Below are 288,358 nucleotides of genomic sequence, written 5' to 3'. Positions count from 1 at the left end.
ATAAACTAGATTTACACGTCCATGATTAGGCGAACCATTGTAGCCATCAATTGCGTCAGATACTATTGATAGATCTGCAGTAATTTTTTAACGAAGTCAGAATCGGGTTATTTGATTGATTTCCTGTTTAAAACAGGATATTAAGGAACCGAATGCAATTCAAGTGTTTTCATTACTCATTGTCCGTAAGCTGAAATGTTTCGGGGCAAATCTGAGTGATCGTGGATATTAACTGGTCCTCGCTTCCCGTTCAAAGTAATGTTCTCTTCTTCCATATTAGAATATAAAATGGCATCAAAATACGCCTGACTTCGTCTCCTATCTCTGCGTATTTGCTACGCGACATCTTTTCGATTAGATTTTCTTGATCCACTAGAATTAGTCTGCAATGTTGCTTTGCGGTAATTTTCGTATCCACAACAAGACCATTTCCATTAATATCACCTTTGACGTTTCCGCTTCGGTTTCGCTTATACCCGATTATTTGCTGACTTGGTTGCCTGAGCAATATCATTTTACGGTTAGGAAATCAATTTTCCATCGGTGGTTATGTATGTCTATTCTCGTCGCTAAGGAAATCTGATTCCCAGAAACGTTAGCCGATTTTTACAAATTGTTATCTAAAGCCGTGTATCATGGATTTTAATAATAGCGTTCCCCGTTTTTACGATGCGTGACGTCATTCTTGCTCGGTGTCTGTTTCACGCTGTGTCGCTAAATAAAGTAACATCAATAATTCACGATCACTCATCATCGATAAGTCTATGTAGTGTACAAAATAATCTTTCATAGAAACTGCAAACCATTTGTCGTAATTACGTATTTCCAATATCTTCAACCATATTCAGCCACGTCTGAAATACAGTTGAAAGACGGTTTTCTTTTCTAAGAAAAACTCGTGACGGAGATCTTCTGAAAATTTTTATATCGACACCTGTGCGCTTTCTTCTATCGCTGATTTCGTGATGTTTATGTGTCGCAGATCGCGCGGAAGATGAGAGTTTATCTGATCGGCAAGCAAGAGGCGGAAATTGAAGTTCTTCTTGATCGTTTGGTAGAAGCACAAGGCGGCTTAGATAAAGCGCTACTCTCCGTCGTGTCAACGGTCTACACGGAAATAAAGGTATCCACAGCCTTTCGCGAAACGGCTTATCGGAAAAGTATATTTTTTATTCGTAATCAATTCTGATTACGGTGACACAGTGTTTACATATAAATATATAATTGTGAAAACCCAAACCCACTCTAAATAACACCGAAGCTCAAATCTGATTTATTTTACAAATCTACATATTCGTCGTCGACTATCTATTTCAGGTGGAAACATTCGTCCGAATCTTACTGTTTCGCGGGGCCAATCCAACATCAACTGACGATCAGAAACAGACTCCATTACACTACGCAGTCAGACGCGGTTTGATCGGAGTTTGTACCCGTTTACTGGAATACGACGCCCATCCACTGGCAAAAGATCAAGACTCGGCGTCACCTTTTAAGATTGCCCTCACAAAGAAATCGGATGAAATTGCGGCTTCGCTTTTGCAATATATTCCGGCAGCCACGTACGTAAGCTTTTAGTGAGTAATAATATCAAATGCGAGGGGCCGCAAATGAATTTATAAAGCAATATAAAGCAGACGTTGATGGCAATGATAGCGGGTGGTGATGTTCGAGCGATCGTTCATTACAGGAAGACAGCCACCATCGACCATGTATTCGGTTACTGATGGATATTGGCCGTGAAAATCTGTGATTAAATCCGCTTAGGGTTTTTGCTTTCTGGTCACGTGTAAAATGCGATGTCTTAACTAATCAGACACACTAACACACCTACATTGCTAACTACCTGATTAGTTTTCTCGTATACATAAGTGAAAATACAAATTTCAAAGAACCAATGTTACCACGGTTTATATATACTCAATATCCCTAGGTTCAAGTTAAGTGTCGTCTATAAAAACCGGCCCAAGAGATTCAAGTTAATACGTGGCCATAAAACCAGCCAAAGGTTTAACGTTTCTACGTCTGGCTTGGTGTACAATGTTTACGAACCATTGGAATCGTCTATTTTTCTATCGGAGTTTTTCCGATGCCATTAGTAATTGATCGTTTTTCTTTGCGCATCGGCAGGCTGGCAGACTAAATGTCCATTTCCAACATTACCGAGCACTTGGGTACAAAACATCGAAACTCTATGCGGCCGGAATACTAAAATACAACGAATAGCTCCCAGATGCGATCAAATGCCAAATCTGAGCTTCGCCAGGACGGTTTATTGCCAACGGCGATATATATTTTACGCGGTTTGCCCCCATCATTTTTCCAGGGTCCGACAGATCTATGCGAGCACCGAAACGCAGACGGCTGAATTCAGTTTCCACCACCTTATACACACTGGCATGCAGGTAATATCATATTCAATCTGTATAGCCGACGAGCTTCGGATTTCGTTGAATTAATCACCAGCCGTTAGAGACGCAACTTGTGCGGATTCGAATGTTGATTAACAATTTAAAACAGCGAATGTTATTCCCACGAGTTTCTTGCGGGCTTTTTCTAATATTCAGATACAGTTTCAATAAATATTTCAGCCATAATCCACTCCACGCGTTGTGTATGGGTTTTTTCTTTCATCCAATGTTTTCTAGAAAACGGCGCTCGGCGTTTTGGACTGTATGCTAGAACTATGTAGCAGATGTACCGAAAACTACCGCGTGTACTATCAAGTTTTGGAGGGCGATGAAAAAGGCCGCGGTCCCGATCACCCGGACTTCAATCGATCGTCAAAGTCCGCTCTACAACTCATCGCTCAGTTTGGCAATAACGTGAGGCATGAACGAGATCACATGGCATTGTCGCAACTGATCGAATCACTGAATGTCCTCAGATTAACAATCTATGTGATCTCGTGAAAAATAAAAAAGATTATAGACTCTTGGGAGGTGACAGCTGCAGTCCGTGTCTTTCATAGTGGCCCGAAATAATTCTACCCTCAAGAAAAATACGCCCCCCGAAGCAGAAACGACAAAAAAAGGACTACGTAGTAATTCTATCGATCGAACTAGCTGATCTTCTTATTTCTTTTCCAGGAGATCGGTTATCATAACGTAGTGCGACTTCTCGTTCGCCGTAAATGGAGAAAATTCGCCAAATGGCGATTTCAGTAAGTTTCAGATCATTAGTCATATGGACCGAGTTCCACAGTCGTGACTTGGAGTTAACTCTGAGTTAAAGTTAATTCATTTTCAAAACTTAACTCAGAACTATGGAACTGGACCATGGATGTTTCCATCACTCAATCGCTCGCGTTTGAACGTAATAGTACCAACACTATTAAGTTCTCATAGGCTTTTTAATCTAGTAAAGTCTTTCGCAACTTATCATCTTTTACAGATTCAATGCTATTGTCTTCCTCATATCGCTATTTGCCTTGACCTATACGGCTGTCGTATCGACGATGACCAACGATCCGACGGTCTACGATACACCACTTCAAATCTCTCGTGCAGCTTTCGAAGCCATCGGATTTTGCCAGGTGGCGTACTCGCTTCTGCTGGAATTGGTGCAGATGTGCAGGTGACAATCTAATAATAAATTAATTAATATACGACATAGAAATTGCAAATAGTAATTCACGATGAAATCAACCCAGCAAGCACATTAAAAATATCTGCATCGATGATATTCGTAATCTCGCTTGTTTCCATTTTTAGGCATCGTATTGAGTATTTCAAAGACCGATTCAACTGGCATGATCTCATTTCCATTGGGCTCTTGCTATCTGTGATACCGTTACGATATACACCTTACAAATACGCCCAATGGCCCGTATTTTCAGCTGGGTACTTGGCATGGACGTTCAGAATATTCAAATACGCACCGGTTTTCAGGTAAAAAATCTAACGAGGAAGGTGGAGATGGGGAGATCATTGATGGAAAGATGGTTGGCGTATAGGTTTAATGTCGTGATGTTCCTTCGACCGAATTTCTGAATGTTTACGTAGTAAGAATAGAAAGACACTCTATATCGAGTTCTTGACTCAAAATAGCCCCAAATATTTTTGTTCTGCATCTTAAGAATTACAGATGAAGGGTGTTCTCACCAGAAGAAAGCGCTTGACTATCTTCTTTAAGATGAAACATTTTATCGACTTTCTTAATACGCATTTAAGTTAAGACAATAATATGCGATGTAGCTAATATTCTCGCTCTCGCGCCTCCTGTGTCCACACGCGATGTATTCCTTTCATTTTATTTTCTAGACAAACGGGTGCGTATGCTCAGACTTTGTGGAGGGTGTTTGCCCAGGATTTCCCTCAGTTTACCATCTTGTTTGCCGTTATACTGCTGGCATTTAGCGGTTCGTTTTTGTTAGCATTGCGCGGTGAAGATATGTTGGGCAAACACGAAGAGACTCGGTAAGTATCGACGACAGTGTCACACGTTATTTTCCATCGTATGACTTTTCCAAAATGAGAGAGAAAAGCAAATATATACTTCTGTTTGTACATTCCATTAATTAGTCTATATGTCTGGTAATTCTGTAACTAAATTCTGCGGACGCTTGCTAACATATTTGTGAGTGAATGGTATCTAATGTATGCCATAGACCCCTTTTTGCACAAATACTGCCAATCTGCTGCTCTTCTTTTTCGAAGGAATTTCTGGCATATTCTGTTTACGGGGGTGCGAACTCTGGTCGAAGGAGAGCCGATAGTTACGTACACCGGCGCACAGACTCAGTACGGGTAAGGACGTCACGTACTATGTACAAGAAAAATGCAATTATTACGGGGAATGACCCTTGAGTGAGGATATACGGGAACCTTGTGGAGCAAAATATTGATCATAGAAATGTGCAAAAGTTTCTTACATTATTTTTGGGATGGAGCCATCGAAAACACGGCCTTTATTTTTTCAGAGCAATGGGATCCGTCTTAATGGTGCTATTTCTAATCACGTGCAGTATAATACTTCTCAACATCCTCATTGCTCAACTCAGCGACACTTACCAAACTGTGCAGAACGACGCCTTGAGATCTCTCGAGTTGAACAGAGCTTGGATCGTCGCCAGGGTCGAGATAAACAGCGTCTGTACGGGAAAGGTGAGCATTATCCATTTAGCAGTTGACTGTTAATACTGAATAGTATTATCCGCAACTTACAACAACAAAAACGGTGAATTCGAATGAACTGGCATGCGTGAATAAAAATGCTTTGACTTACTGGACAGGGGCCCGTTTCGAAGACACGCTTTATAAGATTTAATTATCAGTTGGTCATACACATATTGGTAATACACTTATTAAATTTCAAATCGTTTTGTGAGATAGGCCCAGGTTTTTCTCAGATCAAGAAAGATCAAGATTTCCCGACACCGTATTCAGAAATTTCATAATTTGTTTAATCACGTGAAAAGTTATCATCATTAAGTTACGATATTGACCTCATGGGTCCGTTGAAGATTTTGAGTTTTCCTATTTTTTTCCTTGCGCAGGGATATCGAACTCGATATTACAAAGACATAGAAGAAATTCCCAATCTACAAAGAGCTCTCGACTGGGATAAAGAGCCAGTTACTCCCTATTCGAAGGTCATCGACCAAATGGCGGCCCAAATGACCATCCAAGAACAGAATATGGTGACGATCAAGAATAGGATGGCTCGACAAGAGAAATTGCTTGTCAAAATACAGTGAGTATCTAAGCCATTTTTCCCATTTGTGACAGAAGTTTGTCGCACACTGTTTATGCCGTAATCATCTCATTGCTTTTAGTAACGTCTTACAAGATTTCATTGACATGAAGAAGGGTAAACCAGTAATAAGCGACAACCACCACGAAATGACGATGGAATACCGGCCGCTCATCAGCAGACAGACGAGCTGGCAAACGAACGGATTCGGAAGTGGAATCGGTTCAAGACAGGATAGCTTTAACAGTTTGAATGGACTACTCGATAACGATGGGAACGTTGGAAGCAGTAATAGCAGCAATTCTAGTAGTCACGAAAGCGCGCTTGACCACAACGGTTCGGCGCCGAGTACCAGCGCCCCCAGGTATCCCGTAAGTCCGGGCATACTGAGAAAAAATGGGAATGGCAGGGCACATTCGAAAAACGGCAACGGTCGCACGAATGGTCATCACCATGGGAATGGATTCGGAAATATGGCCAATATCACGCCTGTAGTTGAAGTGGTAGAAGAGGAAACGACAGCTAGTGGTTCGGAATCGCAACCCGCCACGCCACAAACCGCCCCGAGAAATCACCAAGAAGAATGCGAACAGCTTGTTCCTGGAGATGCACAAGTTATGGTGACTGTTGAGGAGGAAGAGGACGTGGCTAAAGAAGAACAAGTCATCGAACCCGAACAAGCGACCGAAGAAGTAGCTTCGGATAATGCAGTCGATGGGGGAGATTGCGAGAGTGGAGAGGGAAAGTTTGGGGATAATGAAGGTAACGCGAATGAGGATAATAACGACGATGACGTGCATTCGTCATCTGCCGATTCGGCAGACGTACACGTTTACATAGGCGACGAACAGCCGTTGATTCAAGATGATTCCCCAGAAGAATACCCCGAAGAGGAGGCAAGCCAACCAGCGTCGAATATCCAGGAAAACGAACCCGAATTAATATCGTAGGATATATGAAAATATATCGTAGGATTTGGAGATCTGATAGGGAAGAATTATATTCAAACATACGCGATTTAGTGTGCACTGTTTCGTCGCTTCAGCAAATGAATGTTTACACTCCATCACATTTATCTCTGTATGTTTAATTCATAAACAAACCACACATAAATTAACACAGACAAAAACCAACTACGGCCTTAATATATGTCGGTATCAAAAAGACAAAATGTTATTTTAACGACTAATATCATATCTTTATTGAAATATATAATAGATTCATTCTACTGTATATATGATTTATTCACTAACGAAGACACTGGCAAAATAAACAAAGGTTCGCACACGCCCAGATCAAGTGCAACAGACTTGACATAACTTACTTTCTTGATATAGAGCAATCTTAGATGTACATATATTCTATACAAGACGTCTTCGAGAAGACTTGACTTGTATTTGTGTTCGACATTTTCATCGCTTTCAGCGTAAGAATCATATGTAGCAAAATAGACATGTTTCCAGTTCCTTATGACGTACCTTTGAAAGGCGCGGCTGTAATACATTGCCATTTGATGCAATCGAGTTATAACCCCTTTCAGTAGAATATATATGTCACAACCAAAGATACGTCATTATTTGCAAAATGTGTAATAGCTTTGGTTGCGTATTATAGCTGTATTAAGTATGTAAATACCCTCGATTTGGGAGTAACAAGATAAAACGTAATGGCTAGTAATGGCCGCATAAATCGAAACATTAGGTGTATTTGAAAATAGCGTCAAACTAAAAAAGTCGCAGGTTGTGATTGTCAACGTTGTGACTGCTGTCAATATTGAATCAATGTATATCAGGTTAATTAGAGTGCTGAATTGTGTTTGTACGAGTGCAGCTTGTGGTTTATAAACGACGAATTACTTGAGGTGAAAATGCGATGTTGTGAAGCTTTTTGCTATGTCGTGCGTGTTATCATATCTATCTTCAGAGAGAACCTGCAAAAAAACCTTTCCATTCATTCCGTGAAACTTTTAACTGTAAAACGTAGACGACAATCGTAAAATAAACGTATTAATGTTATTAAAACGTACGTCTTGATGATATTTCGTTCTAAAGTAGAGAGTGTTTATGGCGATATTTTTTCTCACCCCACATATCGCGGCAAAGGTTACTCTAATAGCAGACATCGGTCTCGATTGCTCTACTATATGTGCAAATACGGGATAATTTACTCGTACAAACTATCAATCAAGGGTGAACATATTTATTTACTAACGAAAACATCGTGATGAGAAGATGGTATTTAGTATAGTCGTTACGTCTAAATACTCGTTGGCACCAGTCGGTTTCGGAGATGACGGCTCTTTTTTTGCGCGCTGTCAAGTTAGAGGCTCGTTCGTGTGAAGTTAGTGAAGGAATTTGATCCCCGCCGTAAAATCAAGAATCCAAACGATAACCTTTGCGTCGCGTGCACCGAGACTGCTTCGGGCTAGAATGTCGCCTCTGAATTAATGAACTCAAAAAGATTCGGCTTCGAAAGAAAGTACTGCAATGCGTCGTACATATTGCATTAATTCGCTCCAATCGCTCTAGGGACATACCTAAGTGTTTTACGATGCACAGGAGAAGCAAATCACTGCATTCTTTATCGTGTTGAGTCGCGGACGCGCTTTCAAACAGCGAAGTTTACAGTACTCGGCAATATAAACATTGACTGATAATCGGTCAACAAATCGATTTATTTATTGAGAGGTATATATTTTGTTTGATTTAAATTCGTGCGACAGATGTCTCAAAGTTCAAGCAAACATAAACAGTTCACCCTTTCGTTTTAAAACCGCGAGTGGAGTGGAGAATATACGTTGGAGTCGAGTGCAGGCTCTCGACCTACCTTGTGAATATTTCCTCCTTCTTCCTCATCGTTCAGGACGTTGGCATTGTCGCTCGTGGTTTTAAGCATTCTCTATAAATACGGACTCTGTGCCACTTTACTACAAATCGTCGTTGCTCGATACTTAAACGCCGAGAGTTCAGACTGGTATATGCAATTTCGTCGTTTATTGATGTCAACAATTTCCGAGTATAGTAATTGCTAATAGAAAGAGCGTATATGGACGTAAAAATCACGACCGAAAGAGAGAGACAGGGAGAAAACCTGGTCAACGTAACAGAACAATCCGACCAGGGCTGCGAGTCGCCAGTGGCGATGCGTCATGTAAATAAGGTGAAAGGCACTGTGACTCATTTGTAATGAGATAAGATACGGTTTACCATAAAACGATTAAGTGTGTGCGGACAATAATGGGAAACGGAGTAGGGTTATTAGGAGCTGCTGTAAAAGGTCAGAAAACGAAAAAGGTCTTGAACGAGGGCAGTGGCAGCAAAAATGGAATAACGCAAAACGGTATAGGTAACCATAACATACACGGAGTTGATCACCCGGCGAAATTCATTAATTCGACCAACTGTAGAGATATACTCGCCAAGTACGATACTATATTGATGGACTGCGACGGTGTGCTATGGCATATGGACCAAATAACGCCTATTCCAGGTATCAGAAACACCATGCAAATTCTCGTTAAGCTCGACAAGGAATTGATATTCCTGTCGAACAATAGTTTACGTTCGAGGGCTTCATTCCAACAGCGTATCAAAGATGAAATCGGCATAGATGTGCCCAAGAAAAATATATTTTGCATTCCGTATTTGATAGCAGTTTATCTGAAGGAAATCGAACCGATTCAGGGAAAAGTCTATCTTATAGGCCGGCGAGAAATGTCCGACGAACTAGCGGAGCTTGGGATTCCACATGTTGGAGTGGGAGCCGATTCGGATTGCATACCGTTCGAGCCGCAAGACCTATTCAAGCAGGAGCTATTACCCGACATAGGATCGGTAGTGGTTGGATTCGATTCGCATTTTTCGTACAACAAGTTGTTCAAAGCTGCTAGTTATCTTTCGAAACCGAATTGTTCTTTCATCGGCACCAGCGACAATCCCAGCGTTATGATCGCGAACCGTTTGAAAGCGCCGGTCGATGGTGCTCTTGTAGCCGCCGTTTCGAAAGCGTCCGGCCGTTCGCCGCTTTTTCTCGGCAAACCGAGCGAACACTGTTTCGACTGCATTAAAAGGGTTCACCCGAATATAAGAAAATCCAAAACTTTAGTTATCGGCGACTGCCTTTCGACCGATATCTTGTTTGCTAAGAAATGCGGTTTAGATTCGCTAATGGTACTGACCGGCCAGTCAACATTAGACGAAATCGACAAACACAAACGGCACTCTCTTAGTTACTGTTTGCCGAACTATGTAGCTCAGTCGTTAGCTGATTTAGGTAGATATCTGTAAATTGGATTTCTAGTATTCGTGTATTTAGGGTAATGTGTACCAACATTGAACAAACCCCTATGTGGGATAAACATTGCGAGTGCTGCAGCGGAAATGAGTTTTTGCGTACTACGGTGCAAAAATCACGTGAATAGGTACATATATATTTCCTCAGGTATTGAAATTAATGATTACTTCACTGTTAAATGATTTCTTGTTTCAACTAAATCATTGTGGAAATGTGACGTTTGCCTTAACAACGCTGAGATACATAGCACCGGTACGTTTCCGTAAATTCCGCGGCTAGCTTGCGACCTGACAAAAAGAAACTGATTTTAGTTGAAAATCTCGGTAGTGAAATACACATATATCTTATCAGAGACATTATCTTGTTCTAAATTCATACCGGGCGTGATATGCTGTACATCGAGTCTATGTTAGTACAAATGAAAATAAGACCACTAAAGCGGTAGAGTTTTACAGAGGATTGTTGGAACATTCAATGACTCAGTCTCTAATTCATGGCTCAGCAGTGTCCGATCATCAAATTTATACGGTCCCAACGCGAACGATGCTGTAAGAATCCAATACATCAACATCGAAGTTTAACCCTTATTTTTCTTTGATCTAATTTTGTTTGCTACATTGACACGAACTATACGCATCTACACGTCAACTATACGCATCGACTTCAAAGCCCACCTTCACTACCGGTATTACATTTTCAGAATATCGTATATCGTTGAAATAACGAAAAACATGTAAATGAATAAAGGTTGTTATTTCCGGAAACCGCACTGTGGTTCGATTCGAATCTAGCGAAATAAAAACTATTCCTAGAAATCGTGGGTAATCGGAAATAACCGTGGATTCGAAGCATACTTTCACTATGAATGTCAAGTACCTCTCATGCATCTACACATTTCGCATTTCCTTTCTACTTAAGTGATTTTTCGTACTACGGGACAAAATAAAGAATATATTGTCCCATAGACGTTTCGTACCTCCAAATGTCTCGACGTACTCGCTTCGAATTTTCAATTACAGTTGACCTTGCGCAAGTCGGATCTTTTGAAACTTAAAAAAAGTCCTCGTCGGATTTCCAGCCTTTTTTTTCGAAAACTACGACTTGGAAATTAATTTCTGTAAACGGAATTGAATCAACATCTAGAATAAATGATTAAAAAACACTGGAATACTTCCGGTTCATTTTTCTATTCTGACACAGTACTTACCACGACCAGAATCCGACTTTGGGATATAAATTTCTTTGATATAAAAAGATTATCCGACTTTGGCCGATACGACTTACGCATGGTTTACTGTAGTTGACATTAGTTGACATTTTTACATATAGAAAACCGAAAATAAAGCGTGAAAATACTAATGAATCCCATACGTTTCGTAGACTTTATAGAATACATGAATATGTTGCACGCATGAAAGTATCGTATGGAACATTTTGGCTTGTAATACATGTAATTCTAGAGTACGGCGGCTTCCGAACTGAATATGATGTATTAGATTATCTCACGAAAAAAATTTCTCTCATACGTTTCTGATCTAGGGTTTCCTAAAAAAAGATCAAATGATACAATCAACCATGCATAGTCACAGCACCGTTGGCTCACGTTTTTCTAGCTGCACGATCTTTGTTCTGGCGTAAAACGTAAGTTAGGAGTCAAATTATCTTTACTAAATTATACTGCGCTCTCCATTTTTAGACGTGTATTCAAAATCTAATTTCACAGTACGTACGTATCCACTCCTGTAGAGACAACAGCGGTGCATCAAATTGCGTTCGGAGATCTCGATGTAACGACATAAAATCACATGTAGTGCAACGAATGGCAAGATTTACAACAACAATCGTGAACAATGTAACTGAGCTCTGCGAGCGAGATCGGCAGTTCTATCGGAAACAGTTTCACTATTTGTTTCTAATCGGCCCGACAGGTTTGGCGGGGGTTTTGTTGAACGTAACGTGCGCGATAGTATTACGTCGATTGTACGAAAAAGATCGATCGTCCGCATTTTACACGCTGTTCATCCTATCACTATCCGATATAGGCGTGTGTATGTCCACATTCATGTACCACGATGGAGTTATACTCGTCAAAATCGTCTATTACAAACCGCAAATTGTATTCAACGCATATTTCGACGACGGCTCGTTTACTATGTACGTCATCGGTAACAACTGCCTTCAACTGTTTTGGAGATGGAGAAATCTGTTGACTTTGATGGTATCATTCGATCGCTTCATTCACATATTAGCGCCACTATGGTCGCGAAAGTATTGGCAAATAAAACATTGCATAATCTTTGCTTCAGCAGTCTTCGTAGTATTTTCTATCTTCCACGTGTTTTACGCTACTCTATGTTTTACCTGGGTACCCGTCACCGATCCATGCTACGAAGGAAAGACGCTTCAGAGGAAGGTACGAATTTTCAAAGGCAACAACTTGCGTTTTGTGGTCGACATGGTGCATCTTTACATTCCGACGATTGGAATAAGTGTGTTTACTGTTGTTTTACTACACAGACTGGCAACGTATTCACGAAACCAACGAGATAGAAATGATAGAATCAAAACTGTTACCGGTAAAAAGTCCATCGACATTCAGAACACACTTATGATAGTAGTTGTGGCGGCCATTTTCATAGGTTGCAGTATAGCCTATCTGAGTGTCGTTACATTACAGCGGTTCCCCGAATTACTTCCTGTCAGTAAACACTCAGACCCCTTGGAATGGGCTCGAATATGGACGAATTTATATCTATCAAACGAATACTCGAACGCAATAAACTCGGCTTTGAATCCAGTGTTTTATTTCATGATAAATAAAAGCTTTCGACGAGAAACGGCTAGGCTATTTCTTTCTTTTTTCTATTTCTCATTTTTATGAATATAATTTTTCAAGTTTCACTTAATCACTTAATAAGAAAGATATGCTCACTAATGGCTTGAAAAAAGTAATTAGAGATATTCCTAGATCATAGTGGATCATTACTTTGATTATAAACAGCATGTGTATGTGGGATTAATGTTTGGGATTAAAACATTTATTTTCGGAAGTAAATTTTTGGATGCGTCGATTTCACCTGGATTTCCCATTTGATTGAGATTGCTTAAGAGAGTGACCCTGTGAGTAACCACTAAATGTTGTATTTGATTTGATTATTTGGTGTCCATCAGATATGTATTCCCAATATTATGTATTAGCCATGGCGTCTTAAGTAAATGATAATGTGAAACAAAATGATTATTCGACATGCGACAAACGCTCATAAAATACTATCTGTCACCGTATGACACACATCAGACCTCGGTAGCTGTCTTTCTCAAAGGGACAAATCCTTTCATATAGATCATATGTTATAAGGTCTTTTGTTTAGTGATCAGGCCCGTAGCGTGACTGATTCTATGGGCTGTTCGTTTACGTTAAGATCCGGACCTTTTTGAAACGGCGCTTGAAGGTATAAATAAGTCGCATTATGATGGCGAATAGTCGATTGAAACTTTGTGGTTTCTACATTTCTCTTATATTCCTCTCTTCAATTTCAGTAATTTTAGTCTCCCATCGTGGGATTTCGCTCTTAAACATCTTTCACGGATAGCTGGTTGATACTTTCAGTGTGAAGATAACTCGTTACTTTGATTACACTGTTGGTGTTGGTGACGTGTGTATTAGTATGACAAAATTTAACGAGTTTGAACCAATAACAGAAGGATGAAGTCGAAGTAAACGCGTTAGAAAAAAATCTGAGTTTCTAATGGAGAGTTATTAAATTAATTTGATACGAAGTGCTGTTTAATCCTTGTCGTAAGATTTGATTGAGAATATATATAAATCAAAATATCAATTCTTCAAATGTGTAAACAACAGCAATATGCAAATTAAGTTGGGAAGTTGGCCAAGCCCAAACTGATTGTAATCTGATATAAGAATTATTGAAACCTCAAACGGAAAATTTTTCGTTTCTGTGCCTTTTACGTTCATCAAAAAGAAACGCGTTGCTCGTTTCTCGGCGAAAGCTTTTATTGACGATGAAATAAAACACTGGATTTAACGCCGAATTCAACGCATTCGAGTATTCGTTCAACAAATAGAGATTCGTCCAAATTCGAGTCCATGCCAATATGTCCGATTCTTTACTGATGGGAAGTAAATCGGGTACACGTTCTCAGGTAAGAACGGTCATGTAAGCTAGGTTACAACCAATGAATATAACTGCTACTACTACTATCAGCATTGAAGTCTGGATATCGACGGACTTTTTCCCCGTAGCCTTTCCAATCTCACCGCCTTTTCCTTGGCTTTCTGCGTATTTTGATAATTTGTAAAGCAAGAGAGACGTAAAAAAGCTTATTCCCATCGTCGGAATATAGATTTGCATCACGTCAACTAGAAAATTCAAATTGTTACTTTCGGCAATCGCCATAATCTGTCGCAGCACCTTTCCGCCATAGCATGGATCGGTAACGGGTACCCAGGTAAAACCTAGAGTGGCGTAAAACATATAGAAGATTGCGAATATTAAGAACGAAATCGCGGCATAGACTATACAGTGTTTTATTTGCCAATATCTCCGCGACCACAGTGGGGCAAATATGTGAATGAACCGATCGAATGATACCATCAAAGTCAACAGATTTCTCCATCTCCAAAACAGTTGAAGGCAGTTGTTACTGATGACGTACATAATAAACGAACCGTCGTCGAAATATGCGTTAAATACAATGTTCGGTTTGTAATAGACGAGTTTGACGAGTATAACTCCATCGTGGTACATGAATGTGGATATACACACGCCTATATCGGATAGTGATAGGATAAACAGCGTGTAAAATGCGGACGATTTATTTCTTTTGTACAATCGATGCAGAACTACTGCGCACATGAAGTTCAGGAGCAACCCTTCTAGTCCTAACGGACCGATCAAAAATAGATAATGAAACTGTTTCTTATAAAATAGTGTATTTCTTTGACATATTCCAGTACTATTCGTGGACGTGCGCATGGCTGCGTAGCGATCGATCTGCAGTGCGAGCTGGCCAGGAGTACTGACGAGTACTAACGATTTTTACTAAGCTTTCAATCATGCGCAAAGATATGCTAGGCCCTGGAGCGTTTTACCGATAGTTGGTCGATCGGAAAATGATGTTGGTTGTACGTAATAGGACCAAGAGCATATGTTCAAACTATCATTATATCGTTAGATAATTTATAAAGATAATTGGGTAATTTACATATTATGCGGCGAATCTTGAATTATTTTCCATGATGTCCATAAAAACTATGGATATCAAATTCTATAGAAAACGTAGATCGATTTTCTAGAATGTCAGTGATCCGGTACGGTTGTTGAGTAAATGAATATTTCAAATGTCCACACTTGCCGCCCGACGGTCTCGCCGTCCCTTAACCTTGGTTACAGGCCGGTTATACTTCGCGTCAACAACTGGCAAAAGTGCAGGAAAACGGTTACGAATTTTTTCTAAACTATTACGTTTAATTGACATCAGAATGTAGAAAGGGCCTGATCCCGCATTTGCACTCGTATCTCTTACGCAATCAGCGATAAACCGCACTACTGATGATGGCTAACAGTTGTTTGCCGAAACGTCGCTCCTCAAATACAATCATTCTGATATAGAATTTTTCAATCTTGGCTTCGTTATTGTTGGATTTCTCTCGTCATCCTCATACACGGATATTGTGTATCTTCTCGTCCAAACCGCACCATAAAAACACTAATAAACTAGTATACTTTTTTTATATCTTTTAGAATCATTTACGTAACATAATAACAAATCTCTGTACAGTACATGATTAAATTCGTAACTAACCTAAAATTGTTCTAGAATTTGGTTTTTAAGAGCAATAGAAAAATGTAAAAATTTGATTCAAGAATAAGATTGGGACGAATTTGCCGTCGTTGAACGAATTCTGTGAAAGAATAGTCTCTGTATTTTACAACAGGCCCTAAGCAGGCCAGTTCTAACATACAGACACCATCTTCCGTTGAGATCTAATCTAGAATTTGGATACAGACGCTTCTTTCGAAATATAAAGCGGCCCAAAACTTCCGTGTGGAACGTAGAAGAGAATCCAATCATATCATTGGTCGATTGAGCAGGTTCTGTTCATCTGAATCTGTGTCAAATCCATGTTATAGAAGCATCGGATGGCGGAAGAAAAATTCCTTGCAAACCCTCTTTGCCAATCAACCAATAAGTGAACATGTTGCCCTTTCCTTTGACTGGTATTTCACCACGCGGTATCACTTTGAATTCGGTAAATTCCGCTAAAGCTTCTTTCGTCGATGAGCTTATGTGTATTTTCATAGCTAGAAACATAGCAATACGATATTCAGCTATAATATTCAGTTAAGATAAAGTCAATCAAAATTCTAAAACTAACCAGATCTCTACAAGAAGAAATAAAAAAGTTGCTACTTATATTTTCATTTGATGATACACTTAGAATGTCATCTACAAGCATTTTCTGACAAGCGCCTGGACCGTGTATATTTTCATTGCCAATATTACTTACGTTCACCGTGAGATTCCATTCTAGAGGCTGTGTTCACAGAATCGCCAAAAAGGCAGTATTTTGGCATAGTTAACCCAACTACACCTGCGCAACAAGGACCTATAGACGAATGATAATAGTAATTCATCGAGGCAATAAATCTGTCTTTGGCTTAACATGATACATCCAAAGGCAAGAGAATGATAAAATTAATCCAATCGAAAAGATTCCTCAAACAAACGTTCATCCTATATTTCGTCAATAGTAGTTCAAGTACATAAAACTCACAAATAAATATTTTTTCTGAGGCAACGCCGAAACAAAATTATTTCCTCTGCCATTCTCTTTAACCCCTTATTTTCACGGGAAGTTGTTAACATAGTTACCAGTATGCAGACCAATTCGAATTCCCAGTTTCGTGTTGGGTAAGTGAGGAATTTCAAAACTCTGCACCGCTTTCAGAATCTTCAAAGCGATGTCCGACATTTCTCTAGCATGCCTCTGTTCATTTCGGTGCGGCAAGCCGCTCACTATCAGGTAGGCATCTCCGATTGTTTCCACCTTGAATAAAGATACATTCCTTGGAAATGTTCCGCTTTCACTACGATACAATTAACAATGGTTTCAACTATACAAGCGAACGATGATATGCATATTTTGGTCGGTATTTCACGTACTTTAAAAGCGTCGTGCTGTAGAATAATGTCGTCGAAACAGGTATAAAGATTGTTCAGAAATGTGACCACCTAGAGTTAAAAAAAGTATCAAAAACTGCAAAGTATTAAAAACTCTTTTCATTAACATTCCAGAGTACTATGGTGACTGATTCCGTTTTTTTGCCACGGAAATGAAAAAAGCATATGCAGAAAAAGACTTGGCTACAACCAGCAACCATATTTCATAATGAAAATGAATCAATACATATATGACACATCTTTTAAATTCTTTCGAATTTCTGCTGAAACAAAGGAACCCTGACCTGCATAGGCGTACTAGCTGCGGATAGAATTGTAAATCCGACAATATCTGAGAAATAGATTGTTACATTCTCAAATGCTTCCGCATTCACTTGTTGGCCAGCTTTTAATTTGTCCGCAACTGTTCTATAAGATAATGAGACAAATGATTGCAGTAGTCACAAACGACAGGCTTTTGGTAAATCCAACCCAGAATTATTATACATTCATACTTTGGCAATAACTGGTATAAAATCGTGTCCGTTTTCTTTTTCTCGATTTCTAACTCTTCCGTTCGTTCGAAAACCTGTTCTTCCAGATGGTCGGCGTACTTCTCCATCATCCACATCATATGGTCGACCACATTTGAAGTTCTTCGTTTAGGATTTAAAGGAAAATACATTGAATATGGGTCATGCTTTACTTGCGAAGAAATTAAATCTGTTTTTGATATATGCTCTACTGATCTAGATTGTCTTCACAATAAATTTATGTCATTAAGTTTGACATGACATTTATCATTAGCTAGAATTACACTACAAATAAAAACCCACATTAGATATGTAGAAAACTTTATTTTCTAACGGTTCCGGGGTTACTTCTAAACCCTATCATCGCAGAAACTAAGATACCGAAAGTGTTAGAAAATAAAGTTTTCGACATTTCTACTGTTGATTCGTTTCATCCTTTCTATCAATCTGACTATTTTCCATTCATTTCTCAATATAGTTGCTAAGAAAGGCTATTAGATGAACGCTGCAAATTTAGAAGTCCTACCTACATATTGTACGGAACCTACCTCTCACCACGAATTTTTCTAAATTGTTTATGTATGTTGGCAAAAGTCGGGCGACGGCCTGGATCCTGGTCCATGCACTGTTTAGGTATTTGTAGTAAACCATGTGGAATATCTTCGGTGGATAGATAATCCATGTCAATCGATGGTCGAAATAGGTTCGATGAATCGGAAGGATTTTGAACATGTTGGACAATTTCTGGAGAGAAAAAATCTCAAGATGCAATAAAGACTATGATCAATGAAACAGTAAGAACGTTGTTGGATAGCTAAACAGTCGCAAGGCCAAACATAGAGACACCAGTATTTTCGTGGAAAACGGCTAAAGGGCTTTCTATGATTGAAGGGGTTGAATGCTGCACTATTAGAGTGCGAAGTCAATTTTTTCAATCAAAATTTATTATTTATTATTTATTTATTTATTATTTATTTATCTATTTTTTTTTAATTATTATTATTTTTTTTAAATTTATTATTTATTATACGTATAATACTTTAGTTTGATCTATATACGTAGGAAATAGAACTACATTTCATCAAGTACGGTTAGTGTTGTCGCACAAACTATGAAAGAATGAATTGCATGTATTCATTCAACATTCATTCGTTCACCTTTCGGGGTCATTCCTCCGAGATTCCAATATGGCGCCTGGCGCATTATGACTTCCGTGAATATCACACCGAAGCTATACACGTCACCCTTCTGGTTCGCCTTCACGGGTCTTTTTGGATCTGCTATGAATTCCGGAGCAGTCCAATATAAATCTGATCGATGAAAAGGAAAGTATTCAAGCAATAGCAACATACTGTTGCGCCAAACATTATTTCAGAGAATCAAATTTTAGCGGCTAACTCGGTCTTTGTGAAAAACACGTTGATATTTTTTACTTGCGAATAAAGCGTCTTCGCTTTTCCCCCAATACGGTAGTTCGCCTTCGTAAAGAGAAAACAGCCCGAAATTGCTGACACGACACACCCAGCGGCTGTCCACCAGACAATTCGTCGATTTCAAGCGGCCATGCACTCCGACCGCTGATTTGTGCAGGAATTCCATGCCCTTATATAAAAGAAAAAGAATTATCTCTATAGTGATAGTTCGAAACTTCGTGTATTTTGATTTTAATCCGTGATGAATAGAATAGGTTTTTAATCTTTCGAATCCTATATATTGGGTTAAAAACGTATCATCTGTCCTCCACGTCTGATTGTTTTACCAATAAAAAGGTTTTGATCTGACTCCAACGATTTCCGAAGTACTCACTGGTGCGTTAGAGATCGGAATACATTCCTTTTTTATTTTGAATTCTATGTTATATTTTCAATTACCCGTATAATGTCACTGATAAACGACAACTTGAATATTTTGTCCAATTTGTAACTACAGTTCCAAATCACATCCTGAAATTGAAAATGTCAATTTAAAAACTCATCGAAAACGCGTTTCCATCGTAGAAATTACCACACAACGATTTTCAGAGTAGCAGAAAAAGATTTAGCTAGTTATGTTCAAAATCGAGAGATATTTCTTCCTATCCTTCGTGCAGTAATTGGGCGCGAGCATTGTTTTAATGGCACGACATTGATGCAACATTCGTCGTATGGATGCGTATACCTGTAAACTACCCTTAGCGCAGTATCCCCACAGAGCACAGATATTTACGGCGACACAAGCGCCGATAAAAGGATTCAAGCAACCATGAGACAGGTCCTTCAACTAAAAAACGACGACAAATTGAGATTTCAACCATTAGCTAAATAAAATGCAATTACTTCTGAAATCAATCACGATTCCCGAATATGATATGAATAACGATTACCGCGTCTTTATTTCATTTTATTGATTGTTGTGAATAATTCTTTACCTAGCAACATTTCAAAATGATGTAAAAATATTTCATCTTGCCAAAATGGAAGTGCAAAGAATCATGTTGAAAGACATAAGTTAAGGCTAAGACTTTTCATAATGTAGATGACGGTCTTGAATTCATTCATATACTGAATCATATTAATCCATAAACTGTTTGTTACCGTTGACAGTTCAGTGATGATTTCTTTGGTCATTTTCACCTCGTCTTTGCGAATGCTCTTAACGGCCACCATCTGGCCTTTGTAAGTTCCGACGTTCGTGAATATCTGCGTTTTTCCTGCGTTACTCGTTATAGTTTCCGATGATGAACATGATGAGTTACGTTTCCGTCTTTTGTCCTTTAGACTGAACTATAATATATACATGAAAAAATACAAAACACAACCAGAAAAATCTCAACGAAAAATATAGGCCATTCGATTTTCTACAATTTTTCCCTGAAAGAAATGTGATGAAATACGCCAAAATGGTTTTTTAGTTGGTGCGCCAAAGGCTCACGCAACTAGTTACACTGTCGAGTACCCCAAAGCAAACAAAAACGCTTTTTGGAACAAATATTCTTGTTCCCGTTAAATGCACAATATCTTTTGTTATTATCAGTATTCGAAGTTTTATTTTCGATAACGATATATTGTTGGTGTATTTGACAATGCATACTTTAATTTCAATTTCATAAGAAAGCAAGGTTTAAGATTATTTACAAATAAAACGACAATAGAACTGAGAAGGCTTTCTTTTGAGGGTCAAGCTAAAGCCAGAAGGCGGCTACAGCAAGCACCCTTGACAGAAAAAGAGAGAGAGAAAAGAACAAGAGAATATTAGAAAAGACAATGAAAAAGAATAGAAGGCTGAGAATATAAGTGATGAAAGGGATACTGACCCTACTCAGACCCATTCGGCCCTGCGTGTCAAATGAAATAGATGTATAATCTACTTTCCACAAGGCCATAGCCAGCTTCTTATCTTGGGCTCTTTTCCTGGAATTATCGTAAATCGGTTTACGTGTAGGAGACAAAATTCCCTGATATATGCACGAGATAAGATTCAACGCTATATACCTGAATGACACATCGTTATAATCTGAAACTGAACATTGCGCAGTGCCAAGAACAAACAAAACTATTATTAAAGAAGGGGCATACCTGAGCAAGAATACCGCAACGATGCCGAGCAAGAACATCAAACAGATGAAGGAAACGACTGAGATCAAAATGTTCGTGTTGCCTGCAAAATCAATGTTTTGCATATCAAATCACGTCACTATTCGACCGGCTAAGATGAATACTAGTAATTAACGTTCTATTTTTAATATCATTCTCCTTGAAAAGTATAGGCCTAATCTCGTATCGGTTTCACTTTTTGTTTTGAAAGCGTAACGGAGTCGTGCAAATGCTAGAAATGCTATCGCTTACTGCGCTGGCAATTTTCTCCATGGAAGCCGCACGGTGGACTATCCGCGGGTACATTTTTCAGACCGGTGAGACCGTTCGGCCAAATTATCGGTGCGATCTCCTTAGTCTCCTGCCAAACATAGAAATGGTAATCTACATCGATTGGAAAACAGCGTGAATTTGCTCGAAACAAACATAGATATAGATATTCGATAGCGGTTATAGAGGCCTACGTGACGTCTGGTTAGTCTGTTTACCAACATTGCTGCACTTGTAGATTTGTTTTAGATGACAATAAAAAATAATCAGGGGATTAATATACTTCGTGGGACTGTCAGGTAAATCACTTATTGTGTTTAACCAATATGGTGTGGTCACGTGGGAAAAGCACATCCATGGCTGCGCGACCACTGTTATTGAAATTGATCACGTATTCAGTCTTTGGTGAATTTTTCTTGTCAAGCCACGCAGAAGAAGCGGCAATTAGATAACGTGTAAGATGAATCTTGATGAATCGTTATCGGTGCAGCATTTATCGCGAAATTGCATTTATCTACTAAGCTGGCCGTGGGCTTTCAATACGACTACCTTTGCGAGGTCAGTAATGGCTAAATGATTTTTGTACAAATTGTGAAAAGACTATCCTCTTACCAGATCATAATTACTATGTTCGCCATCATCTTGGTAGGTCCAGATAAGTTCGAGCGCTACTCGCCAATGGAAATCCGGACCGAAGTTCCACACCCAAAAATTCGAAAACCTGTTCCCGCTTTCGTCTATGAGAACTTGGCCGGTTATGCCTGAAATAGAATTATAGTATTTTGCCTTAGTAAATAGAACCGTTGGTATAGTACCATATATCATTGAATATACTTTTTTTCATATAGTTAAGATATATTCAATAGATGAACACACATGCACGTAATTCATTTAATATTCTTGCCTTATCAAGCCTTATTTCAACTAGTAGAAATTTCAATAGCGTGCATTTTATAGCTGCGATAGAAATTCGTAACGAAACTATTTAAGCAATTTTCAAGTCAATTCATTATTCACAATGATGTTGATGATACATCATATATAAGGTGTCATGTCGATTGAATAGAAAATAAGTATTGAAACACCTGGTAATTGAAATGTCATTTAAAGCATGGCGTTACATTTTATAGTGTATATCCGTAGTCCCCGCAATGTACCATATTTACAGTCCGGGAACTCACTATGATACGCCACATTCCTGGGGAGGAGAATTTTTCACTTTTCCAATACATACCGTTGAAATATTTCCACACAGCATTCTTGAAGAGGATCGAACCGCTTCTGTAATCCTCACGTTTAGTGATGGTATCGTTGACTACGTTAGCCCACAGAAATAAGGCGTCCACTAAAAAAGGCGCATGGCCATCGGCCTTGAACGATAAATCCGCGAATTAGCATGTTAAAAACAAATGGGTGACAAAAATTTTTGAAGCATTTTATTAGATTGTGGCAGCCAAGCTATATATCTCTTAAGCAAAGCATCGGGACGTTGAGCATTCCAAATATGGACAAAAATGGAATATTTGAACAGGCGTGATGCATCAAGATGAAATAACCTTCAAATGACATTGCACCATCGACAATTGACTAAAAAGTATCGTATTTAAACGAAATCAAGAAAAGATATGTGTGGAATTATGGTAAATCATCGGAATCGGCTTAACTTTATATAAGAATAAAGACTCACTGCAGATGAGAACTATACATTACCCGAGTTAATGATACATTTTCAATGCTGTCTCGCGAGATTCCGCGTTGTCCTGCGGCGAAGCAAGCGTCGGCAAACGAATCGTAATAGTGGTGGATTTTATCCAAGCTCAGGTCGGTGTCAGCCGGTACATTTGTATAGGTTATCTATCAAACGATAGAATATGGAATTAATTCGAAGACAAAAACACGACCTTCGTGCAAGCCCGGACGATGGCAGGGAATACTTTACTTCCTGGCAACGAGATATTTTTTTCGTTCTGTATTTTTGACAACGAGTGTCGTAGCGAGAATCCTTAGAAATATATGAAATCAGTCTTGTTTTAGGCTTGTGAGCAGCTCCAACTTAACAGGCAACTATAATCTCACATACCAAAACCGTAAAGCTTCACCGTCAATTCATTCATACTCTTTTCTACGCTTGGCTCATAACAGAATGCTCCAAAAGAATATTTATACTAATACATTACAGTAACTGCAGTATGCCATATTTCGGAAGAACATACGTGTAATAGCGATCGCAATGCTGATTTTGCGTCTTCGTCGCGGTTGTCGCCGCCTTGCCATGTGTTACCGAAAATGAAATCATCTCGTGGCAGTTGATCGACGCTGAGAAAAACGTATTCTCCCGATGTCATGTCGAGATCATACGCTTCTAGCATGAACGCACGTAACTTCTTTACTGGCACTGATAGAATTATAACTGCAAAGCATGGAAGGATGTTTTTTTGTTTTCACAAATCTTACTATACCGGTGTAAACAGAAGTGATTTTAATATCCGTTTTCAAAAATTGATTTCGTTCTGAAGTTTTTAGCTGTAAAATCATCCGGATAATAAATTGAATGGGTGGATCTTAGCGGCGAAATTAATTTCATTGATGAATTCTAATCAAGTTCTTTCTGATAAGAAGCAAATACCGGAGATACAAGAAAATAAACAAAAATTTCGAATTGAAAGAGTGATGGAGAATTTGCACTGATTGATATGTCTGCCTACCCCTGGCGATAGTTTTTATCCTTTTGAAAACGGACTGAATTTGCTGTCTGGTCGGATTTGATGGTAGGTCAATTTGTGCGACCAGTGTCATGTTTGCGTCCTGGAACTCAAATTCTAGCGCTTTCTCGAACAGTACCTGCACGGTGTGGCCACTAGTCGTTACCAACACTGCGCTCCTCCAGCCCACGGAATAGAAAAAATGGTGGAAGAAGTGCGCTGAAATGTCAACAACGACAAAAACCTTCTAAATTCGATTAAAAACGATAGAATATGAAGAAAGAATAATTCGGTCGCCAATTAACAGCCGTAGGAATGGGCTTTTTATGAATAAATCTAGACCCGATTTCCAACAATTTAGTTGACTTTGAAGGAAATATTGTCTGCAGTTGTCAATACGTAAGCCAAAAGCCCAACACACACGTGGCAGGAAAACACGGAAACAGCGGACAGAAACATATTTTCGAGCGTTTCCATGTGTCGTGAGCGTTTAAGAGACATGTCATTGTTTCGGGATACTATGTCTCCGAGATCAACAATGTGTGATACCGTGTTTCTTCTGTATTTCCATGTTTTCCTGCGTCATCTGCGTTGGGCTTCATCGAATATACTCTCCAACCCCATTAATCTCGCATCTATCCTCTTAATTATTTAATTATCTAATTGAAATTTGTTTTACAATTGTTTATGATGTGGAAGTGTGGGGTCGTATATCAGCCTTGAACACATACCAAATTTATCAAGTGGACCGAGAGTCCGCACCAGAGTTGTATAGACGGACTTATCCTTTAGTTCAGTGCCCGTGGATACCCAACTGAAGAGCGGTGTGTCCCAGTAAGATGCCAATTGACCAACTGTAACTGTCGCTGGAATGTAATATAATATCCGTCTCTGATATAACTACGTGATTTGCACCTTGTTATGCATGAAGTTGCTTCTATAATGTAGTTCAAAATCATTTCAACGAACCTGGAGAACAAGGAGGCCCTATAAAAACGTCGGTATCTCTGTAGATTTCAACTGCTTTTCCAGCGGCTTGTTTTCCGCTACACGCACTGTCCAGCCACATCACTCTGCGTATAATGATTCATCATTTTATTTACACTGATCAAACCGTAAATGATGACAAATATAACCGCTGCAAGTAAGCCATTTAAGGCCAAATCGACGATAGATGTAACAGATAGCAATGTGGCCCTTTCAACTAGCGTTGTATATGATACTAGCAAAATCACTGGCAAATTCACCATTCTTGACTCCTTCGTATGAGCTAACAACCGCTTTTATGGTACACTTCCGAGACATTTCCAATTCCGGATAAATATATCAAAATCTTGAAATCATCAATTCCCTGTGGGACAACGGAAAACGCCTTGTTGGCAAAGATATACCAATAAACAAAAATAATCGAACACGAAGGCCTCGACACACGCAACATAAAATATAGGCAACAAACTCGCCATTAAGACAATATATAACGTTGGAAGATTGTTTAAATGAACGGAAACTGAACAATTTACTATTATGCATTTCGATTCAAACAAGAGACGGAAATGATGGAAATTCGACCGCCGATAACGCATGTACTTCGATTTCCGATTTCAAAATCAAACCCCCTGTTTCGCTCCCGGAAAGAGTGAAGGGTTTGTAAGGGACACCAAATCAAAACGAATCAAACGAAATCTACCAATTGAAAAAATAACTTAGTCAATCCCTATTTAAAAAAATGACATTTTTTGTGTATAAGAACTGTGTACAAAATATTCGAGCAAAACGTCCAGATGATTTCTAGTACTTATAAATACTTTCCAATAAATCTTCTCCAAAATTTGATATGATAACAGTTCTGTTCGTTTACGTAGCTCGCGTGGTAACTTTGCTACACACGTCAACATCCGGATATCACTTATCATCCGTCGGTAAATTACACGGTTGCGGTTTTATTGAGATATCATGGTTTGAATGTTGTGCTTTATCAATAATCATTTGTTTTCGCCAGACACCATAAACTTCTACATAAAGTGGTTCGAAATCGCACTATAGATCTCACTGACATATTAACTCTGCATATGAAGGACGATGGGCCGGAAATAGCGGCTATTCTTCTTCATATGGACGCGCACAAACACGCAATATATTAGTGATACTAAACCATCTTTGTCCAAGTTTTCATGCTCTCGGGAACTTGGTACTACTAATAGCAAGTTACCCGTTAATGTATTGAATAAATCAAAAGAAATGCGCTTAGAAAAAAACAACCTTGAGAATTCGATACAAAACAAAGAAAATGTTTATTCCTAACACCTAACATTGCTCTCACGATCTTCGATCCATCTCGTATTAGCTTTGAAAGATAATTGGTATTTGGTGGGAGCTAATTTCCTGACAGCATGTGTCCTAATCACCGGCGAACCTTCCCTGTTTCTTTTTCTGAGAGGGGTCTAGGAGGTGCGCGAAGGGCAGACGATGACGTAGTGAAACACGGAAACAGGAGACAGAAACATGTTTCCGGGCGTTTCCATGTCGTGTGTATTTACGAGAAACGTATGAAACATGGTTTCGAGAAACAGTATATATTTCCGAGAGAAAGCTTGTTTGATTCCGTGTTTCAGTTTTTCCTGTGTTGGGCTTTAAGAAGCATTCTTACTGAGTGGGTACACGTTAGCAACAACTTAACAAAACGAATGACACCTTTGTTATTTTACTCGAAACCGAAATTCATATACTTCATTCCTCTCCCTTCTTAAATGAAATTGAAAAAATCTACCGCATAGGCAAATTACTTACTTGAAGGAGTGCCCTCTTAGAAGCGTATCGTCCTGACTGATCAATTCGAGGCCGTAGTAAAACGCGCCTATGCTCGACGAAACCGTGAACGCCTGGTCGGACGTTTTCGGCGCGAAAAAACCGATCTTGAACTCCAGCGTACGAATCCGTAATACCCCGCAGATTAGAAATAGAAACAACGTTAGCGCACCTAATGACGCGTGGTATCGCTGCCGGTTGTTGGACATGTTGTGATGTCGTCTGGCGTTTAGACCTCAGACATGCGCGCGAATGTCGGAATGACGATCCCGCAGGTGTGGCGGTGAGCGAGATGACTTTAAGTGGTTTCGATAGGTAAGCCGATTTTTTTCAGGCAAATAACCCGACATACCGTAATGGTGACTATTCCGTCGTCATCTTGGGGGTAATTTCAACTCCGCAGCCGATAAATAAACAATCAGAAACTGTAAGGGCTTGACCGTAAATTAAAGTTCTTTCGCTAATGAAAGCCTTCCTCGCGGAACAAACGAATGATCAAAGCCGCGAGTAGAAATTTATATAGATATATACATTTATATATTTACTTTTTTGTTTTTATTTCTCACATTCATACATTCAACACCCACTGATAACAAGTAAATTATAGTTGAGAGAAAACATACATCGTAGCGAACCTATATCTGGCCAATCAATCAATCAATCAATCAATGTGGCTGAATCTCTCAGTTTATACGACCAGTGATCATTTTTCCATCGGTAAAAAAGAACCATGATCATAATCATACTGGGGTATGGTCGGAGATAGTATATAAGTACACAAGTGACCTCGAAATTAGCTTCGTGTTCAGTTCAACCTCAACCACTGCAAATAATTTCGAATCTAGCCGCCCGACACAGTGGAAACTGGTCAGAATTGGAATCCGCAAGACAGTTACAACCAATATGAGAATCGATCAAATTGTTTTCGTCACTGACCGAAGCTGATACCAAACTACGACGCAAAACTACCACAGCCTTAGATAAGGGAGCGGAAGGTTGACGATGTGACATCTTCAGTTAGAACAGGGTTGCCGGGCAAATTTTCTCAATACGTTTGGTTTGTTATGTTTCCGATAAAAATGGCTTCACGTAAAAGTTCTTGTTCAAGTTCGAATGTATTTCTAACACTTTCTATAACGAGGTTCCACTGTTGACAAACCGGGCGTATAGGTCGGCCTTGCGACCGCCAGCGACGATCGCGTTGCGTCGCGAGGCCGACCTACGCTCGACTTCACGATTTGACCACGATATCAACCAAGAAGTGAACACATATAATATCATTTTCTGCAATTCGAGGCGCAAATCGACTATATCAATATCGAGAAAACGCGGAATTATTATATAATCAGCGAAACAATGCACACGAATAAAAGCAAAAAACGCACAGAGCGCCATCGGAATAGTTGCGGGTTTTAAATTGTTACAATAATTATTATCAATATAAAAAATCTTCTATTATTTACTATTACATTTACATTGTAGAATAACAATTTTATACGGGGCACAATAAATATCGTAGCGTATACTAATAATCATCATTGCATCATATCGCATCGAGACAGGTAAAGCGAAATATCGATGTACCTTTTATTATCAACTTCATTCATTCATTCGTCATTCAGGACACCGTACACTACAACAGTTTCGCTATTAAATTATACAATACATTTTAGGCTGCAGAGGATTAGAATTGTTAAAGACTTTCATAAAAATCCAATCAATCCCGAACAGTGCAAAACGATATCAGATAATTCGAGAAGTGGTTCATCGCTTTAAATTTCAGTCCACTCAACCTTTTTTTATTCAGTTAAACGATTAGTCATTATAAAATAAGAGCTTTGACACTCAGATAAACAGTATATTAAAATCGGAAAGCCGCGCGCGATGAAGTTGACTTAGGCGCCATCTGTCGTTCTATCGTATATGGACATGATAGTTAACGTTGGAATTTTTTAAACGAACGGACCCTCGACGGGGACTTTGAACTCGATCGCGTCGAGATACCATCGGGTTCGAATCCCAGTACGACGACGCGACGAGGCTATCAATCGTCGCAGTCGAACAAAATTTCTAAAAATAATCCCATCCACACGCGATACCCCTAGCAAACAAGCGATCCCAACTAGAAAACATTAAATTAACGAAGATAAATTCATAAAACAGAAAGCCTTATGTGTTGAGTCAAACTCGCTTAAGTCGTTAACTCGGCGAATTGCCAGGGCAACGAGTTGCGGAATAGGTAGAATTTTACCGTATTTGTCAAAATTTATGCGTAAGAAAATGAAACTTACTTATTGAACGAACTAGTATTTCCCCCTCGGATATTTCCGACAAATTTCAACTGATTTTTTACTCGCTCGCAACATACTACGAACTGTTTCAGTTCGGAAAAAAATCGGCTTCCATAAAACTGAGAACCAATAGGAAAAGGGACCAGCGACTGAGGCAATTAGATCTAATTCCGCCAAATTGGGAAAAACAGAGAATCAGGACGTCGAATCCGATAATTACACGACTTACAAATGGAATTTCGAATGGGGAAAAACAGGTTTCTAAACCTCATACGACCTAGGCGATTATGCAACTTTTAATGTACGTAACGACTCTGAGCGAGTTTGACTGTATTCGATGATATAAGAGGGACATTAACGATACTAAGCTAATCAGAATTCAGAAATACAGAATTCAGAATCAGAATTCACAACCGTTCTTATGCATTTTCGGAATTTTCTAACCAGTGTAGTTAAGTATGTTCGTACATGTATAGCCTATGATATATAGAGGTATATATTAGTATTAATGATGTCATACGCGCACACACAGCAAACAATTCAAGTTCTATTAGTTGAAAGTAGTAAGATTTTCCGAGAAGAAATGTAAGAAATGAATGCTAGAAATCACAATATCCTCGTATTTTTACGCTATTTTATAATATATCAGAATTGCCGCGGGCGTCAAACAGCCGGTAAAAGTTTTGTGTTTACAATTGATTAATCATACACCTGTTCCGTTCAATCATGTCGTACGCATTTTTCCCGGTACATAGTTTTTGTCTATAACGTGCTCCTGCAGGAACATATGAAGGCATTTCTCATTTTGCGCTAATGGATGGCCAGCAACTCTGAAATGAAAAAGGATGATTTTTTTACAGCATTCTTAATAATGGCTTCACAATACACACTGATGTTAAGTCGAATTCAACGATGATCTTATACACCTAATATTCGAGGAGAGGACCAACAGGGCAGACGCTATAAACGTATTTTTCCAAAGTTTTACATTTTGCTTAAATCTGTCAAATCAATGCACTTTATCAGCGCATCCAAAGAAGACCTGTTGAAGCCAAAAGACCTGTGGAAGCTTGTTGGTAATGCTTTATCTACCCTGACTGAAACTAGGGGTCCAGGGACACCATGCCCACTTGGGAAGTGGTTTCAAATGCTCAACAATCTAACAATTTCAATATTCAATGCCCTTGGTGACCATATACAAAAACCAATGACCTTGAAACTCATTATAATCATAGAACATGTCAGCAGCTACGATTTTGTAATTGATTGTGATAACAAAATATGCCTCGTTACCAAATTTAATATGGAAATACTAAGTTATTCTACTATTCAACGCCCCCTGGTGACCATATTCAAAACCCATGAGCTACAACTTTGCAATTGATTGTGGTAACAAAATATTTATTGGTACAAATAGAATATAGAAATACTAAGATATTGTATCATTCAACGCCCCCTGGTGGCCATATACCAAAACTAATGACCTTGAAACTCACCACAATCATAGAACACGTTATAAGCTACAATTTTGTCATTCATTGTCGTAGCAAAATATGCTTAGGTTTCAATATAATGTCGAAAAACTTTTTCCCACCTATGAATGGGTACTGATGACACTAAGATAGCCGCCAATTGCGTCATAGTTGCCTGATCAAAAATACCTGTCTCAGGTATAAAACATCCCTTTCCAAAGAATACCCATCAGCAGTTGCAATGAGAAATGGCAAACCAGTAGGAAGCTACAGGACTCAGAATTCGGGCCAAAATTGACATTTTTGGGCACTGAAAAGGTCCTAGGACGACCATCTTGAGTTCGATCGACCCAATTTTTGTTATGCTGATGGGCCCTGGGGGGGGGGGGGTTAAAATACATACGAAAGATCATGATTCTGACAGGACCAGTTTTTGGGCTGAAGATGTGTCAAGGGTAGATACATGTATAAACCAAATATCAAGACATTACCTTGAAGCGTCTCCAAAACTTCCAAAATAACTGGATTCCGTCTACGGACGGACGATAAGTGAACGCAATAGCCCACTGCGACTAAAGTCCCAAGTGGGCTAAAAATTCATTTTCTACCCAATTTTCAAGGTCCCGCCACCCAATTTGATTAAGCCTGTTCCATGCGCAGGAGTGAATGTAGATAAGGCTAAAAAAAATTGATATCTTGTTTCTCCGCTCTGCTGAGCTTAAATGTTGACCCGGCCGGCCGCCTATCTACCCTATACATTACTTTTTTAAATCGTGATCAATTTTACCATAACAGACCCGGCCGCTATAGAAATGAACTGTTTACAAATTCTATCAAATTTTACAAAAATGACCCGACCGCTGCGGAGAAACAAGGTATCATTTTTGTTTAGCCTAATGATTGGGTACTTCGCGTTTAAAAGGCAAAGCACGGCTCACGTCAATTAAATCTCAATAATGAAACATTCAATAATCGATTTCTAATTCAAGTTTGGCACTCACTTATTCACGAAGCCTTCCAATCCTTTCCTCCGTTCTTCGATGAATTCATCCTCGAATATTCCGTCATCACCCCGAAAAGGTAATTGTTTTTTCAAAGCCTTTCCCGGTAGCGGAGGTACCACTATCTGGAAATATGAAGTACGGTATTCACATCTTAGACAACATGACAAGCATTAGGCCTGTTTTACTTTTTGTCAACAACAAAAAGTTGAAACCACTGGATGGGTATTACACTAAGTTCTAGCGGTTCAGTTGACAAACTGAGGATTATTTATCATTTTTTCGAAACTGATCTTTATTTAACCAATCAGCGCTCAGACTATGTAGTGTCAATTACTCCTCAGAAAACTCAAGGGAAAGTCGTTATTTAATCATGATACCTAATGGCTCATTTGCTGTTTATTTTCATACATTACAAGTTTGTGTTATTTTGTAATAATAAATAGGCAAGTCTCTCATATGATATAAGATTTGATGAGGTGGGCCACCAAAATTGTGCCCCCCCCTAAATTCATCCAAACATACTTGGGTTTGAAGTGAGCGCTCAGATCTGTCATGTTCTTACTCCAAATACTCGAGAATTTCAAATGGGAAGATGTTGATTTCTGTATGGTATTTCGAGGACTTGGGCGTCTTGTTTATCATATGCTATTGGGTTCAAATCCCACAATAACCATTTTCGTGCAGCATAGGAGAAAATTGTCAGGGCGTATTCCGGCGGCTAGAGGAGTAATAGGCAGGGCGGATACAGGCGGCTTGAGTGCTAATGGGTTAAAGAATCACAGGCCCTATATTAACACTTGCTTTACTATCTCTTTCAAGTTCAGTTCGCAACCATTCGAAATCACTGTAACGTCGTCGAACACTGGACTCTTTCGCTCGAAATACTGGCAAGTTCGTCTGCAATAAGATAAAAACAGTACAATTTCAGCAAAAATACATATAAACTACTCATGAATAAACTGGATCTAAAACCAAAGGTTAAATTTCACTATGCGGAGTCGAGAAATTGCTTCAACTTCGCAATGTTAAAACCCAAAGAGTCAAATGAACCAAGAATTGTGCAATCAACGAGTTGAAGAACACTGTCCTACTACTTTTCTATATTCATGAAACAAATTTTCATAGCCTAGGCTTATATTAGTCAGTAACCTGTCTGTGGTGTAGTTTCACGATCGGATATTTTCACAAACCACTCAATGGTATAATCGGTATAAGCCCATCCGATTATAAAAAGCTTACCACCAACGATCAGGTTAACTGGGCCTATATGTGCCCATGCGTCATTGGTGCACTCCACCAAAATACAGTCGCTATAAGTATATCAAAGAACAGTAACAAATGTAATGTAGAAAGAAAGTGAGGCAAGAAGAAATGTTGGTACCTGTAGTTTTATTTCATAATCGGTGTATCTTTTATTGCCAACGCCGTGAGTTTGCGGATCTTTTACATCTATTTCTAAAAAGTTAGCAGGGGCAGAGTATGCATCCTCTAAAGTCTGCTTTTTAGTGGGATTTATTCGTGCGGTAACCCCACTCGCCATTATTTTCGACGATTATTTCGATTATTTCCTGGTTTCGGTGGTACTCCTACTCTACACGTAAATCGAAACGTCATCGAAAGCTGTGTAGTTGAGTGACGCTAAAATACGGCAAACGGTGTACGGAAGACTGGTTAAACGCGGACGCCGCCTTTCAGCGATAGATAGCCGGCCGGCTCCGGTCCTTCGCTCACTTCCCTGTGCAAGCGTTCTATCAATAATCTCCGCATTATCCAATCATAAAATTTATTTCTTCAAATATTCTGACCATAAACGGGCCCGTGAAGACACATTCGTTCGCTTAGTCTTCATTCTTGGTCTTCGAGATCGGATTGAACAGTAGTAATTCTACGCTACGTTTTTTGTGTCGGGTCAGCTTTATTGGAACTAACTAAACCACATTGATTTTTCGACGTCTAGCCGAGTTTTACTTTTATCCAAGAATAAAACGCTTTTTACGATATATTCCACTTTATTCTGGTGAAATAGTTTAACGTTATCCCTATTTACGAATGAGTCCGGTGGCCGATCTAGGGAAAGGCCTGAGTCCAGAAGAAAAGAAAAGGCATTCTTTGATATAAAGCTGCCACTGTCAAAAGCGGGCAATAAAGGTGTCGTCCCTCCCTCGGTTATAGATATTTTTGAAGGAATCCCTCGAATAAGCAAATTCCGGAAGTAACAGTGTCAAATTAGCAGGGTTTAACGATCTAAGTCTTAAAAAGGCACCCCCAACGGGAAGGCAGGGGTCCTGACCCCCGAGACCACCCCCTGAATCCGCCCCTCCGTAAGATTTCTCAAACAATGTTGCATTTATCTCCATCATTATAGCGTCAGTGATGCTTCACTTTTACAAGCCATTGATACATCGTGTTTTAAAATGTTATCCCCAGATAGCGCTTCAATTTCTGATACTTCAACGCGACGAATTGAACGAACGTTTCGCCCAGCGAGACGCGCGCGTATGGGAACCATGAACGATCGGTTATGATCGTTCATTAACGTGGGAGACAGATACATTTACAGATGAAACAGAAAGTATGCAAACAATCAAACAAGTACGTTTTTAAAATGAAACTGAAAATTGAGGCAATATTCTAGACTAACGAAGAATTCTACAAGGGTATATACTAGATAGATTCGCGCAATCCGGTTCGAATTCATCGGATTTCGTATATATAACTTTTTTCCTAAAACTGGAATTAATTGACTTTCACTTTCTGGGAATAAATAACTAAGTCACTTTCTGGGAATTAAGAACCAAAGGTAAGGTACGGCATTCTGGTGCTTTCGAACAAAATATTTTCGAGATTTTTGTCGATGAAATTCCGAAAAAATTACGAATGCACGGTCACGAAAAAGGGTGCCATATGCAAAATGGAAATAATTTGACTAATTGTTTTTATCCGTTTTGAGACGCGATGGAAATGAATATAGCGACAGCATATCAATTATTTGCAATTGATTTGCTAATGTGTTGACATCATCGAGAAACGCGTGTAAGTTTTAAAGTGATAGCTGAATAATTGCTTCAATTCCCAATCGGCTTCAATTTGCGACGGTATAAATTCGTGCAGATATACCAATCGAATGACTAACATTTCGAGTAGGTGCGATGGTTTTCAAAAAGTGTGGGTTAAACATCTAACCCTTTTTCGAGTCAAAACGTCGGGATGTTCTTTTAAAATCGACACTGATGCGAATCACGGCGTTTCGTTTCTTTCAGGCTGCTCATGAACACAGCGGCAGTCATGAAGAATCATGAGACTCGACCAACAGACAGATCCAGTTACAGGTGATGAGGTAAATATCGTATTTCGACTGCAAATTCTGAATTTGTGGTTCGAGCTTAGTTTTCATGAATAACGCAATAGGTAATGTTCCCATGCCATAAAAGAATTTCTCGGTGACGTATTTGACAAAGAACTGCGTTTCGAATTACTTCGTTCGTCAAACAAAGTCTTCGATGCATACGTGGTCTAATTTCATCGACGAACATAATGAACATAATTCCTGACACTATTGCCGATCGCGCATTGTAATATGGTAATATAGGTAATATTAAGCTTTCATCGCAAAGGATTTATCGATGGGCAATAACGCAGTTCTTATCGCGAGGCGAATCCATCAATAAGATTCTTTTTTTAAAGGAATAACAGTTGGAACCGTGTATTTTCTTGTAATCCGTAAGATATTTACATTCGTAGGGTCTATATAGGATTTCACGGCACGTATAGTATTGTAGTTTATTTACCTGCCATAGGCTGAACCAATAATGAATCGAATGATATCGTATTCGTTCGAACACTTAGTGGCTCAAGGCGATCTTCAATGTTACTTATATATATATACATATCCTACAAAAAGAAAACCCTCTACGCGCCCAAGGGTAAAATTTCGATAAGATCATTCACAAAACGCTTAGTATTTAGTATCAAGTTCCAGCAAAAAGATCTCAGAGTTGTCGTGATTTGCTTTAACCTAGTTACCTAACAGAATGGCACACAAATCCGTAATTGTGGTGCTAGTGATCAAATTGGATGATTGCATGAATAAATTTGGCTAACGACCGTAATTTGACCGTAGTTTGACCATTTAGGCTAATCAACTCGAACAGAAAAGTGTCATTTGCTGTATTTTATTAGCGGAATAGGCTAACGTCGTACTAAAAACGTATATCTACGTAAGTCGTGACTGAACTGGTATTTTATATCTCATGTCACCGAAACACCTGGTCACGTATTGAATCTACGTATTTGTTTTCAAAATTATATATTCTCGTGGCTTTTTAAAAAATAATCTAGCTCTAGAGCAGCTGCACGTTTCCATTTCTTGGGATTAGATCATAGAAGGCTAGCAAATTTATTACGTCGCTTCTTTTTATGAACGCAATCTACTATACTCCATCCAATGCACTCGGATTAAAGCATTTTACCGGATAAGACACCGAGTAAAATCGTCGTTGTGGCTACGGCCGGCGGCTATAATAAAAGATTCCCTCCGCTCTGTCTCTCCCGTACGAGATCAATACATATTCTTCAACATATATGACGTGTCTTGAATGCGGTGTCACAGAGAGAGAGACAAACTGAGAGAGGAGAGAGCAGGCTATTAACTCAGTTCATTTACCAAATGTTTTCCTACCGTTTTGCCCGCTCCGTTGTCGTAGCCGATACCGTACGTACTATACGACGGTACTGAGGCTCGCGCGCAGACCGGTGTTGCATTTGCTCTCAGAGAGATGTGGAATAGCTAGCAGCGGCGGTGTGCTTTCAGTTGACATGAGTCTACGGCGATGCCGGCACCGGTAAGGCTTTGAATTTCTCTTCTATTTCACTTTTATGAACAACGAAAATTAGACATATATACGCAACACGATTGAAAGGTAATGATTTCAACTAAAATTTTTAGATTGAAAATAAATGTATGAAAGTGAAAACGCATAAACTTTTCATCATCAAAACTGCGATCTTTTACGCCTTTTATGATAAAATCAGAGAAAAAAAACTGGAAAAGATTACTTTAGAGAATGCATATAATTATCTACGGCAATTATTGTATATGTTACATCTGCATCGCATTTATAATAACCATAATGATAATGATAATAATTTATGTGTTTATAAAGCGAAATACTGTAAAATAATCATAACGCTTTATCATTTGTAGCCTATAGGCTATGCGTTTCTAGTTTGGAAGTAAAATTCAGAGGTTCTGAAATAGCATTTGGTTATTTCGTGCAGAGGGTCCCGAGCGATTTGACAAGCCACGTGCGCCGAATTAGATATTCCACCGCGAAAAACAAAAACCGACGACGTCGGAATGCGAAATGCGCTCCGCTGGGAATCCGACGCAGTTGAGTGTTGTATAGTTTTCAATACATACACGGTCGGTCACATATGAAAAATGACAAGCTAATAACCAGAATTGATTGGGGTCAGACCTGATGCGTTCCCACGGGTTCACGTGGTGAAAGCGCCGCCAGGGTCGGGACGAAGAATGCCGTGTACTGTGTGCGACTTGCTGTTAATTAATTTGTATTCATGCGAATACAACACTTTCATGCAAGTTAGAATCGAATCGTCTATTATTTAGTCCGGTCACGATGCATCTGATTGTGTACTGGAAATAGCTTTTCGTCGTAACAGGCATTCGGTAAATATATTAGACCTGTACGAGTTATTTGCATATCATTTAAGAATGAGTATTTCAACATTTATCGTCGGTGACCTTTCGTGATTTAAAAGTTCAAAAAAACTTGATTCATCCTACCGCCATCATACATATACTAGAAAATACAACCTTCGGATGACTCACGTTGGTGGCTTGACTCATTAGCATTTTCGGAAAACTTGCGATGAATTGCATGACTCGTTATATCAAAAAAATATAACTCAAACCCCAGTAGACATTTGAATAGCTTGGTTTTAAATTCCACCTAGGATTGAATCATATTACCTAAATTAACTGCCGGATTAATACCAGTCTATAAAACCAGCCATAAGAACTGTTAAAGACGAAAGAGGGAATACACGACGATATTCGTGGATTAGCGGTGTTGTTTTGGCTCGAGTGAGCGTTGGAAATATTCAACGCGAAGCTGAAGCTATTCCGGTAATTTGAGATGTAGCCACCAAAGACGACGAATACGCACACACTTCTGAGCGAACTACAGCAGTTTCCTTTAACGGACTCGAGTAGATGTTGATTCGGCACTGAAATTCCGACGGTTACCTGGCTATAACCGTTGAGACGTCGTTCAATGCGGCGAAGAAATAAATTTTTCAGCGGCGACGATGATTATAAAACGAATTGAAGTCGACAGAACTAGAGAATTGGCATGTTGGAATGCGCCCATTAATATAATGATTATTGACATATTTGTGTGGAGAAATTGCGGTAAGAAGTGGAAACGATTGTCGAAGATTCAATTACGCGCGATTAGACGATCGATCCGGTGAACGCGGGCCCGATTGGAAGCCAATATATCGTCGACGGGAATTCAATCAAAAGATCATAAGTAAAGAAAACTGGGACTGAAAGAAACAGAAACGCACTAGTCTGCTATCAAGTGTCGAATCAATGATACCTGAAAATGAGAAATCCGAGACTGACTACGATGGCGATGACGCCATCAAGAATCTATCGATCGTGGTTTTCCTTCTTTATTCAGTTCAGGAAATAATCCTTTTTTGAAACTGAACCCAGGATCATAGAGGGAGGTACGATCGTCAATAATGCATCTTCGATGATGTGATTCTGTCGCCGTTACTTTACAGGAAAAATGATACCTGGGCAAAATATAGCGTCGGCTTTAACAGTATATTTGTTTGGGCCTCAAGACGACTTATGCATGTTTGCCTTATATCTTCTATTTCTATCTACCGTATTCCGGTAATTGTTTCTATTTCCATGTACCGTGTTCCGGTGATTCGATGAATAAAAGTTTAAATTTGAAATATATTAGCCCTATGAGAGTGTGGCGGATACAATGCTGATTCGTAACAGCCACCAATTGCCAATTCAATATCCGACCGGAACATCAGAATATTGTCGTCTCATTGTTTAATTGAATCTATTTTCATCGCGTTCGCACGAGTAATACAAACATTCAATCCCCAATCGCCACACCGCTAATCGATACAAATCGAATTTGAAGGGTTCCGGGGGTCAGGAATGAGCTAGAACTGTTTGAACTGTACCACTGCTGTATGTTCGTCACGTCCATTTATAGATCGGCTAATAGTTATGTACGGTCAGGAACACCGGACGTTATTACATCGCGGTCGCCACAGCCAATATTGACACTGGCTACTTGTGAATGATGAAGTGAACATTTTCATGGTTATCCGAACGCCATATGTGGCACTGGCCTTATATTGTGACAATATCTACAGGCAATTAATTGCTGCTGGACATACAATAGCCGCAAATTCCCCGAATTGCTCCCAGTGCGTGTCTGGCATATTTTGTGTCCTTTCGCAAACGACCACAGTCATATAATTTGCTTGTTAGCGTTTGCTAGGCTCTTCCCTTGCGAGTGAGCAAGACTATGCTGCGTCGCATTTTCCTAAACATTTTACGATAGAAAACAATAAAAATTGCCGATCGTTTGGATGAACTGCAAAGTTTCTGATCAATTCCACAAATTTCAGTTGTCGCTTTATAGATTCGGGTGATGCTGTTGTTGGACATCCGTTTGAAGACAGAAAACGATCCGTGATATTAGTCCGTTCACGAAATATTCCAAACTTATCGACCACTTGGACGAAACCGCCGAAACCGATTCTCAGTTTCATTTCAAAACTATTCCATTGGTTATTCATTTCTGCAGTCTATTTTCAATAAGTAAAACGCGATGGACGGTACTTAATAGGTTAACTTGTTTATTTAAGTTATAAGCTTGTTTATTTATTAAGTTAACCTTCAAAGTACTATCCGCCTCGTATTTCTTATTCCGCACCTGGTAAACACGGCTCCTCTGCACGAGTCTATATTCAATATATACATACAAGGAAGTTAGTCGACCTGGTGCGTAAACTTCCCGCATTTTATCGGTCATCGATATTGGCTACATATCGACTTATGGCAACATCGAGCGGTGCCTATGATTGATGATCGATACTGATTGATTGGGTGAGAACGCGGTCGCAAAAGCCTTCGGTATATTGACGGTGATATCAATGCCCCGGCGTGCGTACAGAATGGCCCCGTGCGATAGGCTCGTCCGTTCTCTCCGCGATATGTATAAGGAAGGATTTGCGAGGAAACAGGCAATTATAGATAAAGTGTCGTAAACGTCAACCGCGCGTCGCGATCATCGTCAATAAATACACCGAAAAATGCAGACGTGACCAATAACGCCGTTTTAATTGAAGGCGAGGATGCGATTTTGATTGGCTTTGAATTGCGAGACTTAAAAGCTATTTTGGTTTCATCGTGCGCTGCGATTATACGTATTTTTGAAAAATTAGCCGGTCACGTTCATGACGTGATGTTTATGGTGAATGAATCGTGTTCAATTCGTCTCGTCGACGTGATTACGGTGGCACGGATATTTGCATGGTTAGAGAAACATTAAAACGGCATAAATTCATAATTTATCAGTGCGTTTACAAGCGCTAATGAAGAAATATGGGGCTTATTCTGCGTAGCAGAAAATGACATCGACAACTCTAGAATTCTGTAGAATTTGAACTCGGGGCAAATGTAAACTTTCTTGGGAAAATGTTAAGATTTGGAATGCACGATTTAATTTCAAATAGTACCCAATATTCATTATCAGTCTTGGGGAAACTTAAAAGAAATGGATACGTGACGTCTAAGCCGAGTTGTAGACTGTGCCTTAGTAAGTCTATACACCCACGGCGCTTTTTCGTGCATTATCTCTGATTCGCAAAATCGACTAAATTCCCCACGGCAGTCAGTCAATTACATTTATTACGACGGAAAACATAAAATGACAAATCACTAGTTTCACTTCGTTGACACGATGACTCCGTAGTCGTGTTCCGCTGCTGTTGGTTTTACCGAAAGTCGCATGTATCGCTCGGCAAATATAGGAAATTAGATTAAATCCCGCGTCGTTTTGTTCGTTAACCGTCGGAACATACCGAGAATAGCCGATCACGTACGCACCTTTTTGATGCGATCAAATACCGCGCAAAATAACTGATGCTGGATTCACCGATTTTCAATCACTTGCCGCGGATGATGCCATCACACCCGTAGGCGCTCTACCATTTCGGTGTAATGATTATCCCGAAACCGAAACGGAAAAAAAACAAAATGACTCTGTGCGAAGCCACGCAAGAGCTCCACGACAATATACACACCAGGCCTCTCCATAGAAGGTTTGTTACCAATACGTGTGGTCGTCCGTAATCTATTTTTATCAGTCAGTAATCAAATGAAGAGTGTGTGTTGTTCTTGAGCAGGAGATCCTATTCCAGCCAATTTAACCGAGACTTGATGCCGTGAGAAACCGACAGATTGACCATGGCAATAAGCAAAACTACGAAACGATATAAGACCAAAACATTTCGGTCCTTGATATTCAAAGGAGATGAACTTTAATATCGATGATGATCGCTAAGTGCTACTTTGTGTTAATCGTAACCAAAGCCGACGCGCGGTCATTCATTTCGTTGGCTCAATCGAGAAGTTGTTTTAACGTAAATTTCAAAAAGCTTTTACGACGAACGACGGTGTGATTGTTAGCGATTCCGGAAGCGCGAAATAGCGAGGTTTTTTTTCTTAATTCAGTTCATAAAACGTAAAGCAGATATCACCGACGCGTCGTCCGACATGTCATTGGTATTCGTGTTTTGCGTCGGTCTGACAGGGAAAGTTTAATAATTGGCCGTGTTTTCACTCGAATATTTACCAGGAAGGATGTGTTAATCACATGATGTGGCACGGTGAAATATCTACCCGAATCCTTGTTGATAAACCACCTAGCGCTATACTCATTAAGGCACCATCCATCACCTCGCAACGTGACACACAATTTACTGCTGGGCGAGACACTATACTCGGCGTATTAGGTTTTTGTCTAACGGGAGTAAATTTGCGTGTCGATGTCATTTTCATATTTCTCCGAATCCCACAGATTGAAACCTCAGCGCGCGCAGTGATTTGTGTACGAGATGACTTCCGCTCGTTACGAAATGAATTACAGCTCTGTATGATATGCATATTAAGATAGAAATTACCATGGTGTATCAGTCTGAGCTATACTTAGATCTTGAGACCGTAGTTAATGTGTTTGTTGGTTATAAAAACTGGTTTTGTATCACCAATGTGATGATACTAAGTTTTTGAATTGAATTTATTTTGCATTTCAAAATTTGAATAGCGCCTTCGATAACATGGCCAAATTCATTGGACACAAGTTCCGACGTTCAGGACCAACTAAAGTTTTCGCTAGTCGATTGTGGTCGGAAACTAATAACCGCATGTACTATAGTTCAGTGGTAACGTATTTCCCAGTGTCGACCATCTTGGAAATAGGTCGGAACTATACAACGACCGTGTTCTATCGCGTGGTCGACCATTTCCGGACCATAGTTCCGACTAACTGACATTAGGTTTCGTTTAGTTCGACTATAGTCAACTTACTCCGATAACCGAAGTTCGCCCTAGGCGACGGACCAACTTGGACTACATCCATATTATAGCTTAATCACCACCCATTCCGTAAATTTCAGAGCTCTATTCATTATTAGATGATTTCCTTGAAAAGGAAAATGGCAGCATAATCCGGTATGATATGCCTTGGTACAGGCGACTTCACTACGTGAGTTGTGCAATGCATAGTTGAAACCCCAACCATAAGCGGTGCTGGCGCGAAACTGCCTCGTTCGTTATATTATATATTGCTGAAAATAGGAAATAGATTCTCCACCGATGCGCGTGGAGGATGTTTCATGATCACTTGACCACATAATATCGGGCCCGGAAATTGTTTCCAAGATATGATGCTTGTTGCGACAAGTGTAATACATCAGTAATTCCGAAATCGAATTCATCGCGTACAGCGATTCATCAACTCGAGTATGTATTTGAGGACTCGGGCCCGGCTTAAATTGGATTATAACGGTATTTATCGGCGAATTGCAGGCTGGAAGCGTCTGTAAATATATTCATTAACGAAGCCGTTCGCATCGCGAATGCGTATCACTGGGCGTGATGGCAAACTAACCATGTCAATTGAATGGATTTGTCGAGTTATACGTGTATATTAATTGCGTTTCCTGCTTATGTTCTTATTAGCGTGATAATTATACTCCATCGTCCCGTTCGGCACCGTGAGTCTCGTCAGTGTTGGGTTTGATTGATCTCACACGTATATTCCACGTCTGGAATTATCGGTTGTTTTTATATAGATTTTTCACTCAACTAATACTCCATCAGCTTTTATTCATTGTATCGGTAATCTATATATTTCATTATTCCGCCTGAGTTTTGACGACTTTTTGTCGATAAAAACTGCTATTTCAGTCTCATTATAAGCTACATGAGTATCAAGCCTTTTTGAAAAATCTATTACTGCTTTCTCGTCGCGCGTAATCAAAACATTTTTGTCGCAAATGCAAATCTGCTCTAAAATAACTTAAAGAAGTAATCTTATAAAAAAAGACAGATACAATCAGTTATCAATATCGAGGAGCATGAATGAGCTCAAGCTATGTTACGTAGCCTAAACTATAGGTTCAATCGTCACCACGTAAAACTGATGGTTGAGTGACGAAAAACGTTTAAGAATGTTCAAATCATTTCTAGTGGAATTTTAATTTTGTTATCACTAGCAAATGTACATAAACTGCCTGTTTTGTACCCAGATGATTTCACTCGACATGGCGCCTGGAAACTGTAACAACAAAAGTAACCTTTTTGACACCAAAGTAACACATAAATTGCTTAATATTCTCGACAATAAATAGTATAATATTAATCATACCAAGGATCATTATTCAGTTATTTCGGATTTGGGTATATATCGATAATTGAATTGAATTGACCGGCAACCAGTCTAGCCCCGATGTATTGATGTCGTAGTGTACATCCTCTCAACAATTATCACCCAAATGTACCAAAAATAAAATAAGAGTTGTAAAATATGTTGAATCACTGAAAAACGCAAAAATTCACAATTGTCATTGTTATTTTGAAACGTTAATACTGATGACGTAGTGCACATCTTCTTACACGGAACCCCTTAAATAGCGCATACTAAGTTAACAATGTATATAAAAATTATTGTAACGGTTTTTATGGCGCCAAAAAGATGTATTGTTTCGTTGAATGTCTGCGCTCGATTATAGGAAAAGAAGACATGCGCTTAATTTATAACGGTTCTTTCATTCGACGTACTCGTTACGGGTGACTCCTCGTGCTGCTGTTAATCTAATTTACCCCGTATACATCGTTTTGGTGCGATTTCCTTCTCCAGACGTATAAAACCGTCGTCATCCATATCGGGTGAGATCCTCCGTGGCAAGCAGAAATAACGCACGATTACGCTCCCTCCGGATCTGAGTAAATAATTTATGGAATAATCTTACATTTTGCTGAATTAGTCGCGGCGTTTTGACTTGTTTTCGCGGCACGTAGCTTCTGTGTTTAGTAATTTACTCGCGATGCCTTCTTTTCGAAGTAACAGTAAAGATCATAGATTACGGAGAATAGGCCTACATGGACACAATAATTGACTAATCAAACTCAGGGCCTTATTAAGCAGGGGGCACCTAGGAATTTTGGAAAAGTGCCCTTTTTGCAAATGTTATTGTATCCTATAGAATTGCTCTTTTTCTGTATATCTAACCCCTTAAATTCAAATGCTCTGTACGGCCCTGGTTAGACTGAGATAAAGCCTTATATTAGACCAAAATTCAATGTTCCTGATGTCAAAAAGTACTCTTCGTACTGTGGCAAGCCTAGAATGCCACGGTTACGTACACGATATACATTTTCCCCATTTCGACTACAGAGTAAATCTCTTCGATGGCGGCATTGATCTAGACGGTAACTCATCTCCCTGCGACGAGGATCTTTTTAGTCGTTGATAACGTTGAAAAAAGCACAAACGACGATTTTCCTCTAGACTGCTTTTGAATCGCGGTTACAGACGAACAGCACTTTCTTGGTCCATAACGAAAGCAAATATCATATATTCACAGCAGGCATCTAACAGCCCGCAGTCGTCGGAAATAATGATTTGTTTCTGCCCAAACAAACATTCATTAGTCCGCGGCAGAACAAATATTTAACTTCACTTTTTGCAGGATTTGCCGTGATTACATGTTGCTTCGAAAGCGTCGCTGGGAATTGTTTATGACAGACATTTGTTGCGCACTGTAAGCGAGGAGGGGGCTCCAGCGCCGACTCGTCATGCATGGCAATGAAATTCTCAAAACCTCGTGATCAATCTGATTAATGCGTGAAATGTGCAGCGATGCGAATAGACTTTTGATTTAAAGACACCGAGCCATTGGATTTGTGTCAAGAGTTCTTCCCAACGAGGAATAAAGAGTGATACCATGACGTGGTAGAATATAAAACCATCCATGAATGTAAATCATCTAATTAAACATAATCGAACTTGCCCCGACAGAAACAGATGAAATATTTCTACTTTATCGGAACTAAGAAAGTTAGAAGTTTCGGATATCGATTAAAGAATGATTTCTGCTACCAGGAATCGAAGAAAACGGAATTCGAAATGCTAATGTATTCGCACTGTATGCGTGAACGCGCTTGTTCAGTCGTGAAGATCGTCATCGAAACCTTTAGGTTTGATCTCTGATTTCTTGCATATTCAACAAAAACAACCGTATTTCCTTTCTTTATCTTCCGTTCCGTGGCATGTTTTTACATTTGAAATCGATCTAAATTCAGAATACGAAGGAAACAACATTCACGTAAAAGCGAAAACTTTGACATTTTCATTTGATTTATATTTGACACGAATTAATGATTGAAAAACATAGTACTTACTCCAAGTGCACACTTGAGCTCTCTGAAGTGAAATACCTCGTGATAGTTAAATATTCGGGCCATTGTTTCAATGCAATAATAGAACTGTTGACAATATTCGATAATTAGACACATATTACGTATATTTATATATGACGTATATTTGTACACATTGTAATTATCAATAATATATGGCTCATGTTACCAGTGCATTTAGGGAAATGTGTACGCAATTTATGATGATGTATCACGTTATTCATTCGTTATTTCCGATTTCGATCCATACGAACAGATAGAATTACCCTCAAGGACGAGTCACGTTTCGTTGTATCTGATTTCGGGCTTAATTAGATTATTTACCGGGATATCGGTTTTGATTCGATGTCTTGCTTTCCTGAGCATGCATACTCGATAATGTTGCATCTTGAGGCTTCGTCTTTGATCAGAAAAAAACGTCATTTTAATAGTGACGTTGACGTTGACACTTAAACCGAGTTTGTGTATTGATATTTGGATTTTGAGATTTACAATCCTCATAAGCGGAAACTTTTAGTTGCGGCGATTACTTGACAGTTATAGCAATGTATGTGTGTGAGAGCAGAAAAGTGATTAGTACTTCCGTTCATCAGAGGCAACACACGTTTAAAACAATAGCACCGTCGCATAACTAACGTTTTGACACGAGATTTATCATAGCTTATAACGTGAGTCACGCGCCGCTTCGAATTATCCATCATTTACATCGTGACAGGTAGTTGCTTCGAGGCCCCAGTAAACCGTGACACTGATGACTTTGATGGCGTACCCGAACAGTGCGCAGGTAATTGCGCCGCGGCGACGCTGACGAATAAAACGTCGAAGCGGTCATTGCAGACGGCATAGGTCATGGAACGTTAGGATGATTTAGCTCCGTCGTTTCGTCGACGAGTCGCCGGTGAATGCGGTGTATTCACCTTATTCACCAACGGTGCTGCGAGATATATCGGATGACCACAACACATTTCGCGCCGACGTTTATCGCATCCGTTCTTTGCGGATACGGCCATTGAGTATAGTTAACTCACGTAATACGTAGAAAGATCAAAGAAAACGCATTTCTATAAAGAACAACTATGGGGGATATGGATTTTCAGTGTTGTGAATCGTGAACCCATTAAGCGCTGAACGGGCATCAATTCATCCTCAAGAATGCAAACGGCCTCGATAATACGGAATCGAGAATTTCCATCACTGATACATGCAATGTGGCTTTTATGCGGATAATTCCTATTGCTCGGCCATTACATCCACCTTAGAATGCGGAAGCTTTTGGGATAACATTTCTGTTGTTGTCGCCTACGAACAGGAATTATACACGTCCGAATTCAAGATTTCGTCTCCAATCTAGTATAAGTTGCTTTTTGACATTTCAATTCGACACGTTCACGAAACGTCAATATTGTGTCGATACGCAACAGACAAAAATAAATCTGAAAGTAAAGATAAATGCGCATACAGCAATATTATTTTACGACCGATAAAGCGAATGCATTTTTGTATCCGAATGTATATTTTGCGCTCCCGTTTACAGCGAATCTCCGTCTAAAATGCACATTGAATAAAAACGATCGCAAACTGATTTTATTTGAAACCCCGACGTTTCGGATGCAAATTTCGTTGGAGTCATCCCAATATTTGTCAGGTGGAATCCATATTTACGAATATGAATTTGAATTACTTTATTCTTACTTATAACACATACATAATGTACACATACATATTAAATATATCTAGATATATCTACACAAACAACTACACAAATATGTAGTGTTTTACTACTCAGAATATCCATAACATACTAAAAATGCTAGCTCTATTTCGGTGAAATACGTCCCTAAATCCTCAATTACACAATTGTATTACGGTTCGTGGGATGTCGTATAGAGTTGAAGATTGTCGCGTTCATTTTATTTCCGCCCGATCCATTAGAATTAGATAAAGCTATGACAGTCATTTTTCCATATGCATGAGTTTATTTAATGGGTACCGATATACGCTATCCGTATAAACATGACGGCCTGCGTGAAATATCCGCATACACGAACGAATCCGCAGTCGCTAAGATATTGCCAATAAAAGTTACATAGAAACAATCCGAGTCGTCAAGCGATTGCAATGAATATTTTATTATTGCCTTTTACGGAACTGGCATTCGTGATTCCGGCTGGAATATGTTCGACATCCGTGTGATGATAAGTAGGCCTATGCAGTATTTTCGAACTGTACTGTGATTTCGTCGATGGAAATGTACGCAGAAAATCAGCTATATATTCAATGTCGTTGAATATGATTTTTGCAGGATGTTTTCGGTCTACCGAAAATGAAAACTAAGGTTATGCGTTCATTTTATTTGGGTTGTTAGTCCGGTATATCTCGTGTACGAGCCGATCAGGTTGAATTTCATTCCCGATTAATTCATAGGCGAATATTCAAGAAAATCATAATAGTTTAATTTAGAAAGTTTATGCACAGACGATTTCGCTTATTTCTTAGTGTGCACTCGCACTAAAATCAATCTAATACTAAACTTCACGTTTCTCCCATTCTATCGAACCGTAGTTTCGTTTTGCGTACTCTCACTACACACCTCCCTCCCATCCCTCTGTCTCCGAGAATCAATGTGGAATCTAAAATATATATAAGCCTATGACATTACTGCGACCGGTAAAAGCATTTCTTTTATTAGAAAGTCACAGTCTCTACGATGATACATTATTGACGGAGTATTTTTTGAGTGAAAACAGCTGTTGCTTACTGATCGATTCTCAGGAAAGAGGCTCACTTTCGGTGCTAAATGACGTTTTAAATCTACCACCAATGACGATGCAATACCAGGCCAAGTGCGTCTTGCCGTGACAGGTTTCTTTGATATGGTGTAATAATTATTTCACTCCTAACGTTTCGATGACAACTGTAACGGAACACTTCTTGAAAAGAGGGTCGCGTGAAAATTTGCATAACTTAATGCCCACCTGCCTTGGCTAATACACTGATATTATAGCGTGTTTGATTGACTGATATCACGAAGACGACAATCTTTATTTCTCGTTTTGGAAAGCTGACGCAAACGAAGAAATGTGCGAAATAAATTCATGAGGGACTTACAAGGTTTCCTCTACGAGATAACAAGAGTGCGGCGAAGAAGTTGTAAATGAAACATCGGAATAATTGTATTTTACAATCATCATCGTAGGATGGGGTTTCGGTTGTACATCATGACCACGTCAAGAGAGGGGATGGGTTAAGAGCTTGCACTTTTTGTCGGAAATCTAGAAAACACAAACCTCGAGTGCAATAAATTCGCTCGGGTATGCGGTGAAAAATGTGATCAACTATTGATGAAGTATCGGTAATATGAAATTGTACGTGCAGATCCTTGATTTCTGAGTACTCGAAAATTGGAAAGGATTTTCATAGTTCGCTCGTCAATTGGATGCCTAAATATCGATAAAATGCACCACACATAGATCATATAGATCCAAATTATATATTGGGAGTGGTTTTAAAATCTATGAAATCTAAATAATATTAATTTCTAATGTATCTTTTCATTCTTATATCTTTCAGCAAAGGCCAATTAGACAGTCTTTCTGTGGTTCACTACGCAGAGATACTCATTGGAAATGCCTAATCTTGACACTGCTGATTTGGGGATGCATGGCCGCCATTACGTGGTGTCGCATGGCCACTGACTGGGAACTGTTCGTGGATCTATTCGACGAAGCTGTATCCCACATGCACCAGTCGGGGCCATGTGATGACGGCTATGTCTACATTCCGGTTGCTTTCGTCGTGATGCTATATTTGGTATATCTAGTCGAGTGTTGGCACTGCCACACTCGATTGGAACTTCAGTGTAAAGTTGACATCTCCTCGATATACGAACGCGTGCAATTCCTTCGAGAAGCAATTCCGATCGTCTGGTGGAAGGCGATTTGTTATCATTACGTCCGAAGAACGAGGCAGGTGACGCGATATCGTAACGGTGACGCTTTCACCACAACCCAGGTTTACTACGAGAGGGTTAACTCGCACACTGCCGGGTGTGCCTTTAATTTCACCCGCTGCGGCTACAAAGATATTTCAAAAACGCTGCGGGGATTAGAGGATTTTCCGGCGACCAAAATCCGATTCACGAAAGGCTTCTCGTTCGCCACTGTCGACGCAGAGAGCGAGTTCGAGGACCAACGAGCACAGTTCTTCCAAGATCACGAGCGCCGTGACGACTACATGGAAACACGGGAAGGCATGGATTTATTAAATATCAATTTCAAGGAATACTTGATTGCATTTGCTGATCCAAATAATCTTCCATGGTATATATCCCACCCAGTATTTTGGGTCGCTTCCATATTCATGATGTCGTGGCCGATAAGGGTGCTAATCGAATACAAAACGGCGTACCTGCACTTTCACGCGCATAAACTGTTCGGAACAAACTACCTCGACCCTGGATATATACCGGGCCAAATGTCCCGAGTCAGTACTATGTGCAGCACCGATTTAGAAATGAATATACGAAACAATTTTACGATGGTTCCCAGTTATTCCGAAGTATTACTGATGGATTGCGCGAGCGGGCAAATGACCCGTGAAGACTCCAATGGCAACATCACACCTATCACACCCAACGGAATTATGATGAATACGTTTATTACGACCGCAAACGCTGTGCCGAACGGTTTCATATCAAACGGGCATATTCCATACAACGCCAATATACCAAACGGTGCTTCTGGTCACGTGTACAGCTTTAGTGACGACAATGACATGATGCAATCCGAGCGAGGCAGAGGAAAACGACGCCGGAAAAAGAAGAAGAAATCGAAGCGTTGTCGTTCAGATATTGCCGTAGGCGAGGATGGTGTCATGGCGTCATGTGCGGCTGCTCGCACTACGCCATCGTCTGCCACTAGTCCGGACTCTGTTGACGGGCAGGCAGAAAATACGCCGCACGCCCAAACACCCACGTCACCTGCACAAACTCCTAGTTCGAGTATCCACACGCCTGGCGACTTCAGACCAGGCGAAATGGAAGTAAGGACGAGGTCTTCCGAAGAAGAGCCCCCGCCTTATGAAACGGCACTGACCATGCAGGTTATCCAACATGCTAGTGCTCCGAATTCGCAGAATAACTCACCACGTCACGTACCTCACGTGAGAAATACTGACGAAGGTGACAGTCTTGCAACGAGACCGCAGCCTCAGTATGGCTGCATGGAAACTTCTTTATGAATATAGCCGAGTAGAAATATGATATATACATGATTTGATTTATACAATACGCATAATTCCCAGAGCTTTTCTAAAGCTTTTCAGCAAATAGTTCAAAACAGTTCAAGAAAAAAAGATGAGTAGTGCTCTTTTCTGATGGAAACGGGATCATTTGCATTCGAATCGATATCACATGTTTCGATCATGAAACCGTTATCTTGCGAAAATCGCTTCGGTTATTTTCAAAATGATTATATTAGTTTGTCAACGTGAAATAATCTTTAAACGATATAGACGCTATGTCTCGTGGCTCTAGCGGTGGACTTGTTATTAATTGGTTTTAATAAATATATAATTTTTCTACGATACTATTTGCTACTCGACCCTTTTTTCGATACTTATGTATTCACGTAGCGCGCAAGAATATCCGAGAACAAGTCCTAGAATTATACCCTCCTCTGGAGAAACGATACTCATGTTTCCCTTTATAGCTCGAACGCGATCCTTCGGAAGCGACGGAACTTCTGAAAAGAAGCGTTCTGTATAACGAACGTACTTGACCTGTTATTCACACCGAAGAAAGCAGTATCTCCTGCTTGGGAAGTTAACCCGATGCCGGCATTCACGTCAATAGAAAGAAATATAATACGCCGATGGTTCGCCAAATAACGACGCGATGATCTACTTTCAAAAATCAATTTTTACCAAGAAAGATATCAATTTTCTTTATATCATAATGATCTTGTATACACCACCATTAAAATCTATCCAGCAAAGCAATCTTTAATATTCTAGATAAGTTAATAGTATCAATCAAACGCACGGCAATTTCTTTTCTTGTTTGAGTTGTCGAGTTTCCTTATTTTAAAATAGGTATTGACCCTGTTATTTATTTGATTGGTAGATTTCGTTTGAGTCGTTTTGATTTCCTGTCCCTTACAAACCCACCAAACCTGCCGAAACAGCGAAACAGGGCGTTTGATTTTGAAATCGGAAATCGAAGTGCAGATGAAGTTGTGTGATCGGCGGTCGAGCTTACAGATTTTTTTGTGTGTAAATCGAAGTACACAATTGGGAAATTTGGTTGCGGTTCATTCAAACAATCTTCCAATCAGTCTGAACCGGCAAGTGACTGATTGGGTCTTTTAGCGATGCTTCTCACGATTGCCCGGTTTGAACCTACGCAATAAAATGGCAAATCGAAGTAGTGGATCCTCTTCTTCGACGAGATACACATTGATGTCCCTGTGTAAATTTGTGTGTACGACGTTCCGTCGATGATACTGCGAGAGTAAAGAAAGCTTTATTTACCCAGAGAGGGTCATTTCACGTCATTGGAATATGTGACTCGCATACCGTCGCGTTTTGCTGCATCTATCTTGGCCGTACAGCGGCTCGGGAGTTGCATTTACATTTGGCCTACATTGACCAACCGAGTTCGCCGGTCTAAAAGCTTTTCTACGACTGAAAGATTGCCATTATACAAATTGAAATGATTGGCGAATGGATTCTTTTTCCGTACAAATTCACTAATTTTTGTAAAAATGATAAACACACAATAACTTTCGTACACGAACGAACGCGTCCGATTTTAATGAAAAGAATCCAGAAAATATTTCAACTTCTCGTTAGAAAATATATCATTTACTTTATCTTGCTCGTAACTTCTAACTTCTAATGAATATATCCATCGAGAATACCAAAGATAAAGTTCGTATAGTCCATGGTAAAATGCCATATAAAAGGATCTCAGAAAACGACGGGTGTTGCCTGTTTATAATAGAGTATATACCATGCGGCATCAGGTTTCTTCATTCCGCCCCCATTAGCCCAGCAGAGTATTCATGTATATTATATTACGAGACCCAGGGCGAACGAATAACATTCATCATTAGCTCGTCGGACCAAATAATGGAGCCAATCAAAGAAATCGAACGACGGATACATCATCGTGATCCGCAACTTGACCTCGACTGTTCATCTCTAATTAGTATGCATGATTGAAGCTGTTGTAATTAGACCGAATAACAACAGCTACAGTTCAGCTGTAAACCTATGAGAATGATTCGTCTGTCCTAAGAGCTTTAAGCTCATAAGCTCATTCTTTACATCATCGATAAAAGATTATTTATTCGCCTTCGCGCTAGTGGACAACATACTCGGATACACAGATGGAACATGAGCCTGGACGAAATGTCGCCGTGCCGCTTCTTCAGGATGTAGGTGTTCTTCTAGAGATACTACGTTGAATCCTTAATTTTTCAAATTGCCAATTATAAGCAACGGGGAGATCATCATTTGATAAAATGAAACATATTATAATCATGACTACGAATGTAATGAGAGATAATTATGTCGGGTGAACCGCTTTGAAAGAGCATATCGTCTTGAGATGATATGATTTACCACGAAAAGATAAATAATCTCAAAAGCCCGGGGTATATTCCAATTCAAAATATGACATATAAATAGACATGAAACATTGAATATCTATTTGAAATGCGATGCGCTTTTAATATGATATCCGCATTCGCCAAAACTTTGTAAAGAAATTGAGATCGTTTGATATATGATTTTTGTTTTTCATTCCGTTAACCATTCTTTGCTAATCAACAAATCCATCAAAACTTCAAAGGTCTGTCTATAATGCTTCGCGTGTACAAGCATGAAATTGTGGCGATCGCACGGGAGAGAAGAGGAGTCGATTTGGCTGTTATTCATTCCTACTCCCCGCAGCATGGCTGAACAAAGAGAGAAAAATTTTCCGTCGCCCTTCAGTAAATAACGCACCAATACAACGATGCTTATCAAGGGGATAAAGCACATTCATTTCCAAACACACCAAAATAACTAGCCCTACAAGTTGGGTCTAGGTTAGGTCTAGTACAAAATGTACTCATACTTGGAACGCCAGGGATATACATATCGAAGTGGTCTAATGCTTCGGATCCGAACAAAGAATTTAAAAGGAATCAACATTATTGTGAACATTTCATACTCACTTTATTGGAGATAACACGATCATGTTTGAAAAAAAATTATTTGGAATACGATAAATAAGACGAGATGCACTTCTTGCGTGGCCAGTTGTCGTTTGTCTTAACTTGAATTTATAAACGGGTTTTATCTCCGATGGTCGGTACTGAGTTGCGTCTTGGCGAAATGTTATGATTCCCAAGTGCGCGTCGAATAACTAATGATATGTGATGTTTTCCGAGTTATATGCGTATATATGGTCGGCAGTGATGACTCGAACTTGGCTCTCTTGTCTTTGCTTCGAGACGAGTTGATGAAATTGGCCAAATAATGTTTCCCCAGAGATAGTAGCAATAAGAGAGATGATAACGTGATGCGCCGTATCGTCAGTTGCCGGTTTGTTGATTGCCCGGCGTCCAGAACTGATATGTATGATCATCGTCATCATTCTCATCATTATCCTCATCATCGAGATGGAGGCGAGTTCGTCGGGTTCCATTGTCAGTCCCTCAAAATTCTGAGCGATCAAATCTCGTATATCATCTGCCGTGACAAAAACGTTGACATTCCATTTTTTCGTCTCAGAATGTCTAGAATATTCACGAATTTTGCATCGGTTTAGATGGTTATGGGTGGTTAATTTCGTCTTCATTTTTGGCCAAGATTGTTGTAAAAGCCCAAGAGAAAGCGAAGAATCGATTCAGTTGATGGAATTTTCCTCTTATTTCGTATTTTCTTCGCGACGGATATAATAGCTGAGACAAATACGCGCGGCCCGATTTTCGTGGAATGTCTGAGACAATATTTTCGAGAGTACAAAGTATATCCGCAATCGTCAATCCCCGGCATAACATTGTCAAGAGGTATGCATGCATTAAAATAAATACTACTACACGACTCTCGAGTAGTTAAGTACTGAACGCCTGTAGTATTAAGGCACAACGCCAGCTGCTCGCGAAATGGTGCTTATTTCTGAGATAATCTTCCCTGTCGTCGGTACATTCCGAAACTTCCTGCGTAATAGCCTGGTAATATCGAGTCGGGCGACTGGTTATGCCGTTAAGACGAAGTCGTCGCTGAAAAAAGAGGTTCTCATTCTCGCAACGAAGAAGTAGAAAATCAAATCACAGACTCGTAATGGTTTGTCGATAGGAATAGGAACGCCATTTGCGTACCGATGCGCAAATAGTGTGTCTGTTGGATCGAGGCGGCTGATAATGCACCTCTGATTACATTGATCCTGAGTCCATTATTAACATTTACCTCAATACATTTTTTTTCGATAATCCGGTGAGAAAATTACTTCATTTGTCTGTTTTCAAACACCCCTATGTCTGGAGATGATGCCTTCCGTGTCCAATACGGCATCGATTTCCATTGATACCTTCATCTCCGTGTGTCATTATTATTCATCTATCAAGAAAAACGCCACATAAAATTGTCTTCGTATGGTTTCGCGGGAAGCGTGTTCTCTTTCCACTGAAGATGATCTTTACAAGGCCTTTACACACTCGGTTCGATACATTGAGATAGCATAAAAATAAGCGTTTGATCAATTTGTGAACATGTATAGCGGGTACATATATAAAGGTGGGTGGAATCCACCGAGTTGAATTAATGATAGTGCTCGGTGCCTTAGGAAATGACCATTAGTTCCATAGCGTGTGTATCCATCAGCTACAGCACTAATTAAGTAAATGGCTATTTCGTTTGTACGACGTTTGTTGTTTCTAATAAATCACCGACGTGTTTCCTCATTCTGGGCCCTGAGTCAGGTGACTCGAATGTAAATACACCGTATTATGACCAAGAACGAGTCTACGATCACGTAATATCGAGTTTTTCCCGAATATAAAAACAAAATCGACATAATGATATATTAGTTCGTATAAAAGTTACTTATTCGGATTTTTTTCAGTTTGGCACACAGCAATATCCGGAGCCAGGTTCAGAAATTCACTCGACCTTATGAAGCGTGTATCAAGTATTTTCATACCCCTTCAGTGTGAAAGAGCCCGATCTAGAGCCCCAGCGATGTTACAACTTTTTCAAGTAACTAAATAATCTATTTCTTTCTAGATTTGACTATAGAATGGGAAACTGCAACACCAGCTCTCCTACCAGATGGCTTGACGGCCATGCAATCTAACGTTGTAAAATTTAGTTCATTTAGTTCATAGTCAAATCAGAACCCAAAACAGGCTTGATTCGTTCGTAATAGATCCTGCGTTGTGATTTTGCCTTTATTCCGCGACAGATTTCACGATGCATACTCGCAAAATCGATTTACACATTCAACGTTCGCCGAACATAAATATTTCAGTACGCCGTTTCAGCTTTGATGGCGATTTAAGAATACTAATGACCCGCCGCAACCAGCAATAAACTTTTAAGCGTATCCGTATTGAATTGCGTAGCCATTCATCATGTCTTGTAATCCGGGCAGTATATCGAGATCTGGCGGATCCGTCTGGGGATCAGGACCATGTATGTATATTGTGCCTCTGTGACGAATGGATTCTGCGCGTTGTCGGGACAATGAAATTCATCATCAATTCTAGCGCGCTTATAATCTGTTGCCCGCGAGAAAAACTCTCTTTGCCGGGCTTTCATTCGATAGGCAGCGGACCAGGACAGAAACGATGGTGATTATCGTTTAGGACGTTTGCAAGAAAATCCCGAGTGCAAAAAACGCTCGGTAAACGACGAGTATACGAGCTTTGCAGAAATGACGGCAAAGAATGTAGAAAAAAAACAGTACTTCACATGCATTATTGCCTCTGCAACACAAAGACTAATGAGTTTTTAGGCCAGGAACAAAAAGCACCCAGTAAATTCTTGTCTGACAAATCTTCTACAAAATTAATGGCCATAATCCGGCTATTTTTGGAGTCGTGTGTTGCTGTTGACGACGGCGAAAGATGGCTGAAATTGGCTACTAAATCCTTCGAATTGTCTATATACATTAAATTAGGCTGTACGCGACGGAAGCTTGCTCCGTAATATCATCATCCTATTAGCCGCACTTAAAGCCAGGCCATCGAGTGGTCACTAATCCATAACTCGCCGCACCCGGGGCAATCTCGAAATAAACCTACCGCACACAGTTCGGTCCTGATCATCCCTTCGAAAAGTGGATGCTTGATCAAATTTTCTACACTCGATACGGGACTCGATTACCCGAATCAGTTGCAGCGATTACCGATACTGCGGAGCCTGATTTGAAGTTGCTGGTATTGGCGCATATCTCGTTGCCGCCTGCTTCCCTTGCTGAAACGTTCAATCATTGATAATGGCCGATAGTCGATCACGTGCGTACTTCTGGCGCTCTTTCGGCAATCTTGTAGCTTTCACTGGGAATTTTGATAAGGGTTGACATTTGCCTCCGAACGAGTCAATGATTTCTTGTGATAAAGATGTATTATGAACAGAAAGTGCCAGCGAGGTCGCATTCCCCCCAGAGTAAGCAAAATCAGCCAGCGTCGTCGCCAATGACTCGATATTGGTTGGCACTAATAATAGCCAGAACTGGTAGAAAATCGAGATCTCGCGACAATTTAGTAGCAAACGTGTTTAACTCTTACTGATTGCTTTATTGCCGAGGGGAATCTCAAACTTCGATTCATTGACGAAGAATGCATAAATTAATACCTTATAGATATTTCAGGAATTTTTTCAGTCTGTGTAGTGGACATTAGTAACCATGCCGCGCAGCAAACCGACGTGAAACGAATGATTAATGCCTTGAGTCTCTCCACGCAACAAACAAAATGTCCATACATAGACATGATGCCAAAAGGGAATGTTCATATGGATTCTTTTGTACAGTGAAGTTCAGATTCGTACTGATCGTCTGCGACAGTGGGTTACTTGATGTATACATGACATGATAAAAAAGAGAATATGACGGTTGGTTAGGTAATAAATGTCGTTGCATGCCTACGTACATGCATAAAGTATACGATCACGGGCTAGTCTCGTGAGTTTGTGTTATCATAGGGAAATTACGTCTGTATTGAAAACTCTGATCGACTGTTGCGACTGATAATAGATTCAATCATGAGACCGTGATGATGTCACTGTTAGGAATTATATCGCTGGCGATAGTCGGTTAAGTAAATATCGCCGGCGACGGATAGTGTATCATAAAACACCGTGTTCTAGTAAACCGATTATTCCTGCTTCGGGGCTCTTTTCGCGCTTGCCGTCCGAGATCTCCCAACCGAGAGAGACAGCATGGTCGAGACGGCAAAACGAGCGAAGGATTCGGGAAGCATCCGATTAAATTTGCCCGTCGCAGTTCTTCGCGAGGTTCTTCGCCTAGTTCACCGTAACGGTTGCGAGGAGCAACAGGCAATATGATGATGATGAGAATGCTTAATGTAAGGCGATTAGGAGCGACGCAAATTAACTCGTCAACTCGATTCCAAGCTCGAAAATCGGCTTAATTAGCCATGCATCAGAAACTATAACAAAGCACCCGTGTATTGCATCGCGTGTGTGACCATAGAATGAGTTTTTATCACGTGGTTATTTTCTATTTAGACGGAAATCAGCTTGACGATTGAAAAAGACGATCAGTCATCTGCAAAGCTAGACGCTAGACGAATAGATACCTTGATAAAAAGATCGAAGAGCGGCTTCCCTTGAAATCGTGCAGTACAAATCATGATTTTTCGACTAACTTAATTAGCATTTGTCGAAAAATGGCTTCCATAGTTGGTAATGCATTGCACTATATTCGCACAATCGGCGAGGGCATCTTACTGGTGGTTGAGCCAGTACTGTTCAATTTCACGGCAATTTGCACAATCATGACGCAAGAATGCGTGGACATTTAGCCTTTGATGAAGCTCAGTCTCCCGTGCACAAAAATATCGATAGTATCACAGCCCATCCTTCTATTGAATAGCTATTTTGATTGCCCGGGAAGATACATATTACACTTTTCGGGTACTGGATATTACTATTATTCATTATCAACGTTGCTTGTACGTCAGAACTACAGAACGTGGTGAGTTTGAATGGATTTCTAAAGATTATTTAGCTATATATGTCTCTTATCTTAGGTTTCAAAATGAAATCGCTTTTGTAGGAACTCAAAGTCGAGCTCGGATCACCCTTGCGATGATTGCGACTGTGGAAGGAACTGATTAATGGCCGTGGAATGCGAAAGGGGATCTATGGGATTGTGATATGTGTTCACGCCAGTTTACAGCACCCAATTGCCATCAAATAACTATCAAATCAGCTATCCGTCAACATAAAACGGCAGTCAGGATCGATGACATTTTAAGAAAAAAAAACATCGCACGCTGCACTTCACTTTTCGAATTAATTCATCTTCTATAAACGTGTTTTGTTCCAGTTGCCCGGATTCTCAAGTGCGCTGGATTAATTCCCTACAGCGAAACGCGCGTTCGGAAGATGAATTGCCGGAAAGTTATGAACTCTGGTGATCTGTGGTCCCCACTGGGACGACTAATAGTTGATTAAGAAGGCGCATTAAGCGCTAATAAATAGGATTGTGCGACGATAGATTCATAGATTTGATCATGGACTCTAAAACGAATGATCGGTGCTTTCCGAGTGCGGTAATACGCTGTTGATGTTATGTAGGCCAAGACGTAGGAGCTTCATGGAAAAAGAAACCAGAAAAAATACATATACGATCACTATTGAACGATGAAGTCCGTGAAAACGCAGCCATGTTCGGTTGTTCTTGATTGAAAATAGAGGTTATTGCAGCAATTTTCTTTTTCTAATATATATGAGTCCATATTCCTACGAGGTGTCTGATTCGAGCCACGTTCTTATTTTTCGATGGAGGATGATACAAATATTATATATGAAGATGGCAATGATGTAGCCAAGGAGTCTTCATTGAAGAAGAATCTGGACTCAAATTAAGAAAGTGCCTAAGAATTGCATCCTCGCTTGCCAGGGTTTGATTACCTCCCGCCGAAGCTCACACCAACACAAACCCTAGCCGCAAACCCTTCATTGATCTATTTACATTGCCCATGATTTCTTGGGCGGACAAGTTGCCACTAAGCGGCCACCAGTCTATGTATTAAGCCAATCAGATACGTTGGTTTTCACCGGCAGTTTCACTACGCATCTTATTGGCTAGATACATAGACTGGTGGCCGCTTAGCATTGCCTTGGCCACCATTACCATCGTATACCAACTTTTCTAGCTTATCGAATGTTGACTGAATTCCTTCAATCCCTACCGCCTTAGCTTTACATTCTGCCAGTGAGAATTGAATAGTTACACACTGGGACCGTTCCAATGAAAAGCCGTATCAACAGGAATTATAGGCGGAATAGTCTCGGTAGATTTAGCGCTATCCGGGGCGACAGAAAGACAAATTGGGTTCAATCGAATTTATACATCGACTTGTTGCTTTAATGAACGTATTCGACAACTGAAAGCTACTAGTTCTGTCGGCAACGTCTTCTTCACGTCAGAAATAATTGCGGCGAACGCGCGCAGGGAATATCAAATTAGAAATTCAAATCATGATAACGGAAGAAATCGATTTCTTCGGAAAAATCAAGTTCTAGCTCTATTACGAGTGACGAGTAGTTTTGATTTCAATTGAAGTTGGTGTATTATGTCTCAGGCACCTACTGACAAGAATTCAAAGAGAAATAAAATCATATTTCATTGCATCAAACGTTGCCCCAACGACCTGGATATTATAAAGTAGTCATCGAGTAACAAAGACTAAAATGAACAAATATTAAAATCAAATTTTATTCTCGATATTTTTATGACACAAACCATTCAAACATTTGGTGCCGCGGTTAAGTCATTTATATGCAGCACTATAGCGTTTCAGCGTTACTCAAAAAGGTACATTTCACAGCTTTATCACAAACCTTATACGGTAAAGCAAAGCACCGAAATTTTCTGGGGGTTTTCGAAAACTTGGACGGATCGATTTGTAAAAAAGTACTAAATAGGCCTTCGAAAGCGTAAGACTTATCGTAAGACTTAGATGTACAACATAGAAATTTATAATTTATATCACCCATCGTACCCCTAAACCTAACATCGAAGATATATGTGGACTATTAGCAAGTTTGTTGAATATAGAGAAGCGAGTTTCGATAATATCGTGATCTTTGAAAAAAAGGTCATTTACAACAATGCGCTAGAAGTTGGTGCACTCCCTGAAGGCGCCACATAATTCTAACTAAGAGGCTTTTTCTATATGGCAGCTTCCTGCTCTTTTGCGGTGACTGAAAGTGAATAAATTTCTAATGAATTTCCATATGCAAACACTATAGCGAAAATGCCGTCGGCGACCGGCGAGACGCGCCACGAGGACGGAAGTTAATGTGCCGTGTTTTCCCGCGAGAGCCCGGCGACGAACGCGCGAATCTTTACCTTCGCATAAATAATAACGAAACTGGATGAAATAACGAACATTAAAACTGAACAGGCAGAAAAGACCTTGATTACCGCCGGCTCGCCGGTGTAGAAAAGAGTCGATCGTCACAAGTTTTCTCTTCACAAAACCTGCCACGAACGATTTGTTCACACGAAGTTAAGATCAGATTATGAACAACAACGTATTTAAACAAATCAAAATTTCATCATGGGTTCCCATTATATCTTTGCCTACTGATCTCTGTTAAGACCGGGGAAGGTCATTGACCTGGAGAACTGGGGCCAGTTGCTCAAAGGTTAGTTAGAGTAAACCAGTGGATATTTGATATAGCGACAACTAAACCAACCTTTTAGAACCCCTAATCCAACAGCAGGGTTGAGCCCATTCTCCGATTAGGGGCGAGTCTGGACTGTGAGAGCCTTGAATAACGAACGAACATACAATTTTCATAATCTAATCACAAATTATTCAGTCAATATCAATAACGGCAAAGAACGTAACCGATGGAAAAATATTTACAATTACAAAGTATCAAGCCAATTTTAGATTAATTGAACTTAAAATCGGGTTTTCTTTGTTTATATTAGATAAATACAGATATCGTCATCACTACGTTGCGAACAAGACGAAAAAAGACACCCTTAAGATAAAAACGTAAAGCAGTCGTGCGCATGTAAAAAGAAAATCAATGGCGAACAAACGTAAGCACCAGCACGATTTCATATCTCATAAAAGAGTTTCTTCTTAAAACAAACACTACTATATCGATGCATATATGCTAGACAATAGACCGCGATTCTAAATCTTCCAGCTTTAGTAAAAATCACCGATCAATACGTCAAACGTTATCCGAACCCTAGAACAACGATCACGTGTACATACATATTCGTTTACGTGATCCCAGGCTGCTGTAGATATAGCTACAAGCAAAAATATTGCCGCCAGTCGACATAAAAATGCGATCACGCGAAGTATGCGGCATTGCTGTCGGATGAAACGCCGCAAGGGCTTTACACTTTGAAATGTAATGGAAGAAAGAACAGAGAATACTACTATCGCGTCAAATAATGATCAAATAGATGGTTAGTATAGCAAGCTGTGCAAAAACCAGGGGGTTCAAACGTTTATTCAAAACCTTTATGATGTCAAAGGAATTCTCTATATGTACGTTATTTGATGCTTAGAATGCGTGCTTTATATAGGCAAAGGACTTCTCGGAAATGAAAATTACAGGGATGGGTCTACAGGAAAATCGGAAGGCTGGGTTCGGAAAAAAAGAAAATATATTCTCGGAAAGACCACACGAGGCGGTGTTAGAAATTTTTGAAGAAATACATCGAAAAAGATGCAATTTCCGAGAAGATATAATTGTCAAATTTACAGATTTTAACAATTTATGTCTTGACGAATAAGCCAGGGGCCCGGACACCCGAAACCACCCCGTAAATCTGCCCCTGCGTCATCTGTATCTACCTTCCAAGGAATAAGCAAAGTCGGATCCGATCAACTCGGATAACTCCGTTCATAACATTCAACTCGGTAATCAATATAAAGTCGGACACATCTTTACGGTCCCAAAAGGTCCAATTTGAGCGGATTCTGGTGTATTCAGATTTCTTAAGTTCAAATCTATGAAATCCTACCAACAGAAATGTATCTATCCTAAATACAAATGACGGCCAAAATCGACGTTTATCTCAATTCATACATAATTCTTAATCATAATTTCTTCGTTACAAAGCATTTACTTATTCGGCAAATAAATACACAACCCATATACATGACAATTAAATAATATAGCGAAATACACGATGATATTCATATTCATAGTTCATTTAGTTGATTGAAGTTTTCTGGTTTTCTAGTCATCGTCGAGCTCTCTTTCTCTGGCCAGGTCTCGGTTGGCGCTCAATCGTTGGTTGATGATGTACTCGGACTCCTGGCCGCATTCGGTCAAACGCAAATCCATATGAACGATAGTTTTATTATCAGCCATATCTTCCTGCAGTTGCTTGCCGCCGTCCTGAAAATATATCGAAACAAAAAAACTTACTTATTTTCTGAAACATTTGAAAATGCAGTTTCAAATTATTACAAAACCTTCTAAAAATCTTCAGCGACAGGTTTTGTAGTCCCGCGATGCAATTCTTAAGCAATTCTCAATTTGAATTCGAATGCGGAGTTAAATGAGTTGAATTCGTGACATCGGAACTAAATACATATCAGTGTAGGCGTTTTCGTCGTCGAAAGTAATATTTTGCCGTAAAATACTCGTAATTTTATCCCCCTTTGGGTTTAGAGATAAAGGAGAGAATCGGTATCGTCACTTGCAAGCTACGTATGGTTTTATTTCATATATATATACGTATACAAGGGACATATTCAAGACAAAAGTCAGACGGAAAAAAACTAATAATTCATTATCAGTTCGGAGAGAAGATAATCTCCTGAGACATAGTCTGTTGTTTCCGTTGAACAAAAGTTCCAGTCGATACGATCATATGACGTATATGACCAGACCAGGAGAGGCTTTCAGCCCCAGTAATGCGACGCTAAGAAGCACTTTTAGTGTCAGATTCCGCTCTGTTCTGGACGCGACATCACCGACGATGTTAATGTGTAGAAATTGTTAGAGAAAAAATACCGAAAACGAAAGCTACAATATAATGCGAAGCGAAATAAAAGGATCCACGTATTCGTGTTACGACAAAGGTATCAAAAACGGCGGACTAAAGTGCTATAAATACCAGGCACCGGGCCTGTGCTAAGTATCAAGTAGAATGATTAACTTGTTCGGTCTATATTGAAAAGGTTAAGTTGCCTGTGGCAACTAATCCAAAAATCTACGAGCTCATATCTTCATTGCATAACACGAAAAACATCGTTCGATCGATATTCGCCACGAAAACGCTGAAAATTGACTACCCTAAAAATGTAAGCTGCGTTTCATATGCTTGTAGCGACGATAAGAAAGATTGATTATAGGACAACTGAATTTTGAAATTATGAGCTCTCGTCAAAGGACAGCCGACTGTGGCAATCGAAGATCCACCAGGTGTGCTAGTGCAGCAGTACATCGACGTTAGCCTAGAATATCTGACATTCTTTTGTTCATTCTATTTTAATATTCGTTTTGTTCTAAACTTTATCACCGGTATACTGCGTTAACCGATACAATGGAACCTCATTACAGCGAACTTCATTGTACCAGAAAATCCGTCAGTTATAACCAATAGTTTGTTATATCCAGTATAAAATTAATTAAATTGTCTTCTTAGGACAAAATTTCATATTCGTTATATCCGATGAATCGTTGTATCCGAATTCGTTATAACGAGGTTCCGTTGTAATATACTGAGTATATATCAAGGTGCAATAAAAAAAAATTTGAATTGAACTGATGCTGAATTTCTCCGGGGACGACAAAAAATCCTCCGAAATTACGAAAGCGTGCGACTATTAGCCGGTGTCTCATTGTTCATAAGTGAAATCAGTTTACCTGTATATTATTCCCCTGTAAGCCGGTCCAATAATTCTATAAGTGTTAGCGCTGGCCACGCCAATAATCCACGTATCCAGACAAGAAAACAAGAAACTAATCAAGGCACGCTTGTTTTGCCGATGATGAACCTTCCATAACTGTCATCGATCAACAAGCGTTGACGACAACGTCAATATGAAAAGGTCGAGAAAGGTTGCTGACCAGCGAAACACACGAGCTTACTGGAAAAATGATGTCAGGGCAACGTTCGCGTTATTGCTACTTTGGGTATTGGTAAGCGAATTACCACCACAGCGCTGGGCGAAGATACATATTGAGTATAATGATTCACCGCTAAAGGGTGACACGATCAAAAGCCTGAATATCAAAGTCCAGGGGTCCGATCTATCCGGAACCGCCAGAACCGAAGGAGATAAGCCACGGTCGAGTGCCACGACTTTCCAAATATGACTAGCGACAAAAACTCTCGGATGTCAACAACTTCACTTCGGACACTGGGACAACACTACTGTCATCTGGGTCCTTAACTTAAACTAACTCACAACTGTGGAACTGGGTCCTGGATATTACGTATCGGAATGCGCTTCTATCATAAGGGATTTAGTCAACACGCGGGACAAACAACATAGAGGACTTTACAGTATTTATCTACTCGAGGAAAAATTCTGAACTTTCTACTCCGTGGAAAAATGACAAAAAATACCCCCAAAAATACATGATCTTTCCAAATCTTGATGTATTAAATTCCACAGTCAACAAAAATGAAGCCCAATCAGTCGCTTGCTAATTCAAGGCTGTACATGAACCGGAACCGAAATGTTCAATTTTGTACTTCGATTAAGCACGAAAAAAAGCAAATTCAACCGGCCATCCAACTATTTCTGTGCTTCAATTTTCGATTCAAACCCCCGGTTTCGCTCCACGCAGGTGGTGGTGGCGTTCGCAAGGGACAAAACTATAGAAATCAACCAAGTAATCAAATAAATAAGAGGCGCCGATATTCACTATTTCTGATAAAACTTCTCGGTAAGATTCCATCAAATCAGTCTTGCAATGGCCGAGTACCGCAATAAATGAAGGCTACTAACAATTCATTCGGTACAAGTGAAGATAAAGAAACACGAAAACTGCCTTCATATTGTCCGCTTCGTTCATAGATGTAGTACACACGGCGTTTCACGAAGAGAGAATTGAGTTATTATTTATGCGCTAATGAATAGAAGCATTATCATTTACGCCTGGTGAAAAAATAATAAAACCTGTCCCCTAAAACCGCTTATATAGCATGCGCATGTAATCAACTAATGGACTTATAGAAGGCGAATTAAAAACCAAATCGGCGTTATAACTTACAATGGAAAGTGAATGTAAAGTGAAAAGTAGAAACACTGATCTAAACCATGCCGGTTTAATGAGTACAGTCAAATGCACTTAGCCAAGATGGAAACACGTGTACGAGAACTTTTAAAAGGGACGTTTCGTGGCGGTGTCTTTCCGATTCGACCGCCCAACGAGCATTCCACTCGACTCGATTCCCGCTTGTCCACAACCCGGATAGAAATAGCACCAGTTCAAGCACTAGTAAAAACAAATTCGAATTCTAGAAAGAATTGTACCATATTCGAGACCTTTTTAAAAATAAATTTGGCCACGGCCATCACGCGTCTATTCAATGTATGCTGATGTTTCATTTTGTATTCTCGATCTTTATTTCTTTTTCATCTTTTTCTTTGATTTTACTCTCTATAAACAATAGTCCAAAGGAGAGCGATACCGAGTTACTGAGTACGGTTGCGAGGACAGAGTAATATCTGCGACGTAGTTGAGCATGATTTCTGCATGCTCTCACTGATTAGAAACAATGCATTTTATCTCCAATCGATCGAGCATGAAATGTCCATTTCCTGAAGATGAACGCCGAGTTCGTTCCTGTTCGTTCCGTCGATGAACACGACATATTTCTGTTGAATTGCACCGAAACAACCTCGCTACTTATGCGTTGATTATGCGACCACCCGAACTAGCGGCCAAAAGCCGGGCATTAAATCATTCGAAAAGCAGCTGACCCAAAATGGACTTAGACAGGTCTGTAAAGACGAGTATCGACAGTGGATGGAACTAATCCCGCTATTTCGAACCCGTGAATCGACCAAAATACTGATCCCATGGTGGTTTCGTATACTATAGTCTTGCGATACAACCAGGTTAAAATCATAGCCCAAGCCTTGGAGTAATCACCTGAATCATCTAGACGATTACTCCAAGCCCAAGTTAACAGCAGAGCTCAAAACATACAAACGTCTATTTCATCACGGTGACAGAGACATGCTTCGGGTTTACGACACGGGTAATTGCCGTAGGTGGTATGATGGGTTAATGGGCGTGCTTTAGAGCCGGGGTCAACTACCGTGCAACTGCCCTTCCTGCACCCGGGGCGTAGGCAGGTACGTCGGTAGTAAGATCTCGGTGGGTACCAGTTCATCGTAACCTTTCCGAGCAATTAAACGGGCACCATAATCGCGGGGAAGTGCGTAATCGGCCGATAAACAACGACGAAAATCGTTTTGCCCGGAAAACAATGACGAAACAGACGATGAATCACGACAAAAGGTATAGTGTTATCAAAATGAGCAATCGGGCATTTGGGAATCGACATGACTAAACAGTTTTATCTCGCGAAAATGAGTTGATGAATGGATGGCAGTTACTGTTAATCGTGCGCAGCCCCGGAGAATTCTCGCCGAAAGGCAAGAAACAGAATACCCAAGTCGATTGCCGAGAAAGCGACACGGTGTTTCGTTTTTATTCGCGGCCTTGAACGTAATCAAGTCGTGAAGCCTGCGTGTCGTATCTGCGATGACTAAGGAATTCTCACGCTTTTCCCAACATTAATCTTCGCATTATCGGTAACGTATCCATCGTTCGGGGCCTTGAAAACGTATTCGGCGCGTCAGATCACCGTGCGATCTCAACACACAGGACACAGCGTGATCGCATTCTCCATAGCTATCACAGATACGTACTACGGAATCTTGATGAATGAATATTTGATCGATCTGTATAATGGATGCCCATTCAGAGAGGGACCTTTTTCAATCAAAAACTAAGGGCATACATCATAATGGGGCTTGAATGAAAACCAAAACCGTTTGGACGAAACGGCTTCTTAGCTTTATCGGCGTGGTAGTTATATATGTATATAACTATTGATCAAATGGAGCACCCTGCTGCTAGCTATTCACTACATATCGGTGCAAGACGTCCATCACATCACACAAATCAATCGATTTTTATTCTTAATTATTTATCTGGTCACAAGCGAAATCGATTTGATCCCCGAAGTTATTATTGGATTTCGGTCAATCGCGTATTATGGCAACTGTGAACGATATATTATTCGACAGGACTTCCGCGCGAATATTCTAGCGATCATCGAGGAGGCCTATATGGTTTACAACTCAATTATAATTCAATAATATTCCGCGCTCGGATGCCGAAAGCTTCCTCATCTAGCAGGTTATGGATTATCGATATTCTTGTTTTTTTCGGTTTTCGGAATAATCCATAAGTTCCTCGCTATACTACACGGGACGATGCGACAGTAGTATTGGCTTTCGCGCGGAATTGTCTATCGGGGCGAATTTTCTCGTCAATCGAACCATTTGCACATTTAATGACACCGAAATCGAGCGGAGAAGAAACGTCGTTTTTGTCAGTGCGCGTCACTTAAACGCTCGCCAACAAATCACCTACGCAACGTTCAAGCGGCAGTTTTAGTGAACGTTTAAAAAGAAAAATACGTGTCAACTTGTCGAGCCTGGATAAATAAAGGTTTCGCACGCAATCATTATTGTAATTTCACTCTACGGCCCGCCGCAGGTTATCGTCGCCATAAATGTCTTCATCGCAAAGCGCATCTACCACCGTAGAGGCAGCAGGTATCCCTGAAAATCATAATACGGAATCGCGTAGCTAGTTTCGTCGCTGTTCATCCGAGACCGGTTTTAATCAAATGAGCTAATTCAATGATGTTCGTCTGCCGACACGAGGCGACGAAACCAATTGAAGATGTCAGTCACACGTTGCATCTCAAACATTCTCAGCTCTGCCCCGCGGGCAAATAAACGGATCGTCTTCGAGAATTAAATTCTGAAATTCATTCCAACCGTCTAGCACATCTATTCATTTTTCTATACGCGGATCGGGTTCGGCAGCGCAACGAACGGTAATCTGGTACCGACAGAAAGTTCATTCCAAGGGCATATCACGCGCAACGCAACAGCTAATCATTAACGTGACAGTTGATTAAACCGAGGGCTTAACTCCAAATTTTAGAAATTCTTAATGCATATATACTTTGGTCTAGTATCTAGGCGTTGTTCCCCAAAGTTTGGGAGGGACCGTAACAACGACTGGTATTCAGACTAACATCGCTTATGGCTTTTCTTGCCAAATATTGCAACAAGTCTGATTTAAGCGTATAAGATTTATATTTTCCATCAACCGATGTCAACACGGGGATGCTAGGCTATAAATCATAACTACAAAGGCACATACTGGCCGAGATAATTGATACCTAAGCCCCGGCTTAGGCAAGACAAATCGTGCCGCTTCTATCGTCGTTTTTGGGTACAATTAAACTAGCCCATCCCCATCCGTACGATAATAATCCGCAATCTAACTCCGGCGTGACAAATTGATGCTAAGCTACTACGTGACGACAATAAAAGCCATCGGCTGAAAATTCTACGCAACGGCATTATACCCTATTTACGGAGCTATTCAAACTTTAAACGGAAGAAATACAGACAACTGCCACCCGACAAGTGTGCTGGAAAATTTGATAAACCGTGTCTGCATTCAGTTCCGAAAAAATGCGCTCGGAAAATGATGGAACGAGTCGAATTGATTTCGTAGAAAAATGACTTCACGCAGACGTGCTTTGCAATTCGAGTAGGGTTTCGGGTGGCTATTGATATTGATTTCTGCATTCAGGCAAAGAAAAGCTCAGAAGCTTCGATCGTGAACTTAACCGACGGTTAAACCTGCGTAAATAGCATCTTTCCGATGTAATGAAAAATCAATTGACGCAGTTTATGAAAGATTATTTGCGTTCGATGTCGCAGTAAATTAAATCTATTTATATACATTTGTTATTTGATGATGAAATAAACGTTGTAACACGAAACGCCCATATACGGCGAACTTGAAAGCGTGCGGTTTAAAATATCTAACTAGGAATCAATTTTTCGGATTTAGATTCGCGAGCTGGTGAGAAGGAAAGAACGACTGTAGGAACACTTCACGTGCCATCTTTGAGCGAGTGAATGAAGTAGTAGTGAAACAGAGATTTCGAATTATCAATGGAGCAGCATGGCTGACCAACAAAAAACGCTCAAATTCGTACCGTTTTATTAAGGAATAACGTTTTACCACAATGCTGCCGCATTTGCATAATATCCACTCCCTAAAACGGTTAGGCATTTTTTTCTAATTACTTGGAGCACGGATCTGCACCCAGAATTTTGCAAAAACCATCAAATTTCAAAAATAAAATGTGGAAAAATACTTAAATGACAAAGCAATTTTTTTTTCCCTGTTCTCTTCCATTTTGAAATGCCTACTACAAAAAAAATTCTTTTTCATTTTCATTTTTTTCCTTCACCCTCCCATTTTTTTCTTGAAAAAATCCTGCGTTCTTAGTAATTAAAGAACTAATAAATTTCCAGACTATAGGCCTACGTGGGAAAATGACCAACAAAATATGAAAATTGACAAAATTCCAAAATTTGATGTATTTAGATTAGGCAGCCAATGAAACTAACCCCAATCAGTCGATTGCCGGTTCAGACTGGTTGGAAGATTGTTTGAATGAATCGTAATAGAATTTCCCAATTATGTACTTTGATTTAAACAAAAAATTCTGTAAATTCCACTTCCGATCACACAACTATACAAGTACACGGATTTCTGATTTTAAAATCAAACCCCCTGTTTCACTCCCGGCTGGTGTGGTGGGTTTGTAAGGGAAACCAATCAAATAAACAACAGGGTCAACCCCTATTCTAAGAAATATGATTCTGGATCCTCGGTTTCATACTAAGTTGGGGAACTGGGTAAGTAGCCTAATCATTAGTGTTAGGCTTTTTATATGGAATGGGAAGGGCTTGTCAGTGTGAAGATATTCGATCATGAAACTTAACCAGTTTCTCATTGGCCAAAATTTTATATATTTGAAACCAAAAGAGAAATCATTGCTTGGACCCAAATGAAAATCTATACCATTAAAATGCTGATTCCCAAACGCGTGATCTCCTGCATAGAGAACAATACACTTACCGGTCCCAATCTATTACAAGACAAATCTAAAGTCGTCAGAGTCGAGTTTTTACCGACGACTTGTGACAGCATCGCCGCGGTCGGTTCGGTCATTTCGTTGCTGCCGAGGTTGATTTCGACGAGCGTCGAATTTTTCAACAACGCGCGACAAATCGCGGCGCCGCCTTCGTCCGCCAGACGGTTCAATCTAACGTTCAAACTGGTCAAAGTCGTGTTTTTCATCAGCGCGTGAGCGATTGCCTGCGCACCTTGAGCTCGTATCTGATTATCGCTGATGTCCAATTTCACCAACTTACTGCGATTGTTCAAAAACTTGCCGATGGCGCGCGCTCCGCGATCGCCGATCATATTGTGCGACAGATCGAGCTCGACGAGTCCCGGGTGGTCTAAGATGTGACTGATTAAAACGCGTACTTTATCATCGTCAACTTTACTGCGATGCAACTGAAACACTTTCAAGTTCTTACAGTTCGCGATGCACTTCGCCAACAGAAGACAGTCTTTCGCCGTGAACTGGAAGAGGTTCCATTCGAAATTCATGCCGCAGTCGCGTACGCCGTACGTCACGCGAAACTCGACGAGATTGGGCAACGCGGGCAACACATTCGAGAAGTCGAAATGATCGGTTTCGGGACCTTCGCCAGCGTCGCTGCCCGCGTCTGAACCCTCGTCGTCGACGTCTTTGCATTCTTTCACCGGCGGCAGTAGTTGCCGGACGATTAAACGCTGGACAAAATTCGTCGACAACGGCAGCGTTTCTTGCAGTTTCGTCGGGTCGGTCTGTTCGGGAACGAAGTGTTCGATGATCTCTTCGAGATTTCGTTCGAAGTACATTCGTTTCCAGCTGGCGCCGTACCGTGACACGTCGCAGATTTCCCAACGCGATTTACAGCATCGTTTCCAGTAGCCTTCGTCTTCGACGAGCTGAGCGGTGACTTTCAACGGAATTCCAACAGCAATCTTGTCTAAAACTTTCGCTTTGTGTTTAGGCAGAAGGTCGTTGATTATCTTTGAATTGACTGGAAATGAAATATAGAGAAATTTGAATCTTAATACGTGTTTTTATAGGCTTAAAAATTTCAATAAAACTACCACGGTACCTTGTTAAGAACCTAAGCAAGAGCTCATTATTCTAGTATGAATTCAATCAAACTTTTCGTTGAGGTTTAGAGTTTGAGTTTACTGCATAACCTTTTTGATTACCGGTAAATCCTTATAACTGCGAGTTTTTAATAATCGAAATAGAACTAAAAAAACCCAAATGGGTTCTTATTTCAGGGGCCCACTTCATTGGCCGCAGTTGAAGCTTATCAACATCAAATGTAGTTCGACATCTTAAAGCTTCCAAAAATGCTTCATATATCAAACTCTAGAGACTTTGATATAGAATACTGAAAACGAAAATCTGAATAGCTTACATTCAAAATTGCCAACAATATGCTTCACGCAGAGTTCTCCGAGCAATGGAACCGTAGCTAACGACCATTCCGGATCTTCAGCTATAATTCGACGCATGTTGCGCAAGTCGAGTAACGCGTCTCCGTCGACCGATGGCTCCGGCGTAACGGTTTTACTCGTGGCGCTGCTTCTTCCCGACTTTCCGGACAACGCTCTCGATGCAACATTTTTACCGCTTTTGACGCTCTTACTGTCGTCCTCCCCAGCAGCTTGCGAGCCGGCCTCCGATTTACCATCAGGTATAGGCGAATCCGTCTCAGCTGGTTTTGGAACCATTGTGATATGCTAGAAAAAATGAAGCAATGCTGTGTATGCTTGATTGGTGTAGTACATAAAGTGTAGTAGGCTCCTCCTTTGAACAAAGGGTTAGATTAAACATACAACAATAACCCATAAATAGGATACTCATAACTGAAGGTGAAAACTCATAGATAGAACAAAACTGGGAATACAATTAATTGAATTTGATTGAAAGTTTAGACCGAAACAAGCGCCCAAACAATGCTTACGCATCCAGAAAATTAACAAAAACAATTTCAAACTTCTCAATTCATTCATTTCTTTGGGAAAATATCATTGACGCACCTTCTATCTGAATACAGGGGCTAGAATCTTCAAATTTAGCGTCAGTACCAGCAGTTTCAGGGACAATTTGTTTATTTCTGTTGTCATGTACTTTACTTCCTGGTTTCGGCAAGCGCTAAATTCAGGACGCCGATTTCGGGCAAGCACTAAAAAGCACTGCTAAATTCAGGATCCGGACTCGTACGCAGATTCAAGATGGTTGCGCCCACAAAAACGAAATTCGTGTGAAAATTAGTGAATTATTCGTAAATTGTCAAGTGTAGCGTTGTGCTCAATCTCTTGGAGTGTATGTACTTCAAAGATTACTCGATGTTTATCTAATGTTAGCTGAGCATTAACTCGTATGGTATTGCATTGGTTTTTTGTTTTCATACAGAACGCAAAGAGCAATGCAGCGGCCCACCACGAAAGAAACCGAAGAAGACCTGCTGGCTCTTCAAGAAGCATTTCTATCCGGAAAAGTTACACCAGCAGCAACTGTGGTGAAACGCGCCGATAAGCATAAATTGTCAGATGAAGTGTTGAAAGACTCAAAACTGACAAAAGACATTGTCCAGTTAGATGGTAATATCTAATCAGTGAATAATTAATTTTGTTCTGGCAAGTTTCCTTGAAGCACAAAAAGAAGGCCTAATCAGAAAAACTTACAGTTTTCTCCTAAAAAATAGTTTAGTTAGACCAATTTTACACCTGAATTCACACTTACTAGATTAGAATAGATAATGGTATGGTAGGAGGAGAGTAAACAGCAAGTAGTAGGGTTTTGGGTTGAAATGGGAAAGCCAGGGATAGTAAGGTCTTTTGATATATTTGCATAGGTTTGCCATCCACATTGCCGGCACCACCAGTCAACAAGCCTCCGGCAAAAAAGTCGAGATTCAAAGAACAAAGGAGTAAAACTGATCTAGAGCAGGATGAAGAAATTGATGACCCAGAATCACGTTTAGACAGTATTAGATACCAGATATTTCGAATTTCAACAGTTACTCATTCCTACCTGTAAGACACTTAATATCTTATGTTTGATTTTAGGACATGATCGTCACATAAGTAAGATACTCACAGAAATTGTGGAAAGGGATACTACTGAGATTCCAATCAGCGTTCCTATTGGCATTAAAGGTCACGCATTCCCAAAGCCCTTTCAGATTGGTGAACATCAGGTATGAATCGAGTTCTTTCCATAGATTGAGTTTCTCTGTGATTTTGTCGATTTTCATTAACAACTTTGTTCGTTTGTAGCATCATCCAGCAGAAAAAGGAAGTAAAAAGAAGAGTCTTTTCGCCCAGTCTCTGACGAAAATGTCACCGGAAGAACTCGGAGTAGTTGTCAGAACACAGAAAACGAGCAGATTTTCAAACAAAACTCATTCGTGTTTTCAAAAAGCCTGTAAGGATTTTAATTGCATTTTGGTGGCTCTGATCTGGAGATGTGCAATTTCAACTGGATGTTTTGAATGGTCCAACTTACTATTTTATTTTTGTTTAGCTGGAAATGATAAGAACTCGGCTGTATCTAGTCAGGGAGATGAGGTAGAGCCAGATATAGCTAAAGATATGGAAACGATTCACAAAGAAAACGTCGAAAAGTTGACTGCGATGTCTGAGTCGGAAATTCTTGAAGAGCAGAAGAACCTAATGGAAACATTAGGTATTCATGACTGTAATAATACAATACCAGTAAATACCCGGTACATGTCCTATGTGCTTCATACTATAAGCCTATATTATTCTTTCCAGACCCAAAAATTGTTGAATTTCTAAAAGCAAAACATGCAAGAAAATCTGAATCGGAAGTTCATCCAAAAATTGAGATAATGGATTCTACAAGTAAAAACATCACATTTTCCGAGGAACTAAGACCAAATAATGAAAGGAAGGAAGCCAGTTAGTACTGTGCAAAATGTTTGTCTCAGTCATGATTATTTTTTTAATGAAAATATTTTTGATTTTGAGAGCCTATATCAATTTAGATGATCATGGTATACCATTACCAGTGAAACCAAGTAAAGACTGGGTGAACATGAATAAAATGGAGCAAGACAAACTTGAATGGATGATGAAAGACCTTCCTCTGCCTGACGCAGCTGACAGTAAGGTATGTATTGAACAAATGTTGAGAATTGAACTATCGACTGCTTTATAGCGAAATTCAATTTCTTATTCATAGAAAGCAACTCAAGCCCGATTTAATCTACAAGGGGAAGTTTTATCTAGCGATGCTGATATACCAATTCATCTTGGATTACATCACCATGGTGATGAACCAGAGGTAATACAGTGTAATTTATATCAGTTAACAGCATTTTCTGTAATATGTACATTTTTCGCATGAAATGTCAGAAATATTTTCCTGTCTGCAGAGAGCTGGCTACTCTCTTGAAGACTTATTTCAACTGGCGCGCAGCGCAATCGTTCAACAACGTATTCTGGCTCTGAATGTTTTAACTAAAATCATAACGAACGTAAGTGCAATTCCGTGTAACTTCGTTTCGATTGAACATACCCTTCCTTCTACAGTCTGAATAATCATTTATTTTCAGGCCAAATTGGGCATGTTTACGTCATCACTAGCGAAGTGTCTAGTTCCTACATTACTCGACGCGGGAATAACGTTTCTTATTCGTTGGGCGCTCGATGATAGCACTGAATCCGTAATGTGTGCTGCATTGCAGACTCTGCATGCTCTGATGACGAATTCAATAGATGAGGTATGGAAAGTCTCTGAATGTTTCCTGCATAAAAACTACAGTTAAACTGACTATATTTTTTAAAAATCGAATACTAAAACCTATAGATATTTGCATTAGCATTTATTGTGTGCATATCCATGGTTCTAACTGTAGGAATGCATTGACAGCGTTTTCACCTGGTACAGAGGTAGAGAATTCTCAACACTGCAACCTGTTATCGAAGATGATGATGATGATGATGATGATGATGATGATGATGATAACAAAGATGATGACGACCCAGAGAAGCCGCAGAAAACTGATGCCGATGTGGTCAAGGAAGATCTCATCAAAGTAAACGATTTTGTTTTTCGCAACTACATTGAATTGGCATACCAGTACTGAAGATATCACTTACGGACAAATTATTGTTTTAGGGCTTATTGAGAATGATGCTTATTGAACGTCTGAAGTACATAATATGTACATGTAAACCACCTCCTGACTCAGTGATACAGGCGCTGGAAGTACTAATCAGAATCGCCCGGCATTCTAAGCAAACCGCTTATCAGGTATTGATTTCTTCATTCTTGTCGACAACATATCTGTAAGCAATTCCATTTCTTGTTCTGAAATGACTTGTATATAATTTACTCAAAACGTATTCTTCATTTTCGCATTTCCCTTTGGATACTTTGTAGATCTTCACGAACTCTACATTGATCGATTGCATAATGGTAGAATTTCTGCCCGTCGTTTGGAAATCGGTAACATCGCCGGTGACTTCAGTCTACGGAATTCCTGTCCCAACTGCTATGAAATTCGTTCGAATTATCTGTTCAATGGGAAGACATATGGCTGCTATGCTGGTGAGTCCTCTCATTTCTGTTTTAAGAAGCTGACAGTGTTCTATGACAGAGCTATTGATACATGGCTTAATCTAATTTAATTAATCATAGATTCATTTTAGTGTAGGACTTAGTTTATCATGTTTATTCCATTCGTAGGTTTCAAAATATAAACTGATGAACTGTATAACTCGATATGTTGCTGTAGAAACAAGGTAAGTTCTGTTTGAATCATCTTAGCATTTCAATAACCCATTGAATACATAAAAAACTTGGATACTATAGCATATCTGCACTGATATCAAAGTAAATGTACAATCTTTTTCAGCGATCTGGAATTACCCCACTCGGAGGCCTTTAATTTAGTGATCGAAAGCTATAGGACATGGACGGTGCTTACATGTTATGGGTTAGCAACAGAATCATTTAGGTAGGTTATTCCATCCAGTGAGAAATCTGGATTCCCAAAAAGAATATTCAGCAATACCCATAAATTCTAATGTGATTGTGTAATTCTAGTGAATTGTATGCGGTATTGATGAAAAAATTGCAGCAAGTCTCATCGATGTCAAATGAACATGATCCACTAGAGATTACGCAGGCTGCCTCTATTCTGTGTTTACTCGAGGCAATGGTTCTCACTGCTAGTTCACCAAATCCTTCAAAGAAAGTCAAATTTAGGTATTTTGTGTAAATAGATTAGTGTCAGCTTGCGCTACACAACTCAATTGTTCGTTTGCAATTGTCTCGACAGTCATAAATATAAGGTGCATAAACTTCATCAGAAATGAATATACTGGTATGTTTTATGTTCAGATCACTGGATGCTGATAATATGGATGTAGATGCTGATGATGAAGAGCTGGCTGGTCCAGCAATTCAATGGAGCCAAGTAGCTGGCTTACTGCAACCAGTTCTACTCAATGTTGAAAAAGCTCTGCGTAGTTTTTCACAACTGACAACACCTGCAAAGGTACATACAGTACTTTATTATCATACGGTACTTTATTATCACATACTACGGATATAACCATTCAGAACCAAAATATTTTACCTTAATGAGCAAATACTGGACAGGGTTTCACGAAAAAGTCTTGAACTCTTAATCGATTTAATTTCTTCATTACAACCAATAAGTTGGGTGTCAATAAAATTTTTCAGAATGGATTTACGAGTCAAAATTTGGAATTTTTTTTTTGTAGAGGATGGACACTATGCTGTTATCCTCGTTGTTAAATTTGCTATCCTCTTACTTATCAAGAATACAAACTCAGGTGAGGTTTTGTTCACTTCTTAAAATAAACGCCTGTTCATATTTGCCAGCTCTTACTCTAACATAAACTGAATAACATAAACATGTCTTTTTATAGCCAGGCTACAATGCTGTTGAGGTTACTCAATTAGCAGAAGATTTCAGCCTTTTACTTCGACCATGTCTGAATTGCCAGGCGATGAAATCACATTATATTGGGTTAAGGTTTGTTGAATAGGCAATGTCACGAAACTGGGTGCTATGAACGACTCAAATGAAGTCTCATTTCACTTTTTCTTATATAGGCGATATTCGTCACAGCTGTCGTCGACGTTGCGTCAGTCTCGTGAACGCTGCGATAACAATCCCGATTACGGCGCGATAGTCGAACCAGTGGATTTCAAAAGCAATCGGTTGCAGCCATCATCCACTCTCATGGAGAAATCTATTCTTTTGACCCCTGTCTTAACTGAAGTATCGCCTTATAATTTTATCTTAGCTGTACTACGTTTACTGCTTGAGTTAGGAAGTCTTCACAAGGGCATGATAGACAAGGTATGGTCTTTGGAAAAATTAGATAAACCAGCTACTACAATCAAAACAAAGTCGTATCTATGAATAAAAATCGCTAAGAATCATCTTCATTTGTATGATATCATCAAAAAATTTGCATGTTTTTTTCATCACAGTTATTTCCACTTGTACTGACCGATGACGACACTCTACAGTATATGAGGCTGTTAGTTCATTCCAGACCGATGGCACTTGTGTTAAACTATTTCACAAAGTTTGAATTCAATGTTCAGTGTTTTCTAGCGCAAATGGCTCTTCAGACATCATCAGATGTATGTACCGGTACATGCGTATACATTGTACTTAGTAAACGGACCAGTTAAAACACACTTCTTTATTTTCATTGATTTAATTTCAGCGTACGATTTATATGAAATTTGTCCATCAGTTCACATTACATTTACTTCCTCATCTTCAAAGTGGTGACGAATATTTAGCTAACAAATTGCTTTCTACGGTGCTATTCAATAAAGACTTCTTCATGTAAGTAGATGTCGTTTTATGTCATTTGTTATGTTGTAACGTTTGTCTATGTAAGTTTATGTCAGTACTTGTTCTTCATTAGAGACACGTATTTTATCATACGACATCTGGGGAGGGGTGCCTTAAACCTGGAGCTATTGATAATCCTTGAATCATTGAATTAGGGTATTCATTATTTTCTTCAGGGAAAATGAGTCCGATGAGTTATCCAGTTTCGATATAGCGGACTTGAGCTTATCGGTCAAAAGTTTACCGAGCGCTACGCGAGAAGAATTGCATCGGACACGTTGCCAACTGCTGCAAGATGGCGTGGAAAACCTAATCGGTATTAGAGCAATGTACCTACAGACATTTCCAGAAATTCAAAATCGTCTCTACGAATCCAGGTTCGTTATCATATCGTGATAAAAAAGCTTTCATCTCTGAAGCGTGTAGCATTTATTGATGATGTAATTAGTATTTTAAAATTCTCTTTCAGATGTGTTGTTGAACATATTTGTTTTGGTATTAACAGTATGCAAACTGGACCTATAGGACAGACATTATTGCCAACAGACTGGATGTTCTACCCTGTACTTCAGCTCTATCAGAAAACGTTGAAAATGTAAATTCACTGTACAGTAGAATGGCGATAGATGTTAACCTATGTGTTTGACTCCTCTAAACTGTGTTTCCGTTTATTCCAGTGACCCTAGTCAGACGCTTCCCGACACGATCAGTTCAGCCGAGATTAGTATGGTCGCTTATATGCTCCGATGGATTTATATGCTTCATGTATGGAGACCGGAAACAATGAATCAGATATCAGTCGCCACTCGAATTACAAGACTCATGTGTTGTTTCATTGCTGGTATGCAATGCTATATTTACATTACAAGTCCACGTAGCAAGTGTTAAGCTCGATACAGCTTTTCAAAATTGTTTACTTTTAGGTAGTGACTTGTTCCTTGACAGTACCATACACTGTTACCTGTGCGCATTGCTAAAAGAATACTGCAAACCACTTCTACAGAATCAGACCGATTACGAAGAGAAGATTCCTGGAATAGTTTCATTCTATGACTTGTAAGTTCGCTTTTATATCGTAGAGAAGCTCATCAAAAATGCATTCGATTGAACAGATATAATCAAAACTTTTCACCATGATTTTATGCAGGATGTAACAAACTATTGGAACATAAAGAACCCTGATGTTTTACTTTTAATACAAAATTATGCTTTCTATTCCCTCAATTTCTTTGCAGGTATACGTCATTACTACAGCAATACGAAGCAGTGTCGTTTGGTGATGCCGTTTTTGGTTCCTTTGTCCTAATGCCGATTCAACAACGTTATGATATTAAGTACCGCAGAGCTATATGGGGTGAATATGCCAGTGTGCTTCGCGCAATGAGTTTAACAACGAAAGAGGTAAATTTTCTGTTTCCATTTTCAAGTATGAAACTAAATTACATTACGTAGGTTAAGCAAAGAAAAGATTGTGTGTGCGAGTGTGTATTAAAGCCAGTATGTATGGAGCTTTCTAGATTTTCCCTCTCCTATTTAGATGTTTGGTCTTCAAATTATAAATCTTTTTTTCAGCTGCCAATCAACCTAAACAGTTTCTTGCAACCAGTTGAATCAGATGTCGAATTGCTAGAAATGTACTACAAAGCTTTAGTGATGCCAAGTGTGAGAAGACAATGGTCACCGCTGATGTATGTCATAGCCATTCACCATGTCAATCGATTTATCTATTTACAAGATGGAAAATACCAGCAAATAAAACTGAAAATGATGAAACATGCAAACAACAATAAAGATAAGGTAAATATCTTTCTAGTTATTCCTTGGATCAGGGTTCTGTTTTGCAAACATGTTTTAAGCCTAAAACGGCTAAGTATTTATTGATGTAGTTATTGAAAATGACCAATAGCAACTAAACACACTAGGGGTCCAGGGACACCATGCCCACTTGGGAAGTGGTTTCAGATGATCTAACAATTTCAATATTCAATGCCCATCTAATGACCTTGAAAAAATCCAATGACCTTGAAACTCACCACAATCATAGCACATGTCAGCAGCTACAATTTTGTAATTGATTGGGGTAACAAAATATGCCTAGGTACCAATATGATATGGAAATACTAAGTTATTCTACTATTCAGCGCCCCCTGGTGACCATATGCAAAGCCCAATGACATTGAAACTCACCATAATCATATCACAAATTGCAATGAGAAATGGCAAACCAGTAGGAAGCTACAGAACTCAGAATTCGGGCCAAAATTTACATTTTTGGGCACTAAAAAGGTCACAGGATGGCCATCTTGAGTTCGATCGACCCAATTTTTCTTATGGTGATGGGCCCTTTGGGGATTCAAATATTTACGAAAGATCAAGGTAATTGATTTAAGAGTCTTCAAAATTTCCCTCAAAACGTTCAAAAATGTGTAAAACATGCTGATTTTGGCAGGGCCAGTTTTTGGGCTGAAGATGTGTCTAGGGTAGGTACATGTATGAACCAAATATCAAGACATTACTTTGAAGCGTCTTCAAAACTTTCCAAAATAACTGGATTCCGTCTACGGAGGGACGGACGGACGATGGACGAAAAGTGAATGCAATAGCCCGCTGGGACTAAAGTCCCAAGTGGGCTAAAAATTTCCGTTACAGTAGACACCATCTAATCCGGTAGTTGGGACCTTCATTTTTGGTTTGTTTTGAAGAACCGGGGAAAACAATGCATAAAGATAGGGAATTTGGAAACTGAGGCAGCTATGAGCAGAGGTGTCCTCTTTTTGGAACCCAGCCAAGCGACCATCAAATTTTGTCATTTCAAATCAATGTTAACAAGTAGTGCAGAATCAATTGTAGATGTTCTAGTGAATAGCATAAACTAATGTTTATATTCTTCTATCTGACAGGAATTTGGTCATCACGTTTTATTCTACTTGAAAGCAAATGAAGCCAGTGATCTCGGATTTGACTTATACGATTCTTTACCGCAGAGTCGACAACTTATGCTGGAGAAAGCTATCGTCAGCTAAACATAACAGACATCAAACATTCTGTGATATTACGGGCCATTACTTGTGGCTCAGAATGGTTCAGTGCTGTGTATTTCAAAACCTTTTTGTGAATAAATAACCAGTATATGCATTTTAAATCGATTTCATTTCTTTTATTTATCAAAACATGGAATTGGAATGACAATAATTTATTAATGCAATGCATATCATAATTTGCAGTAGGCCTACTACGTCACTAGGAATCACAATATTATGTGTTCACTTTTTATCCATAGAGCATTTATCTGTAGACAGTTTTTTCAGTAAAAGTTCATAACAATTCTTGCTATGCTTAATTTGTGGATTTAAAGTGTCACTGCAAACATGATATGCAAGCCAAAACCTGTCTGCCCCTATACTGGGGCTAACAAGATTGGTGGTGAGCATAGCCGTATCAGCAAACAGCATATATCACATGAGAAGCAAAGTAGTCTATGATTTACAAAAATTTATGGAATGCTATGCGATCATAATTTTATTTCAGGGCCTAACAGTATCCATAGGCTTAAAAAGTATTTCCCTCGAACGTGAGAAATGATTTCACGGTATTTGGCAGCATTAACTCGGCAATTTTTTGCGTAAATCCCGACCATCGATGGACGAGAAACAGTTGTCGCCGGACAACGACACGACATAAACACTGCAACGATAACGGTGTAGAGACGAGAATTTTTGCCGTCGCTGCAATAGAATCGCAGAAACTGTCGGAATCATTCACCGATTTGATGACTGTTGTATAGATATCGTAACCGCAGTCGCGCATGAAACGTATCATTCCGAGATCGGGTTTTCGACACGAGAGCAAATCGCTAATGACATTTACAGGAATATCGCGCAAAACGCCGCAACCCTTTTCGATGATGTACAACAGCACATACGGGTTCATGTTGCAAATATCGTGCGAAAAATGCGCGAGGAAAAGCTCCTTTTGATCAATTACGTCGATCATAATATCGCACAGGTCAATTATATCCTTGGTGCGCACGCTCGTGTCAAACAACTCATTCGTATTCCATAATACCATGAACTTCCAGTAAGACTGACACGTTATCCAATGATTCAAAACGTACGTTGGAAATGATTCAAAACAGTAATGAATCAAACGAAAGTTCAGCACCTTAAGACAACAACTTAAGATTCCGCTCAACAATTGAAGTTCTGTATTTGGTTTTTTTGGGATATGATTACGTAGTAATTCCAGAATTCGGATTTGACTTTGAATATGCGTGTCGGATGGCATGTGGGTCGTCTTATCATCCGGGTTGTGTCTCTTGAAGCGTCTATCTTCGAAATCTATTAGATGTGAAAAACAAGACATTCCTTTGTTATCGGACAAGAGCACGTCGGCACCATTCACAAGGAGTAATTCGATCATGGCAATATTGCCGTGCGAACAAGCCATCATCAACGGAGTTCTACCTTGTCTATCGGCAATATTCACTAAGTTCCCTAAATATTCCATAAGTCTTACCGCCATCGCATAGAATCTTGAAGAACTGTCATCAGTAGCGTACATGGGTAAAATGCAAAATGGGTTAGTGTAACATCCGCGTATGACACATCTTTCATAATCCATATTTTCCAACATTCTCTTTTCCAAGAGAATGTCCAAAATATCCAAACTTCCACTCTTGTAACACATCTCTAATGCAGAGCATTCTTCTCGTTCATTTTCATCTACAATAAAAGGATCCGCTCCCAGCTCTACAAGGCGCTTGAACATATCCGTTTGGTCATGCTGAGCAGCATAGGAGGTACATTTTGATAACACAACGTTGTCAATTTCTTCAGCCGCTGCTTCATAAACCATGTCAAACACCCGACAATTTCCTCCTTTAGCACACAAGAAAAGGAGTCTCTCGAAACCGGATTCATTATCGCGACGTTTTTTGACAATTTCCGATAGATCTTCGAGTAACTTTTCAACATCAGCGACCCTTCCAAGAACGCAATATGACTTCAGCTGCACTAGCTTGCTGTAGTTCATTCCTTCAATATTCAATAGGGCTTCGAGGGCGTCCTTGTTTCCGGCCTGCATTGCAGCGTTGAACATCGTAGTTACGACGCAAATCGGCAAATTTGTCCTCATCTCCTTACGCGACAAAAGTTGATTGAGCATTGTAATTGTATTCGGTCTACAAGCTGAATATAGGACAGACTTGACCGATTCAATGGTAAATGGATCATCGATATTTTGTGGATAATTCCAATCTAAAATTATATCAACTGCCTCACGGTTCCTCTTCTCTACGGCATTATTCAAACAGGTTTCTTTCCGCGGATATTTACCGCCATTTTCTAACAGACTTAGAATTTCCCGTTCGACCAGTGTCAATGTTTCTCCTTCAGGGATGAATATGAATGAACCGTCGCTCGAAGATACTCCGCTTTTCAGCAGAACGTCGACCATCCGATTGGTCCTCGGATCGGAACTCTCACCGTTGATCGCTATGTTTAGTAAATAGTTACTCTTCCTACTTACTTTCGGTACATAATATTGCAAGAGTAACTCAACCACATCGATGTGATTGTAAAGCACAGCAAAATACAGCGGACAATGAGATTCGGCAGTGAGCGTTTCGGCGATATCAAACCCTTGATTAATCAGTTTTCTCAGATTCTCACAATCAGCTCGTTGAGCGCAATAGTAAGCATATCCTAGTTTTCGTAATTCAGTTGCCGAGTCAGTATCATCAGTTTCTTCTTCGTCCATGCCCATCTATAATATTAAAACAAAAAAGCATCGATATAATTTGTAATTCAGTGTTTAAAATTGTATAGGCCTATTACAACTCAGGAACATTTTCAAGCTTGAAACATATTCTCGAATCAACCCAAGTCACATGCCACCATCCATAGGTGATTGATCATGACTGCAGTGGTGTTGAATGACTTTTTTTGAAAACCATGTTTCTGAAGAAATTGTAGTAAATTCGCTGCGGCAACATTTTTTAACCTGTCAAAATCGGCAATTTGCAGCGGCAATCAAAAATTGCTTCCAACGCGACTGGACTGCATTATTTCACTTTATATGACCAGACCACTGAACTGTGCAGTCTGTGAATTTGAATCAAACGGGGATTATATATCGCAATATTAATATTTAAATGAGCAATAAAGTTTGTTTGAATTTAGGTACTAGACTACGGGTGGTAGATGGACACTGGAGCGAGTAGTTTGTCACGTAAAGCTTGGGATTAACAAATTCACAGAGTTTGAAAAGCGAGCCTGTCAGAGACTTTCAACCTTTTAAACGATCGAACTGTTTCTTTTCGAGGCAAAATAAGTCTTCCTTTGCGTAAAAGCGAAAGCGAAACTCGGCGATCAGCAGAGGAAGGGTGGCTCCGAAAATACCAGAATCGTGGAAAACCCATAGCTACGGCCGGCCAAAGACTCGAGTCCCGTCGGTTCCGAGGAGGGGATCTCTGATATTTTTTGCTGATTAAATTATACATTTTCTGTGAAAGACACACCTTTCAGCCAAGGGGAATACCCCCAGCCATAGAAAATGCCACAGCGATTGCTTTAGTTTTCGGTCAGGAATTTATTTCTTCGTTTATTGTCTCAAACGAATCACGACGGCCAGGACGTTTTTCTCCCCCGCCGTGATCGAGTGTCTCGTGTCCCGGCAAGCCCGTAGCCAGGATTTTGTGAAGGGGCGTTCTTAAATTGAAGGGCACTTTTGCATGTTTGCTGTATCCCAGGGAAAGCGAGCATAGTATGCTTAAAATGATTCCACGACTAAACAAAAACAAATTTCAGCAGTAGTTTTGGCCAAGAGATCTCTCGTTTTTTTCGGTTTTAGTGCCAGGCCCTGGAGCGTTCTCATAATGAACAGATAACCAACTGTTAGGCCTACATCTAGCCACCGGAATAACGAATTTTGGTATGGCATTACTGTTAACTCCGCTGAACTCGTTACTCTGATGAGGACCGGTGATTTCTGAGACTTGCACGAGAATCTCCCCATCCAGGATTCGACCTCGATTGAAACTCGATACCGACATTGTACATTTGACATGCGCCGCGCGGTTATCTGAGACACATGAAATATCTATATCAAAATGGCGTGCTCAACTAACGCGAAAAACAAAAACCTCGCCTAATTTCAAACATAGGCAGCCTCCTTTAAGACCCCAAAAATCAGTTTTTCAATATTCGGTAAGTATTCGTAACATAAGTTAAAATGGCGAAAAATATTTCATCTTAGATCATTGCGGGTAATCATATTTCGGAGGTGAATCTAGGCGCACATGGTGAAAATCAGTCAAGCAAGACAACTTGAAAAACTAAAAAAGGCCATTGATGGATTGACTGACCAGGGCGGATCCAGGAATTTAGAATATGGGGCCCAAAACTTCAAGAGCGGACGGTCATCTGATATTTCTAGACCATAGGCTTGGTCTTGCTGTAGGCACGTTGGAAAGGAAGCAACTTTTGATTGCTGCGGCCAATTGCCGATTTTTGACAGGTTCTATTATTGCCGCTTCAAATTTACTTCAATTTCGTTACAAACATAGTGTACAGGGGCGGATCCAGGGACCACTGTCAAGGGTAGCACAAAGGGCATTTTGAAATTAAAAAGGGCATTCTAAAAAATTTTGCTGCAAATTCCAGGCAATTAAAGTCCTGACGTGAAGTGCTTTCAAGCATTTTAACTGCATCGGGATGTAGTTTCCAGGAAATGAAGACAAAATCTTGAAGAATTATGTGCTTTTTGTTCAAAATTATCTATCTTGTCTTGTAAAAAAGTGCCCTTTTCTACTTTGGATATGAAAAAAAAGGGCACGAGATTTTCGCGACTTCAGTTTTAGTTTTGCCTTGTAGGCCTATATGATGAATTTATTCGGTTTTTATCCAGTATCAATTTTAATACTTTCATTTTCATTTGTAGATGTGTAAAACCATTTCATAAAGAATTTACATCAGAAACAGTGTAAGTTTATTTCATCTTTTAAATGTTTTCTTCATCTGTTTCAGAAAAAGATAATATTCATCTATTCATGTATCTTTACTTTCTTTTATGTTTGATGTTGAACTCTGGAGGCAAAACCTAAACCATAGAAAGAAAGCCCTGGATAAATGAACTACAGATTGGAGCGAACAATTTAATTTGTAAGTTTGAATTTTGAATTTAATAATTCTGCAGTCATCTAAGCAAAGAAAACAATCTTTGATTTGTCTATCGTAGGTCACTACAATGGGAACTTGGATTCAGTACAGGACAACAAGGAATCTGCGCTTTACAAATAAGACTTTCTTGGAATCAGCGCAGGACAACCAGGAATCAGTGCTTTAAAGTAATACTTCGTTGGATTTAAGGACAAGGAATCGGTACTTTACATGACTTTGTTGGATTCAATACAGGACAATGAAACAGTGCTTTACAATCAGACTTTCTTAGATTCTGCACAGGGACATCAGGAATCCATGTTTTACAATAAGACTCTTGGATTCTGCGCAGGACATCTGGAATCATTGTTTGACAATAAGACTGTCTTGGATTCGGCACACGACATCAGGATTCACTAAATGGAAATTCAAGATAAGTTACATTTATCTCATTTATAATTTATGTTGTTGGTTTGATTTTAAGGGACCAGTTTTATAGTGTTTGTTATAAACAATGTTTTGAAATGAAATCTTGGCTTAAATCCATTCAAATGTCTTTATATCGGTGTATATTTGGTAAGGGTTAGTTCATAGTTGGGATTGTTATTTCAGGGATACATAAAGGGTAAAGCGGGTTAACAGGTTTTCTAAATTGTGATCAACTTTGTTATTTCTAGTCAATATGAAACTGGTCCCTGATATCAATAACTCAACTGTTATCAATCAAGTTTCTTCATCACAATCAGGTGTGTTCACAATTTCTCTAGATTATACTACTGTAGATATCAGACTGATTGAACAGTTACAGATACATGTAACATTGTGTGCAGATACAGAATACAGATCACTGCATTACTTCATCCTGTGATTGAACAGTGATTTGTTCTCTCATTTTCACTATTCCCATCCATCTAACTAAAACATCGTACCACTTCAACTCATCTAACCGCGGGGTTTTGGGAGGGTGGGTAGGGTTGGGGGGAGGCAGGGGTAGAGGGAGGGTGGGAGGGATGGGGTCTGGGAGGGCGGGAGGGATGGGGTCTGGGAGGGCGGGAGGGATGGGTCTAGGAGGGGGGAGGGATGGGGCCTGGGAGGATGGGAGGGTAGGGTTAGGGAGGATGGGAGAGATTGGGTCTGGGAGTGAGGGTGGGTTGGGGAGGTTGGGTGGCGGCAGGACTTTAGAGGAAGGGTGTAGGTGGGTGGGGTGGGGTAGGGTAGGGTATGGGTGGGTGGTAGTGAAGGGTTTAGGTGGGTGGGGATTTAGGGTCAGATTTTGTCGTCGTATTTATTTTTAATCTTTAGTCAGGATATTTCAGAAAATGTGTCCCATTATTTATTGTATTCTAATAACCAATAGGATTAGTATAAAACACCTTTGCTGTTAGGCATCGTCACACAAGACTTGAACATGTAATTTTATAGTCGTTACACTCGCATGACAAGCTGGTTAAGTGGGCTAGTTCTATTAGTTTTACTGGTTTATAGCATTGATTTCAACTAGACCCGGGTTCGATCCCCGGTTAGAGCGCGTAATTTCACTGTTGCTTCTCTTTAAATCGTTAAAGAGATAATTGCCCCTGATTTTTGAATGGGCACTTTTCAAATCTTTAGGGCCGTTATTCAACTTGGTCTTAAATGAGTAATTTACTCGAATGATTAGAAACTGCTCCCTGATAGCGGTCAGTCAATATAGGCCTATAGCTTAATGAGCAATTGAATTAATCAACAATTATTTTCGTAATGCTGTTGAAAGCTGGTGGTATACTGCTTCTTTTTGAACATGTTGCCAGTAGAAAGTTGTATTCTACTTTCTTATATGCTCCTTTGAATATCATTCAAAATACTGACTGTAGGTAGTTAAAGAACTGTAGTAGGAGGACTTTTTTTGAGATGCAGTCCACATTCTGTGGCGGTCCAGGAGGGGTCACGATCTTGGAATTTTCTCACCAAGAATTGTTCACAAAACGGTGATATTGTGAGCGTATTTCATTCCTAATTTCAACCAGGAAAGCGCTCAGAATGCAACAACTTTCATCTGATTTTTCAATATTTCGTAAGGAGGCTGCCCAGACAGCCTTTTGGTATTTCGCGCCTGCGAAGCTCGCTGACGACAGCTGGACCGCAGTAACATGCCACATGCCACATAGTGATCCAATATTCCAGGTGCGCCCCCGATGTTCATTGCTGCTTCCTCTTTGGCTGCGGATTCAAAGACAACTCTTTAATTTTGAAAATTAGAGCATGGAATGTATTGAAAAAGTGATTTGTATTGTAATCTACGAAAGCGTCCTGGGGACATCATTTATGAGAAATGAAAATTTTATTTTTAGTTTTTTAGTTGAGATATATTTCAACAAAATCATTTACAATTAATAAATAGTTTTGCCGATTTCATGTCGAGTTATTATATATACATAAATTCAGAAATTTTGTGTCTTTAATTCGAAATTCGTTTTTCCGTTGAGGTCCGCTGCCGACCTGGGGATATCATTTGTGAAAAATAAAAATTTTATTTATGTCGTCCCGATATCATGTCGAATTATTGTTGCGACATAAATCCAAATTTTTTTCATTCTTTGTAAATTATTTTATGTCGAGATAATAGGTGCGTTCACACGACGAAATTTAGACTGGTCTAAGTTTGGTCCGGTCAAATATTGACCTAGCGTTCCCACAGACGAAAATACCTTTCCAAACTGGACCGGTCTAGTGTAGACCGGTCTTATTTGGCATGGTCTAAAAGAGCGAACCAAGTCCGGTCCAAATCTATGTATGTGGACTGAAACCAGTGGCAGGTCTGGTCTAAATCGTAATTCTGAATCTCTGTGGTAGAGTATGAGTCCATATGAGTCCATAAGTTTTAAATGATTTTATTAATGTTTATGTAATTGATTAATTTTTGATACCATGGAAATGTTTGGAGTGTAACAAATATTCGTATTCGTATGTCGCGATCATCATCCGTTTACCTTCCGTGTTATGAATCGTGTTAGAACGACATTTAAGAGTTTCAGCGTGATGAAATAAAATTTTTGTTTTAGTTAGTTATGCTATCTTTTGTTTTCACAAAAAGGGGACACATTTTCTGAAATAAACTGCAATTTATAGGTGGAACAATGATGACACGGATTGACAAAGACAGACTGACTATTGTTCTATGATACATCCAGCAACATTTATTTTTGATTGGATTGTATTGACGTCAGTATATTTCAAGCTATGACTACTTGTTTTCTGAACAGAATTATTTAAAGGCACTGTGAACTAATTATACTTATATCAGGAAATATTTTTGAACCAGATGTAGTTTTACCTTGAGTTTTCACAGTAGTTCCCATTACTATGAGTGAGTAGTTCACAATTTGATAAAGCGCATTTATACATCTTAGTTACGGAGATAAAAATATAGCTACAAAGCAGCGATAACGGGTTTCTGCCTTGCTGGATTAGATTTCGTACTTGGAGGCGTACAAAGGTTTTGTCAAAATCAGTTCATAAGAACGAACAAACGGCTCTTTTAAGGGGTCCACTCACATGCTGGAAGCACATTTACACATCGGATCTAAGATTATTTCTGTGATGAGAATTATTAAAGGTCTTAGCAATTTACTTGTATGAAATGCGTGAACTTTTTTTATTAACTCCGTTAAAATGTAATTGCGTAATGTTGTAATTAATTGTAAATACTGTTTTTCCTCCATATACCATGCAAATGGTTAGAGTGTAATTAATATTCGCATTCATTCATAACAAATGCGATCCAATAAATATTTATTAAGTTTACGTGCGGGCTTTCGAATGCATGAGACGTACTTGTAAATACGTTCCTTACGAAAAATATGATTCCGATAAAATCATCCGGATCCTTCATATCTACGAATACTGCGGCTGTATTTTGATGGATCGCCGTTATGAAAGCGCTGTCCGAGCCGTAAACATTTATCGTAAAGATTTATCGCTCCTGTGTTGGAGAAAAAAACCCTCGAATTGAAACCATTCAAATTTATACAGTTCATAAAATTCACTTGTCACCTAGCCCGCGCTGATATCAGCCCGTCACTACGTGAATCCATGGAAGGGCTAAAGAAACATGCCAGTTGCTAGTTGCAAATTACCAATTGCTAGTTGCCGAATGCTTTTTGTCAAATGCTCATTGCCAGTTAAGCATTTTTTCAATCCGTCCATATCCATTTCACCCATTCATATCCATTACTATAAAGAGGTCATCAGTTTTAATGCAGACTTGTCACCGCAGGTCCCGAGAAGCTCTTCAAAATGGCGTGTGACTCTGCACTGCCGTGTGGGGTCTTACTTCACAATCATCGTTTTATAAGCTTAGTAACTTAAGATTAAATCTAACTATGGTTAGCAATTAAAATGAAAGAAAGTTAAGTTTTCCTTCTTTCATCAGTTTTAATGCAGACCTATAACCACAGGTCGTGAGAAGCTGTATATATATATATAAACATTTGTCATAAATGTTTTTCGCCTAAAGTGGTATATATATATGTATATATATATATATACCACTTTAGGCGAAAAACATTTATGACAAATGTTTATCTTATAAATTATCTTAGCCAGGAATATATTTAAGGAATTGTTTCTGAATGGATATCTAGCCGTGAAGGGTGTCTAGGTGGGGCTCTAGGACCAACTGCTTATACCGCATTACCAACTTTGCTGATCAAACAACAATGCGCATGCTCATGAACAACGATCAACAAAACTAAAAAGTGCCTATTAAAATATGAAAGGACCGTATTTCAAAACGAATTGTATCGGAATATGATGCATGGCAATATATATTGTAAGAAGATTCAATTATTTTAAATTGCGAACATTCGATGTGAGTAATTTTCAAATTTGAAGAAAATACTTTTTATATTGACATTTTGCATTTGAAAATTAAGTCATTTCCCCATTCAGAATGCGAGTTCAACCGTCAAGTCCTGACTATTACGCCCGAATTCACAAAACTTTCAGCGCGCTTTAAGTTGGGTTTACGATGGCCTGGCGACCGTTTGAAAGCGGTTTTAGAACATTTCAAATGTCCTCAATTTACGATATCAAATTTGTTACCCTTTAAGAATATTTTATCGTTGACATTTTTTGTCTGAAAATAGCACGTTCAGGGGCTGTAAGTCGGCGGGCAATTCGAAATTAACTCAAAGACAGCAGATTTCGTTTATCATATTTTATATGAATTAAAACTTCAGAACATTTCCAACAAGTTTCTCGCTGGTTGTGATGGTTTATCTTGAAAAATAAAAAGGTTTTGCGCTAGTGAACGTTTTTAAGTCATGTTTTTCTAAAAAGAACAATCACTCCATTTTGAAAAATAACGGATCATTGTTGCTACGCAACGAGGTCCGCAACAATTGAAAACAAATCAATGGCAGTGCGTGCAGCGGCCAGATATTGCACTATAATGAACGAAATAGTTGGTAATGCAGAATCTGAATCTGACATAATGCGCGTGACAAGCTGCGTGTGTATGTACGCAGTGGGTATAGTGTGGCAGGGTTTCGTACTGTGGCAATCTCGATACCGTCAGGTTCGAGTCCCTGCCGGGAGGATGGTTTTATACTGGGGATCAATAACAGAAATATACACAGAGGTGGCGCTAGCGGACGAACAACCAATTATCAATAAGCAAACTAGTAATAACTATGGCATATGGCAATTAGCAACTAGCAACTGGCATGTCCCTTAAACGCTTCCATATTGCTGTCCGAATCATTAATGCAGAAAACCCATTATCGTTAGTTGTTAAGATCGCAGAATCATTAAAGCAGAAAACCTGTTATCGCTGCTTTGCAGCTATATTTCTCATCCTGAAGATGAATATTAGAATATAGTCATAAATATAGTGGTTATTATTATGGGATTCGCTAAGTGTTTTGTCAACGTTTAGTTCTATTTCTCTTTGTGACAGTTAGATTATTTTGCCATTTTTCACGATCATATCAGTTTATATAATAGTTATTTCATCCTCCGCAGTTTAAGTATTTGAAATTTTTTATCAGTAGTTCAACTTGTCAGTTTATATAACGTAGCTCTTTGATCGATACATTATTCCAGACTCTAATTAGCTCCTTATTTTTGACATTATTAATTAGTACCGATTGTGAACGCAGGGTATAATCTGAAAGCGGGGCTGCACACTAGCCTCAAATTACAACTACGCTGCAAGGCAAAACTTTTCCCGAACACTAGCAACAACGACGCAGCTTCAAGTGCTGCATCTGCCACTATTGATGGTCATGTGGCCAATTAATCAATAAAATGATCGCGACGCATGTGCATTGAAACTAAATCCTGCAGCACTGCAGACTCAGAATAAGGCACTCATTACACACTCAGGCATACTTGCCACGCCATGTCAGAAATATTAAGCATGTTTTAGATAAAGGCGTCGAAGCTGCAAGTGGCAAAAATGCCTGAAAATTGCCCAAGAACTAGGTGATTTTGACGCCGGCATGCTTGTTGTGGCGGCTTTGATGCTTGTGTGCGGCCCGCTTAAGCTTTATACATGTGATCATATGGGTGACCGTGTCTGATCAATCTAATAATGGGTCAGTTTTCAAAACCTGCGATGCTACGCTCAATTTCATATCATGTGTATTAGTATTTGTAACCATTAAATGGCTAAAAAGTGCTCCGCATGTAATGAATCAATTCTGAGTTATTCTAAGTTTAGTGCCAACTTAGTACAGTTACTGAACCAGGGCCACGAATCAAACTCTGCATCTATGCATATCAAACCTGGCCCTTTCAGTGAGGGCAATGAGCCAAATTTATTCTCTTGTTATCAAACCAAAGCCATGAGCTAAATTTTTCCTCTGCAGTCACCAAATCAGAACCATGGGCCAAATTTTGACTCTTTCGTCACCAAATAAGGGCGGTGAACCAGACTGAATTTTTGGTCACAAAACCAGTGTTGTGAACCAAATGTTGACTCTTTGGTCACCAAACCAGGGCCGCAAAACCAAACATTGACTCTTTGGTCACCAAACCAAGGCCATGAATGAATGTCTAAAGCTATAAAGCTATAAAGTCTATAAGAACAAGTTATTTATGTTGTCTTCACGATTCTATTTGAGAATGAAATGATTTACGTGGAATTAATGACGTTGATAATGTAAGAATCATCTGTATACAATATTGTATATCAGTGCTACTGCTGCCACTGGTTTATTGGCAGCTGTGAGGGATTCTCTAAATAGAAAAAGATGTTTCTGTCATTGATTCATTGCTGCTTGTCTCTACAAGATGTATAAATTTGACATATAAACTTGATCCCAGTTGGAACGTGTTAGTGCCAGTAAGAAGACAAATGATAAAATGAGAAAAGCCAATAAAAAAAGCCATATGAAAAGAAAAAAATGAAGCGAATGCAAAGCAGCATAAAATGCTTATATAAAGAGTGAGGTCTGAGAGCAATTCGAAGGTTTATTGTCCTGCTGGCCTAGATGGCCGGCAGGGGTCTATTCCTACCTCGACTCAAAAACACAGAGAAGAATATAAAGAGTGGGGTCTGAGAGCAATTCAAAGGTTTAGTGTCCTGCACGCTTAGAGGGCGGGCAGGGGTCTATTCCTACCTCAACTCAAAATAATTCTGTGTGCTGAAACAAAAAACAGTGAAAAAGAAAAAAGGAAAAATGGCAAATGGTAAATGATGAAATATGGCTGGAGTTTTATTCGTTCCACTGGGTTCAAGTGTAACTTAAAAAGATAATGAAACAGATTGTTTATTATCTATTTTATAACATATCGATATCTGTAGTTAAGCCTTGATTGGTAAATGTTATGAATAGGATTCCATAAAACAACTTGCTCATTAAAAGCCTTTTGCAGTAGTAATAGTAGAGAGTATAGAAATGTCTAATCTGACTATCAACTGTCATTGGTCGACGATTGTTTCATAATGAGAATGAAGAATTCGTGAAGCAACATGAATAGCCTTGTTAATTTTTGATCTATCCGAATCGGCCATCATTCTTGTCCTTGGTTTGTGTTTTGCCCTCCTCACACGATTGTGAGTAGTGGTTTGGTCTGGTTCTGGTGAACCCTCCATACCTCCCTCCCTTGAAAAAATGTTTTGAAACACCTAACTGAAACTCATTCCATTTGACAAATGAAATCTATTTACAGCAACATGCTGTGAAACTTAAATTGATATGAACAATCCACAACATAATGTCAGCGGATTATGGTCACATATGATTATTAGTTGTGGCTAAGAAAAAATAGAAAGGGATAATTTTAATGAATTCCTCAATTGATAATTATGTGAACATAAAGGAATCATCTATAACAATGAGGCCCTGTGATTTTTAACATTATGATTGGTTTGTGAACTTGGTATTTGATCATTTGAGTCTTGTGAATGATGCAATCGATTAAGTATTTCTATTTGTTAATTCAATTGATATGATCGTGAAAAATGGCAAATCTATTTTGAGGTATTATACAGATGAGTGACCTCATAGGGAGAGACGAAAGAGTTGAGGCTTGTGGGAGGGCATTGAGGGAGGCTAGGTGGGTGGGCATTGAGGGAGGGCTTGATGGGAGGGCATTGAGGGAGGCTAGGTGGGTGGGCATTGAGGGAGGCTAGGTCTGGGAGGGAGGTAGGGAGGGAGGGAAGGGGTCTGGGAGGGTGGGAGGGAAGGGGTCTGGGAGGTTGGGAGGGAAGGGGTCTGGGAGGGCGGGAGGGAAGGGGTCTGGGAGGGCGGGAGGGAAGGGTCTGGGAGGGGGGAGGGATGGGGTCTGGGAGGGTTGGGACTGGAGGTTAGATAAGTTGAAGTGTTACGATGTTTTAGTTAGACGGATGGGAATTGTGAAGATGAGAGAACAAATCACTGTTCAATCACAGGGTGAAGTAATGTAGTGATCTGTACTTTGTATCTGCACACAATGTAACACGTATCTGTAACTGTTCAATCAGTTCGAAATCTACAGCAAAATTGTGAACACATTTGATTGTGACGAAAGAACATCGAAAGAACATAATCTGATTGATTGAAAACTTTGAGATGTTACTTGTCATTTATTATTGTTCCTTTTTCTTTTCAGAATGAAATAAACGCAATAGAATCTACTATCTAAAAGATAAGTTCGAAGCTAATGATGAATTTCTCTACAGCATTCTTCAGAGTCACACAGTTTGAGGTAAGTTTTCAATCATTTTAATCCTGATCGAAGTTGAAATTATCAACGTCTTATGTTTTTCATACATATTTTTACAGTGGACAGAACGATGGAGGTTTTAGCGCCTAACAGCTGACCTCAAATACTGTTAGCTTAAAAACGTTGAGGAAAATGGTGAGATATGATTCGAAATTGCTTGTATTTCATATCAACTTATGTAATGTATGCTTCTCTACGACGTTTGTATTTTAGGGGCCAAAATGAAGGTGAACCATTGCAAATCTGCAAAAACTCGAAGTCAGAAGTGGTGAGTTTTCGATTTTATTGCAGTTATTTGTGGTATTATATATTTGTAATTTTCTCTGCATAATTCAACCTGGTTCTTGCTTGGTAAAAACAGTATGCTTCAATCATCTATGTCTTAATTTTTTCAGGAAATCATCAGTGCTCTTAACTTCATGACATTACGGCTCTTGGAATTGAAATGGAAATAGTATGCATGGTCAAAATGGAACTAAACTAATCCGATAATCTGGGTTTTTCATCACTCCACTGTGCTCTTATTTGATAATAACCTGGCAATATATTATTCTATACAGTATTTTTATGTGTCATTCTCTCAAAAGCTTTGTAAGAAGTGCTGCTCAAAATCTCTTCCTTGGGAAAAATCGTGGACTATTTGCTACAATAATGAAAACGGGTAAGAAAAATAGTAATTTTCAGAAAAGCCGACACATATGTGATGTTTCTTAATTTCACTATTATCAATTTCTCACAGAATAAAATCCACACCAGAATTTACAGCTCGTAAGACCCGGTTGAAAGTTTAACTTGAACATATTGCTAGATCATCCTCACATGCATCCTGATAATTCTGCAAATAAGTGAGATGAAAGCTGGTGAGCTTCAATCTGAAACGGCACTCATTTCATAACAGCTTAACTGACAATTTATAGCATTTATGCATTTGTATTTTAGGGGCCAATAAGCGGAACCTTTGACAGAATTTGTGTACAGTAAACTCTAGGAATTCACTGAAGATTTGTAAATGATGGACATTGATTTAGATCCTCTCATTTGAAGAAAGTACCGGCAAAATTATGCAACTTTTCTACTTTAGTGGCCAAAATGAAACTGAATATCAGCAAATCTGCAAACAGAAAACATTGCGTTCTACAAATCAAACACAAGTCAGACGTGGTGAGTTTTATTTGAATTTATTGGTGTAATTTGTGGTGATTTATCTGTTAAAAACTTTATTTATCATTTTATGTTTAAATAGATATACAGTAAACCTCGCATAAGTCGGATCCGCAAAAGTCGGATAAACAGACAAGTCGTATAAATTCAGAGGTCTCGTTTTTAGCCCACTTGGGACTTTAGTCCCAGCGGGCTATTGCGTTCACTTTTCGTCCGTCGTCCGTAGACGGAATCCAGTTATTTTGGGAAGTTTTGAAGACGCTTCAAGGTAATGTCTTGATATTTTGGTTACACATGTATCTACCCTAGACACATCTTCAGCCCAAAAACTGGCCCTGTCAGATTCAAGATGGCCGACTGGCAGCCATTGTTGTTCGCCAAAATCAGCACTTTTTACACATTTTTGAACTTTTTGAGGGAAATTTTGAAGACGATTTGATCAATTACCTTGATCTTTCGGATATATGTGAATTCCCCCAGGGCCCACCAGCATAACAAAAATTGGGTCGATCGGACTCAAGATGACCGTCCTATGACCTTTTTAGTGCCCAAAAATGTTAATTTTGGCCCGAATTCTGAGTCCTGTAGCTTCCTACTGGTTTATCATTTCTCATTGCAATTTGTGATGGGTATTCTTTGGAAAGGGATGTTTTACACCTGAGACAGGTATTTTTCATCAGCCAATTATGACGCAATTGGCGGCCATCTTGGTGTCAGCAGTACTCGTTCGTAAGTGGGAAAAAGTTTTTCTACATTGTATTGATACCTAAGCGTATTTTGTTACCACAATCAATTAGAAAGTTGTAGCTCATAACGTGTTCTATGATTGTGGTGAGTTTCAAGGTCATTGGTTTTTGTATATGGCCACCAGGGGGCGTTGAATAATACAATATCTTAGTATTTCTATATTACATTCGTATCAATGCATATTTTGTAACCACAATCAATTGCAAAGTTGTAGCTCATGACATCATCTATGATTGTGGCAAGTTTTAAGGCCATTAGTTATTCTATATGGTCACCAGGGGGCGTTGAATAGTAGAATAACTTATTATTTCCTTATTATATTGGTACCTAGGCATATTTTGTTACCATGATCAATTACAAAGTTATAGTTCGTGACATGTTCTATGATTGTGGTGAGTTTTCAAGGTCATTGGGTTTTGAATATGGTCACCAGGGGGCGTTGAATAGTAGAATAACTTAGTATTTCCATATAATAGTGGTAACGAGGCATATTTTGTTATCACAATCAATTACAAAATCGTAGCTGCTGACATGTTCTATGATTGTGGTGAGTTTCAAGGTCATTGGATTCTGTATATGGTCACCAGGGGGCGTTGAATATTGAAATAGTTAGATTGTTGAGCATTTGGAACCACTTCCCAAGTGGGCATGGTGTCCCTGGACCCCTAGTATTTCCGTCGAGTACTATACCCTTTCCTATGGTTTTTGCCAATATTTTCTAAATTTGGATTTATCGCCAATGGTTTTTCTATACGACCCGGCCCTGCGGTATTGCATTTAGCCGACGGCGAAATCCGCCATCTTTTTTCTTGGCGTTCTCGCAGTAGAACGCGTTGGATTTTTTCGCCGTAAAAATCTGGGAATTAGGATATTAGGGAGTTTTCACTCTCATAACGGTGAGTCCGTTCGGTTTGGGGGTTATCCCTGGTTTCTTTTTTTCTGTAAGAATTTTATTTACAAATATAATTTGATTGAATTGAATTGTTTTGATTTGTAACAGGATAATTATGCCACCCCCTCCTAAGGGTCAGCATCGTGGCGGGGAGGGATGCGGGCATTTGTTTGGCGCCTGGGACAACCACGATTCATGTGCCGATAAGGCTCTTAATGGAAATTCGGAAGAATCCTGGGGTTGTCGCACAGTAGGTTGAGAAGTGGTAGGAACCATTTCTGAGCCGGCCAACATGGTGCTACCAGAACTATGTTGCAATTGACTGATCTCTCTATTTGATCCAGTAAGCGCGGCAGGACTGGTGTGGGCGGGAACGCATACGCATGCATCCCCGACCAGTCCAGAGAGAAGGCATCGACCCCCCACGCTTCCGCGTCTAGAAACGGGGACACAAACAGAGGACACCTCCGATTGAACCGGGTGGCAAACAGATCCAGCAGCGGATTGCCAAAAATGCCCCGAACCCGATCGGCTACTTCTTGGTGGAGAACCCATTCTGTCGCAATAGCCTGACCTCGACGAGACAGAGCATCGGCCATCACGTTCCTTTTCCCTGCTAAATGTGCCACCGTCAGGGACACGCCCTTTGTCTGGCACCAAATTGAATTGTCTGTGGCTAACCAAACGTGGTGGCCCTCCACTCTCCTGTAAAAGAACTTCAGGGCCTTCCACACGGCCAGCATTTCTAGGAAATTTATGTGGTTGGTGGCCTCGTAGCGAGACCATTTCCCGGCTTTGACTCGGTTCTCCAGATGTGCCCCCCATCCTTGGTGACTGGCATCCGTGAATACACGAACTGGAGCCTCTAACGGGGCTAGTGACACCCCGAGCCGAAGATTCGTAGTGGCCGCCCACCACTGAAGATCAGGACTTAGATCGGTTGGAGGTACGGGAATCAAGGCCTCCCAGTTGCCCTTCGACTGAGACCAGAAGACCTTCCAATATTGTTGCAAGCGCCTGCTTCTGAGGCGGCCTAAGGGCACCACCAGACCCATGGAGCTGATGGAGCCTAGAAGCCGTGACCAGTAACGAGCTGTTCTCGGGGTTGTGGACACTCCCGCTACAGCTTCTTGAAGTCTGGCCACTCGAACCATAGACGGAAAGACTTTGCCGATTCGGAGATCTAAGTCCATGCTGAGATAAGTGAACTGTTGGGCCGGCGTCAACTGAGATTTTTCCCTGTTTACGCGGAACCCTTGCTGATGGACTAAGTCCAAGACTGAGGTCATTGCCTCCCGACATTCCTGAGCCGAATTCGCGACAATTAACCAGTCGTCGAGGTAAACGAACAGTCAAACACCCCTTGACTGAAGTACCTTCTGAACTGACTTGACCAACTTGGTGAAAACCCACGGGGCCGTACTGAGGCCAAATGGAAGAGACCTGAATTGAAACTGGCGGCCTTTCCACTTTATCCTGAGAAATCGCCGAGATTTTGGGTGAATTGGAACCTGAAAGTAAGCATCTTTCAGGTCCAATGAAGCCGCCCATTGACCCGGACGGAGCCCTTGAATCACGTCCTTGGGCTTGGTAATCCGGAACCTTGGAATGTCTAGGTGCCGATTGAGGGATGACAGATCTATCACTGTCCGTTGACCCCCTGTGGCCTTTGGTACCATGAATATTCGAGAAAACCAGCCGGGAGAAGTTTCGTTGCAAACTGGTTCTATCGCTCCCTTCTCTGCCAGTTCCTTGAGAGCCGGAGAGATTAAGGCCTCCTGACCTGGTTTTGGCCGCATGTCGGGAGGTGACCTCATCAGGCGCGGTCGCCTTAGGAAACGGAGACGGTAGCCACGAGAGACGACCCGGGAGGGCCAACCGTCTCCAAAGAGGTCGGACCAGTGGGTTGCTGCCTGCTGCAGACAACCTCCCACTGGTCCCAAGAATTCATTTCGAGTTTTTCCGAAAGGAAGAGCCCCTTTTTGGAGCCAAAAAGCTCCAAGGAACTGGCAGAGAAGGGAGCGATAGAACCAGTTTGCAACGAAACTTCTCCCGGCTGGTTTTCTCGAATATTCATGGTACCAAAGGCCACAGGGGGTCAACGGACAGTGATAGATCTGTCATCCCTCAATCGGCACCTAGACATTCCAAGGTTCCGGATTACCAAGCCCAAGGACGTGATTCAAGGGCTCCGTCCGGGTCAATGGGCGGCTTCATTGGACCTGAAAGATGCTTACTTTCAGGTTCCAATTCACCCAAAATCTCGGCGATTTCTCAGGATAAAGTGGAAAGGCCGCCAGTTCCAATTCAGGTCTCTTCCATTTGGCCTCAGTACGGCCCCGTGGGTTTTCACCAAGTTGGTCAAGTCAGTTCAGAAGGTACTTCAGTCAAGGGGTGTTTGACTGTTCGTTTACCTCGACGACTGGTTAATTGTCGCGAATTCGGCCGTCTCCAAAGAGGACATGTCCTGTGCGGGCGTTGTGTTTCTATTTAGATCGCTCTGCTTCACGGAGGGGTTCACGGGAGCGGTTATTTATTCCGCTGCTGGATCACCTAAAGGGGGATATTTCGCGGGACACAGTAGCCCGATGGGTCTCTTCAATGATCAAGGACATTTTATTGAAGGAGAATCTTTCCTCGGAGGCAGTCGTTTCTCATCAAGTGAGGTCTATGGCTACTTCCTGCGCAGCCTTTTCGGGTGCTCCGTTGGAGGAAGTCTGTCGGGCCGCCTTTTGGAATTCACCGTCGACATTCACGTCATTTTATTTACGGGATGTTTCAGGCCAGTTAGGCTCATTAGCTTCACTTAGTCCTGTTGTCATGGCTCAAGGTGTCCGTTCTTTCCGATCGGACCCTTTAGTGTAGAATATTTATGTTGCATTATCAGGATCACAGGGGGTGTATCCTTGTACATAGTTTGGGCTCATATCTGCAAGTATTAATTTCGCAAAATTCTGGGGGGGCCCCTGAGCTGGACGGACTCACTGTGGCCAACCGGTCTTCCCTGTGCTACAGTGCTCCATTCCGTGCTTGGGTAAGTGCTCTCTTTTTCCCTCTTACCTTGCGTTTGAGCGGTGGTTTTAAGGCCAGCCGTAGGCTGAGCCTATTACTATACAAATGGAGCAAATTTAAATGACATGGTTTCCACACAAAAGGCTCTTTTGCTTGTCAAGTGAGGGCATATTCGAACAAATCACGTATTTAAGCGTAATCCATTCTCGGAATCGTAGCGAGCAGAATTTTGAAATAGGGTCTCATAAAAATGTTTTCTGCATTTTTCACGAAAGTTAAATCGGGAAAATTTCAATTTTTATCAGCCAATCAGGAAGTTGTGTCTTCCCTGTGATTGGTTTATCTGAAAATATCAGCAGCTGTTCACGTGAATTATCGCGATTTCATTACTGGCGCTTTTGCGCATGACGTCATGTATCAACACGCGACAATACTTCCGCGTTCGCTACGTGTTCGCTGATTGGCCCATTTACTGGGAAATTCCACAGAAGCCTAATGTGGTTTGTTACAAGCGCTGTGATTGGCCCGACCCGATTCTGGCATGGCTTTAGCTTAGTGGGTTTGAATCCCTTGACGCGTGAAGATGATGGATCCTATCAATATCTATTGAAACAAATAAGTTTCCCGGTTGGGCAGCCGCGGATATCTACCGGAAGTGTTCCGGTTCGATATTTCGAGGTTTCTTTGAATTTTGGAGTGATATTGAAATCCGGTAAATACCAGCGGTAGATTGTGAAAACCCATTGCATGATATTTGTATTACTTAATCCACGAAAAGCGTCGGGGCCGCGCCAGGAGTTTTCGTGATTCAAGTAGCGCAATAGCCTACTTCTTCGTGTTCGTCCACCTCAATTTTCATTCCGCCGATCTCTGACACGGGTCTGTCCCCGTCGGCGCTGTGATTGCACTTTCGTACCACCAAAATTTTTTATTTCTATATCAGGGAGGTCTGGAGAATAAAAAAGTCAAAATTTGGATATCACATAGGCCTGATTTCATCGAATAAGTCGACCATGGTCGTTACGTTTCCGTACTTATTACCACCTAAAACCGTCTGAACAATTTTGTCACAACCAACATTTCGTTTACAGAAATCAGGTGTTCACGTGAACCCGCGGTATCGTCTACTGTTTTACTTCCGGGTTTTATTTTAAGATTTAAAATTGTATTTCAAGATCGATTTCTATGAAATCTTTAGTTGATTTGGTGTTTGGGAGGAATTTTTATTTGCTCTACAGAAAATTCATCCTTGACAATTGCGCAAGGTTCGCGAAAAAAATGGTTTTACCAAATCGGGTGTATGACCTTGATATGCTAATTAGCCATGTGCCCATATTGCAAATTCAATCAAATTTTATTCTGCCAAAAAAATGTTAAATACAATTCGCTTTCCGAGAGTTAATGGTATGCTGCATGGAACAAAGTTGTTTTGAGATGGGTCTTGAAGCTATTGAGGTCGAGAGATAACCATCTAGATAGTTCGTGAGAGTTCCAAAGTTTTGAAGAGGCTTCAAGGTAATGTCTTGATATTTGGTTTATACGTGTATCTACCCTAGACACATCTTCAGGCCAAAAACTGGCCCTGTCAGATTCAAGATGGCCGACTGGCAGCCATTGTTGTTCGCCAAAATCAGCACTTTTTACACATTTTTGAAGTTTTCGAGGGAAATTTTGAAGACACTTTTATCAATAACCTTGATCATTCGTATATATTTGTTTCCCCCGTGGGCCCATCGGCATGAGAAAAATTGGGTCGATCGGACTCAAGATGGCTGTACTGTGACCTTTTTTGTTCCCAAAAATGTCAATTTTGGCCTGAATTCTGAGTACTGTAGCTTTCTAATGGTGTGCCATGTTTCATTGCAATTTGTAATGGGTATTCTTTGGAAAGGGATCTTTTATATCCGAGAGGGTATTTTTGACCAGGCAATTACGACGCACTTGGCGGCCATCTTGGAGTCATCAGTACTCATTCGTAGGTGGAAAAAAGTTTTTCCACATCATAATTGATACTTAAGCATATTTTGCTACTATAATTAATTGGAAAGTTGTAGCTCATGACGTTCTATGATCGAGGTGAGTTTCAAGCTCATTGGTTTTTGTTTATGGCCACCAGGGGGCGTTGAACAATACAATAACTTAGTATTTCTATATTACATTCGTACCTATGCATATTTTGCTACCACAATCAATTGGAAAGTTGTAGCTCATGACATGGTCTATGATCTTGGTGAGTTTCAAGCTCATTGGTTTTTGTATATGGCCACCAGGGGGCGTTGAACAATACAATAACTTCGTATTTCTATATTACATTCGTTCCTGCTGTCTGTGTTAACACACGATTTTACTATGTAAATGATATTGAGCAGGGAGTGTATATTGATAAATATAACCAACAGATTACATCATTTATAAAAAGCAAATCTGACAGGCTGGCCATTGTGCCCCTTGGGGCTCTTGTTCTATCTACCTTTCCCACCATCCTTGTGCTAGGCTAGTCTAGCAAAAACCATAGGAAAGGGTACAGTACTCGACGGAAATATTACAATTTTTGGAACTAAAATTTGTATTTCCGAGTAGTACTTACCCTTTCCTATGGTGGGAATCCCGCCCACCTGCCCCGCATAGCTGTTTTTTTTTTTTGGTCTGCTATGACGTAAAAAGATGGCGGATTTCGCCGGTGGCTAAATGCAATACCGCAGGGCCGGGTCGTATAGAAAAACCATTGGCGATAAATCCAAATTTAGAAAATATTGGCAAAAACCATAGGAAAGGGTAAGTACTACTCGGAAATACAAATTTTAGTTCCAAAAATTATAATTTTCTTCTTATTTTCAAGTAAATGTGTCTGTCCCAAAGTCGGATTTTACTAGGCGGAAACTCGCCCAAAATATAAAATCTATTCAAATTGTTGTCTCAAAGTCGGATCATTTATTGATCATGTATAAAATTACACTATTCTTTCAAATGTTAAAAATAGGCTTCATCATAACCAGGATATTATGTTGAAATAGTAAATAAATAAACACGTGAGTTTCATTCATTTTCATATAACATTTTTATTCCATTCAGTGACGTTTTTCTATGGCCATATCGGATCTTTTACTAAAAAAGTGAAAAATCTGACTTGCCCATAGTCGGATTTTTTCTAACTCGGATTTTTTTGCTGGTCCCAAATGATCCGACTTATGCGGGGTTTACTGTATCTTTATAAATCAAGTCAGGAAAATGTTTTTGGTTTTTGATCAGTCAATGTCAGCAGATAGATATAATGCTTTTCGTACATTTCATTTTAGAGGACATTCTATAGCTACCATCAGACTCCTCAGAAATCTGTGTACACTCAACACATTGGGATAAACTACTCAAAAACTTGGTGGGTTTTCAGTCCATAGAACACGAACAAGCTGCATTTTCTATTTATTTCACTAATTATTTTCTTCTTTCTAGAATGCAGTGCACCCATCACAAATTGCGCTGGAAAAATTCAAAATATTCACCTTCAAATACATGTTATGAGGAAGCTCGTTATTGTTGCTGAAGCTACTACTGTTATTCATCAGAAACAAAGTAATTTTGTCTATGCTTTTTAACCTGGTAAACTTTACAACTGTACAGCTCAATCATACATGTATTTATTTTTTTTCAGTAAATTGTCAGTACTCTTTACGACGTTAGGGCTCTTGGAGATGAAATCCTGCAGTCAGCATGGTCAAAAGGCACTAAACTAATCCGATACAAGTTAAAAATGGTGAGTTTTGCTCTAATTTGATAATAACATAGTAATATATCATTCTCTACAGTATATTTCCGTCGAGTACTGTACCCTTTCCTGCGGTTTTTGCCAATATTTTCTAAATTTGGATTGATCGCCAATGGTTTTTCTATACGATCCGGCCCTGTGGTATTGCATTTAGCCACCCGCGAAATCCGCCATCTTTTTTCTTAGCGTTCTTGTATATGAATGCGTTGGATCGTTTCGCCAAAAAATCAAAGGGATTAGGAAGTTAAGGGAGTAATCACTCTCGTAACGGTGAGTCTGTTCGGTTTGTGGGCTATCCCTTGTTTCATTTTTCCCGAAATAATTTAACTAATTTAATTTAATTCATTTTTGTGACCGATTAATTGAATGATTATGCCCCCCCTCCTAAAGGTCAGCATCGTGGCGGTGAGGGATGTGGACATTTATTCGGTGCCTGGGATGACCACGTTTCATGTGCGTCGTGTAGGCGTAAATCTGGCCAAATCTGTTCTAGGAATAATCCTTGCAAGACTTGCAAGGTTTGGTCTGAGGACCTTTGGATTCGGGGCGGTAAGGCTCGGAAGCTGAAAGATCGTCATCGAGTTAATAGTAGGGATTCGTCGGGTTCGGCCAACCAACGTACCAACCAATGTACCAACCAATGTCTCTAATTCTATTTCAAATCGTATAGCGGAGCGGTCGCCGATCGTACTTGCACGGTCAGCTTCCCTACTCCGTTCATCGGGGAGGAACGCTAGTTCTCTGGCACCGGTGTCCGGTCAATCACCGGTCACTGGTCAATCACCGGTTCAGCCGGTTCGTCCGGTTCAGACTATATGTTCTGAACTGGAGCTGGCTGGCACCGGTTCGGTCAGCACCGATCCGGTTTGGGCACCGGTCCAGTACAGACGTCACCCGGTTCTAAACTTCTGGTTCGTACATCGTCGATTCTTATGGCAGGTCTCGATCCCGTTCGAGGGACCGTCACTGAAGTCGTCATGATCGTCGGGATACGGGAAAATTCCTGACTCAGAATGATTTCCATGTATTTGAAGAAAAAATTTTAAACTTGTTATTGTCGTCGCAACATGTCGCTTCAACTTCTACAACAGGTAAGCCTATTCCTGATTGTCTGGTTAGAAGTTCGCCAGCCCCTCAGTTATTCGGAATTCTGACTCTGAATTCCTGGATGCTGGGGTAGGGTCTGATTTCAATGAGGATCCGGTCCCAGAAGGGGCAATTCCTTCTGGGGTCGTTCCTGCCGCAAGCAATTTTGGGTTGCCCCATGCAATGGGGACTTCCCTGGCTCGCAATGTATCTCCGTCCCGTTCAGTTTTATCCGAACCAGCGGGGGACGCCATTTAGAGCAATGATTAGTGAGTTTTTTGTCAAACACGGGGCAACTCGCGCTAAGCCCTCAGCAGTTCCTCTGGTCGGAGAGTCAATGGAAGCTTATCGCCCTCTGGACTCTGATCTTAATGGTTTACGCGAATCGTCAGCCGTTTCAAGAGAATGGGCTCGATTAGATACGCAATTATGGGGTGAATGTCGCCCTGGAACGTTTTCATTTCCCTCCAGAACGGGGTATGAAATCTGGAAAATATTTTAGTTCAACCGATCCACATATAGGCGCATTTCGCTCGGCGTATTATGCAACTCCAGGTGCTGTGGATCATAGTCATGGCTGCCTGGATGCTGATTATACTTTGATCAGCCCGGATACTGTTTCAGCACAGTCGGGTATTCGTTTGCCTAAGTCCGGTTTGGTGGCCATGACATCAATCCTGGACAATCTTACCAGGGTTGGTTCGTTTCAGGATATGGCACTTCAAGGTGTTGATGGGTGAGCTTCGCGAAACTCTCGCCGCCGTTCATGGGGGCTCCGACCCAGAGTCAGTTGCCCTAAAACTAGAGGGAATGGACTGGATTATCCAATCTTTGGCTCGGTCTGTTTCACATGTAATTCCGTTGTCGGTTCAGGGTCAGGCTAATCTTGTGTTAGCCTCCCGTCAGTCAGTTATGGACTCCAGTTCCAAAGCTCTTCTACCAGTTATGGTGTCCAATTCTTTGCTGAGAGCTCCATTGGGGACGTCTTCACGTCTCTTCTCCAGTTGGTGCGCTCCTGTTTCCGCCGAGCTGATTAAGATTCGAAGGTCCAGACCAAGTCCACCGTCCGAACTCCGTGGAAAAAGCGTTCGGGTCCCACGCCGGCGGCGTAAGGTTCGGCACAGACGCAAACAGGACTAACTCAATTTTCAGCGCTTTCATAGGCGGCTACGGATACGCACAACTGCGCCTGACGAGGTCACCTCCCGACATGCGGCCAAAACCAAGTCAGGAGGCCTTAATCTCTCCAGCTCTCAAGGAATTGGCCGAGAAGGGAGCGCTAGAACCAGTTTGCAACGAAACTTCTCCCGGCTGGTTTTCTCGAATATTCATGGTGCCAAAGGCCACAGGGGGTCAACAGACGGTGATAGATCTGTCATCCCTCAATCGGCACCTAGACATTCCAAGGTTACGGATGACCAAACCCTAGGGCTCCGTCTGGGTCAATGGGCGGCTTCATTGGACCTGAAAGATGCTTACTTCCAGGTTCCAATTCACCCAAAATCTCGGCGATTTCTCAGGATAAAGGTCTCTTCAGGTCTCTTCCATTTGGCCTCAGTACGGCCCATGGGTTTTCACCAAGTTGGTCAAGTCGGTTCAGAAGGTTAAGTAGACTCCACTTACCTCGGAATTCTTTGGACTGCAAAATTTTTTCTGAGGTATGCGATTTCTGAGGTATATAAGGTCCACATGGGCTCAAATTATCCTTCTTATACTAATCTATGTTGAATAAACATTGTATATGTACCATATCTGACAGGCTTTTATTGTTATTTCAATCAGGGAAGTGTGATGAGTCACACTTCCCTGTTTCAATCAAAACCTCATATCCCCAGGAGATTTGACTTGTCATCTTTTCAATCAAAACATCGTACTGTAGTGCACCAAGTAAAGCCCCTCCTTCCCAGTTGAGAGAATTTAAAAACACGGGTTTGATGTGCAGTGACAAGTCTATAGCTCCACCTACATCCATTCAATACACGTGGTAACATTGTGCAGATGTTGATTCACGTCGCGTCCAAGAATAAGGTATTGATTAATCTGTTTCAAGTTGTTATGCAGTAGGCTAGGGATGCGTTTTTGAAAAAATATTGTCGGGACAATGTTCAGAATTTCCAAGGTACACGATTTTAGGACTCAATTTATTTAAAAAATCATTCTGAGGTATGCGATATTCCGACTATGCAACTCCGAGCTACTCGAAGATTTTCATTTGAGAAATAATTGCATTAAGAAAAATATTTTAAATTTGTTCTGAGCTAAGCAATATTCCGAGGTGTATGACTCCGAGGTATGCGGAGTCTACTGTACTTCAGTCCAGGGGTGTTCGACTGTTCGTTTATCTTGATGACTGGTTAATAGTCGCGAACTCGGCTCTAGAATGTCGGGAGGCAATGACCTCAGTCTTGGACTTAGTCCATCAGCTAGGGTTCCGCGTAAACAGGGAAAAATCTCGGTTGACGCCGGCCCAACAGTTCACTTATCTCGGCATGGACTTCGATCTCCAAATCAGCAGTCTTTCCGTCCATGGCGTGTGTAGCCAAACTTCAAGAAGCTGTAGCGGGAGTATCCACAACCCCGAGAACAGCTCGTTACTGGTCACGGCTTCTAGGCTCCATCAGCTCCATGGGTCTGGTGGTGCCCTTAGGTCGCCTCAGAAGCAAGCGCTTGCAACAATATTGGAAGGTCTTCTGGTCTCAGCCAAAGGGCAACTGGGAGACCTTGATTCCCGTACCTCCAACCGATCTAAGTCCAGATCTTCATTGGTGGGCGACTCTTTGGTGCGGGGTGTCACTAGCCCTGTTAGAGGCTCCAGTTTGTGGGCTTGACCAAGAAGTAGCCAATCGGGTTCGAGACATGTTTGGCAATCCGCTGCTGGATCTGTTTGCCACCCGGTTCAATCGGAGGTGTCCTCTGTTTGTTTCCCCGTTACCAGACGCGGAAGCATGGGGGGTCGATGCCTTCTCTCGGGACTGGTCGGGGATGCATGCGTATGCGTTCCCGCCCACACCAGTCCTCCCACGAAAATATTGACAAAAAATATTTGAAAATATTGACAAAAACCTTAGGAAAGGGTAAGTACTACTCGGAAATACAAATTTTAGTCCCAAAAATTGTAATTTTCTGTCAATCAAACATAAACATGCTGCAGTTTCTATTTATTTCACCAATTATTTTCTGATATAATTTTTCTCTTTCCAGAATGTGAGAAGCCAAATGAAAATTTGTATATTGTTCCGGCCAGTACGGACCTACTGTTGTTCTTTTTGGTATGGTTTAATTGACTGTGAATCATGTATCCATAAAAACAATGGAGTCATCCCCTGATTAGTCTCACAATGCTGTGACGTCATTTTTGCTGTAGAATAGCCTGTTCATTAACTGGGCATAGAGAATATAGATGATTTAAACCCGCTATATACAATTTTAAAAGCTTAAGACACATAATTTATTTATCAAGAATCAGAATCAAATTAAACTTAGAAGAAATAACTAGAACAACATGCACAAAATAACATAACCTCTCAACAGTACTCTAAACTCTTAACAGCGCTCTATTTTTTCATTAACTTTTTCTTCCTATTACCCCTGTTTTAGTTATTTCTTCACACCTGACAATGGTCTCTAGAGAGACTCCAAAACATTGTGTCTTTTAATTCTTTTAAAATCTGTATAGTGGGTTTTAATTTTGATTTTTACTGAAAATTGAAATTGAAGATTAATGATGAGCTTTCTGAGATGGATCGAGGGCATGAGATATTTTACATACAGTCAACCCCCGCAATATCGTGGGTTAACGTACGTAGTTTGAAATTGTTTCTACCTCAGAACCCAACTGTTCTGGACATGTATGTATTAACTTGTATAATACAATAAACCACCTTAATTCGTATCTCGTGGGACCGTGGTTTTTTCTACGAATTAGACATTATACGGATTACGTAATTCGTATTGTCTATGAATTATGTATAATTCGTAGAATTAACGATTTATCTATTAATTCGTATAAACTACGAATGAAAATAAAAGCAGCTAAAAAGTGTTTCCACTGGCATTGGAACAAACGTCGCGTGCCGCGGCCATTCATTGTTTTAGATTCGACTGACAAGTTTGATAAGCTTGCCAATCACTACAGGCAGCCGGAACAACTGGAGAATTACGCGTTGTAAATTATCAATTGTTTTTAAGAAAAGGGACCGATGGATACGGCAACTATTTACGAATTAACGGATGAAAATGGGAAGGTTTCGATTTTTAACGAAGGAAAAAATCGGAACCTTTCATATTTATGCTAAGTGGAGTACATTATACGAATTAACCGACGATGAATTATTAAGCGAGGTTGACTGTATTGTAAATGGGCTTGGTCCCACAGTCAATGAAAGTTGATAAAGTTAAAAATATTGACAAGTTTTCTTTTGTTGTGATCGTGTTATTTGAAATAAATATTTATTTTCTCTGTTGTTCCAGTTGTGATTACAGACGCCAGCAGTTTCATATATATATATATATATATACACTGCGTCAAGTACATGATAAACCTTACGTAGGTGATAACGTACATCCTATAGGTTCAGTTTCATAAAAATCATTCACTCCAAAAAATCATTGATCAGGCAAATTGAAATTGAACGCTTAACTTAATCCTTCAATTAAGGAGTTTATTGTGAAACTGACCCCGGCAGGGAATGAAATATTCTGTGTATTGTGTATTCAAACTGCTGGCTACTATTGAAACTCCCGCATCATTAACCAAATCTACCCATGGGTAGGGCCTACGAGTTTCACTAGGCCCTTATGCGATTTATCAATTTAAGATAAGCAACCCGCACCCTGCCCTGGTTGGTTCTCGGCAAACAATTCTCGTGTCTTCTGGTGGTTCATTTATTCTTTAATCCCTGGGCTTGGCTCCGCAAAAAGAAACTTCCATTTTGTTAAACTGGACCTTATGCAAAGGTTTTCACCCGGCGTGGTCGTAGCTAATCAAATCTCAAATTCGCCGTTGTAGCCATCTTCACCCGTCAAGGGATCCGAACCCACCACGCTAAAGCTGTTCGTGGAAGTGAGTGATACGAACCCCTGGCAAGCGAGGATGCATTGTAGCCCGCCCTATTTTCGCTTGTCAGAGGTCCGGTGTCGCTTCCGATCTCGTTCAAAATCATTGAATTTAGGGTCGGGTCCTATATTTTACCTGTGAACAAATTTTCAAACCTTCATTTAGACAGAGCCGATAGAATATGCCCCACTTGTAATACTTTAGGTGACGAATCCCATTTTCTGTTTGACTGTACCTTACTTAAAGAACAACGCAAAAACTTTTTGAATTTGAATACCTTTAATACCCTTGATATTCTGAAAAACCCAACGGTCAACTTAGCTAAATTCATTAAGACCGGCTTAGATGTATATAGATCCCTCCAATAGTATATATAGTATTGTAAATAGTTGATGTATATAATAGTATATATAGTATTGTAAATAGTTGATGTATATATATATTTCGTTACGTTTTCATTCTCTAAATTTTAATCATTTTAGTGTTGTTTTGTAAATATTTGTATATACATGTGTAATAGTGTGTAATCGTAATCGTAATCGGTATTAAAAATCGGCTTTCCCTCCCTTGACGTTGAAAATGGGCCAGCCCTCAAATTCCTGCAGATCCGAGGGTTGCATGATACGGGCGCGGATTTTCCTGCGCGAAGAAGCCTCCGGTTTGAAATGTCCCCACAAGAGGGTTAAAAAAGCACTATTTTGCTCCAAGAGACAGGGTTTCCAACAGTCCTTATGAAGAAGTATTTTCTGGGCAATTCTGGCTGGGTGAACGTGGGAAAGTTACTGGGTCCCGGGCACCTACGAGGAATTTTATCTCAACTAGATATTTGCGCGCTGAGTCGGGCAGTCTTCCTTAAGTCAACATTCCTTAAATTGCCGAAAAAGTCTGTGCTCCAATTATATGCTGAATGAATTAAATAAAAACAGATTCTATAACATTGCTTTTGGTTTTTTTTTTAATGGTAAACGCTTTCTTATGGGAAATAATTTGAATGGCGTTCGGCCTCTCGCGGACTATGGTCATTCTTAAGAATCTGCAGACCTGCCTTGAGAGGTGAATTCGCTCCTCGGGGCAAAAACCTGCTCCCAGAGGCGTAAGTCTGATTGAGTAGTATAAATGTCAAACTTGCAGGAATTAAGATGAAACGGCGTCGCGAACTATCGGCGCAACGTCGCGGTCAATAAATATGTGAAATTTCTTAATAAAGTTGTTGATAGACATTCCAAATGGGAACTTCTGTTCGTTTTGATTTTTCCTGATAATTTTGACAAGCCACCTTTTCAGCTCAATCTAGTGGAAGGGTTTTCATTGTCTACTGCCTCAAACCATTCGCCTCTCCCGGGCAGGCTCCTGCCCTGAGAGGCGAATTCGCTTCTCATGACAAGTTCTGGAAATTCTGCAGAATGACTCGCGCGCTTCGTAATTCATTTCTCATGTAGTCGAGAAGTGTAAATTCAGAACGATTTCGTGAACCGTCGTAAAGTGAGCACTGGATTCGGTATCACTCGATTCAAATTTATTTCGTCACTCGATTTAAATTTATTATAAATTTTTTAATGGTTTTCAATGTGTATTTTTGCACTGTTATTGAATAATAAGATATTTTACGTTAAGATAAAATTGTGAATATACAACTTATTTCATCTATAGACTGGTTGCCTGTCCCAGAGACCGGTAACCAGTCTAAGACTACTACATGTATATGGTATAGCTTCCGCGGCCATACATTGGAAGAGGTTTCGTTCCCGAGACTCAATATTCAGCCACCCTCTGATGTGACATCATATGAATTTTATATGAAAATTTTTTATTGTGAAAAATATTTTTTTGAAAATATAAAATAGTTTTCCTGCCGCGCCTGCCTGTACCCTATGAAATGTTGGACGTAGACCATAAACACATGATTATCTTTGGTCTTATTTGACTACAAAAGGGCTTGCGAACTCGACTTCAGAATTTTAAAATTCCTGGACGATATTTTCCAGTTAGCTTTGTGCCGTCGAACGATTTTAAGCCAAGGATCACTTGATGGGTCCACTCATCAGACAGTCTATGCAGGCAAGGGAGCTGATTGATATTCAATCAAATTTTTATTGTTTCCCCAACAATCCGCACATCCCAATAAAAAGAACGTAGTGAATTTAAAATAATATTTTATTCCATCCCAGCTACTACAGTTTTGAATCTTGGGATTTTTAACGTGCATTTCCGAGTCCTGAAAATGAAATATATCCTGCCATTAACAAAAGCTTTCAACTTCATCAAAATTCATCGGCATTTATTCACAAACGTACCCTTAGGTCTGAATTAGCGACTCGCACAACTACAACTGTTTCCGTGTGCAGTATATGTCCAAGTTGGATGAGAAACCTGTAACGCCTGCAGTTCAAATAAATAGAATAAAAATTTTTTTCGCTCACAAAATTACATTTGCTTAGAGCAAAAAGACAATACAACATGTATGTCAATACAATACAATATTAGGACAATATCAGAAGCAAAATTATGTTGTATTTTGGCTCGGTGATAGGTGATAGCCAATGCTAAACGATGTGCGTGAAGTATTCGTCGTATCATTTTCGTGCATCCCTATTCCATCATTACCTTGCTCTAAACAGTATATAGATAGACTTTAGATAATTTATGCCGAATAAAAGGAAATCAGTAAAAATGTAAATATTGGATGTATATATAGATTTTTATGTGAAAATAATCTTGTATCTTTTTGTTGATTCTCATTGTATATTGTGTATTAAGCTGTTGTAAATTTTGTATGTATTTTTCCTTTTTCTATTTTATTGCTTTTTGACCGTGATATACTATGTATTCATAAAATCTTGTATCTATACCTTTGTATACAAAAATAAATCTACAAAAGAATCAAAAGATCCTAGGTTGGATCCAAAAATTACATAAAAAGTTGATAAAGTGCGAATTATCAATATTTTTTTCTATATCGTATGTACATGTATAACTTTGCGATGCCCTTATTCTTAGTTGTTTGAGGTATCAAAGTTATACATGTACATACGATATAGAAAAAAATATTAATAATTCGCACTTTATTTCTTGTCCAGCAAATGTACACGGCAACACGTGTTTAGTTTGATCTCGGAAACACTGTTTCCCGAAGATGTTTGGAAACATTTGTTTCGGTCTCTTGTTTCCGCGTTTCCCTGCGTCATGTGCTTTAGTTTGCTATACTAGCATCAAAAGTATATCTTTCAATTCTAGAAGTTCGATGATTTGGTTACAACCGATAATGTTAGGATTATCGAGCTTTGGAACAAGAATTCTTCACCACTTATGCATGAAAACATTTTTTCTCCTCACAATTTCGAATATCTTCCATACGCTCTCAAATAAATGGATCCGTTTCGGTGTAATAGCGGGTACATTACCGAACCTTTTATGAATCATGGAGGATTATGGAAATATGATGTCTGCAAAACCGAATAATTCGGTTGAATAGAATAATAAGTTCCTAATGATCCATTAATCATGCGATTGAATTGATTAAGCGCATTTTCCAGAATAAAGTATTTTTACGTTTTTTAATGCTCTCAATTATTTATGGAAGACCTGACAAATGAATGCGGGACATATGATTGATGACCGCTATGGTATTGGAGACCCGTGTATCGACGCTAGCTTGGCATGGATCGTCACGTTGCGACAAATCATTGCCCTTTTCGAATTAAGAAGGCAGCCAAATTCCGCCCATGCTGTAACATCGACGATCTTGTTGAATAATTAGATACCTATCACTCCAAGAAAAGATACACACAGCTACAGAACCGTTTGATGAAAGATTTTATCAATACCACAAATAAAAAGAAAAAGTCTCAGAATTCAAGAGAAACGTTATTTCAATGTTTATTACGTCAAAGTATCAGTGAATAAACGAATAAACCAAAGTATCGTTAATCTAACATTTTCTTCACGTATTGTTACTGTAAGGAATAAAGAGCATTGGTGAGTGAAAGAGGTTCATTCAACTACGGTTAATATATCAGTTTCAAATATATATTTTTATTGTTAGATGTTAATATATACCAGAACTATGGACTTTGACAGCTACAACTGTTGCCACTTGGGGTGCATACTAAATTTGGGTGAGCAGCCTGTAATGACTGAAATTACAATATTTGAAATATTAATGGCATGTCAGAGAAAATCGAATTTTGCATGTTAGTCATAATTCCATTAAATATTTACTTCACAAGGATCGACAGTAGGACTTTGACAGCTACAACTGTTGCCACTTGCTGTGCATGTCCAGGTTGGATGAGCTTCTTGTAGTGACTTAAATAGAATATAGTATAAAAGAGTAATATATTTTCATCAATAAAGACCTATATATTCATTGACATTACCTTACAAGGGTCGACAGTAGGACTTGCGCAACTACAACTGTTGCCATTTGCAGTGCAAGTCCACGTTGGGTGAGCGGCCTGTAGTGACTGCAATCAAATATATATTTGAAAATAGATATTCATATTCATTACGTTTTGATCATGCATGGAGCCACTGTTTCACATCTGAATTAATTCAAAAGAAATGATCAATTGTTTAATAGTAGTAACCCGACACAATATACCTACCGCACACGGATCCGTAGCAGTACTCGTGTTGATGCATAAAGCAACTGTAAAATGAATATTCAGAAGAGAAAAATAAACGATTCCCACAAATTACTTGTTTGAACGAAACTCAAGTGCAATAAAGCAATTTTCTCAAATATATGCACTATATACCAATATATATTTACATGATATTTCAACTTAAATGTAATTTGACAATTCTAATCATACCGCTTAATTCTATTCAATACCTATAGGCTTATATATCGAATACATCTCAATGAATAATGGCCTAAATTTGAAGCGCTTCCGAAGTTATAAACGGTAAAAGGTTTAAAACACTGTATTTCTAAAAGGATGTGCGGCTTCTGGCTACGTATATTAAATTCATTTTATTTACCATGTTTTCCCAAAATTTCCAGATTTTCAAAACTTACCAAGAACGCACGCAATAACTAATAATCGAATCATTTTCAGCGAGAAATACTTTTCAATCCTTTAAAATGAATAGAAAATGGTATGATACCGCAGTTATGATTAGATGCTCGAGTTTTATCAAATAATAAATCAATGGTAGTCTTAAATCTCAGTGTTGCCGTCTAAGGGCTACAAAATAGGATTTGTAGATTACCTGATTACGCAGCAAGCACCCTTAATGATCCGGGTCCAGGGAAGTTTTGAAGCTGATTCCTGAATGCCAGTACTTATCGAATAATTCAAGTTATCAATCCAGTTTATGGCAATACTTTATGCACAGGTGTTTATACATTGATTAACATTATTTTCGTCATGACGAAGGCCAAATAAATGTTCTGAACATAGATGATGCTTCTACGAACCAGTTATCTCTAGTTCCAAAGTCGATGAGGTCTACTCAGTTTCATTTACTTCGTCAAGATATATAAATGATTTATAATCAATATTAAAGAGAAACACGTTTTATATTCAGATACAAATTATATATTGATACATCATATCATAATATATTCATTTCAGCTTTCTTTTCAGTTTTGATTTTTGCTTTAGATTTGATTAGCATACAATAACAACTTCACTGTGTGAGGCTCGTTCTATTACTGACTTCGTCCAATCTCTCGCAAGCTGTGATGATAGTTCTCGTGAATACGACTTCAATGAGTTTACAATGCCCGTTCAGTGCAAAACAAGTATTCAAACACTACATGATAGTGTATGGCATCGGAACAACCTGCGTGGCAGGTATAATCTTGAACATCTTCGGTATTTTCGTCTTCCGAAAAATGACTGAAAGTGGACAAGCCCTATATCTGCTTATTCTGCTGTCGTTAGCTGATACGGTGTATCTTGTAAACATATTTCTCGATACTCCATTACGTCGAATCATTTTCCAAATTATTTACGGAGACGCAGTGTTTCGCCGTCGCGATTACGGCGTATTTCCGATCTGGAATTGGCTGCGCATAGCTGCCTACAAGTCGACAGTAACAATACGGAATTGGGTTGTTGTCCTATCCGCAGTTGTCCGGTGCCTGCACGTTTTGTTCCCGCTTTTGTCTCGAAGATACATCAATAGAAAATGTGTTAATACAAGCATAGCTATAATTGTTGTCGTATCATCAGCGTTATATATTCCCCGTTATTTCGGTGGCAGCATCATTCTGTTTAAATGCTGGAGCGAAGCTCCCATCTCTGTTGGTGCAATTTACTCAAAATTTGAGAAAGGCAAAGCGATGGATTTGAGCTCTACGTGGATCTATTTAGTAGTAACAGTAAACACACCAATGATAATCCTCATGCTTGCAAACATAGTGCTTCTTTGGTCAGTCGGTCGTTCTCTAGAATTTAGAAAACAGATTACGTCATCTCAGACAACCTCAAATAAAAATGCTTCTACAAAAGCAACTCAACTAGTGGTCATAGCAACAATAGTATACTTGGTATGTGAATCACCAGCTGTCGTCTCGAGAATATTCAACTATTTCGTTGCATACGAAGCTAATCTCCAAGTCGAGCATTTGTTCGATTTTTTAGATAATCTAACACCTATTGACTCTGCCGCGAATTTTATCATATATATGATCGCCAGTAAAACATTCAGAAAAACAGCATATGCACAATGCTGCTTGGAGTAACGGCATTTGCGATTTCTTTTTACGTTTAAGTACAGAAGCGCATCGTACAAGCGCAATGACAAGACGAAAAACCCATTTATAACTTCAACAAGAATTTTGTGGATAAGTTTTTGCCAACATTTTTTCTAAATTTCTTTATAAAAAAAAAACGGCGTAGCTGATAGTTTTTCGAAGTAGAAGGCATCGGCATATAGCCACACATCAAAGATTTACAACCTTCAATATAGAATACAATGTTGTCTTTTGGAAGTTTATGTAAATTCTTCCATCTCTGGCTGTGACGCTTGGAATCTTAGATAATTAAGAATAACCTTAATGCTTGTGCAATAGCATGTTAGAAGCAACTTATTCACTTCACCTAACGTTTAAAAATACGTTGCATGAGTTCTATTGGCGTGCCTTTCGCATGCATTTGATATATATTTTTTTCCGAAATAATAGGGACACAACACATCTATAGAATCCAGGCATAAGCTCTATTTTCAAATGCTATATATAATTTTCTCCGCGCTACTGTCAAAAATCACACAAGCCGAAATGATGAATGTTACCACTACATCCAACATATCTTTCAGTACCTGCAGTTTCCCTACCAGTAGAGATGCCCTATGGATTCTCTTTGTGACAATTGTTGTAGGACCGATCGGATGGTTTGGCATAATCTCCAACTCGTTCACCACAGTTGCGCTGTACCGACTACATAAATCAAATAACTTCGCAAGCGCGTATTACAATTTACTGTTACTTGCCATCGTCGATATCATAGGCTGCGTATCAGTTGTGATTTATATCCATTTCGTTTGGGTTCTTAAATTCATCCGACACGGAAATTTGGGATTGCTTTTACCGGGTGGTGTGGGTGCCCCCGAGATGGAAATCGCTGGCAACGTGATTCAAAAATGGGGCTTTTACCTCCGCAACTGGACAACGATATTAGTCACATTCGATCGAGCATTTCACATTTGCTTCCCACTGAAAGCTAGGAGATATTGGAAACTGACTCAATGCAAGTTGTTTTTTGCGTCAATTCTAATCACGTGGACTGTTTATACTCTTTATCACACTAAGGAACGAACGATCGTCTATATAATCAACGAATGCACGTATGGTAAATATATGCGTACAAGTAAATGGCTTTCCCGGCGATCTTCTACTATGTATATGATTGAAAATACAGTTTCAACATTTTCAGCATTTGCTTTCGTGCCACTGATAAATTTGATTATGATAATTCGAATCAATATCCATACAGAAAATAGAAAGAAACTAACAAGCGCGGAAAGTAGCAATCAACCAGGTAAACAAAATGGATTAGGGCTCAGAATGATATTCATCGCCTCCGCTATATTCATGGTATCAGTCCTTCCCGAAATACTTTTTAATATATTATCCCTTCTCTTACCATTTTCCATTATATGGCCAGTGCTGCTTATGAACGAATTTTCTCAAGCATTCAATTCAGCGGTAAACGGTGTATTTTATTACATATTCAACAAAAAGTTCAGAAACGAAGTAAAATCTCTGTGCTGTAATCAGTATATGGTTGCTATGGGCACATCTGTTTAAGGTACATCTTTTTTGGTTTATCAATTTTGTATTTTTATCGTTAATTTGATATGCGTCAGTGTATCCATTGCAGCCATATGGGATGTCGAATATCACCCCTAACTAATCGATCAGGTTTTGATAAAGTCCATCCATATTCAAACATGGGAAAATGCTATCAATCTTTAAATGGTTAGCGCCAAAAAGCTTCCTGCATTCCCTCAGTCAGCTTGGTACACAGATTTGATTCCAGGTATCTAAATCTCACAATAACTTGTGTCATTAATGCATTTACAGATATATTTCTATATTACAAATGACTATCAAGAATCTATAGGAATTATGAAATCCGTTGCTTGATCACGCTTGTATAAGTTGGTCACATAACTCAATCTTGTATTAAAGGAGCACGTGCTAACAAAACTGAGAAAAGTAAATTGGCTGAGGAGGCGTCGTCACTAGGAGTTTTTAAAGGGTCAGAATTATTACATACAAGCGGAACTATATGCTATACTTTGCATCGCATCCACCGAGCCGCATTTTCTGGACATTTTAAGGCAAAATGCTTATTAGATTTCCGGCATGTAAAAAAAAACAAAATGCAGAACTTTTAAAACGGGGGTCGTCCGCACCCCCGACCCCTCTTGAGACGCCCGTGTTTAGTTGATATATGAACCAATCGCTTGCAGGAAAAGGGCATCTGTTATAATGGAAAAAAAAAACTTGTCAGCAATGGACAGTGACCTTGGCTTAGAACAATCCAGAATTGTGCAGTCACTTCAAAATCATACAAATTAGTCTGTTGTTGGAAAAACATACTCTGTTCAATGTTCGTCCTAAATGTCTAGAGACGAACATAACGTGTTAACAATGTTAACCGTAACTACTAGCGCCTGTCCATTTTTGCGGAGAGAGGAGGGTTCTTCAAAGAAGAAATACAGTTTGTTCGTTTTATTCAATGATATCGCAAAGAAATCGTATCACTAAGTCAGTCTCTATTTGATAGGTCATCATACTTTCAAATGTTGTAAAATACACCTTAAGAGTTTCGAATCTAATAACCTACCATAATGATTCATTGAACATACGTAATCTGTATGGTTAATTATTGTGTAGAAGCGTGTTAAATGTAATCAACGTATTCGCTACCCCAAACAAATGTTGCTACAAAACGTTGCTTGAGTTCTGCTAGCGTGCCAGGAAGGAATTCGCATGCATTCTAAATGTGTTATTTTTCTGAAACAATAGGGACACAGCACTTCCAAATCCAGGCATAAGCTATGTTTTCTAAGCTATAATTTTCTCCGTGAAACACATAATACCGCACAAGCCGAAATGATGAATGTTACCACTACATCCAACATGTCATTCGGGACTTGCAGCTTCCCTACCAGAAGAGATACCTTATGGATTATCATTGTTACAGTTGTTGTAGGACCGATCGGATGGTTTGGCATAATCTCCAACTCGTTCACCATAGTTGCGCTGTACCGACTACATAAATCAAATAACTTCGCAAGCGCGTATTACAATTTACTGTTACTTGCCATCGTTGATATCATAGGCTGCGTATCAGTTGTGATTTATATCCATTTCGTTTGGGTTCTTAAATTCATCCGACACGGAAAGTTGGGATTGCTTTTACCGGGTGGTGTGGGTGCCCCCGAGATGGAAATCACTGGCAACGTGATTCAAAAATGGGGCTTTTACCTCCGCAACTGGACAACGATATTAGTCACATTCGATCGAGCATTTCACATTTGCTTCCCACTAAAAGCTAGGAGATATTGGAAACTGACTCAATGCAAGTTGTTTTTTGCCTCAATTCTAATCACGTGGACTGTTTATACTCTTTATCACACTAAGGAACGAACGATCGTCTATATAATCAACGAATGCACGTATGGTAAATATATGCGTACAAGTAAATGGCTTTCCCAGCGATCTTCTACTATGTATATGATTGAAAATACAGTTTCAACATTTTCAGCATTTGCTTTCGTGCCACTGATAAATTTGATTATGATAATTCGAATCAATATCCATACAGAAAATAGAACGAAACTAACAAGCGCGGAAAGTAGCAATCAACCAGGTAAACAAAATGGAGTAGGGCTCAGAATGGTATTCATTGCCTCCGCTATATTCATGGTATCAGTCCTTCCCGAAATACTTTTTAATATATTATCCCTTATCTTTCCATTTTCCATTGTCTGGCCAGTGCTGCTTATGAACGAATTTTCTCAAGCATTCAATTCAGCGGTAAACGGTGTATTTTATTACATATTCAACAAAAAGTTCAGAAACGAAGTAAAATCTCTGTGTTGCAGCCATTAGTATGTCAGCTATGGGCACATCTTTTTCTAAGGTACATCTTTTTTGGTTTATCAATTTGGTTTTTTTAATATTTGATATGCGTCAGTGTATCCATTGCAGCCATATGGGATATCGAACATCACTAACCCTAACTAATCGACCATGTTTTAATAAAGACCATCCATATTTAAACATGAGATAAAATAACTACTGCCATTTATGCATTTATATATATTTTTCTAAACTCCAAATGACAATCAACAATCTAAAGAATTCAGGAAATCCGTTGCTTGATCATGCTTTTGAAATTGGTCCAACAACTCAAGCTAGGATTAAAGGTCCACGTGCGAATAAAACTGAGTAGTAAATTGGCCGAGGCGTCGTTACTAGGAGTTTTTATAGGGGGGTCAGAATTATTACGTACAAGCGGAACTATAGGCCATACTTCGCACCGCATCCATCGAGCCGCGTTTTCTGGACATTTTTGGTTGAGGCGTCGTCACAAAAATGTATAACTTTAAAAAGGGGGTCGTCCGAACCCCCGACCCCTCTGGTGACGTCCATGTTTGGTTGATATGAACCAATCACTTGCAGGGATAGGGCATCACGAAATAATGGAAAAACATATGATTAACTGCTTGTCAGCAATGGACAGTGACCTTGGCTAGAATGGAACAATCCAGAAATGTGCAGTCTCTTCAAAATCATCCAAATAAGCCTGCTGTTTATAGAAAATGGAAAAACAAACCCTGTTCAATCTTCGTCCTTAATGTCTAGAGACGAACATTGAAGGCGTTATGATGTCAGCCGCGACTGTACTTGCGCCTTTCCATTTTTGCGGAGTGGTGGGGTGGGGGTTCTTTAGAAGAAGTACTTTAAAGGTTTGTTCGTTTCATCCAATGATATCGCCAAGATATCGTATCGCTTAATCAGTGTCTCTGTCTTTGAAAGGTCATCATACTTTAAAATGTTGTAAAATACACCTATAGAGATTTGAATCTAATAAACTAACGTAATGATTCATTGAACATACGTAATCTGTATGGTTAATTATTTTGTAGTAGCGTATTAAATGTAATCAACGTATTCGCTATCTCAAACTCATGTTGCTACAAAACGTTGCTTGAGTTCTGCTAGCGTGCCAGGAAGGAATTCGCATGCATTCTAAATGTTTTATTTTTCTGAAACAATAGGGACACAGCACTTCCAAATCCAGGCATAAGCTATGTTTTCTAATGCTATAATTTTCTCCGTGAAACTCGTAATAACGCACAAGCCGAAATGATGAATGTTACCACTACATCCAACATGTCATTCGGGACTTGCAGCTTCCCTACCAGAAGAGATACCTTATGGATTCTCTTTGTTACAATTGTTGTAGGACCGATCGGATGGTTTGGCATAATCTCCAACTCGTTCACCATAGTTGCGCTGTACCGACTACATAAATCAAATAACTTCGCAAGCGCGTATTACAATTTACTGTTACTTGCCATCGTTGATATCATAGGCTGCGTATCAGTTGTGATTTATATCCATTTCGTTTGGGTTCTTAAATTCATCCGACACGGAAAGTTGGGATTGCATTTACCGGGTGATTTGGGTTCACCCGAGATGGAAATCACTGGCAACGTGATTCAAAAATGGGGCTTTTACCTCCGCAACTGGACAACGATATTAGTCACATTCGATCGAGCATTTCACATTTGCTTCCCACTGAAAGCTAGGATATATTGGAAACTGACTCAATGCAAGTTGTTTTTTGCCTCAATTCTAATCACGTGGACTGTTTATACTCTTTATTACACTAAGGAACGAACGATCGTCTATACAATTAACGAATGCACGTATGGTAAATATATGCGTACAAGTAAATGGCTTTCCCGGCGATCTTCTACTATGTATATGATTGAAATTACAGTTTCAACATTTTCAGCATTTGCTTTCGTGCCACTGATAAATTTGATTATGATAATTCGAATCAATATCCATACAGAAAATAGAACGAAACTAACAAGCGCGGAAAGTAGCAATCAACCAGGTAAACAAAATGGAGTAGGGCTCAGAATGGTATTCATTGCCTCCGCTATATTCATGGTATCAGTCCTTCCCGAAATACTTTTTAATATATTATCCCTTATCTTTCCATTTTCCATTGTCTGGCCAGTGCTGCTTATGAACGAATTTTCTCAAGCATTCAATTCAGCGGTAAACGGTGTATTTTATTACATATTCAACAAAAAGTTCAGAAACGAAGTAAAATCTCTGTGTTGCAGCCATTAGTATGTCAGCTATGGGCACATCTTTTTTAAGGTACATCTTTTTTGGTTTATCAATTTGGTTTTTTTAATATTTGATATGCGTCAGTGTATCCATTGCAGCCATATGGGATATCGAACATCACTAACCCTAACTAATCGACCATGTTTTAATAAAGACCATCCATATTTAAACATGAGATAAAATAACTACTGCCATTTATGCATTTATATATATTTTTCTAAACTCCAAATGACAATCAACAATCTAAAGAATTCAGGAAATCCGTTGCTTGATCATGTTTTTGAAATTGGTCCAACAACTCAAGCTAGGATTAAAGGTCCACGTGCGAATAAAACTGAGTAGTAAATTGGCTGAGGCGTCGTTACTAGGAGTTTTTATAGGGGGTCAGAATTATTACGTACAAGCGGAACTATAGGCCATACTTCGCACCGCATCCATCGAGCCGCGTTTTCTGGACATTTTTGGTTGAGGCGTCGTCACAAAAATGTATAACTTTAAAAAGGGGGTCGTCCGAACCCCCGACCCCTCTGGTGACGTCCATGTTTGGTTGATATGAACCAATCACTTGCAGGGATAGGGTATCACGAAATAATAGAAAAACATATGATTAACTGCTTGTCAGCAATGGACAGTGACCTTGGCTAGAATGGAACAATCCAGAAATGTGCAGTCTCTTCAAAATCATCCAAATAAGCCTGCTGTTTATAGAAAATGGAAAAACAAACCCTGTTCAATCTTCGTCCTTAATGTCTAGAGACGAACATTGAAGGCGTTATGATGTCAGCCGCGACTGTACTTGCGCCTTTCCATTTTTGCGGAGTGGTGGGGTGGGGGCTCTTTAGAAGAAGTACTTTAAAGGTTTGTTCGTTTCATCCAATGATATCGCCAAGATATCGTATCGCTTAGTCAGTCTCTCTGTCTTTGAAAGGTCATCATACTTTAAAATGTTGTAAAATACACCTATAGAGATTTGAATCTAATAAACTAACGTAATGATTCATTGAACATACGTAATCTGTATGGTTAATTATTTTGTAGTAGCGTATTAAATGTAATCAACGTATTCGCTATCTCAAACTCATGTTGCTACAAAACGTTGCTTGAGTTCTGCTAGCGTGCCAGGAAGGAATTCGCATGCATTCTAAATGTGTTATTTTTCTGAAACAATAGGGACACAGCACTTCCAAATCCAGGCATAAGCTATGTTTTCTAATGCTATAATTTTCTCCGTGAAACTCGTAATAACGCACAAGCCGAAATGATGAATGTTACCACTACATCCAACATGTCATTCGGGACTTGCAGCTTCCCTACCAGAAGAGATACCTTATGGATTCTCTTTGTTACAATTGTTGTAGGACCGATCGGATGGTTTGGCATAATCTCCAACTCGTTCACCATAGTTGCGCTGTACCGACTACATAAATCAAATAACTTCGCAAGCGCGTATTACAATTTACTGTTACTTGCCATCGTTGATATCATAGGCTGCGTATCAGTTGTGATTTATATCCATTTCGTTTGGGTTCTTAAATTCATCCGACACGGAAAGTTGGGATTGCATTTACCGGGTGATTTGGGTTCCCCCGAGATGGAAATCGCTGGCAACGTGATTCAAAAATGGGGCTTTTACCTCCGCAACTGGACAACGATATTAGTCACATTCGATCGAGCATTTCACATTTGCTTCCCACTGAAAGCTAGGAGATATTGGAAACTGACTCAATGCAAGTTGTTTTTTGCGTCAATTCTAATCACGTGGACTGTTTATACTCTTTATTACACTAAGGAACGAACGATCGTCTATACAATTAACGAATGCACGTATGGTAAATATATGCGTACAAGTAAATGGCTTTCCCGGCGATCTTCTACTATGTATATGATTGAAATTACAGTTTCAACATTTTCAGCATTTGCGTTCGTGCCACTGATAAATTTGATTATGATAATTCGAATCAATATCCATACAGAAAATAGAACGAAACTAACAAGCGCGGAAAGTAGCAATCAACCAGGTAAACAAAATGGAGTAGGGCTCAGAATGGTATTCATTGCCTCCGCTATATTCATGGTATCAGTCCTTCCCGAAATACTTTTTAATATATTATCCCTTATCTTTCCATTTTCCATTGTCTGGCCAGTGCTGCTTATGAACGAATTTTCTCAAGCATTCAATTCAGCGGTAAACGGTGTATTTTATTACATATTCAACAAAAAGTTCAGAAACGAAGTAAAATCTCTGTGTTGCAGCCATTAGTATGTCAGCTATGGGCACATCTTTTTTAAGGTACATCTTTTTTGGTTTATCAATTTGGTTTTTTTAATATTTGATATGCGTCAGTGTATCCATTGCAGCCATATGGGATATCGAACATCACTAACCCTAACTAATCGACCATGTTTTAATAAAGACCATCCATATTTAAACATGAGATAAAATAACTACTGCCATTTATGCATTTATATATATTTTTCTAAACTCCAAATGACAATCAACAATCTAAAGAATTCAGGAAATCCGTTGCTTGATCATGCTTTTGAAATTGGTCCAACAACTCAAGCTAGGATTAAAGGTCCACGTGCGAATAAAACTGAGTAGTAAATTGGCTGAGGCGTCGTTACTAGGAGTTTTTATAGGGGGTCAGAATTATTACGTACAAGCGGAACTATAGGCCATACTTCGCACCGCATCCATCGAGCCGCGTTTTCTGGACATTTTTGGTTGAGGCGTCGTCACAAAAATGTATAACTTTAAAAAGGGGGTTCGTCCGAACCCCCGACCCCTCTGGTGACGTCCATGTTTGGTTGATATGAACCAATCACTTGCAGGGATAGGGCATCACGAAATAATGGAAAAACATATGATTAACTGCTTGTCAGCAATGGACAGTGACCTTGGCTAGAATGGAACAATCCAGAAATGTGCAGTCTCTTCAAAATCATCCAAATAAGCCTGCTGTTTATAGAAAATGGAAAAAAAACCCTGTTCAATCGTCGTTCTAAATGTCTAGAGACGAACATTGAAGGCGTTATAATGTCAGCCGCGACTGTACTTGCGCCTTTCCATTTTTGCGGAGTGGTGGGGTGGGGGTTCTTTAGAAGAAGTACTTTAAAGGTTTGTTCGTTTTATCCAATGATATCGCCAAGATATCGTATCGCTTAGTCAGTCTCTCTGTCTTTGAAAGGTCATCATACTTTAAAATGTTGTAAAATACACCTAAAGAGTTTTCAATCTATTAACCTAACGTAATGATTCATTGAACATACGTAATCTGTATGGTTAATTATTGTGTAGCGTATTAAATGTAATCAACGTATTCACTAGGTATACATCGAACTAATGTTGCTACAAAACGTTGCTTGAGTTCTGCTAGCGTACCAGGAAGGAATTCGCATGCATTCGAAATGTTTTTTTTTCTAAATATAGGGACTCAGCACTTCTATAAAATCCAAGCATAACGTATGTTTTTTTTATAATGCTATAATTTTCTCGGTGAAACTCTTGAAACCGATTATAACACACAAGCCGAAATGATGAATGTTACCTCTACATCCAACATATCATTTGGAACCTGCAGCTTCCCTACCAGTAGAGATACCTTATGGATTCTCTTTGTTACAATTGTTGTAGGACCGATCGGATGGTTTGGCATAATCTCCAACTCGTTCACCATCGTCGCTCTGTACCGACTACATAAATCAAATCACTTCGCAAGCGCGTATTACAATTTACTGTTTTTAGCCATCGTTGATATCATAGGCTGCGTGGCAGTTGTGATTTATATACATTTTGTTTGGGTTCTTAAATTCATCCGACACGGAAAGTTGGGATTGCTTTTACCAGGTGGGTTGGGTGCCCCCGAGATGGAAATCGCTGGTAATTCGATCCAAAAATGGGGCTATTACCTTCGCAACTGGACAACTATATTAGTGACATTCGATCGAGCATTTCACATTTGCTTCCCACTTAAAGCTAGGAGATATTGGAAACTAATGCAGTGCAAGTTAGCATTTGCATTTATTTGTATCGCATGGTCTATATTTTGCCTCTATCACTCAAAAGACCGCACAGTGGTTTATACATTTAATGAATGCACGTACGGAAAATATATGCGTACTAGCAAATGGCTTAGGAATCGATCTCCAGTATCGCATTTGATTGAAGCCACATTCTCTACGTATACAGCATTCGTTTTCGTGCCAATGATAAATTTGATTATGATAATTAGAATAAATATTCACACTAAAAAAAGAAAACAGCTGACCAGCGCAGAAACTAGTAGTAACCACGGTAAACAGGATGGGGTAGCGCTGAGAATGGTATTCATCGCATCCACAATATTTATGGTATCAGTTCTCCCTGACATGCTATTTAATGCATTGGGTCTTCACTTTCCATTTTCCATTATCTGGCCGCTATTGCTTGCGAATGAATTTTCTCAAGCCTTTAATACAGCAGTGAATGGTGTGTTTTATTACATATTTAATCATAAATTCAGAAAAGAAATAAAGTCGTTATGCAGCTGCCGATAGATAGCAGATTAATGAGGAGGCCGACGACGTCATGGCAATCTAAAACAAGTCGCGTATGGCTCGTTGCACTGCGTTCACTGTCGGTGATTCGTACAGCCGGCATAACACCAGTACTATACCATCCGGCATTTGGATTGCAAAAGATCTCCGATCTAATTACGATGCGAACTATCTTTGCTAGAAAAAAACTCATCTTTAAACTGTCCTTGTATATTCAACATCGTATGAAAATGTATTGACTTCAAAGTTGCTTTGTTTTTGTTCCTGTACTGCACTGTACTATACTGTATTAATAGAAATTATTATCTGTGCTCATTGTATATGTCTACGCGAAGCTAAAAATATTTCAATAGATAAGTATCAAAATTTCTTTAAAAAAAGAAGATCAAAGTAAAACAAAAACATTAATAGGCCACAGCTTTTTATATGCGAGGGTGGAATAACTTTTATTCAATATCTTTACAAATTGAATTTTTAAGAGGTTGAAAAAGAAGTCGTTTTGGCTTTGAATCGTATATATGAAATAACTTATACTTATTCCAGTTAGCTCCAACCGGGAACCAGGAACACCTCCAATAAGGAAAAGCCATTATATTCCTTTTTTAGAAAGTCAAGATGATTATATTGGTGAAAAAATGACAGAGCCGAGAGTGAGCCTTTTAAAATATTAGAGTATACGAAACCATATGACAGTAACATTTGAATATAATTTCATAATGAAAGATCGAAAAATGCACACACATATTCACGACGTTAAGTGATGCCTGAATGGAATTTTCCCAGTCGTAATATCCTCGTGTGTTGCTCTTCCGGGGTTTATCAATCTTAACATGAAAATCAATTTAAAGCGCGCAGTCGGTCTTTTTATTATTTATAAGCCTTTAGATTTGATTAAATTTCATTTCACGCAAAGGTTCACCGAAGGTTTACAGAAAGTTCATCTGTTAGTGTCATTCTAATTCTGTTATCGTTCAGTTTCATCGCAGCGGTCGCCAAATTTGAAACGCGCTAGTAAACTCATGTCTTCGTTCGAAAACGCGTCTACGATTGTGGAGAAAGAGTCTCTTCTATTTTATGATTACATCGTTTACGACGCGATAGCGTTTATGGGCGGCCATTCCCGCCAAAAATCAGCGTTTCGTCTATTTTTCTGTACTTCGACAAAATGTCATAGTACACCGCCAAAATGTGTTAGCGTAACGTCAAATTGTGTAATGCGGCTAAATAACACAGGAGGGCGACACTGTACGGACAGTATTTTGCGGTATATCTTCTCGCATTGCGATCATCTCAAGGTCGTTTTATTGAAATAATTTTGCGAGTATCAAATCGACAAATCGTATCATATTCCCCAAACCCAATAAAATGATTTTATTGTTACTTTAGTTTGTTAATACTATAATATATAGTAATAATGTACGGTAAAATAGCGGAAGTAAATACTTTGCCGTAAACCTATGGAAGCCCTGAGACGACATCTTGAGTTCATGAGTTCCGAGTTCATAACTTCCTGAGTTCTCAAGTTCATGAGTTCGTCTAATGAAAAAAGCCTGCGATACCGAAACGTCGAATGTAAACACGATGCTCTATCAAAGACCCGGGTCTCAGGCTCAGACGACACTGAATAACCAGCGATTAATGGTATGTTGAAGGGCGCCTCCGTTCCTCCTCTGGTAGGTAGCTCGGATTTTCTGTGCGCGGGCTAGAGAGAAGAGTGACTCCGATTAACCGGTGACTCTCGATGAATCTGCTCAGGTTTTAATGATGAAAAAGATAACAAACGCTCGTTATGAGAAATTTTTAAACATCTATTTATTTTCTATAAACCATTAAGAAAGCTGATGTCTGATGATAGACTGGTTGCCGGTCGACTTCATATGACTGCCAGTGCAGAATTGGGCACAGTCAACCAGTCTTGGTTGATGCTGGACATCATTTTTTTAGTTAATTCATGACGTAATCGGATTTAACATCCTTATAATAGGATTCTCTCGCATAATTTCATAGTGTTGTACATGCCCAAATAAACTCGAAATATCTTCACCAAGAATCTTAGTGTCTGATGTACCACAGTTGTACCACAGTTGGTTACACTAGGATCGTAGAGCGACGGACATCACTGGTGGAGACAACCACTGCCAGTGCTGGGTGAAGAAATATCATAAACTCTGGAAGTTATGAACTTGGGAACTCATGAACCCAAGGTGTCGTCTCAGGGCTTCCATATATGGCCTCCATACCTGAGACGACATCTTGAGTTTATGAGTTCCGAGTTAACTAATAAAGTAATAATAAATTCATTTTATTGGGTTTAGGGAATATGATACGATTTGTCGATTTGATACTCGCAAAATTATTTCAATGAGACGACCTTGAGATGATCGCAAAGCGAGAAAAATACCGCAAAATACTGTCCGTACAGTGTCGCCCCCCTGTGTTATTTAGCCGCATTACACAATTTGACGTTACGCTTACACATTTTGGCGGTGTACTATGACATTTTGTCAAAGTACAGACAAATAGACGAAACGCTGATTTTTGGCGGGAATGGCCGCCCATAAGCGTTCGCCGCGGTACCGTGGAAAGCATGCTTCCACATGTGTTTTTTATCAGTGGTCGTTGTAAGTGGACTGATTGGCAATGCCATATCTTTTCTCGTCATGGTTTCACGTAAAATGCGTCGACATTCTTACAGCGTCTATCTCGCCGCACTCTCGATCTCAGATATGCTTAATTTGTTCCAGAGACTTTCTTTTTTGGTCAACCTATTTGCCGCTTGGTTTGGTAAGTCGGTTTTAATAACTTTTGACAATAGATCGACTTGTATTTCAGCAATTTATATAATGTTTACGTGCAACGTATACAGCAGTTTGTTGATAATGGTTATCTCCATTGAACGATTTATCGTCGTATTGTATCCATTCACGGCGAGACGTGTATGCACACGAAAGACGGCGAAAACTGTAGTAAGTCTGTTGTTATTAGCGAGTGCAATTTTAGTCAACCCGTTCAACATCGTCCTCAATTACTACTACGAGTCCGACAGAGGCTGCGTAGCGACGCGCCACGGAAAATTCGTGTCGTTTCTGATCATATCATTTTTTCACGCGATTCTGCCGCTTCTCATTACGTGCATATGCGCAATCACTATCATAATTGTTTTAACTCGTCGGCGCATGCCGGCCGACAACAACAACTCCGTCCAGTTGAGAAATCTTCAGAAAACCACTTCCGACAAAGTCACCAAAATGTTGATACTCGTCGCGTCGGTTTTCGCCATTTGTCTTTTGCCAAACTGCATCGCGACATTGACGATGTCGAGAATCGAGGATCATCAGATTGCGCATATGTGGTTTAAATTCGTCTACGAAAACTTTACTCGGATGGCGTGGGACGTCAACTATAGCGTCAACTTCCTCATCTATGTCATTATCAATAAAGAAGTGCGTTGCATACTGTCGGACTGGCTCATTTCATTTACAGCTTTTAGCAAAACGCGAAAATTATGAAAGACACACACGTACTTCGACAAAAAATCTATGAGAATTTAGTGCTTCTTCTATAGCGACTGGAAATGTTTTAGAATGTTGTATGTTGATTCCCCTTATAACTCCGTTTACAATATTACGTCATCAATTCCGGCATCAATTTGATTGGATGAATGAATACTCTGAAAAAATTGTGGCTATTCAATCTGCATTAAAAGATATAGACTAATTTTTGGAGGTGTGGTGTGGTGGCATTTTTCAGGACGTTATTGCAAAAATTTTTGACGAAAATTTAGAAGGTTGTCAACGCATGGGACCAATACAGACGATTTAAGCACCAACCAATTTCCAATCATTTGATCATCAAAAAATAAACAAAGGCAAAGCATATACCATTCGTTCGTTCCTGTTCGGAATGGCTACCATGATCCCACCCACCATATACTTCCTTTATTACCAACCAACATTTATCCAAACCGATAATCATTATACGTAATAAAACCGTGTCATATCACGCATTCGTATGAGGAAATGTTGTCACCTTCTTTAGGCAATGAATTTTCTTTCCGTTAAAAACCTTAAAGATTATATTTGTCCAGTATTCGCTAATCGAATGCGACTCCCACTCTCATCTTGATCCTAAACTCGCCAGATTATCGAGATCCAGATTCCACATACCCTTTTGACCAAAGTGGCCAATCAATGTCAAAATGATTAACATAGAACTTTCACAAGACTGCATATATCTCAAATATCAGAATAGTATAATTGCTGTTGGATAGCATGAACTCGAAATAGACAGTATTCAAATTACAAAACGGTCTAAAGCATCTATGATAAAGTGAATAACATAAGGTTTTTGCAAGGATACGGTTGTTGCAGATATGTAATGAAGAATATGTATTAGTCTATTCAAGACTGAATTGATTATTTGTTTCGTGTTTTGAATAAACTGTATTTATATGTATGATAGTTTCTGTGCTTATCTATTGTTATTATCTAATAAATCTGTGTTGTGAATCTGAATAAGGCATTTTGTGAATAGTCAAATAGATTTTGACTATGAATAATACGACCGATGTGGCGGTTGCTATTGTAGACAACCGTTTTAATGGACTTGACTATGTACACGTAGTCACTACATGTTTTGAGCGTTATCTTTATTTGCCAGTGCTGCTGTTCGGTTTGGTAGGCAATATCTTGACGGTGATGGTCTTTACGCGACACCACGACTTCGCCAAACCAGGCGTCATCTACCTATGTTACCTGGCAATCATCGACTTGCTGATTATCTTTGTCAATGTTCTGTTTTGGTTTGATCGGGGTCTATCATCTATAACCAATCGCCGATACGCTTTCGATGTAGTTGGGTTGAATAATTTCACTTGTAAATTCACTTATTACTTGAATGGATTCTCTTTATCGCTTTCGGCATTAGTGACGATGACTATGACCATTGAGCGATTCATTGTGATTAGATTTCCGTTATTCCTAAAACGTCATCTAATAGAGACGCGATCGCGATTGATATTTTTGAGTGGCTTGAGTTTATTCGTGGCGTTTTTGGAGATCCGCGAAATTTTCATGTACGAAGTAGCTCCAGAATTCGCGACAGTAGGTAAGACTTTAGTATGTACCGAGAACCGCTCAATAAATCCAAAGCTTATCTATGCCATAACGTTTATGGTCCCTCTATTTGGATATTATTTCGTCCCAACATTCATTCTTTTTATAGTTAACATCTTCATCTGCTACGCGTTGCTCAGCGCTCGATGGAAAGGCGACGACGGCAGTACTTCGATAAAACGACAAGAAAAAGTCATCAGCGTAACGCTTATAGTTGTCTCAACAATTTTCATACTGTTTACATTGCCACTTGTATCAGGATTGATATATGGATATTTCGTTGTACAAAATCCACATTTGGTCAGCAATCAGGACATGAACAACTTGTTAGACTTATACTGGTTATGTACATACATCAACATATTCAATTATACTGTAAATTTTCCAGTTTATGTAATACGACTACCTTATTTCAAATTTCATCTTAGGGCAATGTTCAGTTTCACAGTAAAAACAATTAAGTAACTTTCTGGGGAAGTCAACTGTATAAGGGGCTGTTTTAGATAGAACATCCGCCCGTATTTGGAGATTCTGTACCAGTACACATTTTGTGTCAATTTGATCTGTGTGGTTGATAATTTTGTAACATACAACAGAAATAAGAAAAGCTAACTTAAAAGTTTATTGACGCCCTGAAAAATAATGGATATAATGTATATTGCTAAATATTGACGACAATGAATAACACCATATTAATTTCATGAAGAATTAAATGAAATTTCACAATTCAACTTTCTGTTCAATGATTTTTCATGTGATCCTAATGGTAAGTGTTTTATTGAAACATCAAAATTATGACGTAAATAGTGTGGTGTACAGTACCTCTTGAAATAAACGCTTAGTCGTCATCAATATATCAATGTAAATGCGGATTTTATACGGCGTCAGAAAAAAACACATTTTAGTATAGAATATAGCTCCTTTATAGGCCTACATCGAAACCAATCATTAAATCAGGGGACGACAACGGCCTTTGCCCGTTCTTTGACGTTGACCAAGGCATATCTTTGATATTTGGGTTTCGAACTAAACTGGTTATTTCGCGGGAGTCCACAGGGGTTGTCCGATCGAGACGCCTTCAGAACTAGGCATTGCCTGAACTTCATTCAGACATAAATGTTACGTAATCTGGAACAAATACGTGGCAATATTTAGCAATTTTTCATCATTCTGTCCCTTATAACCAAATGAATTTTTAATTGAAATCGAAGAGCCTACATTCCGACTATGGTAGATGTTGATGTGAAGTCCTTTTGGTTCGTGTTGACCGCGGTCCTGAAATCCGAAGTGCATAGTTGTCGACAACCGGGTACATCGCAGACGAGGTTTCTCCTCAAACACTACTGCATGGATTTTCTATTAAAGAGACGATTAACAACGACAGCAATTGGATTGGATTAAAAGCATACATATTGTTTATTTTACTTAATGATTCAATTCTAATAAAAATACAAATATTTGATATACTATATCTTAACAAAACCTTAAATCCATAGCCATCCACGCGTACGTAATAATGGCTTGTGATTATCATTCGGGTGTTATTTTTTCATATAACAAATCACTTTTAAGCCGCCCTATATTTGGATAGTGTATGTAAGTACATGTATTTTGTCGCTTTAGGTGTTCACACGTATCAATACTCCCACAAACCATGGACTATTTAAGCAGCCCATGCAGTAACTACCTACATAAAAAGCACCTTTACTCTGAAGCTGTAATAAACGTACAAATAAAATCATCTAAAATGTTGGTCCCGCATTTTCTATTGGCATGGAATGCATCAGACGGTTTACTAAATAGACCCTCTGTATTTTCATTTATATACACGTACATTGTACTTCTTTTTCAACTGATTGTGACCGAAACAAAATAATACCCGAAGTCCTAAGTTTACAGAACTATACGTTTACCAGGGACCAACCATTTTAATTCTTAGCTCAGTGGAGGTATGTAGGACCCTATCCAACTCAACTGAATTAGGCCGGCAGAGTCTAATCTAAATTTTGACATTTTTACGATTATAAGCACCATTCTCTGGAGGGAGTGATTAAGAAATACACGTAACCATTCTGAGTACGTCAATCATTTGGAAAATTCATAGAAAAGATAACTATATATGTATTTTTTGAAAGACCATACTGGAATTATGAAGTTCTGGCTTGTTGGCTCGGGAATGATAATATTGAGTATTTAGACGATCAACTCTTATACAAATGCAGAAAATAAAAAAAGAAACTCTTCAAATAGTCAACTGCAACTTGTTTTTAAAATACACATCACCCTAAAACAATGAACAAATGGGTTTAACTTGAATGATGAGCTACAAATGAAACCGTTTAACCATCGAAGACAATACACAAAAACTTAAGAAACGATGTCCACACGTTTCGTATTGTAGGTATTCACTTTCTCCGTTCCGTGTTGTCATTCATGAATTATCATGAATTTGACAAAATTAATGATTCAAAATCGATCAGACGGAACAGGATCTAAATGTATTTCGCTCTATAGAAAATCGTAAATTGTACCCTTTTATGTTACATATCATGTCCACACAGTGAAGAATCATGTTATGATCTCTAATCTCGAGACCATTCACGAAGACTCGACTGTAAAAACAAGCGGAGTGGCTGAATTTCGTTGTTCGCGTGATAATAGAACATTGGTAATTATAGATTGACACAGCTACCTCAAGCTGAAGTAGTAAAATATTTCATGTTTTATGTATTGAGCTCATAGATCGACGGCGTCTACAATAACGCTACCTAAGACAAAAAATACGTTTGCAATGGCCTTAAATTCTACATGCATTTACATTATAAAATACTTAGAGCATGAAAGCATACGAAAGGATCTTGGATGCGGCATCCTTTCCATATCTATTATTATAAAGTTCGATAAATACGTTACGTAATTACTAAAAATTATCGCACGTTGACCTCATAGGTAAATATATATCTACATGAAAAATTTACAATTCTAAATGAAAGGCAATAGTTAAATAAATATTGATGCTATCATGAGATTTATACGGTAAGCGAGCAAATCATTTTCGCACATTTCATACAAATCTAACGTACTGCAGTTCTTCGAGAGATGGAAGAGTTACACAAATATGACAAACCGACACTTGCCTATCAACATGTAAGTTACCTAAACTGTGTAACATATATAGAATTGTTTGCCAAACATTAATTTAAGTAGTCAAACCCGCTAAATCAGGATCGACTTAATCCGGATTTTGGTCTAATCTGGGCATTATTCGCAGTCCATTGGTTCATTAACATACAAGAAAAAGACTTACATTTTCGATTTCCCCGTCAACCGGATGAATTTTGTTTGTCTCGAATGATCCAAATTAAGCGGGTTCTACTGTATTTGAATACTGGAACTGGGTTTTTTAATACATAAGGCTTCAAAGAGATTTGGCTTTCACTGCAATACTACATTACTAACCTGTGAATATTTGTGAATAAAAGATTCAGGGATACAATACCCAAAAGGGACTAATGGTGAATTTTTCCAGCGTCAATAGTTCAATCGTTGGCCACTTAAACAACTTTAAACAAGTAATAAAATCAAGGAAGGGAGTGTATGAGGTGAAAAACTAGTAAAATTTAGTCATGTTCATGGTCTTTTCTTTTCTTCAAGAACTTGAACATGCCGTGATGATGTTTTTTATCTTTATCTTTTTTATCTTTACGAGCCATCGCCGCGGCGTATTCTTCACTATCGATACCGGATGACGAGATACGACGTTCTTTCTTCTCGACCAGTCCACCTGTTAAAACATCAAAACACACCCGCCGCATTTAATTACACGCAAATAACGCAGAAAAGAGGCTCATAAAATAACAATAAGAATTTCAATGCCTGATATGATGATCATCGTTATAAAGATTGCACTTGAATTTCAATAATCCGAGTTAATTTAAGCATTTTCCTGTTTAATCGATAAAATGGCATCACGAGGATAGGTTTATCTTTATAAATGTCAAGGTTCTGTGCTATTCTTAGTAGTCTTTTAATATCCCAAATGCCTTTTTTGAACACATGCCCCTCTAACAAAAAGGCTTATGATTTGCATCACCCTCAGAAAAAGGAAATAAAAACCTGCTCCAGTGCCAAGCTAAAAAGACATGCAATGTTCAATGTGTTTACGAAACATATTTAGGTCTACTCAGAGAACCCTGCTGTCCCTGAGAACTCTGAGAAGCCATATAGATTTCAACTGCCAGTACTTGATATTGATAGCATCTTAGCTTTGAGATGATAATAGCAAACTATTCTATCTACCTAATTCTCATTAACAAATGGGCTACTGAAAGAACCCTGCTGTGGGTAGTCATATAGATTTCAACTGCCGATACTTGATATTGATAGCATCTTAGCTTCAAGATCATAGCAAACTATGCTACCTAATTCTCATTAACAATTGTGGCGATCTACGAAAACCAGTGAGTATCCAGCACATCTACTTACTACTGCGGCCATCATGAAGCATAGTTAGAGCTGTTATTTCGAACTACAAAGCTTGATATTTTGCCATCAAGCGAGAACGGAATAATTCCCCCATGACGGAGTAACCTTACATGAAATTTTACGAAATGATAGTAGTGGACGACTAACCCTCCGTTGAAAATTCTCCCTCGTCAGATGAAGAGTCGTCTTCTGCTGCCGGGGGAGGACCCGACGATGGAAGACGCGGTGATATGGTCGTCTTGTGCTCGTGTCTTTTTATAACAACGGGTGGCGCTATAACACAAATCACGTAAGAAACAATCATAAACATAACAGAAAAATTATTCACTGGAAGGTTTTGAAGCTGCAGGCATTTGAGAAAGAGTATTTCAAAAAGCCTGATAATATCAACTTGAGCCCAAAGAAAATTCTTGATTTCCTGACTTTTCAGTTACTTCTATGCATTTGCATCATTATACAGCATAGTTAGCTATGATGTAAATAAGAAACACTTAGAGTTGACTTTGAAACTAGTCTATAAAAGGCTCAGTTGATCGAGTATCTGGCCGCAACTATTAACTTTTACTGTACTCTTTCTTGAATACTAGATTCTAGAAGCATGAAACCTTCCAGTGGCAATGTAACATACAAAGAAATAAGTGCAATTAACATAGGCAACCTCATCAAGCACATCAAAGAACTGCGCTATGAGAAAAACCAACCAAGATAGGCAAAACGAAAGTTTCTTTGAAATTCTTGACTTCAGAAAGCGATGTAAACCATGACAACATGTAATGCAAATATAAAAGTGAATTGCGACGAAATTGAAAATTGAAATGACAACAACTTATATACCTGCAGCTGTTTGGATTGCTTTTGACCAGTCGAGCATCTCAGTTTGAGTCTCAGCAGCCAGGTAAAACTCAGAGCCATCTTGTAGTTTGATGGATAGCACATTCTTTTTCTTTGTATAGTCAGTGGCAATTTCGCAAACTGCTTTATGTAAACTGGAGGGTGGTACTGAGGCATGCGCTTCATTAAATGCTGAATGAATAAAATGAATATAACTTGAGTCATTTTTTCTGAATTAAAGAAATGATAATTGCAATAAAAGTAGATTCTGCTTGATTCTCAAATCTCTTTTGGACCACGAATAATCGTCCAATTTAGATAGTATTTCATAGATTGAATCAGAAATACATTTCAAAAATATCTGAGTTGAACAGTTATCGGAGTCTAAGTAGTCTCTATTGTAACTGACCACCCTCTACATGCACATGGTTATTACGCGTGTTATCCAAGTTGTCAATTCACCCTGATATTAATCACTACTATTAAATCATCAATAGAATTAGAATATGAAATCTTACCATGCTTGTCCTTGAAGAAACAAATGTATTCACCACAGATCACTGTATACATATATTTCCATGAACGAATCACTGCCTTTCGACTTCCGCTTTGCAGAATTTGTTTCTTCTCCAACAATCCCTCGAAATCAACCGGCGGAAGATCAGATACGAGTTTATGCTTTTCTTTGAAGCCGCCAGTGGTGGTTCGCGTTTGAAAACTCAGCGCTCTCTTCGGTTTCGGAGGTTCGTCGAATCTCGGTGGTGGGCTTCTCTGTTGCTGTTGTACGTGTTGAACATGTACAGGCACATCTTCAGCGCGTGGAAAAACAGGAGCTGCTTGCACAGGAGCTAGAAAAATATTAACATAGAATAACTTATGTAATCTGAATTAAATGTTGATTCAAGCATAGCACCAAACACACATGGATGAAATATGAGAATCTATGAAAATAGATGGGAGAAAATTGCTACCCAGGTCATAAAATGGAATAAATGGGCAACTCAAAGATGTATTACACTCTATTTCGGTAGTAGCAGGGGTTTTCTTGACCTTACCTATGTCTTAAGAAAAATTCATTAAAAAAATTCTTACCTGTTACTGGTGGAGAAGTTGATACACTGAGTTTCACGCCTTTATCGCCAGTGACTTCCACGGGTTTTTTGTCCTTGTCAACCGTAATCGTCGCTCTTGGAGGCAATATTTGTATATCGGGAGACGATTTGGTTAGTTTCGGCGATTCTGGCTTATAATCGATTTGACTCGGTGGGACAAGTGATAGCGGAGAAGTGTTCTCGCTTGTCACGCGATCTCTAGGTTTAATAATTGGACGAACTGTCTTTACGCTTACTGACCGATTGATGATACTGCCGACTTGTTTTGAACTAAGACGGTCTGGCGCAGCATTCACATCTTTGAATGATTTCGACCTGAAACAATATATATGAACATTAGAATTTACTCAAATTCAATAATTCATCTATTCTTTGCAAGTAAGAATTAGTCTATGTAAAATGAAACAGCTTGTTACACACTTACATTTGAAGACTGCCTCGTCTCTCAGTTGATGTTGGTTGTTGTTCTGGGACAATTTCTAGCAAGTGCGGAGGCAATTTGATTTCCGTAGTTCGACGACGGATTGCATCATGGGCGCGTCGTTTGTTTTCGTCGCGTTTTCTGTCCTGTAAGATCTTATCCTGTTCGCGACGCTTTCTTTCCTCCTTTTCAATCTTCTCTTGCCTTTCTTTCTCCTCGATCTCCATTTTTGTTTCGCTACGTTTCTGATCCTCGAAAGCTTGTTCGATTAGCGTTTTTCGTTGTATAGCCTTGATTTTCTCTTCCAAAGCTTCGGCAGCCTTCTCAAAGTCTTCGTGTTTACGAATGTTGTCCTCAACACTTTTGATCGAGTCACCAACAACTGCAGTTTTCAAGACATCCTCTCTATAAGCCAACAATGTATTTACTTGATCGATATCTCGAACCAATAAAAGAACATCGAGATGTCGTTCGTACAAAATACGCCTATTCTCCCATGTTTTCAAGAGATTATCCTTAGCCATATTCAAAAGGCTGATCTTCTCGGCAATCTCTTTAGACAAGAAATGTCCTTCCGCAATAATCTTGTTTCCTGTGTTAGTAAATGCCTCAAACGAATCGAGTCTCGTATCGATCTCTGCTTTATATTCCATGTGGTAGTTTATCAAAGCTTCCGCACTCGGAACATCATGCGCAAATTTCTCCGTCGTTATCTTAGCGCGCATTTCAGTACACCATGCCAACAATTCGCGGTAATCATCGAAGTAAACCTGCAACTCCTTGGCTTTCATGAGTTTTTGTCCACGAGATGAAGCTTTGTCTAGAAGTGTATTCCAGGCCTGTATATACTGTATATGTTTCGAGTGAATACGGTCTTTAGCGTCCCGATTATCAGTGAAATGATCTTGTAGTTTTTTCGATTCTTTCGTAAGATTTTCAACTTTTTCACCGACCGCTGCCAAATCGCGTTCGAATCCTTCGTGCTTCCTCACAAGCGTTTCAACAGTTTCCAGATCGTGGCCGTAATTGTCCGACGAAGCCATACCTTCTTTCTCATTGATCCATTCGATGAGATCGTCTGCTTCGCGATCGAACGAATGAACCTGTTTCGCCGCTTCTAAACCTGCTTTTCGTGCCTGCGCAATTTCCTTAAGTTCCAACCACATGCGTTTGATGACGCTCGCTCGTTTCATCACCGCGTCCGATTGAGGGTGATTATCGTTGCTCAGTTTTTGTGCCATGCGATCAATATTTGCCACTCTGTCTTCACTAGCGTACAAGGCTCGCAGGAAATCTTCGAACTTGTGCTGGTGCACCTGTACATGATCCAAATCGATGCCGTAATCATCTGAAGCAGCGGTAACCATCTTCTCCTTGATCCAGTCATCAACATCATCAGCTTCTCGGAAGAATTCAAACAGTCTCTTGTTTTCAATGAGCGCCTGACGTCTGCTCTTAGCAAGTTTTTGTAGATTCCTATAATTGGTCTCGACCTTGATTTGAGTATCATTGATTCTTTCGGAATCGAAGTGTTGTTGATTGATCAGCTTTTTCGACGTTGCAGCCAGTTCGCGGATGGTGTTGTTGAAATTCTCTATATCAAGATCTTGCGCGTCTAATTTCTTTAACAATGCCTTAGCTGTATCTTCATCCTTGCCATAGTCCCGACTTGAGAGTAAAGTTTTCTTATCATCGATCCAGGATTCAGCTTCAGCTACATACACATAGTACTGCTGCGATTGCAGAGCATCTTCGAGTTTATTCATACGCTGTTCGGTATGCTTTTTCAGATCTTCCAATTCGCCATTCAAATTTTTCAGTCGGCGAGCAATTTCATCAGAAGCGAAGTGATCCCTGTCAATCATCTTTCTACCGTCTGCAGACACAGATGCGATTATAGGTTCATGAATTGCGATTTCAGACTGTAGTGCTTGGTGTTTCTTAATAAGACTTTGAACAGCGACAAGTCCATCTCCCAGATCTTTCGACGTAGCAAACGGCAATTTTTCCTTGATCCATAGCATTTCATCTTGAACATCACGATTAAATTCATACATTAATCGTGCATCTTCAAGGTTATCACTTCTGATCTGACAAGGCTCGCCGAGAGACTGATATCGTTCGACTGTTTCGTTGACTCTGGTTCTAATTTCAAATGATTGGAAATGGTTCTCATCTTCGAATTTGTCAGCAGTGGCCTCGATTTCATTGACTTTCACTTGGTGATTCTTGATGTCCTGTTCGAGTAACTGCTGTTTCTTGATCAGTTTTGTAACGGTTGTCAGATCTTTGCCATGGTCTTCTGACGTAAGATGAGTCTCGCAGTCCTCCATCCAACTATCGAAATCATCCAACACACGATTGAACAACAACGCCTGATATGCTTCACTCAATTTATCACGCTTCTCGTGACAGGCTGCCAGTAATCCTTTCCACAACAAGTTAACATCATCTTGATGCTGGAGTACTTCTTCATGCGCATAATGTTTATCAGCAATCAACGAATCAGCTTCCTATAAAGTATGCATATTATGAGATTAACATTGCCTAAATCAGTGCACAGGTAAGATTGCATGGGAATGCCCAATGCATGGATTGATGACTACTGACAAGGAGATATTCATAAAATCATGATTTATGTCAAGGAACAAACCTTATTAATCTGGTCAATAATGCCTTTATTTGCCATTATTTCAGCTTCGAAAGTTTGGTGTTTTTGGATCTTGCCTTGTAAATTCACCGGATCACGATAAGATTCATCAGTAGCTACTTGCATTTTATCATTAATCCAGCCATTAACCTAGAATTGAAGCACTTTAACAAATCATAGCAAAGCAACACAGACTCAGATATTTTAGTTCATCTAAAACATGAAATTCACCTCGAATATACTCTGTAAAAATATCTGTAATCTCTTGGAGTCTTGCAATTTCAGCGCCCGAACCTTGCAGGCTTGTCTCAGTTTATTTCGTCTGTCAATAACTTCCTGACATCTGCTATTTATTTCATCAGCGGCGTAATGATCTTGCGAAACAAGTTTCTTACAATTGGTTGCAAGCTTGTCGATCTTCTCCTCCTGAGCAATGATCGTTTTTTCAAAACTGCTGTGGTTCTTCACAAGATTATCAACGCTAGAGATGTTGTGCTACAAGAATGAATAGGCATTATCATTGCATAATTCTAAAATCTAACATAAGCCTTAGCTGGATCTTGTCTTTCTATACAAAAATACAATTTATCTATTGACAAATTTCACTTACTCCTAAATCTGCATTAGCAAGGAATGCTTCCTTTGTCGCAAGCCAAGCATGACACAGCTCTGCGTATTCTTTGTAGTTCTGCAGGTCATAACATTGGGTCAGTAAGATGTTACGATTATACCACGTACGATCCAATCGGCTCTGCACATCTTTCAGCTCGGAGAGTGTTTTTTGGATTACGTCTTTGCCCGGGTGGTTCATGTTAAGAAGATTCATACCATGATTTTTCACAGCAAGTACATGTTTTTGGCGACCATCGATTTCAGCCTGAAAACACAAACAGCTCAATTAATCACATACTAGTATTTCCAAGACTCACTATTCAAATGATCAACATAAGCAGATCTTACTTAAAAAGACAATATGCACACATACAACCACAGACCATTTTGATCATTCTTTAACTTACCTTTCGTTCTTGATGCATTTCAATAAGATTGACAGCTTCTTGAGTATCAGACGCAAGTTCACCAGACGTCATTCTCGTCATCATGTCATTAGACCAATTTATCTGAAGAATCCGATGAAAGATATGATACCGTATGTTTTCATATGCCTCATTACAAATGCGTCAATCAAAATTGGACAGCGCAGAAATGGTTGAAGTGATAAACCGTTTTGGCGTCGACATTTCTCAATTAAAATATCTAAGGAAAAATTTCTTACCAGTTCCTTAGCATCTGCTAAAAACTTTTGAAGCTGATATGACTCATCAAGTTTGGCCTTTCTATGAAAGAAGAATACAGACCAAAACTGTTAATCGAAACAAAAATCTTCAGATATGAATTAGACAAAAATATAGAAGGATTACCTCAAATCACATAGATTCTCGAGGTTCTCCCAGCAATCCAGGAGCTCTTGTTGTTTGTTGATGATCTGTTCTTTCATATCTGGATATTTCTTACTAAGTTTGCTAGCCAAAGATTCCAGTTTCTGTTATAGAGATACTTATTTTCATTCTTTAAAGTTCAATCAATCACACAGATTAAATTCAAACCGAATTAGTACACAGTGTATTATATGTTGCCTAAGAGTTTCCCATCATTTAAATCGCCTCAAAGATTAGTTTCAGATCAGAATTTACTAATAATCTGTACCTCGAGCTGATTCTGTAGAGCTGTCATGTCACGTGCGATATCTTCCTGTTTGCGCTGTAAAGCCTGTACGGTTGGCAAACTTTTGCCAACGTCTTCCGATGACAAAAGCAGTGCTTTTTCATTGATACGATCGGTAACATCATCAACGTCGCGGTTGAACTTGTGTATTTCCAATGCAGCGGCGAGTTTAGCTTTGTGGCCATCCAGCATACCATGTAATCCTTTCCATCTAGAGATAAGGAAAATCATTGGAATTTAAGTGCTTTTCTTGACTGAAACCCTCATGTAATATTGAAGTTTGTAAGAATCTAGGTCATTTACCTCTTGTTCATGCTATCTTTCTTCTCTTTTATGTCTTTTGTGTCCGATCGTCCTTGATTTATCAGTCGAGTTCCCAAATCATTGACAGCCTCAATTCTTGCTTCATCAACCAGAACACCCTAAACAAGAAAATCAATACCATAGAAATGAAGAAATACAATTTTTGTAATTGCTGTCAAATGAAATCTACCATACGTTCAATATTTGTGTTAGGTATATACGTTTTTCACAGTTAACTTACAGTTCCGACATCGTTTAATCTTTTCTGCAGCTCTAAACAATGTTCATAATCTCTGCCACAGTCACCAGCATGGATAATTGCTTCCTGGAAAATGGACAAAAGAACGCCTTAGAATAACACATACTTATACACAGCAAACATTCAATACAAGGTATCCTGACATTTACCTTTTCTCTAATCCAGCTTTCTACGGCTTCAACTTCCTCGTTGAATTTTAAGATATCTTTGGCCTCTTCAAGTAGTTTCGATCTATTTTCAGATGCTTTCAATAATTCATCCCAAAGCCGCGACAATTCATCAACGCGTTGTTTAACACTAGCAGATTCCGGGTGACCTTTTGAAATCAGTTGTTTGCCGAGCTGAAAGGGCAGTAAATGTATTCGATATGATGAGGGATGATGAAAATCTTAATCTTAATGCATTCCTCAGATTGAGGGCTGGACTGACCTGTTTAACGTGTTCAACTCGCTCAGCATTAGCTAATAATTCAGCCTCGAATGCCTGATGTTTTTGCAGTTTCTTCATTTTCTCTTGAATATTACTACCGACATCAGCAGCCGCTGCATTGATGATTTTTAATCTATCCTTCATCCATTTCTCCTCCTAGAAGAGATATATAATAAAGATAACATAGATTACATTCGAGTTCACATTCAACGCAATTCTAATTACATACCTGTTCAGCATCACGATTGAATTGCGTATACAACAAAGCATCCAATAATTTCTGGCGCCTTTCATCACTGAGACGTTTGATTTGCTTTCGACGGTCGATCACCTCTTCTAAACGTTTTCCAATATTCTTTTTGTCAAAGTTGTCCTCATCAATTAATTTTTTGGCCAAATCTTGTAATGCAATAACCTGAAATATTAGGTATGATATGTAGCTTATACACTGATGGCAATGCGACAATGTTCGAAAGATACTTCACAATTTCCCCATACCTTTTCCTCTTGAGAGGTGAGAAGTTTCTCAAAAGCTTCATGTTTCCTCAGTTGGCTTTCCACCTTATCGACTGTGTCGCCCAAGTCAGAATTTTTGAGACGAGCTTCTTGAGAAGCGCTTAAAGTGTCGAGTTGATTGGCATCTCGATAAAACTGCTGCTGCTTTTCGGTTTCAATCAGTTGATCATGCTTCTTCTTCCAGGCTTTACGAATCTTAATCTGTTCATCTTTCAGTTGATCAACTTTTTCTTGGATCTATGGAATAAAATTTTGATTTTGAATACAATGCTATTTAAAATTAAATGAGTATCTTTATCTCTCTCTAGAAAATTATGCTTGTCGGGAACCCCGCTAGTGACTTAATTCCCCACAGCACATCAATTCGCATGCCTCCGGTAATGTATCCACACTGGCTTAGGGTCAGAATGCGGGTAGTTAATTGTTTCCTCTCGCATGCAGAGCACTTTAATTGCCTAGTTGAAAATATTATTATCATTGATACATTAAACATGTTGATTCAGTTTTGTTGAGGGTAATCCTAGCCTGTCATAGAAGTACAACATTATTCTTTTCTAAGAATCAAGATTACTTCCCACCATGAATTCCCTGCAGCCAAACTTCATTTTTGAGATTGATTTGAAAACAAAGAACATATGATTGAAAAAAATTTGACCAAGCCCATTCCTACTTTCGTGTGATATGAAGATTAAGTGTTTTATACCTCTCCTGTGGCACTGTGGCCTTCAGCTATCATCGTCTCTCCCATATCAACCAGTTGAGTGAAGTCATCATCTCTAGCATCGATCTCTTTTTGCAGTTGGTCATGCTCTTTTTTCAGTAGATCAACGGACGACAAGTCTCGTACGACAACTTCACGGGCCATGTCCGCCTGTACAACTTTGGACCAGTCCATCAGATCTCGAACCTACCCGTACAACCAATTCATAAAGATAAAGAGGGATACAATACTATAAGATTTACACCCAGTATCTAATACTTGTAAATATGTGAAAATATACCGACCGACGCTAAGAATTTGAATAGGTTTCCAGCTTCATTTAATTCATCAGCTCTTTGAGTGGCTCGATGCTGAAGCGCCTGCCAGTTTTCAACAACGATTCCTTCTTGTTCCTGTATTTGTTCTGCGTTGCCACCAGGGTAAGCAGCTTGTAGCCTATTTGAGTCGTCCCGCAGCACATTTATCTAAGAAGAAAATGGAAATCAATAAGCGAAAAATTAAATCCCTGAAATTCTTTTCCCATCTTTGATTAACACACATAAAGTAACTAGGGGTCCAGGAACACCAGTTCAGATTTTGTTGAACAGCAATGGCCACGAGTCTGCCATCTTGATTTCAATCAGGCAAAATTTTTTGACTGCACATGCACCTACAGCAGCAATTACTGGTACGTATCAAAGATATCATAAATATCAAGACCATACAAAGTATATCAAAAACTTCCCAAGAAAACTAGGTTCTTTCTTCAGATGGATAGATTAATGAATCACAAGACAGGCGAACAATTGAATTCACTGAGGCTTAAAAGAAAATTCATGAACAGACTATAAAATGAAATTCAACAATACCTGTGCCTCTAATGCAACCAAGTCATTTTCAAATCCCTTGTGTTTCTTGGTATGATGGTCATTGCCGTGAATATCACGTCCACAGTCATCAGGAACGGCATCATATTTTTCCTAGAAAATTTATGATGAACAAAGCTTTAAACAAAAACTACCTTTTCATTGTCCAGGAGAAAAACTATTCTGTTATGCTCATTTCATTTACCTGAATTCGGGACAAAGTATCCTCAACATCTCTGTTGAAACGATGAATATCCCCAGCACCTTCTAATTTCTGATCCCGAGCCTCAATCTGTTCGAGGAGTTGATCCCATGCCATACTGAAATAGAGTATCATACCAATCTGCTTACTCAACAATCATGAAGAAATAGTCACGTTTTCTCACCGATATTTACGTACCCTAGTTCATTTTGGCGATCTTCAATTTCATCGGCATATGGACTGTTGTTTGCAATCAGTTTAGAAGCCAGTTGATCGCATTCTTGAATTCGCTCAGAACCAGTGTCGATACTCAATTTGAATTCATCGAATTTCTTTTGTAATTCCTATGAACAGCACAATTTACGAGACAAGGTCATAGATTTGAAAGACTACCGCATATCTGTACATCACTTCCAAATCAAACCCCTTGTTTCATTCCTGGCAGGTGTGTTGGGTTTGAAAGTGACACATAATTTAAATCACATCAAAATGAATTAAACCAATTAAATAAATAAGAGGGATATTTCCCTATTTTAATATCAAAAGAGAAGATTTCTGAAAACCTTCCTCCGGTAATTAAAACTAAAGTTTATTATATGTCCATAAAAAACATTTCGTAGATTTATATGTACTTACCAAAAGGTGTTCATAATCTTGTCCATAGTCTTCAGATTCTGCTATTTGCATATTTTCCTTTACCCAGTCCATGCATTCATCACTCTCTTGCACGTACGCGTGGAAATTCTTCGATTCTTTCAGATTTCGTTTACGAGCTGCCGCATCCTCTTGTAGCTTTTTCATTTTCTTTTCTAGTTGATTCTATCAATCAAATAAAAAATAATTGAGCATCTCAGCAAGTAATCCATATAGATCTTCTACATTTTTTTTTCGAAAATTGACTTTAAAATGTACCTGGCGTTTTGAGATAGTGGTTATGTCTGCATTGGGTAAGGTAGATAATGCACGAGCCTGATTCCCTAAATCATCGACAATACCGGCATAAGTGGCTAAATCACTCTCAAATGCCTGAAATTGACGCATATAACAATCAGATTAAATATTGCAGCACAAAATGATATGAGGGGTGGAAAGTAACTTCAAGCACATATCAATCAAGGGTATTCACGTGAGGATTCAAAAGCAGATGCTAACTTGCCTTATGTTTAGTTAATAAATTGTCGGCCGCGACTTCATCCTTGCCATAATCAGTTGCTTGCACCAATGGTTCTTTCTCAGTCATCCAGTTTTCAACCTCATTCGCTTTTGATAAATACTAAAACAGAAGGTGTTTCATCGATAAAACATAATGTCTCTTCAAACAAATTCTACTCAGCTTACGATCATAGTTTTACCTGTTGACATTTCAGCGAAGTGTTTAGGTTTCTATCTCTCTCTGCCGAAAGTTTCAGTAGATTATCCCATTCTTTGTCCAGTTCATCTAATTTCTCTTTAATCTCATCTTTGGCGAAATGGTTCTCCTTGCACAGTTTCTTGCCGTAGTCTACTACCTTGTCAATTTGAGGCTTGTGTCCTTGAAGTACTTGAGCAAATTTCTAAATAACCAATTAAAACCTTTGATTGACAGTAAGATATCAATGAAATGGCGGAGAAAAACATTTTTCCAATGAAAAATATCTTACTTGGTGTTTTTTATGGAGATTTTGGGCATCGATCAGGTTTTTTCCATAGTCAGTTGATGATGCTGCAGGTATTTGTTCTTTGATCCACTGTAGTTCTCCGTCGGTGTCAAACTTGAACTGTTGGAAATTACATGAATCTTGTAACTTTTTCTCTCGCTCTGCCAGAAGTGGTTTTAACTTGTTGTACCTGGAAATGTATTAAGTGTAGGCTTTTATCAGATTCTGACTTGGGTGCAGGTATTCCTCAATTTAAGCACAGATTTACAGAAAACAAACAGAATGAATTCCATAGTTGTCAGTGTGGTAAGACAAAATTTATGGAAGTTCAATGTTAATTGATTTAACTCCAGTATCAAGTTTGACCGACTATTGCGGAATTGGTTCCATGTTTTTTGTCATACTGTCTGCAGAATTTACATGTCTAGAAGTTCTTGGTTTTCTTTTTGAATACCGTCCGCATCAAAATGACCATCTTTAGCAAGCTGATCTCCCTGAGCCAACAAAGCACGAATGCGAGCTTCTTCTTTTTCGATATCACCTTCTAGGATCTAATAAGGATTCAAGAGAAATGACAACAGAAAAATTCACTATCGATTATCAAACTGGTGAATTTTGATTGATTACTTACACCATGTTTTTTCAGCAGTTCTTTTACACCCCGCAAATCATTTCCGACATCATCTGAAGCTAACAGCTTCATAATAGCATCGAGTTTATCTTTCGCTGCATCGACTCCTTTATTGTGACCGCGTTGTTTCATGGCTTGTTCCATTTTCACTGTTTTTTCTTTTGATTCCACTGTCAAACCTGCCCAGCGTTTGTTCAAATCTTCCAGAATATTTTCAACTTCTTCTGCGTTGTAATGATTCTCTTCAATGAGGCCATTACCAGTCTAACACACAAAAGAAATTAGTTACTTTAAAATTTCAAATTACATACAATTTTTCTTTGATTTTAGACAACGAATAGCTCACAGCATTTATTTCTTGTAGGCGTTTCTCATTAGCTTTCATTTCAGCAATAAAAGCATCGTGCTTCTGAGATTTATTTGGCAGGTTAGCCAGATCGCGATAAGACTGTTCCTGTGCCATCTCTTTCTTCTCATCAATCCATTGCGACAACTGAAATTTTCAGTTAAACGTTCTTTTACCTCCTAGAAACTATATTAGATAGATTGTGTAAAATGAATAGTCTCTAACTCACATCATCAGCGTCTGTTTTAAACTGTTGAAATGCAAGTGCAGCTTTCAACTGATCCATTCGGGCATCGCTTTTGGCTTTGACAGAATTGCACCTCTTAAGAACTTCTTTACGTCTTTTGTCGATGCTGAGAAATACAAATACAAAGAAATAATACACGGGTATGGTCATAAAAGTTTGCAAGTGACAATGTTGTAATATTCAGAAAAGCAAAAACAGGAACAATCCTGAATCTGCTTTTAGTACCCTTGAGGCGTGTAGTGTCTTCTTTTGGAATAACATAGACTTCGGTGTTTGGTTTAAAAACTTACTTGGCACTATCAGGGTGTTTCCTGTTAATAAGATCGTCAGCAGTTTTACTGAACGCATCGAAACGTTTATCTTGGGCTTTCAGCTTATTTTCGAATTCTTCATGGCGTTTCATTAATCGTTCGGCATTGTCTACGGATGTCTGTTGGTATGAAGATAAAAACAACATATTCACTGCCGTGAGCTATGTGTAATTTGCAGGTGAAATGTTGTGGTGTCAGTTCAATAAACTTACAAAATTATTCATCATTCAATTTCAGTGTGGGAGTTTTTATCACAAAGAAACATTGATAAGAGTTTTGATCTGACTACTGTTAAGGCATTTACGTCAGCAAAATCATGAATACCGAACAAAAATGTACTAAAAACCTACACCAAGCTCATCAAAATCGAGGAATGTGGCTTGACTGCTAATAATTGAATCAAGTTGGTCTGCCTCTTTGTAGAATAACTGGGCATCGAGATTTCGATCGAGATCATCCTTGCGATCATTCCAGGCTGAATCTATGAAATCTTTCTCCGCTTGTAGCTGTTTCAGTTTGTCTCCGACATCTTTTGCACTGGCAGGCGAATGTTTCATCACCTTTTCTCCCAGTGTCGCCAACTCTTCAAAGCTATGAAATGACACAGTTATAAATCAATAGGGAAGCAAAGCAAATCATGAAATAGACGAGGAATACAGTGAAAATCACATGATTCTTACATTGGCTCGTGAATGTCGATATCATTCTTGAGTTCCTCATGCTGTTTTTGGAGTTCTTCAGCGTGTGGAACATTTCGACCTAATTCTTTATTTTTGAGCTTGTCTTTAACAACATCAGCCCATGACATCTTCACGAATATAGAATAGAGAAACATGAATTGGATTTGAATTTAACTCTATATTAATGCACGTATAATTCTATCGATACGACATATTTCTTACCAGATCCTTCGCATCGTCGTCAAACTTATGTTTCTCCTCTGATTGTTCAAGCGCCTTTTTTCTCTTGTCAGCATTGTCCTAAAATCAATAGAAAAATTCATAATTCACCGTACATATATTCTATAAATCCTACTGTACATATCAGAAACATTGGTCAACACTCAAACTGATTACAATTGACTAATCATACTAACTTTAAGATCATTCCACAGATCTTGAAGCTCTTTCATACGGCTATCCACATAGTCAGCTTCTCCGGGGTATCCAGCTTTAACACTGAATTATATCGAAGAAAAGATCAATTATGATATTCACGTTAAAAACCAATAAGTATTTCATTTCAGAAAGTATTTCTTTTCAGAAACATCGATAGACTACTTACTCAGTTCCTATGTATTTCACTTGTTTCAGTTTTTCCTCAAGTGGATCCAACTCTCGTTCGAGGTTCTGAATGAAAGAAAAATTTCAATGAATCGCTATTTTTTGGATTACATCTTTTTAGAGAGATCACCGAGTACCGAGTTACACCGCTCACCTGATGTTTCCGTAGCAATGCTTGCACACCTTTGAGATCTCGGCCAAGATCATCGTTATCCAATGCATTCGCTTTTTCATTGATCCAATCTTTAACTTCGTCGCACGTATTTTGAAACAACTCAACACTAAACAGTTCCAAGGAATGTAAGTTAGTATTGTAAAAACACAAAGGTCATTTAACTGGCAAAAGATGAGAATTTATGTACGAACCTGGAAGCACCTTCCAGAGTCTTCTCTCTTTCCATCTTCTTACGCTGAAGTCTGTCCCATCTATCAAAATAATGTGCAAAAGCTGCTTTATGCAAGATACCAAGAAAGTTAATTCTTACCCGGTAATTTAATGAAGGATTTGTCTACGCACCAAGATACGATTTATTTCAACTTATAGCTAATGATAATAAATCACAGTATGGAAATCTATATTACCTGTCATTGATTTCTTTTCTTCGTTTCTCCACTTTCTTAGACTGACTGGATCCGCCCTGTACTATGTCATCCGCGAGCTTGTTAATCTTTCCAATTTCGTCACGATTTGCAGCAAGGTCAGTGAGGAAATTCTACAAAATGCATGCAAGATAAAATTCAGCACAACATACCACTTCTTAGATTTTGGATGAAAATCTATTGAATACTGGTCCATATAAGAATTACTATAAACATGTATGTTACTATTTTATGGCAGGCTTTTTTCTCAGTATCATGTTTTAGTTTTTTTTTAGATATTTTTGAAAAAAGAAGTGCAGAAATTTCTCCTTAGTTGATAGTTCCTGGCCTTATATAATCATTCAGGGATACACCACCATAACAAAGTGCAAAATATAGGCATAAAGCATGGATAAGGCAACCACCTCATTTTTCTATAGCAATGTGGTACTGATTCATGAATTTCATCTTAGAAAGAAATCAAACGTCAATTGACTAGGATTCTTTTAATGATTGATAGAAATTTTTTCAATACAGCAGGGACTCTTCTTTACAATGATGTATAGCCGGGATTAGGACATACACTGCAGGGATTCAACTTACGACAATTAACAGCTACACAAAATAAATGAGCAAATGATAAAAACATGAATTTTCACGACATATTTTCTTTTCATTGAAAAATCCTCTACTAATTATTCAGATATATTAATACTGAGTATGTAAATTGACCTATTTTTGAAAGAGTAAAATATCAAAGGTTGTTCGAAGTGAAAAGTGGGTTCAAACAACAATAAGCTGCTGTATGTCAATTATTGAATTTTCACATTTATTGCAACAAAAACACTACAGATGGACCTTTAGGATCGATAATGTGTCAAACTGTTTGAATTTTTAATTTCCAATACTCAACTTTGCTGTAACACCAGTAAACAAATATGCCTTAACAGGGGCTACTGTTTAATTGAGTACATAGAAATATTAAATTTCATCTTCGCATACATACCCTATATTTACGTTTCATTAATTCTGCATTCTGTGAGAGCGTTTCATTGCCTTCCAGCAATTTTTCCTGTTAATGAGAAAAATATTCATAGATTTAAAACATTTAAAAATTTCATGATTGAAAGAACATAAATCTCAGTCAAGAATCTTAGTTAAGATATCGGCGCATCTCTCATAATTCAAATTTCATATCTGGACTATGGAACTGATTATGGCAGAGATTATAAGCAGAGATTATAAGTCACTGTGTGTCCATGAACTTCAACTTACCTTTTCAATCATCCATGATTCGAATTCATCGCACTCCCGGTAGAAACGGAATAGTTTTACAGCATCTTCTAAGTTATTTCTTCGAGCCTAAAACAAAGGTTGGAAATTGCAAATGCCTATCTTTAAATCATGAAAAAACATTCTTAAATGAGTCAGGGAAGATAAACTTACTTCCGATAAATCACATAGCTTGGCATAGGAATCAGAAATAGCTTTCTGTCTTTGTTCAACGTTGTCCTTGTCGTAGTGCAAATTCTTTGATGATCGAACTATAAAGAGTTAAGTAAAATATACAGTTCACGCCAGAAATTTGATTCCCATCTTCAAACCGTAAACCAGTCTTAACTGACAGATTTCTATAAAATTCAATTAATTGTAATATAATCTGTATATAAAAACATATGACAGACATCAGATTCTGGCAGTACCTGATGGTGTGCGGCGGAGTTTCCGTTGTGATGCCTTTTCCTTTTTAGTCACTGTCTTCTTAACTTTAACCTTTTCTGGAACGAGCACTGGTTTTCTTACAACTCTCTGAGTAAGCTTTGGCTCAATTTCCTTGACATATTTTGCTGGCACGTATCCCTCCTGACCGTTGTCTTTCTTTATACTCCACCAGTCATTATTCGTTTTTTCCAACAAAGTCATCACCTGTTATATCCCATGAAAGACGATGAATACTAATTTGTATTCAAGAACTAATAATAAACTGAAGAATCATCATCAAAAAGAATAACATATCATAAAGCCTACCTCTCCTTGATTCACTTTAATGCCTTGACCACGGTACGGATAAAGCGCTTTAACTTGGGGTACTTTTTCATCAAGAATTACATCCCTCATCACTTCTTTATGTACAATTTGTTCTTCCTCCACTTGATAAGGAACATCGATCAGTTCTTCATCATCATCACCTCCTTTTTTCAATATTTCTGGACTAATCTGTAACAATAAATGTTGTAGAAAAATAGTACATCTAACTCAGTATGCATATCTCTATATATTTTGTCTCAGAAGTACGGTTCAATATGTCATATCAATTAAAATCATATTCTTCTCTCTCCAGATAGTAGGTATCTGAATTTCGAAAAATCAAAAACGTGAAAAGCAGATTGAGCATCCAGTAGGCATCAATACCTTGTGGTTTGCTTTTGTCATTATTCTAGCTAGTTCTTCTAATCTTTTGATATCATCCTCATAAGCATTGATCTCTTCACCAAGTCGATTTTGCCTTCTTAAAAGCGCCTGAAAGTATTTGAAATGAATGTCAACTTCACCACCATTTAAAAGATTCAAACAGTCTTCCCTAATATCATGAGACCTACCTCAGCAGAGGATTCATCCCGTCCCAAGTCGGGAGAACTAACAAGCGGCATCTTTTCCCTCATCCACGCCTCCGCCTCATCAGCATCAACATAATACTGAAAAACAAAGTGTGAGACATAATGCAAAAATTCACCACGATATCCACTAAACATATCTTCGATTCAGAAACAAAGGTGTAATAGTCTAAATTATAAGAATCCTACATTATGAATAACCAGTAAGTGAAAACATCAAGTTCTTTTCTGTTATCAGCTATTGCTGTGTAAAATAATCTTAAAACTTTACTGTTTACAAAGGCAAACTTCAGTTATCGGAGTTCATCGACTAATTGCGAAACTGAAGGAAACTGAATGTCAGCTAGTCAGAACTTAAGTCTGGAATAGCCCAGGATTTAGTAACTTGTGAAGACAACACTGAATGACAGAGTGAAGCTTACCTGATGGGCTTCGACCGCATCATTCAATCTTGTTCGTCGGCTGTCACACATTTCTCGCAATGTATCCCATTTCTCCTGTAAATCTTCGATGCGTTTGCGTATATCTTTACTATTTGGGTGTTTGCTTCGCACTAAATCGGCACCGTTGTTGCACACTTTCTCGCATACTGGCCACCTAGCATCGAGCTCAGCTTCTAATCCCTTTAAATGAAGTTTTGAGGTTAAGAACTATTTCTAAGAAGAAAGCACCACTTCACTGTAAAAAACAGTACCTCATGGTTCTTCAAAGCCTTCAGCACAGCATTCAGATCTTTTCCAGTAGGCTGTGAACGAACTATTTGCTGTTTCTCTGTGACCCAAGATTCTTCTTCCTCAGAGTCCTGCATAAACTGGTAGAACTTCTGCGACTCATCCAAATCCTTTTTACGAGTCGCGCACAAATTGTAAACGCTACAATCACAATATAAAGTAAATGTTTTCCATTTCATTCAGAAAAATTACACGCATTTCTTGTGAGTGACCTGTAACAAAACATCTGCATTAAAATTCGACCTACTTTTCGAAATCTTTATTCAAATCGGTTAATTTTTCACACAGAAGTTCGCTACTGGGGTGGTCATCGTCGACAAGTTCTTGAGCTTTCTTGTTCAGCTGGTGAACTCGTCTTCCCATGGCATTCACTTGAGCTTCAATCATTGCGTGCTTTTCGAGTAAGTCATCGACAGCCATTAGGTGTTTACCACAGTCATCTGACTGCAGTGGGCCCTAAACAAATATTCTTGATTATTTGTATAAGCTTACATATTTCATAAATATTTCATAAATAAAAATGCCAATGGTTCAAAACATGATTTTCTATGATTATGATCAATTCCACAAATGAAGACTAAAAGTATAAGAAATTGAAAACTTTATCTTTTCAATGTGTAAGATAGTTACCCTGACTTCCTTGATTTCAGCTTGAAGGCCTTCCAAATCTCTGAACATACCCATCAATTCACAGTAACCCAACAAGGTCTGTTTCTTTTTCTGTAGCCTTCCGATTAAGTCTTTCCATTTATCAGTAATCTCTTGTTCCCTATAAACGATGATAAAGACGAAGAATTATATTTCAAAACGATACATACTGTAGCAGAAAACAGACAAGCAAGTAAACATGCCTCTTCATAGTAACTGAATTAATAGTACGTTTGGATTTCACCTTAAAAGGCCAAACCTACCTAGCTTTGACATTTTCTTTGCCGTGGTAATTTCCATTCACCAATTCTTTAGCAATACTGGACAGCAGAATGAATCTATCTTTCTATAAAAAAATATATTATAACACATTTCATAATAATTAGAGGGATGATTTTGAAATGGCTTTCGAGTTGAAAATAGAGATAGACAATTACCCTTTCCATAACTTCAGCGCTAATGGCTTCGTGTTTTTTGACGGCAGCCTCTGCTTGGAATGACGTTACAGAGCCAACTGACTGTTCCGTTAAAACTTGGTCCATATCTTTTAACCAGGCCTCGCGCAGACCGGCTTTACGATTGAATTTCTGCGCCAACTGTTCCAACCGCTCCTGCCTGTGTATGAGAAGAGTTAGTTGGTATTGTGATCGGTCCGAATTATTGTTCTTTCAAATTAATGAATAAAATAAAATACAAATATATAATTTTCCGAGTGAATATGGGGGATAATGTGCACATTAAAATATTACCGCATCAACTCTGCTCTAAGGGCTGTTTCCCGGTCGTGTTCTGCTTTTTCCAAACCGGTCCAAGCTCTTTCGATGTCATGGATCAGATATCCTTCCCTCGGCACATACTGACGTTGACTACTTGCTTTCTGTTTAGCTTTTATAGCGAACATTTGCGCTTCGATATTTCCTCGTTCGACATACCTGTTAATTTTGAAAAATAATTTTTTCAGGCGAAAGAAATCCAAAGCGGAATATTCAAGCGGTAAGTTATGAGCATGTGTACGAGTTGCATTGAAAATATACTACGCTTACTTCGGAGGCTTTTCAACAGTTCTGTAATTCTTGAATTTGGCCATCTCTTGTCTGACGCCGTCCAAAGTGTTCGGAAAATTACGATCAGTCAGTTCTTGGCACTTCTTCATAATCCACTGCAGTAAATCAGTGACTAATCGTTCGTAATCGTTGATCATTTTCTCGTTGTTAACAAGATTGTTCAGCACCTGCAATGAGAATTCATCGTCAACATCAACCTTTAAATGACTGGAATATCATTTCTTGATAAGTGAATGTCTAGTATTTTAAATAAAGTAATCAGTTAAACCTATTCAAGACATCACTTTATTATTGTCATTTGCATTTATTCAACATAGAGCAAAACTAAGAATGACACCATACCTTCGCAATACGCCTTCCACCGATACCCTCTTCTTTCATCTTGGCGAATGTATGATAGTATGATGACACATACGTCATAACTGACTTCTCATCAGGTTTATCAACATTTACAAGATCTTAATGAAACAATCAGAAAAAGATAACTGCATTTCAATAGGTTCCACTAGTCACATTAATTATGGCAGTAGAAAAAATTATCAATATGTGTTGCATTTATGATCAATGACTAAAATGAGCCTGGTTTTCCTAAACTGTTCTCCAAGATGAAAATAGCTCTGTTAATCCACTGAAAAATGGCTTTAGGCTATAGTTAATCTACAGATCTCAGATTACAAAATAGACATATTCTGACCTTCTGCATCTAGCAGTCTGTTTATTCCCAGTTCGGTTTCAGCGACGTTGAACGCATAGTTCAAATTCTCGATAGGACGATTTGGATTCAGTTTATCATAGTCTATCAGGTCTGGTCTGAAAATGAAAAATCGATGTATACATTCTCATTTTTCAAGTGTCTTAATATCTTAATATCAAGATCCTTTACCTATGAGCATGAATGAGTGCATTGAAGCCCATACCGTCCCTCCAACTGCCCGAGAAGTTCTTAATCTTGCAATGCGGATATCTGCAAATAGATTAGCGTTTACAACACTTTTACATGCAGTAGTACTCCAACAATTCTAATATCTCTGAATTATTTCGACATTCAGAAATGTTACCCATGTGTTTTTCGTTGGCACCAAAGTAAAAGAGCTTCCTTGGCTGAGCGTTTTTCATGGCTTCCGCCATCGTCCTAAAAACCGGAAAATAATACATGATATGACAAGATTTTCAATTATTTAAAGTCTGTTTTAACAAGAAAAGAAATATTTTTACACAGATTGCCATACTAATACTTTAATGATATGTATGGGAATTGCATCAGCCATGCTGTTCAGTTATGCTCCATCAAATCAAATATACACATAGCAATGAATTAATAATATCCTCGTAAACAACCTACATCTTCAATGACAATGTCTTGAATCTGGAATCGTAGAATTATGGTCCATATAAGACCGAGAATAATTCGTTGATTACCATCTAAAATATCTTCAGCACCAATGTTTTCGAGTTTAACCTGAAGTATAAACGAGTTCAACGGAATTAGCGCCATAAATTATTTCGAACATTTCATCAATGCGACCCAAAGAGATGAGGTAGAAAAAACCACCCTGATGCGACCTCGATGACAGATACCTTCGTTGATATAAAATTGATCGATCTATTCAGATTTTCTATTTTCTGCACGCGTAATCTACCGGGATTCGGACGGCCAAGTTTCTCCCCGGATATGATCTCCAATAGTTTCATCAGCAGTTTCCCATCTCCTAGATCTGTGAACAGGTCGTTGCAGTTCAAACCGACCTGAAAAAAAATCAACAGAAAATCAACATTTATTTTTTACTGTCAATGAATGACCTCAATCATTTTATTTACTATCCAATTTTCTGCAATCGTCTATAGTGAGTAGTCTATAGCCCTATATCAGAGCTTGCATTTGAAAAGAAATGCTGAAACAGTTTTTTGGAACCATGAAAGTAGTTCGAACAAAATATACCTAACAAATGGCATTGCATAAACAAAGTGGAAATCATGCATCCATTTCAAAGCTAATTCAAGTTGCATTCAAAGAGCTGTTGATAAAGTCATAATAATTAGCCAGAAAAAACGCGCTGGAAAATGAATGTTTACCAGGAAATTACCATCATGTTTGCGTTACGTGATAAATGACAAGATAATCACAGCTCACGCAAATAGACGAACTGACAAGACACCAGAAAAGGACCAGAAAAAAATGTCTAATCTCATCAGGTCTATGTATACCTATACAAAAAATGGGGTTGAATTTAAATAGATTGTCATCTGCCACATGTACATTCTTGTTATGAAACTTGATATAGAGCGATATGCATACCTTATTATCATTCAAATGCCGTGAATTAAAAAAAAATAGTCAGTACTAAAATCATATCTTTGATGAACTGGTGACTGATATAGCGGTAATGTGAAAGAGAAGTTTGTTCCCACTGGGGAATGAAAGTAACAGTGTAAGGAGATATTCTTTTAGAGATGATCTGCACTAGGAAAAAAATAAGCTAACTGTATAATTATCATGATTTCATAGCTGTAGCCAATATGACACAGTATGCATTTACTGTTAGGTGTATGGAAACATGCACTCGCTATTAAATCATTAACAACGGTATATTGCACAAATGTGCTGATTTTTGAATTATCTATCAATTTGCAAATCCAATTGCACAGTTCATCGGAAGCTTCTTCTACACATAGTACCCATTTTCAGGGCTTCCAAACATCTACTAAAAAGTGTATCAGCAATATCAATTTTTTTCGGGGTAACCCCTCAGTAACGGTGAATTTCAAGCATAAATCAGTTATTTCTCAGGCGTATCGAAAAAAAAAAGGAAAACTCTGCCTTAGGCTATGCGATATGAGAAATCAATTTGACCTCACAACAATCTAGCTTGAAACATTAGTTCACAACTCGGCTGGCTAATACCTTTGATGAAAGGCCTAGTCAGAATAAACATAAATCGTAGATAATTAATCAGCAGGTACATAAATCACGAACATGTAGGTCTATGTGTAGATTAACAATTACTTCGTTTATGGCCGAGTCAAAACAACTACCACAGCGTGTAACAAAGCAAATGAGTTTTAGATGCTTTTTGTGAATGTGAATACAAGCAGCAATATTCAAATTTTCTCACAAACTATAGATGATTCAGATTTAGTTTTATACATGGTTTTATATGGAATTTTTTTCTGTAATATGGACACCTATAATCTTGGCCACTCATCTTGTATAACTTCTGATTCTTACAGCGGTAAATGTACTTAGGGGTTAGAATTTGATGCTAATCAAACCCTACGAAACATATCAGATATGCATTCAACAGAAAGAAAAAAAGTCAAGCAGCACGAAATATTCAATGGTTAAAAATCCAATGAAATCGTCGACCTTGAAGGTATTATTTTTTCTAGTCTAACATAATCAAGGACACATTTGGTACTGTCAACATTATTAATAAATCATAGTATCGACCGATTTAGATAAGGCTGCACGATTTATTGTGTTCATGTTGATGTAATTACCAACTATCAATATCATAAAATGATGTCTGATCTGAGCGATAGAAACTGATGTTTACTTGATATTAGGCAACAACCTACCAAGTGTTAAATGATAACTGGTTACGCCAGTATTGGTACCCCTAATTGCAGAATCAAACTCAGTTTACAACCAGCATTAGGATACAAGATGCTTCTATGATGACCTCCCCTAAAGATGAGGTGTCTGGTTATAGAATCTAATGTTGAAGACTAAGCTGTAATATGTAGATTACCGGTAGCCTTTAATCATGGATTCTATCAAGGGTAGCATGTTTTCTGTGCTTTATAAAGCCTCTGACATAGACTTCTGAAAAGTGCCGGTAAAACTTAATTGGGTGATAGATAAAAAACCCTAGGACTGTAAGTTCTACGAAAATATTCCCAAAATACTCTTCATCCAACAAGTCTCTTGGTTTCAAACTTCACTTATTGGTGACAGCGTATATACCAGGGCCCAGTTTCACAAAAAGGTTTAACTCTTAAATCGATTTAATTTCTTCATTAATTCAGTTTATCTTAAATCGATTTAGGCTACGAAAATATTCCCAAAATACTCTTCATCCAACAAGTCTCTTGGTTTCAAACTTCACTTATTGGTGACAGCGTATATACCAGGGCCTAGTTTCACAAAAAGGTTTAACTCGATTTAATTTCTTCATTAATTCAGTTTATCTTAAATCGATTTAGGCCTTAATCCTTTTTGTGAAACTGGGCAGTGTTTTTGCTTTGGCCTTTCGGAATATCGTAAACAAAATCATATAAAAGGGTTTATTCGTTTCAGCAGACAGCTGATTTATTTATCATCAAACAGTAAGCATTCAATATGAGCTAATATCGTTCTTTTGATTAAAGATTTCCGGCTTCAGCGGTTATTTTTTTTCTGTTGGCTTCCCACGGCACAAGACAGTCAGATCCTGACTTCCTGCATTCCTACCTAAACTATAAGTTCGAAGCGTGCATCAACCTATGAGTGATCAGCTCATTTCCGAGAATGCTACAGACAATTTCGTGACCTGATGAATACCGGGAGGCCTCTATAACCCTATACCAAATATGTCCCGCCGATGTAAATAGGTCTTAATTATCACGCGAAACATGTCATCACCGATCTATGATTCACTCGCGCTGTCTAACTGGGCAATAATCATTATATCTAATATCAAAAATACATCCTCTTTATGTATTTTTGCTAATATGGAATAAAAGATTAACTGGAACGAGGCTGGCAGCTTGCGTCGGAGCCATAAAAAGCCGGGGTACCATGTAAAGCACATACGTGAATTGAAAACATATTTCTCGTGACGTAAAGCTACCAGTCCTCGTATCAACCCGAGCCGTGCCTGATATGAAATAAAACGCATAGTTAGTCAGACTAGGCACTCGAGTATGAAATAGACCGAGTCATTGTATTATCAACAAATGCCCATACATGGCAAAACGGTTTAGACCGTGCCCTGTAATTCAGAAATTAGTAAAATAACTTTCCGAATACGTGTACATACGTGCACCCGAAAAAAAGTATTTCGGCACAATAGACAGCGACGGGGCCCCGTCGAAACCGGATCGCGACAAAATAACCGAAACAAACGTCTACGCTGAATTCGTCCGTAAAATACAATGAAACCTAAGCAGACGGTCGGCTGTCATTCGACGAGAGAACCTTATTAGAACTTGATCGAGTTCGGGACTAGTCGCGCGGAAATCCGAAATCATAGCGATATAGCACCGCGGGTTGAGAATGCTCAACATATTTCGACTACAAGTCACTAGCAAATATAACACTACAGAATTCTACATCGCATTCAATAATTTTTTTCGATACAGTATTCGTTATTGTGTAACGCAATCGGCAATTATCGAAGTCGTAATTCTGTCTTACTCTCGAGAACAACTCAAACCGACTTGGAGAGAAAAATTTCAAGTACCCGGAATTCTTGGTCGCACAAACAATAACCTTTTATGCGGTTATATTTTCAAATACGGCACTGAAGACGTGTTACAAGAAAAGACTTGTTAGATATAATACAAAATACGGCATTTGATATTAAGGAATGTTTGCAATTTTCATAGTATGAACTTATATACATCTATATGCGTCCTCCGAGTTTGGGCTGATAGAAAAATTATGGGTGCGATGCATGATACAATAGGGTCTATATTTTAGTGTTTTCCACTACATACCCCGAAAGCCCAACCATAGGCCTCAAGTGCTTATTATGAGAAAGCTCTGAATGTAGGGGCACAGTCTGGTCACCTGGTGCATAGTGACAGAAAGAATATGAATTGATCAAAACGTCATAATAGGCTTTCTCAATTAGATTTTTTAGTTTGGGTTAGGTTTATTCTTTACCGTATTACATAATCGCGATCCACTCCATGCTGTGCAATCACAGGGTTCCAATAGTGTGCTATCATTATAGCTAGCCAAAACATGTTCTATTAAGTCCTATTACTAGATTGATAAGAGATTGGCAATTCAAAAGCAGCTCTTTTGCTGATGAAAAATTCTTTATAAATAGGCCTAATTAAAACTAAATTTGGCAATCAGATACATTGGCATTTAACTTTTGATGCAGAATCTTCTAGTATGATTTGTAGTTTAAGAGTGTTATGCAAACAATCACTAGTTTATTCAAAATATTATCAATCTGTCTCAAAATAATTTCAGTCTAATTTCTCCACTAATATCATATCACAAATGCGGGGAAAAAAGAAGTATCGCCATTGAATTTCCAAAGCCTAAAACAGGCTTATATCAAGATATTACAATAATTCTTAGCTGAAATCTTTATTACAGCTTTTCTATTCTTATTAATGTTGTGATATGATACACCTTGTCCTGGGAGTCTACTGCATGATCTCCACAAAGATCTGTCCCCAACACAAATATCTAATCTAATATTGGCTAGTCTAGATTTTAAGTCAACAGGTACACCTGTGACCTGAAAATACATTCAAATATTTCCAAATTTAGCTGCTTAAAAATCATGCCCACAATAGTTAAATATATAGACTCTTCGAATGTGTAAATAGACTAGACTAAACATGGTGCCTTCACTGCTTCGAAATGTGCTGACAGCATTGAGAAGAAATTTACCTTGTTTAGAAATGAATTCATCCATTTTGTGAACGTCTTTTTCTGAATACGCACGCGTTCCTCTTGCAGCACTTTAATCCGACCTTTCTCGAAGTTAGCCAGGCTATCTTGTTGACCAAACATGGCTACCTACACAGTGGAAGATCAAACACACAATATTTACTAATACGGAAATTTGCAAGTTTATATGTAGGCAGTTTATTTTGCAGGACAGCTCTGTCGCAAGTTCAAAGGTTAATGCTTCAGCTAGACAATGGGCTGGTCTACATATATGCATATAACATATATACATTATCATTATGACAGCATTATTGCTTTGCCTTATTTATGTCAATGCAAACACAAGAAAATCCTATCAAACTCTTTGATCGACAAAGAATTAATTCTGAGGATATATAAATACACTGTTTTTAAGACTCCTCAGGGACCAATAGTGAATATTCAGCGAGTTATAGAATGTTGCATACTGCGTAGTCCTAGCTAGCTATTTCCATGGAAAGTGACAGCGCTGGAAAGTGATAAACCTTTGCCAGCTTTGGTCACATTGGTTGTAAACTTCGATCAGCACCTGTCAGTAGTTTAATCAGGAATGTTTGAAATCAACATGACAAAAATAATCGGACAGGCCACGCTTATCTACTGCCTACGTACATTCTTCAACCATATGTACATAAACGGTTTGCATTATGCTTCTGATAATGACAAATTATTATTTTTCCAAAACATCCTACTTGCATTTGCACCGGTAGATCGATACCTGTGCATATGTAGGCCTATGTCATATAACAATTCTTTGTTTTGCTCGGGCATCCTGATAAATATCTTTACTCGAGTTCCAGCATGAAAATTCTAATAGGGCCTACCAATATTTCAGTTAGGCTTAAGTCATCATTTGCAATGTGGGTGGCTTCGCCGCCACCTACCATGCAAATCTACTACGGTATGAGGCAAATCAGAGAATTCCATCAATTCATATGTTCGCAAACACAATTTTTTTCGGCTATTCTGATCTTTCCAGGAACAACGATGTATAGGTCTAACCCTTTCAAAAATGAATCATGTGTAACGATTTTTTACTTTGTCAGCCTATCCATTGAAGTAGAAATACAGAAAGTTATAATGAACATAAAGGCCATCCATTGAATGACTATTCAATACATACCGTACGTAAGGTACCTTGTCTCTAGCCCAGTTATTATTTTCTTTTAGTAGTAAATGGCTTGTGGATTCTTCAGCTTAATGTCGGTACCCTTATCCAAAAGTTCGAAACATAGGCTAATCCTTTATCATCAGCTAACAGGTGAAAACAAATCAATAAAAGCAATCTATTAGGTTAGTTGGTGATTTTTTGCTTGAATGTGACATTCAAAATATCTGGATGTCTGACCGATCAGGCAATGATGAAATGAGGTCTGTTTACTTCAGCTTACGGATACTTTTTAATCTAATTGGATGGGGAGGAGCATGATGCAACTCTTATTGCCCCAATTATCTTAGGTACCATAGGCCTACCTTTTTATAGGCTGGGGTTATAGGCATTTGGGGTAAGGATACCTAAGTTGTGCCCACCCTTTTGCCATGACCTGAGCCTCTAAACTGAAGTATGACCATTGACATTTTTTGGGGGGTAATCACCAGAATCTGAATACTCCACCACATTCCAATCTGTCTAGGGACATCATCCTGTACATCGTAGACATCCCTATTCAGTCCTAGGCCTAAAATGCGGCATAAGCCTAACTAACATTAACAGGTTGGCGCCGTGGTCGTGGAACAGTGTCCGACATCCCGCCTTTGGTCTGACCAACAATTTCCCAAATATTCAGTTCCACCCAAATTCATAAAATTAGCTATAGTATGGCACAAATACCGGGAAATGCGTAGCATTTTATTTTCAAAATTTTCTGGGGAGGTGGTGAGGGGCCTCAGTGATAGTCCGACCCCACCGCCCCAAGCTTTGTGCTTCGTTCTGTCCCGCGCCCTGCTGTGGGTGCCGTGGTAGGGCAGGCCTTCCTCTACGACAACACCATAACTTCTATCTAAACTCTTACTTACTAGTAGTCTTGACAAACGCAGTCAACAAGATTAAATTTAAGAGCAGTATGAGTAATCAGTAGCCGTACCCGTAGCCGCTAAAGGTAGGTTTAGGCCTAAATCGAAATAAAATAGCCCCAGGCCAACGACTACGTCGCAAGCCAATAGTCAGAATTAGCTTAAACATTTTAAATAAATGAATAACTTACCAGTTACTGTTTTTATGTACAATATCCAAAAAGTTGAAACGCAACTACTTCTTCCGCGCTATCAAAGCATTCCAACACTACCGACCTGACACAACTGTACAGAGAGTACTGTTACAATCGATTCAAACTGGATTGACATGTCACGCATGTGATGCATGTAGCGAATGACATGCTTGCACATGCGGAAGAAGTGAGACTGTGCATTGCACACTAAAGTGTGGTTGATGGATTTAGGATAATTTCTCAGTATTAAGTGTGAGTATAAACGGGGCTATTAAACATATGTACAAAACGATTAAAACTAACTCTGAAAGTAAGTAAATGAATGATTTTCCAAAAATGTTTTGCCCGCTGGACGCCAGTCATCTCGGCCGAATCCGGTTTTTTGCTCAGAAATTTGTAGTACCGGCGATAACAATTTTGTTTCGTAAATTTGCGAAGTAAAAACGAACGCAAAACGAACGAATATCGGTAAGTACATGTGGTAAGTTGGAAGTAGATAGGCCTGTGGCATTGTAATAAGTAGAGCATCATTTTGTTAATCTTCTTTTTGATCAGTCTAGTGGTTCATGTACATCAGTTTCTGGATTTTGCGTTACCAAAAAAAGCTCCAATATTTTTTCCTCTAAAAAATAGTCTGGTCCCTTTCCTTTTAGATTAAACTCTTTAAATTATGGGTTCGTCGAAGAAACATAAAGAGAAGGATCGAGAACGCGAACACAAACATAAAAAACGTAGAAGATCGAGGTCAAGGTCGAAAGACCGTCGAACGCGTTACGACAACGACGATAGATACCACAACAACAGCAGCGGTCGCGATGATATCGATGAAAAACGCTCGCGATACGCTGAAGATTCTGCTGCTCAGGGTCGTGGTGGAACTGATAATGACTACGATCATTCCAGATCGGTAAAACAAGAAGTCAAAAAAGAAATCGATGGTACGCAGATCGCTTTTCGTTTTTCACCTATGTTTCATTTGGGAAGATCCATTTTCCGAATTCCAGTAAAATTAATGCTTATCTTATTAATAGATACAATTCGAATCATGAAATGGGGTAATCTAGAACCCCATTTTGTATAGAATTGGATAATTAAATTGATTATTGTATTATCTAATTTTTTGGTCTTAACAGAGGAGCCAAAGTCAAAATCCAGTGGTGGAGAGATTTCGATGTCTATTGAAGAAACTAAGTATGTCTATTATTCATTAGCAGCAATGACCATACTTGACAACTATTACATGTTTTGAGTCAGAATAACCTTGAAAAGTGTATGTAATGTAAAATTAATTAGTTGAAGGTTTTAGATAATTTTCTTCTCTTTACTAGTAAATTGCGTATCAAGTTAGGCCTTCGTCCTCTAGATGTCCCAAATGAAAGTAGCGTTAAAGGTATGTTTAATACAATGATATGAATAGTGAATGTTTGAAATCATATTGCTGATGATTTGCTCATTAATCTTTGGATTTGCTTGTCGTTTTACATTAATATGATACGAAAATCAATGATTCATAAGTTCAAATAAGGGTAAATGTACCTATTTTTGTTCGCCCTATAAGCTGAAGTTGAAGAAGCCCCAGCATCCACATCAAAAGACGATGTTCATGCTCCACCGGTTAACTTGTCCGAGGTGAAAAAGTCCAATGCCTTGAAGGAAAAACTTGAAGCCATTCGAGAAAAAAGGAAAATCAATCAGGCATTAGGGTGAGATTTTTTGCAATACGAAATTAACTAATCAACTGCAGTTGGCCCTTGTACGAAGAATTCATTTACGATTAAACTTCAATATTTTGATCTATAGAAAAGTGAAAACATTAGGCGAAAGTGATTCGGAAGATGATGATATGTCTTCATGGGTTCATAAAACTAGAAAGCTGGAGAAGGAAAAGGCCATGGCAGAGAAAAGGGTAGGATGTTTCCTCTTAATAGTAATACTTTGGCTATTAACTTAAACATATAAAATGTGTGCATGATGATGTACTGTGTGCTACAGTCTATTAAACCTGCCTATCAAAAATAATTGCCAAAGTGGGATTAAAATATTCTATAGAAACGTTTTTCATTAATTGTACTTATGAATAATATCAACATCAGAATTAAATTATTTGATCTAAGTGACCTATATCGTTGAATCTACATTTAGGCAAAACTGTTGGCTGAAATGGACGAAGAGTTTGGAGTCAGCGGCCTGGTCAATCAAGAATTCAAAATTGGTGAAAAGAAGGTACTTTGTATTACTCAAACATACAATAATACACTCACGATAGATATGAATTTCTATGGTACACATGGTATTGGTAGATGAGTTATGTTGAAGTTCCTGTTTACATTGCAGTCCTACTCGTCAAAAAACCTAAAAGGTCTAAAAGTTCAGCACGCTGAAGATTCATTTTCTGAGGGAAAAACTGTTATATTGACATTGAAGGATAAAGGTAAATACACATGTGACAGAGAATTCCATTTTATATGAAGTATTGTTTTATGGTTAAATCTATTTAAGATTGAGTGTTGAGCTCCAAGATAAACAATACTGTATTGTACATATTCACCACTTGTGTTTTATAAGGAATTCTTGATGAAGAAGAGGAACCTGGTGATGTTCTAGTCAATGTTAACATGGTCGACAATGAGAAAGCGAAAAAGAATATTGAAAACAAGAAAAAGAAGCCTGATTATGTCGCATATGATGAGCCCGAATATGATGAATATGGCCAGGTATTTTATTGGGTTGGATATGTTTGCGCACGTAAACTCCGTTCAAATTTGCCAGTGAAAATAATGAATTTGTTATTCGTTTACAGTTGATAGTGAAGAATCTTCTTGACAAGTACGATGAGGAGATTGAGGGTGAAGCCAAGAAAGAATTCCAATTGGGAAGAGGTGGAAATTACGACGCGGATAAGGAACGAGAAATGGCAAAGATACGGGCAAATCTCAAGAATCAAGCTGTAAGTTAAGGAGTTAAGGATCCATAACTTTCTTTGAGAGATGATAAGTCTGATAAAAAAATTACTTTGTTTTGTTGCTTCTGTCTGTTTATAAATGATGTGATAATTAATTTTTCCTTTTCGTTGCAGCAAACGTTGACACTTCCTAGTCTTGCTATTGCCTCAGAATACTACTCACAAGATGAGATGGTTTGTTGATTTTTCAGTTCCCATTCTTACTCAAGTCCCTTATTACAAAATCAAATAACTCAATTTACAATGCTTTTTGTTTCAAAAGCCTGAAATCATTTTCAATTAATTCCATCTGAAAGTTCATATAGTGGCTATTTCTTTTGAAATTTCGGCTAATTGGTCATATACATTTGTGTTATTCTTCCTATCGCAGAGCAAATTCAAAAAGGTTAAGAAAAAGGCTCGAAAGATAAGGAAAAAACCTGGTATGCTGAAGGCTGCTGATTTGATTCCATTATCTGCTGGTGATGATCATGGTTCGCGAGCTCGGGGAAAACAGTAGGTTTTCATTGAAATTTTTGGCTTAGAATTACTGTTGATGCTCACCCTGGTATCTATAAGAGTTAAACGTTTGAATCCTGTGCAGTCCTGTGAAAGTCTGAATGCTTAAACTACAACTACAACTTTCAATTTCTCATAAGTCAATATCAACGCCTGTTGTAAAAAAGTTTTCTTCTTTGTGACAGCCAACAGAAAGAAACTGAAGAAGGAGAATTGGAAGAAAATCTGCCGGAAGATATGGATATCGATATACCATCATTACAGCCCAATGATGATGGTAAATTATCATGCTAATACTCGTTCAAAAATCTTGACTTTTTCAATGTAGATTTTTAGACAAATCTTGATAGCTGGTCTGGATTTTGATAAAGAAAACTTACGTCAAGGATAAATGACTTAAAATTACCTATATCAGAAATCATTTTACATTGTTGTTTGGTGTGTGTGCGGCGTGAGTGGTGTGTGCTGTAATGAGGTTCCACTATATGACATAGATGATTGAGTTCTAACTCATCTTTTGTTGTAGATTAATATTTTTCTGTTCTATCAGGTGATATATCTGGTCCGGAGGGAGACTTGACTAACGTTGCTATTGAGGAAGATGAAGCCCAACTAGAGCTTCAGTTAGCTTTGAACAAAGCAAGAAAACTGAAAAGAAGAAAAGAAGAGGCAAAGCCAGAAAAGGTAGTTTAGTATATTTTGGAGGCTTTTCGTTATGTATGCATTTATGTTTCTCATGAACAATGTTATATCTATGAATTTCACTTTTTCACAGATTGCTGAGAAGATAGTCTCTTCTCTTTCAAAAAAAGAGAGTATGGACTACAGTGAAGCGCATTCCTCTAACAATGCTGCAATAATGCTAAATGCGACGTCAGAGTTTTGTCGTAGTCTCGGTGAAATACCGACTTATGGTCTCGCCGGAAACCGAGAAGAAGAGCGCGATGAACTCCTGGTAAGTTTATTGTGCTAGTTTGAAATCCTGAAGGAAGAAGTAACTTTCAATCGTTTTACATCAATATTTAATTATGATGTCATTGATTAGGATTACGAGTTAGAGCTTATGCAGGAACGTCGGCGAAAAGAGATAGAGGAAGAAGATCAGAAATCTGGCTGGTTAAGAGTCGAGGTCGAAAACAAACCAGTCACCATTACCGTAAGTAAAAAAAATTTGCCTTGTGAAAAATTGTTTGGGGATGGGCAGAGGAAATTACTATTGTCCTGCTGTAGAATATCTGCTGAATATGGTGATCTGCTGAATGAATTAGAATACAAAAAAACTTGATGGCGGCTTACTTAACACTGTATCCACTTCGACGATTCTGATATAGCATTGCAACTTATTTAAAGACCTCCTTTTACAGGAAGGAGAAGATGTTGCTGTCTTAGATGAAGAACCATCTTTGAATGAAGGTATTGCTGGTGCTCTACTCTTGGCCCAAAAGAAAGGTAAAAATTCGTTCTTTATGACAAAATTTTTACAAAGGTAGTGTTATGTGAATTATGTGAAGCTGAATTAAGATTTTAATCTTTGCAGGTTATATCGAGACGGATGAGAAAAAGGCAGGTACCCATAAATTGGCGGGGAAAATCCAAGCGCAGCATTATTCAATTGAAGATAAAAAGTATGAGTAAGTATTGTTCGAAGTGGAAATGATTATCACACAATTCGATACTTTTCTATAGCTAGTGAGTAACTATCAGGATATAATAGGATAAAATTGCAATGTTCCAATACATATAACTTGAGCTATTGATGCAATAATTGGGATAGAGCAAATTTGGATATTTCTGAAATGTAAAACAATGTGGGCTGACTACTATCAACTACAGTTAACCTCACCCAACTCGGACAAACTGGGATGGGTAAAATTGGTCCGAGGTAAGCAAAGTCCAAGTTTAAGTTAGGATAGATAAGTAAGAAATCACCAAAAAACGAGTTCGTTTTTGTCAGAATTAGTCAAAAGTCTGAGTTAGGCGAAACTTACTGTATACGTTTTTGTGCCGTATTATGTATTTGTTGTTATGTTTTTACTTACTAATGGTTTCAGCGATATTGATGAAAAGTACAGACACAAGCAACACCGATACGGCGGCGGTATGTTGATGGATTTCAAAGAGAAGGACAGCTACAGACCAGATGTGAAACTGGAGTATATCGACGATGGGGGCCGCAAGTTGAATCCAAAGGAAGCATTTAAACAACTGTCGTATCGCTTTCACGGAAAAGGTTCCGGTAAGAAGAAGACAGAGAAGCTGATGAAAAAGAGAGAAGAAGAACAGGTAGGATTTTGGAAACTGAAAATATATTCAAGAAGCTATCCCACTTCATGTAGACTATTGATTATCATCTAAGTTGTGCATGTACCTGCTGGGGGATGATTACTAACTAGATCATATTCTTTCTTTATAATGGCAATGATGTCAGTGGTTGTACATAAAATTTGGTTATCGCGGGTGTTTTCATATATAGCATATCTAAAATAGCTCTTGTTTTTCACCGTTTAATATGTTTTCGTTATGTTTACAGCTAATGAGAATGATGAGTTCAACTGATACGCCTCTTGGTACTGCTACTCTACTGCAAGACAAACAACGTCAAGAAAAAACTCCATATTTGGTACTGAGCGGAGGTGGTGTTAAAACAATGACTGGGTGAGCAAAACTTAGTAACCTATTCTCATTTTGTCGAATTTTTCTTCCTAACATGTTGATTTTTAACGTGCGTTTTTTCTGTTTTAGGGGAAGCACTCTTACTAAATAGTCGAATAAATGCACAGATATGCCTCCACATCCAAGAATTGGAGCAATGCAATCGAGATAGTAAATTATATGTTTTTTGTATTGTAAAGTACATGTATATGAAATAAAGTTTGTAAATAATCTGTTTGTAATCATTATTCTTATTGCATAATTTCATCTTTAGAGTAATCAGTCCTTCGTGAAATCTTTAGTAATTGATGATTACTCAAGATTTCACGAAGGACTGAAATTTTTTATCCTCACCTCTGAAAATACAACGTTCAGATCCATCGTTCCCTGCATCCAAATTGAAAATCAAAGTGATACAAGGAAATCAGAATCGATCAATTGCGAGGCAGGCTTAGGTTGGCTATTCTACCAGCATAGTGGCACGGTGATCCAATCCCATTGGCAACTGCTCTAGCAATTTACTTATTCCAAGTCAAAACACATAGTTCTTAACAGTCATATTAAAGCATACATGTAGCCTACATGTGTTTCACATCTTACACAATTACCGGGTAAGTGGAGAGTGGCGACCAGTCTTATCAGGAGCATGGACGTATAAACTACGTGTCAGGAGTAAGCAATGGTAGCGATTGCCAGAGCTGGTTCATTTCAGCTTGGTGTAATCATTTGATAAAATGATTACTCAAAAGATTTAAGTGTATGAAAAATCCTCGAATGATGATCACAGCAACAACAATTTGCCCACAATCATTCCGCATTTTCAAAAACAGCCAAAAGAATTTTTTGCTCAGGCTCAGACCAGTAAAAATACGTCGCCCAAATATGAATTCAACATTTTTTAAATGACGTCAACAATAATAGTTTATTTCCACCATAAAAATAAACCTCTTCAAACAACAATTCTTTCTAAATACATCGGTTAATAACTACTGACTAGAATTTACAGCATAAATACTTTCACCACTACAATATCTATTATCTAAAATACATTTTCTCTAACCAGAAAAACAGCCATTTGACTAATCCGAAATAGATTTATTGAAATTGAGTGTGATTATTACCAGTCATTTCAAAAAGTGAAAATTACAATGATCATGTACCAGTACATTTCAAAATAAATAACGTTGACCAATAGCCTGTCTAATAATCCTTAGTCTCTAGCCATTTTTCTATTTCTAACGAAACCCAGTAAGATTGTCTGGTATTCAGAATAAATATACCTGAATCTTGTCAAAGGGCAATAGTAAGCTGTGGTGAAACTACCCTTCAAGCAACGAAAATTCTCCAGTAAACATTTATGGCCGTTCCGCTGCCAAAATGCATTTTATCTTGTGACACGATAGCACCAACTGATACAAATAAATATAGCTTTATGATAAACAAAAAATCTGATTAAAGCAAAAAAATAAATCATGATTATACCATAGACTATTATAACCCTATAACCAAAAAAACGTTACAAAAACCTACGCATCCCCATAATAATACACAACATTGGTAGATCCAGAGCATTGAAGCCTGAAAGCATCGAGATAAGATAGTTCCAGAAACGATGGCAACATCTTACTTCAAAAATTTTGCTTTTGTTATTCCTGCTTTTTCAATTACGGTAATCATAAACGAACAAAATCATAATACCAGAGACTGGATTCTAAGAAGCTGTGTGATGGGAGGGCATCTTTTCAGGAAAGGCCAACGGTATTTCAGAGCTTAACTCCTTTTTTTAGTCGAGCTAAGAACATAATGCATATCTTTAGAGATTTTCCAACATCTATTTTCTTATAATACAGTACTATAAATGCCCAGCCCCGATGCAGTTCTAACCTGGATTTGTCTGCCCTTTATTACCGAATTATCCTATGTTCCCTTCCCCGATAAATATAACACCAATACTGACTAGTCAAATAATACAGCTCTATCAAGCTAACATCTGTAAATACTGAAATAAATATGACTTAACATCTATTAAGCAATTGATAAATACATCAAATCCAAAAATGCATCGACGTATGTTGGATTCATCTTAATTTCTAAACTTGCAGCATGATGAAGAACATCGCCTGGTGGATTTACTAGAAGCCTACAGTTCAATTTGAACATTATTCAAATGATTTTGCATGTAAACATCATTAAATCAAAGATACTCCCCGTTATTGGACTAAATGTAGGGTGCTTCCATTTATGTCAGAGCACTTTCCTGACATCATTTGCTAATTCTTGATATATGGTGGGATGAAAAACAAATACCTGATAAAGATATTAATTCAGTGTTCAATTCTTGAGATTTCTTCCTTTGAGTATAAGAACAAATGCGTACTAACAAAACAAAATCTAAGGCTGGTGCTATTCATACATTCAGATTAAACCTAAAAATGCTCTCCATCAAATAATAAGAAATTTTTCCCCAAGGAAATATGATCCTAGCCTAGTAAAGGATGTAATGCAATAGATCAATAAATTCTTAAACAGCCCAATAATCATTTATAGAAATTGCAAGTACTAAAATCCACACTTGTGGGTCAATGTTTAGACAATGCCAAATCAGACTGCTCTTAATTGGCACATTTAAGTTAGCACAATGAATATGAATATTGAACTAAAACCAAATTTGCAGTCTAGTGAGACTCCCTAAAATATGAGTTAAGTTCGGCAAATCGTGATATGGATAAAAACCAAACATTACTCAGATCTTCATCTTCGGTTTATAATAATTAAAGTATGATAGCAATAATTCACGGCTCTCATTTGAGCTCAGCATTTTAGCTTACAGGCTTAAACTTTAAGTAGCGTCCATTACTATGTAATCCTTCAGGTACACGGACAACTTCAAACTGTTATCTTTCAGATTTTGCACGTACGGCAACGCGAGCCTTTTGCGTATTTCGATTCGTGCGAGCTGCTTCAAACTGTAACCGTGTATCATCAGATTGCGTAGCCAGGTAATGAGTGGATTCTTGTAGCCGTCCGTCAAATCGCCCGACGATAGAAATCTCAAATCCGAATCGGATGGCAGATAACCGATCAACGCGAGCGTTTTGTACAACTTGCATAACGGTTTCCAACAGTGACGGAACGCGCGGTCCTGTTCTTGCAAACTCAGGTAGCACTCGAACAACAGCTTGTACAAGCTGTCGCCGTTGAGGCCGTGCGAGTACGCGCTGCCATTTTTAATCAAATCGGTCATAACAACGATGCAGTTTTTGAGCATGTAGACCTTGCGCGCCGGGTCGACTATCAGATCTTCTAAGGCACGAATTTGATTGAGGACGATCGCGTACGGCGTATCGCCGGAGCAGTTGCTCGTCGAAACGACTGCTCCGGCGGCGAGTAACTCCTCCACGATGTGAACTCCGTGATCGATGCATTTCTCGCGTAGGCTTGACGCGCCGCTCGAAAAGCACGCGTTTATCATCTTGCACGCGATCAGCAAAGCCGTATTGCCGAGTTCGGACGTAATTTGAAGGTTGGCGCCTTTGTTTATAAGTACCTGGACAACGTTTAGGTGATTCTCGCGGCAGGCTTTCATCAGCGCCGTGTTGCGATTGTACAAATCGTAGATTTCGTGGTCGTCGGTGCCGTGACCGCGAATCGGGAAATTTGTATCCCACGCGAGGTTCAAAGGAGGTAGCCCGGTGCCCGATTGATGGTTTATATTCGCGCCGTGCTCGACGAGCAGTTTCACGAGGTCGTCGTAGCCTTTTTCGCTGGCGATCAATAACGGCGTGTGATTCGTCGAGTCGGGCAGGTTTACGTTCGCGCCGCTCGATATGAGTAAATGAACGAAAAGTTGATTGCCTTTCAGACACGCGAGCATCAATGGCGTAAAACTACCGCTGTATTGGCCGTTTACAGCAGCGCCGTTACGCAGTAGATACTGCACCATGTCAGTGAGCGATTCACTAATCGCGATCATCAAAGCAGTCGCCTTACCGCATGGACGTACGCAGTCGATTTCGCAACCATATTCCAACAGCTGCTCCACCTGCAGAAAAAAGGTTGAACTATGTATAATACAGTTGAACGCACAGTCGGGACCATCATTTTGTCAATGACTTATCCAAATAATGCCTTACACTTAGCAAATTGAATCAGAAATGCAAACTTGGATTAAAAAATAGAAACGATTCAATACAATGACTTAGTCAATCATGTTTTTTTATTTTCTACACTTTTCCGTAATTATCTAGCAATCAAGGCATTGAGAAACTACCAAGCTTTGAGTAGCCTAAGGAATGATTTCGACTCCCAATGCCTGTGGCCAAAAAAGGTATCGGCCTGAATAAAGGGCATTTTATTATTCAAGGTGCTTCAGACGAGGGGCCCTGCATTGTCATCTCACAGAAAATTTGCAAAAGGAACTATCTTCAGCACTTCAGCAAAACTTCATCAAAACAGATTTTTATGCAATGGACTCATGGAGAAAACTTAAGGTTCTTTTCCCACTAAGACATTGCAGCTTTTGTGCATACCCCTAATCGACCCCCTTATACTCACTAAATTGAAATCGTTATTTTTAACAGCTCTGTGAAAGTCATCGATCATGTCGTCCGTAGACCGCCACGATCCAAACTTGAATCCGGATCCGCTAGCTCGCTGCACAGATCCATTATCGCGTCTGGCGTCGGACTGGTGAATGGCGCGACCAACGGCTCTTCTTAACGAAAACATGAATGACATTATTTGCTGTGACGTTTAATGAGAGAAATACTTCAGCTCAGTAGCGTAGTCTGAAATTGAAAATGAATTGAAATCATCTTTGGATGGACAAGAGAAGAGTAAGAAGACAAAACTGACAGTCAATCATTAGGAAGTCATCATGATTGAAGAAATCAAATGGATTGGAAACAAATAATTTTGGAAAGGATGCAGGCCTTGGATCTTTTTCTGACGAGCCCCTATTTTTGCACAATGATGGTGAGCCAGTTTAAAGTACTAGAAATATTAAATCAAAGCGAGAACCGTTTAATCGTGAATACCTTCATCATTCCCCATCTTCATTCAGTACTGTCATCACAAACCAGCTATCATTGTTAGTTCGAACAAAACCCGAGTGGTGGCGCTTATCGTACATTAGAGGGTGGCTCCGAGCATATGCAATTGTGTATAATTGGGACTGCGTAGGCCTAGGTAAATTCGTTTTGAAAGAGCCGTCTTTCCACATTTATGTTCCCGAAATTGAAATGGTCACTGTCACACACGTGCGGACAGCGTTTATCCTGTCCTTTGACGAATGGTATTATTTAGTAGCCTCTGGTGTGGGCGAATGGTGTGTAATTAGTCAGGGGCAGATCCAGGGGGATGGGTACTAGGGTAGACAGTATTGGAAGGAAATTGAATGAAGGGCAAGAGAAGTCCTTGGGGGGGGTCTAGGGGCCCACCCCTAGAAAATTTTGAAAATATGGTACCATTTAAAGGCTTTGAGAGGGCTTCTAGAGACTATCAGAGCAATCCAGAATAAATGAATCCGAGACAAGATTTCAACAGATGGGGATAAAAATGAAGCTGGCGAACCCATGAAAGAATGGTTGTCGCCAACTTCAAGATCAACAATGAATTTCTCAGAAGGCACCCATGAAAAACACTGGCATTGTTTTTTATATTTTCCCTAGTGCCCCTATGATCTTTGAAAGTGCCCCTTAACAATCATACAGAATACGGCTAAGTGCCCCTTCATTGTTAACAATCGGCAAAAATTGCCTCGTCTTCACATTTATCCGTATGTCGTGTGCCAAACCAAAAGTGCCCCTAAAATTTTAAAAATTAGGCAAAAAAGTTCCTTTTTCTTCAGCATTCACCACAAATTAAAGCCTGAGCGTGCCCCTTGAAAAGGCAAAGTGCCCTTTTCTTCAACATTCTCCTTGTATAGTGCCCTCTTCTTAAGTACGAGTGCCCCTTTAGCCCTCCCTGAAAAGGCAAGGACAAGGTGCCCTCATCTAAAGCATGAGTGCCCCTTGAAAAAGGAATGTGCCCTTTATAATTTATCATGATTAGAGGCCTAATATCAAATATGATTATCTCTCCTCACTTTCTCAGCAGCAGTATTTACCAATTAATCTTATGATTATGCCCGGATTCCGGACACAGAATTAGCGGTTGCTGAAATAATGCCGTCAAAAATATTGCCAGTGAAATTTCGAAGGGCACTTAAAATCGGATAAAAAAGCGGATCCATTCCATAGGCCAACAAGGGCATTTTTGAGACCAGAAAGAAATGCCAGAAAAGGGCATATAGCGATTACTACACACACTGTGGCTGTGTTAAAAAGCAGGGCAAAAAAGTGCCAAGCGAGTGTCAGGCCAGCCAACCCTGCCCGGCCCAGGGGGATCTGGAAAATTTCAGTGGTCCTGGCAGTGAACCAGTGTGATTGCAACAGGCATTTGGATCTTGGTGCTCAAGCGCGGATCCAGGAATCTTTCCAGGAGGGGGTTCAAAAGAATGTTAATGTTAAACCACCGACTAAATTCTCTGATAGGGGGCCTATACGACATATTGTTTGGCCAAACATAAGATGATATAGGCCTAGTACTGATTATGTAGTATTATGTTAGCCCGCATTGTGTTGAGTAAGCTTACTTACATTCCTTCAAGAGAATGATTAAAAAATTTTTTGGTAGCAGGGGGTTCACGAACCCTGAAACCCCCCTCTGGATCCACGCCTGATGTTGCGGCATAGAAATATAAAGCAAAAATTGCCATTTCCAAGGAAGGGCATCGAAAATTGTGGCAAGAGCACAACCCTTGCCTTGTTGGATGGGCGGAGACTGAGTCTGAGATGGTGAGATGCTTGGCATTTTCTTAACCATCCTGTACTGACGAGTTCAGACTATGAGCACTCCTGCTCTTTTGCACATGATGGCAATGAGGCGAGTTGCTTGCCTAATTGATAGTCCAAAATCCAAATTTAAAAGGCCATTGTCATTGGAAATAGCGAATAAAGCTTTTGGATATAGGCCTAAAGGGTTTTGCTTCTGCCAATTTTTAAAATCTCCAGTGGCTCCCCTTTACATTCTAAGTGCACAAGAAAAAATGCTCAATAATTTGAATATTAATTCAATATATAATGATTTAAAAAGAAAATGCAAAAGGTTCTTCCTCAAGACTTTTAAGGTGTTTCATTAATTTTTTTGAAGGTGCTTTGTCAAAAAGTGACTTCGTTAGAAATAAGATCCTGAAAATTACACAGTCAAGTGAAGAAAGGCACAACTTGGTCTAAAGTTCTGGAGTAGTCACTGCCAGAACTGAATGCCCTGGTCAAATAGATTTTGGTTAGACCTTCAGATCTTGCTCCTCAATCCAGCCCTCGGGTCCACCCATGCAAGGGTCCCTCTGGGTTAGTTGAGTGATGACCTATTATTGTACCGGTTTACAGTTTGTAAAAATGCCTATTTATATACCACCACTTTATGGTTAATGCCATTTTTGGCATATTTACTAATTCACTTTCTATCAAAAATCTCAAATGCCCTGTTTTCGTATTTGCTTAATCCAATATGAACATGAGATCAAGACGCTATTAATTGTATTGTACTATCAGTTTGTTTGCCCATTTGGATTGTTTAAATATCGGAGTGTATTCGCGTAATGACTAGTGTTCGAATCTCATATTTCACTTATTGAAATGAATTGACTACTGTCTTGTGTATATACATTACAATATATATCATTCCTCCAGAGGTGCTGTGACGAAAAAATACAACAGGCTACTTGACCAAACGCTCCGTAAGAAAGGCATCGTCAGATGTGCTGGTAAGTGGAATGCAAAATACTGGTCCAATTTACCTAATTAAGGGGTATTATCATTGATAATGAAAAATTATGAAGATTGATATTATAATTGTTTGAAAAATGTAAAAACTTCTGTGAAAAATCATTAGAATAATAAATATGTGTGAAAAGTTCAAGAAAATTCATGTCTAGAAATATTCTGATCCCCTTTTTATTGATCTCAGAATTTATGCACAAGCTGCATAAATGTTTAAGAAATTTTGTTCTAATCTGTTCCAGATTATGATCAGTAGCCACTATTATGTAATTGTACATTGACTCACGTGAAATGAATGTACGGTGAAAAATATGGAAATATGTGGAAAATGTGAAATTCCAGAAATCAATCTGACCCTTGTGAATTGTTCCGTAGTTATGAGTTAGACTTGAATCTTAGAGACCATTGATGGTGATTGATAGTGAACATATTTTCCTGCTTAAGCAGTGCTAGATCCAGAGTTTCGAACCCCCTCCCCCTCTTCTGGGCAAGTGACTTTTGAAAATATAGGCTTCTTTTAATCCCCTGTACTGATCTGATCTAATACGCGCTAAAGTTGCATAAAAATTACCTACGGTAAATTTTTAAAATGCAGTACCCATCCCCCCTGATTACAAAAGGACCCTTTTCATATAAGGCGAACCTTCCAGCCAGGATCTGCCCCCGATTAGAGTTGTTGGGCTTGTTGCTAGGTAGGCCTATATTCTTAGGAAATGATAACTGAAGAAAAGCACCTGTAAAAATGTCCAAAATATTGAAACATTTGATAAACATTGATTTATTGTATTATAAGGAAAACAATGTAAACAATTTATAACTTAATGGAAAAATATACATTCAAATCATGAATAGGCAACTTTTTTAAATGCACGCAATACCAGTCATGGTTATTTTTCCTGTATCCACAGACCCACTTGTTCCTTGATTAACCTTGCTCTTGACAGCGATTTGTCGCTGTGATTGTATGTAACAGATTTAATGATATTCATCACAGTCGAACCCCTGCGTGTCGGTTATTAATATCGTTGATCGACAAGTCGTGTAAATGAGCAGTTATATTTTGAAAGATCAATGAAAGGTAATATTATCATAACTGCATTCATCGCGATGATGTGAGTGAGTGTGTATCGATTCATTTGATATGTGTGCTGCTCTCAATAAAAACTAGCAAGACGCAACGAGAAACCATTCCATCAAGCGTTCGCTCATTTGCTCGCGAACCGGTTTGACAATGGATGCTGTTGAAAGCGCGTGAACTCTCTTATTAACTGCGGTGTTTCTATGTCGCTTATTGATGCCGGTGCCGTCGTAAAAATACGGCTTACACCGACAGATGGGATGTACTTGTTACGCTAATCGCTAATTGGAACGAAGGTAGCATTCATCACGTTGTTTATTGAAGTGAGCTATAATTCGATTATTTGTGGATATTATCCGTGTCATCTATCGATTATCATGAGTTTTGTATAGGACGGATTTTAACCATTTTATCGAGCAATAAACATCCCCTAGTTTGCTCTGAATAATGCCGATCAGTTATTTCTGAACTGCGGGTGTTCATTGTAATGTCTCGGCTTTATGTATAGCTGCATCGTGTCAATATCAGGTTACGAGTGATGATATGCGGATGCTGCTAGGTTAGTGATTGATTTTATGTCGATCAACGGCAGTTGAAATAGGTCGAGATCTATTCGACTTCTTTGATTCTGTATCATTATCGTTGTATTTTTTAATACTGGTGTAATACAATGTTAAGCAATGTAGGATAGCGCGAACATTTTCTAATTCAGCGGGAATTAATTCAGTTTATTTATATGAATTTATCAGACGACGAAGAGAAATTGAAGAAAAGTTATTACAGTTCAGTGGGTTTATTAATAGGTATCCAGACAACACGTTTATGGCGTCATATGTTGAAGGCCTTCTTTTTCTGTATGGTAGAAACATGTCATGGGAAGGAAACGTTTCGTTGCCATGGTTACCTCGCGATCCGCTTCCAGGAAACTGAATTTTAGCGATATATATGATAATATGCGATTAAGGTTATAGAAACCCGTGTATTTTTGTTTTTTTGTAGAATCGACAATTGAAAACTAGAATCGAGTCTCGCGAGGATGAAACGAAATTTGCGCAGTCCGGCTCTTGCGAGTCCGTCTTCCGACGTGGAAGGCGCTGCATCGCCGAGGTCGATTACACCAGCCGGGTCGTATCGGTCACTTACAGCAAGTCCGCAGCTATTGAGGGCGTGCAGCCCAATACAGCTACCCAGATCTAACAGCCCTCTACCTCCAGTATTACAAGACCCGGTGCATATAAGTCGAACCGGGGCCGGTATCGCTGCTGCTATACATAGTCTCGCTGGTGAGTACGTTCGAACATCATGTTACCTACGAGGACCACCGGCTTTTCCCAAATGACATGCCTGAATATTTGATGTAAAACTCCATTCTACCATTCCTCATCGAAAAAATAAGCCGGATTATCAGATAAACTAAAATCAGTACTGAAACATAAGGGTTATTATTATTTATTTTATTTGCCATTAGTTCATCTTGATATGCACAATTCGCCTGCCACAATATTTTCGCTGGGTGCTCATTGTTGTAACTACAGAATTGTGAGTAGATTCGCTGAAATTGTTAGCGCAAGATGCATTTTTTATCCAGGTCAAGTATGAGCCAATCGGTTATCCGTGGTATATTATCACAGATGGCTGAATCGATGTACCTGCAGTAATTTTCAAGCGTGATTCAACTGATTGACGTGTAATCAGTTGAATTAAAGCCCAATATCACGGCAGGAAAGGTTTCTGAGGTGTCCGTTCGCATTATTTTATCGTTCGATATGTTGTAAGACATATTTGAATAAGGTTATCCAAACGTTTCAATAAGATATGTCATCTGTGCACAGTGAGATATATAAGAGATCTGCATTCAAGCTGTTTGCATTAGAGCCTTAAGAAGGCATGTCGTATAAGATCATTATCGTTGTCAAATGTAAAAATCATTGAACAACGCGTATGGGTATCACTGTATTTTCTGAATTAGTTGAATTTCGTTGATCGTTTGTCAAATCGTTTGTTTATATATATATATATATATATATATATATATATATATATATATATTATATATATATATATATATATATATATATATATATATATATATTTTGTTTCCTTATGATTAGCATACTTGTTATGTACATTTCCTGCATTCGTTTCTGTACGACCTCTACTTCTACAAGTAAAAAATGGCGGCGCTCCGCTACAATGGTGTGGAAACTAATGTTGATAAAGTGCCAATTTTTCTTTAAAGTGCCAGGGAGCTACGCCGTCTTGTCAATAGCGTTCTATCGATGTGGATTTTAATTGACTGAGACACTTCATTTTTCGCTGATCAACTAAAACCTGTCGGGAAAATTCTATTCCTACCTGGAAACTATGCAGCTTGACTGACAATCATTTCACGTTCAGATATAATGTTTTATGTCCCCAGGGCAAAAATGCTTAGCCTTTAGTTCTATCATTATTATACTGATCGAAGCTACTAAAAAGTGCTGTTATTTGTATGTTTTGTATCATAAATATACTGGTAACTTTACATATGCGTAAAGCTGAAAAATGAAAGTTCTTTTTTAATGTAAAAATCATCCAGATGATTTTTGAAATCTTGAAAGAATTGGAGCATATCCTGGACAATTTGAAGTTGCATTAATGGCCTGGTTAGTACCCTGGTGGTAATTTGCCGAAAATGAAATAATTAGGAGTTCTTTGAATTTCGTTTAAACTGGTGCCAGATTTCTCATAAAAATCCTCTGCTTTACAATTACAGCCCTAGCGCCGCAGTATACATTCAACTTAAAGAATTTATATTTGAACGGTGCGGAGTGAATTATTTAGATTTACCGTTTAGATTAAACTGGTATTTGAATGGCACGTATATTATCTTGGATGTGTAATGTGTACATTTTATAGCACCATTTACCAGCCCATAAATGCAGAAATAAAAGGTTTATTTTAGAATCTTTTTAATTGGCCTCGCGACAGATATTTCAACTCCTAACAGTTATGTCTTCTGATTTGTACTGTGCAGTTTTCGTTCTGATTTTTCGCTATTCTTGCAATATATTTTATGGTCGATCTCGAAGCAATAAAATACACATATATTTTAGGTTATCCGGTATTTTCTGACGTTTTTCATTCAACCAAAATCAATTTTCTTCTCATGGAAATGTTTTTTATACCCATATATCTTTTCATGTTTTTTTTTTACAATATGTTTATATCCGCTGTGACCAAAGGTCAGCGGAGCTGATGGGTTTCAGGGTTCTCCGATGTCGTCCGTTCGTCGAATTTCATTTCAAATCACTAATAGGTCCTATGGTTATTATCAAATCAAGATGATCGCGAAAACCGTTCGCACAAATTTGTGTAAAATCGATATGCAAGATTTATGAGGACTTAAGGAAGAGCGGTCCACGTGTTCCCAGTGCATCCCCTGGGTTTGCCATTGCTTGTGAAACCATATATAGGGGTAAAGTTTTCGTTAAATTTTGAATGAGTATCCGTCAAATCACTTGAGACCCTATCTCTGATTTCAGGGCTAGAGCAACTTTTGATATAAGACCATGCTTACTAAATGCATGGCTATTTCCTTTAAAAGATTTTCATGTTATTTAGCAGAAAATATGTAGTTTTGGTTCGTAGACATATTCAAATATGAAATCATATTTGGCAATAGTGTTCATATTATTTGAGGGGGGCTTTACAAAGATCTTGAGGTTACTTTTTATCAATTCTGACTACTTTACTTACATTATTGACTTATTAAAGTTATATGTATGGGACCGTATTTCATATAATCGAATCATGTGTTTTATGATAACTTTTGGTTAATAGTTGTTCAAGATTGTTTTTCCAGTGTGAAGATTTAGAATTTGGAAGATTGTTTTTATGGCCCACTTCAAACTTTGTACCTTGTCACTCTCAGGTCATTTGGTGCATTACTCTAGGATTCTCTACTTATATATTTTGTTATTGATCTCACATTCTTGTTTTCCTCATTGAATTTAAGTTCGAACTAATTACGCCTTCTCTAAAAGAGTTCAATTATCTGTTGATGGGAAACAATTATTTTTCATAGCAATATCGTCAAAAACACTTGATATTCAATGATATCATGATTACATAATTTTAAACGTTTTTTTCTAAATCGATAATATAGTGTTGATAAAATTGAAATGGGACGCGTGAAAATTCGCAAATTTTCTATAATAAAATTTGAGTTTTCGAATTACTGAACGTTTATTTGTTTAGTTGTTTACACGTGTAAAAGCCTTGAAGAGGTGGTAGTACGGTAAAGTTAAGGTATACGCAAACACATAACCGATAGGTTATTCGTCGCTTACGGTAGTTAGTTATTTAGCTTTCGCGACATTTTAATCAGATTCCACACCCGGTGAAACAATCGACCTTAATTCACGCGTGTCCCTTTAGCTTACAATTAATCTTTGCAGCAAAATTAAATTTATGATTAGAGCGTGAGTGAGTAGTAGCGTTCGTTCGTCACAGTTGAATACTCGCGTGGAACAATTATACCTGTAGCTGCCTGTCAGTGTCGTATTATTATTAATAGTACTGTAGTAGTGACGGTCTGATTGCCCAGGCTTGCAGCAGTGTGTGACAAGGACTATTCCTGTGAAACATCTCTCTCTCATTGGATGAAGTTTCTGAATGCATTTAACACCCGAAGCAACATCATCAACAACTCAGGAGATACACGTTTTTTTTTACGCATTAGCTAGCCGACGACAACGCAACGAATTTAGAAATTCGATATAAGTGAAAAGATAATCGGATAAAGTGTTTTAGTTTTGTGTTGAAGAGAATTTTATACCCCGTTCAAATATGCGTAAATCGAGTAGCGGATCAGACGGAGGCAGCGTGTACCTTAAAATACAAGAGAAAAAAGGTAAAGATATGAAGATTTTTCTCTAGAATTTATTAGATAGACCGTATGGCTTTTATGTAGAAAAATGTTATGAGGAATTTTGCCTTTTTTATTACGACAAATTTGAAGCAATGATGTTGACATAATAATGAATCATTTTCAATTGAAAAATGCAATACGGATGATAACTACTGAAATTTGTATTCAACGTCTAGACGTTTGTTAACTGCTTCCTACGCGCACGAGATGTTTGTAAGACAGTATGTTATTCGGCCATGTAATCTTAAATATCGAAGTGTCAATTCTGTGCATTTTAGAAATTGATGAATTTCGTCACAAATACTGGTCATTAACACTGCTGAATTCAGTGTATCTAGCTTTATGGTGTAGTTAACAGCGTGCGGGTTATTGGATTTAATTTTCATGATTGCTATTGATGCGTAGCAGCAGTCGTCTCTAGTGTTGCCATACTTGGAACAGTTTTAACTGGGTGATGAATAATGAAGTTTGATCTGCCACACGCAAACTACTTGTATCAATCATATTACGGGTACTTGTTTTTATTACCGACGCATGATATTGCATATATTTTTGCAGGTTTTTTCCTTTAGCATCCGTGATCGATCCTTTATCGATTGAATCCCGTAGAATAAACATTTTCAAATTTCCTTATTTAATGAATCGCGACCGTGTTTTTATTATGAAAAGGTGTGCTGATGATAGTTCAGGGAAAATGATTTCTGTACGTATCGATTCATTCATTATGAACAGTTAACCTTGCATCTGGTTCCAGGGTCAAGAGAATTTGTTGTTATTACGGTCGATGTCTTCTGTTTGGATGAAATTTGGATTTGTGACTTATCTTAAATTTTATGGGATGTTTCACATGAGAATGATTAGATAATAATATATATATAATATATATTTATTTGCCAATATATGTACAAGATTTTTATGAATGTTGCTTTAATGTACACTGCCCTGCACAATTGAAAGGATATCTCCAAGCCTAAAGGCTGTACTAAAAAAGGGGGAATGCCCTAGATATGAAAAATAAACAAAAAACAAATAGTGTACAAAAACAAAATAGCGATATAGTGATAATAAAGATAATAATAATATAATTATAATGATAGGGAAAATTACAATAAAATGACGACCCTAAATGATAATATGATCATCGATCTTCGATGACTTGTCATAATTTTGTTCTAGGTGTTTGACTCAGTTTATAGGTTAGTTCTGAAGATAAGAAATAGTTAAGGCACAATTATGATTGGTCTTTAAACTTATTTATGAAAGTGTTCCTGATTTTCTGATTTTTAATTTGAGTATATCTGAGAACTGAGGACGATTATATAAACTATTCGAAAAGATTTGAATTATCTTATAAATAGGTTTGTAGAAAACTTTCCAATGTAGAACTGAAATATTAAACTCTTGTAACGTAGAGATTTTGTGGGGGCAAAGTTTGTGTTTAAGAAATTACAAAACCACGAATTACGTGGATAAATCACTGCGTGGATCATAATTGAATTAATAACAAGCCCACGCAAAAAGTTAATTCAAAGTTCATTGATGAATTAACGGCTGCCTAATGCAATCCTTTATACGCAAAATGGTGTGAAACTTTACACATAAAGGCGCAAAGACCCGAGACCTTCTGGTCGCAGAACGCCCCCTGCGGCTTACGGTCACAATCGAACGCGATCGACTGCAGGGATCGGCATTTAAGTAGCTTAAAACTTGTCTATGACGTGAAAATGTTTAATGTTCGTCTGTCAATTCTATTCATATAGCTGTATGTTTAATACATTGTTCGTTAGTGTAAGTGGAAAGAGAATTGGCACTTCCGTGACAGGTAGTCGTTTTCTCATACTTAACACGCGGACGAATATATATATAGACATATAACAGTCCCCTATTGGTCGTTGCCAGAGGATACGCTGTGTAACAAGTCACCGCAACGCAAACTTTTCTACATAACCGTCGATATTTATGTGACGTTTTACCGATAAACTCTTTTTTCGCCTATTGTTATCGCGATCCTGTAACCGTTTTTTCCGATGTCGGTTAATCAAATATTCCTAAGAACGATCGAAATTATGTAAACCGGATTCAGAAACGTTCCCCTCCCATAATGTTGAAGTCAATCAAGAATGTCAGACAGGCAGCTTACCGCAATATACCTTAAATATTTGATATTATGAAGTAGCTCAATATTAGTTAGTCAGATTATCTAACAGTAGACAATATATTTTACTTATTTTAGCGGACTTGATCAAGAAAAAAACGTTACTATGAATCTGGAATTATTATCATTTTTTTCCACTTGCTCTTTAAGGCAACTTGAAAAGAAACGTTATAACTGTGTTTCTTAAAAAGTTCAAAAGTTCTTGAATTGATCGAAAGGTTTTTGGTGATAATGGAAAAAAACAACGGTGAACTTTCGCACCTAAGTTAAGATATTCTGGAAGTTTCTACCTTTCATACTGTTAGATAGTGGCGCCGCAGTGAACATTCGTAGAACTAGAATAGAAAATCGTTATTAATTCAGTTCGGGAGATTCAGAAATATTTCGAATGAATGAACTGGTTTTATAGTTTACATGAAAATGTCTCATAAATCGTATCAAGAATGCATATAATTTTGATTCTCGTGGGACTTTTACAGGCGATACTGTTCTAGTTTATTTCTTTTCAAGTACCTGCCGTAATTAGTTGAAATATGAATTTCGTGATTTTTTTTTTACAAATTTCTCCATTTATGTTAGCGGAAGTGTTCGGCTATATCCGTATAACTGATTTTTAAAATCTTAAAATTAAGAATAGGATCAGCATTAGATTTATAACAGTTAGAATTGGTTTGAGGGTTATAAGTAGTTAAAACCTTTAAATATGTACATAATGATATACACTTAGAATGTAGTCTCTCTATATATTGATGTTTCCTGAATTTTAAGCCGTACAAAACGTTTTTGAAAAAAGCTGTTTATATGTTTCAATTCTGTTTAACACTTTATTCTGGGCTTATTGTATTTTGAAGTTCATCATAGATATATCAATAGTTCTTAATCTTGACGGAAGGTGGTTTTAGAGGAATTTTCGTTTGGAATTCTGCCAGAGGTCTATTTCATTTTTCAATCGCGCAATTTCAGTTATGTTAATTCGACTTCTCCTGTCCGACATTATAATCCGCGCTGAATGGAAGAGTGCCACTACCCCCAAAGCAATTATTAGTCAAGTTAAATCAAGTCATATTGTACGAATTCAAAGACAAAGTGTTGACATTAACGCTGCTAAAATTTTCTTAATCGAGATAGCATGGATTGACTAATAAAAATTTTGCAAATTTTTTTATTTCCTAGTTGAAATCATTCGGAAGTCTTAGATTTGTTAAAGATATGCTAAACAACCTATGCATAGTTTTTCTTCTCTTAGTTATCATTTTTCTTGTGTTAGATTAGGTTATAAGCCATCCTCCCCTGGCAACGATTAGAACCTGATGACATCCCTAGACTCAGCCATGGCGCAAAGCCCTGCCACACTAGACCAGGTGCGCAAGTTTGCCACAAGAAACTGCCGCGCACTCGGGCTAGTGTGGCAGGGTTTCGTGCCGTGGCTCAGTCTCGATGCCATCAGGTTCGAATCTTCGCTGTTGGAGGATGGTTCTAAGCCTGTTTAAGACTTGATACACTGTTTTATTCTCTTCAAATCAGAGAAGATCAGCTCATTTGTAACTGTTGTAGTGTGATAAAACTAATCAATTTGCCATGGTTCTCTTTAGAAAATTCCTGTCATTCACTTGGTTTATATATCATTGTACTGAAATTTAAATCGCGAAGTAGTAACGCTATTGAAATGATATGGCATTTGTTCAGTGGTCACGAATTCGGCTTCGCTGACTTCGTTTGATCTTAAAGCCGATCTTTTCAGTATCAAGTACTGACCATGACTCGTTAAAAAAGGCCAATTTATCATCGAATGCATTTTTATTACATGTACCGTTAGGGGGGTGTCGTTACGGTGTCAATGCAGTAGGTTCCAAACCTAATAATACGCGTCAGAAAATTTCTCCCAAACTAATTTGAATAAGTTCATTTCGCATTGTTTGTGCTTAAACATTATCTTTACAGTGCTAGAAATGTATTTATTTAGCGCTTGATATTTAAGTATATATAGCTAATACGTATATGTGAGTGTTGCGCTGTCCTCGGCGCGGTTTAATTTCAATTTCGGAATTTAGATAACGTTTATCGCGGAGAAGTGTCGTCACTAGGTCCCGAGCAAAATTTTGCGATTTAGTGCAATGACAAGTATCAGTGAACCGTCTATCGTTTAGTTTTTTTACCGCGTACGCACATGAGATGTCGCGAGTTCGAAGCGTCAGCCTCGAAAAAGAAGACATCTTGCAGGCTTCGCAGGTAGTCGATGATAAACGGCAAACGTACAAAGGTAAGATCTAGAATTGAGTTGTATATAGTGTATATAGATGGAGCCGATGAAAACCTCGTGGGCGGTGTAATAATGTGCCGCATTTATTGTTCAGAAGATGTGGCATAATAAGATAAAAACCCGCTATGTACGAATTAAGAGAACTTTAAAATCGAGAATTTGTTTTATAAAAAAAATCTAAAAGACACGACGTTTGATCTCACACTAGAGATCATCGTCAGATGTGGCATAAGTTTCGACCGAACAACTTAGTTACAATATGTTGACTAGGGTTTAACTTGTCATCCAATGTTATTACATTGAAATACTGGTTAAAGGCGTCAGGTATGTGCCGAGTTTTTTATCTTAAAATAGGAATTGTCCCTGTTATTTATTTGGTTGGTAAATTTCGTTTCATTTTTTGATTGAGTGTCCCTTACAGACCCACCACACCTGCCGGGAGCGAAACAAGGGCCATTTTGATGTCTGTTCCATATGAGTGTTGTGTTTTTGTGCTCAATCTTATCTTCGAACATTATTATGTGAACATTACACTTATCGCTAGCGTATGGAAATATTTCCGTGGTTTGACAACTATAAACCAAAATTTCTATTTATGTTTGTTTTACGTTTTGAAGTTTTAAACTTTGGTCAGTAAGCAATCGCCTGTCTTCTTATCAAGGCTTTGGCATATTGGACAATTTTTCAGGGGTTGAAAACAACCAAAATTTCCAATAAGCCTTTTTATAGTTTCCAGGCGCCATTTTTTTGGGTACCCACCGGGTCCGCATTGTTGAATTTTTTGTCCCTATTTTTTCCCCGTTTAATATTTCTATTTCGTTCATATCTCTGGATTGGATAAAGATAGAAACAAAGTGAAAATATCGATGAACTCGGCGGATAATAAACTTTTTTATGATATCACTCATTTGTTAAGTTAATGCAACAATGCGCACTGGTGAAGTTATAAACATTGATATCGTCTTCCCGATAATTCAACTTGAATTATTGCTCATCTCATTCAAAAGTTCGTAATTCTTACAAATTTTAATCTACATTTTTGAAGTTTTCAGGATCAATAGCCATCTATATGTGGTCCTATATACCTTTTACCGTTTTCAATTATCCGTATTAGTTTTTAAGTAGTTGCGAGTCAAACTTCCAAAACACGTTTTCTAGAGTATCATGTTTGCATATTTATATCAAGAAATTTGACAATTCAACCGGTCCTACTTTGTTAAAATCAAAATTTTCCGTAACTATGGAAACAAGGGCACCTAGTTATTTGAAAAAATGGTTAATAGAGATATATTTCTAGTAACACAGGGACAGACTACGGGTTTGGAGGGTCGGTAGTCCGGACCCCCGCTCCTTCCCATTAAGGTTACCATCTTTGTCAAGACAGTGATCGCTTAAAGCCTACAAATTTAACACTCATCCTTTTGCAAATTAAATTGTTTTGGATGTATTTGTTTCAACACCGAGGAGCACCCTACTCGCAGCCTTAATATACGGAAAATGTCCTTATTTTTGGACCCCTCTCCCAATCATCTAAGATAGTCAAAAAAGTCGAAATAAGTCTTCTAGTGTCAGGCATTTAAGTTTCATTGATCTCCCGTCAATATTATATTGTTTCACAGTACCGGTATATTGCATCAATGAAATATGGCCGTTGGCAGGTGATTCTGGAGCCAGTTGCTCAAAAAATAACCATCAGAAATACCATGGTGTAATGGCGAGCACTCGGTCCTCGGTTAAATACCGGTACCCGATTTACATTTTTGAATTTTCAGCAGCAGCTCCACGCAAATGGAGGCAGCCATGGCTGTGTCAAACTTGACGCTTGCAAACCGTTGGATCGGGTTTGTTTTTTTGAGAATGTTCGATGTTCGATCTTTATTACTGATCGTGACACGAGCTGGAAGGTGTTTCAAATTGAATTTGAATATATTAGTATATATTGAGGAACATAACATTCGTTTACTTTCTGTCAAAATTGATCTCGTGCGTTTGATAGTTGTTTTGAGATTTGGCACATTCTCAAGGCCTGTATTCAAGGTCTGTATTAGCCCACTTCACGTAAGTAGCCATGTAAAATTGCGACGGCAATACGACGCAGCATTGAGACTGTGGTTCTCATACATGTGCCACATGATGTCTGACTTTCACATTTGCAATCGTATAGCCGTACGTGCAGTTTTGGAATCGAATGAAACATGTTGGACAAAATGATAATTTCTGTTGCGAACCTAGATAGCTGGTTAAAGCAACGCCTGGGTTATTTCGTTTATTTTGACAAATCCTAGAGAATATATATCTTTAATTACCATTTTTCAAAAACCTAGGAGCCCTTATTTCCCTGGTTACTTAAAAAATTGATTTTCAACGAAGAAGGGACTGGTGAAATTGTGAAATTTCCTGATATATAGATGCACGCAGGGGACCCGGGAAAACGTGTTTTGGAAGTTTGACTCGCAACTACTTAAAAACTAATACGGATAATTGAAAACGGTAAAAGGTATATAGGACCACATATAGATGGCTATTGATCCTGAAAACTTCAAAAATGTAGATTAAAATTTGTAAGAATTACGAACTTTTGAATGAGATGAGCAATAATTCAAGTTGAATTATCGGGAAGACGTTATCAATGTTTATAACTTCACCAGTGCGCATTGTTGCATTAACTTAACAAATGAGTAATATCATAAAAAAGTTTATTATCAGCCGAGTTCATCGATATTTTAACTTTGTTTCTATCTTAATCAAATCCAGAGATATGAACGAAATAAAAAAATTAAACCGGAGAAAAATAGGGACAAAAATTTCAACAATGCGGACCCGGCGGGTACCCAAAAAAATGGCGCCTGGAAACTGTAAAAAGGCTTATTATGTACTAAGACTTAAACAAAATTTCGACCGCCGATCACACAACTATATCTGAACTTCGATTTTCGATTTCAAAATCCGACCCCCTGTTTCGCTCCCGGCAGGTTTGGTGGGTTTGTAAGGGACGCCTAATGAAAACAAAAAATCTAACAGGGTCAATCCCTATTTTAAGATTAAAAAAAGAAAAGTATAGCTGGTTATTTGAATTCTAGGCTGGGGATCAGACTACTGATTTGTTACAGATTTTAACAAATCCTCACACATGACATTCACACGTCTTATAGAAATAATGGAAGTCTTCAAGAATTTCGTCTTATGTTTCGTATCTTAAAATGAAATTTAATAGGAAATACTGTAGACAAGTTTTAACTGATACCTGGTATTCATGACTGAATAATCAAATTCAAGCTTTCAGGAATTCAATGTTTGTTGATAAATCTAAGATAGAGTGATGCATACATGCGCTAGGGGTAATTCAATGTAGAAAAAGGAATATTCCAGAGCTTATACGGCTCTTTTTTGTGTAGATATTTAACGTCAAATTTACTAATGAGTTTATATAAATTGAGAAACTGTTGAAAGAAAGTTCCTAAAGGTGCCAATTGAGTTTGTATTTAAAGTGTCGTTTAAATGAAGGTGAGATATACGTTTAGAAAGGAATGAAATGCATATCGAAAGTTGACTTTCACGTTTCTTTTGTGTCTTTTCATTTAAAAAAATAACCTTTAAGAAATAAATCAAGTTTAACTGAATGCTTGGCACACTTCGGCAAATACTTCTTTCGAAAGAAAATGCCATATGATTTAACTATTCTTTGCGAATACCTTTTTACTTTTATGGGAATCCGGTGACGTTCCGGTCCCTCGATTTTGCCTGAACCTGCAATATATGTATGCGTATTATGTGTCTTCATATTTGTACTTCTGGATATGTAGGCCTTATACAATACCGTGACGGGTTCGTTGGTATGGTTTTATATGTGTATAGAACGAATGCCCTCAAATGCTATGTTTTTAATTCCGACACTTCATAGTCAGCCAACTTCGAAGATTGGTCGTCGAACCAATGGCTGTTTTTCATCATAGAAACTTAACGAAAAACGATTTCGAAGAGAAGATTATTTTTTGAGTTATTCATGATACCAGAATTCCTGCGTATTTGGCAGTAGGCCACTTTTTGGGCCGCGTTTTTCAGACAGTTTTATCGTAGAGAGATTATAACGAACAAAATGGCCTCGCTGGTTGGTGCTACGAAGAAATTGGAAAACCAATTTCATAAGTACAGAGGTAAGACATGTGATAAAAGCACATTTATATCTCGAGTCATCGTTATCTACGAATGAAGGTAGAAAATGTTTTGTAGAGAAGAGTTTGATAAGAAATATATGTCTATGTTTTTTTAAAATAGATATTTGCCTTCTTAGAAATACGCTTGATTATTTCGTAAATAATAAAAAAAATGAAAAAAGCAAACACGGATGCGCTCATGGAAGAATGTCTCCTTGTAATAAGATTCATATACTATTCATTAATTGACAAAAGAAATGCATTGATTATATTTGTAATGAAAACTACATTACTGAAAATTGAAGAATCAATTTCCTGTTCCGTACATAGGTATATCTATATAAATGTATTAGGTCATTCAGTTATTGGTAACGGTATTATTGGTTTGTCAATATCCGAGATAAGACTTGAATTCATTTTTTTCTAATCTTGTTATGCATACCTGACTGATAACAGTATAATTCATGATTTTAAAAAAAGAAGAATAGTTCTTAAAAGCCTTATTGATCTGTTTCCTATATTTCATCATTTTATAGAAAAGTATTTCTTAAAAGTCTCGCTGATCCATTTGGAATAATCTGTAACAATGACTTAAATCAGCATCTGAACAAACATGCATTGACTAAAACCAATTGGGAATACTTATGAAATTTTAAAATATCGATGTACCCCGCAATTTCCACATTTTATCGGCAGCAGTAACAATCACATCATGAATCTATATCGCTATTGGTTTTAAGTTATTTATAATTCCTTTTGTTCATACAATATTGTGTCATCACGTTTAACGTGTGTCTCTGCTCTCGCGCAGTACGGCTGGTTGCCATAGGCTTCCGATATTGCGTATAGTGCAGCGTATCCTTCGCTATTTATTTCGCTGCTATAAAAATCATAAGGTCTCGACAAATTATGGCAGGTTTTGGATGACTTTTAGTCTCGATAGTTTGGGTGATTTGATCGGATACTTTTTAAAAAATGCGGCATTTTTCGATGCATTAGCGCTCGATTATGTAATGATTATGTAATGTTAGTCGGTGTCCGTGTCCGTTGTCGATGGGAAATATCTAAGGAGAGGTATATGAAAAGGTTTCTATGGAAACATCGACAGAAGCTGGAGGATATTTTTTGTTATACTTCACTCAAAAGAGAACACGGTCTGTGCATTCGTTCTGATAGCGAAATGTATAGAAAATGTGATTAATTTCTGTACCGTTTAAGTCGGGCTCGGTATTTTTTGATGACATTCGTACATGCGAGGTGTCGATTATGATAAAAAGAACGACTTTGGCCATTTTTGGCGGGATATATAGGCGCGGAAATATAGGGTTTCAGTTTAAGTCGACCACTGTCTCAGTATTGTATGCAATGCATTGCGACGGACAGACGGAATAGAAAACCAATGCTGGAATATGTGTACCTGTAGCTAGGAAATATTGTTAATTAATTTTCGGGATTTGAAGTGCTTGTGTGGTATATTTTGCGATGTACATTTACGTAAAAAACGAATGGCTTCGCATTGAATTTTTAATGATTCGCAAATCTAGAATTCACTCTACGTCATGTTTTTCAAGTGTAAATGGGTTTTTGATTCGAAAACAAAACATAGATATGCGGTAGCTTGATATCACTGGATTCAAATCAACGACTTTGATTCAATAGTGGATTCCTCTACAAAATGATGACAAATGTTTGAAAAGTTATCTTGGAATATGATTGAAAATACTGTTCATTGATACAAAAAAGGTCCAAAGATTTTCAAGGGATAGAGGCCTATTGGAAATGAGGAATGAAGCCGTTTTATCATGGAGGAGACATATTTTGGGCTTTGGTTTCATGCCCGAGTATGAATATTGCAGCTCGAATATGGATATCATGTGCAAATATGGTATTTACTATCTCAGGTCAGATGCGCCCCCTGAGCCAGGTAAGCATCTTGTCAAAATTGTATACTTTTCTTCACCAGTTTGTTGACATATACCTGCGCTGTTAAGTATCTTACGTGAACCAATGATATTATGTTTGTAAATCCCGACTATGTACGTAGGTACGCGCTGACAGACTTCTATTAAATAGGTTTTCGAAGAGCTTTAATGAAATCCAAGATACATATATTACTACTAACTATGACTTGGTCGAAAACTTTCAAGGCTGGCTACACATCACGGAATTCTGTCAGTTAATGCCAGTACATTCTTTCAGCTTGGAATATGCTTCAATTGACTTCTGAAATACTTTACGAGAAACCATGTTCTGATATTGAACACCATATATTTGAAGAGTTCAGCTATGCCCCTATGTTCTTGTTGCGCTGACTTATTCCCTTGTTTAAATGTGTTTCTGGATTCTATAGATACTGAACTAAAAGGTATGGTTTACGGTTGTCGTATTTATGGTGAATAAGTGTAGACTTATCTACCATAATTTATGAATTTACACTTTGAGATGTGGGCGTATGATGTGAAACAAATGTCTTTTGTTGACATCTGAGCTACTTTATGATGCCTATCCCTGGTAGTAAGTAAGATGTCATTTTTTTGTTTCTTATCTTAAGTTAGTACTGCACCGTCCACGTCCACGATAGCGTGTATGATTGGTGCAGGTGTGCGTTGTTGGTTAGTTGATGCTCTGCGGGTTAACGCTGGAACCGATATGTGTACACCTTTTCCAGTCATTGATAGTTTTGGGGAAGAACGAGTTTCTGTACTCTTCAATTTTTTCGTGCAGATTGTTTGGAGTTTGTTTGGAGTTTCAAAATACAGCTGCTCTTCCAGATTTCTCATGTGTTGCCTTGACAGTATCATTTAAATTGCACATCATTTTGGTTTGGATTTGTTGTAATTTCACCCCAGTTGAGTCAGTATAAGCGGCGATCACACAAGCGTTTTTTGGCCCATGCCAAATTAGGCCCGGAATGACAGTTTACGTGAGTGCTTATTGGCCCGTGCCTGTTTGGCCCAACCAAAAACATCGGACTTAGCCCGAACCAAATTTGAGCTCGGGTCAAATAATGACATGTGAATTGCTACAGGTTCTAGAACTGGCTCACTTCGTTTAAGCAGTGTTTAGTACGGAGGGAGTGGTGCAGGCCGTATTTAACGCAGGCCTGATCCGGGCTGAGAATTGTCTCCGTGGGATTGCAGCTATAGTCTTGACAGCTCAATCGAGATAATTGTTGGCGTCAACAGGTTCCAATTGTCACCGAGCCAAACCGGCTACTTCTTTTGACGAGAAAAGCCATGACTTCTTACAATAAATAAAATACGCGTTGTTTCTCCGCCATGGCATACCTTTGTTCAGCCTCATTACGCCGTTTGAAATGAAAATTCAGCTCGGAATTTATAACCAGTTCCTTTACACTACCAACGAACCATGTTGAAATTACTTAGCGGAGGCTTTCATAGATCCGTATTGTTCTACGCATTCAATTTAACCACTGGTTTTTATTGATCAAATTCGGAGACGTTTTCTTAACGGCCTATCTACATTTTGTTCTGATTTCGTTATCAGTTTTAAAGAGTACCCACACTACACGAAGGCCCGCTGATTAAACAGACGTTGTTTATATTGCTGAATTGTGACCGGTGTATGCGTGTGCCGCGACTGTCAATGGGTAATGGTTCGATATATTGCTATGATCGGAATTAGTTGATCGAATTAAATTCTTCAGCGTTGTGGCATATGCTGTCATTTACCTGCAACGTGTAAGGATGCTACGTTACACGGAGACTAGTTGCCGCTGAGCATCGACGCGAATACGAGATGGGATATGAACCGATTCACGAAATAAGCACCAGCGACGGCGTCCGCTTTTTAGGGTTCCGTATCTAGTCGCGAGTAATCTCGCCATCGAACCTCGGATTGATGCGCGACTCGGATCGCGATGTCTTCGCCGGAGATATTGTCGCCGCGGACGCTCTCGCCGCGAATGATGTCCGGATGGTTGTCGCCGGGCCACACGCCGCGTACGACACCGAAGCAATCGCCCCATCTTCCTCCGGATGGGGAGTCGCCGGTACGGACTTCGCGCAATCGACGGGAAAGCGTCGACCTCCAAAAACGATACCGCGCTCATATGAACTATAAAAAAGGTTTGTAATAGCCTTAGCATGTGTTTTAGAGAAGCGTTTCTGCCATGTCATAACCATGTTTTTTGCCGAAGGCGCCTCGATCGGTGTTCTGGATTTTCTTTAGATTCCGATCGAAGAACTGTATTTTCGGTTTTTGTGTACAACGCACAACAATCATCACTTCATTTCTAACATTGACAGTTCGGCTCGGCAAACGATTCCAATGAAATCCTTAATGAATGATTAAATTGCACGCTAAGCACATGCAAAGGCACATGTAGTTGTTATCGTGTGTGTGGGTTCCTTAGTTAAGCAAACATTTTTAAGATTGAGAGATCGCGCAATTAATTCGTTGAATAAATGTTAGTAGAACATTTCCGAATCATAAACATAGTTCGCATGCATAATTAATCATTGAACATGTACCACCTACCAGGGTGATAATAATTTTATGCAGTGTGATTTTGCGAAAATGATCTGAACAAATTTCAAGGTGAATTTTAAAATAAAATCAGTTGCAATGGAGAATAGTCCCTCTCGAATATTATGCGAAGAAATCTACTTTTCAAAATTCTATTCAAATGCAATGATCTTAAAAGAGAAGAAAATATCAATATCCCTGTGTAGAAATTTCTTTAGCCCGCATCTGTGGTACATTGTACATTTGTGAACTTCTTCGGCCAATTCCTTATATAATTATTTGCTTCATCGATGGACAACATAATAGAGGGAAAGTTTATCACCTGAATTTTCTTTCATTTTCTGTATGCCAGAATACTAATTCCTTTGACAGGGATACCGGTAATATCTTTGATTGAAAGGTTTACAGAGTATTACAGGGTTAATGCCACTAAGTATGTATGAACGCCATAGCGCTGGGTGCGTAAACTTGTTGCCAAGGAAGCGCTCTAGTTTGCTTGTTTATTCGTAGGTGGCAGCGCTAGTATATTCACCACCAGTAATCTGGAACCATTCAACGCATACTATTTACCTTGCGCGATTTAAAATTTCGTACGGCATTTATTTCTGTTTCTCTTCAGATTAAGTCGACGATTGCCGAACAACATTTCCTTCGAGAAACATCCCATAATTCTATAGAAGGGATAGTTATCCATTTCACATTGGTATATACACCGAATAGCTTATCTTTACAACGTCCCGATAACTTTGTGAAAATTCAATTGTTTTTAGAAAATCGATGCTTTACTAGGTGCTGCATTCATGTAATATGGATGCTCACTATGGAAGAAGTTGATTCCCCCTATGTTGAAGATATTATAGCTTATTTACAAGGTAGACGGATTAGTTTATAGCATGAAGTATGAAATATCTCGTATATTGTATTATACCTATAACTTCATCAATCAAATATCTATGTATATACGCATATGATTCATTGCTCATCCATCTAGTGTTTCTATTTTTAAAGAATGGAATTTCAATTATGTATTATCAATCTCTTCGCAATAGATAATGTAGGCCCATTTTGTGACCGTGCCTTGATATCATTTATTTTGAAACAATTATTTTCCATATGATTAGGGGTGCGGACAAAAATCTGAAATAACTTTTTCAAATCAATAAGATGATACTGGAAATTGCATGCACTGTTTGTCAAGCTAGTTGATCCTCGAAAAAACAAGCTTTCATGTTTGTATTCTATGCATTGTTACAAAACAACAGGTTCACTTTATTTAGTTAGATAATAATCTTATTGGTGATTTAGGTACCGATAGTTATTGTTGTAAACTCAGATTTTTTTAAAAAGTATATCTATTTGTTCATCGCTCGGGTGGTGTCAGATGTTCGCAACACCAGGTGTTTTCGCTACCTACCAGCAATCATTCGAAACTTCATTCAATATACATTTATTTACCTGTACATGCATTCATGCATTATGATGGTACTGTGACCAGGGAGCCGGGTTGATATAATCGTGTCAATAGTTTTCGGAAAAGTGTATAATCGGTCTAATGAGCCCGGAAGAGGCAGATGACGACCATCAACGTAATGAACGAGGAGTAAAAAGTTTATTTCCTTTGTTAGAAGTTAAGACCTTCGTGTTCGGATTACTGAATTCGATGGTCGGAGGGTTCGATGATTTACCAGCAGTTGTGAGGTATCGAAGTCTTGATGGTCGAGGATTCCCGCCCGCAATTTCGTTTGCCGATTATAACGGGCAAAGGTCGGTGGTCAATTCAAATACCGGTGAAATTCTCGCCGTTGTTGAGAAACACGCTGTATCTGGTGACATCTCCAATTGCCAATTCGCGAACAACCCATTTTCTGTGTGTCCAATTTGTTATGATCCTCGGAAACTGTTGCCCGGAACCAAGTATTTACTTATCGAAATAGTAACATTGGGTAAGTTCCTCGAAGAACTTTTCATCTACGAAAAAATTGAAGTAGCAAATGTAATTCACTTCTATCGAAAGTTTGTTTTACGTTCTTATCTGATTTCTAGTGGTCGATTTAGATACGGCCATTTCTGGTTCGCGTGATTATGGCTAAGGTTGGAATTTTCCTGTCAGTGTGAGGTCAATTGCTTGACAAACGGCACGGAATATTTGCTTCTTTTATTTGACTGATTTAAGAGCCTGAAAATTTAATGCAAGTCACATATAACTGTATGAAACGTGGCAACCTGATATGCCTATATTGACTGTTTGTGAAAAGTGTGTATCTACGGAATGATAATGTTCTTTGTTTACCTTTCAATGACCTATCATATTGTGCAAAATTCTTCACAATCGATCTTCATTCACACCAGTGCGGTGAAAATTCTTTCTTGTTTCGTTCGGGTTATTCCATGTGCCGGAAGAAACGACTGATACCAGTATACTGAAGTAGCTGGGGATTGAACTTTTGCGACGATGCCGTGGAACGTCCAAGCCGAAGGTCACATACGCATCCGCATCCCGAGATGGAAGTTTAGGCGCAAGAAACGCGTGCGCTGTCGCATCAACATCAACGGCGAAACATTCATTTACGTGTTCGAGTGGTGCGATGAAGAAAATGCGCCGAAACTAGTCTCGAGGAATAAAGAAGTCAAGTCGGATGAAGGGAGCGACGAGACGAATGAAAAAAGAAGATCACAGAAACGCAAGAAAATTCACCGACGCAAGGACACGGATGAAGAATATTACCATACGATGAATTTAGTTCTTCCGCTATCGGATCAGGTTACAAAGACTTCAGACGTCGAGCATGAGGGTACCATTGAGCAGCAGAAACATACTATAAGCGTTAATGACAAAGACAATAGTTCGACAGTATCGGTTGAGATGTTGGAAACTAAAACTAAACAAACCATTCAGAAATCATCTCATAAGGAGTTTTACAAAGGAAAGACTTTAACTGAAGTTAATGCAGAACCTAGGTCTACATATTCAGAAAGTAGTATTTCAGAGTCTTCTGAAATCAAACATGTGGAAAAAGTTACAACTCATCTACCCGATTTGGCTCCATCAAAAAAAGAAAACATCACTACCAGTACATCAGAGTTGAAGAAATCTGATATTGAACAAAAATTGCAGCTTGGTGAAGAGGGGCGAGCGAATATGAAATCTCCATTGGCTGTCCGTACACATACTTTGCATAGTGAAGAATTAATCGAGGAAGCGGATCTTTATCCCGATGTTATTGTGCAAGCTTTTTCAAGAACTTACAAATCATACACAATTCAACAAGAAACACGTGATGAAATTTACTACGAGAAAATATCTAGCAACTTACTCGATGTAGATGTACTAGAAGATGTTTTTCTGGAGGATGATCAAACTTCCCACGCGTCAATGTATCTGTGTCCACTTGATGGTGGCAGTGGCTTGAATGCCAAAATAACGCCGCTCGCGTGTCATAGATATGATGAACCTCATCATGATGATATGTTTCATGGCTCTAATTTCATGGAAGAATATGCTGATAGACAGCAGATACAAACCATTGATGAAGTTGTGCAAGTACTAGAACCATTCACTTCTGAAAGCGGATCAACTAAAGATGGGATGAAGACATATGATAATGGAGAACAAGAAATTGAACAGATTGCATGTGATATACAATCTACATCAAACGATGATAGTAGAAACAATGAGAAAGTCCTTAATCAGGAAGGGGAAATATGTGCAAAAGAATTGACGAATTCTAAGAACAGTTTCAAACCTCACTCATCATATGAGAATGCTGATTGTGTAAACTTTCCTTATTTTGAATTTGACAATGTCCCTTTCGAAGAAAAAACACCATCCTTAAGTAATGATGAACAAACAAGAAAGCTCCATGAAACGCAGACTAGAAAAGAAGCAACTATGGACATGGCATTTTCTCCTGCTGGTAATGTCCCAAATATCGATAGATGTTCAGACCTTGACAGTTTGAAATATGGGAAAGATCAGAAAATGGCAACAGTTTATTCAGTTGTTGGTCAATCAGTGAAAGCTGAAAATTCTCAAGTTGCTGATGTCAGAGGGGCTGAGTTTCCAGTTGAACAAATAAATGATGATACAGGTCCAAATATGGTTATGACATTCTCTTCAGCCGATACAGTTCCAAATCTTGATCGAATGTCTGAAATCGATCATCGGAACTACGAAAGAAGAAGGACATTATCAAAAACCAATTTGACGTGCAATGATGGTGAAGAATTTCTTCAAAATGAAAACATGTCCACTGGAATCGAATCTTCAAGTTATAAAGATCTTGAATCAAGCACCGTTGTGAAACTGCCTGCCATCAAACCGATATTATTGAATTTCAATTTGCGCGGTAAACGTAAAGTCAGCAATAAATTCAAGTATACTCTTCCAACTGATGCCGATGAAAAATGGTATAGTGCATCAGAGACAAATCGTGACTATGATGATGATGCCGTAGTCAATAAAAGGAAACAACAAAATGCCAGTGGATCTCCGCTTAAGTTAACACATTCATCTGAAGAGAATGACGACAAAACAATTTCAGTTCCTGTCACAGATGACTGGTCACAAAAAGGTGCAAGACCTAAGATTATCAGCAAAGAAATGTTTAGAATGCAAGAGAAGGGGTTAGACATTAAAGAAGGCAGTGCTAACAAAGGTTCTTGGGATATCAGTAAGGATAGTGGCTACTTCACGTCAGAGACATTTCTTTCATCTGACTGTGATACATTGAATTTTCACGACACGACAGTAACTTGTTCGGAGTCGGAACTGGAACATCCCGTATTACATTCGCCATCTGATGAGAGTGATAACTCTGACAATTTAGACAAGTTGAACGACTTAACAAATGTTTTGGAGCAGTTGGAGAAGGCATTTACTGATGTTTTGGAAGAGAATGAACGCCGTAGTCCTCCATGTTTCGTTAGCAGTCCTAATTGCGATGGCGTTTCCACTCGCTCCGAATTAGAAATGCTTGCTGAAGATTTCGACGATGTGTATCAGTCATCTGTGAATTTGCTTAATGTAGAGCACAATTTTGTCCAGGCAATTTTACCAGTTACTGCTGAATCTGGCGAAAACCTTGCCTATAATTTACCGGTAGATTCCAAACCATTTGCTCTGGTAAATCAGCTTTTGCATGGACAGAATGAGGAATCTGGCTATGTGTTAAGTATGCACCTACAATTTTCCTCTCTTGCGTTCCTTAATTTTCTCGAGTTTTCAGTTTAATACATTAGTATAGTTTTAAGTAGAGGAGTGTTCACAGAATGAAAAAATTCTTAGATTACTTCATCTGATCTCTTAAATATATTAATTGATAAAGTGCTATGACCTGCAGAACTGCGTTTATGGAATGTAAGATAAAAGCCTATCTAAAAAAATCCCCACTTATTTATATGTTTATCAAGTTAGCAAATATACAACAACAATCAATATGAATTCTTGTTAAAAACTACTGATTATAGTATTATTTTCACCGACTAAGCTTCCATATGTGGTCTTTTCCCTTCTGTAGTGTTCGTAATAAGTTGGTTAAACATTAAACCAGTTCAAACATTTCAGTGCCCCCTGCTATGCAATAAGCATATATTGGAACGTGATTAATTATACGTTCCATGACCTCTTCTGTGATTTCACAAAGAAATACCTTTCTATATAACTAAATGCCTCTTTGCCTGAATTATTTCTTACTACGACGGTAAAAGAAATGCAAAATATTTTTTGTTAGAATATGTGGAGCTAATAGTTTTGCAGGCTTGAATTTGTGTACCTCAGAACTCTCAATTTTCAGTTCATTTGTGACAAATTGTTTTAATTTCCCAATTTATTCAAGTAGTACGAGGCATTTAAGAAATCATCATTCTCCCGTTGGTAAATTTCTCTGCTGGTACTCGATAAAGAAATTAATCGTGCAGTTGATTTCACATTGATTTATTGATTTTGCGGTCGACTGTTCATTGGCGATAAGCAAAAAAAAAATCCAGTGAGATGCTAATGAACGAGTATTGATAGGTAAACCACATTGCTTGATTCCCACTCGTTAGGCTAAGAGGCAAGACTTGAACTTCGTTTTCTAGTTGTAAACATGTTGATCAATGTATGCCAAGTTACTTAATAAGCATTTTGATCCTACCGAATTATTTCGCTTCATTCTACAAGGTTAGTTATTAACCGGTTAAAAGTTTTTTGCACCTATAATGGCATTTTTGGTAGCACTAAGTGGTCTTAGCATCCGAGGTTTGGTCGATGTGGATGAATTCAATTTCCCATGAAGACTTAACATAAGAAGATTACGTATGATATTTATTTAACATAATGAAATAATTCTGATTCGCGTAGAACTGACGAATGTTTTTATCATATCGAATACTGCCGCGTTCAGCATTGCATTGTTCGGTGGCAATAGTGATGGATTTAAAGTGGAAACTGCGGAAAAAGTTCCCAAAGGAACGTCATATGATCGGTTTCGACGTGAGGAAAATTGAGAATACGATGAGAGCAGGATTGCTTCCTGCAAAGAGAGTTTCTTGTATGTTGTTTTTCCCCTGAAACTATAAGGCTCTTTATGTTGATATAGAATTTGATGTATATATTTTACTTTCAGCAGTTAGGTTCTTGAAAAACTTAATTTCAATATTGCATTACTTTTTTTTCTTCTAGATGAACAAGAAAGAGTGCAGAAAAAGACCTTCACAAACTGGATCAACTCCTATCTATGTAATGTAAGTATCTCGGGATATTACTCCTTATTTGCTTTTGATATATTTCTTATGTATTTGTGTCTGTTATGAACAATTCAGTTTAGAAAATTAAGACCCAACTTTCAAAATACCTTTAACTAATCTCTGCCTTTTATTGTTATACTTCTTTCAGTATGATCCACCTTCGAAGGTAACAGAGTTATTCAATGATATCAAAAATGGGGTGATGTTACTGCAGCTGCTTGAGGTGTTGTCCGGGGAAAAACTGGTGAGTCCATTATGAATGCAATTCGACTATAGGGTGGCTGTTTCAAATATGTTATCGAATTTTTCCTGCTCATTTCAGCCGCATGAAAGAACGAAACACTTGCAGCGAGTGCATTTCTTAAACAACATCAGAACATCTTTAGATTTTTTGGAGAGTAAAAAGATCAAATTAGTCAACATAAATCCATCCGACATCGCAGATGGCAAGCCGTCAATTGTTCTCGGTCTCGTTTGGACAATTATTCTGTATTTCCAGGTATTTAGCTTACTTGTCTAGATTTTATCTTCATAGATTGTCATACAAGATTGATTTGGAATAGCTGAAATATGTAACATTCAAAAAATGTACTGAAAAATGCACATAAAGCCTTGTGTCTTAATTTGTTCAGTATTATAGATATTTTCGAACAAATTTTGCCAAGAAGACATCTTTGCTCTTATTCAATTAGATCGAAGAAAATTCAGCAGCTGCACTCGCTGGGCTGGATTTACAAGATGGAGATTCTTCGTTGCAACGCTTCAAAATGACAGCGAAGAAAGCCCTGCTTGTCTGGGCTGAAAAAGCTGTTACCGAGTGAGTATTCTGAGCAAAACGTTAAGCTAGAGAAAAATTTGTTAAACGAAGTTAGTGGTCATGACTTTTTTGTAAATTCTGAAAAATTTATTATTATCATTCACAGCAAAAGCGGCGTTCCAGTGAAAGATTTTGGTAAAAGTTGGAGGGATGGTGTTGCATTTAATGCCCTTGTACACAATGTCCGTCCAGATATTGTCGATATGGATGAAGTCCATCGTAGGAGTAACCGTGAGAATCTCGAAGATGCATTCAGCAAAGCTGAACGCCACCTCGGAATCCCTCGATTGTTGGATCCAGAAGGTACTCATCTGATTTTAATTTGAAAGTTGTAATTTGCCCGTAACTGGAACTGGGTACCAATGAATTCAATGTTCCCAACAGACCTAGGGATAATACATGTATATTTATTTACCATGGATAGTTGTATGATATGATATTTTGTCATCAATTTGTACAGATGTTGATATGGATAAACCAGATGAGAAGTCCATTATGACATACGTCGCTCAATTTATGAAGGCTTATCCTGATCCGGATAATCCTGACCCGAAGGTAAGCATCAAGTTTATTTTAGATGAATTTTTTTCAGTTGCTTAATATTCTAGTCTTACATCATGGGAGTTTAGAAATTTTACACCATTTTTATTTACAAGTTATTTTTGTCCATAATGCACTTCATATTGTAAGGCACATGGCAATTTGTGAATCAGTGCACTAATTGTTTGACGTATTTTTCACCATATTCTACCGCATGATCCATCCATTAGTTTAACTACTGGATGGTTTATGAGGTGGCATTTTTTGTGGCGATAATTGGTTTTGATCGATAGACTGATGTGAAGCCTGCGTCCTAATGATAGCCGTCAACTGTGCTGAAGATAGATAAGCCACTACAATTCATATTCATTTATTCAATTGTTATTATCACCTAATGAATCGAAAATATTTTTATTGCACATATTTTAGGTTCCAGTGCTCACTGAGGAGGTAAAAATCCTCATGTCCTATCTGTGTACTTTATTCTTACGCTTCAGACACCCCTATGTAAAAGAGGAGTGCATCATTATTTAAACTTGACCGCTCTATTTGGCTTGTATTATTTAAGCACTTTGATGCATCTTCCAACTCGGCATCAATTTATTGATTGATGGTTTACTGTATGTACTTACCTGTGCTTTGTATCTCTTGGTGAATTTCGACGGGCTTGACTCCTTCCTCTAAAGATGATCACTGATAAAATGATATCCTTTATTGATTGAAATAAAATGTTTGTTACCTGTGCACGTGATGATAACAATAAATACACCAAAGAAAATACAGTGCACTGAAACTTAATGAGCTAAAAACCTAACGGCAGCTAATAGATGCTTTTAAGCAGTTTAGACACATGAAATCGTTCCAATTACCAGAGTGAATCCTGCATCAGGAAAAACTTTTAAGAAGAGTGAAATTAATACTACCGGTAGATTATTTCTGAATTCAAAAGTCTCATATCATTTACCTGTATTTGCAAGATGAACACATTCACTCGGCTATCAATACAAATTGATACCGGTATATTTAATTGGTACGATTTTTAGATTGAATTTGTTAAATGGCATCGTATAGTATATGGGCTCAGAAAGCGAATAAAGCTTCCGTAGAATTGCACTCATTAAATACTAACCATGTATTGCTTGTTTTGTTTTGTTTAACTATAGACTTCATGCCTGAAATCGTTACATCAGTTTATGCTTATGCATCCATTTTTGGATGGAGATCGACGAATAAAATGTCCAAAGGTGAGCTTGTGGTCAATTATGCATATCTGTCCGTGTCATATCAGGTGTTCTTATATTGCATGCTAGTTTCTCATTGAATAGGTGGTATATTTACACTCAATGTGCATCCATCACGAAAAAAATATTGAAATTTCATATCAACATGGCAATTTGAAGTTCATCCATGAGCAATATACGTTTTTATGCCTTTCTCATTGTCTTGGTGTTTTACATATATTTGCATGCATCATTCAATAGCATCGGAAGCTGTTCAGCTATGCCACAGAACTGGTACTGGTACTTCATTGTTTAGTCTTTTCTAATATCTTCAATGCCCAGACCATATACAAAAACCTTACATATACACCACATATCTAATATTTCCTTTGATGTTGTGACCACAGCCTCAATTTACCAAATATGCTGACACCATTTCATTAAATTTCAATTAGGGTTGATATGCTTCATTTAGATTATACGCAATAAAATGTATGTATAGTTCATGCTAGTTTCAATACATTATTTGTTGTGCCGATATGATTTTGTGATTCAACTTGTTTGTTTGTTATATTAATTGAATCTAATTTCCCTATCTTTGACTAATGAATTGCTGTTGCTGAATCAAATCTAAAGTACAAGGTTAGATAAAACTATAAGATTTACAAAAATAAAATCTCTTCATATCGTCTAGCTGAACCATGTAACGTAACTTGATTTTGTACTTAAACCTTGAAAATTATATTTGAATCATTAATTGCTTCATTTTTTTTCATACATAGCTCAATTCCGAAGCTGATGAAAAAATGGCTGCAGAGGCCGAGCGGCAGTTATACAACGAAGTTCTCAGTTGGCTTGATCAGACTGATGGTAAATTAGATATGGCGAAACAGCCTATCACTGATCCTGCTGCAGAGTATGAGGTACGCATTGTCATTTCACCGTCTGTTGGTTTAAAAGGCCTTATTTCTCTATGGTTGTCAAGTTCTTTAAATGGCATTTTAGTTCTTTTAATTCGATGTCTATGGGTTTTTGTCATTGAATTGTTAAGATGTCCCCCATTTCGTTTTTCAGGATTTAATGAAACTAAAAGGTGAACAAGCTCAGTATAGAGAAGGTGTGGATCGATTGAAACAGTTGTACGATTCTGGAAGCGCTTTGGTGATCGATAAAGAAAAGTCTGATTATCTAAATGGTCGCTGGGACGAAACGAACAAACAAATCAAAGCGTGGCAGGATAAACTTGATCGTGCATTGCCTGGCAAATGCGGTGATATTGCGGAATGGTTGTTAAAAGCTGAACAGCTCATATATGACGATGTAGTGCCAAAAGATATAAGTGATAATAATGAAATTGCTGAGATTTTGAAAGGGAAAGTTGGAACACACAAGGTGCGATTGACATATTTTTGAAAAATTTTGCATAGAGTACTGTTTTTATCTTGGGCTCTAGTAACATCACGCCACATGTATTACTGGTTAATGACATTTTGGTCTTTTTTCAAGGCTTTGTTCAAAGATGCCGATTCGATTCGAAGGGCTTTCAACCAGATCAAGCAAAAAGGCGAAGTCGACGGCAAAAAGATACCCAAACAACAACTGGACGATATTGGCAAGCGAATCAGCAAAGTCGTTCTGGCAGCTCCTCATATTTTACGCAAGATGGAATACGAAGAGTCTCGTCACCGTTTGCTCGGATTACTCGACCAAACAGATGATAAAGTTAAAGATTGGGGAGGTAAAGTAGGACGCCAAGATGATGTCGATGATATGCTCAATGATTGTAACGTAAGTTGATAATTGGAAATCAAATAAAGAACCCTTGGTCGATGACCAATTGTTTCATTAAAGCATTTTGAAACTTATTCACATTGGTACTCATTTGGTGATTTCATTTGACTAGGATTATATCAAAAACCAGAAGCTGTTTGAAACATTCGATAAGGCATTTGGAGATTGTAAGAATAAGTCAGAGGCACAGAAGAAAAGTTTTGATCCAAATGGTAAGTATATTCAACTTGTCTGACTTTTGTTGACTCAATTTAGATTTTTGGTTACTCTTGGCTTACTTGTTTCATTTATCCTATATTGTTGCATACAATGGAGTTGACATTTGTTTGCTTCCAGATACTGATTCTATACAAGCAGTCGATAGTTTCCTGGAAGAGGTGAAGGACCAATGGGATCCGTTAAAAGTGGAGGTGCAAAGTTGCCAGACATCACTCGACAAAACGAGCCAATATTGGAAACGTTACCTCAGTTGTGACGATATGCTTCAGGTTTGGCTTTCAGATGCCGAAAAGAAATTGTCCGCTTCACTTGAAGAAAGAAACGTAAGTTTTATATTTGTGGAATATCTATGAAAAATGTAATCCTAACTTCCTTTAAAAGAACTGTACTAATTGATGTATTTCTTTGATTCATATTTAGAAATTCTTTGAAGACTTTCCGCAGTTTCAAGAGAAACACAAAATGTTGAACGAAGCCGGCAATTATCTTATTGACGTTTGTGAACCACCAATTGCTAACGAGATAAAACAAAATTTGTTATTTGTTAATAAACGTTTCAAAGATGGTACTGAACAGGTATGTTTCATGTTAGGGGCTAAGCAGAAGTTGCTAGAATTTTAAAATCCTTATTTGAATTAATCATGATTTTCTTGTCAGAGGAATGAATTGTATGATAATGATGTGTCATATATTTCAGCTTGAATCAGTTCACAAGAAAGAAGTTGCCGACAAGGCCCGCGAGGAGTATAAGTTTGGAGTGGATAATATCTCTGATTGGCTGGAGGATGTGGAAGCACTGTTGGAGAAAACAATTCCTTGTTCATACCCTCAGATAAAAGAGCTTCTCCATGCGCTTGAGGTAGGCATTATCAGCTATGAAGATACTTCTGTCTTTTGTGTGATCTTCGATTCCTTTTCACATATGTTAGAAAATTGTTTTAACAGAAAGCACAAAGCGAGGTCGAAGGCATTCAAACTGACTTCAAGACAATGTCTAAGATTGGTCAATCCCTTGTTAAAGAAAGTTCACAGGAGACCATCAACGAAATGCTTGGCACACTGAAGGTCATCAAGGAACGCATCATAAAAGTACAGAAGGAAGTTCCCGACCGAGTGAAAGGACTGAAAAATATGCTTCCACAAGTAGAATCTTTGGAAACTGGAATCTCAGATATAAGTCATTGGTTGGACAATGCTGAAGCTGTTTTAGTTGGAAATTCTCCAGACAGCAGCAATATTGAATCAATCGCTGACAAGTTGGAAAAACACAAGGTATTGAATCTGAAATTTGTCACAGCTTTGGTGACTTTGCAAGATTGATCAGGAAGTAAATGGTTATACTTGAATCGATTCTAGGCACTGTTCTCTGAAACAACGTACTACAAGTCAATGCTCGAGGGCAAGAATAAAGTTTTCCAAAAAATGCAGCGCGCCGGTGTGAAAAACGTGGATACAGCTGAAATGGAGCAGACATTCAATGACCTTAAGGAACGTTTCCAGGTAGGTTTGTCATCAGCGGTGAACTACGGAGGTAACATTTTGGAAATTTTCAGCTATTTTAGAGACATAGGCTCAAAAATACGATGGGAAGGTTTTTTGGTTACCATGGCAACAGCTTTTGCTTCCTGCTACAATCTGAAACCGTTGTTTCGGCGCAATGTTTTTTGTTTACTGACACGAAACTTTATTTCAGTCTCCCAGTGGCTTATGCTGCCACTTGTTGATGTTTGTATGCCTACTGTTACTTTAGCATTTTCATACTTGACATTACCATCGGTAGGCCATTTACGTTGTAGTTACGGCTTGAAGAATCTTAATAAATTTAATCATTAGAAATTAGTCAGCACGGCATAATATAATTCATCATTAACCCTAAAAATATCGCCAGAATGCTTACAAATGTAGTAGTGTTTAGAATTTATGTGCTGTATGCGTTTGACAATCCACATTCAGAAGTAACTAGATTAGATGCATAATTCTACGTGCGTTGATATAAATCATGCATGCCAGGCATGCCAGACGTGTTGTTTAACTGGAGCTGGGTTTCTCATTGGTCTTTCCCTTCCTCCTTTCTACATGCCAAACATAAAGAAATCTCTTTCAAAACAAACAAAATCCATACATATTCATAAATACACAACAATATCCTGCATATTTTTTACTGAAATAGGTAATACACTTCAAAATATTAAAAAGGGACAAAAATGAATTGTTGAAACTGAACAATATGTTGAAAATCAACTTCTTTGATCTTATATCTAAGAAAAAATCTTGTTGAAATAGCATTACACACCTTTCATTTCAATTAGAGTTTATATTTGTCTTAATAATCAAAATATCGATGTCTTAGTGAATAGTTAAATGTATCCCTTATTGCTGTCTGTCTGTCGTCAGTGTTGAATGCTCTTGCGATCCCAAATATGTGTTCCATGGTCTTCTTATGAAGTCACTGAATTCCTGACACAAATTCCTATGAAAAAAGTAAATTCAGTTTGCATTGTTTATTTTCATACTTAAGCACGATTTTGTACATTATTTTCAATCAAAATTTAACTCACAAAACACAGATTCAAAATCATTCTTCTGTTCTATCACTTCTTCTGTTGAATGATTATTTTCCTGGTGGCATTGAGGCATGTAATATTTGGCCAACTTTCAGCGAACCGTCTCCCAAGCCAAACAATGGGAGCAACGCACAGAATTTCTACGTCGAACTTGGCTAAAATACCTTGAGTGCGCAAAAAACAGTGAGGATTGGTTGCTCGAAGCTGAAAAAACCTTGAGCAATTCTGATTATACTGTCGGTCAACTTTTGATCCAACATCGGGTGAGTATTGATTTTTTTGGATAGCTGATATGTAGTCCTTCGCTCAGTGTCTAGGATTGTTGATGTATCACCTATATTAAGTACCGTATGAACATACAGTGGGTTGTTGATTAAAAGTCGGGTATTGAGTTCAGCTGTTGGAAATTTTTACTAATCCTCTTGTATCTTGTATGCGAAATGCTTGATTTCCCATCCTAACAGATATCTAGGCCTATAATTTTACGTTTTGTTTTAAGAATATTTCCTAACTGTAATTGCAGTACTTGATTTGAATTAAAGAATTGTCATAGTACTAGCTAGCACTCACTATTTGCAGTGAATTTTCCTAAATGGCACGTGTTTTCGTGTGATGCAACCAACTTTTTTCAAATTCACATACCGGGTAATGCACAGGTTGAGTTTAAAGTTTTGAAATGGCAATCCTAGTCACTGGGCTAATCATCAACCATACAACCATCCGATTTGTCTCATACCTTTGTTCCCCGTAGCATTCCTTCAATGATAGCGGTTTGTTTCAGAAATTTTTTGGAGCTGTTGACCAACAACTTTTGTTGTCCACTGTACAAAGTGGACAAGCCCTTGTAGGAATAGTACAGCCCAAGCTGCAAACCATTATTAGTGAACAAATTCAGCAAGTGCAAGAGAACTGGAAGGCAAGTTGTGTATTTGACATTTGGCCTGTTCATGGGTTTCGTTTTATTGTGGATATATATCCATATATACAATTCCCTTGAGACTGAATAGATTTCAGTGGAAATGTTTTTGTACGTAGTTTCTGCCAGATCCTTAGTGAATTAGTTTACTGGTATACCCATCTGAACAGTCCAAAGTCATAGATATGCCGATAGTTTATCTATCTAATTGTAATATCCATTTCTCCTAACCATATATGTATTGCTACTATCAGACTGTGTATTAGCTATATGTATATTAGTGATTTTTTAACCATTTTCCAATCTCTCATTGATCCTGTCTGCATACCTCACGTTTTTCTTTTCTTCTTCCTGATTCTATTTAAGAATCTCTTTTACATTGAATACATTAAATAGCAGTGTACTTCCTTCAATGTGATTGATCATCTTGAATTTCGCAAAATTGATATTGATATTTAAACATCAGCTCATGGTAATATACCGGTAATTGAGGGTCCAAAATGCTTACTACTGTACATTGTATGATGAATTTCACTGACTACATTTTTCTCATGTCATGGCAACATATCTAAGCACCTCACCTATGCACAGTTCTGCCAGAATATTGCAAGCCACCGTATCTAATTATTAAGCTTTTAGAATGTCTGGATTTTGTTCTTTCACTGCTCGAGTCTTTTCTCAATTTCTTAATGTTCTGCTGCATGTTTATGGAATGTGTAGTTGCATTTATTTCTTGTGAGGATTTCTGTTTTTTACATTGCTATGTATTATTCGACCTAATTAGCACGCCTACGTATGATATAATATCATCATTGACTGAGTGTTTTAGTGGGATATAGCATCCTGATGCAATAGTCTTGTATTTTGCCTTTCCTTCATCTACTTCATCAATAAATGCATCCCTGGCATGTTCAGCATGTTCTTTACGGCATAACTGTGAAATCAATAGATAGTGCTTAAAATGAATTAGTAGCCTTGCTAGATTGATGTAGATTTAGATCTTATGATAATCCTTTCAAACCAACGAATTGTTACATGGCATAATGATACGGAGAGGATATCCTGCTGTGCGGATTGATAAGAGAAATGAATTTTTTGAAAGTCATATCATTTCAGATGCCACTTAATTAGAGCCAGTTCCCTAGTCGTTGGTTCAAATTTGAATTCTTGGCTAAATTATTGCCAATGAACTGGTCATAATTCAAACTTAATCAACAATTATGGAACTGGATCCAGCTTGGTAAGGGTTATATAACTTTCCCTCACTGCTTTGTTTGGTTATAGATTATACCGGTAAAACTATGATCTATGCACCTTTGATGATCTTATGCAATCTCAGTTGATTGTTGGCAATCAAGAGCCTGGTTTTGTTGTCACATTGATCACCTTCTTTACTACCCCACTAAAACATTTCGTCTTGCTAATGGTGCAGAATTCTTTGCTTGTCAGTCATATTTAATTTAATTACAGCTTGGTTATACAGAGGGAGGGGGTGCATTTGTCTTGGAATACTACTAGAACTGATGCGAAATAATTAGATACTTTACATACCGGTACTGGGTACTCAATATTCAACAATGAATTGTCAATATTCACCCAATTTGGAAATAAGTTAACAACGCTTTTTAACTTGAAGGTTTTCACTGCAGTTTAGCACCCACATACACATACACAAAAGTTTGTATCATATTCCACCTATTGAAACTTAATTACAATGAAAATTACTGGATAATTTTCACAATGGTGTATTAAAATCGATTTATGCTGACCTTTTCTCAGTATTTATTTTCATAATTGTTTAATTGAATGTGATTCGATTTTGATGAGCAATAAAGTTTGTATTTTTTGTTATATTTCTTTCTTCAATATTTTTAGTGACTACTCATCTAGAATATATATTATATATATTTTATCTCCTATACTTCCTAGATGCTTTCTTCAACCAACACTCACACAGCTCCAGTTAGACAGCCGCAGCATTTGTAGTTTCGCATTTAAGACAGATGTTTTTGCCTTTTAAAAAAAGCAATATGGGTGCTAATTAGGTCGACTGAATTTGTTAGACAGCAGTAGTTGTGTTAACCAGTTGGCCTAGAAGTGTGAAGATATGTGTTAAATGTTATTTTCGTATTTGTCAAAATCTGTGCACTTTTTAAAAAGCAACCGTATTTTACTTGTCCGTACTTAGTTATTGTGTTTAATTTCTGTGCTTGAATTTCTACTGAGCATACGATCATCTCGTACCTGCTTCACATATTTTCAAATTTCAGCTAATTTTTCCAATATTTTGTGATTTTATATGTCCAGTTGCATAGTATGATATACTCAAAGTCTTACAGGACAGATGCATGATTTGTTTTATAGCATGTGCTGTTCCATGCACCAATCCGCCAAATGAAATTGGAGTTTGCTGAACCTGAGGAGACATTCTTACATAATCTTGAAACTGCTGAGAAACTGTTAAATGAGCAACAGGCTGAGATTGATAAACATGGTGACCTTGCTCCTATTAAACAGAAGCACCAGGTAAATTCATCTCTTGGTTGATTTAACTTATCAGTAAAGCTGAAGATGATGCAGTGTTGAATTTTTTAAACATGGTCCTTTACTCGACAACAACTTTCATCTGTGCATTTCAGGAGGTTTTCCATGACAGTGAATTTTTCCCGACTAGTGAAAAATGTCTCAACGATATGAAAGTGATCTGTGATAGTTTAAAACGTTACTATCCTGAGGACCCATCATTGCAAGAAGCATATGACGAATACCTCGACAGATGGCACGTTGTTGGTCGCAATATAGACTGTGTGAATACATACTTGCAGGAAATGCCAGCTCAATGGAACGAGTACAATGAAAGGTTATTTTTTATACCACTGATATGTTATTTTGATTTCAGAATTGAAGAAAATAATAACCATTTTTCAATATTTTCTCAGATTGGACCATTTCACGGATTGGATGTCAGACGTCGAAAAACAAATTCAAGACTTAGATGATGAAACTGATTCTGCTAGTGACTACAAGCAAAAAGTTACCAAATATGATGTAAGTCGTACTTCTCCATAACTGGTACTCAAAATGAATTTTTGTTGGATGAAAAAATGTCTTTCTACCACATCTTAGTTTGATTTAATTTCATTGAAATGATTTGGTATTTTCCCTTTTATATGTTGATTTTAGTTGAAACAGCTTTATATTGATGCAATCCAGAAAATACTGGTAACGTTTGAAGTAGATTGAATTTTTCAATGTTGTGCCAGCTTCATTACTACAGTATGCATGACGGCTGTTTTGCATTGATGTTGTCAAAATATTCTATGATTATAGTAAAACTATCGAACGTCAACATTTATTGAAATATCAGCATGAGATTTGGTTTCAATCATTTCAAAATGATTTATGTACACGTGTAATCAATGGCTGTTCCACTTTCGTGTTGTCCTATATTTTATATGTTCTTATAGCAATTTACTATCTGCTTACTGATCTTTTATTCCATGTCATGAGTGCACTTTATAGGAATGTGTTTACCCAAGAGCAATAGATATCTGTGGATTATAATAATATTTTGGCATTCTCTTGATAGGATCTTGTCACAGATATTGACCAACGACGTGAGGATGTCAAATGGCTTGTAGATGCACTTGATGACCTTCTTCAGGACTATTCTGAAGCAGATGCTAGAGCCCCTCAAGAGAAACTTGAAGATGTGATTGCACGCTACAAACTATTGATGCCAGAAATTGAGTCCACTGATGAGAAAACTAAGGTCAAGTTGGCATGTTATCAGTGGAGAGATGTCATGAACAAAAAGATGCCTTGGCTTGCTGATATAAAGGCTAAAGTTTCAGAACCAGAGCGACCAGATGATATAAATAAGTTGAAGAGAACTATTAAAGATTATGAGGTCAGTGTTCAGTCAATTAATATCCTTGAAGTATAAAATCTAAAAATGTATTTATAATGATTAACAATGAAAGAATATCCAATTCATCATTTCATCTTTAGAAATTGTGCAGCAAAATAGATGATGAAGGTCGTGTACTCGAAGATGTCATTGCCGAGGGAAAGGTTCTTCAGGCACATGATAGTGCTACTGCATTCATGCCTGAATGTGTGGATACACTTGATCAAGAATGGACCGATGTAAGCCAGGCTGCAATGGACAAGAATGCTAAACTACTGGTAAGTTTAACTTATTGTTAATAATATATGTCAAAATTATTTAAAAAAAAATGAAATTTTCATTAAATTGATAAGCAAAAGTTATTATAAGCACATGCATTTTCTTTTGTTTGTTGTTCTTACAATTAATTGCCCTTGCTTTCATTCAAATAGGAAGTTCTTCAAAAGTGGGAAGACTATGAATCCTCAAAGAAGAAAATGCAAGACAATCTAAAAGTAGCAGAAACTGAAGCAAACAAATCTGCTACAAACAGTGGCCCAGAAGCTCTCAGAAAAGAAATGCAGAACAAAGAGGTAGGATTATAGTCAAAACGCCTTACATTTAAAGTGATAGCCAGAGAGGTGATATTGAAATGCTATTTCTTCTTTTTTAAAGCGTCAATTATTGCAACTTCAAGAACTGGAGCCGGTTATGACAGAGGTGAAAACTCTTAACGTAGAATTGAGTGCTGATACGGGTGATCGAGCAAAGGAATTCTTAGCGAAAGAATTAGATAATATCGATACCCGATATAACGCAGTAACCAAACAACTGGAGTCAAGAGTACAGAGTCTCGATGATATGGATAAAGATCATGAAGATTTCCAGAAGAGATTGGAAGAGTTCAATAGTGTAATGGATGACCAGGAAGATCGTCTGAACAAAGCCCTGGATCCTAAACTGTCACCTGAGATGCAATATGCGCAGGCGCAGGTAAATTTCATAAACAGCTTATTATCTGGTTAATACATTTTGATCTGTGAAGTTTTGCATATTATGAAGTCTTATGAACTTTCAATCATACAGGATGTACTCAGAGAAATTGAAGATCAGGGAGCTGTACTCGATGAGCTTGAACAGAAAGCAAAAGACCTATCCAGTAACTATTCGGCTCGAGAAGCGGCTCCATTGAAGAATAAGATTGCTAATCTTCGCAAACAATACAATAATCTACTTAGTCAGACTGCTGGAAAAACTGATGTTTTGTCATCAAATGTGAACCATTTTAACCAATACCAAAATCGTTTGGACGAGTTACAGCCATGGATGGATAAAGCTAACAAGTATCTACAGGGTGAATTAAGAAAGTGCGATAACATTGATGATGCCCTTGAAATTTACCAGACGCATGAGGTAAGATCACATTGCTCCAACATAAAATGAGCTGAATATTCATTCACACATGTAACTTATGGAATTGGTTTTTTGCAGGAATTTCTTAAGGAGCGTGATGAGTTTAGTAACATCTTTGAAAGTCTTATTGATGAGGCCAATCAGATAACTGACCAGCCCAATATTGCCAGTGAGATTCAAAAGCTTAAAAGGAAATGGAACAATATAATGTCTTCGTCAGATGACAAAGGAGCTAGAATTGACCGTATGCATGCGCAGTGGAAGGCTTACAGCGTTGATATGAAGGAAGCAAAGGGAACATTAGAAGAGTTTGAAGATAAACTTTCTGAAGATCCAGATTATGACAGTATCCAGCTTCCAGTTTTAGAGGAACAATTACTGGAATATAAGGTTAGTTATCATTTAAATGCAATTATATGTTTAGATTATTTTCATGTTGATCTTTTCAAGTGAGGATGATCTAAAATCACAAATTTGAGATATAATATTTTCTATTTCTTTGAATAGATGATCCAAGCTCAACTCCAAAAAGAACAACCAACCCTCAATGCTGCATTGAAAAGTAGCCAGGTTTTACGGTCTACTACGACACCAGAAGGGCTTCAGGCTTTAGCAGATGAACAGGGTGATCTGAAAAAAGAATGGTCTGATGTTGGTGCAAATATAAATGACAGAATAAAAAAGTTGCAGGAGAAAATTGATGAGAAAAAAGATATGTATTCACGATTAGAAGATGCCAATAATTTCTTGGGCAGAATCCAAGAAAAATTAGATCTGACTAAAGACATCAAAGCAGATGAAGTGAAAGGCAATAAGAATAAGATTTTAGGCATGAAAGAAGATATTAAAAGGCGCAGACCCGAAATTGAAAAATTAATCACTGATATGGAAGCTATGTTGCCTAATTTGCCACCGGAAGAACAAGAAATATTGAAGGAGAAAATTGAGAAACTCAAAGATGCATTAAAAGATGCTGATGATCAGGTGAAAGCTCGAGATGTATTATGTGATAAATGGACTGAATATCATGACACCCATAAAAAGGCTGAAGACAGGTTGAAAGAATTGGTTAGAAAAATCGAGTCAAATGAAATACGTAAGGAAGATATTCCTGCTGTACAGGCTGAAATAGAAGAGTTGAAAAAAGTGCTTGGACAATGGGGTGAACAAAGTGATGAGTTAGATGACTTGATGGGTATTGCTAAGCAAAAAATTACCGATCCTGATTCAAAACAAAGTCTAGGTTTTAAATTGAGAATTGAAGACATGTTGACAAAAGTGGATGATGTATCTAATAAACTGCAACAGAAGGAACAACATCTAGATGAGGTCGATGGTAAAGTAAAAGATTCAGAACAAATAAGTGAAAATATGTTGATGTGGTTAAGAGCTCAAGGAAAGAATATTGATGACATGAAATTAGCTCAGCCAGTCACCCCAGAAAAAATTGCTGCATTCAAGGAATTTATGAAGGTGATTAAGCTTTTCAAAGAAGTAATTATCTCACTGATGTGTTTAATATTGACTGGCTAAACTTACTTTTGTTTCTTATTGATAGAATATTGGAGGTGAACTTGACATGAATAATCCACAACTTGAAGCCTTGCGACAGCAGGCTAAGGATTTGGAGGCCACAGATCCAGAAAAAGCTGCACAAATCCGAGCCCTTGTTGAAGCTGTTGAAAAGGAAATAAAGCATGTTCAAGACAAGGTATGTGTAACCTTTCCTTATTCCTCATATTATGGAAATGTGTGACTGAAGTGTTAAAGATCAATCATTCAATGTTATTCCAGGCTAAAGAGAAAGAGAACCAAGCTGATGCAGTGCATTCCCTGTGGAGAGAATTTGATGAATCTGATGACGAATTACAAGAGGCTCTCAAGGATGTTGAAGAGCTCATGAATCTTGATTTATCACTGGCTTCTCCTGAGGAAGTCCAAGCTGCCCTTGAAAAGTTCAAGGTGAATTTCCTTATTAAAGCTGTCTTCTCGTATCAGTTGTAAAGTATAGATATGTAATCTATGAAATGTATTCCACTTCAGAAAGCTGAACAGGTGATGGCTAAACATAAAGTGAAATTGGAAAGTCTGAATGCGAAGGGAGCCCAACTGATGGCAGAGGGTGGGAATTTACCAGCCTTTACCACTGATCAAATACAAGCTAAACTTCTTTCAGTAAATGATAAATTTGCTGAGATGACAAAGGTATGTACTAATTAACATTCAAAATTTGTACCTTATTTCATAGTATTATACATGGTATGTACATTCATTGATACATGTTTAAAACGTTTTAGAAACTAGCTGCAAGCCGTGAGAATTTAGGTGAACAAAAGGATCATTGGGATGAAATTACAAATAAAAAAGATGAAGTGAATACTTGGTTAGAGAACACAATTGGAAAATTAGAAGAAGGTGCTCAGCATTTTGATGATTCGACTTCAATGGAAGCTAAATTAGCTAAATACAAGGTACCTTTATTACTGATAGGATTAAAACACTCATGAAGCATTCAAATTTGTTGTATGAGCATGATTTTAATTTTAGACTGACTTACCCCAAATGCAATCTATGCGTGAGAAAATCAAGGCTGAAATAAAGCGATTAGAAGAATTAGGCGGCAGTGAAGAACAAATCGCTGCATTACGTGCAATTGAAAAAGACCTCGATAAACAATTTGAAAAAGCTCAAGAAGCTGCTATTGACTTAGAAGGCAAGGTGGATGACTATAACTCACGTAAAGACAACATCCAAGACAACATGGATGCAGTTCAGCAGCGAATTATTGCAGCTCGAGATGAACTAGCTAAACTAGATGATTTATCTGGCGATGATAAAGATATTGCTGAACGTCTTCAAGCAGCACGAGTAAGTTTTGAAAATAAGTTAGAATGTGTGCAAGCATGAAACTTTTAACTATGAGCAAAAACTATGATTGATGGTTTATTCATTTGAATTTCAGAAAATCCGTGAGGCTTTGAAAAGAGATGAAGACCAAATGGAGGAATTGCAAAAGGAGCTTGCCGACCTGAATGTCGAATACAATAAATCTCCAGAGGTATCTGCTATGGTCAAAGATGGAAACATCTTATCCAAAAAATATGACAATGCTCTGGAACGTGCAGGAAAGGTTGAAACCAATTTGGAAAAAGCATTAGAACATCAGCATCAAGAGGCTATACAAGATCAGCAGCGGTGGTTGAACACAGCTAAGGAAAAAGTGCAATGGTGTAGTGACATATCTGGTGATAAGTACAGCATTGAAGCTAAGTTAGCCACTATCAATGTAAGACTGATTAATTTTGTTTGGCTGATAGATATAACTCTGCTTGTATCAAATTAATCATTGAAAGCATGAATTTCAGGAGCTGATTGCTGGTCTTGATGAGGGAGAAATGAAGACCAAATTGATCGGAGATAAAACTGAATTGTTGAGATCGCTATTGCCACCTGACAAGCAGCATCTCATTGATGAAATGTGTGCTGGAAGTCAGGATGCATGGGAAGAATTTAAACAGACCCTTTCCCAAACAAAGTAATTGATTGAATTATTTCATTATCTCTCATACTATTTTTCTAATGCAAAAGAGAAACTGGGCCTCATTCTATAGCTTTTTTGTTTCAGGAATAAACTAGAAGATGCTCTCGACCAGTGGAAAGACTATGATGACTTGAATGAAAATTTATCTCAATGGTTGAAGGACACTGAAATGAACATTCGTTCAGAATCAAATCTGAAACCAGATCTTAAAACCAAGAAAGATCAACTTGACAAGTTTAAGGTATTTTCAATCTAAGGAAAGACATGCTTTGCATTAACTAAGTCATCAATATGTATTTCAGTTCGCCTATATTATTGACTGAATGTATTTTAGGTTATAAATGAAGATGTTCAGAAACACCAAGCTGAAGTGACCAATGCTTTGAACCAAGCACAAAAGATTTCTGGAAGTACGGGTGATCCAAAAGTCGCCAATTATGCTAATCAGCTGAATTCACGGTATGATAATTTGAAAGGATCGGCTAAGGATTTCTTGGACAGATTCGAGAAAAATGTTGACGACCATGAAATGTACACTAAGAAATATCAAGAAGCCGCTGATTGTATTCATTCATTGAAAGATTATCTGAGTAATACAAAAGATACGACTGGTGATCGGGAGGATGTGCAGCATCGCATGGAACTGATCAAGGTATGCACACTTCTGGAAAATGTCACAATGAATAATCTTCTATGTTATCTTTATTTTCTTAATGTACTCTTCACACATATCCAGTAATTCAAAAGTTTCTATAAATCGATTGTGTATACAATGAGATCTTGATATATTATATAAATCTTTTTTCAGGAAATGGTTGCAAATAAAGATGCATGTCTGACTCTCGTCAATTCGGCAGTAGAAGCAGGTGAAAAGCTGTATCCAGGAACTGCTTCAGAAGGTCGTGAGATCATTCGTCAGGAATTGCGTACCCTGCGGGATGCGTGGGAAAACTATTCGGATGATTTGAACGAAGCACAACGCGATATTGATTCCTGTTTGTTGCAGTGGACATCATACGACGAAGGACATGAACAACTTAGTAAATGGGTGGCAGAAATGGAGAAAAGCCAGAGCACCGTGCTTGACCCGAAAGCCACATTGGCAGAGAAGAAAGCTGCACTCCTTCACTACAGGGTATAGTTACATTAGTGTGGCTCTTTGAGCTTGCTGTATTCCTTGATTTTGAATCATGGTGTTGGTTTGGTCGTTAATCACTAGTATGAGTTAATTATATGATTGATTTGTAATATCCTACATTACATAAAGAATAATTAATAATTGATCCTGCAAATTTTGCTTTTGCACCCAATCACATTTTCAAATTCTATATGATTTGTTATTTTGATTGAAAATTAACATAGTTGTTTGTGTGAAATTTTGCATTAACCATGAATTGTGCATTTTGCAAATTAACAGAATTCTTTATTATAGAATTCTTCATTTATAATATCAAAGATCATCATTTTGTTGATTTATTTGAAAGATCTTTGGTTGGACATTATACTGTCATGTAGATAATTGTCACGGCTCTTTCAAGACATGATAAATCATCAAGGAAATATAGATGCATTCATTAGCCAGGGCTTATTAATGTAACTATCTTCTTGCAATGAGGAATCCATCTTTCTATTACATTATATTCACTATTAGAAATATATAACAGTATATCATGTGGCTCAACATGTATTCTTGAAATGTTTGTGTTACAGAATTTGGGTCAAGATATTGTCGCTCATGAGAACATGTTGGATGGCATCGTAGATAAGGCCCAGACTTTGTCGTCTCCAAATGCTGCTGGCAAGATCGCTGACCTGAAATCAAGATATCAAAAACTATATGACAATAGCAAAGTAAGTGGTTTGAACTACGGTAAATGATTTCTTAGTTACTGTTTCTTGCTGGAATATGATGTCATGATGACAATTTCATCTTTATCAGGATCAAGTGCAAAAATGTGAAGAGACCGTTGGTCAACACCAAGCATACCAAGATTCATTGCAAAATGCTCGCGATTGGCTTCATTCTGGTCAAGATCGCTTGGACACTTGCCACGAATCATCTGGTGATAAGCATTCCCTGCAAAATAAAGCAGATCGTATTCAGGATCTGTTGGATAGCTGCGATGATGGTAAGGCCAAGGTTGAAGAGGCATGTATAAAGGGCGAAAAAGTGCTTGCTACTTGCTCAGAACCGGGACGAGTAGCTGTTCGAAAGGAATTGGACACGCTGCAGAAAGACTTTGATGAATTTGTCAATGAGACTGTAGAAACGAAGGCCCAAGTCAATAAGGTACTGTCTGGTATGGAAGATTATGATGAAAACTTTAATTTCCTGAGTCATTGGATGCGAGACATGGAAGCAGAAATAAGAGATTATGAGCTGAAATCTACAGCAGATGAAAAGAAGAATCAGGTCAACAAATTTATGGTAAGTTAGTTACCGGGGTAACCTGAGCTATAACATCTTGTAACTGATTTATGTTTTAATGTCAATTATTTTTGCATTGCTTTAGGATTTACAAGAAAATATTAATCAGAAACAAGTCAAATTTGATGCTTTGGCTGATCAAGCAGAAAATTTGAGAAGTAGTGAAACAAGACTTGTTACCTATGCCAGCCAACTTAATACACGCTATCATCTACTTAAGACCAATATCAAAGATGTCATCTCAAAATGGGAAAACTACAGTACTGAGCATGAGAACTATGACAAGACATACGATACTACTTGCACCTGGCTGGAAAATATGAAAGAACGACTGAAAGGTTGTTCAGAGATTAGTGGTGATAAGAATGTCATGGAAAACCGTCAAGGCAAGCTTCAACAACTGATTCTCGAGAGAGACAGTGAAATCCATCAAATCCACAACACAGTGGAAGCTGGTGAACGGCTTTACCCTAATACAGCTGCTCCTGGCCGTGAAACGATCAGACAAGATTTGCGCACACTTCGTGAAAATTGGGATGCTTTCTGTGATCAGCTGTCTGAAAACCAACGGAAATTGGATGTATGTGTACAGCAGTGGTCTTCATACGATGAAAGCTATGAACAATTCAATAAATGGGCGCAGGAAAGAACTGAAAAGATGAAAGTCAATGAAGAAAAGAAGGCGACTTTGCCCGAAAAGAAAATTCAGCTACAAAATCACAAAGTACTTCATCAGGATATTTTATCACATCATCACATCGTCGATTCTTTAACCGATAAAGCTCATAATCTAACTCAGTCAACTGCGGACCCGCGAATTAAAGAGCTCGCAAACAAAATTACAAAGCAATATGAAAATCTGTGCAATGACTCGAAAGCATTATACCATGGATATGAAGTAAATGTGACTGAACACCAGGCATATCAGGATTCATTGCAAGACTGTCAGGAATGTTTGAATGTTCTGTTGGAGCGTGCAAATGCATGCTGTGATACTTCTGGTGATAAACACACTGTTCAAATCAGACTAGACCGAATCAAGGTAAGAATTTAAGAGAGTGTATAACACACTGGACCCAGTTCCACAATTGTGAGTTAGAATAAACTCTGAATTGAAATTAGTTCATTTTCAATGAGTTAACTCAGAGTTAAATCTTAACTTGGAACTGTTGAACTGGAGCCTGGATTAGAATTTAGTTGATGTTTTGTCATTTTATTCATGTTTTCTTTTTTTAGGATATTTACGCCATGAAAGAAGAAAGTGATTCAAAACTGCAGAGTCTAAAACGCTGCAGTGCCAAGATCAATCCCAACACATCTCCCGAGGGAAGGGAGATCTTGAAGAAAGATGAAACTAACCTGGAGACGGAAATGTCATCGTGTTTGGATGTACTTACTGATGCCCGAGACCGTCTTGAAAAGGTACTCGAATTGTGGGAGGTCTATGAAGAAAATTATGACTCCTTGTCACAATGGATTAAAGCTATGGAGCACAAAACCAGAGAGTTTGAGCCGGTCTCAACGCTGAAGGAGAAAGAGGACCAATGCCAAAAAATGAAGGTAAATTAGATCAACGTAAACGAAACATCAAATTCCATTAGTTATTATCGGACGTGTTCAATGGTAATTTTGGTTTGATTTTAGGCTTTACAAACTGAAATAATCAACTATCAAGACGTAGTTGATAAATTCACTGACAAGGCTGCCTCCCTAATGGGAGTAACCAGTGACACTCGACTGCAGACCTATGTTAACCAACTGAATAATCGTTACCAAGCACTCCTAACTAATATGAAGGTCAGAAAACTTACAATCATATATTTAAAGATATAACTTGGCTTGGCAGATGTTCTGAAATTATTTTATACCTTGGTAGGATCAAATCAAAAAAGGTGACCAGCATGTTCAAGAGCACATGCAATATGAAACTAATCATAATGACTTTGTTGATTGGTTGACATCAGCTGAAGAGAAGCTGGATGACTGCGCCGATACAACAGGAGACAAAGAGGCAATTGAAGAAAAACAGGCAGTTGTCCAGGTAAATTTGAAGAAAGATCCTGCCGCATTGTAAAGTTATTGCAATATATTGATATTGATTAATCAAATATTGATATGATTATATTCTTCAGAGACTTCAAGCTGAAAAAGAAATTGGGCTTAGTAAATTGAACAGTGCTGTTGAATTTGGCGAAAAACTCTACCCTGACACAGCTTCTCCAGGACGTGATAAAATACGCCAGGATCTACGCACAGCGAAAGAAGATTGGGACCATTTGTTGAATAGTATGAATGATGCTCAACGAAAATTTGAATCTTTTCTCAATCAGCTTGAGAATTATTCAGAGACCCAAGAGCAACTGTTGAAATGGATCAGTGACACGGAATATGTGCTCCAGTCAGAATTGGAACCAAAGAACACACTTGCTGAGAAACGTGAACAGCTTCACACTCATAGGGTAAGACTCAACATTGTTTTAAAGTATCATCTAAAGGTCGCTGATAGCTAGTTATTTTGACCTTTTCTCCTATTTCTATATAGGCTATACTGCAAGACATTAACTCCCATCACCGGGTCGTAGAATCTGCGGTCGAGAAAGCGCAAAGTCTTCAGCAAGGGGCCCCTAGTGCTAAACTGTCCAAATTCATAAAAGATGTTTCAACGCGATATGAAGGTCTGAAAACATCTGCCAAGGTATGTTTTAACATGTGCTGTGGTTCAGTTACTGAATGTATTTAGCATCTTACAATAGTACCCTGAAACATCAATGATTTTACCTAATCGAGGTATATATATATATATATATATATATTACTGTTGTTTCCCTCGGTTTTAGGATATGATCATGAAATCTGAGAAGAATGTCCAAAATCACCAGCAGTACCATGACACGTATCAGATTGCGACAGATTGGTTGAGCCTAATGAAAGATCGTAGCAATCTATGCAACGATGTCACAGGAGACAAGCACACAATTCAGAACCGTATTGAAAGATTGCAGGCATGTTCTCTTTTGAATTAGAATGAAAGAAAACGGTTTCCAATAACCAATGTTATATGAAGTTACGATTCCAATTACAGTGAGAGATATATCTGTGATAATTGATATTTTGTTTTTAAGGATTTGACAAAAGGACGTACCGATGGCGAGGAGAAAGTGGATTACTGTGTCCAGATTGCTGAGATGACGATGGTCCATACTGCTCCGGTTGGTCGGCAGGTCGTGTCGAAAGAAGTCACAGCGCTGAAACAGGACTGGGACGACTACAACACTTCGTTGACTGATACACAAAAGAAATTGGATAACTGCATGCAACAATGGCGTTCATATGATGATAACTATGATCGTTTATCTCATTGGATCAAGGAAATGGAAAAGAAAGTAAAAGACTTTGGACTCAAGAACACACTAGAGGAAAAGCATGTGCAGCTTGAGAAATTCCAGGTAGGATCTCATCAAATATATTGCAGTATTTCTCTTCTTAAGATAATTGAACTTTTTGACTACGAACACAGTCTTATATACCAGACTCTATACTGAGTAACAAATTTATCAACGAGTGCTCACCCCTCGTTTTTCTGTGACATGACAGGCACTTAACAGTGAAGTTGTTGACTTTCAACCTACCTTTGACAGTACTATTGAACAGTTCTTTAAAGGAGATGTAAGCTCAGAAATATTTAATTTAAGCAGCAAATAACATCATAATTGCTTGCACATATATTTATTTTCTCAATATTTTTCTATCTATATATAGTCCTGTACGTTTTCTTTGATTATTCTATTGTATAGTCTCCTATATGTACGTTCAGCTTCTTTGATTCCTTTTGTAATCCTTTCATTTTTTCAATTAGATATGCATAATGATGAAAATGATAGTAACACACATATTTATCAATTTTGGCTCCGAGTTATATTTGCCTCTATATATGTATTTCTTCGTGTGTATCAATTTTGGGACATAACTGCCAACATCGTTTAGTATTTTTTTGTGGTTTTGTTCATGAAATAGTATACCGGATACATAACCATGCACTCCAGGGAAGATGATAAACATGATGATGATGGGTAATTCTGGTAATTCCATTCATATATGCAAAATGCATTTTCTAACACTATAAACCTTGTTTACACATCTTCTATGCCCTTCAACTAATTACAATTAGTGAATCACTAATGATTTTGATTAGCTAAAAGAGACTGATATATGTATAAATATAATTCTAATATTGGTAATGCAAACAAAATCACAGTCAGATTTATCAATTAAAGATGGGCCTTTAATGTTTTATCACTTAAGTTAAAAAATGCAATATTTCTAATTCAGACCTACATGCAGTCAATTCGTGGCCGACATTCAGATTTTGAGGAATTCAATGACCAAGTCCAGGCGCTATCCCAGATCACCTCAGAAAGTCGTGTTGCTAGTCAAGTTTCACAACTGCAGTCCCGTTACCAGACACTACAAGTTACTGTCAAGGTATGTTACCCTTTACTTTACATAGTTTCCTGTTGCTTGTGACAAGCATTAATAATGTACGGTCTGTTTTTCACTTTCAGGAAATTTTGAAGAAATGCGAACAGAATGTGGCAGATACTGAATTATACAAAGACAGATATGCTGACTGCATTGCTTGGATGCGTAATTCCAAAGAACGTGCTAAAGAATGTATGGAAGTAGCGGGCAGTCGTACTGAACTGGAAAGCAAACAAGATCATGTTAGGGTATGTGCATATAATGATTAATAAGAATATATGCTCAATAGATGAGGGGTAGTATCGGTATTAATATGAATTTCAACATTACAGGAGCTTCTAAGTGATAAAGAAAATGGGTTTTCCAAACTAAACCAGACAGTCGAAGCCGGTGAAAGACTGTATCCAAATACGGCATCTGAAGGTCGTGAGACTATTCGCCAAGAACTTCGCGCTCTGAAACAAGACTGGGAAAACTTGTTTGACGAACTGGCATTGTCACAGCGTAAACTGGAAGCTAGCCTGATTCAGTGGACATCTGTTGATGATAGCTACGTGCAGCTTGAAGAGTGGATGAGGAACATCGATAACCAGCTAAAAATGGATATCATTCTGAAAGCGACTCTAGAACAGAAAAAGGCACAACTTCTAAGTTACAAGGTAAATGTTGCATCTGAATGTAAGCTAAACTAATCATGACTCAGTATATGTAGCCAATGTTAAAACTGACTATCAATTCACCCCTGAATAACATTGCTTCAATATATTTATTTAGAGTCTCCACCAAGATGTACTGTCTTATCAACGCGTTATTGATGGTGTATCGGAGAAGGCGCAAGCCTTAGCCACAAATACGTCTGATGATCGAATGTCCAGTCAACTGTCACAGCTACGCAATCGTTATGTTAAACTGTGTGAAAACACTCAAGTATGTATTATTCAACTTGTCATATAAGATTCAATGATGCTAGAATTGCGATACGTTGATCGAAGCGCCTGGTATTTGTTGAGAGTTCATTCATTCACACATTTCTTTTCCTTTCCAGGATTTTGTCAAAAAGTATGAAGAAATAGTAAAGAGTCATGTTAACTACCACGATGCTCAACTGGAATGCCACGATTGGATTACAACAATGAAGGAACGTCTTGCTATGTGTTCTGATGTATCTGGTGATCGCCATGCAGTTCAAAGCAGACTTGACAGACTACAGGTAAAATCAGTTACTTCTGGGACATTTTTCTTAGTGTTTTGTTGCACATAAAAATTATTCTTATCCATTCTAATGGTTTATTAGCAGGGATACCCTAACACGTTAATCTTGAATACTTTTACCCATGTAGTTGATCAAAATGTATTATATATTCTATCCCTATTCTAATATAGAAATTATATGGAATGATTACCGATACAATACAATATTATAGTGTATAACTTTATTCTTATTTTTACAGCGAATGCCTGTAAGTTACATAAATTTGTCAGAGGGACTTTAGCCATATTTCTTTACTGTCTGTGCAATCATCATCATTGTATCTACCCACAATCATTGTCCAAATCAGTTGTCATCACAATGCTTCATATTTTCAATATGAAATTACTAACTTGGTAGTTTAGTTACGTGTCCGAAAAGGTTTAGGTAGAAGTATGCGTAAGGCAATTCTACTGCTATACTTTGCTAACTAACCACATTTATGATTGAATGTGATGCAGCAGTTCCATTAGTACTGCTTATACCAGCCTTTAAGACTTGGCATCTTAAAGAAATCATGCCTTATTGATGCATACATAGGCTTTTCTACTTTGGCATTAGGCTATAAAAATGGAGAATCTTGGGATATTTTGTAATTGGTGTTTGAATTTAAATTTCTTTATTTTCAACAGACTGAATAAGTGTATATTTTTCCTGCTCGATTTACAGGATTTGGCAAATAATAAAACCGATGGAGAGGCCAAAGTGAACAATGTCATCATTTTGTCTCAAGATGTTCTACCAAATACTGCACCTCAAGGTCTTGATCCAATCGTGAAGGAGGTTGACTCTTTGAAGAGTGACTGGGAAACCTTCAAAACCTCTCTGTCTGAGGTACGTGGCATTCCTATTCATCTCTCAATGGCTATGGCAAATGAAATCTGGCCATATTTTTGCTTCAGTTATTATCAGTAAAATCAGATATTCATTACCTCTATATTGATGTTGATTTACAGGCTAAGGTTGACCTAGAGAAGTGTGTCTTATTATGGAAAAGTTATGAAGATAGCTACGAACATTGTTCATCATGGCTAAAAGATATGGAACACAAACTGAGAGATGTTGAACTGAAACCTACTCTCCAGGAGAAACAAGCTCAAAGAGAAAAATTACAGGTATTTTAAACAAAATTTCTATTAAGAATTGAGTTTCTTGACCATTTTTGAGACCTGACAATATTCAAATTCTTATCTGATTTGTAGGGTTTGAACGATACAATAATCGAACACATTCACGAATTTAACGAACTAACAGATCGAGCAGGTGCACTGGTTCGCATCGGTGGTGATAACTACGTATCCAGCCAGGCTCAACAACTTAATTCGCGTTACCAAAATCTTGTGGTCAATGCAAAAGAATTGGTTCGACGGTGGGGGCAATATGTAACGGACCACGTTAACTATCAGGAAACTTATACGGAATGTAAAGCGTGGCAGGATGATTTCCGTAATAGACTGGGTAGTTGTGTCAGTGTTGATGGTGATCGGTATGAAGTTGAATCTCGTTTGACACAGTTGCAGGTAATATTTTAGTGTCTTCTATAGAAATACCATGAATGTATAAACAATATCGTATAAATGTAGACAATTTGAATAAATATTTTGTGAGCACATCATCTTCACTACAATAAAGTATCACATAATTCATTTGTGCAGGTTTTATATTTGCATTCGTCAAGGTTTTAATTGTTATTGTAGGAACTTTCAAATTTACGAGATGAAGGATTCCGTAAGTTGCAATCAGCCGCCGACAATATGCAAGTCGTCTTGCCGAACACAGCTCCGTCTGGTCGTGATAATCTTCGACGCGATGTCCAGGTTGTGCAACATAATTGGGATGCTGATATGACCCAGATGAATGAGAACAAGACGAAAATGGAAAACTGTTTGACACAGTTGAGCATGTACGATGAGGGTATCGATCAGTTCAACAAGTGGCTGCGTGAAATGGAGGCCAATATCAAATCGGAATCGGAGCCGCAGGCGACGTTGCAGGAAAAGAAGGCACAGCTCGAACGAGTCAAGATTCTACAATTGAACATCAACAGCCATCAAGCCACGATGAACAATCTAGGTGAAAAGGCATCGGCGTTACAGACAGCGACTAACGATTCAAATATCCTGGCTCAAGTAAATCAACTGAATAATCGCTTTGACACACTTCAGCGAGATGCAGCTGTAAGTTGAAATGCTTAAACCTTATGAAATTATCATCATATGATAAGTCAAATATTAGGATTATTCATCCACAAGCAAAATGAATTGATTCAACTTTTCCATATTTCTATTATTTTGTACAGGAACTTGTCCGTAATTGCGATGGAAATGTTTTTGAGCACCAGGCTTACAGAGATTCTTACCTGGACGCAACTGAATGGGTCAGTACTGTGAAAGAGAAGCTCGTTTATTGCAGCGATACTCGCGGTGATCGACACAATATCGAAGCAAAGCAGCAAAAATTGGAGGTATGATGAATTTTTAAGATCATTTGCTCGATGAAGAGAGAGTTGTGAATCGTTTGAAACCCTGAGCTTATTCAATACCCATCTTGAATTAATAGGGGTTGATATCAGCTAAATCTGCTGGTGAAAATAAGGTAGAAACTACACTGGAAAAAGGGGAAGCCGTCATGGCACATACTTCATCGGCTGGAAGCGATCTCATACAAGAGGAAACACGTGCCTTACGCCAAGATATGGACACATTCAACAACACAATAGATGAGGTCCAAGTCAATCTCGATAAACTTGTCCATCAGTGGAATGATTATGAAGAGACTTACGGCGACCTCAATCAGTGGTTGAAGGATATGCAAGCCTCAATGAAAACTGACTCTGATCTGAAAACGACTCTTAGAGAGAAAAAAGACTATTTGAAAACTCAAACGGTAAGTCATCTTTAAATCATATTTTCCGCATAATTCAGTATTTTTCTGAAGAGTAGGTTATATTCATTCATGTTGTTTGCAAATGTGTTGTTTTTCAGGAGAAACATAATGAGATTATTGAACACCAGACACAGTTCGATGCTCTTAGTGAAAAAGCACAGTCCATTCTGCATAGCAGCAGTGATCCCAAAGTTTCTACTCAATTGTCACAACTGAATGCCAGATATTCTGCTCTTGTCAGCTTGTCCAAGGTAAACTTAATTAACTTCATGGTTTCTGTTTTGAATATCAACTTTAATTAACAATTTTCTGGTCAAAATATGTATCAATATCATGAGATGTTTGAAAACTCTTGTTCTTTAAGGATCTGCTGAAAAAATGTGAACAGAATGTCGAGGACCATTCACAATATAAAGAATCGTACGCACAGTGCTTGGAATGGCTCAATGAAACTGAGGACAAATTATCCATTTGTGCCGAGACATCAGGTGATCGGTACTCCATACAAGCACAACTTGAAAGCCTTCAGGTAGATTATCGTTAAGAAAATTGCGATAATGAAAAACTGAAATTTGTTAAATTCCACTGATTTTCTTGTTTGTAACGTTTTGCCACTAGCTGTCATTTTTTATTTTTCATATGTGCAATCTAGAAAACAATGATATATTGTAGGAATTTGTGGTTCTGAAAGAAGAAGGCCAAGGTATGATTCACACGACTAACACATTAGGAGAAAAGACAATGACTAATACATCATTAGAAGGTCGCGATATTATCCGTCAAGAACTGCAAGCGCTTCAGCGTGATTGGGACGAGTTCACCGCAAACATAAGCGATACTAAGATAGCTCTCGAAACTAGTCTGCTGAAATGGACCGACTTCGATGACACGCGAGATCAGGTCGACAAGTGGTTGAAAGATATGGCTAATAAAGTCAAGGAAACCGAGGCTCGAGCTGATCTCGGAGAAAAGAAAGTGCAGCTTCAAAAGGTCAAGGTAAGCGTGCCGGTAGTTACCAAATGAATATGGTCAAACAAAATATTTTCATTTACAACAACAACTTCTGTTATGTCGTTCCACAATTTAAGATTTATTTCTTTTTTTAAAAACTTACAGGGCTTGTATCAGGATGTGATGTCACATCAGCATATGATCGATTCACTTGATGGTAAAAGTCAGGATCTTGATCAGAACAACCCAGCCAGTCATGTCGGCGACGATGTATCCATAACAAAAGCTCGATATGATGCTCTCAAGAAGGATGTTGAGGTAAAATATTGAGTTACTGATATATATGAGTTGGTTAGTCTTTGATTTATGAATTACTGTATGTTTGTTTGTTGAATAGACTACAAAATGTTTTGTCTTTCATATAGCAAATTGTTGTGCTGTTCTGTTCGTTACTTCCTTATAACATGATGAACTTCATTACTACATTAAGAAACCAAATCTGGAGTAATAATTTGACAATTGCGACTCTTTATATTTACGTAGTCATATTCTGATGATAAGATAGCAAATACGATTTCTATAATTAGTTTCATGATTCACGAAATAAAAATCGCTATAATCGAATTTATTTTTTTCAGAGTAGATGTGTACATTGAATGTTGTTTGAAATAAATATTCTTTTCTTGTTTACCTTTGTTATGTGTTTGTTATTATTTTCAATTAGTCTTCTAAGCACCTGCTTACTATTTGTATATATAAATGTAACCTCACCTTCCCATCAGAATATATTCATCAAATTAAGAGCTATGGTTCTTCTCTCATAATTGATGTATCGATTATCTTTTTCTTTATTTTCAGTTCTGTCTCAGATATACGTTATTGATATGCATTTCATACTTGTCTTATTATTTTAAGAATCGATAGTTGATAAATACAATCATGTTTAGATGAAATTGTAACTTTGAGTTAGATGTAAATGTATTCATGTTTGCCCATTGAATATTTTGTGACAATAGTTTATTTCAATTTTGTTTAGGACTTAGTCAAGAAAAACGAAGACACCGTCGAAGACCATCAAAAGTATCAAGATTCAAATATTGCTTTCAATACTTGGCTGAGGGGTGCTCAAGAAAAACTTGCATCCTGTTCAGATGTATATGGTGACAAAAATGCTGTCCTCGCGAAACTAGATAAGATCAAAGTAAATTTCTCTGTTAAAATAAGAAACAGATTTTTCTTTCTGATTTTTGATATATTTTCTAACAAACTGTATGAATTTGTAGGCGTTACAAGCAGCTGCTGATGATGGAGATGATAAGTTGGCTAAAGCTCTGATTGATGGCGATGCTGTCGCTCGTAACTCCGCTCCAGCTGGTCAAAGTCGATTACAGCAGGAACTGGGCCAAATGAAGCACGACTTCACTAATTACAAGTATGCTTTACAGGGTTAAATGTTTCTTTACGTGTTCTATGGCAACCCGACTGTTAAATACGGATGCTTTTACGATTTGGTCATTTGTTACTTTCAGTGAAAGTTTGAATGGGGCTAGAGGTAATTTGGAAGATTGCCTCGACTGCTGGAATGATTATGAAAATGCAGCTGCAGATTTCAATCAATGGCTTGATGAAACTGGAAAATTAGTGAAAAAGGATATCGAACCGCAAACAAACATTAATGATAAGGAAGCTCAGCTAGAGAAATATCAGAAACTGCATAAAGATATACTCGCTCACCAGCAACAGTTGGATGATGTCAATAAGAAAGCTCAGGCTCTTCTAGAAACGAATGCTGACGCTCGTATTTCACACAATATCACTCAGATGACAACTAAATACCAGGGACTTGTGTCAAAATCTTTGGTAAGAGAAATGATATTCATGAAAAAAAAAAATGTGTAATCATTTTACAAAATTAAGTGTTTTAGAATTTTCTTCAGACTCATTCAGTGTTTGTTTATTTTTTCAAGGAAAATGCTAAGAAACTCGAAGGACAATACAATGATCACCAGAATTATAGGGATGCTATGGATGAATATGACGAATGGTTGGCCGATGTCAAAGAGAAAATGGAAAGAGTCAAAGCCCCTGAAGGCTCCAAAGCTGATGTTGATGCCTACTTACAGAATGTCAGGGTATGTGTGATTTTCTTATCAAAATGGCTGGATGTATTTGGCCTACCGGTATATTGAATGATTATGATAGCAAGTGTATTTCAAATATTATTAGGTTTTGTTACATGTTCTCTTCATAGGCTATAATTAATCTTCGTAGTGTAAGTTAGCAGATTTTTTAGCAAATATCAATGATTTTCCTAAACTGGACTTTGAAATACAGTTGACTGCTTTAGCGGTGCTTTATGTGATCTATAAGTGATTTCAAGTATGGAGTCTGTTGTAATTTATTTCTTTAAATTTGAAATGATTTTTATGGTTTTTGCATTGCAAACACAATTAGATTCTTGCTTTGAATTTCGAATTACAGAATGGTATTAGTTTTTATATCCAGTTTAAATCAATACTTTCTTTTAATTTTTTTTGAAGCTTAAATTTTCAATCAAAGGCATTGTAGTATTGTAACTGACCTCAATGAATTGGGTTGTCCAACACGCTATTTATCAGGGATGACTGTGAGAAAATAGTTATATCTGTTTTCAGGAATTACAAGCCTCGCTTGACCAAGGACATAGTAAGTTACGCCGTGCCAATGACTACGGAGATCGACTCATGCCCAGCACTAATGCAGCTGGCAAAAGGCTGGTCAGAGATGAAATTGATGGCGCAAGGAATGAGTATGAAAAACTCAAAAATGGTCTCAGCGAAAATAAGATCACTCTGGAACAGGCATCAACTCAATGGGCAGAATTTGATCGTGGCCATGAACAAATGGATACCTGGCTCAGAGACCTAGAACATAAACTTGAACGGGACCCGGAGACGAAAGGAGATTTGGCTGATAAGAAAGCTCAGCTAGATAGATATAAGGTATGACCAAATGCTAATCTTCCATAGGAAGAATATGAAGTACTTGTGTTAAAAACAAATGTTTTCTTGAAATGAGTGTTATCAAATTCTATATTCTGATGTAATTCTAGGCCTTGCTGCAAGATATACAGAGCCACAAAATTCCTCTTGATAAACTGAAAGAAAAACTAGCTGAATTAGGAGGAGCTGAAGCTGATGAGAAGATCGGAAATGTTGATGACCGTTATGGTAACCTCCTTCAGGCGGTGAAAGACAAAATCAACACGCTCGATGGTGAAATAACTGAACAAGAAAAATTCAAACGAGACTATCAGAATGCCTTGGATTGGATGTCAGGAGCTCGTCAACAGCTTACACGTCTTAGTGAACCGTCCGGTGACAAAGATGCTGTCCAAGCCAAAATAAATGAACTTAAACAATTCAAGCAGAATTGTGCGAATGAGCGAGACAGAATTGGAAAAGTTATTGAAGAAGCGAAAAAGATCATGCCTACCCTACCACCTCATCAGCAGGAACTTCTTCGCAAGGAGATTGCCCAGTTGCAGAGGGAGTATGATGAATTGGGCGCAAATATCGATGATGCTCAACATAAATTAGAAAATAATGTACTTAAATGGGTTGACTATAACGATGAGAAAACAGGGTTCAAACATTGGTTAGACGAGGTGGAAGATGCTTTGAAGACCATAAATGATCCACATGCTACTCTAGAGGAAAAACAGAAGAAATTCCGCCAGATTGAGGCACTGTGTGATGACATAGCAGCACATAAGCCGGACTTTGATAGTTTGAACGAGAAGTCGCAGGCTGTTCTACAAAATAGTTTAGATCCAGAAATTTCAAGTGAAATGATGCAGATCTCCACTCGTTATCAAACCGCTCTCCAAACAGCAAAGGTAAATTCAGTGGTTACTCTTCCATAGTTTCTTAGAAAATAAAGACTTATGTGAAAACCGTTCTCTAATTGCTGGCATTACCTTAAGATATTTAAACCGTGAAAATTTAAATGATAGCTTTCATATTGATACATATCTAGCATTTGATTATCTGTGTAACCTAGGATTTACTGTTGCAAAAGTTTCGTGCTAATCACCTCAGGATTACTAACATTTTGATATCATTTATGTAACTCTTTTTAAACCTGATGAACAGCTTCATCAGGATGTGATTCATGTAAGTTGCTTTTAGTATACTAATTTGTTAGTGAACCTCATGTTTCAAAGCTCCCGATAGGAATGTTGTTGACAGTGACCTGAAGCAGAGTAGTTCATTTACCGTAGCTCTAGTTAGTAAATTCATTTATGATTATGACTTTATCATTTACCAGTTTTGTTTTTTTATTTTTTCTTAGGATGCAGCAAACAAACTCGAACAGTCTGCCAAAGACCATCGAGGCTATGATATTGCATATGCTGATTGTGCGCAGTGGTTAGAGTCAGCCAGCGATAGATTGAGCAAGTGCAACGACACGACAGGTGATTGGCAAGAGATTGAAGGCCGAATTGATGCTGTCAGGGTAAGCGAACATTTAGAAAACCTGAATTTTTTGGCCAGGTTTGAGCGTGATTTTGTATTGAATTCAATGTCGATTATTCCCGATAGGAGATTAATGCTAATCTAGATGACGGACACACTAAACTCAGCAAAGCGACAGAATTGGCACAAAAAGTGATGAGAAACTGTAGCCCGGAGGGAAAGAAAAAGATTCAAGGCATGATGGATAAATTACGCGAAGCTTGGGACACGTTGCACGGCAACATCAATATTTGCAGCACAAATCTGGAGAAATCATTGTTGAAATATAACGAATACGAAGAGTGTTACGACCTGATCTTGAAATGGATGCTCGACACAGAGAATCTTTTACTCGCTGATCCCGAACGTAAAGTTGAACTCTTGGACAAGAAACAACAACTTGATAAATACAAGGTATGCAGATGAATCTCATTTAGGTCGATGACATGTGAAAAAATATGAAAATCCATGAATAGCAAAATCTTGTTTTTGTTTGTCTAATAAAAAAATTTGAAGAATTTTCTAAAACCTCTTATTTTTTCAGGCCATTCAAACTGACATCAATTACCATGCCAAACAAATCGAAGATTTAACAGAAGTAGCCTCGCAAATCCAAACTACCCGACCCGATAAAGAGGTCAATAAGTCGATTGGTGAAATGACGCAGAATTATGATAAACTGAAAAAACGTTCAAACGTAAGTTCCTGCATCTTCATTGAGCTTTGAAATTCATCCAGCTCATGATCAATCCGGATTAGAAATTGTATTCCATCTTAAATCATGTCCAGTCCAGATTGTGTAAACTCATTCAAAATTAGAGGGGGGTCCCCCATGGTTTGATTTTATCTCTATGATGAATAACTTGAATACACAATAATTTTGACAAGTGTTTATTTCATGTTGGCAGGAAATCGTAGATCAGTTACAGAAGGCATATGACGAACATCAGGACTATCATGATACCGTACAAGACACAGAGAAATGGATTCTACAAAAGTCTTTCCAGGTTATGTCTCACAATGGACTCAATGTCGGTAGCATGGAGCTCACAGAAAAACAGATAACGAAACACGCTGTAAGCCCTCAATAATCTTTATTTGCATCCTTCCTATACATACATGTATATATCCCACTGATTTCATATTTTGTCGATAATTTTCAGGCGCTGATGCGTGAAATTGCTGCCTACCAGAGCAACATCGACTCAGTGAAAAAGACGGCCAACCAGCTGATTAAGAGTAACGACAGGAATCCTCAACTTGAGAGCTCAATTAATTCTGAACTTGACAATTTGCAGGATAGTTATTCGGCACTGCAGGCAACTGCTGGTCAAATCAAGGTAGGTGTGATCTTGCATGAAAAGTACCTGAAATTTTAAACAAATTTGGCATTAATTAAGTCTTTCACTCACTTAGTATGTATGCCGGGTGTGTTCATTTAAATCTTAAAAGGAAAGAATTTGAATCAAATTGTAATGGGTTAATGTGTAGATTTGTGTCTTTGTCACCATAATACTTTTGCCGGCGGATTAGCTCCACGCTTGGATGCATTCTAATGAATCGTGTGTGTATATAGTAGTTAGTAACAGTAAAACCATACCTTCAAGCTATGCGAAATATGAATATGTTCTAGAGAACTTTCAAGTCGTATGATATTAGGTGTAGGATATTACTTAACAGTCGCTGCTATCTAAAGTTGGATATTTTCTTAATCACTTAGGACCGTCTTCAAGATACCTTAGAAAAATGGCAGGAATATCAAAAGTCACTGGACAAAACTGAAAAGTTTATGGATAAAGATTTGGCCGTTTGGTGGGTAGGAAAACGTCGACCACAAGCAGATTCAATTGAACATGCGCATATACAGATGCACGAATCTAAGGTATCAGTCTATACTCATCTTTACCATATTTATGTGTACATTTTGTGATGGTGGGTTGATTATCACATTGTCATATTCTCTCAAAGGAAATGCTTCAAAAACTTCAAGGCATGAAACAAGACTTACAAGCTGCAGCAAATCGTTGTGAAAATACCGGAAGCATGGAAGCACTGGACCAGGTCGAAGTAGGACTTGATTCTTCGGTCAATCGCCTGGCCGATCGTGTCAACTTTAACCTGCGAGATGCTCATGAGAGGGTAAGACTTTCCTCTGATCTATCGGTAGCTCCTTTTCTGTCGGACATACTGTTAAAACAAAAGATAAATGAATTCATTTTCAAGAAATTTAGATAAAAAATCTTAGTTACCGTACTTCATTAGTAGTAATTTTGTAACCCTGGATTTTGATTAAATACTCTTGATATTTTTTGTCTATTTTCTGTTAGAAAATCTTGCTGAATTTCAGGAATTACAGTAGTACAATCGCACTAGAGTAGATACACTAAGAATTTTTTGTTTACTAGCTTGTAAATAGATTAACATTTTATGTTTTCTTTTTTTCTATTAACAAATTTCAATTCACTTTCTTAAATGCCATGGTAACCAGTAAAATATTTGCCAAAAACAATATTATGTTTTTTCCAGTAAATCTTAATTTGAATCACCTAAAAATTTCTTATTGAACTTTTGATTCGCTAAGCTATCCAGTTAGGTTGATTAGTAATTGTTGTTCATTCCCATTAGTACCAATTTTTGAATTATGTTTTTTGCTCATGAAATAGGTCGAAGATCGAGTGAATGGTCTCAATGATTTGGTCAAAGAGTGGGAAGATGTCAATAAGATGAAATCTGATTTCCGTGACTGGCTTCGTACCCAGCAACTTGAGCTGAAAGACCTCGAAGACTGCCCAGCGAAACTTCACTCCGATGCCGGTGAACTGGAGTTAGCTCATATGCAGGTCAGTAAGAATTACTAGCCAGTGAAGCCGTTATCACAGCTGTTGAAAAACACATTTTCCAGCAGAAAAACTGTTTTTGTTCTGCAATATGCAGGAATAGAAAACAAACAACATTGATCTTTTCTCCGGTTTCTGCTAGAAAAAACTGTCAATTAGTTTTTTGTTTTTTGTTTTTAGTTTTTTTTTTTTTATGGTTGTTGAATAAGTTGATATGATTTTCATGTTTCATGTTTCCTCTTAGGCCCTGAAAGACGAAATACGATCGAAAGAACGCATGTTGAACAATTTGTTGACGAAACACAAAAACCTGACGCAACATGATCCGTCGCTGCGAGATCCGGTCATCAAAGCGCTACAAGAAGACTATGAAGAGCTGCTCGGACGTGTCAATAACTTGATGTCAAAACGTCGCGACGCATTGGAAAACGGCGACGCTTATAACAAAAAACGTGGTCAAGTCGGCCGAGACGTCGAAGAACTGGAGGCAGAACTTGAACGTTACAGACGCGAAGAAATGATTGTAGCGGAGAACGCCGATAGACTTAAGGTAGGTCATATTTTGATGGATATTTACCTAGTGTTGAATCCAGCACTTGAATCTTTGTTTGAAATTTGATATTCGAAGAATCAAGTTGATTATAAAAGGCACTTTTGTCCAATCACTTTTTTCGATTAAACGTTCGATTGAAAATTTTCATGATTTTGAATAAGTTCTTGTTTTGATCTGGGCTGCATTATCACTTATTTTGCTTGGTCACTCATGTTTGATTTTGCTTGTATTCTTCATTTGTTAGTTTAGTCCATGTCTTGTCTTATTCCTGTACATGTGTCAATGTGATTACGATACTTTAGCTTACCGGACTATTGCTCTAAATTTTCAAATTCAAGCTACTAGATATAGATAATTCTCCCCATTGAAACATTTTAGAAAATCATAGCTTAGATTCAGCATATATCAGTACCTAGACAGATAAAAAGCCTTGTAGCCAAAAGTAAACTTCATCACACAATTTTTGCATTTTGTGTTACAAGGTTCTGATGTCTGTTATGTACCTAAACTGTCCTATTGCTGAAATGGGTTTACCAAAACTGGGTGGGGGAAATTTTCAGAAAAATCTTCATGATTTATTATGTTGTCCTTGCATTTCTATGCTCCATATAAATATACCCTATGTTTGATTTGATATTTGATATTTACATTTATTTTCAAGCACCGTAATAAATTGCCTTTTTAGTCATAGATGCTTTATTAGATAGTTCAAGCTTTTGTTCTCTGCCAGTGCTTTTGAATTTGTTTTGTATTTCATTCCCTAACCACACTTACGTAAACCAACTTTTATTTGCTGCAATTATTTTTAGTTCTTATATTGCGCCCTTATCTAAAATAGTAATCTTTAACGAGACCTTAAATTGTACCATAATGACTGTGGAGCACGGATCATTTCCCCATTACAATATGACCGCGGACATTTTTGCTTTTTAAAGTTGTATACGCTTAGGAATTTAAATTGCATGTTACTATGAAAAAGGCACATTATTTGCTATGTTGGACGGAATCCGTTCGTATTGGGGTCAACATTTTCGCACGCATGAAAAGATTTTCACATAACTTTCACTCGACGTGGCACCAATCAATGAAGCTTTGATAACTGGGCGGTCAGTCCGGTCATGAATGCCTGTAAAATCAATAAACTACTGAAATCATGTACATTATCAATGAATTCGTGTAAGAATGAATTGCTAGTTCAAACAATGCTTGTGCATATGTTTACGACCATTATAGATATTGGAACGCGAATATCAAGCATATGGTTGTGAATGTTTGTCATTCTGCAACTTGTTTGCTGTCCGAGGTATTGCTTTGCACTTTATTTCACGGCAATAATTATCGTTAAAGTTGACAAATATACATGGATGCACAAGAGGAATTGATAATATTCTATTCGATTTATTGCGCTTAATCGCGGTTGTCAGGCGGCGGTATTATATTACTAGTGCTCGTGGTTACGACTGTACGCGGTGGTGTGCGTGTCAATCTAGCTCTGTGATGTTAACGTACGAACATAAAATAACGGATATTGGAAAATTAAGAAAACTTAGTCATGCGGTTTTTGCGAAATACTAAATAGTCGGGCAGTTACGCTTTGCATGTAGCGCTGTTCGTCTTTGTCGCTAATAAAAGTGATATAATAGACCAGCCGGAGACACGCCATCGGTGGAATTGTACTCCATGACTACGACATTAATTTACTCCACAGCAGGCGATTTCGGGCAATAATAGACTAATCCTGTTCTGAGATTTCATTTGATTCTACCATTAACGGCCCTCGGGGATGAGTTAGAGCAGATATCTCCGTATATGAACATGCTGAAATTCGGATGATGTCTACTGTAACATTTTACGATTTGAAAACTTAGGATTAAGAAAGTGCTAAAACGGATGACGAATTCGTTAAAACACGGTGGAGCCGCTTCTAATTTGTCTTATTCCGGTGTGAAAAATCCTAACATTGTGACTGCTTTAGAGGCGAGAGATAACGAAAGCGTGCTGGCTAAACTATTTTCGGAGTGATGCTGTCCGTGTGGTGTGAGACTCAATTGTCATTGCTTATTACCTGTCCTCCTCTTAGCCTAAATGATGGAATTCTGATGAAAAGGTATTTACAACAACAGTCATGTATTTTGTCGTTTACCGGGGTTGTAGACTTTTTAAGTCTCAATTGATTCACCATCCTAGGTGATAGAGGGTTAAAGCCATCTGCCCAGATATCTAGATTTCTTTTACCATGAAGTATCAAATTCCAGAAAAAAATGTCAATTTTAAAGTTTTGTTATCATGTTTTATCCTAATTTTACCCTTAGATTTTCATTATTCAATGTTTCCAATTCATTATTGTATGACACTTATTTTTTAGTGTTAGATTCATTAGCATATGAAATGTATTTTTACTTTATGTCTGAGATTAGTGATTATTAGTTTGTTATGATTTAGTATGTTCTATTACTGGGCTTTAACTGACGTTTTGAAGCGATTTCCGATATTATTTTACTATCAGCTAGGTATATACGACAACGTTATGCGACCATCCGATGCCTCTAGCTGAATTGGTTTATTAATATTTTAGATGCCTACATGCACTATGAGTATATCAGGAATATGTGTTGCATATTTTAAGTTTTCATTAGAGGCCATTTTCCGATTTTTTTCTGCTGGTTACAATATTTCGCCGACGAATCCGCGAAAGAATTTATTTGAATAAGATATCATCGTAGAAATGAATAAGGTCGTTACTTGGTCTTTTGTTGAGTAATTTGCAATTCGCTTTGTAAACGTGTGGGAACGGAGTACAATTCGAACGACTAGTAGTTGACTTCCCTCTGCAGACGTATTACTACAATATTAATGTTTCCATTGAGAAGTAAAAGGCACGCATTATTCACGGCTGCCACGTAAATTCAGAAATCAGTGGGGTGTGTCTGAAAAACCGATAATTAGCGCATAGCAAACGACACGACTATATGAAGCTAGATTCACAAATTTCTGGATTACTTCAGTAAAGAAGTGAGTTGAGCAATATGAATTTCATACTCTGTACTCAATTTCTTGACTATATGGTCAATTAGAAAGTTATTCGTCAAACATAATGTGTTTCGATGGAATTGGCAATATTATTATTATTTGCCTTGTGATAAAGTCTTTATCTATTTTTATCGAGTTTTTCGCTATTATCAAAGCCACTTCACTACAAATGATATTGAAGCCCTAATCAGTCTGGGAATTTCATTGAGCCTATATTATCGGCATAACTATTCTTCGGTACCTTGTTAAAGTATCTCTGAAGCAGTTACCATGGTGAAAGCTGCTTTTTTAGATCGGATTCTTAATTCGTACGGGCAAGTAATCGGATTTTTGAAATCGGGAATTACCATGCGTTCTCATTAAATGCTCTGTCGGTACCTTGCATTCTCATTAACTGCTCTATTGGTTTAAACGTTGCTGCTTGTTTGTTTGGAATCGATGAAATGGCTTGGTTGGCAAGTGGTCTGTTCGCCGCTGATAAGAGTTATGCGCCAATATACCATTAATGACAGACAGCCTGCGTAACACTAGGCATATTTCGACCTCCACTAACGCGAAAATCTACCAATTCACTCAACTTTCATACGACGTATGAAATTCAAGCTTTAATATCGTTGATGATGTACGGTTATGATTGTTACAGTTGGGATTTAAATCCAGTTGTTAACGAGGTCGGTATAACGAATGAGAATTCTAGATACATTGCATTTATATTTCTGATAAAAGCATCGAATTGAAAATTTGTATTGTTAGGCAAGTGTTCATTTGTAATTTGATTAAAAAAAATACAGTCATATTTAGCATTCTGTCAGTAGAAAGTAATTAGACCAATAATTGATAGAATTGGTAATCATTTTGTTCCAATTAATGAAAAAATATTGGAAGTTTTGATCGGTGGGAAGGAGATAAATCAAATATTAAGTGTTTTTGATATTCACATTACTGCTAACTTTTACAGTACTACAAGATATCAAGGTGTAACTTTCAAAAAATATCTAGAGTGTTATTTCTTTTCAACGAAGATTGTTTGCTCGGGTATTTTTTTTTGTGGTTGTAAAAGATATTGAATCACTAGAGAAATAGCTTTAGGCAAATATTTGTAAGTGAGACTAGCTTAGGGCACTCGCATATTAAAGTTCCTGTTAGTATCTTCATTTGATTACGCTTTCTTTGATGAACTACTTTTTGGCGCGTTTAAACTGAACGCAATTGATAGATCCAGTTTCATCAATCTCTGTCTCATTCAGAGTTATGTCCGCATTTTGCATTCATTTGAAGCAATGATCAATGCACGGTAATGATCTCTATTGACGAGTAAAATTACGCCGTTATCAGCGCACGACAGGTTATCAATTGAAAATGAATTTCGCTCGTTAATTCCCCACTACAGGTGTATTGTAAAGGGAAGGCGGATTATTTTGCAGTCATGTCGATGCTTTATCGAGATTTCATGACGAATTAACGATGGCATGTTCGGTTTCGTGCAAAATGAGCTTATGATGTATGTATGAGAATGCATGGTCTAAAAACGATTGATACGAAAAATTGTAAAAGGACTTTCATTATGCATATGTATTATCGTATACGCAAATCATTGGTTCTAGAATACCACATTGTAGGAAATGTTCTTATGACTGAAATATGTATAACTATAAAATCAGTTTCCCTTTTATTTGTAATTTCATAGATATAGTGTGCTTCAATTAGCTTTGGAGAAGGTTGCTTTAATTATTCATGATTATGAAATGCTAGTATGCTAGTCCTAGATCATTAACTTTAATTCACATTTAGTACCATAGTTAGAACACCAATTAAAAATTGGCACCAAATCCTTAAAAATTTGCACATATATTGATGACCTATGACTTTTTTAGATGTTAGAAGTCTTTCTCTTATCTCATTATTTTCCAATATATGCTCTTGAATGATAAAAAATCTCGTACTTTTTCCTGTATCCTTTAATTTCTGAAGTCTTAATTTGATTAATTTCCGATTATTTCCTTGATTATTCGAGATTGATTTTTATGGCCAATTTTATCTCAGACTCCTTCAATTCTAAGCGATGGTGCAGGTGGCATTGCTGCAGACCACTTCGTGCAAAGGCTTTAACCTTCTAACTACTTGATGTGGGGTAAACATGGCCTAAGCTCCGCATTAAATTCTTGGTACTCTGTCCTTTTGCTAATGGCCTTCCATGCTTGTACGAATGATAAATCACATATTCTCTAACCTTGGAGTAATAAGTTAGACTTATTACGCCAAGCTCTCTAACCATCCACGTATTTTAATTGTTTGAATTACTATCTATTTAGTAGTGGCGGTAGCATTTTGACACATGTACAATAAATGTTTTGATTCTTGTAGTGTACATTTTCAAATGCGAGGTTCTTAATCACGAATTTCGTTTTCATTTTCAGGCTGAAGCTCGAAGTTCAAGCTCGTTGAATTTGCACGATACATCCACTCAAACGCCGCACACCAGCGCCACGCAAACCCAACTGTCTATGCTGAAGCGTCATCGCAGTTCACCTGATCTCGAAGCTGAACTGAAGAAAACTGAAGCCGGTAAACAAGAGCTCGGTAGATCGGCCAAGGATCCACTGTACACTTCTGAACAAGATATACTTAAGAAATCCGGGGATAGTTATTCATTAGGCGCAAGTCTTGGTCCACTGGGAACATTAGGTTCTGGTTATGCCAATCGTCCAGCCAGTAGAGGTGGTTACAGTAGCGGCGATAGTTACGACCGAGGACCGGGTGGCCTGAGAAACAGCGGCGATCATACCGGAATTTCGCAACAATTCTGGCCCTACCGTTCGGCTACGGACAGTAAGATACCGAATCGATTGTTATCTCCCAAACGAGGCACTTATGGCAGCGACGATACGGGTTTAGGACGCGTGACGCCGTCACGAGATTTACTCAGCTCATCGCCGTCGCCTGCCCGTTTCCATAGTCCTGGACGGGCTCCTTTGAATGAAGATTACCTATCTGACTTCCCAAATGAAATCGGCGTTGGAACATCAGGCAGTTTGCCTCATGCAAGCTACGTAAATGCTGAAGACATACCGACCTACGATTTCAGCTCGCAAACGATTCCATTTGATAATATGGCTAGCCAGACCGGACGACGATTGTATCGATCGTCGCACGGAGCGCAGACGGATAAGAAGAGGCGAGGTCTAAGTCCGAAATCTGCGGCTGACGATAACCTCGGTAGGAAGTTAGAAGACATGGCCGAGAAGGTGCAAAGTCTTAAGAACTCGGTTGACGATCTTCGCGCAAGTCCACTCGCGAAATCAACTTCCCCGATGATAAACGGGAGTCACGGCAGCGGGTATAAGTTATACGACGACGACAACGAGTCTTCGCTTTGGGCGTCGGATCGTGAACCGGCGGATAGTCGCAACTTCGCAATGCAAACTCCATCGAACCGTCGTACTCAGACTCCTAATCATGCCGGCACGCAGACCAAGAAGAAACCTTGGCAGCGATCAAAACCATGGAGAAAATTCCAAACAACCGTTGATACGACCGACGCAGAATCGGACATCGGCGTTTCTTCTCGATACGTGCCGTCGATTCACAATATCGAGACGCAAACACCGAAACGGGCTTATACCCAAACTCCAGAAAATGTCGGAGTTCAAACTAACGTCGTCGGCTACATGAACAGCGTTGATTCATCAATGCAGACACCTTCGAATGCCAGAACTCAGACTCCCAACGGACGTATCAAACCGCATGATATCGACCCCTCTCGCGGTACCCCTCGTGGCCGTGCGCTCAAATCACTTTTAGATACAATTAAGAACATGAACAGCGATCTTGCTGAGCAGAACAAAGCGGCTGCTGAAGATTCCGGGTTCTCGAGTGGAGAAACACGAAAACCATTCAAGCCGTGGATGAAGAAGAAACCTCAGAATGAAAGTCTGCGTGAACCAGTCAATGGTAGATATAATGTTGAGGAAGATAATCCATACAAACCGCTGAATACATTGCCTCCATCTGTCCCGAGTAGGTCGCGTTCGACTGCACGGTACTCTCCACCTACTAAAGACTACGAATCGCCGAATTCACGTGGGTACTCCGCGTCACCGATGAGGGTCGTAACACCGCCATCATCGATCAAACGACGTCCGGGATCAGCACCTCGATCCAGCTCGGCTTCTCGTTTGAGACCCGAACGCGAATCAGCTCCGGAGCGTGATCGCCCGAGCATCCGCAGTCCCCTTCGACCGCTGGCCGATTACGAGAAATATCGACCCCCGCCTCCGCGTGCCGGTGATTATAACTATGAATCGGATCGTACAAGCACCGTGTCGTCGCCACCTCCACTAGGACCAATATACACGAAGGCAGTTCCCGTGTTTACACCGGCGCCTGTATATCCTGTCTCACCGCCCCAATACTTCACGCCTCCACCGCCATCCCAGCGATCGTCGACCCTGAATCTACCTCGAAACGTCGACAGTCGAGACTTTGTGCGCGATTACAACAAACCGAGCCGCCGTCCGAGAAGTCCGTACAGCCCGCGCGAAAAGTACGACATCGTCAACCATAACTTGGTGTCAAACATCGACCACGACCTGAAGAATGTCTCGCGAAAGGCTGACGAACTGCGCAGAATCTCAGAGAGAATGAAGGACACTTTATCGAGTGAAATTATTACTAACTAATAGATGAACACACAGTACATCGAATCATCGTCGATAGAAGATAATCTGCTGCGCTTTCAGTAAAAAGAAGTGAATGAACCCAAATTTGACATTCAAAATTGTCTTCCATGGTTAAATCAGAGTATTATGAAGACATGCTTTCTAACTAATCCCATGGTTATATTGTTATCTTAACCACTTGAAATGATTTTATGAGTTTATCAAAGTATTCATTGGCTGAATTTGAATTTATGGTGTAAAAGGCTAATGGCCTATAGCATGTTTTATGATTTTATAGATACGGTAGATTGTTATAGCCTAGTTTTATCCAGTGTTAGCACAGGTTATTAACTGTAAAAGGTGCTGTTGCTGATGAAACTGATCTTTGGTTTTGATCGGCAACAAGTTTTCTACTTACACCTTGGAGTGATTTGCTCCAAGCTTTACGTAATTACTCAATTTTTCTCCAGTAGATCGATAGTGTTGTTTTGTTATTAGGTGTGTTCCTTCATGCCTAACTTAATGATTTTAGCAAGTGACTTTTTACTTACGCAAAAAAAGTAAAAGCTATTTGACAATGATATTGTCCTTAGGAAAATTATACTGAAATATATTCGAGTAAACGGATATTGTTGATATAGAAAGTGTATATTATTGTTAAACTATTTTAGTGTAAAGTTAAGATATTTTATTTTTTTCCGGTAATGTACCATCTTTGGTGTCAAATCGGTTGTGTACGCCCGCATCCAGTTGTCAATATTCCCTCCAAGCTGGAAAATTGGTGATCACTTCACTATCGTCACTTCTAAATAGATATTTAAAAATGGAAATATCAGTAATTTATTGACTAGTACTCTTGTATTCGAAATTAGTTTAGTGGAATTAGGATGTATTTCAAACATGGAAATATTATTCCTTGTAAATAGATTAGTTTTTCAATTTCCAATAATCAACCGTCCACATTGAAGGTAGATAATAACACAAAATAGCATAAAATCATTTTATGATTTCTAATAGAAGCGTCAAAGAATCTGTGATTTGTTTATTTGTACGAATTTTTTTGTGATTTCTTCTCATTTATCTATTTATCGCTAGATTTATTTATATTCATATTCTTTATATATTGATAAGAATTCCGTCCATTTTATTAATATTGTCCTGTTTTGACTGTTATATTTACGATTATGCGTATCATTAGTTCGAAACGTGTATTTTCATTCACAAAGGTAGATATGTAGGAAACAATTAACTGATTTTTAGTAGGCAGCAGAGTCGACATAATTATGAGCAATATTCCACCTTAGAATATGATTTCATTGCGAAAAAAGGTTTTGAAATAAATTTTATATGCAAAAATCATTTTTGATTACGTTTTCATCGTATGTATTGTACACAGTCATATTCGTCCATTTTTCATTGAAGAAAATCGAAGAAAAAAAACTTCTAGGTGAAATGAAAAGCATCAGTATTAGGTAATGCAAAAATGTAGATAGTGTATGTAGGTTTTAAATGGCTGTTATATATTCTTATGCGTGCCTTTTTCAATATATCAATAAAGCTTTGAATAATTGAATGTGCTATTGTTGTCTTGGAATTCAGCTTCAATGTTCTTCCAGCATTTTCATGCAAGGCTTTTTTTCGGACTAGCAGGTTTTGGTGAATGGTGAAAAATATCCAATATCCAATATAGTAGTTGATAGAGAAACTGCTATTTTGAAATGAAAAGTTTGGATATTTGCTTGTTCTATTTATGCTTTGTCACATGATTATTCGTACAACTTTTTACCAAAGCCAATTGAAATCTCAGAGTCTCTTGTTGTGATGTTACTGCATCGGAATGATGATATTTTATGTCTGCCATCGACCAGCAAAATGAATTTATTTCTCTACAATTTACTTCCTCAAGTTTTGAGAATCCCTTAATAAACTGGCCTGTGACTTTAGATGGCGTTCTGAATGGAGAACTGCAGATCTGGTGACGCATAATAATTGATTTTAAACCAGATCTTAAGGCTCCCGAATCCAAATTTTATCACGCAACCTATCAAAATATAAATAAGATTGATTTCTCTATTGGGTGATTGGTATAGTCAATTTCAATTGAAATGCAGAAGTATGGATAACCAAAGTAAGCTACTAGTTGAACTAGTCCGAAGTGGAATAATTGATAGTAGCGATAGGATTCCTCATTCTTCAATATCTTGAGGATCATTTTACATAAGAATCCAAATAAAGCTTTTTTGATCAATTTTAGAAATAATACAAAAATCCTGAAGTTCATATCATGGACTGAGATATGTGAATTACAGACAAAACTGCAATTGATTTTTTTTAGAATTAATAAATCTTTAGTTGAACTTTCAATTTGTAGTATTTTTTAATCCAAACTTTACAATAACTTATATCCTCATAATCTTATGAAATACAATCTAGTAGAATATGAATAAATTGAATATATCAATATGAATTAATTAGCCTTTCAAAAGGTGGGGGATTTCTATCCAAGGGGATACCTTGGGGATTTTTACCGATAACTGCATTCACACATGCGTGTGAAATAGTTATCACCAGACCAGCAAGATCTTGCCTTTAGAATAATTTACCCTGAAATATATATCTTAATGCTAGATTTAAGAGATCCTGTTAAGAAGATTTTAAATCTGATTAAGAAAATTTTTGATGACTGAAATCTTGAACTGATTAAGATCTGGTGTTATGATATATCTATGGTAAAGTCTAGAACATTTTCAAAAAGAAATTCAAACAGACGTATACTCACTGACCAGCACATGCGAGAGACGGATTTTGAGATTAATATTTATCGTTTTACATCGATATTAGACAATATAAAGATGATATTGAATTTGAAAACTATATCAAGCAGCTTTATGGCGATTAAGTGACCAGTTTATTTTGAATGAATTCATGACGCAGAGATTCACAATAAGATTTAGAATCGACCTATAACCAGTTTCTACTATACGCACAGACAGTCCGTTCTGAAATTTGTAACTCATCTGGATCTGCCTTTTAGGTGATAGCATGGCTAGATACATGGAATTGAAAAAAATCATTAAGTAACATTTCAGTGTACAGACAACAACAGCTCTCATTAAGAAATTACTAATATCACGATTATCAGTAAAACCACAATACATTGCACAAATACAAAAAAACATAAGCTTGTTTTTAGTGCAAAAACATTTTCATGCAGTGACTTTGTTCACAAGGGACGTAACTAACCTGTCTCTCATGACCTGTCACTTATTGAATGAATATCTATTTCTAAACCTGTTACTACAATAAATTTGAACAATCATTGACAAGCCTTCGTTCATTTTCAAAAAATTTGTTTTTGATAACCTATTTTTTGTAGTGAGAATGTGCATACCTAATTTAGTCAATCCAGAAAAGATTAACTTTACCGTGTATTTACTTAAAAATAGATATCACATCCCAGAGTTACTTTCTCTGTGAATTAAGAAAAGAATTTGATTTCTCATCTCTATTCTACTTCAAAACCCTTTTCACGTATTGCTATTTTAATTTTTTTTTAAATTAAAAAATCTTAAAGACGCAAATCTTTAACGCGCAGACATAAGCGTGTACCGGTAATAGTTTTTCCCCATGTAAAATGGTTATTGGTGTGTAAAATTGACCCGCCATTGACATTTATATGTTTCATTATATGCGTACACGTAGTTATACATAATAAAAGGCAACGATTAGTTGTTACGCTTATGAACAACGTTCATTTATTAAAGAAATCTGTGACTGCGATCAAGGTAGGTGTAAAGCGGCATAGATTTTTAGTTGCCAAGAAGCTGTAAATCAGTAGTAAATTGTTTTCATAAACTCCAAGACTGTTAGTTTTGTAGTGAATTCATCGCACCTAAATCGATAGCCTATATCGATATACATGTTCATGAAATACTGGTTTTTTGGTCTGAAAATGGTTTCTCTTATGTTGACGTTGAGCATATAGAAATACAAAATTCACATTCTCATGATATTTAATCTTTTCAATGATTGAAAGCATTTTCATTTGTTCCTTTAAATGATAAACAGGTTAATTATACATCAGAACGAGCATGTTTTGTAAATGATATTTGCATATTATTGTTTTTTAGAAATTACGCAGTACCGCTTGTCATCTCTCAGAAGACGTTGAAATCCTTACCTCAAAAGCAGAGCTAGTGAAATCTGCTGTAAGCCACTACGACAGAGCCATTGTCCAGAATCATGTTGGGTAAATATTCATCTTACATCGGGATATTATGGTTTCGATATTTTTCTCATCTAAAGCAAAGAATATGTACGTAATTTATCTGTCTCAACTGTAGGGAAATCCAACAGAGGCTTGAAAATATCAACAAATACATCAGTGGTAAACTAGAAAATTATGAACAGCTACACGGAAATTACGACGACCTTTTCAAAGATATCGACGATTACATGCACTGGTTGTCAGAAAAAATTGCAGTAATTCACAGAGAAGAACCGCTTGGTTTCGAAATAGAGGGTGTACAATCAATACTAGACGTCATACAGGTATTGACTTTGAAATACTAATCTCAAGTCGTTACTTTCTGGTGTTTGAAGGCTTCAGTCTTAACAACAAATCGACTGTTCTTAACTGGCCTCTCCCCGAACAGTAAGGAGAATAAGGGAAGCCTGCTGATGGGTCCGGTGTGGTACTCAGTAGTTTGAAATACATGTATTTTATTCATAACGCTAATTGTACTTATCCAATCCCACTAGGTATAATGAATCACTTTTGGTTCATTTGAATCAATTTTATATTTTCATGGCAGGTCATTTATGAGGACGTTGAAAAAAATCAATCGATTATCAACAGCACGCGGTGGAAAGGTGACGAGTTAATCAAAAATCTGCCGACGAAGAAAGACCGAGAAACTGTCGAAACGAGACTGCAACTCGTTCATATTGAACACTACAAACTACGTGAAGCCGTTCACCAGAAATTATACACGTTAAATGTAGCTGTTAAACTTCGGCGTCAATTCTGGTCGCAATATTTGGAAATCGAGAACTGGCTTACTGAGAAAGAGGCAGAGTTATCGCAGACAATCAGCATTCCTTACCATTCCGGTGAAATAGAACTATCACTTGACCAGTTTAAGGTTATTTTTACATGGATATTTTAACATAATATCTTCGTTTGTCATTACCAGTTCAGAATTGACTACTGGTAGCCAAACAACTTTCCATAATGTGAATTGCCAAAGCTTTCGATGTGGTTATTTATCATTGAAAACTTTAATCACTACTGTTGTTATCCTTTTTTGATTTTTTTTTCAGCAAAATCTATAAGATTTATTTGACATAATTGGTAGTAATCAATAGCTTAGTAATCTATGAAAATTTGATATCTTTTTTCAGGTTTTTACAATTTTTTTCACAATTCATGTTCAAGAATTGCTATACCGATTCCCTACCTATTTCAAAAAGCTGTTGCCATGAAACTGTGGGAGATTTCCTATGTAGTTGTGATTACTTCTAACTCATTATTGATTTGTGTCTTCTACATTTTGGTTTACATTATGTCCTGAATGTTTGCAATTGAATCAATTATACAGGAAATGGATTCTGAAATACAATCAGTCGATTCTATGGTAAAGAACCTGAAAGCTCTTACAGATGATCTGAAACAGAACTGCTGTGAAGAAAGTAGACCTTATCTTATGAAGCAAATTAGAGGTATGATATAGAGATATTGTCTTGTCATAATCCATTCTCAAAGGACTTCCAATAATTTGATTAGTTAATTTTCATTGCAGATATTGAAACTCGGTACCTGGCAATGAAAGGTCAACCGAAGGTTGTGTTGGGACGACTTAAAGAAGCCCTTACGCAACGGCGCGAATTTGAGAGGGATAAATTGAAGATCCAGTCGTGGATGAATGAAACCGCTGCAGTTTCTGCTCTATCATTAACACTCAATAAACCAATCAAAGAATTAGAGGAAAAGAATAGAAAATACAAGGTTAATTTTAAGTTTACTACAGTGCTATATTGTATTTCATGCATTATGTAGATTGATTTACTTTCATGATATCAGCTAATTTAAATGATTTGACCTTTGTTGTTAGTTGTCCGGAAGAAACATTTTTAGAAATAAAACCATTCATAGCATAAAAATGCTCCATTTGATTATCGTTAAATGCGTTTTCTTCTGCAGTCGCTGTGCGCACAAGCACGCATTCACAATGCTACATTAGTTGAATGGGAAAACCGAATTAGTATCATGAGGGACCATCTTTCTGACACAGGAAAAACTGCCCTGAACGATGAAATGCAACAATTCCGCGAGAAGATGGATAAGTAGGTGTATTTGAAAATATTTGTGAAATCTTTTGTTCAAGCGAGCCATGCTTTTTGTATGTATGCATCTCCATTTTCAGATTGAATTTTATTGTGAAAGAGCGAAAACAGCTCCTTGAAGACGCTCTACAGGTCAATGGACAGTACAAGAAGGAGCTGGCTGATGCTAGGGTTTTACTGAATGATATGCAAGAGGAGGCGAAGAAATTTACCAAACCGATTGGTCATATTTCTGATACGAAATCTCACTGTAAATCTCTTGAGGTTAGTTCAGCAATTGTTCTGTGTTTCGCTTTAATATGCTGTATGGTTATACATGTATATTCTATAGGCATCTGCTTTTTTGTATTTCAGGCTCTTCAGAATAGATTGACAAATTTTGACACTGTTCTAAAAAGATTGACATCCATGCATGCAGATGTCAGTGCTAGGGAATTCGAAAAGAAAGATTTGTTGAAATTGAATGAACTTTATGCATACCTGAAAGAAAAGGTAAGAAAAAATTTATATTATGTATGTATCTTATACATATATGACTCATGCTCATTTTTATCTAAAAGCTTAATTTTAACCTTTGTGCTGCCAAACCATAGGGTATAAAATACATATAATGTCATATAGTGTCAGGAGTAAAAGACCAACCGTAGATTTTGTTTATCATTCATTTTCCTTCCAATCTTTCTCAGGTTGGTCAGCAGCATGTATGTTTACAGACTGCCCTAAAATTACGTGAGCAATTCTGCGATCGCATGATGGAAGTTGAGATGAAACTGAAAGAGAACCAAGACCAGATAGATGCAGTTTCAGAAAGCGGTGTCTCCTTACCGACTAAACTTGACAGATACAGGGTGAGTTTTAATATGCTTCAACCAAGAAAATGGTATCATTTCAACTAAAAAATATGCAGTACATCAAATTGTCTTGATATATTCCACAGTCTGTTCTCGACAGTCTGAAAAACTTGGAGCCGGTCGTTGATGGTTTGTTGTCTCGTGCTCAAAATCTTGTGGCTGTGGAAACCTCTCACATTGACAAGCGAGCAATGATCGAACAGACACAAATTTTGAAACAAAAACTGGAGTCGATGGTCCGTGATCTAGAACAAAAAAGTAAAGAGATGGATAAGGCTTTCGTACAACGGAATAAATTCAAAGAACACCTGGATGAAAGTCTGATATGGCTAAAACAGAAAAGGACTGATATCAATGCAAAAGAATATCTCGGTTTGGATGCAAATATTTCTGAAAAAGCCTATTCAAAACATGAGGTAAGATATTGTTCCATTCGCCAGTAAAAGATTGTCATAACTCTAAAAATTCTGATTTGGAAGAATTAATGTCTTCATTACCAAGCAGTCAGCAAATGGGTTTGAATGTAGGCCTACCATTTCTAATATGATATTGAAATGCTTATGAGAAATTGGTGCTTGCTATTTCACAAATGTCAAATTTTCATTTTCAGCAAATATCCGAAGAAGTACTAGATTACGTCGACGATTTCTTGCGGACAGTCAGTGCGGAAAAAATGTCATTCAGTGGCAATGACGAAGCGATTCCACTAGAGCTAAACGAAAAAATGGATGAAGTTGGAAATGTGTCGCAATTGTTAAAAGATGAAATCAACGAAAAGAAGAAATATCTAGAAAGTTCCCGTAGTGATCGTTTGAAGTTTGATTCATTAGTAAGCTCAATTACTGAATGGATAAAAGCCGCGGAAAACTGTTTACAGGAATCTGTAGATGTTGTCAGTTATGAAAATGTCCACAATAATCTCAAAGATCACAAAGTAAGGACGAAGCAGTTGCAAATATTTACCCTGGAAGGATATTCAATAATTATAACATAAAATTCTCCATTTCAGTCATTCTTTTCTGCTGAAAAATCATGTCACTATGAAATGGACCAGTTATTGGAGTTGTCTGAGAGAATGGTGCCAACCCTTGATTCAAACGATAGAGCAACGTTAAAGGAACTTCTCGGAAACCTTAACCATAAGCTGAACCGTCTCAATGATAGCGCAATCAGACGAACTCAAGACCTGGAAAAATACTCAGTTCAGTGGGATATCTATCACGAATTACTTGGACAGGCTACTGAAACAATCAATGAAATGGAACAAAAATGGTCAAGCATCTCTCCTTTGATTACAGGATCGCTGGAAATCACCCATGACTGTCTGAAAACTGTTCAGGTATATTCTGATTGATTTACCCCTGACAATTTAGCAGGATTTTGAGTCTTCTGAATTGATACAGATTAAGTGGAATTGTCTGTCTTATGAAGCATGAATTATGAAAATATCGTATCACTGAAATCACTGCTACTTTGAGACCAGAAATGCATATCATATTTGATGAAAAATGAAGCAAGTGCAGTCTCAGTTGTACAATTCTCAGTTTTTAATGATTAGATATTTTGAAACTTTGGCTAAGAACAAAACCCATGTAAACAAATTGTATTGATTTTTTGTAGGATCATTGTGTGGAATTGTCTAAAGTTGACATAATCGATCAGTTAAACATCAAAGCTAGTGAACTGAACCGACTTGCTGACTCGGTGTCTCGAGACATTATCAACCGGCAACTGAAAAACCTCAATGCTCAGTGGAATTCAATTCAGTGTGAGGCAATACAATCCAAAGAAAGTTTACAATTACTATCAACTAATTGGAAAAAACATAATGAGCTCACATGTGAAATAGTTATGTTCCTTGATGAAGTTGAGGGAAAACTTAATTCACAAGTCCATGAAGTAGACAGTGACTTCATTAAGGTATGGTAAACATAAACTCCAAGAAGGAAATTAATTAAAGCTGTATCTTACGTATATATATAAGTCCTTTATTAATCTTAAATCAATCTTCTTACAGAATGTGTGCGATGAATGTGAAGAGAAGGAAAATCTTGTCATTAATCTCAGGATGCCTACGAATGCACTGCTTAAATCAGTCAATCATCCAAAAACAGCAAAATCAATTGAAGACCAAACTGCGGCTTTATCCAAGCGATTTGATGAGTAAGTTGTGATCAATTCAAATTGATTGTAGATCCATTAATTTCTTCTGGCACATAATTAAGTCTGGTTTTCAATGCAAAGCACTGTAATTGTTCATTTGCTTGCTCAGGTCACAACTACTATTTAAGAACATATGCATATATTCACATGCAGGTAGCATTGACATTTGAAAAAAGGTCTCATATATTTATTCATTCATTTCGTGTAGCATACATACACATGTACATACATACATACTAAGTGTTTTGTGATCCATTTTTAGCCTTAAGTTTTTGAACTTGACTAGTTTATATGAGTTGGAGAAAACTTGTTCTCGGTTTTACCCTGATAGTAGTGTGTTCAACCAAAGTTCTATTTACCTTGAAGTTAAAAAACAAATGAGGATTTTTGTAGAGGCTCGATGTAAAACAGTTATTTGGTGACTGATTAATTGAAAGATTTCGCCTGGATTTGTTCTTAGGATATACAATTGTGTCAAGTCAATGAAAAAAAGAGTCGAGGTGGAATCAATTCAGCGTAAGGAAATATTCACTCAACTCGATGATCTTATTCAGCAGATGAATGTGATCCAAGCAGATCTTTCATTTGTTCAAATCCCTGACAACATTGACGAAATTCAAGAACTCATTGAAGCTCGACAGGTAAGCTATATGGTTATATTGAGCTTTATGAAAATTGCTGAACAAGTTTCTATACTACATGTACTTTGCTTATACTGTCACAATTTTAAAACAATGTATTTGAAAATTCAGAACCAGAAAGAGGAATTTTCAACGTACAAAGACCAGATCAAGCAGTCTGAAGAAGAATTGCATAGGATCTACCCTTCCAAAAATATTCCAGCTAATGCCCTGAACAAACTACAAACTTCGAAAACATTGTTGGAAAACATAAGCACACAAATGGATGAACAATTGCAGCGGCTAGGTGCAGCTGAAACATTAAGAGCTGATTACCTGAATCAGAAGAGTGAAATAACAGAATGGATTAAAGATGCCGAGGATTTGGATCTCGATGATAGTGATTCTCTGCAGGAAAGTCGCAAACTTCATCAGGTAAATCGCTTAGAAATTGATTAGTTGTTCTCATTGCAATCCGTTCAAAACTCTATTTTACGCGATCAAGTTGAGTTGCTTCGAATGGAACGAATGCTAGTTAGTTTTTCATAGCTCATCGAAGCATGTTGAGAAATTGATTATATCTCAGTGAGTCCGCCGCAGTCATGGTGACATAAGTGCCACTGATGTCATTGACTGAAACATGGTAATAGATAACATTAGTTTATGTCCTGTACTGTGTGCCAGCTCATTACCTTGACAATAAAAAGTGTTATCATCATATGTACTTCAAATTACATAGGTGTTTATGGAAGACCTCGAAGAATACAAGTCTCAGTTTTCGTCTATGTGTGACAAGTCCGAGATCCTTATCCGTGAAAGTTCTGATCACGAGGAAAAAGCTGCTATTTCTAGAGAAATATCGACCCTCAGTCAGCAGTTGGCAGCTGTAGAAGAGAAAATGAAACATCGTAGTGAATATTTGGATGAGGCAGAGAAACTTTTCTCGAAGTATGAATCAGAAGTCTACGAGCTCGAAGAAAAGCTCACAACTTTTGAGAATGAATGCGCTAAGGAAAAACCGATAGCTACTATTATGGACGTTAAGCAACAGTTAAAACAATATAAAGTAAGTCACATGCAGATAATTTTCATTAAGAATTGGCGGCTTATAAATTCATCTTGAAAATTGTGCTTTCATAAATTATGCAGTATCAGTGCTGCATAGTTCAGTAGTTATTCGCTACCTTTTACGAAAATATATTTATTTCTAGATGTATGAGGATGAGCTTCTGAACTTGGATATCAGAGTGATAGGCGTGGAGGACATTTTGAATAAGATTTCAGATGTATGCGATGTGTCGGATGTCATGGTGACGAAAGTGGCAAATATTAGTACACGATTGAACAACATCAAAATCAACGTACAATCAAAAAACAACGATCTTCAAAACACCGCCCGTGACATAGAAGAGCTCGGACAGCAGTTAGAAAATATCAAGCAAAATACGGAAAAACTCAAACAACGAATTGAGTCAATTGATCCGAATGATACACTCCAACGCCAATTGGATGTAAACAAGGTAAAGAAAGCATAAAATCTAAATAATTCCTATTCCCAGTTTACTGAAATTTGCTTACCTTAAGTTCCATCTGATCCTGAAATTAATATCTAGCATTTGTTTCGATTTTCTTATCTAGAGTAGTTTGATGTGCCTTAACTTCTTTTTACTGAAAATTTATCCGTGCCATATATACATATATCATAATTGAAAAATCATTTCCTTGTCAACTATAGAACCTAGTACTATGGCTATATTTTCATGGACTCTAAATAGAAGACGACGTAATAACTTCTATTGCTATGTTTATTTTAATCTATTCAGGAGATTCTGGATGACATTGCCAGTCAAGATGATTTGTTGAATGAAGTGACTGCCCACTACGAACATATCTTACCATTGGCCCAGTGTGCATCATATGCCTCACAGATCTCCGTACAACTTGGGTCGTTACGTCAGAATGCTAGCGAATTGAACGAAAACTTGACGGCTATTATAACTCAGCAAAACCTATATCAAGGGGATATACAGGAGTTGAAGGGTCTGATAAACGAAGCGCAGCAGAAACTGTATGCGGCTCCAATGAAATCATCAACTATTGATGGATTGAAAAAGCAGATCGCAGAGCACAGTGTAAGTACCGGTAGATAGAAAATTTTCAATATATATTATCATTTATTAAACAACCTAAGTAGTCATAATATTGTGGTTCATACAAATTATTATTTTGGTTTGTCATAGCTTGTCTAATTATATCTACTCAAGCAGATACTTGGGTCCAAAGCGGACCGAGCTCATGAAGAGGTAAAGACTTAAGTTATATCCATATCATGCATCTTGTTAGCATTAAACGTAGTTCCAAAGAGAACTAGTTCCATGGTTTTCAGAAAACTAGTAGATTATAGTGTAAATTATTGCTTCTCCAGTCACTGTGCATATTTTTCTTGCATATGAGCTCTATTAAGATTTGTTATACTTTTTTATGTTTTCCCTTGAAAATGTTAATACATCACAAAAAATTTTAAATTGTTGCAATATTTTAGATTTTGTAGCTACTAACTGTCAAACAGAGGTTCTTAATTTGAGTGCATCCCCTCTGAACCCTGTCTCTCTAAATGGATTCACCATTCTCATAACGTTTAACAACCATGTTTATCCCCATTGGTCATTCTTTTAGTAAATTATGTTATGCGTTTGATGTACCGGTAATTCTCATGTTTTCATTTTTTTAAAATTATTTCACGTCCTAGAATAACAAGTTCTTTCTAACAAAATTGTTCCTATTTTTATTTGAATCTTGTGAAGTTAATAGGGTGTCACTGAGTGTGTGCACTTCAAGTCTTATTGATTCTCTATTCAAACTATTGGAAGGAAAAATGCTATTTGACACACTTATGATGTAGTAGCAGTTGGTGTTTATATTTTGAACGGCACACTGAGAGAATTTTCTATGTGGATAAATTATTCTATTCTACACATGCAAGCACGCACATCACACAGTGACCTACTACTAGGTATTCAGGTTTTTTCAATGAATATAAATAGTAAAAGAGCGGCTTAGGTATTAGAGCTATTTACTCTACGTATCAGTCATCAATGCATTACAGTTAGTATGTATTTTATATGCGTTGTTATATGTATTCCAAGTGATTACGACTTGCACAGTGAAAAATAGGTAGGCGAACAGTAAGATAAACATATTATTATTCATATGTCTATATCTCAGGTATTAAAGTATGGCTATGATCGTTTTTGTTAGATGTTATTTAGGCTTATTCTGGCTCATTAAAAGGTTCATCAAGGGATGTAGGATATTTGGCCGGGATATTATGTGTATCTAACAAGTCCATAGAGCTCCAATATACTAATAATAGGTCTGTGACTATGCGGGACTATAGTATTAGATGCTGGGTTTCGCTTTTGAAGCAAATATATTCTTACTGCACATTGTTATGACATGTGAAATGTTCTAGAGCTTTGGCAATATCGCAACAAACTCTCATAATTGTCATTCGTACATGTTGATGATACTCAATGTGCATTGGCTTTAAAAATTAATACGCGTATATACATCACAGTAGATGTGTAGGGCTGATTAATCAAATGCAAACGTTTTTATGATCCATTCGTTTCTGTTCATTCGTATCAAGTATGTGTTAATAACCAGAGCTGGGTTGATAATGAAACAGTAGTTTCAAGAAACATTTTTATATTATTTGAGTAAATGTGATGTACTCATGGTTAGGGTTTCTTTCAGTAATACAATCTTATAGATTCAGAATCAATATTTCCAAAATGATTGGATATATCATAACAATTGTTTATGAAAACTGTCACTATATACTAGTAAAAGTTTGCTAAAATGATCAGCACTGATTCTAAGGTACATTTGAAATTAAGTTGAGTAAAGATTAATCCAATCAGAGCTGCCATGAATCTAGTATAGAAAAATATATTACACAGTGAAGCATTTCATGACGTCTTTCATCATTGTAGGCACTTACCATACAAATTAAAAGTTATGAAGAACGTATTCAGTCGATTCAACTGAAAAGCCGACTCCTTGCAGAAGAACGCAACCAGCACTCAAGTCCCGCAGTCAAACGTCGGAAACTCCAAGGAAACGAAGATATTAAGGAAACTCAACCAATGAACAATGAAAATGATCTATTACCGGAGAACATAACATTGGTAGAAAATGAGCCTTCAGATTTGCACCCATTTGAGGATATTGTGCAGCCGACTATAATCTCAAAATCTCACTCTTCATTTCCACTGAGAGCAGAGAATTTGGCCACGTCGCATGATACTAACGTTCAGCTTTCCACGGATTACTCGGCTTTACCTGTGCGTGCTGATGATGTGTCATTCAATAAAAGTGCTATAAACACTGACTATCTAACACTTCCCGAAATGATGACTGATTTAAGTAGTAATGATAACCAGTTGATATTACCCGATGGAACTGTGATGGACGATGGAACCGCATGTTCCGATCATAAAGAGGAATCTTTGGTTCAATCGCCGAGGAGCACAGTCAGTATAGAAACTTACGATTATCTAGAAACATCGTACGAGGGATATTGTGTGATCGATGACGTCCCGGAAACAGAACACGATGAGCAAAATGTAACGTTGGCGCGAAGTAGAATCTCGAGTCCAGAAATAGACATTGCGCTGGAATATCAAGAAACCGAACATTCTGAAACGATAATCATTAGTCCACCTAGATCCGAGTGTTCAAGTCGTGTTTGCACAACGTACGATATTAAGATCGATGGAAGTAGAGCCAGTAGTAGTTCATCAAATCGTGGCTTTAGTGACAATCGGTTTGATGGTGATCCAAATGAATCGCCTCGTAGTTACCATCTTGAGCGATCCAGTGTGGAGAGAGTTATTAATGGGCGCGAATTTAAGTTGCAGTCACCAGATTTTGATAAATCGAATAACAATGACTCAAATATCAATCACTCAGCTGTGATCAATGTGAATGTTGGCGCTGATGCTTGTGATAATAGACTTTACGATACAGGGCATTTTTTGCGTCCAAATGTTGTTGATGATGAAAGCACGGAATTGGTGCATCGAACTTCGACGATGATTATGCTCCCTGGAGATGCTTCTCGATCTATTGTCCCAAGTTCAGGTAATATGAAAGCTCCACAGAAACCTGAATCACGAGAAGATCCTCAAAGACATTACAAGGAAGATCTGCTGGGGTATGGAGATTCAAAACATAGCGTTGAGGAAATGTACAGTTTTCATCCTAATTCAACACAGTTACAAGGCGAGCATGTTCTTCTCCAAAGTCTGCCTCACCAGGAAGCACAGAATTATTCAACAGATAATTTGTTTGGTTCAAGTCTGGAGGCTGGTAACTCTGATCCTGGTTCAATACAGTCTAGTGAAGGTCAACCTCTTCATCATAATCGACCTCGCCAAGATGCTACGAGAGCAGAAACTGATGAATATGATTATCTGAAGCAAAAAACGAAAGACATGCCTGATATATTCCAACAACAGACAGTTAACTTAGACAATACATATCAAACGAATATACCTCACCAAGAGGCTTCATTGAGACATTCAGACAATGTGTTTGGGTATGACAGATTGAAGCAGGATACTAAAGATAACTACTTACCTGGCTCAATTCAACCCACTATTAGTGAACTAATGCAATCCTCAACACCTCCAAAGCTTTCAAATGAACAGTCCATTGTAAAACACCTGCCATTGCAAGAATATGAAAATGATAATCGAGCAACGGACAAGCTATCTGCAGTAGTTCCTCCCTCAGAAGTACCAGGCTATGAGATTGGTAAAGCGCTACTCCTGGAGCCTGAAACAGGTAAACAACCAGCCGTTATTCAATCTCCTGTTATGAAACGTGCTCAAATAGTGACCAGGGTTAATCAGGGAGTATTACCTCTTGGGACTGAAAGTATTGATTATAACACCACGAAAGGTGAGAAAGGTGAACAAGAACTGTCAACAATACCACCGAATTCTACAGGAATGTCCCTTCCACAAGAACAGAAAGTGAAGCTTCCTAGAGTAACTGACAAATCTAGATCAGCCCTCCAAGATGACCATACCATGCACATTTTGGTATCTCCTACTGATAAGTCTAATGAAAACCAATCAGTTGTTCTCAATACAGGACAGATGATGCTTCTAAAACCAGGCGATTCTATTGAAACGCAACATGTTAGTAAAGATCTTTCATTGAAAGAGACGTTGTTATTGCTTCCTGAAACCGAAGCAATTGTACCAGCTGTACAACATCATTTACCAACTGGTGAGTCAATTTTAGTAGATGCACAGGAGAAAATACTTAACCCAGGAGAAAGTTTGGTGCTTTATAATCCAGCAGTTGCTGGCAGTGGTTCGTCTGCAGCTGCTGTTGGATCAGGTGAAACAGTATATATTTCAGGACAGCCAGACATATTACAATCAAACCTTTGTCCTGTTGAATCTGGACAAGTTGTTTCAATTAATACAAAAAGATTTAATGTAAATCCTGGAACCGCTATAGTTATTCAGTGTACAGATGATTACCCTCAGTCGATTGAGGCAAAATCACCAGCAGAGCTTTTAGATCAAGGCCTCTTTAATACTGATCCCCAAAGTGAAAGTGACATTGCCGGAACTTGGTCTGAAAATATTGTACAAAAAGAGACTTCCCAAGTTCTTAAAAGTCCACCAAAAGACTTTGCAGAGAAAGCAAGAGATATTTCAAAAGATTATCATGATCAAGACCCAATTGACCGACATCTGCCAAGTTATCGAGATGAAAAGGTCCAATTGAACACACAACAACTAGAATATCAAGATCCAAATGGCCATGATATCAGCAAGCAGGAGATAACTAAAGACACAGATCCTGTTAATCCTGAAAGTCAAATGGAACACATCCCAAAGTATCTAGAACAAGATGATAGAACCAATAAGAAAGAATATAGCAAGATTCCTGTCCGCGTTCATCCCAGAGTTGAGTCCAAGAATGGCAAGCTGACCAAAAGTCCAGGACATAAGGCTGAAGCTAGAGGTCACAGGTATGACATCCCTAAGTATGTAGCACCAGGAGATGATACCAGCAGTCAGTTTGAACCTGGAACATTTGAACGTGGACATCAAAGTGCACCTGTTAGTGACAATAACCAGTACAGAAGTCCAGGACATCAAGCTATTGGGGGAGATGACAGTATACAGAGGTATGACATTCCAAAGTATATAGAGCCTGAAGATGACACGATAAGTCAAGAAAGATCTCTGAGTACACATGAAAGTACACCTGGTGGTGTCAGTAATGAAGAAACTGTGTCTCGAAAATCAGAAAGTGCACCTGTTAGTGACAAAAACCAGTACAGAAGTCCAGGACATCAAGCTGTTGGGGGAGATGACAGTATACAGAGATATGACATTCCAAAGTATATAGAGCCTGAAGATGACACGATAAGTCAAGAACAATCTCTAAGTACACGTGGAAGTACACCTGGTGGTGTCAATAATGATGAAACTATGTCTCAAAAATCAGAAAAGCAAATGGATGCAAAAATACAGTCTGCACAAGCGCCTTTAGCGAAAGACATTCGACATGATTCTGCAAAGGTTCGTGACCAAGATAATGTCAGTCCATTACATGGAGATGTAAAGAGTGATAAAATCTCAAAAAAAAGTCCAAGAACTGAGGTGGATTCAGATGAAGATCAACTCCATGAATTAAATTCATGTTGGGACAGTTTGCAACAACAGGTAATGAAAAACATCTATATCACTTATGGTCAATGATATCTGCTGGTGTTGGAGTTGATTATGGTCAAACATATTATAATTCATTTACTTTTAAACTAGCTTGGTGAAAAAGAGCGGGAATTACAAATGGCTCTGGAACGTCAAGAAAAATACCAACAAATAGTACAGTCAGTTAGCTCAGACCTACAAGATGCAAGAGTAAGAATTACCTCTATACGACCAGATGTAAGACAACTACAACAACAAAGCTTTGAAATAGAAGTAGGTTTTAATTTGATTTCATTTATAGGATTTCTTAATAGAATTAATTTTTGTGCTTGTTTGATTTACAAAATCTTTTTTACCTATTAGGAAATTTTCCAAGATATCGAACAACTTCAACTGGAAATAGCTGATGTGAAAGATGCTAGCCATGGTTTGCTTCAAGATTCAACACAGGAAGGCCAAGCTACCGTAAATGCTACTCTTCTTGTCCTCAGAGAAAAATTGAGTTCTCTCGAAGATGCTGCTGAAGAAAAGAAGATAGAACTTAATGTAAGTTATTTACGCACTATTGGATATTATCTTTTAATTCATCATCCTTTAGAGTAAGATTGGAACTAGACCTCTGGAATTGATTCCTGGGGTTTTCAAGCATCATTAGTTCATCTAAGAGGTTATGGGGTAATTCTAAAAAGTTAACACCATGTACTGGAATTTTCCAACAGGTTTTGTCTCAGTCTCAGGATAGATACAGACAAGAAATAGCGCAATACAATGATATGGTAAAGGATTTGACAGAACAGTTGACTGAGGCCAAAGTGAGACTGGCTGGTGAACCAATGGCATCAATGGATGTTGATTCATTAGAGCAGCAATTACAAGAAACAAAAGTAAATTTCCTGTTAAAGTTGTTCATCCAGTGAATTGATAGATGCTTTACAAACCTCATAACTTAAAATTGATGGTTTCAGGAGCTTCAAGGGTACCTCTCTTCACATCAACGGAAGCTTGGTGATTTCAGTATTCACTGTGACAGGATCGGTGAACTCGGGCCACCAGAAAAATTCAAACATATGCGACAACAACTCGACAACCTTACTTCGGATATTCAGAATTTGTTTGTCGAAGCTAATGAAAAAGTAAGAAGAGAATATATTTATTTTTGGGAAAATATTTATCTGGTTGAGGTTAAGGTTATGGTACTTAAGAAATGTAGAACATTACTTAAGAATTTTTGGTAGTGCATATATTCATGAGATTGGGGCTTGAAATTTATTGCACGCATTGGTGGTTTTGTTTTCAACTATTGGATTATTGGTATTTGCTTATTTAGGAGAAACTCTTAATTGAGACTATTAAAGAAAGTGAAAAGCGGCAACGGGATCTGGAAAAATACCAAGATGAAGTGAATAACCTACAAAAATGGATTTTAGAAACACAGCAAGTAGCCGCCGCATCTTCAGACAAAAATAGAAATGAAGAACAAAAATTGAAGAAGGTATTTCTAGGATAGGGGGTTTTTACTTTTTGTCTGGTTACATTTTATTAGCTTGTTGTTGCAATGGTGAAAGAACACATGATATACATTGTATGTGCATATTATTTGTTCATGTTATTTGTGTAAAAATCGTTTTTTAAGTCGAATTAAAAAATGTATGTTTCTACACGAATGTATAGGAATTGGAGAGCAACATGGCTGATCATCAAAATCTTTTGAAACGATTGTCGTCAAGAGGCTCACAGATCCTTGAATCAAAACCAGCTGGCAATTCTGAATCTGAAAACGACCCCTCCACTAATTGGCATAAACTGTCCAGACAGTTTTCTGAAAAGAGAACACAGACAGTAGGCAACAAACAGGTACACTTATTTTTCAATAGAATATTACCAGTCAGCCTGATTTTTTCTGACTGATGGCAAAGTTGGTTCCACTAGTTGGTTCAGATGGTTGGGCGACTGGTGGCACCAGGTAATGGGCTCATTGCATGTCCTATGCTGTCACATTATGATTATGGTCGGAATTCAGAAATGATATTTCTATCTATATTCATCAAAGAAACATCAGGAAACATCATAATGAATAAGGCCCAATCAAAAATAAATGGTTCAACCATATTTGCAGCGAAAGGGTTAAATGATTTTGATTAGTAAATAGAAACACCCTAATGTGATCCATCAAATTAGCAAATGTCTGTTGTTTATTCCGAAAATTACATTCAATTTCCTCAACTGATTTGTGATTTGTAGGAATTTAACGGTGGCTTAACTCGATTCCAACCCGGTGGCCAAGACGTTAGTGAGGATAAGATGCGTAATATGAATTCAGCATTAGACGATCTGCGCAGTTGCTGGGAGAAAATGGAAGGCCAGGTTACGGACACCGAAACCCGTTTGCAGCAGTCTCTTGTGTTTCAACAGCAGTATCAGGATGCAATGATTGCGATATCTGAATGGTTAGATAATGTGGAAGTCCAACTTTTTGGGAGAAGGTTTTACAAGAACATTGATGAGCAGCTCAAAGATCATGAGGTAATTTCAAATCAGCAATATTGAATAACTTGTGTTTTCAAGTTAAAGATCATGAATGATAATTCGTACTTAGTTTCTTCATTGCTAATTCGCTTTATATATCAGTTGCATTCTCGGTTTTTTTTCAGACGCTTCAAAAGGAGATACAGCATTTACAAAATGAAATCCAGATGATGACTCAAGCAGCGATGAAAGTTTTGTCTGGTTCCGAAAGTCATGCAGTAATACAACGGACAATTTCTGATCTCAATGAACGTCTGAACACTCTAGAAAAACAGGCAGATGGAAAAGAGGTCACTCTCAATGAGCGCAGAAAACTTTGTAAATCTTACCAGGTATATTTGCTTTTATTGACTTATTATTATGATTATAGCTATAGCTTCAATGTTTCAACGTCATATTGAAAGATTTAAGATTCAGTCTGGGGTCACATGGATGTTAGCTGTAGAACACTTAATTGAAGATATTAATGTTTTGTCATCTATGTTTCATTTTCTCATAGGATGATTTGCAGGCATTCCAGAAACAGCTTGAATCTGCTTCTAGAAAATATGATTCATTTACACTGCTGAGTCCTGCTAGTCCACATGAGCTATTAGAAATTCAGGTATAGTGTATATGTAAAATATTTGAAATATGATACGATATTGAATGTTTTGTCCGACATGAGAATTATGGTGCAGTTACTAAAACAGAACAATATGTTTATGATTTAGGAATTGGAAGAGGAAGTTAAGACATTTGAAGATACTCTGAATGAGCTAACTGATCGTGGTGAAGAACTTATGGTTATGGATCCTAATTTCCTAATGCCTGTAGATCTGAGTATGTTGGGAGGAATTGTGCAACAACTTCAGAGAAAGGTATAGGCAATTAGTTTAAAGAATGAAGAGACAAGCACTGTGTTTACATCTATGTTCGAAGAATACTGCCTGGAATTCATTTAATGATAAATGCTTCGTCTTTCTTGTAGGCCTATGAACAGAAGTCGCAAAAGAATAAGGCAGTAACTGTAAAAACTCAGTATGAGAGAATGTTAGAAGAATACGGTGAATTTTTGGAAACAGCTGAAAATAAATTAAAAGCCGACACAATTTCAGCCAATGATCTCGATAATTTGAAACAGCAACTAAACACTCACAAGGTACAATCACTTCACAGTGTAAAACAATGTCAATATCTGATATCTACTGATTGCAGTTGCATTTGCCAGTTGTCCATTACTCATCGATTGTTCCTTTCTTGTTTGCAGGTGTTTTTCAACGATTTAGAAAGCCACAGTAGTACATTGAACAGTTTAGTTGAACAACTGGATGATGATGTTCAACAGCGACATTCGCTTACTCATAACAACCTCATTGATAAGACCAAAGAGATTCAAGACAAGGCAAATATTCGAGGAGAACAACTGGAACGGCTCGTCAGTCAATGGGTGGAGTTTGCTGAACGCTTCAAATATATAAACGACTGGTTGAAACAACGCCAACAAGGGATACCTAAACATACCGGTGACACTAGTCGTGATCAGCTCAAATCAAGAATTGATTTGTATAAAAACATTCAAAAGTCATTGAGTGATGAGAAATCAAACATGTACCAGATCGTCGACAAAGGGCGTCAATTGTTACAGTGTTTGACTTGTCCCAGTTTAGAGACAAGTTTAGCTGACTTTGCGGATAGCTGGGTTGCATTAACCAATCAATGTGCAGCAGAGCATAAAAGGTGAGAAAAAAACTGATTTTATAAGTTAATTCGATTTTCAGTAACTGGATAGATAGTGATAATGTGTCCAACATCAAGCTCTGTTCAGCTCTGTCCAATTTCAAATTTTGTTTTCATATCGGTTTGTTCTTTAGATTGGAGAGCTATTTACAACAAGTGGAGAAATTTGAAACCGATTTTGCATCACTTTCTGACTGGGTAGTAGCTGCCCCTGAACGGCTGGAGAAGTTGTCTGATCTTTCCGAAGATGAATTACAAAATCTACAACAGATCAGGAATCGGATTGTAAAGTTTTTGGTGAGTAGTTTTATGAAGAAAATTCTGTTTAATGAGTAATATCAAACTTACGAATTTCCTATTATGTACAATGTATCTCTATTGTAGGAATTTCGGAAAGAAGCTGAACTTAAAAAAGAATTGAAATCCCAAATCATGAATGTTGGAAATCATCTCCTTCATTCACAAAAATCCTCAATGCCTGGAATTCAGCATCACATTGAACAGTTTGAAGATCGCTGGATGCGACTAATGTTTGATATCCCTGTTTATGAAGAAAATTTGTTGATGGCACAATTGGAGTTGTTGCCGTCGCGGCAGGCCTTAACCGAGATCCTCATCTGGATTGAAAGTGTCAATAATGTGCTTAATGAGGATAGTAAAAAGTATTTTAACAGTCTTAATGAGGTTGAGACTCTTGTTCAAAAGTACAAAGTAAGGAATGAATTTTGACAGAACATGTGTATGAAATCTTTCTTCGTGAAATATAAACTTCATACTGTATTTCAATATTGTAGGGCTACAAGATTGACGTGTCTAGTCGACAAGTTATTGTCAATTTTGTAAACCAAACTATTCTTCGGACAACGATGAAATTAAACCAACATCCAACTGTTGATTCCGGTGATAAGATTGATCTTGATGAGAGGCTCGGTCAGATGAACAGCCAGTGGCAGAAACTGACCAGCGATTTGTCAGAGGCATTGAAAAAGTATGAAATGCTTCGCAGCAAGTGGGAAGAATATGATCAGGGTATAAAGATCTACAGACAGTGGTTGCAAGGTCAATTGGAACGTCTGAAGAAATTTAGAAAAGTTGGACATGAAGTCAGCGTGAAACATGGACTTAAAGAATGCATGGTCAGTTCACTCATTTTGATTAATTTCTGTTTCTCGAAAAAATGGTGGAATGTTTTGCTATCAATCAGGTTAAAAATTCTCTCTTCTAGTTGATGGACCAGGTCTTAAAAGACAAAGCAGGAGAGCTCGGCAAACTTAAACATCTCTCAAGAAGTCTTCAGCAAAATCAAAAGTTGGAAGACCCTCCCATTGAACATGTAGATCACGCTATACCAGAAATTGAACAGTTACAGGTACATATAACCTACAATATTCACTCTTGCAGAATTGCACTACAAGTTAGCATTTAATTCAGCTCTTCAATCAATGACAGTTTTGAAAAACCTTATCAATGATTCATCAGCACTAAATTGATGATACATTACAGGCAATGCAGACGACTAATGCTGTCATGTAAAACATTCATTAATAATATCGTGAAATAGCATGAGCTGAAATTGATATAACGTTCTATCATTGCAGAATTCTGTGAGGGATGAATGCATTCAACTGCAGAATGCGCTGCAGGACACGCTTCGTCAGTGGGAGTTTTATCACAGAGCCTTAGTGAAGGTTATGCAAACTCTTACCGAGGCAGAATACCTACTCAATCGATACAGCACGATAACTGGTGACTTGAACACACTCAGAGATGTTGTAGTTAAGATTAAGGTACAAGCCTTGCAAATATGAAATGTGGAATGATATTGATGCTTTATACAACTAGAAGTTCATTCATATTTTTAATTTTTTCATTTATGTCAGGATGGAGAAGAGAAATTTGATCTGAATCAAGGCGTACTGAATGAATACTTGAACTTGGCTAATCATTTGATTGGAACTTCTGATCCTGTTCTCGGATTATCTATGCAGCACTTGCAGGCTGATATCAAAACAAGGTTAGTAAGATAAATGGGATGACAGCATTTTTAAATTCTATAAGGGAGCTATGACCACATTTGCCATTGTTTTAAAACAATGTTATATCTCATTAGGTGGACTGATGTTTCTGGTCGACTTACACATCATGCATCCATGCTTGACCAAACACTTGTACACTGGAACCAGTATGACAGCCAGTTTACTGAGTTGAAAAACTGGGTCGATGAACGCGCTGCTGAAACAGCCAAGTTACTAAAACGCAAACCCTATGCAGATGAAAAACCGTCAAATCTTAATGCATGCAGAGTAAGATTATTTTTATTCATATTTGTCTTAAGAGTTCATTCATGATTACTAAAGCACAAAGTTAAATTCATATTTTACAGGAATTGGAGAGTGTTTTAGAAGAATTCCACGGGTCGATGTTGAATCTCGGCAAACTGAGCGACCGCCTGAACAAAAATATGGACAACACGACGGTAATTCGAATTACTTCATCTGAGACTGCCTTAAATCAACGAGTGATCAATCTGAAACATTCCATTGGTAAACACGCGAAAAAGCTTCAAACCGATATGACGCGGTCAAATAAATTCTATGACTCATTGGCAAGCGTGGAAGTGTTTTTACTCGAAGTAGCAAAAATGATAGATGCAGATGAAGGAGACTTTCATGATCAATATTCGCTTAAGGCACGGCGAGAAGACTTCAAATCGATTTTATCACAGTTTACGAATAACCAATCGAGATTGGATTCACTTCACAAACAAGGATATCGATTATCTCTGAATGACAGCCAGGTCGAACGCTTGAGGCACGTTGATGAAGAATGGCATCATTTGTTAGGGAATGCAACAGAGAAATACCGGCGTCTAACGGGCAATTTGTTAGAACATCAAGACTTCACGCAGAAGTGTGAAGAATGGTTGAATTTTCTTACTACTACTGAGAATGCCTTAACACAAGATGTATCTGGAAGTTACGAAAGCCTTCTGGAGCAGCAAATTATCTATCAGGTAACATTACAGTCATTGCAATTATTTCGAAAAGTTTACCATGAATTAATTTCAATTACCTTTATTGTATGTACTGGATTTTCTCACACAATTCAGGTGTTTGATTCTGAGATCTATGGCAGGCAACAGATTTTGCAGGCAATTCTTAGTGAAGGCGAACAGATCATTAAAGATGTCCTACCTGAAGAACGTCGGAAGTTTCGTCACGATCTGGATCAGCTAGAAATCAAATGGCAACGAGTCATTCATAATATCAACCAAAGAAAAACAATCATTGATCAGTTGATATCTCGATGGCAATCGTATAAAAATCTAGCCGAGAAGCTGTGTGATTGGCTGATCGTTTCTAATGAAAGTTTAAAACCTTTTGAGTTCAGTGTTATGCCAATGCAAGAGTTACATAGTTTATATGAATATTCCAAGGTACCTAGATTTATCCTAGATTTAAATTTCATACTAGGACACATTTGATAATGACAAAATGTTTTTTGAGTGGGTTCGAAATAAGAAGGTCTCGATTTCTTACAGATAATCGAGAAAGATATTGCTCACCACGAGCCCATGTATGAGAATCTACACGAAGCGGCAAATGACATAATTCAGTGTTCTGAGGATGCTGCTACCGTAACCGTGCGGGAGAGCCTTGAGAAAATTCAGCAAGGCTGGTTGCAGGTAATCGGTAAACTGAATGAACATCAGGAACAGCTTTCAGCGATATTACAGCTGTGGAATGATTGCGACAGTGACATGGACGAATGTATTGCATGGCTGAAAGAAGTGCGATCAATGATCACTTTAGACTTGCCATCCCAGTATGACAGTCTTCAAAAGGAAATGCAAAAGTGTTTGGTAAGTATTTCTTTAGTTTTTAAATGAAATTAGTACTGGTATATCTATGGTAATATTGCATCGAATACAAATTATGTTCATATAACTTGCAGGACCTGGAATCTGCTTTCGAGGCCAACTCTGAGAAAATGGGAAAAGTTGGACAAGCGCAAAAGGAAATGTCCCAAGTGATTATTACCGAAGATTTGACTATTCTGCATCAAAGAATTTCCCTTCTCAACAAACAATGGCAAGAAACCCACAACCAAGTGGCTAACAGGAAACAACATATATCAGATAAAATGTATGAATGGACAGCGTTCAGTGAACGTTATAAAGAAATGGTAGATTGGCTGAACACAATGCAGCGTAAAGTAGTCTGCAACCAAGAATACCATATTGAGGACCTAATAGTACGCTTGCAGAAGGTAAAATCCGTATGAACTTTTTGTTGAAATAGTAGCAATGATATCAATCAAAATTATTTAAATCCAATCCATTGACTTAAGTACATGTTGGCGTTAGAGATAAGCCTTGTGTGTACAAGTAGAAATGATTGGATTTGCAGGAATACCAAGAGGAAATCGATGATATGAGGTCCAACAAAGATGACCTTATAGCTCAGGGACAAAAGTTGAAAGCAGCGAGTGGAACAGTCCGAGCGAATGATATTCAATCCAAGATCACTATTGTAAACAGCAGATGGCAGAAACTTGAGGATGCTGGTGGCAATAGGTTGGTTATATGAAGTAGACCAAGCTGCAACCTTGGGAGTTGGGAAACCAAGTGGAAATCGTATCATCAATTCATTCATTCATTTTTCAGACAAAAGAAGTTACAAGAAACGCTACATGCAATCAACCAATTAGAGCATAATATGGCTAAATTGCGCACCTGGTTAGCTTATATAGAACATGTGCTAAGTAGCCCCATCACGTACCTTCATGGTAACAAAAAAGAAATAGAAAGGAAGCTAAGAGAACAACAGGTAAATACTTTTGAAACATGACATAATTTTGTTACTGGTAATTATAGTTATAAATGCATCATTGTACTATGTATAATGTTAAGGACTTCAAATCATACATCCCTTCAAATCATATGTCTCAGTTGATGACAAATTCATGAATATAGCTCAATAAACGAATTATGTATTTAGGATATTCAGAAAGATATTGAAAAGCACAGCAATGGTGTATCATCGGTCCTGAATTTGTGCGAAGTCCTGCTTCATGATAACGATGCATGTCCTACAGTCGTTGAAACAGCAGCTCTGACGCAAGCAATGAAGAGTCTTGATAAACGATGGCATAATATTTGCGACCAGGCAACCAAACGAAGGCTTAAGTAAGGCTTTTACTGGATGATAAGGTTTTGTCTTTCTCTTGACTCAAAGATAGATTAGAAAATGTCAAATATCCCTCTTGTATTTCAGTACACAGCACGAAAAGCTTTCTCTGTATTTTTCATTAACATTTCAATTTGAATTTATTATGAGCATTTCTGATTAATAATAGGATTGAAGATACATGGAAATTGTGGCAGGAACTATTTGCTACAATAAAGACCTTCGAAGAATGGTTGAAAGAAGTAGAAAAAATCAGCAAAACTCCAAAATCAACCCAAGTAGATCTTGCCGTCATAAAAGATGAAGTCAGACATTATGAGGTGTGTTGAAAGTTTTCTCCGCTATAGCTAGCAAGAAATTATGAATTCTAGTCAGGGGCGTTATGATTTCTTCATGTCGCAGGCCAATGCGAATTAAAATCTTTCAACTTTATAAATTGGTATTTCTGTTACAGATCTTCCAAAGGGATTTGTATGACAAACTTTCACAACTAGAACTCCTCAATAAACAGTACCGCCATCTTGCCCGTGAGAGTTGTATTGACACTAGTAGCGACATCAAAACCTCAGTCTACAACATGAATAAACGGTGGGATGCGTTGTCAAAGTTTTCGACTGCAGCAGTTCATCGAATGCGGCATTTACTGAAGACTAGAGAATACTTCGATGAAGTGAGTCAAGGTCTTCAAGTTTGGCTGACAGAAATGGACATCCAGCTGACAAACATTGAGCATTTTTCGGAGGGAACACACGAAGCAAAGTTACAGCAATTGCAGGTATATCTTCAAAGATTCTTTTTCTAAAAATAAAGTGAATTCATTCCATCGTGTGCTTATTTCATGGTTGTTTATTGACTTAGGAACTAGAAGTTGATTTCAACAGCCAGTCAAGTAAGATTAGTTTCGTGGATGAATGTGCTGTATACTTAATGCAACGGTGTGAGCCTAGTGATGCTGTAGAGGTGGATGACTTACTGGAGGAGTTTCATAAATGTGTTGGCAGTTTTATGAAGAGACTCACAACTTGCAAGATGAGATTATCAAAGAAACAACAGTCCTCATCGGTGAAAGAACACCAAGACGACATGGATTTGGATACTGAAATTGTATGCAATATGTGCCCAAATAGCACTTGAAATAGAAAGATTTTGATATGTTTTACAAGTCTTAGAATTTGAAGAAATTTCCAATTCTGTTGAGTAGTGTTCATAATTTATACTCACTCACTAGGTTTCTGATTTTTTCTGTAAAGATGAAATTTGTAAGAATAAATACTGAAAAATATTATTTTTTTTCCCTTCACGTGGAGTTAAATATTGTAAAAATATTTCGAATATTTAACCATATGTACCTTTATTTGAATATCCGGGTTGTTGTTAAAATACTTTACTCCCTTTCTAACTGCAGCAGTACTTAACAGCATCCGCTGATGTAAGTCCAGTTCATGTTACATACAAATTGCCAGTAGATGATGCATCTAATTCACCTAAGAAAAGCCAAGCTTCAAAATCTTATTCAGGTAGTATTTCTCATAATACTTATTATGTATAGTTAGGAATATTTTGTTGCAATCATTCAGTAAACTTCAATGTTCTTCCAGACAATTTACCTAAACTAGGAAGGCGCCACCCTGCCCGTGAACAAGCTTCGAAACTTCAAAACAAGATGGCCAAAGTCGAGGATTATCTTGTTGAGCTAGAAGATATGATTCAGAAAATACGCCAGAAACTTGCCTCTTCTGAAACAATCATACGAGCACCAACACCTGTGGGTCCTGATATAGAGAATATGGAACAGACGGGTTATGTAAGTAGAAAAAATAAACTATTTATAAAATCCACAGTTGAGGCAGATACTTACAATGTAGATGTACATTGTATAAGAAAAGAGAATTTAGTTGATTTTGAGAATATTTTATTCTCCTTCAGAGCAAGCTTTTGTCTGGATGTCATGCTGATATTGATCAGATAAAATTGATTGAACAACATATTAGACAGGAATCTGGGCTGTCGGAAGCTATTGGCGGAGACTCTGTTGTACAAGGTAGCTTAAATTATAGTGTAATTGATATTTTTGGGAGCATAAACATGTTTTGCGTATATAGTTCAATTTTGTTCTATTAACCATTCAGGTGTTGTCCATAGATGGGAGCTTTTAGAGGTGCAAGCATCTGAGAAAGATGCTCGATTATCACAATCACAGCAACAGTGGAACCAGTTCAAGTTTGACCAACAATCAGTATTGGTTTGGCTAAATGAAGCAGAAGATATCCAGAAAACACAAATCAATGTATTGTCAGACATCTCAAAATTAGAGACGGCTATCAAAAATCATAGAGTAAGTTTCTAATTGGTTTTATTCATTATATAGTGATTGATAAAGATTAACTATTGATGATAACTATTGATCTTGTATTTTTAGGATTTCCTCATGGTACTAGACAGTAAGAAAGCTATTGTTCTGTCTCTGAATCTGTGCAGCAAAAAGTTCTTGAAAAGCAACAGCAATGATGTCATACAGTTGAAGGAGACTTTGCACCAGATGAACCTGCGTTGGGAGCGTATTTGTGCCAAAGCAGCGCAGTGGCAAAAGGAATTGCAGGTGGCACTTATGCAGAGCCACGAGTTCCACCAAACCACGCATGACCTACTACGCTGGTTGGAAACTGTTGAGAATGAAATACGAATTCATGAACGTATAAATTTGGATGATGACCATGAAAAGCTGAAAAGTACATGCATGGTTTTCTTAGTAAGTACTTCACTAGGTCCAAGATTTAGACTACTTGCATTGGATGACATATTTACTGAGATAAATGTATCGTTTGGCATGATCTGCAATCGATAAATTCAACTATTGCTACTTTTTCAGGACTATAAGCGGGAACTTGAATCATCCCAGCCCCGTGTGTTCTCGCTGAAAGATACTGCTGATCAACTGCTTGTGAACACTGATTCAGAAGATGCGCTGAGTGCGAAGGAAAAACTGCGTGTGATTGTCAATCGCATCAAAATGTTACTGCAAATCTGCAAAACTCAAATAGCTAAATTAGGCAAAGTTATTAACACTGAACAACTAATAGCAGTAAGTTGCTCTCATGCAAACCGAAATGAAAGATATATTTTTCATATCAGTGGTAGCCTTGTGACTAGACCTAAGAGTTCATTCAATTGATTGCATATATATATATAACACCATTCTTTAAACATTACCTTCTAATATTTTCATCCTTGCTGTGGATTATAGATACGAAAGTCTTTTCTCATTGCAGAAACATTCTAGTCTCCATCCTACCTCGAGTGTCGAAACTGTATGTGGAAGTATGAGTCCTACTGCAAGACTTGAAATTCATAAATTTCCATCTCCACAGGTAATGAATGAATACTATGTTTCATGTTGAATTAAACTGTGTTGATAGCGGTATAATATAGATTATTATCAGTTGAATTGAAGGCAATGGTTACCTTAAATGTTACAAATATTTTATAACTTATTGAGTGTGTAATTGAGTGTTTGAATTAGATAAATTAACTACATGTAAAGAGTAATATTTCCAATCCTTGATCCTCATTATCAGGACCTAGTGTCGGATTAACTGTAATGTCTAGTAATGGGTCACTTTTCAATATCTAGAAAATGTATCCTTTCACGTCACATTCATTACTGCAGCTATGTCCGAATATTTTATTCATCTGAATTCTTTTGTTACCTAGCTTCTTCGTTTGAGGAATCGACCATATTCTGTAGTCAGTCGATCATTTACTGGTTCTACTGGAGTTCCAGCAGTTGACAAGTATTGAATCCTTTTCTGTGTGCTTTGTCTGTACATACATACATATATACATATACCACTATATCGTATTGCTTGTGCATATTATGCAATAACTTGATGCTCTGAAAAAGTATAATATTTTTTGATATTTGTAATTTTTTCAAGAAATATTTTTCACTGGTACAGTTTTGTTTAGTGGCGTTTTGTAGAGTCTAGTTCCTAAGTCAATAGACATTATTATTTGGAACATCTTCTGTATTATTCATCCATCTATTACGTTTACAAATGGCATGAAAAATATATTTTCAAAGCATCAACTGTGCTGCATGTAAATGGTCATCCCAAGTATAGGATTTTATATACAGTTCTGCGGACTTAAATGAATGAATTGAAATTAACTACACATGCTATTGGCTTTCCATATGAGCCCAACATCACTCACTAGATTTCTGATTTTTTCTGTGAAGATATAATTCATAAGAATGAATACTGAGAAAAGGTGGCAATATAGTGCGTAGTACATGTATATGTTGAACTGCCATATCTATAGAAAAGACCACATCACCATCAGGGATTTATTCTAATGAAGAACTAATCCAATCCTCATATTTTGGGGGACCAGACCATCTAATTATCATAGGGCAATCATTTTTTGTGAATGATTGCATTATGAAAAATATTCTTTTCTCTTATCTACACACATGTACACTTTATAGCTTGTCCTGATACATATAGCTTCTATGCTTCTGATTATCATACGTTTCAAAATAATCTCCAGAGTTGATGAAAAAATAAGATTTGATTAATCCATTCCACGATTTTCAATCAGAAAATAAGTTTTCATCGGCATCACCTGGAATCATCATTTTGACAGAATGATAGCTCCTAGTTGGCAGTGTACATGACAAGATTTTCACTTTGTACATGCATCATATTCATACATCTATGTGAAGCAAGAACTTGGCAATAAGTGATTCTATAAAATGCTAGAAGTTCATCTTACTTTTAGCAGGGCTCGACATGTCAATCAAAAGCGATGAACAATGTGAGATTCTCAGCCTCCAGTTTTTTGGCTGTTTCAATTCCAATCACGACTGTTTGAGATGCTGAGCCTAGCTAGCCTAAGTACTATATTTGGTGTGAGTGCTTGTAGAAATCACATGCATCCTTCTTATTTTCCCTGTAACTGCAAATATCAACCTGCTTCATGCGCCAAAGATAGCAACTGTTAATGCTGTTGTCTCAATTGTTTTATGATGCTTATATTGATGCATCGAAATTATATTCTGGAACATTCAGTTTTGCTCTGTCTTGTTTTCTTATATTAAATGGGTTGAGAGGTAGCCAACATTATGATCAATAAAGAAGTACTGTATATTCAATGGTAAATTGAAAAAATATTCAAATTCTAGACAACATTTTCTACTATTTTTCAGTCCAATGGCGTTCACTGATGACATCGACCAATCGGAAGTGCCATTGTTGTCGCGTGTATTCCGTACTGCCGTGCCACTACAAATGCTGATGTTGCTTCTCTTAGGAGTCGCATGCCTTGTCCCGATGTCAGAACAAGATTACAGTTGTATGTTAATGAACAATTTTCAACGGTCGTTTGACCCAATGCTAGACTGGCCAGATGGTCCTCCACCGTTTTGAGTTCTCATTCTGCACTGTATCGCATAATTCTTATTTGGACATTTTAAAGATTCCCGTGGATATTTACACAATTGTATCAAATCAAAATGTTGTTAGGCATCTCAGGGAAAGGAAAAAGGAATTTCAATATAAGTATTCATAACCATCAAAGAGTAAATTATAATAAATGTGAACCTCTGATATGTTACCTACCTATGAGGTGGGGAGGGGGTGCATGAGTCTTGAAAAGTTAAGAAATTCACTTAGCTCATAAGCTTGAAAATTCAAACATAGGATGAGGTAAAAATTCGTGGTTGTTTTTTGACATGGGATTAACATTGTTTTCTGTAAAAAAAGCCACTCCTTGAACTAAGACACCATTCGATCAGGCTGATTAAACTGGCAAAGCATTTGTTGAAATTCTGTCTATTAACTGTTGTGCAGATGATGAAAGTTTCCAGCCACACAAAACCGGTATATCTGTTTTGTATGTACCTGTATAGTGTGAAAAAATTTTAATTAAATGTATGTGTACATATTATGCTGCATCATAAAATTATAACCAACCATGGTATATTGCTAACTATGGCTGCTACAAGTGTGCCAAATCCTCTTGTATATTGATTAAGGCCGAGCCAATTTTTCTGCTGGCAGATGAAGACTGTTTGTATCGGTTGCTGTAGAAGAATAGAATCTCGTATTTTTTTGTCCTTAAATTGAATGAATTTACAAGGCAATAAATTTTCATTTTCCATCGTTCATAATCACTGTTTAAATGTTAAGCGTTATTCTGTATTATACAATGTACTACCCGATATATTTGATTGTATAAAATATACTTGTACTCGATACGTATTGATAACTATGATGATAATGTAGAGTTTTTGTGGACATTTTTCAATAAGATGTTTAGGTTGATTTACAAGTTGTTTTCTTTGGTGTCTATATATTATAAGTTAATGTGTTATAATGTGCTTAAATTGTTGTACAAATTCCGTTTGGGTGTATTTATCACCTTCGATCGTGTATCGTACTTGTATTTCCATCCTGTTGGTTGTTTAAAATAAATTATTTCAGAATAGAAAATTAACTTGTAGATTTTGTTTGATTCGTTAAAGACTCACGAGGACCAATATCAAAGTATCTTAGATACCACAGCTAGCGTTGAATATTTTCCATCAAGCGCTTATATCAAGCGTTTATATATATATATATATATATATATATATATATATATATATATATATATATATATATATATATATATATATATATATATATATATATATATATATATATATATATATATATATATATATATATATATATATATATATATATATATATATATATATATATATATATATATATATATATATATAAACATTATTTTTCATATTTACTGATTGCGTTGAAATAATTCCATACGTATCTATGAACTCAATCGTTTATAAGATTCCGCAGCATAAATCATTTTGTTAGCCAACACCCGACTGAGTAATTAATTACTTTAGTTGAAATTACAAAGAGCTCAAAATCTAAATATCATCCTCAATAATCATCCGGATAATAAATTGATATTGATAAATCATCGCAAACCCATCAGTACCGGTTATTGATTCTTATTTGCACATTCAACACCGGTGGCTTTTTCGACATAAATATTTTGCGCGCTTCTTGAACAGTATCACATTTCGTAAAGCCTGTGCCTGTGGGAAAGTGGTGTTTTTCGGCACGTGATCCGTCCATGACTAGGTTCGGAAAAACGAGAGAACCAGAATACAGTTTGACATCTATAAATATGTACAGGTACGGGAGAGGTATGGAATACCTCAAGGGCCATACGAGTTACGTTTTACGAGTTACGTTTTACGAGTTACGATTTACGTTTTACGAGTTACTAATACATTTCCTACAATACGTTACGACTTACGATTTACGACTTACGTTTTACGAATTACACGTTTTTCACTTGGCTTCGGATATCCGAAGCGCGTAATTCAAAGAACGGGTTTCAAAATGAAGTCGAATTGTCATTTCAAACAGCATAATAAGAGTATTTTATTGTACATAGTGAATCAATCTCGACTGCAGTGGTCTATTACAGGGCAGAAAATCTGCGCGTTGGCCATCTGCTGTGCGAACCTTCTCAAAATCTATAAATGCTGACAATACATTTCACACTGACTGATGACTGCCCCGTTACGTGCACGATGATTTTAATAGACAATATTTCAATAGATCTTAGCTGGAAATGATTTTGATAATTAGAACAAGATTCATCAATTTAGAAAAAAATGTATTTATTTTTTGAAAACACTGGGCTGCATACAGCCATCCATCATCGTTACAGTTATTCGTCTAATAATTACACCCACACAGTGAAATGCCTACCACGTGGCCACTGTCCTTGAACTCTTGCGAACCGAAACTCCAACACTTAACTCGTAAATCGTAACTCGTAATTCGTAAAACGTATTTACGTTGTAATTCGTAACTCATAAAACGGAAGTCGTAACGAATATTCAAGGAAATGTATAAGTAACTCGTAAAACGTAAATCGTAACTCGTAAAACGTAACTCGTAAAACGTAACTCGTAAGTCGTATGGCCCTTGAGGTATTCCATAGAGAGGCGAGTCTGCGGATAATTTGAACAAGAAAATTAACTTTAATAAATTATTTGACGCCTGCGAAAAAATGTAGAATTTCTGGGATAAGCTAATGTGGAATTGCAAATTTGAAATCGAAGTTTTAAGAAATTTGGGGAATTATGAGATTTGGCGATTGGGTAGATGATACAGTCTTCGACTGGTCTAATTTTTAAAAAAATTGTCAACTTGTGACCGACTTCGATTCACTTTTGCCTCTAAGCTGGTCTGCAACTTCATTGCCTCCATGGTTGAAGAAAGAGCTCTTCTGATGTCTGCTTCATCATGACTTCGAGCATATCGTGTAGCCAGCCGGCCCGGTCCCGGGGCCCGGTTTGGCTGTCACTCGATATCCTAGACTTGAGTCTGGGTTGAAGTAGACATTGTCATTTAAATAACTTATTCATGTTATTCTGTATGAATTACCCGTGTGTCTTGTATTTTGTATTTTCTTAGTTTAAAATTTGTAACCTTATGGAATTTGGGAATTTTATCCCGGAATTTCAATGTAATAAGGATCAATAAAGTATTGAATTGAATTGTCACCTTATACACATGCCATCAGTGGACGCGGAGCCGTATATGACAGCTATGCTATTATAAATTGCTAATCTCGTGAAACCTGCATACCCCTAATATCGAACATATTTTCTAAAACATTTGAATATTAAAATTATATGTTTACACGTTTTTATATAGACCGCTTGTAGCCGCCGATGAAATTCACGCCGGCCCTACTCAGATCGTAGATAGCTTCGTCATTCCACTAGCAT

At 38.0% G+C, this 288,358-nt stretch overlaps 14 protein-coding genes and 2 long non-coding RNA genes across 31 annotated transcripts in view; 9 read left to right on the top strand and 7 right to left on the bottom strand.

Moving 5' to 3' along the window:
* The window catches only part of LOC141903117 (uncharacterized), an 18,101-nt gene extending 12,403 nt beyond the window's left edge, over positions 1-5,698 (top strand). The window contains exons 4-14 of the mRNA XM_074791089.1: positions 983-1,123; positions 1,318-1,562; positions 2,327-2,405; positions 2,649-2,825; positions 3,090-3,163; positions 3,394-3,576; positions 3,714-3,890; positions 4,263-4,418; positions 4,659-4,748; positions 4,922-5,105; positions 5,498-5,698. Coding sequence (XP_074647190.1) covers positions 983-1,123; positions 1,318-1,562; positions 2,327-2,405; positions 2,649-2,825; positions 3,090-3,163; positions 3,394-3,576; positions 3,714-3,890; positions 4,263-4,418; positions 4,659-4,748; positions 4,922-5,105; positions 5,498-5,698 — 1,707 coding nt within the window. The remainder of the gene's footprint in view (positions 1-982; positions 1,124-1,317; positions 1,563-2,326; positions 2,406-2,648; positions 2,826-3,089; positions 3,164-3,393; positions 3,577-3,713; positions 3,891-4,262; positions 4,419-4,658; positions 4,749-4,921; positions 5,106-5,497) is intronic.
* A 2,748-nt stretch (positions 5,699-8,446) lies between these two features.
* Positions 8,447-12,158, top strand: LOC141915164 (glycerol-3-phosphate phosphatase-like). The gene is made up of 2 exons (XM_074806586.1): positions 8,447-11,628; positions 11,711-12,158. The coding sequence occupies exon 1, from the start codon at positions 8,931-8,933 to the stop codon at positions 9,978-9,980; it is 1,050 nt and encodes a 349-aa protein (XP_074662687.1). The 5' UTR covers positions 8,447-8,930; the 3' UTR covers positions 9,981-11,628; positions 11,711-12,158.
* A 3,682-nt stretch (positions 12,159-15,840) lies between these two features.
* On the bottom strand, positions 15,841-18,882 carry LOC141915090 (atrial natriuretic peptide receptor 1-like). The gene is made up of 8 exons (XM_074806497.1): positions 18,863-18,882; positions 18,254-18,449; positions 17,688-17,828; positions 17,478-17,601; positions 17,176-17,244; positions 16,885-17,059; positions 16,520-16,618; positions 15,841-16,313 (listed from the first exon to the last, which is right to left on the bottom strand). Exons 1-8 carry the CDS (start codon positions 18,873-18,875, stop codon positions 16,126-16,128), a joined length of 1,005 nt encoding a protein of 334 aa, XP_074662598.1. The 5' UTR covers positions 18,876-18,882; the 3' UTR covers positions 15,841-16,125.
* An 8,704-nt stretch (positions 18,883-27,586) lies between these two features.
* Positions 27,587-33,428, bottom strand: LOC141910810 (sorting nexin-12-like). The gene is made up of 4 exons (XM_074801641.1): positions 33,203-33,428; positions 32,623-32,718; positions 31,819-31,943; positions 27,587-30,175 (listed from the first exon to the last, which is right to left on the bottom strand). Exons 1-4 carry the CDS (start codon positions 33,359-33,361, stop codon positions 30,070-30,072), a joined length of 486 nt encoding a protein of 161 aa, XP_074657742.1. The 5' UTR covers positions 33,362-33,428; the 3' UTR covers positions 27,587-30,069.
* Positions 33,429-34,366: 938 nt separating this feature from the next.
* Positions 34,367-51,348, top strand: LOC141913386 (transmembrane protein 151B-like). Of its 3 annotated transcripts, none has more exons than XM_074804896.1 (3): positions 34,367-34,413; positions 35,082-35,158; positions 49,439-51,348. In XM_074804896.1, exons 2-3 carry the CDS (start codon positions 35,117-35,119, stop codon positions 51,104-51,106), a joined length of 1,710 nt encoding a protein of 569 aa, XP_074660997.1. In that variant the 5' UTR covers positions 34,367-34,413; positions 35,082-35,116; the 3' UTR covers positions 51,107-51,348. The 3 variants fall into 3 exon arrangements, with proteins under 3 accessions (XP_074660997.1, XP_074661006.1, XP_074661015.1); XM_074804905.1 differs by lacking the exon at positions 34,367-34,413 and adding an exon at positions 34,905-34,961; XM_074804914.1 differs by lacking the exons at positions 34,367-34,413; positions 35,082-35,158 and adding an exon at positions 36,281-36,662.
* Positions 51,349-57,847: 6,499 nt separating this feature from the next.
* On the top strand, positions 57,848-59,802 carry LOC141915119 (uncharacterized). Its single transcript, XR_012620915.1, has 3 exons — positions 57,848-57,970; positions 58,607-59,075; positions 59,157-59,802. It is a non-coding gene; the product is annotated as an uncharacterized LOC141915119 (long non-coding RNA).
* Positions 59,803-60,833: 1,031 nt separating this feature from the next.
* Positions 60,834-73,429, bottom strand: LOC141914875 (dynein regulatory complex subunit 5-like). The gene is made up of 4 exons (XM_074806209.1): positions 73,349-73,429; positions 72,724-73,048; positions 71,306-72,324; positions 60,834-63,487 (listed from the first exon to the last, which is right to left on the bottom strand). The coding sequence occupies exons 2-4, from the start codon at positions 73,037-73,039 to the stop codon at positions 63,326-63,328; spliced, it is 1,497 nt and encodes a 498-aa protein (XP_074662310.1). The 5' UTR covers positions 73,040-73,048; positions 73,349-73,429; the 3' UTR covers positions 60,834-63,325.
* A 101-nt stretch (positions 73,430-73,530) lies between these two features.
* LOC141901799 (RNA polymerase II-associated protein 1-like) lies at positions 73,531-82,309 on the top strand. Its single transcript, XM_074789280.1, has 30 exons — positions 73,531-73,634; positions 73,725-73,912; positions 74,167-74,298; positions 74,381-74,511; positions 74,591-74,738; positions 74,838-74,999; positions 75,089-75,235; positions 75,322-75,446; positions 75,519-75,620; positions 75,712-75,813; positions 75,892-76,059; positions 76,195-76,374; positions 76,458-76,592; positions 76,722-76,889; positions 77,028-77,083; positions 77,197-77,298; positions 77,388-77,549; positions 77,685-77,841; positions 78,071-78,142; positions 78,239-78,345; positions 78,426-78,675; positions 78,810-78,965; positions 79,052-79,176; positions 79,362-79,562; positions 79,655-79,780; positions 79,863-80,026; positions 80,109-80,241; positions 80,421-80,586; positions 80,758-80,982; positions 82,086-82,309. The coding sequence occupies exons 2-30, from the start codon at positions 73,738-73,740 to the stop codon at positions 82,206-82,208; spliced, it is 4,200 nt and encodes a 1,399-aa protein (XP_074645381.1). The 5' UTR covers positions 73,531-73,634; positions 73,725-73,737; the 3' UTR covers positions 82,209-82,309.
* Positions 82,310-82,337: 28 nt separating this feature from the next.
* LOC141901791 (uncharacterized) lies at positions 82,338-85,554 on the bottom strand. Its single transcript, XM_074789267.1, has 2 exons — positions 85,476-85,554; positions 82,338-84,948 (listed from the first exon to the last, which is right to left on the bottom strand). Exon 2 carries the CDS (start codon positions 84,946-84,948, stop codon positions 82,735-82,737), a length of 2,214 nt encoding a protein of 737 aa, XP_074645368.1. The 5' UTR covers positions 85,476-85,554; the 3' UTR covers positions 82,338-82,734.
* Positions 85,555-97,070: 11,516 nt separating this feature from the next.
* LOC141898122 (uncharacterized) lies at positions 97,071-97,640 on the top strand. 2 transcript variants are annotated; one of them, XR_012618514.1, is made up of 4 exons: positions 97,071-97,194; positions 97,273-97,393; positions 97,473-97,538; positions 97,615-97,640. It is a non-coding gene; the product is annotated as an uncharacterized LOC141898122 (long non-coding RNA). The 2 variants fall into 2 exon arrangements; XR_012618513.1 differs by having other exon boundaries at positions 97,473-97,629.
* An 18,479-nt stretch (positions 97,641-116,119) lies between these two features.
* On the bottom strand, positions 116,120-117,551 carry LOC141915190 (uncharacterized). The gene is made up of 7 exons (XM_074806629.1): positions 117,465-117,551; positions 117,271-117,329; positions 116,855-116,898; positions 116,627-116,713; positions 116,469-116,555; positions 116,307-116,383; positions 116,120-116,203 (listed from the first exon to the last, which is right to left on the bottom strand). The coding sequence occupies exons 2-6, from the start codon at positions 117,302-117,304 to the stop codon at positions 116,312-116,314; spliced, it is 324 nt and encodes a 107-aa protein (XP_074662730.1). The 5' UTR covers positions 117,305-117,329; positions 117,465-117,551; the 3' UTR covers positions 116,120-116,203; positions 116,307-116,311.
* An 18,575-nt stretch (positions 117,552-136,126) lies between these two features.
* On the bottom strand, positions 136,127-168,270 carry LOC141904507 (spectrin beta chain-like). 3 transcript variants are annotated; one of them, XM_074793101.1, is made up of 66 exons: positions 168,186-168,270; positions 167,105-167,235; positions 165,943-166,071; positions 160,908-161,075; positions 160,672-160,788; positions 160,388-160,461; positions 160,213-160,293; positions 160,024-160,139; positions 159,672-159,787; positions 159,309-159,496; positions 159,015-159,197; positions 158,703-158,880; positions 158,529-158,611; positions 158,248-158,386; positions 157,865-158,073; positions 157,581-157,758; positions 157,309-157,509; positions 156,872-156,967; positions 156,684-156,791; positions 156,300-156,488; positions 155,975-156,197; positions 155,718-155,815; positions 155,547-155,633; positions 155,278-155,343; positions 154,275-154,405; positions 154,059-154,118; positions 153,847-153,973; positions 153,694-153,758; positions 153,506-153,587; positions 153,312-153,389; positions 153,090-153,217; positions 152,760-153,000; positions 152,389-152,528; positions 152,081-152,204; positions 151,852-151,998; positions 151,506-151,769; positions 151,295-151,425; positions 150,878-151,064; positions 150,590-150,790; positions 150,394-150,510; positions 150,150-150,263; positions 149,874-150,056; positions 149,436-149,581; positions 149,241-149,355; positions 149,039-149,149; positions 148,475-148,654; positions 148,173-148,376; positions 147,452-147,706; positions 147,183-147,368; positions 146,954-147,109; positions 146,674-146,865; positions 146,507-146,590; positions 146,266-146,384; positions 145,945-146,173; positions 145,659-145,780; positions 145,514-145,574; positions 145,257-145,358; positions 144,848-145,114; positions 144,469-144,732; positions 144,241-144,387; positions 141,591-144,100; positions 141,147-141,481; positions 140,573-140,902; positions 140,058-140,246; positions 139,371-139,496; positions 136,127-138,522 (listed from the first exon to the last, which is right to left on the bottom strand). In XM_074793101.1, the coding sequence occupies exons 3-66, from the start codon at positions 166,063-166,065 to the stop codon at positions 138,359-138,361; spliced, it is 12,135 nt and encodes a 4,044-aa protein (XP_074649202.1). In that variant the 5' UTR covers positions 166,066-166,071; positions 167,105-167,235; positions 168,186-168,270; the 3' UTR covers positions 136,127-138,358. The 3 variants fall into 3 exon arrangements, with proteins under 3 accessions (XP_074649202.1, XP_074649210.1, XP_074649217.1); XM_074793109.1 differs by having other exon boundaries at positions 165,943-166,067; XM_074793116.1 differs by having other exon boundaries at positions 138,398-138,522; positions 139,334-139,496.
* A 327-nt stretch (positions 168,271-168,597) lies between these two features.
* Positions 168,598-174,542, top strand: LOC141903416 (U4/U6.U5 tri-snRNP-associated protein 1-like). Its single transcript, XM_074791533.1, has 21 exons — positions 168,598-168,656; positions 168,842-169,126; positions 169,322-169,379; positions 169,517-169,578; positions 169,747-169,891; positions 169,989-170,094; positions 170,331-170,411; positions 170,523-170,619; positions 170,754-170,902; positions 170,989-171,135; positions 171,265-171,324; positions 171,521-171,645; positions 171,834-171,925; positions 172,199-172,332; positions 172,424-172,603; positions 172,694-172,804; positions 173,013-173,097; positions 173,186-173,279; positions 173,700-173,931; positions 174,179-174,303; positions 174,391-174,542. Exons 2-21 carry the CDS (start codon positions 168,859-168,861, stop codon positions 174,410-174,412), a joined length of 2,373 nt encoding a protein of 790 aa, XP_074647634.1. The 5' UTR covers positions 168,598-168,656; positions 168,842-168,858; the 3' UTR covers positions 174,413-174,542.
* A 693-nt stretch (positions 174,543-175,235) lies between these two features.
* Positions 175,236-179,387, bottom strand: LOC141901020 (uncharacterized). Its single transcript, XM_074788118.1, has 3 exons — positions 179,337-179,387; positions 178,855-179,087; positions 175,236-178,342 (listed from the first exon to the last, which is right to left on the bottom strand). Exons 2-3 carry the CDS (start codon positions 179,035-179,037, stop codon positions 177,140-177,142), a joined length of 1,386 nt encoding a protein of 461 aa, XP_074644219.1. The 5' UTR covers positions 179,038-179,087; positions 179,337-179,387; the 3' UTR covers positions 175,236-177,139.
* A 13,021-nt stretch (positions 179,388-192,408) lies between these two features.
* Positions 192,409-253,933, top strand: LOC141904289 (muscle-specific protein 300 kDa-like). 9 transcript variants are annotated; one of them, XM_074792870.1, is made up of 82 exons: positions 192,409-192,528; positions 207,832-207,893; positions 208,045-208,140; positions 208,219-208,395; positions 208,589-208,713; positions 208,820-209,016; positions 209,174-209,268; positions 209,683-209,703; positions 210,417-210,497; positions 211,256-211,396; positions 211,548-211,865; positions 211,980-212,261; positions 212,377-212,476; positions 212,601-212,806; positions 212,904-213,059; positions 213,181-213,342; positions 213,429-213,755; positions 213,840-213,983; positions 218,328-218,489; positions 218,603-218,823; positions 218,903-219,011; positions 219,553-219,873; positions 219,975-220,151; positions 220,305-220,445; positions 220,528-220,845; positions 220,939-221,265; positions 221,344-221,655; positions 221,773-222,738; positions 222,824-222,976; positions 223,060-223,227; positions 223,309-223,470; positions 223,563-223,736; positions 223,813-224,133; positions 224,228-224,551; positions 224,631-224,800; positions 224,891-225,047; positions 225,141-225,458; positions 225,615-225,941; positions 226,517-226,657; positions 226,746-227,234; positions 227,320-228,276; positions 228,471-228,794; positions 228,879-229,031; positions 229,111-229,275; positions 229,367-229,693; positions 229,777-229,929; positions 230,072-230,236; positions 230,357-230,680; positions 230,829-230,900; positions 231,564-231,716; positions 231,797-231,961; positions 232,046-232,372; positions 232,488-232,640; positions 232,759-232,923; positions 233,165-233,173; positions 233,632-233,796; positions 233,919-234,077; positions 234,165-234,482; positions 234,660-235,139; positions 235,262-235,426; positions 235,522-235,848; positions 235,947-236,099; positions 236,213-236,377; positions 236,521-236,844; positions 236,965-237,117; positions 237,836-238,000; positions 238,083-238,231; positions 238,329-238,659; positions 238,767-238,931; positions 239,051-239,071; positions 239,454-239,780; positions 239,891-240,676; positions 241,132-241,296; positions 241,383-241,709; positions 241,840-241,992; positions 242,204-242,371; positions 242,459-242,635; positions 243,016-243,177; positions 243,264-243,434; positions 243,959-244,135; positions 244,377-244,682; positions 250,133-253,933. In XM_074792870.1, exons 1-82 carry the CDS (start codon positions 192,441-192,443, stop codon positions 252,392-252,394), a joined length of 20,769 nt encoding a protein of 6,922 aa, XP_074648971.1. In that variant the 5' UTR covers positions 192,409-192,440; the 3' UTR covers positions 252,395-253,933. The 9 variants fall into 9 exon arrangements, with proteins under 9 accessions (XP_074648971.1, XP_074649007.1, XP_074648993.1 ...); XM_074792887.1 differs by lacking the exon at positions 192,409-192,528 and adding an exon at positions 196,607-196,682; XM_074792883.1 differs by lacking the exon at positions 192,409-192,528 and adding an exon at positions 198,546-198,606.
* Positions 253,934-269,478: 15,545 nt separating this feature from the next.
* On the top strand, positions 269,479-285,960 carry LOC141909809 (nesprin-1-like). Of its 3 annotated transcripts, none has more exons than XM_074800462.1 (39): positions 269,479-270,109; positions 270,209-270,370; positions 270,461-270,643; positions 270,817-270,981; positions 271,063-271,230; positions 271,425-271,589; positions 271,769-271,951; positions 272,339-272,620; positions 272,749-272,955; positions 273,123-273,227; positions 273,337-273,483; positions 273,594-273,764; positions 273,873-274,033; positions 274,567-274,639; positions 274,727-275,053; positions 275,137-275,478; positions 275,568-275,711; positions 275,941-276,129; positions 276,223-276,356; positions 276,453-276,645; positions 276,726-277,355; positions 277,452-277,778; positions 277,884-278,204; positions 278,297-278,611; positions 278,752-278,918; positions 279,009-279,171; positions 279,343-279,530; positions 279,701-279,851; positions 279,986-280,306; positions 280,390-280,635; positions 280,937-281,048; positions 281,130-281,335; positions 281,458-281,572; positions 281,661-281,866; positions 281,951-282,280; positions 282,401-282,613; positions 282,801-282,899; positions 283,243-283,322; positions 284,738-285,960. In XM_074800462.1, exons 1-39 carry the CDS (start codon positions 269,876-269,878, stop codon positions 284,955-284,957), a joined length of 8,145 nt encoding a protein of 2,714 aa, XP_074656563.1. In that variant the 5' UTR covers positions 269,479-269,875; the 3' UTR covers positions 284,958-285,960. The 3 variants fall into 3 exon arrangements, with proteins under 3 accessions (XP_074656563.1, XP_074656556.1, XP_074656547.1); XM_074800455.1 differs by having other exon boundaries at positions 273,873-274,342; positions 274,477-274,639; positions 280,940-281,048; XM_074800446.1 differs by having other exon boundaries at positions 273,873-274,342; positions 274,477-274,639.
* Positions 285,961-288,358: the final 2,398 nt, after the last annotated feature.

This window comes from Tubulanus polymorphus, chromosome 1 (assembly GCF_964204645.1).
Source record: "Tubulanus polymorphus chromosome 1, tnTubPoly1.2, whole genome shotgun sequence".
Lineage (NCBI taxonomy): Eukaryota > Metazoa > Nemertea > Palaeonemertea > Tubulaniformes > Tubulanidae > Tubulanus > Tubulanus polymorphus.
The sequence above is the reverse complement of the archived record's forward strand: the minus strand, read 5'-3'. Positions and strand labels throughout refer to the sequence as shown.

Excerpts from the sequence above, each read along its gene's own strand:
- LOC141915164 (XM_074806586.1), top strand. The coding sequence starts at position 8,931 with ATGGGAAACGGAGTAGGGTTATTAGGAGCTGCTGTAAAAGGTCAGAAA.
- LOC141915090 (XM_074806497.1), bottom strand. Across the intron at positions 17,245-17,477 it reads CAGCTAGTACGCCTATGCAG|GTGGTCACATTTCTGAACAA; the intron begins GTCAGGGTTCCT and ends TTTTAACTCTAG. Across the intron at positions 16,314-16,519 it reads AATGGAATCTCACGGTGAAC|CTATGAAAATACACATAAGC; the intron begins GTAAGTAATATT and ends CTATGTTTCTAG.
- LOC141910810 (XM_074801641.1), bottom strand. The coding sequence starts at position 33,361 with ATGGCGAGTGGGGTTACCGCACGAATAAATCCCACTAAAAAGCAGACT. Across the intron at positions 32,719-33,202 it reads ATTATGAAATAAAACTACAG|ACGAACTTGCCAGTATTTCG; the intron begins GTACCAACATTT and ends ATCTTATTGCAG. Across the intron at positions 30,176-31,818 it reads TTGGAAGGCTTCGTGAATAA|AGTTGCTGGCCATCCATTAG; the intron begins GTGAGTGCCAAA and ends TTTTCATTTCAG.
- LOC141913386 (XM_074804896.1), top strand. The coding sequence starts at position 35,117 with ATGAGACTCGACCAACAGACAGATCCAGTTACAGGTGATGAG. Across the intron at positions 35,159-49,438 it reads ATCCAGTTACAGGTGATGAG|CAAAGGCCAATTAGACAGTC; the intron begins GTAAATATCGTA and ends TATATCTTTCAG.
- LOC141914875 (XM_074806209.1), bottom strand. The coding sequence starts at position 73,039 with ATGGTTCCAAAACCAGCTGAGACGGATTCGCCTATACCTGATGGTAAA. Across the intron at positions 72,325-72,723 it reads TATTGTTGGCAATTTTGAAT|TCAATTCAAAGATAATCAAC; the intron begins GTAAGCTATTCA and ends TTTCATTTCCAG. Across the intron at positions 63,488-71,305 it reads CTTGTAATAGATTGGGACCG|GACGGCGGCAAGCAACTGCA; the intron begins GTAAGTGTATTG and ends ATATATTTTCAG.
- LOC141901799 (XM_074789280.1), top strand. The coding sequence starts at position 73,738 with ATGCAGCGGCCCACCACGAAAGAAACCGAAGAAGACCTGCTGGCTCTT. Across the intron at positions 77,299-77,387 it reads TTAGCAACAGAATCATTTAG|TGAATTGTATGCGGTATTGA; the intron begins GTAGGTTATTCC and ends GTGTAATTCTAG. Across the intron at positions 77,550-77,684 it reads TCAAAGAAAGTCAAATTTAG|ATCACTGGATGCTGATAATA; the intron begins GTATTTTGTGTA and ends TTTTATGTTCAG.
- LOC141901791 (XM_074789267.1), bottom strand. The coding sequence starts at position 84,948 with ATGGGCATGGACGAAGAAGAAACTGATGATACTGACTCGGCAACTGAA.
- LOC141915190 (XM_074806629.1), bottom strand. The coding sequence starts at position 117,304 with ATGATTCGATTATTAGTTATTGCGTGCGTTCTTG. Across the intron at positions 116,714-116,854 it reads CTGCTACGGATCCGTGTGCG|TCACTACAGGCCGCTCACCC; the intron begins GTAGGTATATTG and ends ATTTGATTGCAG. Across the intron at positions 116,384-116,468 it reads CTACTGTCGATCCTTGTGAA|TCATTACAGGCTGCTCACCC; the intron begins GTAAATATTTAA and ends TTGTAATTTCAG.
- LOC141904507 (XM_074793101.1), bottom strand. The coding sequence starts at position 166,065 with ATGTTTGGTCAACAAGATAGCCTGGCTAACTTCGAGAAAGGTCGGATT. Across the intron at positions 154,119-154,274 it reads AGAAAAGAAATCAATGACAG|ATGGGACAGACTTCAGCGTA; the intron begins GTAATATAGATT and ends TTATTTTGATAG. Across the intron at positions 153,001-153,089 it reads ATCGACATTCACGAGCCAAT|CTTTGAAGAGTTGGCGACAC; the intron begins GTAAGAATCATG and ends GTCATTTCATAG.
- LOC141903416 (XM_074791533.1), top strand. The coding sequence starts at position 168,859 with ATGGGTTCGTCGAAGAAACATAAAGAGAAGGATCGAGAACGCGAACAC. Across the intron at positions 171,136-171,264 it reads CAAATCTCAAGAATCAAGCT|CAAACGTTGACACTTCCTAG; the intron begins GTAAGTTAAGGA and ends TTTTCGTTGCAG. Across the intron at positions 171,926-172,198 it reads ATTACAGCCCAATGATGATG|GTGATATATCTGGTCCGGAG; the intron begins GTAAATTATCAT and ends CTGTTCTATCAG.
- LOC141901020 (XM_074788118.1), bottom strand. The coding sequence starts at position 179,037 with ATGTCATTCATGTTTTCGTTAAGAAGAGCCGTTGGTCGCGCCATTCAC. Across the intron at positions 178,343-178,854 it reads AAAATAACGATTTCAATTTA|GTGGAGCAGCTGTTGGAATA; the intron begins GTGAGTATAAGG and ends TTTTTTCTGCAG.
- LOC141904289 (XM_074792870.1), top strand. The coding sequence starts at position 192,441 with ATGTCGCGAGTTCGAAGCGTCAGCCTCGAAAAAGAAGACATCTTGCAG. Across the intron at positions 211,866-211,979 it reads GGAAAGTTGGAACACACAAG|GCTTTGTTCAAAGATGCCGA; the intron begins GTGCGATTGACA and ends TCTTTTTTCAAG. Across the intron at positions 218,490-218,602 it reads CTATTAAACAGAAGCACCAG|GAGGTTTTCCATGACAGTGA; the intron begins GTAAATTCATCT and ends TGTGCATTTCAG.
- LOC141909809 (XM_074800446.1), top strand. The coding sequence starts at position 269,876 with ATGTCTCAAAAATCAGAAAAGCAAATGGATGCAAAAATACAGTCTGCA. Across the intron at positions 274,343-274,476 it reads TGTGCAGCAGAGCATAAAAG|ATTGGAGAGCTATTTACAAC; the intron begins GTGAGAAAAAAA and ends TTTGTTCTTTAG. Across the intron at positions 281,336-281,457 it reads ATATGGAACAGACGGGTTAT|AGCAAGCTTTTGTCTGGATG; the intron begins GTAAGTAGAAAA and ends ATTCTCCTTCAG.